The sequence below is a fragment of the Chanos chanos genome, chromosome 5 (assembly GCF_902362185.1).
Source record: "Chanos chanos chromosome 5, fChaCha1.1, whole genome shotgun sequence".
NCBI lineage: Eukaryota > Metazoa > Chordata > Actinopteri > Gonorynchiformes > Chanidae > Chanos > Chanos chanos.
In genome coordinates this window covers 33,361,880-33,650,237 of record NC_044499.1, presented here as the reverse complement: position 1 = coordinate 33,650,237, position 288,358 = coordinate 33,361,880, and the positions used below count along the sequence as shown (strand labels likewise).

The window sequence follows — 288,358 nt, the reverse complement described above, 5'->3', positions numbered from 1 at the left end:
CTCATTCTTCTGCCCCACCCACTTCCACACCTGCACATGCCCTGGCCATGCCCACTCACACAGTCAACCAATGGCAGCGAAGGGCCCAAAGGCTATGCACAGGAACTAGAGTGGCCTCACTTCCCGTCCGCCGACATCACCTCATCCCCTCCAGCACCCAGAGACTGGAGCTGCACTACAGATTCAGTAGGAAGAAGCTTGCTGGTCCCGGCATCCTTCACTTCTTCACGGCTTGGCGGTAGCTGTGTCTCTGCGTGTTGGTGCGTTGGCCGGACAGGCCGGGGCCCTGGCTGCTGCTGCTGGCCTGGCTGCCGTCCTGCAGAGTGGGGCTGGACTGGGCTCTCTGGAGCCCGCCTTCCTCCTGCAGGTGACACTCAAACAGGGAGAGATCCTCCTCTCCATAACGCAGCTTCGCACGCAGCAGCATCACGTAGGTCCCATAGCGTGTTTTCTAACAAGGGAGCCACAGAAGTGAACAAAGAAACAGGCAGGGGTGCGGTTTACTACAAATAATCATCACAATTTTCAGCTATTGAACAAAATCAATAATATGGTCAATGATGATAAAGTCAGCTGGTCTAGATATTTAAATGTTGGCATGTTGATTGTGAGGGGACAATGTGTCTAGATAATTGTAGTGTCACTGGACTACTAATCGGCAGTCTCAACTACAAATAATTCACTCATCAGTCGCACCTGTTTTCTACTCCTCAACCTATCAGCCTTCTGTGTGTGTGTGTGTGTGTGTGTGTATATATGTCTATATATATATATATACACACACACACACACACACACACACACACACACACACACACACACACACACATATATATATATATACACACACACACACACACACACACACACACACACACACACACACACACACATATATATATATATATATATATATATATATATATATATATATATATACATACACACACACACACACACACACACATATATATATATATATATATATATATATATATACACACACACACACACACACACACACACACACACACACACACACACCCCTCATGTTACATTGTTATATGCAAACTCTACTCTTTTTTCTTATTTTGTAGAGAGCCAGAGCCATATCCTTCCTCTCTGTTACCATGTTTAATGTTCGTCACTTTAACAAGAGGACAAAGATTATTTAATAATCCAAAATGAAGACAGTAATTACTCATTGTAAATAAAATCCATTCGGCACATGCATCCAATGTCTTAGGGCTTAACTCACAATTCTTGCTTATGTATGTGAAAAACCATGCTGATTTGTACGAACAATGACAATAAATGTGTCATCCACTGTCAGTGTGAAATGTTGGGGAAGGTTTTATTCATGTTGACATGAGCTGCCATGGCAACATAATGACAAAACCGTGTCTGCTTTTAATGAATCTCTTCCATTTTCTCACTCACCTCAAACTCTAGGTACTCTTCCCGTAGCCGGTACTCCTCAACCTCGCGACCTTTCACCTTTCTGTCCGGTGGGTAGGAGCGCAGCTCAGCCAGTTCGGTGGAGGTGGCATGGAGCCGTGCCTCGTCAGACTGGAGCTGCTCCTCCTACACACACACGCGCGCATGCACACACACACACAGTCAATATAGCACTGTGTTTGAGTCAGAACCAAAAAACATGACCATCAGAGAATACTGCTGATCAACACTGTTCAAACACTAAAATATGTTCTTTACCCAGATTCCAACTCAAATCATTCCACATCATTTCAAGTCAAATAGAAGATTTCCCAAAAGGTATATTGTACAATGTTCAAGATTTGAAACCAAAGTTCTTACAGACAGCCGTATATCTCTGTATATAACTGCATACTTACAAATATATTGGAGACATTAAAGGCATTGTACACATAGCCATATATTCATGCTCAAATTCTAGAACTGTACCTGCGAATAATGCAAATTTTGCTCATAAAAACTTTTGTTCATAAAAAAATAAATAAATAAAAATAATAATAATAACAATAATAATAATAATAATAATAATAATATCTTGAATGTTGATGGTAACCTGTGAAAGTTTGGAGGCAGAGCCTGGCAGGAGGGGCCGGCTAAACTTCTTCTGGGAACCAATGGCTGCAGGGAGGGGTGGTGCTGAGAGCATGGCGGCTACTGTGTTGATGCGAGTGATCCAGGACTGCATTTGCTCTGCATTCCTACACACAAACACACACACACGCACGCACACAAACTTAAAGATTGCACTTAATTTTTCTTAAGACTGGATTTACTTGAACAACACACGCAAATTCAGTGCAGTACAAACTATGTGAGTCATTGCCTCACTTTTCTCACTAATCACCAGTAAACTGATTTAGCAGTTGCTATCTTATTTTTCACCAATTAATATTTTAAACTCAAATGAACGTCCTCCAAGGAGAGCCCAGTTAGGGGCCCATGGGAGTCAGCATAGAGAGTCATCTGGTTCTGATCACACTCCTGGGACACACACCGTCACTGGATGCTCTAAGACTCAAAGTGATAGAGGCATATCTGGGCCAGCTACGGCTGCCTGCAACTGGAGCACAGCACGGCCTCCTGGGAGGCAAAAACATGTGGCTATCTGGCTTCAACATGCTGATTTTACACATACACGGAAGGACGGACGGAAGGACGGATGCACGTACACACACACACACACAGACATACAATCGTAAAAGGCAAACTGCACTGCCAGGTCAGACTGCCTATTAACAATCTATGATCACTGATAAAATTTAACCACATTACAGGAGCTGGACCGAAAAATGGCCTGCTGCTAACCCAGTGGTGTTTGATTTCAGTGTGAATCATTTGTACATTGTGTGTAGACAGTTTGTATCCTGACAGGTTTTCTGTACAGACAAAGAGAACAGTGGGACTCACGGGGCCTGGAAGAGATAGACCCTCCAGTCAGCAGTGCGCAGATAGAAGACGTTAGGCCGCTTGCTGTAGTCTGTGGCCCGCATGGCCAGAGCATGGTGAATGGACACAGCGTTCTTCACATCCTCATCAGACAACTGCTTCTCTGGCCTGTATTCTCCCTGCAGGCACACACACACACACACACACACGTGCACGCACACAGACACAGAAACACACACACACACACACACACACACACACACACAGAAATATGCATGTATGTGTGTACAAATACACATACACACACCGACACCCATGCACAGGCACACAAACACATGTATGAACATGTGTGCACACACAAAGACACACACATTCATACATGTATGAAAGTGCTTCAAATGATTTGATATGCTTATTTGTATTACATACAAGAGTTCTCCCAGCTGAGGATGGGTAGACAGTTATATGTGCCGTAAATACACTGGACTAGTTTGCTTGAAAGATCAGATCCAATATCAGTTGTAATCCTAGCGGTGATCTGCTCTAGATGAGAGCTCTCAGAGGACACTGACATGATCACTGCTGATGACTTGCTTTTAGAATCCAGTTCATTTAAGCCCATCTCACTCTAGACAGCCTTGCTGTTCCTAAACACTGAAATTCACTCAACCATGGTCAGTGTCAATTAAGTCCACTCAGGTCTGTTGAGACACCAGTTTTGCATGAGGAAATCTAATTCTTTATACATTCCGTTATACTGGATCAAATTAAATTCTGACTCTGTAATACACCGGGTGTGGGTCTTTTACTGCATAATAAAAATCCCTCTAGCACACTCTGCTTGGCTAATGTGAAATGTATGCAGTTAGAGGCGTTCATTTGAAGATGACACCAGAAAACTCAGCGGTGGTGCAGTGGGAGGCATTCCTGGACCTGGTCCCTGCTTCCATCTACAGTAACACTGTAAGCAGAACTGCTGACCTGGGTTCTGGCTTGGCCGGCCCAGTCATAGGCCATATGGCCGACAGTGTGTTTCTGTAAAACTGTTCCAGAACCCCAGATTAGAGGCCATACCCCACAGCCTTAGCACAACAGGCTGATATACCAACTTTGTGTGCAAGTTCCCACGGCGAGTCGAAATATTGTTGTTTTAGTGTGCCAACCAATAGGGGAAAAGCTGAGAGGGCGCCTGGTCATAGCAGTCCTGCAGGTTTAGCATCACCTTATGTCTGTAAGAGTCATAGTTGAAAGTAAATGAGAGGCCGGTCTGTGTATGCGAGGGTGTGTACAGACCTTCTGCAGGTAGAGAATAAGGCCCTTCAGTACAGCATAGAAAGTCTTCCATCCCCTCTTCCCGCGAGGAGCTGTAGCCGTGAGACAAAAACAGATGACAAAAACACAATTCATATTCTTTCACACTACAGGCTTCACAAGGTTTGACATTCTTAAACTGATTGTTTCACTGGTTTCTAAAAAGAACCGCGTGGTTCGGGTTCATTACTCACTCCTCTTTCCATCTGGGTCGGCATGGACTTTGCGCACCAGGAAACCGGTTTTGTAGAGGAGAGCGCCAGAGGGCGTGGCTCCCTGAGACTTCCCACAGCTTCCCGCTCTCTTCCCGTCCCGCGTTGCCGAGTCCGGCCGATGCTCCCCCAGTTCCGAAAAAGACTTGCGTAACTCCTCTTCGTCGCTATGAAGACCAAGACAAAAGACAAAGAGGCATGACCTTACAGTCCACAAATATAAATGACCAAAATATGAGACTATTTGTCCACTGTTCTAAACTCATCCTTGCCCATGGTCCCTTCACTACAGATCATTCCAAAGGGGTGGAAAGAGTACAAGCAGAAATACTACTACTTCTGACAAAATGTGCTCTGGACAAAGCAGAAGTACCCCTCTTGTGCTTTAGAAACAGGAGCGCTCATTTTAAAGCACTCAGAGTAGAGGGGTTCTTGTGCCCCCCCCCCATTCTTTCATTTTTTTTTTTTAAACAATTTGTAATTTTCCAATGTAACTCGCATATACTGCTTAAGGTCTCCTTTTATGGTTATTCTGTCAGAATGGAAGAACAAATGGAAAGGAATACGTGAAACGGAGAGGTACTTTTACTTTACGCAGAGTGCATTTTGTCAGAAATAACAGTGTTTTTGCTTCCTCTCTTTCCAGCCCTAATTATTCCATATTCAGCTCTCTTTAAAAAGACCTCCTGGACACACCCCTTCTGGACTATAAAATCTCATTCAGTCTTACTTAAACTTTAAAAAAAAAAAAAAAAAAGGTAAATTAAATGTTTAGGGGGAAACAATTCATTTGTCAATGGGAGTTAGAGCTGAATAAAGGAACAGAAATGGTTTGATCAGTGAATAAGAGAATGGTAATCCTTAATGTGAACAGACAGGCAGCGACTCCGTACACTGAGAGCCAAATCTATTGAGTCTTCCATAAACTAAATGAGTGCTTGTCTTTTCTCTTCACTCTTATCCTCCCTCTGTTCCTGAAAGGAAAGGTCTACTCTATGTGATGAAAAGCCTCACATGATGAGTGTGACAGCAAAATCCTTTCACCCCCAACCTGGCCCTGTCTATTTCTCTCTCTGTCTCTGTAAGAGGTTTAGAGGTTTCTGTGCACTTGCATGGTGAGGGGGGGAAACTCCTTGCGGCCTACGCTCCTCCAAAGCCCAGAGCTACACTTCTAGGAGACTTTTTCTAAGGCTAATCCACAGTTTGTCAGAGTTCAGATATGTTGATGAATTAAAGCACAAACATACATGAACAGCCTCCAGGATCAGGTTTAGTTTATGAAGCAATGAGAAAGTATTCCCCGTTTGTTCTGTTTTGTTTTGAAATGTGTGTGACCCAGAAAAATGCTCAGTATTGTTCTCAGACATCTGGTCCACACCTGACTCTCCCTGACTGTACCTGGCTGTGAAATTACGAGATGCATCAACCATCCAGGACTCAATATCTCTGGTACACCAGATTAATTCTGATTTAACCAATCATGGTTCCCTTTTTTCTAATTCCACATGATCCACATGGTTGCATGTGACACAGAGCATATGAGCCATAATAATTCCGAGAATCATAAACAAAATTATGGTTTCAACAATAAAGAGCAGGAAATGATGCGAGATTCACCATGGACTCAGAATGACTCCCTAAGTGACCAACAGCCAATCACAATGGCTGACTGCACACAGTTAGAGATGTTGCCTAGTAACTGCTAGGCTGCCTGAAACATCCTCCAAGACAGAGAGCGTGAAAGAGAGAGAGAGAGAGAGAGAGAGAGAGAAGGCTTAGCCATATCCAGGACAGAGAGATAAACCATGTAATTATGGCACTGCACAACGATTAGGCCCAGATGATTCCCTCCCACCTGCCCCTCTTCCCCAAACCAGACCCCCCCCCCTTCAACCAACAAATTCATCCCCCGCCCAAAACCAATTCAATACATAAACTTTTCTCTCCTCATCAGACTACGCAAATAAACCTCTCAAACAAAGAAAGGGAAACAAATAAACAGACAGACAATGAGCAAGGCCAAAAGAATGAGTTAAAACAAGTTTAAGATTTAAGTCAAAGAGTACACACTATTTCAGTATGGGCTTATAAGGTATACATTGAAAGATAATTGTGACATGACAAAAGCATGTCTCACATTTGACTTAAGTGTCTCTGAACATCAAAAAAAGCTATGGAGAAAAGTCAAAGTACACGGAAAAAAAGCAAAGCATCACCTAGTTTTTTGCCTTTTTTTCAAGCCCTTGGTTTCAAGCCCTTTACCAAAGAGCACCCTTCACTACATAGCTCTGGTCTCCGGTTTGTATTTTAAAAGCCAAAATACATCTAAATGAAATTTAAATGAAAACATTCCCAAGTCAAAACACTGTACTCAATTTCTCTCTCTCTCTCTCTCTCTCTCTCTCTCTCGCTCTCTGTTCTCCTCTTCCAGCTCAGAGGACTGCAGGAATGAGGAGATAACACAAAAGCCTGGATGAAATGAGAGCATGAGACTAATGAGAGTGATAACAGCCAATCAGGAGGCAGCGATCAGACTAGTTAAATGACTGATAACAAAGCAGTTTCTCTACATGCCTGAACGCAAGATACTGCACGTGCTTCATAGAGGCTTATGTCTCTTGTCTTTATTTCTCTTTCAGTTCCCTCTTCCCTTCTCTTTCATGTTCTCTCTTCCAAGAACAGGAAAACTGACACATAATCTCAGGCTTCATGATTTTCTGTTATCAGTCACCCCAACACACACAGCGCTTGACTGGTGTAGCAGGTCATCCCCTCTCAAACACACACACACAAACACACACACACACACACACAAAAACACACACACGGCTCACTTCCTCTGCTATGAATCAATGACAACAAATAGAATCTCTCCTGTGTCTAACCTGACCGTGTACTGATACCCAAAATACACTTTAGATGTGACTGCTCGCCAGAGTGATCGTGTTAAATTGGCCTGTTTGAGAGCGACTTGGCCAGTCAGTCTCAGTGGCTGTGCTCCTGTGCTCAGCTGCAAGGGGAGTGCTGCTATTTTTGGACAGGTAGTAGGAGGCTGCGGTCACACCTCTGCACAGGACGCATGCAGGACCCTTCACAGAAAGCTCTGATGTGTGCTTGTGTGTGTGAGTGTGAGTGTGCATGTGGGCGCTTTGTTGCATCCGCATACGTGTGTGTGCGCGTGTGTGTGTGTTTTTTGTGCATTAGTGCGAATTCAGAGCGGTAGAAAACTCAGCCGTAACTATGGAGCGGTAGCCATGGAGCTGTAGCCATAGCAACAGCGCTTTGCAAAAAGCAGAGACTTAATTGGTGGCTCTGGAGCTTGGTGAGCTGGGATCCAGAATAGCAACCCCTGACACACTAATGTTTCCATCATACGCCCCAACTACATCAACACAGGGATCATTAATAAATATGCTTGTCATACAAGTCAACACAAAAGCTAAGGATCAAAATGGCACTGCTATCCATCAGCAGAATTCTCCAAAGCTGCTATTGTCTTACATCCTCCATTTCTTAGGTCCTCTCCTCATTCAGTTTTGACAGAAGAGAGAGTCAGACGATTTTGAGGTGAGAGGTGGAGCTTATTGATGTGCTCTTTTCCAGAAACTTCATAGATTATTGATTGGTCATTCGTCTCTGCAAAACCATTTGGTGTGACTGACAGCTGAGGCTTACTACCAAAGCCTGGCTCCATTTTCCTCGAACAAACATCATCAATCCCCGCAAATCTGAGACAGTGAGGACTTGATCCCCATCATGATATCGGCAGGTAACCGCATCATTACAGTAATAACCGTAAATATCAGAAAGTTTACCTTGAGCCTGTCACTGAAAAAGAGCATTTGCATTTCATGTCAAAACAAACCCAAAAATAACATCAAGGCAGCTGTCCATCAGTAAGGATGCTGACTGATAAGATGAAGTATCTTCCTTCGCTGCTAGCTCTTTCTTTTACACACAGACACACAGTTTATGAGACATACACACATACAGGTATCAGACAGAAAACTCACATGGTCCACTGAAGTTTCTCATTCTTGATGGAGTTGTACAGAGCCTGCAGAGAGAGAAAAAGCCACAGTAAGAGCCAAATTAATGTGTCAGCAAGCTATTATGTTCATGTCTGAACACGTTTGTGTGTGTGTGTGTGTGTGTGTGTATGTGTGTGGATAAGTGTGTGCGTTTAACCTGATACCACGACACATTAGAAAGCATCCACTGGTGTTTTATAACACCGCAAACATATCTCTGGTTCATCTGAGGTAACAGAACAGCCGAATCTCATGCTACCAGCCAATGAGGGAGCCGATCATTTTCAATCAATGTTTCAATCAAACACTTTAGACAGCACCAAAACAAAGCTTTTCCAACCTCTAACTTTCATTTTGTGGGCTGAGAGGAAAAGACGTAATCTGGCAACGATCTGATGAGAAAACAGTTATTGGCCGAGTTATCCCATGAGAAACAAGGCAAGCTTTAGCAGTGCTTCAACTCCAGTTTCTGTCTTCCAAAACAGCCATGAAACGAACCCACTGGGGTCTAACCAGACCTTCAGCATTCATGCTAAAGGACACTGGAACATGTCATCCAGTGTGACATCATGTGTATGTATGTGAGAAAGGTGAAGGGGATGCCCCTCATTTAACTCTTCAATATGGTCTGCCGATGGATTTGACTGACAGCTGAGGGGTCAGGCCATGATCTCTGACTGCCATGTATGACCTTGTGTTTACTATAGTGTCTTATGAAGGACACAGCAAAATTTCTGTTTGTGCCCGGTGCGGTGTGTGCGCGTGATGAATGAAATCTCTGTTAGACACACTGCTCTTAAAGAGCAGGATAAATGCAGTTAACCTCATGCTCTTTGTCTCTCTCTCCCTCTCCGTGCGTCAGAGGGAAAGAATGAACAAGTGAGAGGACAAACTCCCTTGGCTTCCATTACATTTATGTCATCTTTCTTGGAAATTCTGTGTAAATGAATGCATCATTAACGTTTCTCCATTAAGAGACAATAATGGTATCATATATTATCTATCTATTGTTTTTTTTTTGTCAGGAGCAACACACATGATTCACTTATCACCAAACCCTTGATTTGTTAAATCAGGTGTGTTATTACAAGGAGAATGTTAATGAGCTGCTAAGCAGGTGCCCATACTTGGAAAAGGCAAATACTAGGGTGTGAAAAGTCAACAAAATCAAGTAGCCTTCCTAAAGCTTTTAAAAGGGCTATGACTATTCTTCAAAGCAACCAGTTTGAACATCACTTGGAATTACTTGAACACAAGTGCACAAATAAAAAAAAAAGAGATATATATACATAAAAACCCCAAACAAGTGTCAGTAGATCAATACCATCACAGTCATCTAACATGTGGCCTATCAGCAAGTGTGATGTATTTAGAAAAGCTTTTTTTTCCCCATGTTTATCATAAATAAGCCCAAAAGAGATGACTGTTTTAGTTGTTTTTTTTGGACCAAAATAACCTAGGCCCCTGTTTGCTCAGCACTGTTTGGGTCTATATGAGATTTATAAAGTTGTTCAGTCCTCTAAAGTTACATTTAGCTCGCAATTCTTGGGTCCACAACGAGTAATTCTTCAGGCTACTGCAATAAACCACACTGTGGAGGTAATTAAAATAGTTCGACCCTCAGAGCCAACTGCATTTCAACACAAGTTATGAGTTTATGATATGATCCGCACAGCTGGTGCAATGTTGTACCTTCTTTCTCTTTCGTGCCTGCGGGTGGTTCTGTCCGTCCTGGGCCTTACCGAGTAGGTCGGGGAACACGAGTGGTTTGAGCGAACGAGAGCGTGGGGTGTGCGGGTAACGGAACGCGTCCATCATATGGAAGTCGCGGCTGTAACGTACGGAGCACAGCGAACGAGAGCGTAGACGCCCAGCCGAGTGTAGACTGTTAACGCCTATCATCATCGAGGAGCACGCAGATGGAGACGACAAAGCCGGTGTTCAGGCTGAGGTGTGCACTGGTTTCACAGCAGGCATACCGTACCGCTGAGCTTCCCTGCTCTCAGTCTCAGTTAGGTCAGTGTCAAAGCAGGAAATGAATGGTTAAAGATGGCACTTAAGATGGGGAAAAAGGTGGAAGTCTTTAAAAAGTGACAGTCTTTAATCCTTTTGTGTCAGTATGGTCTGACTTGAGCGTCAAACGCCAAAAAAATCCAGTTAAATGCACTTCTTTTGATAGAGCACAGAAAAGAGGAGTAGACAAAAAGGTCCTGGTGTATAATGAGAGTGTTTCCTGCAGTCCAGAAAAGACTGGTTTTAAATTAAATTCTGATTAACCATGTCACTTTGTCATCAAATGGTAGATGCAGGAATTCCTGGTAAAGCCATGAAAAAAGGATTGAAAAGCTTTTAAAATTCTCAGTCATTCCTGTTTAAAACCCAATGAAATGAAGAAAACCTAAAATGAGTTGAGCTGGTGAGTTGCTGAGGTAATCTGCCCAGTCAGAGGCTAGAGCAAATTAAAAAAAAAAAAAATTCTTGTCCCATTTGGCTGAGTGTGGTTTCACATAGAGGACCAAAGACACACACACACACATGCACACACACACACTCTTTCTCCTGAACAGAAGCTGTGCAGAGACCTGGTGAAAACAAACACTCTGTGGCCTTTACATTCAATAACCCACTGAGTAGACAGCCAACTTCACTGCCAAAGCAGGTGACTGCTGATACACAAACTACACACACACACACACACACACACACACACACACACAGCAAAGCTCACAGATGGCAAGCCACACACTTACAGAGGCGTGAAAGGACAGCTAGAATCCAACAGATGGATGAAAAGGGCGGAAATAGAAGAGCAAGCGGTTAAAAGTGAACACACACACACACACACAAACTCAGTGAACAGAATGGAGAGTCAGGGTCAGGTATCCACCCAGTGAGACGTGTGAAACCCCCAAAACAGCTCCACAATAGTAATACCTCCTGCAGGATAAATATCGAAACAAGCCAAACATAGGGCACACGCTCCACAGGCAAAGCTCAGTTTCAGATAAAAAGGTGCAAAGAAACGGAAACAAATCCAATTCAGAGAATCAGGTAAGAAGATTAATATCCTGTTGCTCCTGTGCTTACAATAGAAAACCTGCCTCCTTCCACCGGAGTGAATGACGAGTCAGACTGCACTCCTTCGTCTCGGGAGACGTGTATCACTCCTTCTTTCATCCGACCACATCCCCCCACTTTCACACTCAGCTCTGTGCCTTCTTTTCCTCCTTTCACTCTCTCTCTCTCTCTCTCTTTTTTTTTTAAAATCCAGACTTCAACTGGCTTTTGCACCTTTTGCATATGGGTCTACAGATGAGAACTCCGCTGGGTTTGTGTGAGCTGAGGCTCAGGTAGTGATGATTAAACCATCGTTACCACGGCTGTGTTTCTGCTCCGAATTCTGTCTGTCTTTATCGCCTCCACCTCCCTATCCATGTAGATACTGTGCCACTGCCTGAATCACAGAAAGCACAGGACCTGATTGAGACTGCAAGTGCGCTCGCACTCTCTCTCTCGCTCTCTCTCACTCTCACTCCCTCCCTCTCAGGCTCTCAGCAGCCAATCAGAGTCCTTCTGCTCCTCTTCACACACTCACACACACACACACACACACACACACAAAGGCTGTCCTCCTCTACTTTGACTGCTGATTAGCATTCAGCACTTGTCCTTTCCAGGAGGTGGGGGAGAGAGAGAGAGAGAGAGAGAGAGAGAGAGAGAGAGAGAGAGAGAGAGAGAGAGAGAGAGGGAGAGGGAGAGGGAGAGAGAGGGGATGAGGAAAAAGATGGAGGTAAATAGAGAGGTGAGGTGAGTGAGCGAGAGAGAAAGAAAAAGTAGAAAAATTGTATTGCTGTGAAGAGAGCATGCTGAAAACTATAACGCAGTAATGACATCCACTCTGTCCATGCTTAAGCAGAGAAATTCTCTGCCTGCAGTCACAAAGATGTATTTGAGTCATATACATTCAAACTACTTACTATTCAAAACTATCAACCACCAACAACAGAGGCCTTTTAATAATACGAAATCCTAGAGAATAAATACATCAATTCCAAAACAAGACACTTCAAACATCTGGGAGATCTCACCCAAAGAAATAAAATTTAAAAAAATGAGAACTGAATGATTATCATTAGATGACTGCCAAACAATCTTCCATTTTGCAAAGCAATATTCAATTTCATTACAATTTCCTGACAGAAAAACAATGCAAGGGACACACATTACTTTTTGAAGAAATCCTATTTGCTACCCTTAGAAGTGAGAATCATTCTTCGGTTTAACAGCTCAGGTTTATGTGTGAATGATAATAACCGGGGAAATCTCTTGAGTAGGCAGTGAACTTTCTTGCACTGCCTCTCCCTCACCCCCCCCCCCCCCTTGCCCCCCCCCCCCCCCCAGCTCATTGTGAAAAAGTGTATTACAGTACTTACAACTGGAACGGACAAAAATCAAAGCATGACAGAGCGTACATAAATTCTTTCTTATAAGGTTCTATAATACGCTCAGATCAAGTCAGGCAACTTTGTGAATAAACTAAATCAATTAGAGAACCTAGCAATTGTATTGTACTTTTCATAAACTTTTCACAAGGTGCTAGTGCTGTCATTTTAGTGGATGGGCTGTCTGTCAATGACCACATTTATGGAATGCTTGGGTCTCTTTCTTCTTGTAACTACAGCGACAGCTGCTGTCGACGGACGCTAATGAGAGGCACGAATGTTGAAGCAATTAGTGCTCTCTTTCCACTGTGCTGGAACCAATTATATTTGCAGTGCGTTACTTTTACATCCTAAATCAGGTAGAAAATGAGAGTGCTAGTGCACAAACCGCCGTACAGCAGGTCCTGTCCCTGAAGGAAAAGACGGATAAAGACGTTGGAAGCTGCTCAACACAAGAAAGCGGTACGCTATTGAAGCGGTAATGGAAAAAAAACTTATCATGAGATTTCATCTGCAAAAGCTGGAGTAAAGAACGAGAATGAGAGAGAGAGAGAGAGAGAGAGAGGAGGCATGGGAATTAAATGACAAGCAATACCTCCTCTTTTTATTTGTACTTACTTGTGAGGTGAAACTCCTTTTTTTAATCTCTCTCTCTCTCTCTCTCTCTCTCTCATGATTTTGACCCATTTGAACATTGGTTGTTTGAATCCAGTCTTTTATTTTTAATTACTGATTGAATTAAATTAATATAACTGAATTTGATTCAGCAGGCACAACTCATTGGAAAAAGAGAGAGAGAGGATTCTAGAAAAAATATTAAAAGGGTAGGGACAGAATGAGAAGAAAACAAGAACAAGCACAGAGACAGCAAACAGAGCTAACTGCAAAGAAAAGAGAGGGGAAAAAAGATGAAGCAAGAAGGAGGGAGGAAAGGAGGGAGAGTGGGAGGGGAGAATATTAGAAGTTAGGTAGCAAGGAATGAAGAGAAGGAGACCTGAGGGCACACAGGAGGAGAGAGAGAGAGAGAGAGAGAGAGAGAGAGAGAGAGAGAGAGAGAGAGAGAGAGGTAAGGCGTGGGAGGCGAGTGAGATATAAAAGACTCTTTTGGGATCTGCACTCTGCATTAAAACAAGAGTTACCCTCAGGTCAGCCATCTTTATTTCTGATGATTCTCTGCCTTTCTCCAACCAAACATCAACAGAGTCCAACAGGGCTACCGTTATCTGCCACAGACTACTGTAAAATCACAAAGTCTGTCTCTACAGACTGAATCCCTGCCATCTACATCCAAAACAGCCGGGCTTATCATTTTAATAATACAATTATTCGGGTCTTTTCATACACACTACTGTGAAGAAAGTGTAGTATTACAAACCAATCTGACCTTTTCACAGCTGCACAATCCACATAAACATGTCTTTTTACTCATTAACAAACGGTCAGAGACTGTTCATATTGACTTAATGCATGACTGGGTCTGTGGGTACAAATGAATCGGGTGAAATCCTCCTGCCTCTTTAGCACAATCGATAGCACAACCACCAAAATCTAATCATGTAATCTAATCATCTGCACTTCCGTCCAAATGCCCTGTCAAAGCCCCAGAGCCTGCTGGTCTGCACTCAACACAATTAGCCTCCCACTGTCCACAATCCTCTCTCTCTCTCACACACAGACACACACACACACAAACATCTGGGAGGAGTCTCTCAGGGGACATGTGGCTGCCAGCTGTGTGCGTGTGTGTGTGTGTGTGTTTCCCAAGGGAAATGTCACTGCCAGTTAGAAGCGGCTGGCAGCTGGTAGAAGGAAAACATAAAGCGGCAGGTAAAAGACTGACAGACACTAGATCTTCCCCTCAAAAAGTGAGGATCATTTTGGTTTGCTGATAATTACACTGTAGAATATGTACATTTAAAACTAACTTTGCATGTGTGCCCGTGTGTGTGCGTGCATGTGCGTGTGCATGTGCGTGGTCTGTGGCATCCTACCTTTAGGAGGTCTTTGGGGAAATCTTGGCCTTCATTCAGTCCCTCCAGGTTCTGCATGAACTGTGTACACGACATCCGTTTGCCAACATTCTGATGAAGAGTGAGAGAAAGATTCTCCATCATCAATAATGACAATAACAATAATCACTGAATTATTGACTCATGAAACAGCATATATTTTACAGACACAAAAAGAGTTTAAGCAAAGTCCCTTTTGGGTTGCCTCTTCAATGCAGTGTAACAAAGCTCCAAAAAAGGACACATAAAATTGTGAGTGCTTAATATACAGAAATGCCTCTAACCTTACGCCGTAGTTTTCCTGTGTTACAAAGCCAGGGTCAAAAGGCAATGAGAGCACAGGCTTGTCTGAGCTCTAAATGTACTTTTTTTTTTTTTTTTTTTTTTTAACCTACTCCATCACTGCTTACACATCCTCAGCCTCCCTTACTTTTGTCCTGTCCTCTTTCCTCTGGGACATAGATCTTAAAGACCCAGGCGAGTCAAAGATGTACTGAAATAAAGAGTCTTTTCAGCTTTTGCCTTTGAAGCTGTGCAGTCAAGAGAGGAAAGCAGGAAGGACTAGCCGCTTTTAAGAGGATTGGTCCGGAGCCAATCACTCAAACATCTCACACATTCAGCTTAAGCCACATCTGTTATGTTGTTGGAATGTTGTCTCTACTCCCTTATGTCAAAATGACAGGGGTTACGATTTTATAGGCTCAATAGGACCGAATTCAAACGGAAAGTTATCGAAGGCCGCTGAACCTGATCTAAAAGCCGGATTAGATGATAGAAGTAAGTGTAAGATCCACTTCCTTTTTCTCGTCCGTGCAGTGAACAGCCAGCCATTTTAATCAATCGCCTACACTACCATTTTAACCGAGCCTGCAGTATCTGCCCTAGATATGAGAACCGGGAAAGCAAGACAGACTGTTAAAAAGGGAGGCAATAAAACCTGCAAGACTGTAAAAGTGTTTTAAGGGTGTAATGAAATGCTGTAATATCTGCTGTGGGAGGATTTTGTAATGCGGGCCTTGGAACAAAGCAGACTTTTGTACAAAGTTGAGAGTTTAGCGCTCTACTCACGTGGCCATGCAGGTCTGTGTTGAGAAGCATCAGGGCACAGGTTAGGGTATGGACGCTGTCTAATGAAGGGAGAGGAAGACAACCAATTGAAAACAATGGAGGGAAGATAAAAAAAAAAAAAAAGACAGAGACCAACTATGGATTGAACACGCTTCTCTCTCAGTAGAAAGAGCGCAAGTGTTTTGCATCATGAAAACAGCAAGATCTCTTTTCACTCCCTCTCTCAATCACCGTATCACTCTTTCACTTTTACTCTGTCTCTGTCTCTCTGCTCTTGCCCTCAGGAATGCAAAGTCAGGTGTACCTTCAGATGAGATGAGTTTGGGGTTGCAGTGGTGGTAGCGTCTGGAGAAGTGAGCCAGCACACGCTCTCTCTCCTGAGTCTCCCCCATTAGAGCAAACTCCATTAGGAACACCCTGAAATACACAGTAACAGGTGGGCAGTTGAGCAACTGTCAACCTGGGCCTATTCACAAAAGATTTAGAATCAACTAATAAAATAAACTATGCATATACAGTGTGTGACATATATTTTAACTCTCGCAATAATGTGAAAATAGAACAGATTTAAATGGTACGAAATGAAATAAACTGCATTGTGAACGGCCAGCAGGGGGCACTGCTGCCACCCACTTAAGCACAAAACCATTTTCTGAAAACCATTTGTTTCTCAGGAAAGAGTTCACAGTTAAATGTCATCATGCATCGCATTGTTTTACCTAACCTGACTAACCTCAGTGCTTGGTCCAGTGTTAAGCCTGTGAAATTGAAGTAGCGCAAGTATTCCTCTGCAACCATGCGACTGAAGTCGTTACTAGCAAAGAATAAAACAAGAGAGACAGAGAAAGAGAGCATGAGGGAGCGATCACACTGCCAGTTGAACACTGACTTTTTTTTTGCTTTCAGAAGAGTTGAAGACAGGGGGTCAAAAAAAAAGAACCAGATTCCCAGGGTGCATCTGTCACAGAATAAAGATCTCTTTAATCCCACAGTCCCGGAGAACAAACAAACAACCCAACATCCGGACAGCCCAGCAGTGGAGTCAGCAGGAGATCCATTGGGACCAGAACATGACTGTTAAACGGAACAGAAATAGTTGAACAGAGAGGAGGAGCACAGCAGTAGGTTCCCATGAGTGAACAGTAACTGTGTGAGTGCAGTTGGGGGAGTGAAACCAGTCTAATTTGAGCTAAATTGAACAATATACTTGACAACTCCTCCTCTTAAAACAACAGAGTTAAGGGAAGGAGGTTTTCATGGCCAGTGTCAAGGCCCATGAAAATGCAGTATGTGTTATGAACCTCTCATTTGGGATCAGTACAACATCCACAACATCCATCCTTCAATCTATCCGTTCATTCATCCATTAACTTTCTTTCGGAGCTATAGGCACAGAGAAGAGGAGGACAGGTCTGCTTACTTTTTGCTTAAATGTCGGGCTACATCTGATTTCCTGAAGCCGTCGCGGTTAAACAGCCGTTTCGCGAGACGTTTGGCGGCCTCTAGGTCAGCACGGTTTCCATTAGTGATGGTGTCGGTGCTGCCCAAACCTAGGCGCTCAGTCAAGTCCTGATCCAGCTCACAGTCTGCACCCACACGAACGCACTTTTCCCTTAAAACACACACACACACACACACACACACACACACACACACACACAAAACAATAAACACAACATGAGAATATTTTCTGGTAAAAGCTGCATTTGACATTTTGACATCTTATGTTAGGCTTGAATGAATTCGAAAACACCTTCACAAGCCCAGCTCAACATAATCTAGCAATACTGCATCTCTGAACAGTTTTCACATTTTGATATGTTACGTCAACATTTTGCTAATTAACAACCTACCACAAAACAGCTGTGGTGTGGGAAAAATCATGCATTTTTTTGCAATTAATGATTTAAAGAAAAAAAAATCAGTTAATCACACAATAAAATGATTGGCTTGGCTCTCTAAATGTTGAAGGCACTCTCTTACAGCACAGGAATGTTTCATATATTTTAAAGTCATGGTCCACCTGTACCACCATGCCAGCTGCAGGTTCTGGGCAACTTATCTATCCTTGTTCTCGTGAATCACTGTTGGCTGGGAATTACTCTACCACTTGCTGCTCAGGGCCAATCACTGATAGTCGGACGCAGATGTAGTCGTGGGCTGTTGTAGTTGACTTATACCAACAGTGCTATTCTCCAAGCACATTATGTCTCCTGATGATAGAACACAACTGCAGTGTGGTTGCAGCTGTTAGCCTAAAACTGGTATGAGCAATGGACTTTTTTTTTAATGACTGAATGGGTAATTACGTTGTTTTGCCAAATTTGGGGGAGGGGGGGGCGGGGGGGACGGGCGGTGACAAAGCCAATACTGCTCCTGGGGTCCTACCTAAATCTGTATTTTCTGACATTCCACACTCTCCTGCTCTTTTAAGCAGGAAGAGGAAGAAAAATACGCAGAGCCGTAGGACTAAATTAGAATAAGAGAGTGAATCAGATGATTGCTCCGCCTTATTTTGTTATTGCTGTTGTTCTTTATTTTGATGTGGCGCTGAAGCGTTGTTAAATGGGCAGGGTGTCCACAGATGCTGATTAGTCACAATGGTCCGGTGTAATGTATAATGTATAACTAAAGAATGACATTAAAACAACAAGAATAAAAAGATGATTTAACCACTAAGAGATGTGGGCACAGCAGGTCTCAAACAATACCCAGACTTGATTTGACATTCGACATTCTGCTGGTGAGACTGTTGTGGAAGTGTTGTTTTTTGGTTGAAGATGGTTGAATGAGGGAGTTTTTTGGTTCTCCTTCAGCCTTGGCTCCTGTGCATCTGCTCCTATAAAACGTCGCTCTCAGGTTATGGCTAGGTTCTCCCACAGGAGGAAACGGCTCTGGTCTCATAGCTCCTATGATATCTGATTAAGAATAAAATCAGAATTGTCCTATAGCAAGCTCTAGCCAGGCGTGTGATAAAGTGTCTGCAAACAGTCTAAAGTATATTTTTCTTTAACTATGCAAACAGTTGTGGCATTAACCCAGACGGGCCTTCAGAGAACAATAGCAGTCTACACCTTTTCCCCCTCCCTATCCGTGACTGACGCAAAAATCCATACAGTAAACAAACCTGGTCACATAGAAAACATTGTCACACAAAGTCACCACACATTAAGAGAAATCTGGTTAATTCACGATGCAGTTTCGCAAAAAGTCACAGAACATCAAATATCCTGTTAACTTACAACACATGTAAACACGCAGTCTTTACATACTGTACTGCTTAGTTTACCAAGCTCTGAGATAGGTTTGCTTAATCTGAGCATAGTGATGTGTTTACGTCATGTTACATAACTCAAACCGGATCAACCTGTCTGTTATACAGTCATAGACAAAATAATTATTTTATCACAAAAACATATTTTAGTGATTCAGTTTATGTAAGGGAAGATGGGAGTGTGTGGTAGTGCCTGTGCCTGTGTGTGTGTGTGTGTGTGTGTGTGTGTGTGTGTGTGTGTGTGTGTGTGTGTGTGTGTGCGCGCGCGCACGTGTCAACAAGAGAAAGATATTTCTCATATTGTTCATGTCATGTCTCGTTAACAGAGCATTAATGCAATAAACCATTCACAAATAAAGGACCCATTTGCCTGTTCGAGAGATAATTAGTTTGCTATTGTTCCGGTTTGTCTGCCGGCCAGTAAACACAAAATGAATCATCAGCTGTCTTATTCACAGGCACTGGTGATCAGCCACCTTTTTTCACACTAAGCACTGACAACACGACTACTTTCCGACTACTTTTTACTCTTCTTTCTTTTCACTTAGAACAGATGGACACAGAAAAAGAGCGAATAAAGTTCATTCATAGAGACAGTAGGCGTGTTGTGATTCTTACTTGCGCTTAGTGTAGTGGGAAGCAGTGTACCTGTCCTCTCCCCCTGAGCAGTGCCAGCAGAACATCGAGTGAGCTTTCCTGACTCGCACCTGTCTGCCCGATGGATGTGCCGCGCCAGGTCTACCCACCTCCCTACCGCGAAATCCAGCTCCCGACACAGACTGCATCATGCCCTCCTTCAGACCCCACTAACGCTTATATGAAAAGTCTGTCCGCTGAACAGCAGGCAAGGGTGCATCCATTCATGCTGAAACTCCCATGCCTCACCTCAGTGACTCTGACTCTGCGTACACCAGGACAGTTCTTTTCTTTCAAACTTCTCTAATCTCTCTAAACATTTCTCTTCTTCTTAGCCTTCTGTTTCACTCTGTCCTCTGTTCTATCTGACGGGGTGGGGATTAGTATTACATTCTTGTCTCTCCCGCTCCCTCTCTCTCTCTCCTCTAACTCTTTTGCTTTCTTCCCACTTGGCTACTGTTTATTTTCCACTCAGATTTCTCCACCCTCTCACTCCCCTCCCTCTCTCGTGTAAACTTTTCCAACGTTCCCACTGACCTTGAGATCACACTGATCCTAACCTCTCCGTCTCTCTCTCTCTCTCTCTCTCTCTCTCTCTCACCACTGAAATCACCCACCTCGATACCAATTTAATTTCAGTTCATTTGTAGATAAGCAGGATACCTAATGGCTATCCTTTGATTAATTTGCTATTTGAAGGACGAAAGCACTCATCAGAAATAGTTGCAGGTTGGAGTCTGGCTCCGCTGTGGTCTGGGATAGCAAAATGATTTAGTGTAGCCTCATTAATCAGCAGCACAATGTTGCTGAGAGGCCAAGCAGAAGACCCAGCTCCTCTTCTGCTCCAATTGGTCATCTCACTGTAACTGTTCCCCACTATGGATGTTACTGTCAGCTGCACACAATAGGCTACTGTTTGGATGCACAAACCACTTCATAACCAACAGATAGGAGAAACTGCACAGTGACAGAGGAATTCCCAGTTTAATTAGTGTCAAATAATAGAGTGGAATATGTGCGTACTAGAGTTGTGTGCTTCTCGTGCAAAGTTCCCAAAATACAATCCTAGATGGCTAAAGTCTATCAGTGACTGGCTGAAGAATGTCCACATGCATTTCCCTGATAACAAATCAGCCTTTGATTATAAGCTAAGGGAAACAGTAAGACTGGATCTGGAGAGCCTATAGAAAGAGAGTTTTAAGGTTTACCTCAGCAATGCCTGACAGGAGGCACTGTATGCAAAATGGGGCTTTTGTGAGTATAGTGATATTGTAGCATCTACTGCTGGACATATCAACCCACCGGCTGAGTTCTCTGCCAGATGTTGGGCTTTAGAGTTCTTTTCTGTCTCATTGGGCTTTAATGAGAATCACACACACAGTTGAATCCCTGTTCCACACAGGGCAACTAACACACACACACACACGCACGCACACACACACACACGGTCATGCAGTCCCACAAACTCAGTCATACTCACACACCCTGACTTAGATGTACGTATTCATATACACCAAAGTCAACTTACATGGCATGTCTTAATTATAGAACAATTTTATAGAGCTGCGAGTCACATATGCAACAGATTGAGAGATAAGTCTGACTACGATATAGCCTCCATCCCACTTTCACTTGATATATGTGGTCAGGTTGATATGATGTCATAAAGAGGCAATAGTTGAATCCATTTTCCAATGTTAACCAGTAGATGGCAGCTATTTGTTGCCATCTACTGGTTAACATTGGAAACACAGGGCAGATTCTCCAAGTTTCATATTTAAGATGATTTTTTTCCTCAGGGGCAGATCATGGCCTGGCAAAAACCATATTCACTGGTGATTTCTGTGGGGAACAACTATAAAATACTAGGTCTGTATGAAACACTGGAATCAACTAAAACGGTCAACACAAAGATTATGGAAAGCTGATAAATTTGTCACACTAATATAGGCTCCAACAAGCAAAGCTGTAATAAAAAAAAAGGAAACAATTTTCTATTGGATTTACTTCCTGTTGATAAAAAATAATTACTTGTAATAAAATGGATCTATCTTAACACCATTTTCAGTGACCAGCAGAGCTTCTGTGCACTTTAATAAGTTTTATAAATTCTATGAATACTTTTCGGTGCCTGTGTAAAACACGGCATTATTCTGTTTATTATTTATGAAAATGAAATAAATGGATAATTATGGCTAGATTTCCTTCGTGCTCTCATTTTTAATCCCCTGGCATGTGAAAATGAAATCTGTGGCACTAATTTAAGCTCTAGCCCTACACTGCAGATATTATGACTCAACCTGTCGCTCATGACCTTCAGCGAGGAGACGCAGAAATCTCTGCCAGAACTGGCTGCCAGCCAGACTCCTATAAGAGTAGAGGCCCATGTAAAGAACTTGCACCATCAAACAATCAAACCAGAGTTAAAGCTCCTTATGATTCTCTGCGGCTATATGGCAGCATGTGTGCCTCTCTCTTAGGCGTTGATCCTGATGTAGTGCAGATACAAAATATTAAGATAAAAGTAATGCAAATGCAAAAAAAGGTAAAGTGAGCGCGGCATGTTTCTCCCGCTGTGTGCCATAGTCTGACTAACCTGGGTAAAGATGGGGAGGGGTCACTGTGCCAGCTGTGCCCAGGTCTGATCCCTTCTCCTCCAGGGATTTCATCCGAGCCGCTGCTCAGTCTCTCACTGGAGGGTGGGCGTGTGGCATCCGAGTCCCCCGTGATGGTCAACACAGAGCCCGAGAGGCTGGGCAGCTCACAGTGGGCCAGCGGAGCGAAGCTCATCTCCGCTATCTGTCGGGCACTCTGATACATCTGTTCCTTGACCTCAGGCATTAAGGTTGGCAGGTGAAAGGTGAACAAGGTCTGCGTGCTGGAGGTCAGAAGGTCCTCGCTTGCCAAGCTGCTGTAGGATGTGCCTTTGGCTCGATGGGACTCCATGATGCTCTCAAAATGCCGACTGAAGGTGTCCAAACTACCTCCAGATGTCCGCCGAGGAACTAGGAGTGGAGACTTCAAGGCAGGGTTGGTGTCATGGAAAGTGTCCAGGGGCCTAGCAAAACAGAGTAAGGGGGAATATCGGTAGTTGTTAGCGTGTGTGTGTGTGTGTGTGTGTGCGTGTGTGTGTGTGTGTGCGCATGTATTCTCTACCAACCTGTGGAGTAGCATGCTAAGAAGCTCTTCCTCCGCCAACTCCTGATTGGCTCGCTGCCTCCGTCTGTCGCCCTGCATTCTAACGCTAACCCAGCTGGCCACTTCTTCCTCCTCTTCTTCATCCATTTCCTCCTCTTCTCCATCTTCTTCTTCCTGTTCCCCTTCATCTCCCTCTGCTCTATCACACAGTATACCACCTAGCGGACTCCCAGTGCCTGAGGTTCCTAAAACACTCCTGTTACTGCCAAAGGCTGAGTCTGCATCCTCCTGCTCACCCAAAAGCACCTCATCTATGTCTGTCTCTCTGTAGCAGCGTAATGGCACAGCATCAAGATCTGTCTCGGAGTATTTCAGGGTTCGGACGATTATGCCTGCTTTGGGAGAAGTACCTGGAGCAGCCGGGGGAGGAGTCACAAGTTCAACTTCTACATGCTGTACATCATGACTTGCTTTGTGAGAGACACCCTCCAATGGCAAAGAGGTGGGTGGAGTTGGAGTTGGAGATTTACTTGATTGTGCACTAGGAGGCGCTGTGGAGGCTTCTGGGATTTCAATTCCACACAAAGAGAAACCAGTGAGGGTAATTCAGCTGTGATCATTCACTGAAATGATCTGTGTTATGAGTGACGTGGCACTTTTGTTTATTTTCATTGTTTGACACATTGACAAATTTTAAGACAATTTGACTCATCTTTCTCCGAAACTCGTTTAACACATCACAAACCTCCAGCAGCACTTTGCCATGCTATAAAACAAAGATCTTATGTAGGGTTGCTACATCATCTAATGCAAAACAGTCAAATTTTGCCATAATTTAAAAAAAAAAAAAAAGAAAAAAAAGATAAGCAAGAGAATCAACTCAAAGCTGTAATTAGTGTTTCACCAAATGACAACACACCCTGAATAACTCAGGCCATTAAGGCTCACAAACATCTCCACCCACTCACCAATCTGGTTAGTGGTGGCTGTGTCTTCAGCTGAGGTCCCAAACAGGAACTCCCACTTGGCACGAGCAATTTTCTGTGAGTGCAGAGAAGGACCAGGCAGGGCAGAACCACTGTCCGACTACAGTACACACACACACACACACACACACACACACAGAGAGGTCTAAACACAAGTACTTAAACACATCCTATACATGGTATTGTAAAACATCTGACAACTGCATATGCTTATACACACACACATATACACAGACTTGCCAACCTGTATTCCTGAGGTCGTATGTCCAGTGTCACTGCTGTGTTGGCTAGACTGTGGGGAGTCTCTGTCACCCAGACTCCCCGTCACTCCACTGGAGCTTGGTGATGAGCCTCCCAGACCATTCGGGTCCCCGTCTCCAGGCTCCTCTACTCTCACACTGGTGCTACATGGAGCCCCCGACCCATGGTCGCCCTCCTGGAGGTCCAGTGCCACAGGACCCAGCAGTAGGACCTCCCTCCTCTTTAGCTCAGCCTGTTTCTGCTGCTCTGTAAGCTTTTTTCGTTCTTCTTTGTTAGGACTCTGCTCCCATGGGCCTGTCAGTTCACCCCACTGCTGTCGGGATGTCCAACTAATAGGAGCATCCTCCATGCACTCTCCAATAAAAAGTCTCCTAGCAATTTCTACACTGTCAGGGGCATCCTGGTCATGCCAGCCCTCTCTGGTTCTGTCCGGCTCAGGGAACCAGCCCTCTCCCGTGTACTGGGGAGGTCGCCGACGGTGCAGGGTTGGGCTGTTGGCTGCAATGATTTCAGCGCGGTGTTGCCGAGGATCTCTCATGGGTGAGCTGGTCCCCCCATTAGAAATACAAGGGCGGCATAGGCGGGATGGGACAGCTGGGGAATCTGGACAACAAAAGCGCCTCTGCTCAGACCCCTGGTCACCTTCCATCACTATGGACTGACTTGCTGGTGATACTGATTTGTGTGTGTGAGGAGGAGATCTATTGGTGACCTCAGAATCCAAAGTGTGAGGAACATCGAAAGGGATGTTCATCTTCATTGCCTGTTGTTGTGCTGGTGACCATTGAAGAGAAGAGTAATTCTGAGATTCCTGCAATAGATGTCCAGATTTTGAACTGTCCAATTCATGACTTTCTTCAAATGTGTGGGGTGACGAGGTCCTTCTAGCCTCATTGAAAATGACCGACACTTTGGTGGCCTCCTGAGCTAACTTGCGTGCAATGTCAGGGCTGTTGATGGGTGAGGCTGTTGTGCAGCCACTGAGCTGGTTCATGCCCTCCATTTCAGTGAGACTCAGCCTTCTGCTATTATACTTATTAATCTGTCTCTGATTAACAAGGTTCCGTTGGTCCTGACTGGATAGCTGGTGATGATTTTGGCCCCTGCAAGACCTTGGTGTTGAGTTTGGAGACATGGGTAGAGAGGAGTGTCCAGTGTGGGATGAAAGAGAGTCAGATGCTTGGCTCCTGAACCATGGCTGGTCCAGATCAGTTACATAACGTCCACATATGGGTGACCCAGCCCATGACTGGCAACGTGACTGCTGGTGCTGATGAGCCCCTGGGCTGCAGTTGTGTCGGCTAGAAAATCTGCACCTCAACTGTGGGGAGCCGAATTCCTTAAGGGCTTGCTGTGTCGCGGCTCGGGCAATGGATTCCAAGCCGGCATGTTGTAGGCTTGGTGAATTGGTTTGCTGGTGAGACCTTGAGCTGTGACAAGGCAGCTTGGGGCTGTTTATGTAGTCTGGGAGCCCACACCAGACTGGATCACTGAATCTCTTGCTGCTATCAGAGGGAACAGAGCCTGAATCCCACTGCCTACTCTGCTGGTTCTCCACAGTTCTGATGTTTGCCTTTTCAATGTAGCTGAAGGTAACCACAGAACATTGCCCGCTATCTGGAGCAGGAGCTTCACAAAACCTCTTGGTATGGCAGGGAGCTGAAGGACTTGTGGTTCTTCCTGAAGTTACAGGTGAATGGATATTTTTTACCTGTTTACTGGTTTCACAGTTAAGCACTGAGGAAACATGTTGCCCTAGGTCATAAGGTGAGCCCCGTCGCTGGGAGTTTTGTGGGGACAGCTGGTGTTCACTTCCTTGGAACCTCACTGAAGGTTTGCTGGAGGGACTGCAGTTTTCAGCGGTGCTGGATGATATGCTGAGGCTGGCAGCAGCTGCGGTAGCTGTGTGTGCAAATTTGGAAAGAGTCTCCAAAGGCCCTTCTTCTACGGCCGAGCTCTCTCCAGAGTTAACGTTCCCGTCCTGCTGTGAGGCAGACCGTACCTCCACATACAAATGAAGGACATTCCCTGACTGAGACATGACTTCAGTGCATCACAAATTGAAAAAGACAATCAGGTGAGTTAGACTACCCTTTTTCTTTGTTACTGTGAATGTTGTTTGTTTTGTAATGTATTGAGTTAGAAGCGTTCAATCAGGGTCTGCTCCAGGTTAATGTTCCTTTTGTATGACTGGTAAGTACAGACAGAAACCTCCTGAACCTCAGGAGATATCCCAGCCAGCCCATCACTCTTCATTAGAACACCTGAGAGGCAGAGAGAGAGCGAGAGAAAGAGAGAAACAGCTCCAGGTAAATAATAATCTAATCGCTCAAATTAGAACACTGAAGAACATTTTGTTGGTGGTGGTGTAAATGGGTAGAAGACAGCAAAATGAGAACTTAAGAGAAGCTGAGGAGCAGCAGAACACAATAAAATGTTTGTTTGGCATAGATAATCTAAACACACGACTCACTTATTGTACATTCTTAGAAAAACTAAACAACTGGAACAGGTCGTGACACATATGAAGACCCTCTTATTAAATTTTAATTAGCATGGTCTAATGTGATGTGCCCACTTGTCTGAAGCAGTCTCAGACAAAAAGACACAAGGCCTACTGTTGCCATTGGCAACAGTGCTTTCAAGGAAGAAAATCACATGTAGGGTCCTGCATGGCCTTCAGTTTCACAGTTATTCTCATGATGTCCAGCTGTAACACCCAAGGGTGCATCAGATCAGTGCTTTAATCAGACATGTCTCTGATGCTATCTGCATTCACGGAAAACAACCACTATAAAATTAAACATCTACCATAGTTATGAATCATGCTTATTAGTATTCCTATAAACTATACACAAGCCGGGGTAAAAATCACTGAGGTGAAAGCTCAGAGAGAGAAAGATTACCTTTGAATGTAGGGGCGCTAGTTATATATTAAAGATGCAATAATTTTAAGCAACTTGCATGAAGTTTAAGACTTTTAAAATAAGTTCAAACTATTTGGGAGTATGCTATGACAACCAGACTCACTATATCTGAAGGATACTTCCAGGAAAAATTTGTCACTACCCTCAGAATCAGCTTTTATTTATTAGCTACTACCTACTTCTCAAGGCTGATATATGTTTTGAATGCAAATAGGGCTGCAGGACCTGTAGAGGGTAATCCATAAACACTAGTGATTCATGTGTGACAGTAAGTCTCATGTAGGCTCCTGTCTGGTCTAAAGTAATGAGTTATACAGTAAGACTTGGTATGGATTGGCTGTATTGATTTTAGGAAGCTAGCTGCTAGATGAGCCTGTTCTACGTTCGTCCCCACCATGTGTCATGCCATCAACAGACAGAAGGACACAGGTGAGCAATATCAATGAGAGAGAAGTTTTGGGATGGAGAAATACAGAAGCCAACTGATCGATGTATAACAGATGGAAGATGACCTTATGTGCACTGAAAAGATGTCTTCGGAATACTACTACAACATGGAGGATTTCTGTTACTCAGATAAATGTCATTAGCTGCCATCTAGTGGTGTTTCTCCACAGTCTCTCCATATTGTTTAATGTGCTGTTGTTAAAGAGTTTGATTTACTACTATGTTTATTTGATCTCTAACAAGCTGAGTATACTTAAACTTGAGGAATTTTCAGCAATACCACAGACAGGCAAGGACACAAACAGATTTGCTTGAACAAAATCTATGCAATCAACACAGCAATAGGTTGTTGGTCAAAGCAGCTTCACTGTAAAATGGACTGAGGAATCACACAAAGCGGCAAGGTCAACTCACTGTTGATCAGAGAAGTATGCTACCAGGTCTGTGCTCCAAGACATGCAATATGCTGGTAGCTGAGATCAACAGGATTTCAGAAACAACTTCACTTGGAAAGAACTTCATTTTGGGTAAAGTTGTTTGGAGACTTATGAGCCACCATTATTTAGTAACCATTCCTGCCCCCTCAGTGTACAAACTGGGTTTCTGCGGTTGGATAGCTATCAAGGTGAAATATGGGAATGTTTAGAGTGGCCATTACAAGTTTCAGGCACCTACAGTTGGCTGTCAGAAGATGGGGAGGGTGAAAAACAACCTTCCTTCCCACCATCACCCCCCTTAAAGTTTGACAGTGTGAAACATGAAGTTTTCTTAATAAACTCCATAATAAAAGAATTACACAAGGTTTACAGAAAAAAATTGATGGCTTCAATCTTGAATTTATTCATTTGTTTATTTGCATTTTATCCCATTTTCTCAATATTTGATAATGCCCAATTCCTATATTTCTCTAGTCCCCCATCACTTGCACCCTAATAGAAGCCAGGAAGGGCCTAAACCGCCATATGTCTCCTCCATTACATGTGTGGAGGTTTAAGCCGGGCCCCACCTCTTGACCTGTCCACCACTAATCTAGAACCTCAGTCAACCAATGGCATGGGGAGGCCATCTCTTGCTGGTGTCCCACCCATGAGTACTGCCAATTGTACGGATGTGTGGAAGCACTCCTACCAGTATACAAACCTGGGTCTTTGCACTCGTGTGCCACCTCAGTGCCCATCCATCTTAAATTTAGCTTTCAGACAACACCAAATGTGCTGTTCTAACAATGCTTTGAACTTTGAGACCTTCAGTTACTAGGATTTCTGACACTACCGTCTGCACCATTTAAGAATCATTGGTAGTGAAACTAACTGCCCTCTTGAAATAATACTAATGTTTGGTTCAGTTTCAGAAGGAAATGTGCTCGTACTTGTCAAGTGTTTCACTTAATAGGTCAGAGGAAAAAAAAACTGAGCCACATTTCATATGATGAGTTCAAGTCCTCAAGCGTGTTTCTGTTGCTTGCTCACAGCTGATTACAAGTACACCACCACTGACAGTCTTATTATTGGTTTTGGAATGCAAAGTAAAACCTGGCCACTGAACAGCATAATAGCAGTCTGAATATAGGGAGCTCTCTGCAGCAGCTATGATTACAACAGCATGGCAGAGTCACAAAGGCGTGTGGAAGGATTTGTGGATTCATGAGTCACAGGAAAGAGACAAAATTAACCTATGCCAGTATCATCACTGCCTTGCATTTGCTTCTTCTCTCTTTTTTTCCTCTCTCTCCCTCTCTCACTAACACATGCACTACATACACACAACATGAAGACATGAAGCTTGAGGCTAGAATCTCTGCAGAAACAAGTATGACAGCGATGAGTAGCATTTTACTGAGAAAACAATAAACTGTCTGCAAACGTCTGTAAACACGGAAACCTGACATTTTAAGATACCTGTGGAGACTTGAAGAAATACATTGTTAAACAGCTTGTTTATTTAAAAAAAAAAAGATTTAATTCATACAATCCTGACCATAAAAATACTAACACTGTTTTGATATCTTATAGGCTTCAGCATAATAGATATAAAATGCATTTTCCCTGAAACCTGTTCATGCTCTAAAGCTGGATGTAGTTTACAAATATTTAAGATGAAAACTAGACTATTTAATTTGCACAGTATTGACTTTGTTTGTCATCATAAGACATAATTAACTTAGATGAAAAGGAGAATGGGCCATGAGCCAAGCAGACTCTGCATGCTAACGCAAGGTCAAATAATATTCGGGAACTTTTGAGGGGGGGCGGGGGTAGAGAAAGAGTAAAATTAAATGATGAATATGAGGGGGCAGTCAAAACCGATCAGACTATGCTCTAAAAAGGGACAGATAATATGTCTCAACAAACCTTTGACTATAATCAGCTCATCGTTCAGGAACAGAGAAAGTGTCAGAGCTGTTCAGGAAAGGAAAGACAGAGAGGTGACCTGACACATGCAAAGTGAATGAAAGAGAGAGAGAGAGAGAGGGAGAGAGGGAAGAGCAAATGTCTCCATTAGTGTGCACAGTACCTTTCCTCTGAGATGTTTCTAATGAGGCCCTGAGCTCTATGTTGACAGTGACAGAGCCGGTAAAGCAAAACTATTTTTCACAAAATAATCACATGAGACTGATCCATGCAGGCACAGAATCTAGAAACACAGACAGGTGCATAACACCATAAACAAGCTAACACACCCATTTCAGCCCTCAAAATCAGAGCAGCATCGTGCAAGATGTGAGACACGCGTCATGCAGTACGTCCTCTTTGCAGACAACTTTGTCGGTTAGCCACACGGACAGGAACACCTGACACACACACCTGTTCCACTTGGTATGGGTAGTCACTGATCCAGTGAGCTGAAGTGCTGTTTTAGCATGTGAAATCAGTCCATCATGAATGAGTCTTTGTGGGATCAAAACAACAGCTTCAGTTTTGCAAATAAGAGGCAAAACCTTTGATCAATTCCAAGTTCTCGGCCATAAATGTCGGATAAATGAAGCTCTGCACATCGAAACACTTTATTTCAGAGCAGATCATATGAGGAATTGTGCTGTGCAAATGATAAATAAGTACCAACATCGACCCTCAACCAAACCACCCTATATTCATTGGACCTTACACATGCATATCAGAACTACCTAGTACTGAAAAGGACATGAATATGGTGGATGTGCAGCCACTCCACAAAATAAGATCAATATTTAATTGAGTTTCATATACAATACAAGACCCCAATGATGCACTAGACCAGGACCATTCGGTGCCCCATGGGTAAAATCTGGCCATAGTCAATCAAGTGGTCTAGAGACAATCGCAGTCAAATTCAAATTATACAACAGTTAGTTCAAATCGGGCAATCTGACTGGACAAGAGGTACTCTATGAGTGCTGACATACACAGTATAACAGCACTGGAACACTTCACCATGTATCACTCACTTTACAGCACAATAAACATCTTGCTATCCACACAAAGTCGATATGTAAACAGACTGCCAAAAACTTCTGGCCCGTGAACAAGATCCATTTGAATTTGTAATTGAATAGCTGTGTACTAGACAGCTAGGAAGTCTTAATTAGCATGCACTGATAAGCTGTAATGCACCTTCTGCTACAAAAGACACATGCAGTTTCCAGTGTATGAATAGCTAATGTACTTAGAACATAAATATGTAAAGGTATGGCGGAAGATACAAGGACAGGAAGGCGGGCAAGTGACTGAGCAAGAGAGATCCAGAGAGAGCAAGAGATCAAGAGAGAGGAGTGAGTGAGGAAAGTAGGGCTGCTCTCAATATCTCTCCCAATCAGGCGAATATGATTTGCCCTGCCCAAACATAAGTACGCATGTAGCCCATTGACTGTTAGCCAAGGCCTCAGGTACCTCTGTTTGACTATAATAATCTCTCGTTTTTTACTGTGTCTGTGTGCATGTCTCTCTCTCTCACGCACACACATACACACACTCTCTCACCCGCCCTCACACTGACATGTCAATTCTTCTCACATTGACACTGTACTTTCTTCTGTCCCTTCTTTTGGCCCCTGAATGTTAGGAGGTCTTATGCTACCCTCTCAGGACACTGCCCATTCAGGCTCCACCCCCTGCCCATTACACTGACCAATCAACTCTATGGCTCCAACACCTCTCTCCACTGAGAGGCTGTGCATTCCTACCTTCAGAGACCTACTTAAGTGAGCAGACAGAGCAAGACTGGGTGATGAACAAGGAACTTGAGACTGGACTGGGAACCACTTTGAATGCTCAGAAGGCTTCTAAAGATGAGCAAACACACAGCCCATGTAAATGGGCAATATGTCTCTTCAAGGATCTACATTCTGATCAATAAAGTACAGTTCTCAAAAACATTTTAGTGGCATGAAAAAGGGAATCACAGATTCATACAACTGAATCAGGCCTGATAGTGCACATTTATCATAGGGGGCATATTCTTGCTGGGATTTAGTCCTGTTTGCCAGGGATACTAAGCATTATTCCTAATTGGTCAAAAGTATTTCATCCCTTAAATGCACTACATATTCTTATAGCTTGTACAGTCCGTCCAAATCTAAGGGCCCCATTCCCAAACATTTAAAGTATTGGGTTAAATTAACATTTCAGCTTAAGGGCTCCTTACAGGAAAAACAAAGCCAGACATGTGTAGCAGGGCTACTTTTCTGTTTAAAACAAATAACATTAAAGTGATTGAATTAAATGATCATACTGATTGCTTCCAGTGCTCTGGCAATTACTGTACAGCATCCTTTCACTCACAAAGCCACAAGCAGCCTATTTAGATTGATGTCACAATGTGTCATAAGACAATGATGTGAACAAGGACTTTCCACTTAAATTCCACTCAATGTGATATGTGCAACTGCCCATGTGTCAGACTTAACGTCTACAATGCTTTTGATAAATAAACGAGCATTTACACCGAATGGTACAATCAAAATACCTAAACTACTAAAACTTACCCACGGGAGAGATGAGAAGACCAAACAAACAATCTCTTTAAGATTGTATGCAAATGTAATTCTGTGCACTCTCTTTCCTATGGAGGAGGTAGTGCTCTTGAAAATAAAAAAAAAAAAAAAACAGAACCCGCACACCTTTTCAAACATAAATTCTCTTAATCCTGACCTTTGAAAATGAAAAAAGCAGGAATATAACCATAAACATGTCTGCCTGAGACCAGCTGCAAACCTTTAACCATCCTGCTTGGCACTGTAACTTATCCTCTCATCCTGCAGCCAGGGCCAGCCACTGAGATACATTTATATATTACACACATACACATACACACAGAACCCTGAATTCTAGCAGTGCCCCACTCAAGAGTATAAGCCTAAAGTATTTGACAGAGTGTAAGCTACAGGATTTGCTGGTTGGTGATGTTAGAGTACACAAGACACCTGGCTGTATGAGATGAGATGAAACTGCTGTGGATACAAGAGAATATTGCCAGATAACCCCAAGGCTCAGAGACACGGATCATAGACACACTGGGCTGCGGTATCAGCTCTCTTTAACACAGCAACATGACACGAGTGCATCAACTAAATCTCTAATCTAATTGCCAGAGCTGTCTCCAAAGAAATACAAGATTGCCAAGAGTGAAAAAAACAAGCAGCTACAAGACAAATCCAACAGGAGCAGCACTAACAGTGAAAACAAACCACCACATGATAAACGGCTAGACTGCAGTCAAGAGCATTTAGCCAGGCTCTTAAAGACCCATCACAGCAAACCACAGCAATCAGCACTAAATTCATCTCAGCACAGAAAATGCTCTGTCCTTTTTAAACATTTAAACCATGGCAACTACAACTGTACCTGCAATTAACTGATTAGAGAGGACTACATGCACAGAACACTACAAGATAGCAGTCTGCAATGCTGTGCACAGAGTGGTTTTCATACATGCAGAGTTGCTGATACAGCAGGACTGCAGTGATGATGAAGGTGTAGCAGACGGAGTTGTTGGTGGGCATCTCCGGCACCTCCTCTCCCCTTCTCTCAGTGGCAGCTTCAACAACAACCAAGAACACCAAACATATTCATCCGTCTACCTAATGGAGGACAATACAGGGTCCTGCCCTAGTTGGAAGCATTCTGTTAATGGTTAGAAGGGTTTTGAGGTTTTGTGTTCCTGCTGCTCTCTACAGTGAGAGAAAAAAAAATGTAAAAATACGCAACAGATGTTGACACGATTTATCTGTACTTGATCTTTTCTCCTCTCAAAAAGAGGGAGAATGTATTACCACATATACGCATATGCTTTGGTATGAGAAATGAGGATAATACAGGAGGGTTTCTAGTTCAGAGAAAATTTGGATGCAGTGGATTGGAGAGCACTTTTCAGTAAAAAGGGGATAGATCATCCATTTGACTTTTCCATTTGAAGCATCAAGTGAGAGCTTTAGAATTGTGTAGTTATTGAAAAATGACAGACAAGTGAAATTGCTTGTCCTCTTGTCCTGAAATTTAACTGAATTTAGGAAACTATAGTATCACTAGTAGTATCTGACCTGCTGCATTTGAAAGAACCTCCTGCAGTTATACCATTAAGCTGGGTCACATCAATAAATTAAAACCAGTGAATTAAAATAAGTGAACTAAAAAGGTCAATGAGTAAAACAGAAACATGATAACATCCCCATGAATAGATCTAGTTGTCTTTTCTGAAAAGATGTTGCTCAGATAGACAAACAACGTACCAGTCTCTCTGCAGTCTACATGCAGTCTTTCAAAACTGTCTTTTTAACAACATAGTAAATTCCCATTTTGCTTTGATAAACTAAGATGGTGACTGGGGTGCAACCACTCATTATTATCGACAGAAAAATAGATATATATAGATTTGAATGTAAAAAAAAAAAATACATATAATAATGGATAATGAATAAAGACAAACTTAAACCGAGTTATTTTTTAGGAATCATTGGGCATACCATCATTAATTTCGCTGGTTACTCAACTGTTTTAAACGTTGCAGACTATGGCTTCATTACTTATGCGTTACAAACATACTATATCAAGCAGCATTTCGGCCAGTTTTTAAAATCAGCCACAGGCACAGTTATTGTATATTACCGGACGTCCGTCCGCCAGGTCATGGCACTCAACATGTTCATCTGGTTTATTACAGGTGCCAGACAAAAAGTTGACAACGAACCATTCCTAAAATCCGCTGCGCGTGAGATGCTAAGATCACTGAAATGTTACATACATAGGAACTTTACTGCAACAGTCTTACGATTGATGACCTCTGCCTAGGATGCAGACGGACATGCGGACAGAAACTGTCAATAACACCTGACCGACTGACTAATTATTACAACCTAACGGTAAACTACACCTCAAGCCCACATTCATGATTTAATTAGAGCTCACTGTTCGCATGACAAATATGTTTCTGAGCATGTACTATTACGCTAATTGATTATGGATGCGGCAAGTATATGAGCGTGATGTCGAAGATTGCCTACATGCAAAATGAAGGCGAAATGTAAAACTTACGGAGGAAAAGGCTAGCCCGTATTGTGAGAATGTTGCGTCCTTCCTCCGACCGCGTGCGGTGAATGCAGGAGAGCGATGACCGGTGACTGCTGCAGGCAACACGCTGGTACTAATTCCTCTGCAGTCCGCAACAGACGGACACCTCTGATCGACTAGTGGCGGAAGAATGACATGGAAGTCAAAACGTGTCGTGTCGGGACATTGGTGGTTCTGAAACGGAGAGCTCCTTGCCCAGTTTTATTTATTTATTTATTTTTTAAGATCTGAAGGGTGATGAGAGAAGGATGCGTTTTGCACTCATCACAGCTCATACATCGCAGTAAACCGAAGCACTACACCCTCCCTGCCGGTAAGAGCATGCCCAGTGCGGGGCATGTACTCACCGACCTTAAATGCTGATCATTTTCAGGTGCGATAACGTTTTAAGTAACAATGACTCATTAAGGTGACACGTTTTAAGGTTAACTGCAAGCATTTTCACTGCATGTTATCCCAGCAACCAGATTATATCATAATTATGCTAAGGGTGTTTATCATACAAGGACTTTTGAAGTGTTGACAGCATCCCAGAAAAACGATTTCCAGAATACAAAGCAGAATCATTGTCAAAATTGGAAGGGTCAACTGAATAAATTACGCTACCCAGTATGTCTCATTATGCTCAAAAATAGGCAGTCAATGGATCTTGTAAAGTAAAGTTTTTGAGAAGCTTGCGAATGTAGTTGAGGTATAAACTGCTGAATCGTAGGCCTACCTTTACCCGTAAACTGATTTGAATTAGTACTCGCTACACTGTTTTGATCAGATAATGTCTAACTTAATGCGCGTAATATCTTATCGACGTTCACTCCTCGAAGCTTAGCTGTGATGTGTTTATTAGGTGTACGTGTTTAAGAAATGGAAGCTGTCTAGAGTAATAAAATCAGATGAGAATGCTGTATGTCACACAGGGAGAGGGTTTTGCCTCATATTTGTATTATCACGTGGATGCATAACTGAAAGAATGGATGACATCGCACTGTGATAAACTGTAAATGATTCTACCTTTTTAAAAATGTATTTAATATCAACAGAAGTTATTTTTTGACTAAGCTACACCCGGGAATATTCTACCCTTAACTGAAACAATCCCTCCAAATATATTTCAGTGGTTTCGATCAACAGTTTTCTAAAACGCCCGATTAAAATAACCAAATCATTAAAAGAAAAATGGCGCATAAGGATCTGCTAAATGCTCTAAGGCCATACCCAGCAGATATTTTAAAATAAAATAAGTAGTGCAATAAATGCCCTTAATCAATGCTGTTCAAAATGAACTTTCAAGGACTTTCAAGGACCAGGTCAAAGTGTGTTCCATTTCTCATCACAAATTGTAAATTGGTTATCAACTTTCGGCATGTTTTTTTTTGTAATTATCTTGTAAATCTCCACTTAGCCTGGGAGATATTTAATTAACCTTTGTAACAGAATATTGCACAGTTGTGCTATGGAGTTGTGTTCAGTATGGACCTTGACCAAACGTTTTTCCTTCGCCTTCATAGAAAAGTTTGGATATAAAATGTAGCTGACATGCAAACACAGAAAATCAGCAATTCATTACGGTTATTAGTTATGACAATTTCGAAATGCTGTAGATGATATCCATCTATGGATTTTGCGCCTATCTGACACAAGTGGGAGCCAAACTGCAGTATTTACAGTCTGAGCGTAGCCATCGAGACTTGAAGGGATCCTATGAGAAAGTTAACAATGCCATGCGCCATCCCGCAGACTCCTCCCATAGCGTCACCCTCTCCTTGGTACATGTATATGCGATTAGTCCACAAAGTGATTGATCAATTTTGATTCTCCACTTGGCCGGACGTTAGTGTTGAATGAACGCTGCTAGTCTTAATCGCCGACTATCAAGTTGCTCCGCTGTACTAGGCACGAGAGGATACGCTACTTACCCCTGCACAGAAGCGTAAAGTGAAACTGCGAAAAATGAACATGACAGATCATGCTCTTAGTCTGCAGGAATATGATTTTGAACGAAGTTTTGATGACAGGGCTGCATATAAATGGTTCCAGGAACACTGGTAAGTGACGTTAAACAGACAACAGATGCCGGCAACCTTATGAGTTTGTCGCGTAGGTTGAACTGCAACGTAAAACGCCAAAGCATCAGTTAAAATTTTACTTTGTAACATGCTGTAGTTCCGGTTGTAGTTTCACTCTTTAATATGGCACGATTTCCAGTGTTACAGCGAAACGTTATGAAGTTGTAGATAAAGTAGAGGTGTAATTTTAACAGATCTTAAACCAAGTATTTTGCAAATAGCTTCAGTAACATGCACGTATTTAACCAGAACAGTCTTGTAACGATTGTGTGAGGGGGGGGTCTTTAACCGATAAATGTGAGCAAAACGAATTTCTGTAGTAGGTTTATCTGCGTTAGCCAGTTACATAATGCCTTATTTTTGACATTTTTTGCTCGCTGTAATTCATTACCCAGTACTGTACTTTGGATTTAAACTTCACTGATCTGGAACAAATTGTCAGAGGGGCTGCAGGTAGTCCCCTTATCCCCCACCCCTCTTACAGGCGATCAGAATGCACAGTGCAACATCGGGGTTAACTTGGTGTTGTAACTTTCGAATTAAGACACTCCCCTCATTCACACGCCCCCATCTTTTAGGGCCCCAGAAAGCTCAGTGAAAAGCCTGCATGGCGCTGGTCCAACGCAAGTGTCTGAAGCAGTGGGTTAGATTTTTAGTTAAAAAGTTTCATTCACAAAAGTATATCAGGAAATTTAATTCTGGCTCTGCTCTTTGCGTCCGTTGTGTTCTTCACGTGGTACAGATTATTTTAATTTTTCTAGATGATAAAAGATGTCAGTATAATAACTGTTATTATTTAGAACAAATTATATTCTCCACTGAAAGTCACACGTGAGAAGGTTTGAAAGTGACAGGGAAGTCTCTCTTTTTTTTTCCAACTCTTTCCTCTCACGCTTGCAGTGACAGTGACACATTGTGTCTAGGTGGAGTACCTCCCACTTCTCTACACAGTAAGCAGACAAAAGTCCAGGAGTTTTATTATAGTTTACAGATAAGAGGGAGATGACAGCAGGGGCTGTCTCCACATCAACCATTCATCCTGTCAGCCTGGTACCATAGTCTGTAGTCATATAATCTTCAAAGGTCAATAGATGCAAACCAGCTTTCTCTGAGTGCATTGTGGGCTGCTATACATTTGCATTACACTGTCTCATGAGTCAGTCACTGTTATCATTGTCAATATATATCCATCATTATATTGTCCCATTAAAGGAGTCTCCGTTTGCAGCTTAGAGTGCATTAACCTTTGCCATGATTCTTTTGTCTGAGACGGGGTGTGTATGACTGTGTGTGCTGACTTACTGTGTGTTGGTTCACATACTTCTTCGTGTCAGTGTCTTATGCTTTCTCTCTCTTCTGTGTGTGTGTGTGTGTGTGTGTGTGTGTGTGTGTAATTGTGCATAATCCTATGTTCTCTTTTCTTCTCTTCTGTGCAGGAAGACATCCTTTCTCTTCTGCGGCCTGTATGCAGCTTTGGTGTTTGGTGGACGACATTTTATGAGAGAGAGAGAGAAACTGAATTTGAGAAGACCTTTAATTCTCTGGTCTCTGAGTCTGGCCCTTTTCAGGTGTGTATGAGGCAAACTGCCAAAAGGTGACACTTCACTTTCTGAAGTGAGGAAATATTTTAGGTGAAATTTGAGATAAATCCACAGTGTAGCATTTCATCAAAGCTTAGAATTGAACAAAAACAGGGATTATCCTGTGCCTTTGCAGTAGAGAACAGGACGTAGTGATGAACAACACACACACACACATACACACTCTCACACACACACGCACGCACGCACATGCACACAGCTGTAGTTTAGGAACATCCTGAGATGTGTTAGTGTTGATATTGCACGTGTTTGGCAGGAGAGGTGGGAGTCACCCAATACTATTATCTATTCTCACAACAAGTCTTTCCACAATCCTAATCTTGTCAGTGCAGTCTCTATTCTAATACAGACATCACTATCAAGTGATTCTCCACTCCAACCGCCCGTGAAAGTTTAGCAATAACTGATGACCCCCTGGGTCAATGACAAATCACAGTAGCTGATTTAGAATATTCTTGCTACCCAGAGAATACTAAACACTCATGAGCAACTATGATAATCGTTAAAACAAAGAGAAGTTAGCTGGGACCATGTAGACCAACCCAGATATTTTTTTTTAATCTGTGCAATGGAATAACGCACTACCCATGCAGCTTTCTGTGGCTGCCAAACAAAAGATATGTTTACTTAATATTACTCATAATTTAGTCATTTCATGTTTGTGCTTTGAAACATGCCTACCCTGCTTTCAGACAAGCAGAAGTAAAGTATTTTACTATTCTTCTGGATAGAGTTTGGATTTGCCAGATTAAATTGGAGTACTTCACTTGCCTGGTGTCATTTAGATATGGCACATCTCAGCAAAAGCTTGCCATAACTTGTGATCTCTTTCAGTAAATCTGTGCTAGAGTGCCAGTGTTCATTAAAGAAGAGCTCTCCCAGAATCCACAGTATCCTGTTGCAAAACATAGCAGATTTTTTTTTTGTGTATAACTTCTCCTCTTTCATTAGAGTTATGATGATAATGAGTGTTGTGACAGCAGGAGAGCAGGTTGGCATATCGGATTTTAGTAGCGCTTTGTCCAGCCTTCTGAATTTTTTTTTATCTCCCCACAGCTTTCTCTTCCAAAAGTGTCTGTGTGCTTTTTTACCATTCTGTTATCATACACTCCAATATCATGACTCTCTTGCGTGGGTTTTATTTGCTAATGTTCCACTATCTGAGTGCTCTATGGTCATGCCGATGTGGTAAGGTACCAGAGTATCATATAAACAGTCTGGGGAAAAAATGGAGTGATTTGCTTGTACTTTTACCTATGACCAGGAATAGGTTTCAGGGTTTATTGGTTTGATTATTTTACATCATTTTATCAAGTCTTATGCAATGAGAATGATAAAACATGTTTGATTTGATTCTTCCCTAGTATTATTGGGACACTACGTACCGGCGCGTACATGTTACATGTGATCAACTCCGGTGGCCTGAAGCAGTCTGTTTGTGACAGCAACTTCTACAGCGCTCCCATCAGCAAGTTCTGGGCTTTTGCCTTCGTCCTGAGTAAAGCCCCAGAGCTGGGTAAGAGTGACAAAATGACTTAATCACCCCCCCCCCCTCCCCGCCAAGTTGTCTGTCAGTTACACAGTGATAAAGTATATCAACTTGTCTTGTCTCTCTCCATAATATGCTTGCATCATCATAGTAGGACACTTGGTTGGAATGTCTCTTTATGTAACACAGTGATGTCATAAACATGCTCCACTCTGCTAGCTGCTCCCCCAAGTCTGCCTGTTATATATTCATGAGTTTGGGACACTGAGAAAGATACTGAGTCGGCAGAAAAGGGTCCATTAGCACAAGATGAAAAGGGCACAGTGCAATATTGAGAGGCTTTTAGATAAGGTACAGTGAAAGGTTAAAAGAGGCTGATGCAACATGTACGTTCACTCTACCAAACAAAGATCAAGGTTTTTAAGATATTCACTCAAGAACAAAAAGACTACACGCAGCACAGTTCAGATAAAACTATGTGCCACTGTAGAAGGTACTTGATCATTTGCCACCAGCCTTATGTATCATAAAAGATCTAACATTTCTCTTGTGTGAATGAAGCGACACATTGCTTTATCTCATTAATAACTTTGGCATTATGGTATTAACAACTATGCCATATAACGTTCTCTTGTTAGGATATCTGAGTTAGATTTTTTGAGTTGCCTTCTCCTGAGCTGTTTTCTGTCCTGTGTGCAGTTGACACGGCATTCATCGTGCTCCGGAAACAGAAGCTCATCTTCCTGCACTGGTACCACCACATCACAGTGCTGCTGTTTAGCTGGTATTCCTATAAGGACCAGGTGGCTGGAGGTGGCTGGTTCATGACTATGAACTATGCCGTACACTCCCTCATGTACAGCTACTACACCTTACGGGCGGCAGGCATCCGCGTGCCACGCGCTTTCGCCATGTTGATAACCACTATGCAGATCCTACAGATGGCGGTTGGACTGGCTGTTCTTGGTCTTGTTTACATGTGGATGCACCAGGAGCACTGTCCCAGTAACCTTGGCAACATCGGTTGGGGTTCGGTCATGTATTTTAGTTACCTCTGGTTGTTTGCTTCTTTCTTCTACTCGTCTTACCTGAAGAGATCTGTGGAGAAAGGCTCCAAAGCAGATTAAAACACACACACACACACACACACACACACACAGCCCAAGAGAAGAATTCAGACCAGAAGTGTTACAGTTTGTGAGAATGACTTGACAATTCCTTGATTTACACTTTTGTTTTCCGTCCTCCTCCTGCCAGCCAGGTTATGTAACAGGGACCTCCTCTGTTTAATCTTTTTCTTTTTCTTTGTTAAATGGTTTAGGCAATATACACAGGGAAAATGTTTTTGATAACAAATATACTTTGGGAATAAGCCATGGTACATACACTTTACAATGCTAATCTAAAAAATGACAAAACAATTAAGTTTTATGCGTAAAGGGAATGTACATTATGTACGTTGCGTGGCTTTAGCACTTAACATTCTTGATTTTTTGGACTAATTGATCTAATCTGTGGTATACAGCCATGTGAGGGCTCCGTCCTATAAAAGACACATTTGTAAGTGTCAGCCCCATGAACAAGGAACTATTGCAGAAAACAGAAGGAAAATACATTCCCAAGACACACGGATAGTATCTGTCCTACTTTGTAATGAAACATACTCTTCATCTTCTGGAATTTAATCTGCTATACATGTTTACTGCAAAAAGCTGAAGTATGATCACAAGCCAGATTAAGACTTGACCTGTCTCCTCTTTTCATGGATCAGAGATTATCATGTAGATCTGCTCTTTACCTTTCCTTCAGAGTTTCTCTTTGAGACCTGCATTAGGGTCTCTGATCAGTCCAAACAAAGTAAACCAGAGCTGTTACATTATATAGTGTATACAGTATTTATAAAGAAGAAAAAAAATGCATTATTTATCCACTTTTTCCAGTCATCTTAAAGAAATTTGTTCAGAAACTTGAACTGATACTAAGCTGTTTTCATGTTGACTGTTTACTAAAACAAACTTAACATAAAAACAATGCTTGTGTGGAGAAGAGGCTTTTTGATTGTAGGAATCTCTCGGAGATTTAGAGGAACTCATGAAGACTCATTTGCGTTCTGTCTAGATCATTGGCAAGTAGACCAGTGGTTCTCAATCCATTCCTCATGGCCTACATGCCTGCCTGCCTGCCCTGTGTATTTTAGTTTAACCTGTTTTTCCCGTCACCCACATGCCGTGTGATAGGTTGATATATCCAGTCCCTGTGCAGGTGCAGGTTGTCAAGGGTTGGTTCTCTCTCAGATCTGTGTGATCTGTCTGTGTGTCTTTATGCTTCTCCAAGGATTAACTGCTTTAACCAAACTGTCCATCAGCTCTGACCCCTCACCATGAATAAGGGCATTATCTTACCTGCATAAGAGTGTTTTATGAGTCCCAACCATCAAAAGAATTGAAATTATGGAGAACGATTGTCAGGGACTGATTTGTGTTGAACAGCCTGTTCAAACCATGCCCAGACCCTGTATCGCACAAATCTGGTCTTTTCATCATCAACTTTATTTACTACCTTACTTACACTTGCACTTGCAGTTTACTTACATGTACACATTATGTGTCTTTGAGCGTTCATTGTTGTGTTGGTCACAGGGGAGAGTGTCTTGTTGCAAGTGGGAGACAGAGAGAGAGAACAGTCTAGAACATGTCTTACGCCCTTTGCATTCACTGTGTATGATATATCTAAAAAAAAAAAGAAAAAAAAAAAGAAAGTATTTATTTTCTTTTGAAGAAAAGCAAGGAACCATATCATCCCAACAGAGTTTCCAAAGACATTGAGCCAGTCTTAAAACAAGCTAAGCATTTTAAACTTGCATTCTAAACTTGCAACAAGCAATGCACAGTATTCTTTATGATTAAGAATAGTCTAATTATATTTTTGTATGCTTTTAAAATGCTCTTACAACAGTTGATTAACTGTGATTGATCGTGTCTATTAGAGATTTTATTTTTTCCCCTGTAAAACTGTAATAGATTTTTATAAACCTAGTAAAATGTTAGATTTTCATCTAAAAAAATACATAAATGTCAAAAATGTGAATGTCATGGCCCATAAAGTGTACACTTTATATATCCAGGAATATACAGGAGTATTCCAGTCTGGATACACCTCTTTTCACGCAGTGTGTCCTACTTGTTAAGACCCAAACTTCACAAGTTATGCACTTTCAGGTTTTTAAAGCTATCCTGTACACATCATCCCCAGACCTTTACTTTCGTAGAGATCACATAGAAGAGATAAGTCACAGTAAAACTTATATGTATAAATATTACATTCCATATCATATTAACCATTAGAGGGTTTATATGATGGCTTTATAGTCTGAACACACTATAACATAATTATTTTATTAATGTATGAATATTTGTATTTTATTTTTTATCACAATGGATGCATATTCTGCACAAGTCAGTAATATTCCATTTTAATAGTTTTCTCATGCTAATAACAGCCTCTTTTGCATGTGGATATGAAGGATTTTTGTTTCCAACTTGATCTCATGAAAATATAGCAAATATTACATGTTTGAAAAGACATTGATATTCACTGTGTAAGTCATGACACAAACATGTAATACCTGTATGAAATGTGACTAATGAGGAAGAGTGACAACTTGCTATTGCAAACCCTAACCCAATACCTAAGGTTAACCACTTATAACCTTTTCATACAATCTTGTGTAGCATATATGAAGAACAGAACATCTGTGAGAACCAATTGAAAAGAAAATGAGAACTGAGAAAGGAAAAACAGCATCCTCCAACTGACAGAGTGTGGTACTGCAGCCATGTGAAATTATGAGATTTGTCTATATCATTATTTGATGTATGTTCATGAGACCAGGTAGTTCCTCTTGTCTTCAGTAATGCAGTTTACAATATTTGGCATTATGCACTGTTCTAATATTGGAAATTGACTGCACTCTTGGTATAAATAGTACAGTTACTAGAAAAGGTGGCAACAGGAGATGTTGCTTTGGGGCTAGCTTAACCATTGGATTTTCAGTTCATTCAACACAAAGTTTAAAAAGCGCTGTCATCCTGCTCTTCTGTGTGAAAATCAGGGAAAAGAGCGAAGTCCAGTGACAAGGGCAGGATCACTTTGTTTATGCTTTTTGTTTGTTAACAGAAATAAATTCCTATCTCCAAACTTAAATACTGATCCATGGATCTTCTTTTTGATAACAAACAGATACATAACACAGAAGCATTGTACATTAGTCACAATTACATATCCATCACTTAGAGGCTATAACATAGGTTTCCCTACCAAGCATGTTACCTTTGAAGTGGAAGTTGTCATGAGTCCCAATTATGTTGCTTCATTGTTCCTGACCTGTTATAAACTATAGTGCATGAAGATCCCAACGATCAGGTGTGAGCAAACATCTTGTTACAACGTATTTTGCTCTTTTATAAAAAGACTATGTATGTTGACAATAAAAAGTAAGAAACAGGTCATTATTTACAGTCAGCTGCTCATTCAATCCTAATACTTTCAAGATATTGTTATAAACTTGGGGTGTGGCTTACTGGCAAAAAAACATGTTTTTTAAATCTATCTATCTATCTATCTATCTATCTATCTATCTATCTATCTATCTATCTATCTATCTATCTATCTGCCTGTCTGTTGATTTGCAGGGAGAGGGAAGCAGAGCATTACACTGTGCGTTGTTTTTTTTGTTGTTGCTGTTGTTGTTGTTGTTTTTAAGTGGTTTTAAATAAGACCTATAAGTAGGAGGAAGCCGTCAGATTTTGTGAGCATAAAACTGAACAGAATTTCCTTTTCAATCCACCACCCAAAAGCCCTGCCTTACCATACCATACATAACTGCATGCGAGAAGAAGAGAGAGAGAAATAATTCATGAGAAAATAAATAAGAAAATGGAAAGAAGGACAAAAGAAACTTAGATGAATCAGTAAAAGGTCCTGAGTTGATCCTTTAGGTCGTATTGGGCAAATTGGTAGAAGACACGTGGAAATATGTATGTTTGTGGAGAACCAGATGAAATTTATGTGTGAAAAGAGAAGGGTATAAAAATGTGCAATTTTTTTTGTGTGTGTGTGTATGGGTAATTTGAAGAACTGTACCTCAAATCCATAAGCAGGAGTCACAAGGCTGTCTAGGAAAACAGCAATGACCATTTTCCTTCAAAGAAACTTACAAGCCTCTAAACAGCACCACCTGCTGTTTTGGCCTTTAATTTTCCTGGTACATTAGCAAACTACCTCAGTGTGTGAGAAAATTTGGCAATGAACCTTAGACACAACCCCAAAAGTCACATGATTCAGAGATGGTATTCAAAAATGTATTTGCAACACTCATCATATTTGTTAGGAAATCACGTTTTGGATTTTAGTGAATTTGTCTTTGAAATATTCTCTGGCTTTGTAGGGTATACAGAATTTATGAGGTGGTGTTTCTCCACATTTCCCTGTTTTAACCATACAGTCTTGTGCCATTCTCATAGTCCACATTCTTACACAAGCACACCTGTTTTCTCAAGCTGTCAGTCATTTGAATCAAGTGTGCACTCATGTCTCAGATTGAGCCCTTCTGCTGTGAGGTAAATTCAAATTCAGGTGCAATCACAGATTTAATTCAATAAGCTGAGGCAAAGCTGAAACCAGTAAGCATGATAGTAGAAGTGACACAAGTGACACAATTTGATAATTTGTGTTTGTGTTGCAAGCAATTGTGGAATGGCCAAAAGAGTGCAATTGAAATGCAATGCATTGAAAAATGTACATATGTTCAAATTAAATATGTTCTTATATCTATATAGCTACATTTATATATATTACATATTCTTGTAGTTATATTTGCCCCTCAAGAATTTCACCAAAATCCCAAATGACTGTACACCAGTAATAAAATGAAACTGCACACTAACATTTCTAGACACGGTGCAATTACCCTGAGTCCAGCAAAAAATTAATCACAGTCCTTCAGTCAATTCCAGTGGGATTCACTGAAATTTAGAGTTATTTGTTTTCTTATGGCTTTCTGTCATTATTTGAGTTAGATATTTCTTACGTTTGAAGACTTGCTCTGACCCTGTTCTTCTCTCAGTTGGTTGGTTATGTTTGCTTGCCCTGCTTTTACCCAGATCTATATGGAGAATTGTGTCAGCAGTGATGGTCAAATCTGAATCAATGAGCTGTTTCACAGAGTCCCTCCCAAATCAAACTGGAGCAAACTGGGTCTGTGGGGAGGGGGTCAGGTCACATCAGTTTCTTTGAGGACATTCTCTAACAGCGTGATAAAGACACACAGACCATACTAAACCTTATCTGCTTCCCAAAAACTCAGTCAGATCCTGGAACACACACACACATGCACACACACAAATTAAAAAAAGAAATGGTTTGAGTAGTTCCAATGACATTTAGAAGGATATGGCAACATTTGGAATAATTTGTTCCTTTCAGTTTTGGGTTCACTAGTTTTAAGGTAAAAGAGGACCTTTTAAGATTTGAACTGATAATTTTGTCTCTTTCCATGTTAAAGACACGCTAAAAATCTTTTTTTAAAAAAAGCACAAATATTGTGTATTTGAGTATTGTGTGCTGAAAGCAGACCGTGACTCAGTAACTCATAACAGAGGTGATAATGTATCAATGTACTGAATTTACATTTATTCACTGTGCCTGACACTCTTAACCACGATTCTCTTAGCCCAATTTTTTTTAGGCCAGAGTTCTTGCACATGCACACACACACACACACATACACACACATACACACACGCACCTCTGGAGCAACCTTTGGGTTCTGTAGTTATTTCTGTGGTTCAAGGTAAAACCTGTCACACTTAGTGTGTAGACCCACTGTGCAGTTTCTGTTATGCACACGCATTTACCCCAGTGCTTATAGAGAACCTGCACTGGAACACTGGAACAGCATAACTGTGTAGTATTTTGCTCATCTGTCATTTTTCTGTCTGTCAGAAAACTATTATTTTCCGTCTAGAGAGAGAGAGAGAGAGAGAGACAGAGAGACAGAGAGAGAGAGAGGACTAAGTGCCAGAGAGATAGTGAGGGAAGAGCAAACAATAGAGAGCAGTATGTCATGACTGGCTGATTAGGTCCTAATTTCACTTCACTATAACTCCATAGGCTACATCAACTGTGGTACATGTGACTTTAGAAGACACTTTTAATCACACCAGTCCTATTCAAAATTCATTCACAATGGTTTCAACTGTAAATAACTTCAGCGACACATCTTTCTGGCCTTTGTTATCAGAATACATAGACATACATTACAACCTCTGCCTCTTATCTTCACAGGAGACCTGTGCTCTAATTATATGATCAAGCTGTACATGTTATAATTAGTATGTCTGGCTTTCAGCCAGCTGTGCTATGATGCACCAATGGTTAGCCAGTATAAAAGCATAGCAATAGGGAAGTGGAATAATTACACAGGGAGGACCATTGATGTTATCTTAATGGAATTAACAGGTACGTCTAAACCCTCTGTCATGACTGTGATGAAAACATCTGAAACTATATTATGATATTTGCTCTTAATCTGTGTAAATTAATGTGGGGGCCAGAATAAAGAGAGGAATTGAAAATTAATGACAGTATGCTCTTTCTGCTGGTCTGTTGTCACTGAAACCTTGCTAAAGACAGAAATGTTACTAAATTTTTGTTACACCAGTGAAAAGCACATTTTACAGACGACATTGGATTCCATTTCCCAGAATATTTCATTAATTTATTTATTTATTCATTTAATTATAAAGTAGGTTTGTTCATTTGTTCACTCATTGACTTTAGTATACATGTAATATAGAGGTATAAAGAGAAATAGTGTATAAAAAATATATAGGGGAGAGCAAAAAATCCACAGGGGTTTGTAAGAAAATGTTCCTCTTTCATAAAAACAAAATTAGGATGTATTTAGAACACAGGAGATGTCAACAAATCAATTCAGTCAGGAGGGAAAAGGCAAAGCAGCAACAACAACATCTTAACAGCAAAAGAATACATTTTAAAGAAAAGAAAACGGATGCATCTGACGGGCTTATTCATGAAGATCAACATTACATAACAAACAGGCATTATGGTTTTTGCACATCTTTAACAATGTACAACCAGTGTCAGTTTTTAAAAGGATTTGGTGAACAATTCTACTATGATGGGTATTTGTAATGGATTAACAAATGACACTATTTCCTGTCGTTTCAGGAATGAAAGGCATTGGTGAATCTAATTGAATAATAGTGTATCTGAGTATTCAGTGAACTCCTGGCCTTGTGAAGATTTACACTTCTGCAGGATTTCATTTTTCTTCTACTCCAGCACTCCAGAATCTAATCATTTGATGTTCTTTGGGGTCTTGACAAGCCAAATAAATTATATCTGTGTAGTTGCTGGAGGTGAAGACATCATTCAGTGCTCTCCCCAAGTAATGAATTATAGCAACTGTACCATGGAGACGTATGTCTGACCAGGTTTCCTTGTCCAAACACTTACGCACGTGAGGTGCCCCGTGAGCGCATGGTCAAATTACTCATGGGAGAAAACACATATTTGCCTCGACCCCACATATTCGGAGAGCTGGATGGGAACAAACAACGAAATATATTCTAAAAAATTAGTTTTCATAGCAGTCAGCTAGATCCATCTAGCATACCTATTTTTATTTGGTTAACATTGCCAGATGTTGCAGGGAGCGTTTACGCAACTTTTGTGGTGTGATGGTGATGACCTATTCGAATAGTGCGCTCAACTATTTCAGTCTCAGTCGTGAAAGGAAAAGAAACTAACATAATGTCATGGAGGCCGATCTCGAGAAAGTTGTAGGATAAAAAGTGCACGCTATTCAAACAGTTAGTAAATCATTTCTTGGGGATCTTGATACGATCGAAGTAACTTCACAGAAGGGGAGGAGTTTACGGTTGATCTGTTTTCAGCGAAATCAAGAAATCTACCAGTGAGAACCCGCGGACTCAACTTCTGTTGATTACACTTAAGCTCAACTTCTGCAACAGACTCTAACGAACCTATGTGAGGAATAGAGCAGTTCATCATAAATCCACAGTGTGCACATCAGAGGCTTGAGATTCAGAATGAAAAAGATAACATGAATCGTGCATTTTAAGGTATGGAGACCGTTTCAAGTGATTTTGATAATAATGCTTTTTTTTTTTTTGCAGAATCATATCGTTAAAGAAATATGTTCTTCAGCACCATCCATATGTGGCTTCTTCAAATTCTTAGAAACGAGGTGTCAAAATGCTAAGAAATTACTAGTAACTTTTTCCCACTTGATGTCAGTTTAGTAAGTAAACGATATAAACTTAATCATTGAAAATTGCTGCTGATGAAGAAAAACTATTTGTTATTCGTGGAAACCATTCTGGAAGCTGCTGATAAACACCGGTTTCATCCTCACCACCCTTACTCTGTGTTTGTGTTTGTTTCAGGGGTTACATTCACTCTGGAATCTAATTTTTAAGAGATTAATAGCATGCATTAACCGTCGGAAGTTCTGTCCTCACTCTGGTCCTTCTTGCGGCTGGTTTATGTGACTTTGTTGGCCAAAGGTCCTCCGTCATTACCTGTGAGTTACATCTGAAAGTCAGGGTGATGGACATGTCTGTGTGGATGATCTTACCCGTCAGTCTCCCAGTCATCATCATATCTGGAATTTGGATTGTGTAAGTAACGAAAACATCGCATCTCGGACAACATATTACACTGTCTCGCTGTGTTGTCTGAATTCTGCATGGTTTGTGAATATGATGATAGCAGGTCGCTAACTCAATGATATTAAAAGAATGATCCAGTGAAGGTCTTTTTTAACAGGTGAGAACAATGTCAGATTAACTGTGCTTAATTACCCATTTCTCTGTGGTTCAGTTCATACAGCACATGATTATCAAATATTGAGATGGATTTGACTGAGAAGTCTCTGGTTTCAGACCACTGGTTTATGGGAATTAAATTTCAGGTTTAATAAAAAAAATTGAAACCTAAAACTCAGAAATATGAAATATTTGTTCAAAGATTAGGTTAAAATGCACCAAATCAACTTTGTGTTAGCATCCTGTTTGCATGCAGAGGGCCACCTCACATGTACATGAGAACTGGAGTTTATAAATCTCTGAATTCACACTGTATTCTACAGTTATGTAGTTGTGTGGTTTTGACATGTCCAGAACATTAAACTATACTAAAAATAATTACATTGTGTTTAAAATGATCACTATGAAAACGCTTGCTGTACACTCAATGCAGAAATCACAGCTCCATTGTTATCTATCCTCCTCCAAACCGGGAGTTCACTTAGAGATAGAGAGTTTACAGTCATTATCTCTGAAATATGTACTGAATGTACATACTACATAATAAATCAAAAGAAAAGTAAATTAAACTGGGAGACGTTTTAGAAGTGAATGAAATACAATTTGTCACATAGACTAACTCTGGAGATGCTGTCATGGATACAGTTCTATCTTATAGTTACTAACAGTAAAACCTTGGTAATCAGATTAACGGATAAGGTGGTGGAGCACTGGGGTTTGACAGATATTAGAATTAACCCTGCCCTTATCTGCTTAAATACACACTTGCGGTGATCTGCGCTAAAAGCTGATGTAGCTGGAGAGAGATCCTAGGACCAATGTAAACACGTGAACAAACAGACGCATACGCTGATCTTCTCACCTTGTCTGTACTTGTCTTACGCTTAATCAACTCATACTCCCTGGAACTACACACACACAAACATGTTAAATCATAGTAATCTGAAGAAAACCTAGGCCTGGTATCCTCTAAACCTGCTGTGTTCATAGTAAATAGCACTATACAATTAAAACTGAATTGAAGTGAAGTGAGCTGAAGTGAATTAAAGGATGTGGTCCTCTAGAGAATGAGAAATGAGCACGTACTCCGAACAGGCTGTTTGTGCTACTATAAAGATTATGAAGTTTGGATGTTTTTGATATCACTGAGGGAGGTGTAAATACTCTGTAAAAGAAAGGTTGCAAAAAAAGAAAAGAAAATTAAAAAGAAAGAATTTCACACTGTAGAAGTTGTATAAGGCTCTTTCAGGGATCCTGATGAGGAGAAATTCTTAAATTCTCAGGGATTTAGCTGCAAATCAATGGTATGAAGAGGTTAAACTGTTATGAGCAAGCGTTCTGTGTCATTCTTCGTCATATGGGCTCTGTTGCTATGGAAATATTGTTGTCACCGTGATGCAGGTATGACTCATTTAATGTTGATTTTCAACCATGCTGTCATCCATTATCTGTTACGTTGGGTCATAAAAGCTATCCTCAACGCACCTAAGTATGCCACTAACTTAAGCAAGCTTTTGGCAAGACTGCCACTGTCACAGACAACTAGAGGAAAACTTAAATCATTTACTGAGAGTGAGGCATTTAAATGTCAAAGAAAACTCACTGAATTCTTCATCTTTGAAGATGTGTCAATGAAACTACGCTATTGCATTTATTTCTATCTTTTCTGTCAATGTTTTGCCTATTCAGTTCAAATGGACTTTTCTCTGTTCAATGTGTTCTTTTTAAAACAAAAGCAGATCAAAGGTCTTGACAGTCTTGACAGGTCTTAAGTCAATTTTCATATTTTCATCATTGTTCTCTCTCTTTCTCTCTCTCTCTCTCTCTCTCTCTCTCTCTCTCTCTCTTTCTCTCTCTCTCTCTCTCTCTCTCTCTCTCTCTCCCCCTCTCTCTCCCCGTCTCTCTCTCTGTTACAGATATGCTATGGCTCTGTACAATCAGCATGTGTGTCCAGTGGGTAACTGGTACGGTGGTTGATACTTAAATAACCTTTCACTTTTAATTGTTTTTACACTCAGTAAACACTATCAGTTCCAGAGGGAATTTTACTCTATTGCTGGGAAGAGCTGTGATGATAGGAACATGACCTAGCTTCTGCAGTTCATATTGATTCTTTACTAAAGAGGTACAACCCAGAGAATTTCACGTGCAGAGGGCCTGTGTTATCTCAGTGATAGGCCTCTCCTGAGTTGGAATATTTGCAGTGATAGATATGCCCGGAAACCATGTATCATACAACCATACCATATGAAAAGTAGAGGCAAAGGAGTGTTAGCTAGAGTACTGAAGAGCTTGGGTAAAAATCAGCACATTGAAGTGAAAAACTGGTTCCTCTTCTAAAATATAGCAGATCACTGAATATATGAAATACATTGAATGAAGTATAATTGTTTATTATTTATAAAATCTTTAAATGGAAGCCAAGCACACATACTACATTCGTGCATCACTGCACAAGTGCTTCATTGCTCTGCTGAAGAAAGCAGCTTTGGTATTTACATATACACAATCAGCAGTGAGAGTGTCTCTGTGTTGATTAACTGTGTGTATTTCTGCAGGGTGTATAATCAGTCCTGTGAGGAACCACTGTCCATGCAGAGGGGTCCTGAGCTGTGCTGTACCCTGGACAACATTCCTCTTATCAGGTCAGCACTCCATACCTCACTCTGCCACACCATTAATACCTCACTTATCAACATCGTAATATAGCTGTCATCAGGATACAATGTTTATGTATCTCAGCTTATTACAGAGCAAACTTAATGTCACGCTCTAGTCATACGTGACTCGAGAGTTAGGATTAGAATGAGATATAGACCTCTTGCGAGTCCACTCTGTTACTTATCAATCACATAGGCAAAGAGAGCGTGCAAACATGCAAACAGTGCTGAACCCTGAACTGCTTTGGCACACGTTCAGTAAAAACCGTTGTTGTTTATTGTTGTGCTATCATCCCTAGGTCAAGTTCATGAAACTGACCACCTCTTTATCTGCTATCATATAGTTGTTGATTATAGGTGTATTAATTACAGCTCTTTGCTTCAAACATCCATCGTTTCATGTAATTTTTGTTTTCTGCTTAGAGGACATTGGCTTTGACATTGAAACTCTTTTCTTCAAACATCTATCTTTTCGTCACTTGTTCTCTTCTTCACAGAAAAGATTGGCCTTAACATTGATTTTATAGAAAGGATTTGTTGTGTGGAAAAGTTCAGTTGTCTCTCTATCTTTCGCATTCTCACTAATGTGACTGAAAGACGACTTGCCTAGTGAAAGAGGATGAAGCCTCTTGACCTGGGAAGTAAAACAGGGAGTGTGTTCTTTTTATTTGACCAAAGCCTGTAAATTGTGACAGGGCAGAAACATATACATGGAAGATATATTTTTCCATTAAAACATGCTTCTTAAATTCGATGCTCTTTAAGGATTATTTTTTGTTCTTGCACCACCTCCACTTTAACCTCTGTTCCTCAAATAGCAAAGAGTGAGATTTTGAAGACAAGACACCTACAGGCAGGAATATTGTAGGGCATGAGTTCAATTTATGGCATTTCAGTATGTTATATTAGTTTGGAGGTAACAGTTTGTTTGATTGTTGTAAGTGCTAGACAAGATATGATGTGAAATCAGATTTAAATACATAGCTCTATAGTTAACCTATTGCTGTGTGTGCAGCCGTGTCTTGTAAGGATTCGGGGTGCTGATATCAAGCATAAACATGAAAGACGTTGGAGAATCATTATCATTGTAACCCATTCTCTCTCTCTCTCTCTCTCTCTCTCTCTCTCTCTCTCTCTCCCTCTCTCTCTCTCCAGTAAGTGTGGCACTTTCCCCCCAGAGAGCTGCTGTTTCAGTCTTATCTGCAGCGCTGGCTCCTTCATGGGTGAGCACAGAGCATATTAATCACAGCGTTTTCACATATGACTCTTTTATACGCCACAACTCTTCAGTACGCATCAGTCATATCTGATCAGTCCTGTTCATAAGTTCTGAAGTTGTTGTGTGGTATGTGTAGGATCTTTGGTCTGTTATAACCTTGTTTAGCTGCTGGATTGAAACCAGTTTTGTTGTTTTTTACCACTTCAAAATGAGACTGTCAAACCCTTGAGGTTCAGGCATAACTTGGTAGGATAACATGGCTTGTTTTGAAAGGAAATGTTTTCACCGTTGTCCTCTGAGAGTTTGTGGTCTCTGCTGTGGCTCCAGTGATGTGTTTCCCCCAGTGAAGTTTTTTTGCACAGACAGGCACACAGTCAGACTCTCAAGTCCCATCACTGATGGAAAACTCCAGAAACCTCAGGTTTTGGAAGCACGCAGTGTTCAGCTCATTCCTTGGAATTCTCGTGGTACTAGAGTGTTGAAAAACAGTGGCACACAAAGAGTAATGTTCTTGTGCAATAGTCTAGCTCTTTCAGTGTGGCACACACAGCATGAGGTTGTCCTTCGTTTGACCTTGAAAATGACCCAGAGTACAGCTTAGCTTCTGCTATTTTTTGGTCAGTTTGATTTTTTTTCCTTTTGATCATTTTTGTTATAAAGTGCTCCTTTATCCATCCTAACCAACAGAGTAAATTTGTTCTGAAAGCTAGACATCAGGGTCTCAGACTTAAAACAATCTCAGCAAAATATTTACTAAAATCTCTGCTGTAGAGAAGGTTATGTAATCCTATCAGACAATCTGTTGCATACCTCCCCATAGTCAGATTTCCTTGGGCAGTACTGTGTGGTTTTATTTTGGTTGGTAATGAAAGGGATTGTGTTCTGCACAAAGTGCCTCTGATTACATCCCATACTACATTTGCTCACTCAACTTGCACCATATACAGTCAAATATAGGATGTTGAGAAATCTCAGAAGCACTGCAACTGAGCAGCAGAAGTTCCTGTGAGTGTAAAACACATTTTTTTGATCAAGAAAAAAGGTGGGAATTCCCTGCTCCTGAAAACCTGCAACACCTGTATTCTTCCATAATATCAGACCAATACCGCTCACCCATCTCATCAGTGTTCTGAAGAGTTCATGACTAGTAACTTTCTCTCTCTCTCTCTCCTCTCTCTCTCTCTCTCTCTCTCTCTCTCTCTCTCGGTGTCCCTGGGAGCAGTGATAGTGATTGGTTTGCTGCGCTATGCTCAAGTCATCCACAAACACTATCAGAGTTTGCTCAATACAGCTGCACTCTCTGCTGGTTGGCTGTGTGCCACTGGGCTTCTCCTGGTGGGAAACTTCCAGGTAAAAGCACTGACCTTTACCTTCACACCTGAATAACCAGTAAGTTTAAGTTAAGTTTAAGTTTAAGTTAAGTAAAGCACACTGCTGAGTTCAGCCAATGTATAATGATGATATCTCTATTAAACAAATTTATATTATCTCCAGAAATCCTCTCAAATTTTTTTATAAACCAGTTGCATTGGTTGTCAAGTGTTTGCCTTAGCTTTTCACTGATGAATAATTCCATTTATTCATAAGAGCTCGATAGCTTATCAGAGGTACCTTGTGTGCTTGTACCTACGCTGGCCAGAATTACTGTAGGGTTAATATATCAGTCTGGTATTTGATGACACACCACAGTAAAAATGTACATGAGTCTGAATGTAATTGGTGATATGCTTGAGCATGTGATGGGATTAGAGAGAAACAGCTGTGCAGATTCCTCAGCAGAGTTCATTCAGGAGTTCATAGCATTCCAACCCAACTGATAAGAGCTGAAGAGATGGAAATGCTCTTTGAGTTAAAGATGCTACCTATCACAGGCACGCTTTTGTGTTAAACCCCCACCCCCCACCCCAAATTCTGCACTGTCTCTTTTCCATCATACCTGCTGCTTCAGCTGATGAGCTTTATTAAACCCATGTGTCTTTTGCTGTGGGATTTAGTTCTCTACTGTGCAGTTGCATAATGATTTTACTTTGATCTTATTGAAAAGCAAATGTACACAAAACCACTCGATAACTATCTTGTTCTGTACCCTTCTCGTCACTTCCACCCATTGTGTATTGTTGCATAAGAATAAAATCAAAGCCACATTGCTTTTTGATCTCTGCAGTCATCGTGCTTCGTTAGAAGCTCTTCGGGAGTGGTCCAATAACATTTTATTGTATCCTTGTTGTGTGTTTTGTTTTTTTAATCTCACATTATCACATTTGGCTTTAAAGTGGATTGTTTCAGCTGATCAGCACCACCGTCCACCTCTTAAAACAGAGCCTCTAGAGAAGCCTCTAGAATTTTCCCGGCATTATACGCACTATCTGATGTTCCAGTCCCTGCATTGTTTGATTAGATGCCAATAAAACATAAAACACTCTGCTTTTATTCGGGACGTAAACACAATAACCTGAGGTTTGAGGTGCGGCTTTGTTTACGTAAACAGTACCGCTGTCTTGGTTATGCTTCAAGAATCACCAGTGAGTCCTCCATGCTCCCTGGACGTCCGCTTGCACTTTTTTGGTTGTGGTTCTGAGTGGTGGAAAGCAGAGATGTGTGGAACCCAGGCAGACCACCGCTGTTGTGATTTAGAGACACGGCGCTACAGGAATGTGCGGGAGGGAGTCCAGGGTTCCCTTCATCTCACCCAACGCTGACTCCTCACCATCAGGGTCCAGTCAAATGAACGGCGCTGACCGGCTTCAGATTGTCTGTAGATCATCCAAACACACCCAAACAGATCCAACTTTACTTTTCTCAGTGTCAGTGAGACCGCTGGGATGGAATGTTCTTTGTAAACTTTTAGTGTTGGAGCATCGTACAGATGTTTTCCTCATTCAAACAGCTCAGGAACTCTATGATAAGTCTGGGATGCAGCCAAGCGGCATGACATTTCCCAGAATGCTCTGCAACCACATGTGTGTGAAACATTGGGCTGAGAAGTGTATGGAGAAGTGAAACGCTGACTTGCTGTCTGTCCCATGCCAAAACAGTTGGTTTAAACAGAAGCAGACTCAGCACACGCACAATGTTTTTTTTTCCCCCAAGTTTTAAGTTCAGTTTGTGGCGCTAAGCATAAAAGAGAAAACATTTTTTTCTTTCGCTATGACTTTTATTTGGGTCTTAGATGTGATCCTTATTTGGACACTGGAATTTTCCACACTGCATTAGACATATCCGTCTTCATTCATGCTGTAAACCAAATGCCAAAACAAAAACCGCCCTGTCTTTTAGATTGTTTCCCGCATTACTGACTGTTTTATTTCAGAGATGGATCATGTAACTGGTGATGTGTGATGTTGTGTGTAATGTCATTTGTGTTGCGTCTGTGTTACAGGTGGATTTTGCTAAAGTCCTGCATTATGTGGGTGCTGCACTGGCCTTCCCCACCAGCATGCTGTTTGTGTGTCTGCAGACAGCTCTGACGCTGCGTTTGGCAAAAACACATGCTGACCGCAGCATCTTTCTCCTGCGCTTGGGCATGACTCTCCTCGCATTCACTACACTTGTGCTCAGTATCCTTCATCCTTCGTGTGTGTGTGAGTGTGTGTGTGTTTGTGGGAGAGATCTACCGTAGGAGAGATGCTTCCATGTTTTTCCAGACTCTGTACTTACACCCTCATGCGTTTCAGAGTGTGAATGTGTACATTCATTAATGCATTCCTTTATGTGTAGACCGTATTTGTCAGGTTCAGGTTCGTTCCTTAACGCTCTGCTCCCTAGGTGGCGTGTTCTTCATGCAGGAGAGCTTTGTGTTGCAGCATACTTCTGCCATCTTTGAATGGATCTTCACCATCATCATCCTTCTTTACTACGGCACGTTTGCCTACGAGTTCAGCGACATGTCCAGGACCACACTCCTGGTTCTGCTCACTGGAGGAACTCCACTGTCTTCAACCACGCTGACAGAATACAGTTTAACTCTAGCTCATGATGCCAAAATGCCTTCAGCCAATTAAATCTCATTTGACTGTTTCTAAGTGACACAAATGAACCAATCACATGGATAACTGTCAGTCAACCATCATTCTTCACCATGGGTGAGGTGGGACCACAGACATAATGACTCATCGAGGTTGGTGAAATGTGTAATTGGTGACACCTGATGTTTTGCAGGTCTACAGCACCAAAAAGGGATTTTACCTCTTAGTGATTTCATGTATTTTTAGTGTGTAGCTAAACTACCTGTTTCCAATATCAAATGGCCTTTTTCAAAGGGAAGTCTAAAATGTTTTTAGCACTATCTTTGGATACATATGTATGTGTTTTCTATTTTGTAATTTGTTGCACTAATGGAAGACCTATTTGCCTTACTGAATATTTTGACCAAAGACCAGAATATGGGCATGAGCAGTCTTCACGTTCTTAACAACGACAATGTTTTTAACAGTGGCAGATTTTATCAGACTGATATAATTGAACTGTCCTGTAAACCATCCACAAAATATGAAGAATGGCAAGTAATCAAGACAAAAAAAAAAGAACAGCAGGTAACTGCCTTTGATAAAATACAATTGAACAATAGACAATTGAACAATTGAGGAAAACAACAGAAGTTCTCTATGATGATTGTTTTTAAAAACATTTTTTTCATTCTTCAAGACACACCCACAGCAAAAAAAACTATTTACAGCATGCAGAAATGGTGTTCATTCCCCATCCAGTAGGGGCAGTGTAGAGCAGGTCAGTAAAGATGCTTGGGAGAGAACAGACAAAGATTTGGAAATAATGTTCAGCACAAGATGTTTTGTACACATACTCAGATCTACTTCAGTCAAAACCATATTCAACGCATCAGGCCTTAATGCAGACGCTTTACATAACCCTAACCCTCAGCAGACATTCTGCACAGTAAACTATATGTTTATCTTCAGGCACTGTCGTGTGAAAGTGTCATTCCAAATAAAATGGCCCATGGCTCAGATAAATAAACTCTCAATCAACAGATCTTGTTCCAAAATAAGTACCATATTTGGTTTGGAATGTGATTCCTTACCCTACAGAAGAATTTTAAAGCATAACCGTGTGTGTTTTCATATCAACGTGTGTCTCTCCAGAGGCCTGATCTGCTGTATTTGGATGAGGTGTAGAGCGTTGTCTAAGCAATAATTTATTACCACAACCCTATACACTCCCACCTTGAGATGTTTAGGGGTTTATTTTTCACAGAGAGGGGGGGCTATCCCCCACACCCACTGCCCTAACACACACACACACACGCACACACACACACACACACACACACAGCTGTCCTCTTTCCTTTGGGTCACAGCAGCTCAAAGACAGCTGTTTGTGTCTCTACTTGTGTCATGCTAGTAGTTGAGGTTCTTGGGCACCTCCCACGGAAACTCTCTCCTGCCAAAGTGACCGTAGCAAGCTGTCTTCTGATAGATGGGCCTCTTCAGGTCCAAATCTCTGCAAAAAAACAAAAAACATTGTATCTTCTCAGTGAAACACAGTGAAGGTTCTGTGTAATGTTTTGTAAGGTTTCTATTTGATGCCTTTCTTTGAAGAACGTCATAACGTGCTACAACTTCTTAAAGCTTTAACATCTTTCAAAGGTTTAAAAAGAAATAACAATTACAAATGATGGACAAATTCAGGACTTGCTGAGAAATAAAGAAAGACTGAGAGTATTCACTATTTAAAAAAAATGGGAAGAATGCATGTGTGGCTCATTTCCTGTGAGAATGATTTGTTATCTATGTAATGATTTACTGACATTTTTTTGTTGTTAACTCTCACTCACTTCCTAAAAGACAACAAACAACCAGCATTGTGTATGAGTGTCTTCACTTGGACGGAGTGTTAAGCACAGGAGACACTAATTGCAAGGAGTTTGTTTTATGCTTACCTGACAATGACCCCTGGTCGGAGGTCAAAGTTCTTCTTGACAATCTGCAGCAGTTCTTTCTCATTTCTTTCTGAGGAGCCGTAGGTGAAGAGAGAGATGGAGAGAGGGTGGGCCACTCCAATGGCGTAGGACACCTGCGTCAAAAACACAGAGCTTTAAACAGTATCAGGAATGCGGGTCTTCCCCTCATTATAAACATGGCCTGAACTCTACTGGCCTGAATTCTAATTCCTTTTCACTGAAAATATGAAAATGGTATAGTTCATCCATAAAGCGTGTGATATTAGACTGTCGAATGATATCGGAATGGCACAAACAAATCTTCTGACTATTTTCATCTTTGTGTTTACTCACATAAGAAAAATGACCAACAGAAAGGTTTATCAAACAGTTAATATAATGCTAGATGTTGAACTAAAGGATTTATTGGATTGATACAAAGCCTAGTTAGTGGCTACTTAATAATTGTAATTGTGGATCTGCTCACCTGGACCAGAACTCGTCTACAGAGTTTGGCTTTGACTAGAGACTTGGCCACCCATCGGGCTGCATATGCAGCTGAGCGGTCCACCTTGGTGTAGTCTTTGCCAGAGAAAGCTCCGCCCCCATGGGCACCCCATCCTCCATAAGTGTCCACAATAATCTTCCTGCCTGTCACTCCAGCATCACCCTATCACAGAGCCAACAGAGGAAGAGGAGGTGTAGAAAACTAGTGTGATGTAAGGATCTCATGTGAGGATTGTGAGACCTAATTGGACTCATGGAAGTGGTGCGTAAGAGACTGAAAAAGTGCGTAAGAGAACAAAATAGTGTTTTTGTGTGTGTGTGTGTGTGTGTGTGTGTGTGTGCGTGTGTGTGTGAGGCATCGAGCTGACCTGAGGTCCTCCAATAACAAAGCGTCCACTGGGCTGCAGGTGATAGACGGTGTTTTCATCTAGGTACTTGGCTGGTACAACAGCTTTAATGACCTTCTCCTTTAGAACAGCTCTCTGCTCCTCCAGAGACACATGGTCATCGTGCTGTGCGGAGATTACAATCGTATGTACCCTGCGCGGAATCACTGCTCCATTCTCTTGAGAGTAGTGCACAGTCACCTGGCCAAATGGAGAGAGAGAGAGAGAGAGAGAGAGAGAAGCAGAGAAATAACTGATGTCCTCAAAGCCTTACACATAATAGCTGCATAGAATCACTCCATGCTCTCTTTATAGTGATATTTATGCAACTGGTGTTGATTATGGACACTGACAGTATAATACCTGGGTCTTTGAGTCTGGACGGAGCCACGGGACAGTGCCATTGCGTCTCAGTTCTGACATCTTGGCATTGAGTTTGTGTGCCAGAACGATGGTGAGTGGCATGCACTCCTCCGTCTCATCTGTGGCGTAGCCAAACATCAGACCCTGCATGCCAACACAGCAACATGTGCTTCCTCAGACAGAAATCTTTCCAATGTAGCAATGGAAGGACATTCAGGGAGGATTATGTAAGAGTCCTTTGCTCACTTGATCTCCAGCCCCAATGTCTGGCTCTTGGCGGTCGACGTGAACGCCTTGGGCGATGTCGGGAGACTGTTCCTCCAATGCCACTAACACATTACAGGTCTTAAAATCAAACCCTGAGACAGAAAAAGAATAAAATTTTAAGGACTAGATGATGTTAAGGATAGCACAATTTACTCTCTTTCTCTCTTTTACACAAACAAACACAGACCTTTCTTGGAGTCATCGTAGCCAATGTTTCGGATAGTTTCCCTCACCACCTTCTGGTAATCTACATTAGCACGTGATGTGATCTCTCCACACAGTAGAACCATACCAGTCTTACACACTGTCTCTGAGTGCAAACACACACACATACACACATAAACACACACACACACACACACACACACACACACACACACACACACAAATATGAGTAAATATACAACTCAAAGAGACACATTACTTTAATTACTAATGACTTAATTATCACTTAAACCTATGTCTAATTTAAATTGCAGGGATATTGTCTCTTTAAAATAGAATAGAATAAACTATGTATATGCTATTTATATGCTATATGGATGACATTCTGACTAACTGGATTTCTGAGATACAGATGAAGAGATGGAGTGTTTGTTTTTCATAGTGCTGCAGTAGTGTTGTGTGTGTGTTAAAATGAAAAGCTGAATGTTGATAGGCATCCAGGACTCACCACAGGCCACTTTAGCATCAGGATCCTGCCTCAGATGAGCATCCAGAACCGCATCACTGATCTGATCACAGATCTTATCTGGAAATGGACACATACACACACAGCATCCTGTGACATTTCCTTCACCATATCAGTATACACACAAGGCTTTTATACCTTAATAAATACCGACCTCATCTAGAAATGGGCACATACACACATAACATCCTGTGACATTTCCTTCACCATTTCAGAATAAAAAAGGGTTTTATGTTCTAATAAATGCAAAGCAGTAAGTGCCCTGCAGATAATATAGGGTGGGACAGGTTGTGGCTAATCAAAAAAGATTTTGTACAACAGATATAGGAGCCTGATGAAAAGAATCCAAAACACTGTAAAATAATCAAATGCTCACTGTTTTCTTTTAAATGATGATCTAATGTAAATGTTCCTAAATGAAATTAAGAGCACAGGAATTGTAATAAAACCAAATCATTGAATGAGCAGTTACTGCCATGACAAAATGACCACAGGTACACAAACTGAAAATAACATTCATAAGGTATTGATTTTAGGCCGTTTTTTACGTTCCATGTTAAGCATTTTTGTGTCATGTTACTGAAAAATTTATATTAGCTTCGCGTCACGCACCATTAAGATGCTATTGACTTGGACTCCACAACAGAAGAGCCAAATCATCCTTACTGTACGTTCACACTGAGAGCGGCGAGAGCGTCAAGAGTCGCCCAAACCTCCCTGCCAACGACGCTATTGAACACTGTGGACGCTCTGCCGTTGATGAAATAGGCGGGTACAAGTTCCTTCGGAAAGCTTGGTTATGCAAATGTTTTTAAAGGGGCTATAAAGCAAACAAACAGGTCGAGCGGTATCTTTGTGCTGACTGACCACCAGTAGGCTATGAGTTAACCTTATGAGACATTTTAAATGTGAAGGTGCGAAATCGACCGATGACAGAAATAAATAAACAATGCTAATTACATATTTCGTAACAAAATTAACTAATGAAAAACACTACTTAAAAGCTTTTTGTTGTTGTGTGTCTTTTGTGTTAATGATAGGCTAGGTCAAATTCCAGCATGGAGTTTATAGGATACGTTTACTAGCCTTGGCCTTTAATTAACACTAACGTTTGTGCATAACCTACATTACAGTACAACATGGGGAAACCCACCACCGATATAATCAGTTTCTCCTCCATTTTGCTTAGGACCAAAAGTTTTGTGGGAACAATAGTTTATACTGTCGTGTTCTCTACAATTCTCTAGAGCGGAGCACTTCCAAGTTTCTATTGGTTGCCGCCCAACCGCGTCATATCTCATTACCATAAAGTTAACCGAACTTCAACTGTATTTTGACGCCCAAACCACCCTCGCCGCGACGCCCTTTGCCGCGACGCTCTTCGCCGCTTAAAGACGCTGGCTCTCATTGAAAATGAATGACTTCCGGTCACTTTGACGCTCTCGCCGCGCTCAGTGTGAACGTACAGTTAGTATCCATGCTAACCAGCTTACACACACAGTTACTATAAGACTATTCGCTACATAAGGCTTAATGTAAATGTCAGTAGGGATTCTAATTGACCTGATTGGTGTTTGGCAACACAGAGCAGGAATGGAGTTCCCTGTGGTGACCTTTGGCAGGGAAATGTAGCTGTGAACTCGACCTCATATTGAGTTTCACTCCCACCGTCACAGTACTACTCTGGGAATAACCCTGAACAGGGGCACATTCCTGTGTAGCGTGCCCTACTCACAGAGACTATCCATCAAACACACATCATACCCTGCCTTATATGAAGACATCCTGTTGGACTAATCATGAGAAGTGTTACAGTAAAACGAGTACATGAAAACCAGTTTATGTAAGAAATGAATCTGAAATGAAATATGTTTTGTTCATAACAGCCTGCACAAGCAACAGTGAAGATAGGCTTTTTTGTTTGTTTGTTTGTGCATTTTTTAATCATTATTATTTTTGGCAGTTGGGGTTGTGTAAAATCATTTATGTGTGCTGTTCTTTAATTTACTGACCTGAAGGATTAGTGATTGATGGTTTTTCCCCACCCTTTTCTAGTATAACTTGTTTGAGTCTACATGAGTGATTAGTTGAGTGTTTACAGAATAACTTCATTGAATTCTTCATTCAGTAATAATGTCACTGTTATAGGGGTGTCGGAGATATGGACACACTATTTATTGAACAAATCACTGAATGAACAAGCATGTGTAGCTGCACACACACACATACACACACACGCGCGTGCGCACACAAGAACACAAACACACACGCATGCACACGCACACACGCACGCACACACTCACACACAAATACAAACACACACACGCATACACACACCTCAGGTGCACACATAATCAAATACATAATCCATTGTCTAGGGAAATACTGCCAAGCAAATCTTTTTAGGAGTTCTGATATGACAACACAGAGAAGTGACTTGGTCTAGCACACTACTGTGTTTTAGGTATCTTACACGCAATAACTATCGCTTTATTTTTCTGCGTTTCATATCCATCAGAAAAGTCGTAAAGAAAATAATGAAGAAAATGAATGAAAGAACACATCTTACACTCGTCTAATAAAAAACAGACCGTATCATTAGCTCACCAGGGTGACCCTCTCCCACTGACTCTGAGGTGAACATAAAATCTTCATCTCCATTCATTCTCTAGGTAAAAAGCTCGAAGCTCCTCAAAAGACACGAGGCAAAGCTGCTGGTGCTAAGCACTACTCTGTCTGCTATCCAACAGACTGGGGAAGAGAGCAAATGAGGAGCCTGCTGGGTAAATAAGAGAAGTTGAATGAGTGAGTGAGTGGACGAGAGAGAGAGAGAGAGAGAGAGAGGGAGAGAGAGAGAGAGAAAGTATCACGCTGTAGTCTTAAAATGCAGAAATGCTATTAGTCCATGTACAGCGGCATTATATATATAATTATATATGTACATATATATGATGTACATATAAGGTGATTAGAAGTCACTCACACACACACGGTGCATTGTTCACTCTTTTTATACACTAATCTACATTATATCAGATAAGTTAAACACAGAGCAGAATTTCCCCGTGATAATCAATAAAACGTGACCTACACACATACATAATTTTGCTGAACTATATTCTGATGCCTCTCGGTAAGAACTCTTATATTCTATGCCGTCCATACAGAGTGGCCTCTTTCTACCCTGCCTCATTCTTTTCTTTTCTTCCCCCCTCTCTCTCTCTCTCTCTCTCTCTCTCTCTCCCTCCCTTTCTGGGGGCCCCTCTGTCTTTGGTGCAATTGCTTATGTGAAATGTACTTCTGTGTAAATGAACATAGCCTTGTGTAATGTTGCAACACTATCGTTTATTTAGCGTGATTGCATTACGTCAATATAAAATCAGATTACATTATCTTCACTGAATCGGAAAACAGTCACACACACTCAAACTGACACCCGGAAACTGACCCAGTAAACTACTCACACATCACCACCAGCTCATGATAAAGATCAAAGTCAAGCATCTTTTAGAGATTCATGATCATTTTAACTGGACAGATCACACTTGTGTTTGGGAAACATTTGGGTGTGAAATAGGAGTGTGCTTGTGTTTCAGGCTTCTGTGTGCCTGTAAGATCTGGTTTCCCCTTCAGTAGTCCGGGGGAATGTGGTGGCTTCAGGGTGTGGTGAGGCTCTCTCTCTCTCTCTCTCTCTCTCTCTTTCTTTCTCTGTCTCAGCACACATTCCAACTCTGGCCAGCCTGAGGCGGTTTCCTCCCAGCCTCTCCAGTTTCATTACTTGGAAAGCACCACTAAGAATATCTCATAATTACAAAAAAACAGCCAACATGTTTATTAATGATGCCCTCTGCATACCACCACAAATTGCCTAGTTTGTATAAGCGTGCTCATATGTCATTCCCTTTTTTGCACAGTGCATCGCATGGAGAGAGATCACACTGAGTCCTATCAGTTTAGGCATGGTTAACCATGGAACTGGTCATCTAGAAGTGCCGCAAGAATGTACCCCTTCTCTCCCTTCTCTCTGTCACTTTCTGTTTGAATGTGTGTTTTTTGGACGAAGCTAATGACCTCCATTCATCACCGAACACTTTGCAATATGAAGAGTAATCAGACCATATGCACATTTTACCCAAAAGAAATTCTCGGGTTGGGCATCATTTTAGGAATCTGATTTATTAACCAGTGTTCCACAGCTCTTCATCAGGAAAGTTCAGAATACTCATTAAAAAAAAAGATAAAAATAAAAATAAAAAAATAATGATGAAAACATTCCAGTTGACTAGATCGGCAAAACTAAGGATGAAAGATCTGTACCACACAAAGGAATACAATTTTTAAAAAGAGAAAGAAAGAAAGAAAGAAAGAAAGAAAGAAAGAAAGAAAGAAAGAAAGAAAAAGAAAACTGGTATGTACTGGAAAATACAGTACATTTGTGTTTTTTCAAGAGCATTGCCTAACACAAAGACATTCATTTTCATTTCAGTTTTTCAGTGACAACTACATTTTTTATAGACGTCTTTTCAACTACCTGAAAAAGACGGCTTTTCACCTTTCACTTTTCAACCACTTATTGTAAGTCGCTTTGGTTAAAAGCGTCTGCTAAATGCCAAATTGTAAATTTTAAATTGTAACCACATCTCAACGTTGTTGAGACGTCAGGCAAAGTTGTCTTTTCAACGTATTTTTTTCGAATTTTTGCTGGGTCGGTTGCTCTCGTTGGTGTATTTTAAGCACAGTAAATGTAAATCATAATAGAAATAAATACACTATTGTAATCAGAATTTAATTTCATCCCCTAATTTACCGAACTGTACTTCAGGGTCGCATCGATCTTGTCCATGAACAACACCCCAGTTATACGTGAGTTTTGGACCATTCCTTCGAAGCTGAAGACAGGCAAATACTTCTCCGAACTGACTTTTTAAAATATGTCTAAATTATACGATATGCAAAGCATGCATTGTTACTGCACATAACCCCTAAATGTAATTTGTTAATATGTATCTTTCAGGCGAAACCAGGAACCATGTTTCTGTGTTTTGTGGATGGAGTATTAATGCAGTTGCACGGTTACTATGGAAATGAAACTCCTTTCCGGACGCTCAAACACAAGCGAGAGGTCAGTCGAAATTTGAGACAAACGTTGCTACTGAATTATTTGTAACTTTATGCGAATAGTTTAATCTTAGCAGCTACATTTGTTCATTCGTAGGGTAATCATAGCCAAACGAGCAATCCACAAAAGAAGTATTTTCAAGTGGACTTGATCTAGCCAATAAAACCCTCTGAATAATATCGACTAAATGAACGAACTCTTCTGGTTTTGTTTATTTGTTTGCGTTGTTTTCTTTGTTTGTTTCTTTGTTTTTAGTTTTCTTCTGTTTTTGAGAGAGAAGGGGGGGGGTCTATTTAAAGTACCTTGTCTGCACATGTTTACAAGCAAAAAGTTACTGTTGTTTTGCTTAATGCTTTTAGTAAAATGGAGTCCGAATACTTGAAAAAGCAGCTAGGAAAATGCCTTGTGGAGGGCATGGCAGAAGTGGCCGAGCAAAGACCAATGGATCCGATCGAGTTCCTTGCCCAGTGGATCTACAAATATAAAGAAAACCTGGACTATGCGAATGAGGTAAGTTGGTTGCAAGGCTGTCATTTCGTGCATCCTCCGCTTGCATGTCGTTACCCAGCATCACCAGGAGGTGGCAATAATCTGTTGTTTTCGGTAGCTGCATAGTCATTCAGTAGAAAACATGTCACAAAAGACAAGTTTGGGTAATTTCCTAATCGTTCACAAGTCAAAAAATCATGTCCTTCTTAAACAGCTGACAGATTAAACTTAAATTAAATAAAAACTAATTGAATGGATCACTACTAAAGATAAATAAATGGATATATTTTAAAATGCTAATAACTCATCCTCAGAGAAATAGGTATCAGAAGCAACTGGAGCTGGAGATGAAGAGCGCTCGCGATGAGGCCTTGCACCAGCAACAACTGAAGGATGAGCAAGAGAGGATCAGAGAGTCACAGGTAATGGGGGAGACAGACAGATAGACAGAGAGAGAGAGAGAGAGAGAGAGAGAGAGAGATTGTTCATTGATCTTTTTTTTTCTTCAGCAGACCGATGAGCCTGTTCAAGAGCCTGTGGCAACACCTCCACCCACTCCAATGACTGAACGACCAAAGAAATTCAACCCTCCAATGCTGCCATCATTGTTGGAGGGAGAGGATGGGGTATTTCATTAACTCATTTGTTCTTCTTTGCCAGGGAAAAACTTTCACTGAAAAGCCTTGTACTGAAAGTAATCATGTCATTTGAAAATTGACACACTGGGTTTATATTTTATTAGCTAATCTTATACTCTAAATATATGAAATACTGGTTAAGATTTGATTGTGTTGTTCCCATTCTATGATGATGTGACAAACAAAAACACCTTTAAGTAAAACCTTTCCAGAGAATACTGTTCAGGTAAGTCCTGTGCATTGATGGTTCAGTGGTAGAATTCTCGCCTGCCACGTGGGAGTGATTCCCGGCCAATGCAACATAGCGTTCTTCTCTCTTTGGGGCCTGAAGAGGCCTAATGGTTAGAGAAGTGAGCTTGTGATGAAAGGCAGTTTACAATGCCGGTTTGATTCCCAGGACCGGCAGGAAAAACATCAATGGCTGAAGTGCCCTTGGCACTTAACCCTCATCTGCCCCCTGGCCGCAGGTGCACTGCCCACTGCTTCTGTACCTAGTGGCTGTGTGTGCTCACTACTGGTGTGTAAGGATGGGTTAAACGGAGAGGTCAAATTCACCGCTCACAGTGTGTGTGTATGATCACAGAGATTTAATCTTAATCTTAATCTAAAAAAATGTCTCACTGTTTCACTATCAACACCCAACCCAAAGATAACAACATTAAGTGCAACCTCTGCATTTCAGATCTGTTTGAGACAAAACTCCAAATTCCTTACTCTGGCTGTTGGTAGAAATGTGTTTATCTAACAGTCTTTTTGTTGTGCTGATGGGATTTTTAATTTTTGCAGTGATGTCACAGAGCATTTGTTCCATTTTCCCTCTGTGTGTAGTTTGATAAAAAAAAAAACTCTAAGGAAATGTTATTTCTCTCTGTATGTCCACTAAGGCAACATAGTCTGAGAGCAGAGAATCCTCTCCAAAGAAAACTTGGTGAAAGGGCAGTTACACCCTGAAGCATCCAGAATTTTGCAAGCATGTGTCTGTGAAATCAAGCATTTGCCAACAGAAAGGCAGATGTGGTACTGTTCATCAAATGACTAAGTTTTTCTCTGAAAATTGTTAAGATCACCAACAGACAAGACAAAAGGAGCCCACACAGAGTGTGGTTATACTGACAGAGATAAGACACAAACTGGAGAAAGTTCCCAAGAATTCGGAGGGTCTTCCTCCTGATGAGCTCAGCTGAGTTTTAACACAACTAATAATAATAAAAAAGGTCAGGGCTGAAGATAATGTTAATAGCAAGAGGAAAGGGAATAACAAGACAAAGGAAAAGAGGAAGAGAAGCCTTAAAAGAATGTCACAGAAATGAAAGCAAGCCTCTCAGTCTCCTGAACAACAGGTGGAAGAAAGATGATTGTCCATCACAGGTTTCTTTACTGGCAAGCCAAAAATAAAAGCATCATCATGTTCCTTCAGCAAAACTCTTTTTCTTTTTATCTGTCAAATTCACAGACAATGTCTTAGCACATTGCATCCATTTTGATTTCACATTTTTTCTTTCTGTGGTAATTTCAAGAATAAAGGTGAACCAGGCACCAGTGATGCAACATCAATCTCTAACCCGCAAGAACATAGGGAGGGGGATGACTCTGAGCAAGCACAGAGCAAACCCTCAGAGAACAGCAGTGAACATCAGCTACAGACACTGGAACAGGTGACTATTCAAGTGTTGAGGAGAAAACATACCAGTGGACAGATGGAAAGGGTGATTGGACTGATGAGATGTTGGACAGACGGAATGATAGAAGGGACGATAGAATAAGAGACAGACTAAACTAGAGAAAGGGAATCCATCTTCTGCAGAAGAATCCTTCAGCCAGACTCAGGAGTGTCTCTAATCAGACGTGATGTAGAGTTTCACTGAGACCTCTTCCCGTCCAGTTAGAAAGTGATAAAGAGAGTTTAAGTATCATTGCTACCATGAGAGTTGATGATGTTTGATAAAAATGAACTAATTCTTAATCAAGGCTGTAAGCTTCTCAGACAGTGGAGAATCAGGAGTCTGAATACGGAGCTGAATAGACAGAGAGGCCATTTTCTCCTAATCCAGGCCTAGAAAGCTCTTGTGATGTTCTCAGGAAGGACGAGTGAGAGTGATTGAGATTGTAGATTTCAACGGTTAAGAGAAAGACAATTTGTTTGACTCATTACCTCACTCTACTTTTCCATTTAAACTCAACAAAAGGACACAAGCAGACCTGAGGGTAATGAACCAGATGATCCAGACTCAGGGAAGTCTACTCTTAAACCAGATGATCCAGACTCAGGGAAGTCTACTCTTAAACCAGATGAGACTCGGTCTGAGCCAGTTCCACCACAGGAAACACAGTCTTCTGCACCGCAGATGATGGAAGAGGTGAGAATTTACTTTACCCTGAGATGGTGAAGCCTTTTTTTTTTTTACAATCTCAGTATTTTCATTTCATGTCTCAGAGACAGGATAGAAATGCCAGAATTAAGGACAGAGGAGGGAGAGGAGAGAAAGAGACAGATGGGAAGGGGAAGAGGATGGAGAAAGAGAAAGAGATGTATGGAATTTGAGATGAGAGCAAGAAGGAATATGAGAAACTTCATTAGATTAGCTGGACAGGATTAAAACAACTTGTCAAAGTCAAGATGCTACCCTTTTTGTGCCATTACTGGACAACTACACCTTGTCTTTGAGAAGGGAACATACTGTAAAGATGAGGTAAAACATAATCATTAAAGAAAAAGATATAACCATCTTATAAACAACCATAGTTAAACTGCTGAGTAATCTATTGCACATGATCTTTTCCTCCCAAAAGCAGGAAGCTTTAAATGTAAAGCTGAGTCTCTCACAGGAAGAGCAGGAAAAAGATGTAGCCCAAGAATCTCCAGAACATGTAGATCAAACCCCAGAGTCTCCAGCACCTGAAATACAGAAATCTGCATCACCTACTCCTCAAACCCAAGGATCTCCAACTCCAGCGCCTGAAACAAAGGAGGCTCCATCACCTATACCTAAATCACAGGAGCCTCCAACACCTACACCTCAAACTCAGAAATCTCCATCACCTACACCTCAGACACAGGAGCATGCAACTGAAACCCATCAGTCCTTGCCTGCTGAACGTGAAACCAACCGGTCTTCAACACCTACACCTGAAACCCACCCACTATCCAAAACACCCAGACCTGAAATGGAGCAGTCTCCAACACCCAGACCTGAAACACAGCAGTCTCCAACACCCGGACCTGAGACACGGCAGTCTCCAACACCTGGACCTGAAACACAGCAGTCTCCAACACCTGGACCTGAAACACAGCAGTCTCCAACACCTGGACCTGAAACACAGCAGTCTCCAACACCTGGACCTGAAACACAGCAGTCTCCAACACCTGGACCTGAAACACAGCAGTCTCCAACACCTGGACCTGAAACACAGCAGTCTCCAACACCTGCTCCGGATGAACAGGTGATTCTTTCATCAGACACATGATTCTAAACTAAATGCAAGTTACTTTGTGGGCAAGGTACTGAAATAATTTGAGTAAGACAGAGCAGCGTTCATGAGAACATGCCTGTAAGTTCTGAAGGTTAAGCATGTGGGTTCATCTCCACAGCCTTCGCTACTCTCACTCTAAGGACCAAGATCTTGGATCTTATAGAGGTTTGGATCTGAGAAGACAGAGCGACAGTGCAAAATTTTGTCACAGTTTGGGTCTGTTTAACTTTGTAAACTCAACAGGGTACAGATGACCCTGAATGTGTGGAGCCTGAAAATGAGGGAGAGGAACCCATCACTGTATCAGAAAGTGACATAGAGCACACACAATCCAAACAAGAAACAGAAGAAAAGAGGGTGATGTTTTATGTCAAACGTATTTGCCTGCCAGTCTTGTTTGGTTTTCAAATCTCTTGAAGTGCTTTTCAGTGCTTTTCAAGTGTTCATTTACAATCTCTGAGCTTTTCCTACGATGGATTTGTTTGTTTTCCCCTATAGTGGAACTGATTTTCACACTTCACACAAACCACTGGTATTGTTACTTAGCTAAACAACAGGTCCTTTGCTAGGTACTTAGCTAAGCAACCAATACATGCTCATCACATACACTGCTTTGTTAAACTTAATTATTTCAGTTTGTTTAAGCGTAATCACTTCTTACGTAAAGTGGTTGTTAACTGATGCTTTGGGATGTTGAGTAATGTCTCTGACTGTAGGGTGATAGAATGAGAAGCTTTAGTTTGTAATGAACGCACATCAAGATTTTTCTATTTTGCTATTTTAATGTGTCGCTTGAGGGTGCTTTTTATTTGAATTAAAATTTGCTAATTTTTCTTCATTCTGTATATAGGAGGAAGAGGAGCATGCCTGAGACTGGAGAAACAGACTGAATTAAACATGTGACATCAAAGAGCATTTTTAACGCACAGCCCACAGATGGGCTCAGGCATCTTAACTGTCCCATATGTTTAATTCACATAAATGAAATGTTCTAAAAATCTCACTGTTAATGGATTAAATATACTTAAACAATGCAATAAGGATATGTTTTTATTTATGTTTGTTATGTTTTTGCATGCACTGTGAGAGAGAATGCAAATCTAAAACAAGACTGGCATCTCATATTTGCATTCATAGAAGGTAGAGGTGATGACAAGGGATGAAGGTGTGTTTGATGTTGAGTCAGTGAAGTAATGGTCTTCTCTGTAATTTAACATTTAAAGAGAATTAGTGAATGGAAATAACATTTTATTCCATTTCAACATATGATATGATCCAATGTAGTTCAAGATTGAAGGCCATTTGTGGGCCCATTTGTTTTCAAGAGTTCCTTTCCTGCTAGAAGTTGTTAGACACTTTAGCAATGCATTATCACATTTTGAAAAAAAAAAAAAAGATTATTATGACATCTCTCTTAACTCCACATACCGTCTCCAGACCATTCGTTGGCAGAAATTTACTTTGCATTTATGTTGCGGGCTTTTGGCTACTTGTGAACATAGATCACAACCACAATCGAATAAAAGACTTCCAAAGCGGGTATACCTGTTGGTCAGCAGTTTGTTCAGACACCACCCCTCTTTAAGAGCTATTTTCCCATTCTATTATATTTTCCCATAGAACTTTTGAATTATATGGCCTCATCTTAGTTAAATTAGTACTGTAAGTGTTGTATGGTCCAAGATGTGGTGTTACACTTGGCCACTACATATAGAATTTGGCAAAGTTAACTTTGGGGTTTTTTATAGTTAGAACTGCAGGGCTTTTGTTATTGCCACCCTTACACACACACACACACACGAAATTAGATCGTTGACCATGATCCTCAGGTTATGAATGGTTTTCAGACATTCATTCAAGACATTTCAAGACTTTTCACCCTGTTTCTGCTTTTCCCCCTGTGGAAACCGTCAGCTTACTGTAATACTGTACTGAGAAATGTGTCTTGTGTAAGAGCCAGACAATGTCTGGATTTTTGACAAGTTATATAAGCCTTAACCGTGGAGAATATCCAGACCTCGTGATCAGTCATTGGGCTTAAGGCATACAACCCATTGTGGGCTGAGTTTTAAAAGAAATCAGCTCAAGTCACAAGGACCAGTTTGAAGGATCAACTCCACTATTTTTCTCCTATCTGAAGGACAGTGCTGGATCTCTTTGTCAGATAATGGACAAAGCCTTACTCTAAACTTAAGCTGATGTAATTGTGTATGTGTGTGTGTGGTCAGAACGTGGGATGATTTAATGATGGAAATCATCAGCCGAACTCTGGTTTCCGTGGGCTCGTTTATAGCCGACGCGTTGCGCTCATTTACTGAGTTATTCCTAACTCAACCGGTCACTCCTACCCTTTCTCACCTAGAGGACACAGACCTGAAGACACTGACTGGAGGTAAGAGACAAAACGGTCATGCATGACAACTATGCAACAGCGATCAAAGCTTTCTGTCTGACATTGAAGGTTAGGGCTAACCTTCTTGACGGTCTTCTTGAGAAGTTTTAGAGGAAGTAAGTAACTGTCATCATTTCCATGGGCTGCAGATCAGAGTACATTTAAAGCCCGGACACTCTGGGAAAAATCAGGGGCAGTCATCATGGCCGTACGGAGACCTGGATGATTTATGTGCAGAGAGGTAATGTAAATGTCACTATTACTCCATAAAGTTCTCAAATGTCCACGTGTGGTATGTGTTACTGAGAGCCTTTGAGTTGTTCCTCTAAATCTCCCTTTTCCTATTATGACTCTGTGTGTGTGTGTGTGTGTGTGTGCGTTTATGTGCATTGTTATGTGCATGCATGCGTGTGTGTGTGTGTGCACGTGCATGTGTGCGTGTTTGTGTGCTTGTCTGTGTGTGTGTGGTACAGGAGGCCTCTGAGCTGTCCTCTCTCAGGCCCCAGTTGGATGAACTTGGGGTCCCGCTCTATGCTGTAGTGAAGGAGAACATTGGCACAGAGATCCAAGACTTCAGACCTTACTTCAGAGGGGAGATATTCTTGGATGAGAAGGTAACATAAAAATCAAGGACATCAGTCCTTAGTGACTTAAAACAGGGTTAAAGAATAAGAGCTAGCTCATCAGCAGACTGTTACATGGCTGATTTAGGGCATTTCTTACCCAAGAGTCTGGATTTCTTCATTCTTTAGGAGGCTGGACTACAGCATTAAGTTTAGTCATCTCAATCAAGTATGCAAGAGTGCAAACTTCCTCCTTTCATAATTAATTGGATGGCAGAGTGTGAACTTTATGTAGATGTGATTTACAGAGTAGATTTCTGTCATTCACTTCTTACATTGTCTAGTCTGTATATAGTTACTGTTACTGAGTTTCTGTTTTATGCTCTGATTGAGTGTTTACATGATGAATGAGTAGTGTAATATACTGAATGTATGTCCTTGTGCTGAGTAAGCATTATTATTGTAACTGAGTAATGCATGAAATGAATATTCAAGTATCAAATGTGTACTGGTGTACTAGATATGTGTTTGTGTACTAAATGCAATAAGCTGTACTGAGTGTAGTGAGGGTATAAAAAAGACTTTGTATGTGCTTGGTGAACACTGCAGGGTGTACATGCTGAGTGAGTGTTGTTTTTCCCTGTAGAGACGTTTCTATGGTCCACGGGAGCGTAGCATGGGCCTGACAGGGATTCTGCGTGTGGGAGTAAGGAAAAGTGGCCTGAGAGCGCTGATGGGTGGCTTTTGGGGGAACATCTACGGGGAGGGATTTGTACTGGGAGGGGTGTTTGTCATTGGAGCGGGACAGCAGGTGAAGCATTTTATCGTTAAATTGACATTTTGAGCCATCAGTAATGTGTTGCAATAAATGGAAAAAATTCAGTTAAAATGTCAAATGTTTATTCAAATTGAACAGAGACGTATTTGAGACCAGTGAATGTTCTTTTCCCTCTGCAGGGGATACTACTTGAACACAGAGAGATGGAGTTTGGTGATAAAGTCAACATCGCAGATGTTATTCAAGCTGCCAGACAAATCCAAACTAAACCTGTGGCACTAAAGCAAAAATAGCTTTCATTTGGTACAGTGGAACATGCCATGTCTTTGAGCCCAAAGGATTATGCAGTATTTGTAATTCAGTGTAATTGATTAGGGTTATATCTGTGCATTATTCATGCTTCAGCATGTTGGAGTGTTTCTGTGTGTGTGTGTGTGTGTGTGTGTGTGTGTGTGTGTGTGTGTGCGTGTGTGTGTGTGAATAAGTTGCTTGCTTGTGGTAAGAGTGTATTAATGATAGCCTGACTCTAAACTCTGTTGAGTGAGCAGTCTTGATGCTATACACTCTAACCTCATTTGATAGTTCACAGCACGCACACACACACACATACACACACACACACACAACTGAAAAACATACTGCTAACATTGATAATAGAGCCTTAACGCACAATAAAATATAATATAAAAATGATATTTTTTAAAAAACACTTTGTCATTTTGTTTTGATTACACAACATAAGACATAATTTACCATGTCACTGGGGCTAATGGCCTGACTCATGGTTTATGCTCCACCAGTTTATCAAAATCAGCTTTGGTTATGTGCAGTGTCAGACTTCTCTGATTGGCTGATACTGCCTTCATGCAAACAAACGCGAAGCCCTGCCTGTATTTTAGTTAGGGAGTGGTGTTAATATCATGGGAGTCATACTGTGCTAAAGAGGAAATAGCAACCAAAGAGCTGTCCTTCAAAGGGAAATTCCTGCAAGAACAAGTTTGTATTCTTTTTCACTATTTTCTTTTCAGTGTTATATCTAACAGCTAGTGAAGGCATAGAGTAAGAAAGAAAGAAAGAAAGAAAGAAAGAAAGAAAGAAAGAAAGTTGCATCATAAAAATATTAATGTCTTAATGTATTTTTGAATCACAGCTCGAATATTTAGAGATTCGGGCACATTGTTTACCTCATTACATTGGAGTGGTATGCTGAGTCCTTTTAAAAATGTGTAGTTAACGTGACCTCTAATGTATTCTAAATACTCCATTAACTCTTCCAGAGACTCTGTAATTACTTCAGTCAGCAGTACATGAAAGCTGTTGTTTAGGCAATAAGGCATGAATATGTAAAGGGGTCTGTGGCGTGATAGATAGGAAAACAGAAAAAAAAATGTAGTCTTCTCAGTCAAGAGAGACCTGTCATTTAAACATTGCTGAAGTAAGAATCAAAGTTTTTTTTGTTTTTGTTTTTTTTAAAGATAATTAACTGTTTTTTTAAAGATAATTAACTGTGAAATTAAAATGAAATGCATATATTTTGAGTAGCAGGTTAAGAGATTAAAGGGGTAAATAGAGTGCACTTAACATGCAAGAATGGGTGGTTCCTAACTTTGGTATGTAGTGTTGTGGGTCATTCTGCTCATAATTCACAGGAATGGAAATATGAGAGATTGGCACAATACATGAAAGTGCAGTAGCAAATATATTAAGGCAGAAAAGTCAAGGTGTTCTGTTCTCCTCTTCATAAAGAAGTCATATCTCACAAGATTAATATAATACACTATGAATAATGAAAGCACACTCAGTTCTACCAAATTTGTCTATAAACAGAGATTTAGTAATCATTCATATAATCCTTCTCTCTGAAGACTCAGTCCAGAAGTAAGTCTCTAAAGTGCATTATCACAGGCAGAAGTGACACAATGTAAGATAAGAGAGCTGGACTAGTAACTGGAAGACTGTGGGTCCGAACCCCAAACATAACAGCTCATTGTTGATGTGTTCTTGAGCAAGTTACCTAACCCCAAAGTTGCTTCAGAGGTGTGTGATCTCTCATGCAGATATTAATGACGGTGAGTTCTTCTGAATAAGAGTGTTACATGAACAAAATTGTAATCATGTTCTGAACCATTAGTATTTCTTTAGTTACTAAAGTAACATTCACTCCATCACCATCTTGGTTCATACAGACTGAATTAAAGATATGCCTTATTACACTCCCTGATGAAGATGAGTCTGTTTTGCTGTTTGGCAGTGGTTATCACAGAGGGAGATATCTGGGTGTATGGGGTGTGCTCTGTGGCTGTGGCTGGAATCACATTTCTTTTCCTCTTGGCCAACACTGACCTCTTCCTGATCACATCAGCTCAGGCCTCACTGGACTTCCTGTCTGATGCAGACCTCAGAACTACCACCCAAGGTAAGGAGGCTGAGAAACTGGAGCATTTAACACTTAACACCTCACAAACAGAGGAAGACCCAAGGTTAGTGTACCTCTCTGACATGTTGGTCAGTTCCTCTCCCTCTTGTTTATGTGAAAGTCTAGGAGTGTTGTTCTTATTAATGCAGAGTGATTTAGAATTGGGAAAGGAATTTATCTGAGGATTGTTGATCTCTGTCCAAACTGGTCGTTAAAATGTTTCCTTCATAATGTGTAATGTCGAGCTTTTGCTGCTCTGCTGTGTAAGTTCAAGCAGGACAAACTGACGGTTTTCCTGATTACTACTATAACTGTTCTGAGGAGCTATGTGGTTTTATTGGTCTTTCTGGTTTGTATTAAAACTGGGTATATCTGGAATGATGGGGATAAGACTTGCTGATCTGATAGGGAGGAATTATCTTTGGAAATTTGGCATAAAATACAGATAATTCCTCATAAAAGCTAGAAAGGGTCATTCCTACTTTGTGGTTTTGTGTTTTTTCCCACCTCTCCAGTGTTAATCGAGGTTAGTTACCATTTCCTGAAATACATATTTTCCCTCGTTAAACAATAATGTTTCACCCCTCCCAAATAAATCAGCTTGTCACTCAAGTCATTCAAACAAAACCTCCAAACAGTGAAAGTGATTAGTCAAGCATCAGTTCAACATTCAAAACTGATGAGAAGTGCCGCAATGCCACATAACACTGCATAAGCAACCAGTCTAGGAAAAGGTGTAGTTCTCACTCATACCACGTGTTTGACAAGAACTTTTAACCCTTTAGTTTACGCTGAGGATGCATGGCAACCTGGTATAAATCCCTTTCTCTTCTTAAAGTAATTGTCAGTGATGGTGCTGAATTCGGCAAACAGTCAAATGAGAAGAAAGACGATGTTTGTGGGACTGAGCGCTCCTGCGATGTGCAGGTAAGTTCCTCCTCCTGTTTATCCCTCTCATTAATGGGGTATGGGTTCAAATTTAGCTACAGTAGCTACAGCCATAAAATGTGCATAAAATGATCATAGGTTCCCTTTTTTCAGACCGGCGAGACGTGTGATGAGGGTAAGTACAATTCTCATACATTATTCATTAACACATTTTTCATAGCATTTATTATTGACAATCTTTAGAGTAAATAGACATGTCCTGCATGTGACACCAGAAGTGAAAAAAAAAGGAAAAACGGGAACCCTAAAACTTTGTGATTCTCCAGTACCAAATCCCCAGATTGCTCAACATTTCCTTTTTTCCCTAGTTTGAGGATAGCAGTCCAGCTTTTTGGCACTGTCTGGCTGCGGGTTTGTTATTTCCTGTTTTTGCTGTACTGTATGGTTCTCTTTGATGTGATGTGACCCAGCTTGTGACCCAGCAGTGGAGAGAAGCCTTAAAGCAGTCAGCCTGTGGGAGAGCACTGGGGCAGTTATCATGGCAGTGAGACGCCCTGGATGCTCACTGTGCAGAGAGGTATGTGTGTGTGTGTATGTGTGTGTGTGCATGCGTAGGTGTGTGCGTGTGTGTGCGTGTGTGTTTTATAGATGGTCAGCATATATTGTTAGGGATGAGGCCATTTATGAAGCTATATTGCATGTGTGTTTGTGTGTGTGTTTGTGTGTGTGTGTGTGTGCGTGTGTTGGTTAAACAGGAGGCCTCTGCTCTGTGCTCTCTGAAGTCTGAACTAGATGAGCTTGGAGTTCCACTTTATGCTGTAGTGAAGGAGAACATCGGCACAGAGATACGAGACTTCAAACCTTATTTCTGTGGCGAGATCTTTGTAGATGAGAAGGTCAGAAACTGTATTCAAGTTTTTGCATCCACATACTTGTTTTAAATTTATTTTACCACTAGCACAGAGGGCCTGATAATTAACGATTCTTTTCTAAACCAATAATTTGAGGATTCCTTGGTGACTTTTAAGAGCATGTATTCATACATGTGTTCTTTTTTTTGTTTGTTTTTTTATTTGATGCAGCAACGCTTCTATGGTTCAGAGCCACGGAGAATGAAGGCACTGGGTATTGTCCGTTTGGGGGTTTGGCGGAACCTCCTCTTGACCTGGAAGAAGGGTTACCGTGGCAACATGAAGGGGGAGGGTTTTGTTCTGGGTGGCCTTTTTGTGATTGGGCCAGGAAAGCAGGTAAAGATTTTGCTAGAGGGTTCACAGACTAAAATAGTTTGACTGATAGTCATCTATATAATGATAGTATAAATTTGGATATTCTGACAAGAGATATAATTTTTGTAGTCATTTCAAAAATATATCTCCTTCATCTGAAGCTCAAATTGGCCTGTATATTTTGAAACTTTGTATTTCTGGTCATATGAATTCATTGAGTTCTGCTGAAAACTCTGTCAGGTACCATAGATCTACTCATTTAACAACTAAACACTAATAATTATGCCTATGCGTTTATGACCTCATAATAGATGCTGATATTTTGGCCTGTGAGGTCATTACTTTATACTAGATCCAGGATGTTCTGACTATGAAGTCATCACTTCCCAACTGAATTAGAATTATTCCAAAAATTTGTGAGATCATCACATATACAAATTAATGACAGCCCTCCCTATGAGGTCATCACATTAACTAGGTAATGACAGCTGTGTTTATGATGTCATCACTTCATAGTAGAGCATGGTAGTTCCATTTATTAGATAATAACACCCTAAAGGCAGCAAACAATGTTTGACCTTTGGTTTCCTGGTACTCTTATCCCTTTATATATATACACACACTACCTCAGAATATAAATCTCCTAGAAACAGTGTTGTTAGTATTATTTTACCCTTAATCAAATGATTCCTAATGCAGGGCACTGCAAACATTTGTCTATTCTTACTGTACAGGGCATCCTCCTGGAGCACAAAGAGAAGGAATTTGGAGATAAAGCGGACCTTTCATCTGTCCTTGAGGCTGCAAAGAAAATTCAGAAAGAAAAATAAAGGATCTCTCTCTCTCTCTCTCTATATATATATATATATATATATAGATGGAGAGGGAGAGATAGAGAGAAATCACACGACATTTATATGTATCACACACACCAGAGCTTACACACATGCACAGACACAGCCAAAGTTGTGTCATTGATACTACACATCTTAATATATTTTATATGCTTACTACACTTTGTACAATTCTGATAAATTTTCAAGGGATTTTGATCAGCTGTTTTGCGTTTCTCATATTTGGTAATATTCCATGTATCAAGCAAGGAGGTAGAGTTAATATTGGTTACAGTAAATTGACTGCCACCAGTCAATTTTAATATTCTCTGTTTGTTTGCAGGTATTATCCCTCTATTTACGTGTAAAGTGCAAATCCATTAATTGTATGGGGAGAGTATGACTAGTGAATACATTTAGAGAACCACAGTTCCAGTCTAGCCCAGTAGGGGGCCCTAATTACCCTTACAAAAGAAATGGTTCAACCACACCATTTGCACATGCTGTTAGTCTGGCAATGTTCCAAAACTTTCCTACAACCACCTCCCTTACTACGAAGATAGAAGGATTTGTAGCCAAAAACTAAAATGATGTTGGTTTGTTTGTTTGTTTACATTTAAAGTGATTGGCAATCAATAGTGAGCTTGAGTAGACGTGTGCTGTGACAGATCTTTGGGTGGTACATTTTGATAATCAAGGGACCAATAGAAAATAACCAGACTTCTACTGCCATTGAAGTATCAATATTAACAGCCTTATATCTACTGACCTGATGCCTGTGACATTACTTGATGTCTGTGACTATTGCTTGCCGAGTTAAAACTGACTGGAGTATAGATTCAAGTGCTGAATAACCTGAATTTTTGGCTTCTGCCAGTTCTGAACTACCATTTGAAACATAGTCTTTGGATTCTACTAGATAATACTGTTTTATTCAAAAATAATAAATCATGGAATCAACAAATATTTTCCCCACAGTTTTATTTAAAAACAGTCAGTTGGTACAAGAAATATACAGCATGAAAAATATACAATTTAATGAGCTCATACAAATACTGTTAATAAAAAAATTACAATTATATAGTGCCACAAGGAGGTTTCATTATACATGTACTTACAAGTTTAATAGGCAAACAACCAAAGACATTGAATGAGAGACAATGCTTTGGTCTATTCACAGTGGCTACTCTATGTAATATGGGACAACTTAATTAGAGCTCTATTTCATCCCTGTAAAGTAGACATTTAAATATTGGAAACATTTTACAATGATTGTGTTATTAGCAATGATACATTTGCTTAATTTGGTACAAGAATAACAGTCATTACCTTTGAAAAGGGGGAAAGTATTCAGCCAGAACACATTGGCTCTAGAATGGAACCAGGGTGTCATTCAACTATTTGTGCAGTTAACATAACAGAGCAGACGCAATAAAGCAGGATTCACACTTATGTATAGGAGTGTGTAATGTTACAAGGAGAACGGGTACAACTAGCTAGTCTATTATGTCAGCTTTTTGGGAAAACTCTAACAGTGAGTCTTGATCAATTGAGGCAGACTCAAATCACTGATGTACATATACATGAAATGCCAGATAAAACAAAAGTTATACAGATGGAAATAGGTCCAATTCATTTGAAAACATATCCCTTGATGATTAGATGACCTGAAAGCCTCACAGCAACAAAGAGAACAGAGAAGTTATTTTAGGCATCTTTGCAGGTGCTGTTTACACTTTTCTTTAATGAAATATCAGTGCGAAACCAAGCTCTTTATTATTTACCTTCATGGTTTAATTTCAGTTTAGCCTTTTTTAAGTCTTCATTTTATATTCCTGTTTAAAAAAAAACCATGTAAAATAGTACTTCACTGTGTGCCTCTTTTACCTTGCACATGGCCTCAAATTTCACTCCACCACTGCTGTCAAACACAGTCACATCATATTTGTATGCTTGTGTGAATCAGGGCCAGGCTTCCACAGATGAAACTAACTGATGTGCAAACTAAGCTAACATAACAGAATCACTTTCACAGAATAGACTTCTAACCCAGAGACAGAAAGCCCTGCAGGATCCTGACTAGCTATATTCACATGGGCAGAAAGCAAAAGGATTTAAGCTTTATTCACACTGTCTGTCCCAAAAAGATATTTTTGTAATTCAAGGAAGATTCACTAATGCCACACTGTGCAAAGAGTGTAGTTCAGTGAATACATTGTGACACATTCATTAATAAGACATGAAAATGTTTTCAATAATTTTGATGTATTACATGTCTTTAAATTTGGTATTGTGTTAGCATTTGTGTTCCACCTTACCTAAAGAAGTACAATGGCTTTATATATAGATGTGTATAATCACACTGGATATGAAGGTAAAATACTTAACAAAAGTTATTTATAAGTCACATGTAAACTGTATAACAGCTGTGTGAAGCATTAATAAAGCATTGTGCATAATGGACAGAGGTTTATGAGGCTCTCATAACCAAAACCATCATTCTCAGCTTCACATATATGCTCTATATAGTGCACTCATCACATAACAGAGTTGGTGTAAGAAGTGACTTTATATGTTGCATAACATGTTGTAGTGATGTGTTATAGACACTATGTTATACTGTATACCATGAACTAATGAATTACTGGCAAATTCAGACACTCAATTTTTATGAAAGCACACAACACGATGGCTCCCTTCCATGTTGTTCTGGGAGTAAATTGGCTCTAGATCTCTGTGGCGGTAACCTCGTCAAAAGTGATCTCATTTCCGCTGCTCTCGTCGTCAAGCTCTCTTGTCTCCAGTTCCAGGCTGAGTTCCCGTAATTCTCTTTCAAGCTCACGGTTCCTACGGTACATCTGTACGTAATTCTGCTGGAGCTGTTTCTGGTAGCGTATCACTTTGTCTTTCTCCTCTTCCCAGCTGCGCCGTTCATCTTCAAATCTTGCAGCCTGTTCTGCCGCATGTTGTCTTTCTGCAGAAAGCTCTGCCCTCAAATGCTCGACCTGTTGCCTTGGGTCCCCGCCCTGCCTCTGTCCTGTCACCTCATCGCTCTCTTTTACCACTCGCAGATCCTCTCCACCACAGTATGATGGGCTTAATCCCGATTCATGCTTGTGAGAATGTGGAACCTCGTCGTAGCTACTCAACGCTTCACGGAGACGATTCGACTCCTCCTCCACACGGCTGAGTTTCTCGCGAAGCAGCTCGTTCTCGCTCTTGCGGCGCTGCAGCTCGTTCTCACAGACCTCCAGCTCCAGAGTCCGAGTGCGTGAAGCAGTGTGGGCTTCCTGGAGCTGGCTTTGGCAGTTCTGCAGCTCGTTGCGGGCTTCCCGTAACTGTCCTCTCAGAGCAACCACTTCACCCACACGTTGGGCCAGGTCTGCCTGCAGATCCTTCAGCTGCTGTTTCAGCAATGATATCTCCCCTGATTTCTGACACACCTTCAGGAGAGGAGAAAAAGAAGGAACAACCATACTATAATTTGTGATAGATATTTGCAACCAGTTTTTCTGCTTTGCATTCTTCAAGATTCTTTAATTTCTGGAATCCAGCTCTATACATACAACACAATGAGGCATTCCCATAACTGACAGATTCTAATCTATCAACATGGGGAATCCTTCAGTATGATACCTGATGTATGCTAACCATGATGTTAATGAAAAAGACCTAACTTATGAGAAAGGCCTAGCTTGTATTAAATAAAAGGGGAAATATCAACCCCTCTTTGTATTTGATCATAACTCTTGCTTCGTCACTATTGCCTCTCTGTTTGTGCTCACCTCCCATTTGGTCTCCTCAAGCCGCGGGCCCAGCTGGGTGTGCTCCCGCTCATACGAAGCACATCGTTCCTCCAGACGTTCCCGTTCTTGGAGCAGCTGCCCAAAGTCTTCCTGTAGCTTTTTCTTTTCCTGCTGCAGCTGGAACACCTGCAGCTGCAACACCTGCTGAGCGCGTTGGGCTTTCTGTGAGGCCAACTGCATTTTAGAGGCACAGCTTTGCCTCAACTCTTCCATTTCTAGTTCACTGCGCTTCTGCTTCTCCTCATACACCTGTTGATCATCACAGGACCAGCATGGAAAGTGAGATAGTCAGTGCTACTTTACACAGACATACCCTCCCTTGTTTACATTCTTTGGATTTGTTGATCTAAGGATACTCCTGCTAATTTACTGTGGTAATTGTTCAAGGATCTGTGCTTGTTTCTATCTGTTGGTCTCTCAGTATATATGATCACTTCATCTTTTTTATGACCTTTACCAGTTCCTGTTCACACAATAGTCATGCAGAAGTAAAACTTCCCACAATCTGTTACTTCTGAATAGAGAGCAGAAAGGTTCGGGGTCTTTCATGTCTTCCGCCAAATGATACAGGACATTTCCCTCAAATGTTCATAACTGATTAACAAACAAAACAGTTCCCCAAACATTTTAGACGTGAGGCGAATATGTACATACTCACCTGACAAATGGCAGCTTCATTCTCATCCAAGTTTTCCCTGAGTTGCTGCAGCTCCAGATCTCTCTCCCTCAGTTTTTCCTCCAGATCTCTCACAATGATCTCATAGGCCTCTATAGGTGGGGGGGAACGACCAGCTGAGCCAGTTTCAGAGAGCTGCTGTCCACGTCCACTGAGGGAACCTGTGCTCTTGCTAGAGGAAGAGCGTCCACTGTCAGAGTTTGAGTGTCCATGACTTAGAGAGGGTTTAGTGGGCTCAAGATGGCCCCCTGGCCCTTCACTTTGGCCCAAGTTATAGACAGTGCCATTATAAGTTGGGAGATTTGTCAAAGAGTTCCGACCAGAGTCTGACATGGAGAAGGACTGGCTCACCAAACCAGCGCGTGCTCCACTATAGGAGCTACGTCTCTCTGAGCTCTGAGGAGTAATGTCCCCTTGCCCTGGAGATAACAAGGTGAGGTTGCCTTGGCTTCCCGATAATCCTCCCCCAAGACGAGGCGACAGGTACTGCATGGAGGTTCGGTTCTTGGGTACCACAGGTTTGAAGGCTGTTGGACGGATAACAGCTTTCTCCATGTTCTGGACAACAAAAAAGAGAGAAATCAGAGTTTCATTCTCATTCCCTTAATTACACGCATGTGCAATAACATATTACTTGTTCAGACGACTGAACGACGCTATACATCAACTGCCAATAGCCAATAACAGAACACAGGTAAGTGTTTTACACATATCATAAACCAAGTAAATATGAGTGGAATCAGGAAGAAGGGCAAAAAAAAGAGCCACTGTGCTTACCCTTTCTAGCTTCCCAGACACAGGGACAAGTTTAGGAGGACCATCCATATTCCCATTCAGTGACTCTCCCACCCTCATCTCCAAGTTGTCTGGGGGAAGGCCATGGTCTTCCCAATCCCTGATTAAGTCTTCATGTGAAAATGAGCGGCTACCAATCCCTTTGGCTTTGCCAACAATGGCCTGTCTCTTCCGGTTTGGAGTGTGACTGCTAAGCAGGGGTTGCTGGGACGTTTCGGGATTGAAGCGTCCCGCGCCTGATGACGCCTGGTGCAGTTTGGTGCTGACCTCCAGGTTGGGCCGGGCATGATAGGCTGCACCTCCATGGCCAGATATCAGGCTGCTGACAGAGCCCATAGCCCCTGGAGAGGAAGGAAAGGCAGGGGCAGGCGGATGGAGCTGGGTGCCCGGGCCTGCTGTGTGTTGGTCAGGCAAAGATTGGGCCAAAGCCATGTCTACAGCTCAGCATAAACTCTGAATGGAGAGGAAAACAACAGGAGTTTTAGGTCAAGCTCACTAGAGTATTTTACAACATCACAAAATCAGAGCACTATTCAATGTGTCCTATAGCATCCCTTCTACTAATGTTTTTGTGTCATCTTTAGCGCAAAACTTTAGCGCACAGTTTTGAACATACAGAGAATAACCTGGACAAGGGCATGACAAAGACAATGTCGACAAACATTAACAAACAGTTACTTCATTCCTTTGGAGAAAGAAACTGTTAAGCATAAGAGGTCTGTGTAGCCTCTCACCAGCAAAAAAGCTTTCCAAATAAACAAAAGAAAACACACTACAGTTTCAGCATGCCAACCATTCTGACCAATGATCTCACACTCAACAGACTAACCATATTAAGTACCCACTGACAGACAATGATGTCATTAGTGTACCCAGACGACACCTTGGCTGTGATAATTATGTCATTGAATAATTTTACTGGCGCACACGTTTACACTGATGGTGTCATGAAGGTGAATCATTAAATCAGTGTTAACAAAAGGAGATGTGGATATAGTTTCTATTCCCCTAAATAGAAAAGACAAGCAGAGGAAAAAGAGAGAGACAGAGAGAGAGAGAGAGAGAGAGAGAGAGAGAGAGAGAGTGGAAAATTATGAAGGCAAGGCATCTCCATTAGTCCTATCATTACCAGCACAGCCAGACTGGCACCAGTTGAATACTGACTCCTTCAACACACACACATGCACACACACACACACACACACAGTCTCAGTCCATGTCAAGGATCAGTCTACCAAAAGACCAGCGATTGAGTAATTCTGATGGTTACGTTCTACAGAATTACACAAAATTTAGCTGAATGCTATCCCTTACCATGGCAAAATTACACGCTGTTCCGTTTGGAACTTGACTAAAGCTCCAGTGAAAAAAAGCAAGCATGCACAGGACACTTACAGATGGACAAGTGCTGCACAAATGATCAAGCAGGCTAGGGTGTTTAGTCACTTAATCAATTAATGATGATGTGCTTTCATGGCCAAAAAATGTCAAATAAACTGAAAAGTCATTAGATTTATGCCCAAAGACAATAGCTGACAGTAGTTTTCACTAAAGAAGAAGTTCAATGGCAGGTGCAACAAAATACACAGATTTCAACTGACAACTGCAGCTGGCCCAATAAATCCAGTCTGAGAGGATGAATGCTAATGTATAGTGTATCACTTTCAGCAGAATACAAACTGCTTATCAGGATTTATGGGCCTAATTTAGAGGAATTATAAATGTCTTTGTAGCCCTTAGCATTTGAGATAATTCAATAGGGACTCATCCCATTCAGCCTGAGGACTTAATCCTCACACACTTAAAACAATAAAGGCTAATTAAGCATGTCTGTCATAATCTTTGTTTTAAATCCCTACTTATTGTCAGGTTTGTTATCTAACATAGGTGTATGTAAGGATGAATGTGTGTAGTGAGGATTAGATAATCCAGTTGCTATTTGTGTGGCTGAAGTGTTTACATCTTGGTTTTTGGTCTGGGGTCATGTGAGTTGGTGTGTTATTAGTTACCTGGCTGTGATTCGGTAACTGACATGTCAGTCAAGCTGTGTTTGTGGTTCTTACATACATCATGCAATTCTTACATTAGCTGAGTCAAACATCGTCCTTTTGTCCTAATTCTCATACGTTCCCACGGAAACATCAACTTTTACCATCATAAAATATTCAGAACTTGTCTTGGGTGGATAGACGAGACAAAGAGGACGATTGTTGTCTCTCAGGGAATGTTCTAGTAGATATTAAGCTCAGCGGCACCACAGACACTCCCACAGAGGCAGGAATGTGCAGCCATGGCCACTAATGCCTGTTTTCTCTCCTGTGGCCAGAGGCTGGTCAGGACAGTATGGTTAGAGGAGTTGTTCAGTAATGTAGGCGGTGGGAACACGGCTCCACCACCACCCCTCATTTTTTGCCGTTCCTGTCCCTCTCTGGGCTAATAAACGCTGACTGGAGATCAGTGGCTTCTCCCAAAGACTCCTCTTTCCCAAGAGCCACAATGAACCCAGAACAGTCATGAAGTCCATTAGATAGCAGCTTATCTGTCGTAGTTGTGATGTTATGCTGTACTTAAGGCCACAGGTACCATCAGGAGTTGTGAACAGTCCTAGTAATTTGCACGCAATACCACAAATTCATATTCAACACATGTAAATATCATGATTTTAGGTAGCAAACCAGACCAAAACAGTGATTATAATGAAATCACTTGCCTGTAATTATTGCTTTATACGAGGTAAGTGGAAAATCAGTGTAATTATCTGAGCCAAAAAAAAAAATAAGGGACTGTCATAAGCAGGCAGTCCACAGTCAATTAAAACTGCAATTTGCCCTCCCCAGTGAGCTATATTAGACATGTTAGCAACATTCCAGGAAGTATACAGTTTAACGGTCTTGCTGAGTCACTATACTAACTCTTTTCAATGACAGAAGTTTCTGTTAAAGAAAGAGCACCAAAGTTAAGGCTAAACACTTTTATCGACTCTCCACCACTGTGAGGTAAACTTGTATAGTTCTGGAGCAGGGTGAGCACTAAGTGGGAGGACTTAAAATCAATAGAGTCCACATCATAAAGTATTAGACTCTGTGTTTGGCAGTTTGGATAAAATGGTCTTTTAATATTGGTCTAACCAGATTTATAGAAAACTAGACAAACAGGAAAATATCAATACTCAAGCTTTCTGTGGAAAAGGGAATAACAGGAATCATTTTCCAGTCACAAGCATAACCACAGTTTGAATGTACGCATGAACACATACACGCACCTACCCACCCAACCACACATACACGCACACACACACACATACATACACGCACACACACACACACACATACACAAACAGAATTCATTGTGGATTAATTGGTAGTCACAGATGAGGGTGACTGTATGGTGCAATGCAACAGACCCAAGGTCTGAGATACTGAAAAGTTTGATTAAATCCCTCTTTGTTGACATGAAGTAAAGTGGTCAGTGGGGCTCCAGTTAAAAATACACAGGCAGTGCCTCCAGACAAGTAGCAGGAGCAGTATAGGAGGTCTGTGTTTCACACAGAGCTTCAGTGAACTACAGACAGTCACCACTGCAACCCCTATACTCACGCCAGCCAACGCAGACAGCCAGCACTACAGCCCCTAAACTCATACCAGCCAGCACAGGAGCAGAGCAATTCAGCAGAGAATGGAAATTCCCCGTTTTTCTCTCTCTCTTATTCTCTCTCTAGGGTGAATGCACATGCATGCGCACACACACACACACACATACACACGTACACACACTCATGCATTCCTGAAGTATTTTCCCTGTGCCTGTCTGTGTCTGTGTTATGGTGTCTTACAGTGCTGAGTTAACTTTTCCACATCTTTGCCAGACCTCAGTCTAAATACACTTTACAGAAATTTAAGACAATATGACGGATAGGTACCACTACTAAAGATTCAGAACACATCTGTATACTCTTATTCAGAAAATGCAGACACACACACACACACACACACACAAACTTCTCCACAGGTCACATACCCCGTGCTGAATGCATAGCTGCCTCCTCTGGTGTGGGAAGATTCTATTTAATTCCAGTCTTACAGCACCAGTTCTTCCACTGTTTCCACATTTCTTCTCTCTCTTCCTCTCTCTCTCTCTCACACACACACACACACACTCACACACAAACACACTCTCTCTCTATCTCTCTGAGAAGGGCAGTTATTCCTGTGTTGCATGTGAAAATTTAGTTCACTCTGAAGCCCACAGCCAATCATGAATGGATCCCCATCCATAACTCTCCCCTCCCATCCCCTTCTTTCTTTTTTTTCCCTCCCCCTCTTTTTCCCGTCCTCCTTTCACTGTCAGCTGACCCGCACTCTCTCACAGTCATGTGCTCTCCCTCTCTGGTGCCTTCTCTTTTCCTTTTCTCTGCCCTTTTCTTATCTACTCTATGTGACATATTTATAGATAGTGTTTACAGAGATACTGACTGTCTCTTTAAAGCTGACCCCAGGCTTTGCATCTTTCCTTCACTCTCTGGTTCAAAACAAACTAAAACACATCAGAGTAGATGCACATAATATTCTGTATGCAGGGATGCTCTCTACCTACCTACTTACCTACCTATCTAATTCTGTCACTCTCATTCTCTCTCTCTCTCTCTCTCTCAACATAGATAGATAGATAGATAGATAGATAGATAGATAGATAGATAGATAGATAGATAGATAGATAGATAGATAGATAGATAGATAGATAGATAGATAGATAGACACAACTGACACAAACACAAATGCAAAAGTCTGAATGACTGCATGGAAGCAACTAATCCAGTTTAAAGTAAGTAGGGTGAAGTAAGTAGGCTATAGCCCTCTCTCTCTCTCTCTCTCTCTCTCTCTCTCACTCTCGTTCTCTCTTTCTCTCTCTCTCTCTCTATCTCTCTCTCTCTCTCTCTCTCTCTCTCTTTTCCTCTCATGTAAATGGGTCACAGTGCCTACAGTGCCTCGTGTTAATTTAGTCTTGAGGCAGAGCAGTTCTGAAGGTCCATCTCTGCAGGACGACAGCAGCAGCACAGTGGAGGCACAAGGTCATACATACCAGAAAAAAAAAGAGAAAAGCTGTGTACCATGTGACATGCATACACACGCATGCATCTTCTTTTAAAACGTAAGTGCACTGTACTCCATGCATGATGTTAAAACTTCTATGTTCTTCTAAAACGTCTTCTAATTTTTTATGTGCTAACTTTCACGCTGCCTCAGAGACTCCTTAGTGTTTTTCTGCTCATCCAGGCACATCTATATTTCCCTGGTTCTCAGTGCAGAACATAGAGAGAGAGAGACAGAGAGAGAGAGGGAGAGAGACAGAGAGAGAGAGGGAGAGAAAGAGAGAGAGAGAGAGAGAGAGAGAGACAGAGAAAGAGAGGGGGAGAGAGAGAGAGAGAGAGAGAGAGCTGCCAGCTCACTGTGCCAGTTTGGCTAATGAGTTGTTATACTTCCATAAGCAGGACATCTGTGTCCAGTGTACCAGGATATCACTCCCACTGGACACTGTGTCTAAACTAAAAACTAAAACACACACTCCCACCAGACACTCCGGCTAAACAAACCTCAGACCATAGACTCATCTAGAACATTCTCAGCATTGATTACTCATCCCCCACGCTCGGCCATTAAAACTTTCCACACAAATAAACAACTTGTTTTAACTGTGTGTAACATTACAGTTGGAAGTCCAAATCCATGACTATTTAGACTCAAGGCAGCTTAAAAAGAAGTGCATAGAACAAGTTTCATATCCTTTGGTACCACTGGTATCTGCACATTTTTGTCAGCACTGAAAATTAACACCACAAAAACTACTCATACATAATTTGTAATATTTTCCAGATAAGCTCTTTCCTGGAAATTGGCAGAAAGTCTTTAGAGTGCCCAGACAAAATGATGACAACTCATTTTTCTGCTGAATACTGAGGAGTGCAAAGCAGCTGTAGATGCGTCAGCAGCATGTAATCTCAGGACTCCAACAGTAATATACGTACATTCACACTCTTTGAAACTGAATAAGGTTGGGCTTGGTCCAAAACAGACAAAAACTCATAAACACTCCACAGGCAGGTGAAAGAGCCTGGACAATACTTTAATCATATTCACATTAAAAAGAAAGAAAGAAAGAAAGAAAGACAATGGTAGAGTAGAAGATGACAAAGCAGAAAATGAAAGAAAATAAGCTTAACATATTATGGCTGGCTCTGCTTTTAATGATAATGACACTAACACACGTCAACCAAGCATTATAGACATGCCAAATGACCAGTTAGCACAGAACCTGTTGAGACAAACCACAGGCATTTTCCTACAGCCTTACTGCACTGGCCCTGTATCACGCAGCCAGGACACAGACCTGAGAAATACTGCCATCTGTGGCCGATGTACTGCTATCTTCAGCATACAGCTAATGCAGAACCACTATTAGACAGTTTTTAGTAAAGCTGTTATGTTACAGTAAAGCTCTTATGACAGTATGTTACAATATTATAATGTAACCCATATAGATTAGAAGCTTTGTCCCACTACAACACAACTTATCTGTAACTTACTACACAAAGTCACAACACAAACACACTGTCAGATGATTGCTGTTACGTCTCTGCTATAAACAAAGTATGGGAAGATAAGAGCAAAGGGAGGAGATAATAAAACCTTCTCTCCTGTCCTGAGTACAGAGTAAGGCATCGTCCAGAATGAAAAGGGGCTGTAGTCTTTATTCTTCGTCTCAGTCACAAGGGCTCTGTAAGGGGCAGTAGTCTCAGTCATCAGAGCTCTGTAAGGGGCAGTAGTCTCAGTCATTAGAGCTCTGTAAGAGGCAGTAGTCTCAGTCATTAGAGCTCTGTAAGGGGCAGTAGTCTCAGTCATTAGAGCTCTGTAAGGGGCAGTAGTCTCAGTCATTAGAGCTCTGTAAGGGGCAGTAGTCTCAGTCATTAGAGCTCTGTAAGGGGCAGTAGTCTCAGTCATTAGAGCTCTGTAAGAGGAAGTAATCTCAGTCATCAGAGCTCTGTGGGAGGCAGTAATCTCTGTCATTAGAGCTCTGTAAGGGGCAGTAGTCTCTGTCTCTGTCATCAGAGCTCTGTAAGGGGCAGTAGTCTCTGTCACAGTCACAAGGGCTCTGTGAGGGGCAGTAATCTCTGTCATCAGAGCTCTGTAAGGGGCAGTAGTCTCTGTCACAGTCACAAGGGCTCTGTGAGGGGCAGTAATCTCTGTCATTAGAGCTCTGTAAGGGGCAGTAGTCTCTGTCTCTGTCATTAGTTCTCTGTAAGGGGCAGTAGTCTCTGTCTCAGTCATTAGAGCTCTGTAAGGGGCAGTAGTCTCAGTCACAGTCATAAAGGCCCTGTAAGGGCCAGTAGTCCCTGTCATTAGAGCTCTGTAAGGGGCAGTAGTCCCTGTCATTAGAGCTCTGTAAGGGGCAGTAGTCTCTGTCATTAGAGCTCTGTGAGGGACAGTAGTCTCTGTCTCTGTCATTAGTTCTCTGTAAGGGGCAGTAGTCTCTGTCTTAGTCATTAGAGCTCTGTAAGGGGCAGTAGCCTCGGTCATAAGAGCTCTGTGAGGGGCAATAGTTTCTGTGTCAGTCTTTAGTGTTCTGTAAGGGGCGGTAGTCTCTGTCATAAGAGCTCTGTAAGGGGCAGTAGCCTCGGTCATAAGAGCTCTGTGAGGGGCAATAGTTTCTGTGTCAGTCTTTAGTGTTCTGTAAGGGGCAGTAGTCTCTGTCATAAGAGCTCTGTAAGGGGCAGTAGTCTCCGTCCTTGGGGCTCTGTAGGGTACGGTGACTCGGATACATGGCTCAGTGAGGATCTGCTGCTTCCTGCTGCTGGTGCACTGAGCATGGCTGTGACCGCCTGAGATCAAGCAGGAGGACACAGAGGGGGGCGGGACCAAAACACTATACACACAGTGAGACTCCAGAAAACCGCTGCGATCAAAGCCCACCCCCCAAAAAACTCTGGGATTTGACTGACAGCCCAGTAATCTAAATATTCATGAATATTAATGAGGAGAGGGCAAGGACAGGACACACGGACATCTAATTATTGCATTCTAGGTCAAGGACTCATCTGATTTATGAGGGTTGGCCAGCAAACTATTATCAAACTTAATTACTGATGACGCTCCAATTACAATCACTGATTACAAAGGTTTTTCTGTATCTGGTGTCTGTATACATGGGAAATGTAAACTGAATTGGGCTGTTGATGGTTAGATGTAAGTCTGTAGTCTAAATTTAACTGACTTTTGACTTTTTTAACTTTTCCAAGCTTTCTGTGTAAATAAGCCATTTCTTTATTTACAACAACATGTAAATAGGAAATAACCTTCGTTCCACGACTTCAGTAAAACGGTACCATTATGAATTGTACTGGCATGTTAGCTTAACGGACTGCCTAAACCATGTGTCTGGCACACAGTCTCATGACTATAAACTCCACTAAGGGCCTTAGAGTGAGACACACCCCTCTGAACAAAAACAATCTTCAAGGCCCTCGAGAGGAAATTATGTAATCATGCATCAATCATAGTACGATGATACACACAAACATATACACACACACACACACACACACACACACACAAACACAAACACACACACGCTTACTCAGATGCACACAGACACGCCAGTTTCGGCCAAGCCTGGGTATTAAAGAGAGTAATTGTTTATGGAACGGCTGGTGGAGAACAGGAAGTGTACAGTGGATGGCACTGGGCTGAAGCAGCTGCAATAGTGCTGGCCTTCAAACACAGAGGGGGATCAGGGGGCTTCAGGTTTCCACAGACGGTATCCAAAACCTTGTTTTCCTGTCTGCTTTCCAAGCTTTAAGCTTACTCAGGCCAAACCTCATTCATTTCCTCTTTGTCTTTACTAAAAACTCAAAACTCCACCGTACCAGGAGAGAAATGAGAAATTTGTGGGAGCAATGAACAGAAGGAGCGATTTATAGTACTATATACACACTCACACATATGTATATATATACCTTTATATAGCCTTCATCCTCTACAAGATGAACTAGAGAGAGAGAGATACAGAGAGAGAGAGAGAGAGAGAGAGGGAGAGAGAAAGAGAGAATAGACAGACAGACATACATTCAGATATACAGACAGACAGACAGAGTGACAGATAGGAATACAGTATATGAGAACAAAGCTGTAATGGTGCTTACATCAGAAATATTGGGAAGTGCTTCCCTCTAAACCAATACATATATTTGGCAGATTTAGGGCCATTTCATCAAGGCAGAATGCTTGGTGTGTGCCACATCTTAACATTACCATATTCTGATCCATTAGTCACCAGTAAAACGTTCTCTGAACATACAACACGGAGGAGGACCTGACTCAGTAGTGTCACCTCTGACAAAGTGAGGGAAATGAAGAACACATGACAGATGTGGCTGGAACTGAGCAAACCAGTCTTTCTCTGCTGAGAACACATGGCACTGTATCATTCTGAGAACGCCTTCACGCTAAATGAACATGAGGCACTACGGTTACCAGTCACCCTCGTCCTGGGGAAAGGGACCATGGGAGAAAAGAGAAAAACAGGGAGATTAAAGAGAGATTAGACTGGGTGGCATGAAACACGCCACAGTAGGAAGCCCACCCATCTACACCACATTACAGTATATCCACCCAAGACTGCAACACCAGTAGAAACACTTTCCAGACTAATTACCACACAGTTATCCTCCTCCAGAGCTGCTTATCGGCCAATAATACACAGACACAGACTGGCCACAATCCGCCCACAACGTGGCAAAAAACTCTCGACCCACATTCACCACAATCCAACCACGACGTGCCAAAAAAAACTCTGCACCAACACAGACACACACACACACACACACACACACACACACAGACACACACACACACACACACACACACAGACACAGACACACACACAGACACACACACACACACACAGACACACACACACACACACACACACAGACACACACACACACACAGACACAGACACACACACACACACAGACACACACACACACACACACACACACACACAAAGATTAACACACGAGACTTCATATGACTGGATGATTATGTAATGATTACATGCATGAACTCATGTTTTGTGTATTATAAAACGTGGTTAATTAAATAAATGCAAGATAAGTCCTGGGATAAAGGTCTGTAAAGCACATTAAGAGTTCTTATTATTTGTGTCTTCTCATTACTATTAATGAAAGAAGTCAGCATGAGTGAGAACAGTTGAGCTTCTGATAGGGCAGTTGGCAATGCAAAGAGTTTGCAATGTATGCTGTACATTAGAGCCATAGATGCTGATGGTTTTGCTGTTATACTCAAGGTAAAATACTCAAGGTAGAAAAATCCTGTGACAAGTTAGGGACATCATTTGAGTATTTTACACCGGTTAACTAGATAATATAACAGAGAAACATTTCAAACACAGACCCAAAAGTGTGCTCTGGCTAACTATGATGAGGTCATAGCAATCAGTCCATCACGAAAAGCTTACATCCTCTACAAGATTAGTCACAGTCATCATTTACAGCTACTGTTTTCTGCTTGTACTGTGGCAACGTCTTTTGAAGTTTTTAATTAACAGCATTGCACCCTCAACTGTGAAAATATCCTTGTTTCTGTCATACGGGCACAGGTACAGAAGGAATCTCGATCTGCTGAACGACCTATTATTGTCTCTCACATGTTCCACAGAGTGGCTAGGGGCAAGAGGGAGGCCATCAGACCCCAGAGAGACGCCGACTGGGACTGAAATTAAAATACCTCGGCCGTCAGTCACAGCGCACGCCACCGTTATTACACAACGTTTAGTCAGATGCAATCATGAGAGTAGTCCCTGGAGAGACCAGCTATTTTGAAAAAGAACAGAGTGATTTAACATCATGTTCCTGTCCTGTTTCTCACACTCGGGTACCATATCTCACCTGAGTGAGAGAGAGAAAGAGAGAGAATGAGAAACAGTAGATGAAGAGACTTCCATCCGACTCTTATTTTTACCCAACTATTCTATCTATTCTATGTCTTGGGCCTATTCAGCACTTGACTCTCAATTCACTCTCATATTATTTTAATACAATTTCTTATCAAATATCCATGTCATTTTCTTACCATTTAACATCAGTTTAATTGCTGTTTCATTTGACTGACTCCAGTGACAGCAGTGCAGTCATTGAGGTGGTTGAATACTGATCCACAGACAGTTTTCAATTTCTCACAGGGGATATCAGGTACCAGTTGTTTCGGCAGAAAAAAGAAAAATTGCACAAGGAGGCAGCATGTTCTAAAATTGGAGGGATGACAAAAATGTAATCTATCTTCCCTTAGATAGGAAACTTGATGTCTCTAACCGCTCGGACGTTGTGACTGTACTTTGTTCTATTAAATGCAGTTGTGTCTGGTTCTGAAGTTTGCCGAAGGCAAGGCGCACTAAAGAAAGACCAGTTATGAAAACCTCTACTTCAATCGACTTGCAAAGAATGGGAAAGAATCATAATGTACTCAAAGACGCAAATATGTGCATGTGGACACATGTAGACACACACAAACATATACACACTGTGAGGTGGGGTAGTGTAGACTAAGCCTAGAACTTTGAAACATGCATTTATATCTTCCCTATCCACTAGAAAAACTCTTTCAACAGTAGACAAAGAGAAAGCATGAAGGTCAAAGTCTTCTATAAGGCTCCTGATATCAGAGCAAAGCTAAACTCATTTTATTATGCACAGAAAATGAGAGAGAGTGTTCTATGGCCTACTTCCTCTAAACCCAAACACAGTCAGTTTAGCTGTGGATTTTCAGTTGCAGGTGGATTTAGAAAACCGTGTCCTCTAAGAAACCTGCGTCCTATATGAAAATTAGGACACACTGTTGATGGCTTTTGAAGTTTCAAATACTCCATTTATTCAAACATTTCCACAATCATCCCCCCTGCTTTACAATATCATAATATCCTGATGAATATCCTGTAACTATGTAAATCAGCTTTATGACAGGTGGCTGTCAAGCTTGTGAACTCACAGAAAGTTCAAATTATACGTCTCTTCAAAACACCGCTAGAAGTCATACATTTCTCATCTGAACCACAGCATCAGTCTCTTATTCTTGATGCTGAAATATCTGCCCTCACATTTGCTACACAATAAGATGCATAACAGAGAAAAAAAATCTGTCAAAAGGAAACTGACAGAATCATGGCACTATGTATAAAATAAATGAGTAAATACATTCCTTATCACTCTTTTTTTCCCCTGGATTCTATTTAATTTTCCCTGTCCTTCTCCAGCACATTTTTCGCAAGTAAAATAGTCCAATAGAGCAGCACTGGTCATTTTTCATTACTTGTATCTATCTGTGTTGCGTCTGTACCAGTCTGTGAATACTGAAAATTCAGCCAATGGCACAGGGCCAGCGTTTGTCTCAACGGATTCTATATTTACTTACTGTATTTTGAAATGTAATGCTACAACATATTCAGCGTCAACTATAGAGGACGAAGATAAGTAAGCACGCAACAGTTACCAAACAAGGAAACGTTCACTGCTCTTTAGATAAATAGATGAGTAGAGAAAGCAGTTATGATCATCGGCGGGTCATTACAAACTTTTTGTGTACTCTAACTAATAACAAACACTAGCGTCGTTAAACAAACTTAAAGTTATGTTGCAACAATGCTGCTGGGTCACATAGTTATTGTTTGACTCGGAGCTGTCACTTCTCTAATGGTAATTTCAGGATCCTGGATGACAGAGTTGAACCAGCTAGACCACATTGTATCAGCCTGCACCACAAATTCATTTCCTCCTCTGTCCAAAAGACCCTCAAGCCACATGACAGACTGCATTCATCCTAGAACCCGTCTAGAGGCCATCCTTCTCAATGAAACTTGGTTCGCAAAATATCTCGATTGTTTAAAAATAGTTGAATCACAGCCAGATGGTTAATAAAACTTGGGACAAAATATCTCCTCCATTATGCAAAGTTTTACGATGTAATTACTTCGCTGTATCGTCGAAGGTAAACTGCCAGGCTGGGATCAGGAATTATAGAACATTCCTCCTCAAGATTTTAGAATGAGGAAGCATGTTCATCGTTACTGGAGTAGTTCACATTTCAAGTCAATCAATCCCATTCTTTCTACTCACAAAATGGTGAGTGTTTCGCCTGAAAAGTCTGACCTTTTTAACGGAGTTATATGGAGAACTGTATCTGTGTTCCAGTACAGTATTTTTCAAACTATTCAGTTTGACGCAAACTGATCGACTGAAACGTATATTGGTGAACATATCAGTGAGGCATGCGTAAGTAGGTCCCTGAACAGCATTTTAAAATGTAAACAATATATCGATTTTACTACGTAAAAAGTTACAAACGCAAAAACAAGAAATACAAATGCAAGAAACGCAAAAGTCAACTCATACCTCTCACAAATTAAAGTCGCTGAACAGTTTACTTTATTCTATTTAAAAACATCCTTGCCCGTCCAACAGCTTCCTAAACAGGCTACAGAGACCACATACAATACCATACAGGAACTTACCATACTGTAAAAGAAACCGCTCTCTCCGGACATACGATGGGTAAAATTTATACAGCGCTATTTCCCTGCATTTCGTCACTCACTGTGTTTCACCGTAAAATGTGGCTTTGGTCCAAAATACTATCCAAGACTACGCTTAGATTACAGAGTCTGCCGTATTAGCACTGCAGTAATACTTCCCGTTGTACATCTACAAGGAGGTTGTACTTGTCCTCGTTGCTCATGGGCTCACATGACCTAGTCCTAGAGACCCAACCCTGTCCCTGCGTTGGGAGACCTAACCAGTTCCTGCTGTTCCACCACATACGTTACCCCACTAGAGCGGTCGCGTAGCATGCAGCCCAAGCTATTAAGTTACTGTGTCCACTGTAGTCTATTGTTCTTCACATCTAATTGCTTAAGGGATGTTGTCCGAATAAAAGAGTGCCTTCATGTTATTAGCTGTGTCATTGTCAAAGACATACATGTTTACACTCTCAGTAAAATTTAAAAACCAAAAAAAAAAAAAGGTTTTTTTCTTGCAATGATTTTGCAGTAGCCTATCTGTCATTTACCTGTTGAGTCTACCTAACTTTAATTTTTAACTTTACGTAACTTTAATTTTTAACTTTAACTTTTTTTTTTTTTACTTTAAGATGGTGTTGTTCTGCGAGAGGACTTTTGGAAAGCTAAGGATAATTACAGATATTGTGAATTACTACAGTTTTTCATATAATTTAATTTCATTCTTTTTTTGCCTCACTCTGTAGCGACTACAAATGCAAAAGACAGGATCTTGTCGAAGCATTGTGGAAGAAAGCCTAAACGAAAACTTTTAACTAATCTGTCAGTGCTGGTTTCTGCTCAAGATGTAAGTCAGATATAAGACTAACCAATGAAACATCGCACATATGGCCATACAGGTGACACCGCGGCCTGTGTTTTAACGGTTTTGAATATGCTGTGCGAGCCATTTTTCTAACGTGAACATTAGCTTAGCCAGCCAATCACCGTACAGAGAAGGACCCACGGCTAAGAGTGCTATCTCTTCAAAAATCAAAAACTAAAACACCCCCCCCCCCCCCCCCAACTCAAGATGTTTAAGGATATTTAAATACAATTATATGTGTAACTGTATTTAGCTGCAAAAATGTGAAGGAGTGGACTTACCAGCTATGCTGCACTCCTGAAGCAGTGGCAGACAAACCAATGACAAAATATCAGCTGTGCATTGGGTGGGTGAGAATCTTGGTGCTATTACCTCAGCTTCCTAAAAACTTTAATCAGAAGCACAGTAAAGGTGGATAGATCCAGAGGAATGCAGCTTCCAAGAGCCTGGTTGCAGTGCTGAAAGTGATCCCAGACAGGAATCAGATCAGTGAGACAAAAGCAAGTGGAATGTCATGATGTGGGTACTAAGCACTTTTGTCCTTTGTTTCTAATGGAACAATCCCTTCTTTTAGTCCAGTCCTCATTTATTCAATTTATTTTACTGCATATGGAAATGTTATGCCCCTTATTATAAAGAAGTGGTAAAGTCCAATGAGATATTACATCATTTTATTTTGTTGATACATAATAACATTCAGTTATTCCTGTATAACATTTCTGTTTGAAAGTTGTACATACAGCTTATCCACACACAAACCACGGATCTTTTTTCCAGGTTTGCTGCAAATAGTGAATGTTACAAAACTATGGACCTTGTTTTAGACAGTTTTAATCACTACAGTAATTACACTGTTTAGAGTAATATTTGTATCTATCAGAATTTCAGGAAAGACTGCCTATCACGTGTTGAGAATCTCATATTTTGGTTCATCGTTCCCTGCAGTTTCTGTAAATAGTCTGTAAACCTTTTATAGCGTGCTGCTTTCTGGGGATGCCATGATAGGTTGGTAATCATCCCCTTTAGATCCTAAACCACCCTCCTCGACCAGCCATGTGAAAACAAATTCCCGAGCGTTCACAAAACACTGTCAGTATTCTAGTTCTGATGAAGGCTTGATGGCCTCCAACACGATGAGATGTGTCCATTGTTACAAAAAAAGTACCACTATAGAAATGATTTTGTTCTATGGCCTGCTAGTTTACGGTGCGGCACTAGATTAAACACTCTCAGAGTTTATCTAGCATGGACAGATTTGCCATGTTATATCACAACCAGCAGAACATCAGGGGGATGACCATGCTATAGTCAACTGGTTATTGGTAACCATAGAGCACATTATGGTAAAATCTGAAATGCCAAAAACATACAGGGACTATTCTATTGATCTACAATCATTAAGGTTTTTATGATATAAAATATGACAGCCTGTATTTTTCGAACAATATTTATGTGCACCGCATCAATGTTGACTGTTTTTTCCTGTTTTAGCACACTGTCCATTTACATATGTGCTGGGAGAGGAAGGAACTGCACAGTGTTGGAACAATAGCTCTTCAGAAAACAGATTCAGTAATCACTCTAGCAGGGCTGCTGGGTAGAGAGCCGAAGGATTCAGTTTTCCCTCTGTCCCAGATTTTCAGGTTGCCTTTGTGTTAAGCATGTGATGTAAATGTACATTTCTTCTTCCCACAAGCAACTTTAACTTAGGAATGCTGAAGTGCAATGTGGACTACACTGCTAAATGCTATACATTAAAGGTCTAAATGGAGTGGAGCATCTCTCTCTCTCTCTCTCTCTGGATTCCTGCTGCCTATTTTACTAAGGCTTCTTTAAAGATATCAATCTCACTGGCTGATTATTTTAAACCCACAAAATCACCTCCAGATTTGCGCTTAAATTCCTTAAAACTAAAAAGAACTGCCTTAAAGGGGTTCAGAGCCCATGAAAATTGGCAATTACGTCATGCTTAGTATGTCTACATGTTGGGTTGCCCTCCAGCTTAATGAAAGGAATGGTTTTATCTTAGCAACCTGAGCAATATGAACATAGAATTAAGCCTGTACCGATAATTAACTGCCTAAGATTGGACTTCACAGGTCTCGACCTTGGATGCCTTGAATTCCTCATGTATTCAGTTCCCTCTCCCTTCTGATGTGGGATGTGGGTGAATGTTTAACATGTGACAGGGAGGGTTTATGTTTAATTACAAGAATTCCACTAATCAAAAAGAAAGAAAAAAAAAAGAAAGAAAGAAAGATGTGTTGTTTCAGATTAGTCACTTATACATTGCCCTCTGCTGGTCCTCTCCCTAACCATCATTCACTAAATAAATATTCCAATAATGTCACAGTCATAGTCTATAACATATCAGAAAGTACAATTGATCAATATGTCCTCACAGAGATGGTTCAACTGCAGTGTGAACTTGGATACAAGCATATGGGACATGGAATCTTCATCCCCTCCACCCCTACACCACCACCCCTCACCCTTGGGTCGGAGATTAGTCGTCTGCTTTCACTGTACTCACACAGTGCACTAGTAGCACACTTTTTGGATATGTTATGTTTTTGTTTGTTGGTTGGTTGTGTGTGTGTGTGTGTGTGTGTGTGTGTGCGTTTGTGTTTGTCTGTCTGTCTGTGAGACCTCTTTGAGTATAAATACCAAAACATTGATTGTAATTTAGCACAATATTTATGACATCTTGATTGGATTAACCCTCTACTAAATACAAACGATAAATACTGAAATTCGGTCAGTTCCCCGTCAGTGGGTAAAATCTACAGGGTAAATTTTAATAGACGTTAAGGATTATTACCCATAAAGCAACGTTACGTCTAATGGTAAATATGTAGTAGTTGTAATAGACATTTCTTGGAGCCAAAAGAAACATGAGAGGAAGGAAGATTAACGCAAGCTTTTATGAAATATCCCAACATGTCATTGTCTTTATAGTTACATTGCCTATGTAGACACATTGTTAACAGCTTTCCGAACCTCCCATCTCTCAGCTGGACAAAGTCGTCACACGAACAGAATATAAACAATAATAAAAATGTCTGTGACTTGCAAAACCGTATATTCATGGGGTTTTAACGTAGGTCTGACGTTTCCAGTCGTCATATCGCTTCATGGTACAATTGTACGTCGTAACTGCACTGGGCGAATGGAGAGAAGCATCACACCGCCCCTGTAAGTGAGCGCTTATGATTAGCGGCAATGGAAGCAACGGACACAGAAAACGTTCAGGCAGATGCTGCGTCCACTGTCTTTTACGATGAAGAATTACTCCACAAGGTAATTATGAATTTATACACGGTGTCATTACAAATTGTTGTAATATCACACCGAGATTAGCTCTGGGAGATATAAATGTTTGATGTAATGTTTCAAGATGTGCAAAAGCGTGAAGAGATCTCATAAGGGCATGGACACAAGGTTTACGTCAGTAATACTAACGACCGTACTGATGAGTCTTCCTCTTGAGCCACAAGTGTGTGGTATGTATTGCAGGTAGAGACGTAGCTTAAGGTAAAGGAGCGGTTGCACTTCCGTAAGTAATTAAAGTGACGTCCGACTTTTACGGTATTAGATCAATACAGGCAAGTTAGCTTGCATTCTACGAACATGTAGGCTTCTCATCGGGCAATTTTAATTTTATTGTATTTCGTCACTGGTCCGTAATGCCCTATTTCCTTTAAGATCCTTGAGAAGAAGGACATCTGATCTCATTTGTCATTGTGCACCGTGTGGAATAAGGAACAGAACCTCAACACCAACTGACAAAAACATATGTCTGTGATCAGCATCCAATAACAGGCCTGCAATGATCTGAGGATGAATACTGAATTGATTTGACGTCATAATCGTTACTGTATTCTATATGTTGGAAGAATGAGTGTAATTACAGTTATACTTAAACATGTCAGAACCTGATATTCACATGCAAAACATTGTCTGTCATACATAGGGTGTTACACACATAAAAATAATATTTTATTTCAGCACAGCAGACTTTGTGAAGTGTGAAAGTTTGCCATCAATCTTAGCGTGAACTAATAGGCAAAGGCATTTGGATTTAAAAATCTATGTAATCTAAGTCTACTGAATGTCTTGTGTTCAAACGTGTTTGATTTTTTGCTCTAAGTCAAGCTTGCAAACTTGTATGTCTGAAAACTGTTAACAAGCTTTGACTGTGAAGTAGGAAGCGTGGGTGTGTTAATTGGAATTGAACATTCTGTCAGAGGAACAGTGAAGTCAACACACACACATACACACACACACACGTGCATAAGCACTCACCAGGACATGTGTGGTATGAGATCATAATAGTTTCTATGTGATTTTTATTTAGAGTTGACTCCTTGTTGAGGAAAACACTTAGACCAACGATCTGTATTTTTGTCTTATCTGTGATTTAAAAAATACACAGACATTCCCGTCCACTCATCTTCACCAGAGGTTACAACATCCTGGCTTCAATGCAATGAATTTAAAAGATCCACAAGGTAATTCCATGTCAGTGAAAAGATGAGAAAAGGACTTTTTTCAACTGTGTACAAAATGGCTTCATTAGCACTCTGAAAATCATTGCAGATTACTATTCCTGATAATGAGATTATCAGGGTAATTTCATCAGTGGTGACACCGGATACATTTGTCTTACTCTTATTCTCAAACAATATGCATGAGTACAATTACAATAAACACTACATACAGCATCAATTACTGAAACCATACTAATAACTGACAATGACTAAGGTATTTTCGTTTGCACTCAAGAAACATTTTGTCCCTCAGGTTTTTGTACTTTATATCATTTCACGTGTATGCAAAATAACATGAAAACGTGTATGTAGAGAACTGAAGATATTGCGTACAGATGAGAACTTTGGCCTTTTTCTCTCAGGCTGGTTGCTGGCTAATGTAAGTGTCTGTGTGGCTGTGTTTGAGTGTGTTTGAGTGTTAGTCCATCCGCCTGAGGTCTTGGCAGGGAGGAGGGGCTGCACTCAGTCCTCCGTGTCCAGAGATGTTTGTTTATAGCAAAAGTCGTTACATAACTGGACACGACAGTGGTAAAAATGCTACTTACTCTGCGTGAATATAAGAATTTTGACCTAAAATGTTAATTACTTTTGTTTAACCTTCAGCATTTGTACAATTGGCCCTGGGGAAACTAAACCATGCTCCAATAGATAATTAGTAACAGATTATTTCATTAAATCAATACATGAATGCTCCACTCTGGCTTCAGAGCTTTTCCTTTAGGTTTACCAGTACACATCTTATTCTCTTATGGTTGAGGACCTTGCTAAAATTTTACTATTGTTCTATAAGAGAATCCCATTTTCCCATATGTGTAGAAGAATGCAAAACTACTCTAATTCTCTGGCTGGTTTGAATAGATGTATGTTTATTAATAGCATATCCTGTCTCCTCTCTTCCATAACTTAACTCCAGAGCATCTGTGCTGATTCCACTTAATTACATCTTGTCACGTGTGGGATGTGCCACGTTTGCCTGAGGATTCGCTGTTGTCAAGGAAACCACATCAACACCCCCCCAGCTGTTTTATCTTCATTGACCAAACAGTACCGTACTTTTAAGTTTATGCCTCAGTCATGGAGTCATCTTATCATGCAGGCAAATTATGTGTATTTTGCAAAGTGAGTTAGGGGGAAATCTGAAAAGTAAAACAGCTGTCTAAGTGAGATTTGAACAAATAAACTCATGTCTGGCTGAAAGACCGCATTCCAGGTGTGAGAAACTTGAGTGTTAGCAGTCCTAATGAGTCCTGGCAGCAGAAACTGCTCTTCCCAACAAATGTTCTTCTCTTCCTGTTTAAACCCACTGAGGAATTGTTCTTCCTCTTGTTTCTCTAAAACCATTTTTAGAAAACATGCCTGGTACAAAGATCTAACTCTGCACACAAAAGATTTTCCCAAAAAGCTCCACTGGCCCACACACACACACAAACACACACACACAAACACGCGCACACACACACACACACACACACACACACACACACACACACACACACACATGCTTGTATACACACTTTGAGCATTAGGTCCATGACTCTCTGTTCCCTCTCTCTGTAGACTATCCTTGTGGGGGACAGTGGTGTGGGAAAGACATCTCTGCTGGTACAGTTTGATCAGGGCAAATTCATCCCTGGTTCCTTCTCTGCCACTGTGGGCATCGGCTTCACTGTGAGTCACCTTTCAGTCACTACCTTCACTATTTTCACCCCTCTGGGAAAGTTACCCTGACTACTGTGGTCGCAGAGTCTAGTTAGTAGTACATGTGGGAATGTAGGACATTTTTATCAATCTTTCAAATGGGCCTTGTGAAAATCTAGGTTTAAGCCTGTAAATGTTGTCCAAAAGAAGAAATAAGATTAACATTTTGAGCAAAATCTATATGAATATCAGTGGACTCCTCTGTTTACACAAATGATTGGTGAAGTGAGTTTTCAGTCACTGTCCATGACCTTACAGCTGGCTGGATACAGGTAAATCTTCCAACCAGGAATCTTTCTGTCATAATAAACTGTGATATGGATGGATAGGCTGAGATTCAGCTACGTGAAATGGATACCCTCTTGCAAAATTAAACTGCTGCTTGTACATTAATAGTCACTGACTGACCACTTAGTTTTCAGTTGGAGTGTAATGTATGTGAAGTGGATGTTTCGCATCAGATACCAAACTCAGGCAGAAATGCTTAAGTTGTTGCTTTGGAAACCGATTAGGAGATTCCAAGGACATTGGATGTGGTTCTGAAAAGGCATTGACATAAATGTTAGAGCTGAGCTGTGCTCAGGGCTCAGTGTAAACTAGAGTTTTCTTATATAAGAATCGACATCAAAGGAAACTGAGAGAGGAGGTGAAGCACAGTGTACGACCATCAAAAACCCAGAATACTTTTAGGTTAAATGAACTCCTATTTTGATTATTTTGGTGTTGGATATGTGAGTGAGAAACAAAATAAAGGACAAGCAGCTGTAAACAAAACTCTGAGTGGTATTTATTTGAATAAATCGGTATTTGAGTGAGGAAAGTTGGAGGAGCTGAAAAAAAGATCCCTTACATGCTGGGTCACACCATCTAGGTCTGCCTTTCCTTTGTAGGAACTGTAAACTCATTGTACCTTTTAATCTTTTCTTCTATTCTATGTCAATACTGGCAGAATAAAACAGTGATGGTGGATAATGTGAAGGTCAAATTACAGGTGAGCAGTGAAGCCTAAATCCAACAAATAAACAAATATAGTGCTCTCTCTCTCTCTCTCTCTCTCTCTCTCTCTCTCTCTCTTGCTCTGACTCTCTCTGTCCTTCTCTAATCATACAGTTGTTTTGTAAGTATTTTAAGAACGCTGACCATGACATTGTAGTATGAGTAAAACATGATAATGGTGAGTAATGGGCTGTCATGTCTCTGTTAACCACATTATAGGAGAAAGGAAAGGGGGAAGAGAGTAGTGAGACAGTTTGCTGTTGTAGGTTGTAGTGACTGAAGGAACTGGTGTGTGTTTCTCTCATACTCTCTCAGATCTGGGACACTGCAGGACAAGAGCGCTTTCGTAGTGTCACTCATGCTTATTACAGAGACGCTCAGGGTGAGAATCTCCCTTCTCTGCTCAGTCACCTTTTACCACACAACAGCTGATTGGAACAGATCCCAATGAGATCCTATCTGGATTTATATGAGATATATACCAGTCTGTAGGACACATGTTATAGTAGAAATGTTGGTGTGAATTACAGCTCTCACAGGACCCTTCTCTTTTTACAGCTTTGCTCCTCTTGTATGACATCACCAGTAGATCATCCTTCGACAACATACGGGTAACCAGACAAATAGTTCTGTGTGTGTTTGTGTGTGTGTGTGCGGTGTCCGTGAGAGAGTGGTATCTCAATATTAACAGACCTCACTGTGAAGTATTATGTTACATTGAATGCCCACTTGTTGGCCTTTGATTGGCCTGTTCTCTTGTGTAGGCGTGGCTGACTGAGATCCATGAATATGCACAGAATGATGTGGTCATCCTGTTGCTTGGCAACAAGGTTGGACAACCATCAGTCGAGAGTCTCTTGTTACATCAGTGAAGACAAGATACAGATGTTTACCATCACTCTACACACACACACACACACTCATTATGTTCTGAGTAGAATTATTCAACAAAGCTGTTTAATGCCTCACTGACTGTGGTTTTGTTTTGTTGTTTTTGTTTTGTTGACTGGTTATTTCCTGTGTTGTGTGTTTTCTTTTTTACATTCATGGCCGTAGGCTGATATGTGCAGCAGGAGGGCTGTTAAACAGGACGAGGGAGAAAAACTAGCCAGGGTGAGTAAGGCTTACAGCCATACATGACTCTCTCCAAACCCTACATGTTTCCATGGAAACACACCTCTTATACCATTCATAATGAGGTTTTTTTAAACCTTCACTAAGGAATATGGAGTTACCTTCATGGAGACCAGTGCCAAGACTGGAGTCAACGTTGATGTGGCGTTTCTAACAGTCTCAAGGTGAGTGCACTATTAGGATAGACTATCACATCAACACATCTGTTCATATAATGTGTAAAATCATGACTTTGATTGTCAGTGTTACTGAGGAAGAGAGCTTTTGCTGTGTCTATAGGCTCTTCTGAATTCTCTCTTCCCTCACAGGGAGCTGAAGAACCGAGCAATGCAACAGCACTCAGAACCCAGACTCCTTATTGAACACCCTTCCCACACGCAGACACAGCAGTCCAGCTGCTGTGGTTTCACATAGGACACAAACCACAAGTTGGAAAGAAGGATGGATGGGTGGTTGAATGAATGGACGGATGGACAGATAGGTGGAACTGTAGAAGGGAAGGCTGAAGGAGAGGATGACACAGAAGAGTGACACAGACGGACAGAGAGCTGTTGCAGATTGCATCTGAGCAGGGGAAAAGGCCAGAGCACTCTCTCAAGTTGAAAGACAACTGAAACAGCAGACCACAGGGAAGAAGCGTGTGAAGCATGTTGCACTCTGTGCCTTACATCTTGTGCCTCAGTATGACATATTATTCTCACTTCACACACACTTTGTGTGAGTGTGTGATAAAACTCCTTGTGAATAGTACAGGAACACAGCTTTCATTTGGAATATAGAAGTAGAGGGGGAAATCTGCATACAGAGACTATAGCTCAGGAAAAAGCTGAGGTGTGTGTGTGTGTGTGTGTGTGTGTGTGTGTGCACGTGCGCCTATGTGTGTCTGTATGCTTGTGTGCGTTTGTGTTCACATGTCGGAGTGCAAAATTTGTACTCTCCATTGTCTGAGCACAAGTGCTTTCACTATGTGCTTTCAGTGTCGTCCAGTGTCTGGCCACTAGGTGGCAGACTTAATTCTCTATCACATACACCACAAGGTGTCTTATCTCAAGTTTCTAATACAAATATATAAAAGCTTATGCAGATTATCCCTGTTTTATGTCAACACAGCACACAAGCCCAGCTTTAATCAGAATATGTTGTGTGCAGTGTTTGGTGTGCTGCCCTCTCAGATTAGTAATTTTTAGTAATTCTTATATTTATACGTATTCTATTTAGATTTATTGGTTTATGTACATTCTCCAAAGTGAAAAGATCAAAAGATGTGTCATGTTGCAGGAAGGAAATATATTGCATGGGGAGCATGTGTTCATATGTTGTGTTCATATATGTGTCTCAGGGCCATTATGGTTGCATGCTGCTTGTGCTTTGTGATCAGGATATATATGTACTAGGGCTGCAATAATTAATCGAATTAAAAATCGAAATCGTGATATGTCCGCGTGCGATTGCTAAACTGCAAAAGGCTGCGACTGAATAAAATATATTTATAATATAATCAGTGAACCTGCACTCGGCGTAGGCCACCTTGCTTTGCGTGAGGTTTTTTCCTCGTTCAGTAGTTTTCTGGACACCCCGACGGGCATTACTTCATGACAACTTAGAGCCTTATGGTTAATTTAAGAATGGAATAAAAAGAGACAGACGAAAGCCGACCTGAACTAAAACAAACAATTGGTGACTTTACATGCGTGACGTTTTGTGAGAAATCCTTTTCTGACAGATTATAAACAATTTGTACCGTTTTATCGTTGAGTAATTGAGTTATTTTAACGTTTTTTCTGAGCTGACATAATTATTTCAAAACATCCTTTAACAGTGTGGTTCTATGCCTTTATCTGATTTTAGTCTTGACAACTAAGCAAAAAATATGAGATGCTAACTTAGATGTTTATCATATCGCAATTCAAATCGCAATCGCAAAATGTTTCCATCTAACCGCGATATGTGATTTTTGACAAATCGTGCAGCCCTGATTTTGTACCTTTCTTTATAATATATTCATTATATTCATAATTGTAATATATCCATTTGAGATTAAAGTATTACAGTTCTCTTGGCAGGTTGGACAAGTATCAGAACAAATAGAACTGATACTGATTACATGTTATAAAGTGTGAGAGTGTGTGTGTGTGTGTGAATGAGAGGGTGGAGACAGAGTAGAGAGGCAGAGAGAGAGTTTGCTCATTACTGAATGTGTGAGAAAATAAGTATGTTTCAAAAATGTTGGGTTTTTGGGTGAGGTTTCTAGTTTTGTTTTGTTTTGTTGTACATGCTGTTGTTACAGTCAAGCCAAGTCGCCCAAATGCACTGTTTACCAGGTTAACCATTCTTATGGACTGCTCCATTCATAGGCTGTTGTTGTTTATGCAGATTTGAGAAGATTCAAAGGTTGTAAAGTTATAAAGGTACATTCTTGGAAATTCGTTGTAGTGTGTTTCGTGTCTGTCATGACAGAAATGTTGCTTCATTCATTAATATTAACTACTCATCTGTCCTTGAACATCAGTAAATCAGGAAATCGTTTTCTCTTCCTCAGGCATCAACTAACCTCTGAACTACTCAGAAAAAAAAAATCGTATTTAAATCTGAAATTGGGCGGCACGGTGGCCCATGGGTAGCGCTGTTCCCCGGCCTGGTTCGATTCCCAACCGGGTGGCCAGGGTCCTTTCTGTGTGGGGTTTGCATGAACTCCCCATGTCTGCATGGGTTTCCTCCTGGAACTCCAGTTTCCTCCCACCGTTCAAAGATATGTAAGTCAGGCAAATAGGAGATACTAAATTGCACCTAGGTGTGAATGTGTGCATGAAAATGTTTGTCTGTGTGTCTGCCCTGCGATGGACTGGCAACCTGTCCAGGGTGTTTCCCCGCGTTTCGCCCAGTGAGATAGGCGTTGGGATAGGTTCCAGCACCCCCCATGACCCTAATTAGGATAAGCAGCTTAGAAAATGAATGAATGAATCTGAAATTCTATTTGACTTTACAAATGTTGACTTTGATAAACTAATGACAAAATAAAACCTAATTGATTCATGTGTTATCTCAAAGCTGTCATTTAGTCATTTGTTTTTGTCTGAATGGGTCCAACTGTTGGCAAAGTGAAACTCCTACAGCTGAAAACAGTTGGAATGAAAATTGTTTAGAGATGTCTCGTAAACTCTGAGAATTTGGGAAGCAAAATTACAAGTATATACTCTACGACCACAAGGTGGTGCCATTGTCATACTTGGTGTTCAGTCAAAAAAAAAAAAAAAGAGAGAGAGAGTGAGAAGGAGAATGAAAATGAATTAGAAAGAGATAAAACCACAGAGGAGGGATTGTGGGATTGGTGCATCAATGGAATTTCACATGGCTAAAGGGAAGTGATTTTTGGGGTGTTTTATTTGCTCGGTTATTGGAGGTTTAAAGAGTAAAGGTCTACTTAACCAACATAATTTGCACAGGTTTACATTACCTGCCGGTTTCCATAAGTCAAAACTGCAATGATCCCAAACCCATGAATATCATCTGCATCTGCAGCCTTTGTTTTCTCTTTCCCTCACTTATCCAGCTGTTAGTGACTGAATGATCCAGACCTTTGCAATGGTGCAAGTTTCTTTAACATCTGTCCTGCATTACACATGTAAATTTACTTTACTTTCATCAAGACTTCATATTAATCTTAAATTTTGGACTATGGTATTCATAAATCCATATTAACATGAGGCCTAACTGTAATTTATATCCATATTCCTTCATTTTCCGCACATTAAGTCAAGTATCACGGTAAGTGTGAGTATTCTGAGGTATGGGGCTGAATGTAGAGTAAACTATTTGATCATTATAGACTGCTATTTTTTCATTTATGTATGTGAATATGCTATCGGGTATTCTAAACATTTGATCTAATCTCTGGAGACGTGGAAAAAACGTATACTCCTCAAAAACAATAGGCAGGCTATATATTATTTCAGTGGGTCCAATTATTAGATTTCACAGGTGTCATCTGGCAGCGACCGCATTGTAATCTAGGTCAAAAATTTCCCCAGCCCCTTAATTTCTTTTCTTGTAATGCTGGTGAGTCGCTTGATCTGCTTGCTACAGAAGCGCCAACAGATCTTCATTCGGCTCTCTGGCCAAAGTTTTAACAATGGGCTTCCTCATTGCTATGACAAAAACAAGAAGCGGGTCATGATTGCTCACATCTGTAACGGATATGAGTCTGAAGTACAGGAACAGCAGGCGGGTGGATGGCATTGTAAACCCGAGCTATTCTGCTGACTTTTCCCTCAGAGGTAATTTATCAGGCGGATACAGTGTCTGCGGTGATGTTGCATCGGAGCAAAAAATACCTAGATAATGAAGCACTGCTGGAACCGTGTCCAGTCCATCAGGGACCGTCGCTGTGTACTTGAACCGGTCAACGTGTGCCATTCTCTACTCAATGTGCGCTTCCTGCCTGTCTTTAACTGTTTCCTGTGTCTTTGGGCACCGCCACCTTCAACTTCATCACCGTCCGTCGCCGCACGGCAATGTGTCACTGAACATTAAGAAAGCCCCATTGTGTCCTCGTGACACGGCACCCTCTCCGGTCCTCCTTTTTTGAACGATAGCGCGTTATAGAATGTTCTGCTCTCCAAGGTCGTGTGTCAACTTCAAAAGGCAGACAAATAACTGTTTGTCAAATTAGGCTTGTCTCTGTCTCTCCTTTGTCACTATTGACAAGTGAATAACGTGGATGTCACTGTCGACTGACGGCACATCAACGAGAGATTCAAAGAATGAAGAGACGGACTGTTTGGTCGCGAGCACGAGTCGGAGCCGGTCAGAGACATGAGACCGAATTGTGCGGTTGCAATGTGTTTATTCTGGATTTTATTGTGTTCTTTGTAAATCCCAAGATTAGATTAGTAAATTGTAGCAAGGTTTGCTTTGACCTTCCAAGAAGTTCTGAGTTTACTTACCCAGATCAAGAGTTTACCTTTGAAGCTATGTTGACTTCAAGAAAAAAAAAATCTAATCAGTTTGGAAAAGTGGCCTCATTTGTTTGCTCAGTGCGCCGATCTTTGTCTGTCTGTAGGGATCCCGACATTGCCTACAGAGGGTGCTGTAACCATCCAAGTGGACTTGCAGTCATAAGCATGCTTAACGATGATTGCCTACTTGAAACTAGACTCCTATATTTTGATCAGCGAGTGAAATAAGGAAACTACTGGGGCTTCTCAAATGAATCTCTCTCACTGTGTGTGTGTGTGTGTGTGTGTGTGTGTGTGTGTGTGTGTGTGGTGGGGGGGGGGGGGGGGGTTGTTGCATAGATCCGTTTTTCAGCAGCTTTATTAAGACAGACTTGGTGGTGTTTTAGAGTTGAGCATTCATCTCTGCAGTCATCTATGTCTAATGGGCAGATTGTAGAGAGGCCACTTAAGAGACCTTGGCATTCCTTTAACCTCCTCTTCAGTGCACCCCACACACACATGCACACACACACACAACAAGAAGAATCTCAAAATCTTAATGTGACCCCTTTCAGAGCACAAACAGCATGATGGAGTGCACTTTTAAAGAGAGGTTGCTTTCTCATTGATGTGTGACATTACTGTGTTAATCTGATAAGGAATTTAATTCGAACAGGGGACCATGAGACATGCTCAAGTGATCACAACTGCAGCTCCTCCAGCCAACACTGCAGTGTTTATCAAAGAGATTGACTTACACTGTTAAAAATATTGGCAGTACTCCTATAAACACATAATTAACAATGCAGATATGTTTGCTTGTTAGGCAGCGCTGAATCTTGTTGTCAGTCATTATGCGTCTAGATATTCAATCCAGTTTAGTTCAGCTTAGTTCATATTCAACTCAGTTCAGTTCAGTTCTTTTCAAGTCGAGTCAAGTCCTTCCAATTCGTTTGTTATGGAGATTTTCCCTGCAGATGAGATGCCAGCAGATGAGAGTTTTCTGTGAGGTAAGTTGTGTGAGATGGCCTCTGTGGGCTGTCACTGCTGTGAAAAGACCATGCCGTGTTCATTTAGAAAGCAGAAGTGAAACCCCCCCCCTCTCTCTCTCTGTCTCTGTCTCTCTCTCTCTCTCTCTCTTTTTTTTTCTTATTAAAGCAGTGCTCTCAATGAGCCCAACAGACAAATCTGTCTGCTCTGATAGAGCTTGTTTTCAGACAGTCAAACATATGCAAGAGCTGATAGAGCATCCTGAGGGGCTCAGAGAACCAAATTCCCCCTCCTCAACCCCCCAGTACCCCCTCCCCTCCTCTCTCCGCCTCTCTCTTTTTCTCTCCTTCGCTAATGCAATCTGATCATGTGATGAAGGCCTAAACAAACTCCGACTGAAAGGAAGTGATAAACAGCGTTTCCTGCAGCGCTGCCTAAGATAACACTTTCCATGGAGTGCAGGGTGACTCAAGCTTCTTCAAATGAAACAGGGCTTTTGGCCACAACAATAGCGTCTGCTGAACTCTCCCCGCTCGGACAAAAGGCCAGTGGAGTAAAAAAAAAAAAAAAAAAAAATTACTGCTGAGGTGAAATCCAGGTTCCTGAGTGTTTATAAAAACAGAGTGGAATGTTCTAGCTTGGCCCTGCTCTTCACTGACCATGTTCAACAGTACTTGCATAATATCATTAACGGTATGAGTTGCATATATTTTTTTTTTTTACAATGCCACTTCCCTATCTCTCTGAATAAGAGAAGTCTTGCAAAATATTGGGTTTTGGGGTTTGCTATTGCTTGTTATTGACGTAGTATTGCCCATTATTATGAGTGCGTGCCATGTACTCTCTGCTGACCCAGGCTCAGTTTTATCATCCCCAGACCTGAGCGCATACATCTGAAGTTATGTCCCTCCAGTGATCCCAGATCAGCTCCTCATGTTTCTCAAAATCTTCGCCATTGTGTTTCTCACTTACTGTCTGCTCATTACATCCACAGAGAGCGATCTCTCCTATATGAAAGGGATTTATGGCGCAATTTAAAAACAACAAAGTATATCAGAAAAGAAAATGAAGAAACCTCAATTTTCGTAAGACACAACACATTTGATGTCACTTTCGCACCCTAAGCGCACACATCTAACGCGGTCTACTGGTGTGGTCTGTAGGTGGGGAAGAGTGTGTTCCCACACAAGTCCACACACGTTGAAAGGGCCAATGTGTCACCTTAGATATTTTGGGGCCTCTGATGACATCGGCCCTTATATAAACTGTGTATTTAGGGTGACCTGTAACTGGTGTGGAGTAGCTGTAGTAGGGTAGTGTTTAGGGGACATTTGCTTGTTACATTACCTCTGTTGGACAGGTTGTGTTTTGTCTGAAGTAGAGGGTAGAGGGAGCAGAATAACGGGCATTTAGCAGACAGTGGCGAAGCGGCGGTGCGTTCACCATTCAGTGTGAAGTGTCAAGTGCTTTTGATGGTGGATCTGAAACGAGAAATTGTTTATTTGTTGTCCAAACAGAAACAGGGGCTCAATCAAACCAAACTCTCTCTAAGGTTTGTCCTCAATGAAAAGCCAAGGACTGGTACTGAGGAAACCAGAACTCTCCCTTCATGGTAAAGCACATGTGCTGGAATTAGCTTTTGAAAAGATTAACGGGATATTTTCCATTGTTCTTCTCATGCATGCCTTTGTATATTCTACACCACAACTAAATACACGGGAAGAAAATAGGCTATATGCAAGATGCTCACTTCTCATATTCTTGTTAAAATTGCATAATAGGATGCTTCTACAGCTTGTTTGCCACTAGTTTTGAGGATTTTACAGACATTGTTGTGACAGCTAGCAAAAGTAACATCCAGAACAGTCTTTTTTTTTTTTTTAAGGAATGTCCCTAAAATATGAATTGACACTGCACCTATTCTTGTTATCCTGTTTTACGTCGGACTCCCACAGATGCTGTCTACTGTAGTCCTGAGTTTTTGACCTTTCCAACGCCTTAGTGTAGACTTTACTGCCATGCGTAAGTAGGGAAAATACATTTCATCAGACATGCCTCATCTTTATCAACTGCACATCTCAACACAGAGTGAGCAAGTGTGAATCATCCCCTTGTCTTTTCAGTGGGCAGAAATAAGATCCTGCACTTTTGAAACCTGAAATTACACTAATTAATAAGGACTTGGTTTACACCATGCTGGGAGCAATGGTAATTTTCATTGGACGTGAAGACAAGTGGAAATGGATTCCCTGTCTTGACTGAGGGAAATGGTTGTTGGTCAATAGATGAGACTGCTGATTGGACCTGAGTTCTCACACTGCAGAAGCAGAACCCTCTGAAGCAGAGTGAGGAAGCTAAGGCAGACACTATTGTGCAATGGGAGTGAGTCTGAAGCACAGTGTGAGCTGCTACTGCTGCAGAGAAAGGATGATAGCTTTGATAACACCTCCTACTCACACTGGCCTCTTCTTACATGTTTTATTGCAACTCTGTTAGATTTTAAGATTTGACACCCTTACAAGTGTATTTCAAATGGACACATGCATAAATTTCACACACACACTTGTGCACACACATATTCACATCCGCACGCGCGCGCACACAGACACACACACTCACACACACACACTCACACACTCACACACACACACACACACACACTGACATTTTCTCTCTCACACATTTATAACATATAAAACTTGAGATCAGAATCAGTGCTAGTTAGCTAATGAGCTGTCCTGCTTAATTCTCACACTCAGGTTCCTGTCTCTTCTTGTTCTCTCTCTTACTCAAAACGTGAAGGCAGACAGACCTCTCCACCATAACACAGGCCTCTATAGAGCCTGTCCACACTGAACATCTTTATAACCCCACGGTGCATGCGGACACTGTACCCCACGTGTAAAAGAGCGGCAAAAAGAGAGGGAAGTGTTTAAAACGTCTGTCCTCCGCCGCTCTGATTCCATTGAGACAAATCTTACAGCGCGGCGACTGCCCGCATTCCTTAGCCTTCAATTAAGGGAGTTTCCTCACATTTTCATCTTTGTTTTCACAGCCTGCAGTGGGCCAAAGGGGAAGCAAAACAAATTAGACACCATTGTTCAGGACCCCAAGCTCTCTCAATAACATTATTTGTGGAAACATACATGTAAGAATAACTTCCTGAGTGGCGCAGATTAATTGTGCGAGGCAGAGGAAACCAAGCGCCCGCTCACAGTGCTTAAAGGGCCTTGAAGTCCTGCTCTCGCTTTCTCTCTCTCTCTCTCTCTCCTTTTTTTCTCTCTCTCTCTTTTCTTTAACTCCCCCCTTCCTCTCTCTCTCTCTCTCTTTCCTAAGAGCGCTCTTCCCTTTCTCTTCCTCTCATCTGCTCATCATTGCGATGCTGGCATGTCCTGGCCGTGCTGAGAGAAGCAGGAAAAGTGATGGTGGCTGAGGAGCCTGGAGCCTCCTATGCTCTGACAGTGCAGAAAGGCGTAAAAAAAACAGGATGTGAGCTCTTCTCCAGACTGTCACACCGACACTTTTTTTTTTCATGGCACGACTTCAGGCCAAATAAATAAATAAATAAATAAATAAATAAATAACTTCAGTCTAATTCTGAGAAAAATCACTGTAAGGAGGAAATTGGCTTTTTTTTTTAAGTCTCCTTGACCTGTTCAGGTGACTAAACAAACGTGGTCTCCTCTCAGTCTGGTCAACTAGACCTGCAGATTATTCTACACTCACCTACAGTGAGAAAAGAAACCAGACAAGCAGCGACACAACTTCCCTCTTGATTACGATTAACATTCATGAAATAGGCACAAATTTTTGAAGGTGGACAACAAGCAGTGAGCAGTTTGGCATATGAAGTGAAACTCTGTCTCAACTCATTAGGGAAATGTGCATGTATTCTTAGCTATCTTGAGTTGTCAGCTATCTCTTGATATTATGTCATTTCACATATGCCATGTTAGTTTAATAACTTTTAATCTCTCTCCATCAACCATACACCAAAAAAAAGAGCCTTAAGATATCTAACAGAGGAAAAGAGAAATATGTCTGTGGGGTGCTGGCCATCGCATTGTATATAAGTTCACTTCTCATCAGTTTTGAGGATTTAAAAACAAATTCTTGTCACAGTTTACAATGTAACATCCAACGCAGTCATTTTTAAAACACTGACCCTGAAATATGAATTGAAACTGAGCCCAAGTGAGATATCTGACTTTGAGTCTGACACTTTCGGGCACTGTCTGTTATAGTCTTGAGTTTTCTGGACTTCTGAGCACCATAACGTGGGCTGTGGGATGGACATCAGCTATTTCTAGACATTGTTTCATTTCACACATGCCTTTCTCATTCAGTAGCTTTTGATCTCCCTCTGTTAACCATTGATTGCACCAATAAGAGTCTTAGCACATCTGATAGGGGAATAGAAAACACTGTGTAGTGTTTCAGTTGTTCTGCTGTTGTACAGGGTTCTTTTTTATACACCAAAATAGACACTTTTTTAGTTTTAGAATACTGAAGCCTACATTTGCCCAAGTGTGTGTGTGTGTGTGTGTGTGAAATTGCATTTGTATTGAAGCACGCTAGTGTGTATGTGTGCATGTGTGTGTGTGTATGTGTGTGTGTGTGTGTGTGTGTGTGTGTGTGTGTGTGTGTGTGCATGTGTGCGTGTGTGTGCATGTGCGTGTGTGTGTGTATATGAGCAGTGGCTCCATCCTCAGCCCCTCTCCTGACAAGTGCTGTCTTATTTGTTTAACCTGCAGGTCAGTGCTTTAGTTTTCAGGTAAATGGGCCACCACTTCAACTCCACTTCACTCTTTCTTTCTCTCTCTATCGTACTGTCTGTCTCTCTCTCTCTCTCTCCCTTTCTGTCTAACATCCATTTTCCTGTTTCTTTTCACCATATCACCCTCCAAAAAAACAAACAAAAAAAACCCTCAGTTGCCAGTGTGTAGTCCTGTTGGCTGGAGTTTTCAGCACATCATAAACAGAGTGGAGCCCTGCAGGAGCCTGGTCTGATATTGATTCCTCCATCTATGCACAGGGTGAAAAGCAAACACACTCTCTGCTTCAATAGCCACACAAAGACCTGGTTTTAAAGCTTTTTTTTTGCGGACAAGTTAGTTTTACAATCGCTTTGTTGACATAAGCAGTTCAAATCAGTAGCTTTGCCATAACAACAGTGCGATCCATCATAAAACTCCTACCAGTCGATACTCTTTCAAATGCCACACTGGAGCTGCTGTCCCCGGTGTGCAGATAAGACAAGTCTATTACTATTACTATGATTATATGTATCACCATTTCTGGCTAATGTCTGTCTTCTGTATACACACTGGCCTTAAGAGATAAGATTTCAATCAGCGAGGTTTTGATCCAGCTTGTTAAATTCCATTGCTGTGTACGGTATGGTTTCCAGTGCTTTACAATGCAGTCTTTGTCTAAAGGAAGACAAATGATGGGAATTTGAAGGGAGATTAATGGTTTCCACTGGACTTCAGGTCTGGGTTGGGTTCTGGCCACCAAGTTTTTGAAAGTATGACAGATTTAGCTTTGTCTGACTTCCTGTTCCCATTTGGTTTGTAACAACTGCTCTGCTTATCGTGCATTAGAAAGCCAAAGTCTCCCTGTTTCTCTTCTTTCTTTCTTTTTTTCTCCCCCCTTTTCTTTTTTACAGGACCTGATGAGTTCTGTGAGATCCTGCATCACTTCCTGTGTTTTGTTCAAGTTCTCTCTTGGGAATCAGGGTTGATGTGCAATGCCCTGTGCAGCTGATGTGAGATCAGTAGTATGCTGTTACTAGAGATGGTGCAGATTGGATCAAGCACAGAAACAGCTGACCTCAGATCCGCTCTTTTAAAACACAAAACAATACGTTAAGTCACGACCATAACTGTTTGATGAAACCATCTCTTATTAAAGTACCTACATAAATAAACCTGACACTGAAAAAAAAAACACTCCACTTCATAACACATGTCTCTGTCCGATAATAACTTTGTACATGCAATATACTCTTGTAATACATGAATGTCAACACATTTCTCATTTCACTCATTTCACAATCACTCGTTTTATGTGTGCACTCTTATCTTACACTTAGGTATAAAAGATAATGGGCTATTTACGTTTCAAAAAAGTATTAGTGCAACGTGTCGCAGAGCAGTAGTCACAAAGTATTATTACAGTTATTTTAACTAAACATGAATAAGAGACAGCTAAATATTAAACAGACTAAATTATACTTTTTCTACTGCTCATTGCTATTCGTCATGTTCACTATCTCAGTTCAGAAGGTAGAATTACAGCAAGCCATTAATAAAAAAAATCTGATTCGTCCCTCCTCAATAAGGTTTTTTTTTTTTTTTAGGGTAGTCATTAGTAAAAAAGAAAAGAAAAGAATCTGTCTGTGTGTTTATGGTGGTGAACCACAGCAGGGTACCAATGGGCCACACATTAAGTTCTGCTATATTAGTACAATTCAGCAGTGATTAATCAGGAAATGGCCACAGTGACTTGAGTTAATGTGTGGATATAATTGAGCGACTGTGGAATGCAGTTGTCAGGGCTGTTGACCTTGGATAAACGGACGCCATTATCTATCTTGCCGGTGGGGGGCGAGGGGGGGGGGTTAATTTAATGTGAGCAGTGTTTGCGTTGATACTGTATCTCTGCACTGTTCTCTGAATGTCCTGTCATGGAGAAGAGGAACACTGATGAGCCAACCATAGGGTTGAATTATTCTGTGTGTGTGTGTGTGTGTGTGTGTGTGTGTGTGTGTGTGTGTGTGTATGTGTGTGTGTGTGTGTACTGCCTCCATTACCTGTACTAGAGGGCAGCTATAAATCTGCTGTGGGTACTCACACAGTGTCCACACAGTCTCTTTCCCCCTCTCACAAAACAGCACACTGTTAAATTAGCCATGAAATCCTATGTTTGAACAAACAGTCAACTAGACCTCATCTGCCTGGTGGTCCCACACACAACACTTTCAAAAGAGCTTTTAAAAATGTGGATTACGCCAATATCCACCTTTTTACTGCCTGAGGGTTTGGTGCATGGCATTGGTCTGGGCATGGATTTTTCTCGCAACGATTATCATTATTTTTAATAAAATCTGTTGTTTTGGAGATTAATCAATGATTTTTTTTTTATTTCCATTCACAGAAACCATTAGAGCAAGTTTACATAGTTCCCCAATTATTTCTCACAGAAATTTAAATAAGGTTTCGGTACTAAAGAGAGTGACCTCTGTTTGATCCAGGATGTTTTGGTTTCAACCATCCACTTCTTAGTTGCCTGTACAGAGATTGTTAATTGATTTTTGAGGGGGGCAAGTGGTTCTATACCTAACTCTCTATCTCCTAACAGAGGTGTTTCAGTCGTAACCCAAACGGAATCTGTAATGGGTTTCAAATGGAACTTTACATCCAGCTTTATCAAACGTGCATTATTTTAATGGAAGTGCTGATATCTTCTATCACTTACACCTCTGGGTTACGAGATATAACAATCATGGCCTATCTCTTCTCCCTTGAGAGAACAGACAGAATCGGCTGAGGCATTATCAGACTCCAATCACAGGGACTGAATTTAATGTTTGAGCAGCTTTATACCAGAGCTTTAATCACTGCCAACCCCAAAAAAAGGAACAAACAACCCATTAAGATCACAGGCCTTTTGTCATCAGGGAGACAAGACTGATTGGGAATTCAGAAGTTGAAAGCAGAGCACACAGAGTCTCTCTGACAGGACAAGGGACCCTTTAATGACGCCTAATAGTTCTGAAAGAGCCCCGCTAATTGATCCGATGGAGCAAGACATGTTTTCAATTAAACAATTAAAAGCCGTCGACTCACGGTTGTTTGGACCCACAACCCCCCACCCCCCCATTCCCTCTCTTATCGAGTCAATATTTGGCCAGATGTTATCACAGAAAGCACTCAACTGCCGCACCAGAACAGTGAATGGACTTTAATATCTACAACATTAATTCATTAAAACCTGTGTCACCTAAAGCCGGGGCAATGCCACTGAAGCCCAGATTCCTGCGGCAGCCTAGGAAATATCACTCTGCAATTTATTGTGCACTCAACTGTACTATTTGCTTTACAATTAGGCCTAATTCAAATGGAGATAGAGCTTTCTAAAAGTCTTCACTGGGCACTTTAAACAAGTTCAGGATTTTCTGCCTGACTATCCAATTTAGACCTAGCCATAAAAAGATTACCTGTCCAAACACACTGGATAAAAAACAAAACAGTCTGAGATCATAAATAGCTTTGTCCAAATGTCACAGACTGTTGCCTTCCTGTTGCAACACTGATAAGAATTTTGAACACAATGGACATCGAAGATAATTTGAAATTTACACAGTTTTCGCCAAAAGGAAGGCGAAAATCTTTGCAACAGAAACATGTCAACACATAAAATGGTTCCTTAGAAACAATGATGACATGTTCTCTGAAATACTGATATGTAATAAACATGTGCTAATCAGCTTTAAAAGGCCAGAAAATTCAGTGTTGCACATTAAGTCTGAAAATTAATCCGACCTCTTCCCGCCTTGCTGTCGGATGAGGTAAGGGAGGTGAGAGCACACAAACACACACACACTTGCACACATATCCACATGTATAGCAAGCTAAGGTGATCAGTGAGTAAGGCCTCGCACTTTGGAACCCAAAGCTATTCAAACAAAATCTCACCATTTTTTCCCCCCACAATTTCCCCAATTGCACTCTGTGTTTTCATTGTTAGTTGTCCGCTGGCATGATTCATGAACCATTACACAATTCATCCAATCGATGTGCATTCTATTGGTTTTGGAACACTTTTACCCCTCCGTGAGGCCGCTGAAGTTCGGAGAGTGACCGAGGAGGTGCACAGAATCCAGAGATTAATCACACCGGCAAAATCCCATCCTCACCGCTCTCACAATCATTAACTTCTTGCTGACCGAAAACTCATTCATGTTTGTCTTTCCTCTAAATGATAACCTATTTGAAGTTGAATCTGCAGATATAACAGTCAAAGACAAGAGCAAACCTGTGTTGTAAAGACACTGTATATGCTGATTCAACAGGAAATAGCTTACAGGCAAACAATCCCTATGTGGAGTCTATGTGAAAGTACAGCTAATATGGATTCATTCAATGACCATCCTTGAACAACAGATTAGTATACAGGGGGGAATTTTTATAGAGGAAGTGATCCATCATTTTGATTAAACAGAATCTTTAGGATGCTATCAGAGAGTTTTGTTCATTAAAACAAATTACTTTAAGAAATAATTAAAACATTAAACAAACAAATATTCGAATGTTACCACAGATATTTACAACTTAGTGCACTACGACAAAGCAAAGGGCAGCACACCTTGTACACAATATTGGCCGAGTTTTAGAATTCAGACGTGGTTTTACCTGTACCTGCTTGTGTACTTTTCATGTTTTCTATATTTATAAATTGTCATGTTATAAATATATGGGTTATATATACTGTGTATACAAATATATACATGTATATATGTGTGTGTGTGTGTATATATATATGTGTGTGTGTATATATATGTGTGTGCGTGTGTGTGTGTGTGTTTTCACGTTTTTAACTTAAAATTAACAAGCCACGTCTGGTGGCTTGTGCGTCTCCATGGTGATATGTTATCATTTCAATACGTTCGTTGCGATATCACTACGAAACTCCTTTAAATTGAATTTTCAGGACCCCACATTGTACGTGGAAATATTGTTTATTGATTTGATTAAAATATCTACATTCATTAATTAAAACAATAACATGAACTAAGCAGGAATTTGTATTTCACTTAGAAGACAGTGCATTCCACAGCACATTAAAATAATTCTAACCCCCCCCCCACCCCCCCCCACCCCACCCCGAAAAAAAACCTCTTCAAGTTTCCATGATCAGCCGTTTGAAACAATTGATTATACTGTATAACTGACGGACTAGAATCAGATGTATTTTCATTAATTTATGTTTAAAGACAATAAGTGAATTCTCATATGTATGTACACGTATACAGTATTTACAAAAGCGATGCGAATGACCTCATATCTGCGGATTTATAGAGAACTCGATGTCGTCTTCCTCAATGTCCAATTCTTGATCCGAATCATCAGAAATGTCCGAATCCATTTCTCCATGAGACTGCGGCGAGGGCTGCGCATGTTTATGTGTAACATCTGTGCGCCTATGATTAGGGCTGGATTCCAAATCTTGCCGCTGGTCACAAATTCTCTCCGAGCTGTCATCCTCCATTTCCCGCTTGCTGCCTTGAGGGTTTTCCTGTTGAAATAAAGCGAAATTTTCCATTTAGAACGAATAAGATATTTTATATATTCCCTCATCATGCCATTACTTAAAATAGACGTATAATGTGTACTATGATATATCGAAGTAAATAAGCTTTGAGCTACAAGTCTCTTGAAAAAAAAAACAGTTTATGAATTTTAATTCTTTCTCTAAATATCTTTTCCGTATATTGTAACTTTAATCTTTACTCCCTATATCCTTATATTTGATAAATAATATTAATTATATCCAGTATTTTACCGCTCAACGTGTTGAACTACATAACAGAAGCTGTATGATTTGATTTATGATTTAGGGCATTTCTTTACATTTCGTTGATACATTTTAAAAGGAAATGTATGATGTGTGTTTTAAAGGTAATTTTACTAATCACTAGTGAGAGACCATTTGATGACAGTTTCCTTTTCCAGTTGCATAAATTCGAGGACTTGTGTACATAGTAATAGTATTTGAATTTACACATAAGTGTAATAAGTGAAAAGTTGTAATTCATAATTGTGCAATTTTACACGCAATAACTCGATTTTCATATGAGAAATTTGCACGTCACAAGTGTTTCCATGATATCAGGCTTCACGTGTGAATTTTAAAAACGAGCTCTGTAAGCCGAGGTATGTGGTCTGAGGCAAACCCTCTATGATGTGTGTTTTAAAGGTAATTTTACAAGTCACTAATAAGAGACCATTTGATGACATAGTTTCCTTTTCCAGTTGCATAAATTCGAGGACTTGTGTACATAGTAACAATATTTGAACTGACGAATAAGTTCGGACATTAGCCTCTTTACACAAAAATTAGTTTTGTTATTGTGACTAATATGATGTTCTTTAAATTTACACATGTAATAAGAGAAAAGTCGTAGTTCATAATCGCGCAATTTTACACGCAATAACTCGATTTTCACATAAATTTGCATGTCTCAAGTGTTTCCGTGACATCAGGCTTCACGTGTGAATTCTTAAGACGAGCTCTGTAAGCCGGAGTATGTGGTCTGAGGCAAACCCTCTAATGTGAAACCCACATAATGTTGCAGGTGTTTGGAATGTAAAAGTGATTAGACATCTTTAAGCTTTTGCTACCTGTTTGAGTCGCCTCCACTTCGCTCTGCGGTTCTGAAACCAAGTTTTCACCTGTGAAACACATGACCTTATATGAGCATACAATAGTAAAGAGTGGTTCTTTATCGTCAAAGCAATATCAGTGTCATAAAAAGACCCTATTATTGCACACACACACAATCGCTCGTATAGGGTATATACATATACATACACACACATATATATACATATACATATACATATACATACATACATACATACATACATATATATACACACACACACACACACACACACACACACATACATATACATATATATGTGTGTGTGTGTGTGTGTGTGTGTAATAATTCAAACAAATTATAAATATATTATAAATAAATATAATAAATATATGTTATTATTTCTCTCTCTCTCGCTCTCGCTCTCTCTCTATATATACACACGCACACACACACACACACACACATATATATGGGGGGGGGGGGGGGTTACAACGTCTATCGCTGAGTTCTGAACAATGTTTTACCTGTCTCTCGCTCAGCTGCAGCATCTTCGCCAGTCGCTTTCTCTCCGGTGGTGACAGATATTTTTGTGTCTCGAATTTCTTTTCCAGTTCGATTGTCTGGTCATTTGAGAATCGAACTTGGCCACCTTTTCGTTTGTGCAATGGACGTTGTATAAATGGTGTCCATAAAAGAGGTTTACCTGTTAAAAAAAAAAAACTGCTGAGTTAGATTAATGAACATTATTATTTTGTAGATCAGGTGTGCGGAATTTACCATTCATTTGCACTACAGAAAACTGCTTATGTGACTCATTCAGTTTATGTAAACAATTCGTTTAAACTATAATTTTTCCAGTAAAGTGACGAATTGAACTATTGGAGCCTATTTGTCAGTGTTGACATCCGTTTAAACCTTTGGTCATGAAGGCCGACTACTATGGCAAAATTTCCGTCAATGTGTTTCCTGTTGGTTTATCTCATGAATAGCTTCAACGTCCGTCCTTCCAAGTCACAAAACGTTTAAGAAACTGCGATTTATGTATGTTCAACAATTCAATTAATTGACTACAATTCAATCAATCTAACATTATTTCATAAACATTAAGGTGCGTAACAGCTCTGCTCGACGTATTCCCCCAAGTTTACCGTGGCTAAGTCAAATAGCCAATAAATTTCAGAGAATCAAGCCAATTTTATTTAAACGTTATATTTGTCATATTAAATCTATAGTTTAAAATAATTTAAAGTGTACTGAAGATGTGTGTTTTGTGTTTCATTTACATCTAATGTAGAGAAGCATAGTGAATTATTTTAAATTCATTTTGCCAGCTATGACAATTCAAAATTACCCGACGGAAACCATGCAAAAAAAAATGTTTGCGCAAAGTCAATATAAATGTGAATATTAATCTGTGTTCTGTGATGTTAGGTGAGTTGTTGGGTTATTTTAGCTGTTATAAAGTCATGTTCTTCTCAGAGGAAATGGACAATATCAGAAAAACGGATCCCGGCTATCAGAAGTCGAGTGTTTCCTGAATATGTCTGTATTGAGGATGTCGATAAAATAATCAGCATCGTGCACGACTCCCGGGGAAGTGCCTGCTCGAGGCTGCCAGGAAAACATTTAACAGCTTCTGAAACCAGATTTACTCCTATCGAGAGCTCAAGATTTCCTGTATGAACGGAAAGGGTCAGGCTTGCTGAACACAGGCAGTTAACCTCAAACCATCACGTTGTTGTTAACATAACAACTAACAGGGTGTCTTTTAAACCTGCTCAGACCGTCTCATACGCAAAATGTTTTTCAAAACGACTCCTTCCCTTAAAAATAAGAAGATTTAGATTGGTTGTAAGGCGTTGATACATTAAAATACAACATTAAGAACTCGGGTTTTTTCACAATTAAGACGTGTTTTTTTTTCAAGTGCAGTTTCGAAATAAAGAATGGCTTCCGCTTTGGTTAATTTGGTCGATATTACTAACCACATAAACAGCTGGTAAACATATTCTGAAGCGTACTTCATTTTCCCTTACAAGCCTTATCTATTACACACTAAATGAAGGAATCAACCAACATTAAATGCTCCCATATCTAAGTGAGAAAATATTCTCATGAAAACATTCTTTAAGACATTACATTTGTGTTAAGACTGGCAATCTACTTCAAGAAAATGCAATGGGTGTTAAAACTCTGATAACCTTTCTGATTTACTCTTCATGAAACACTGAGACAACTTGTAGGATGATACCGCATAAACTACATATTACTGAACTTACCAAGGGGGTCGTGTCTAATCAAAGCGTGGGTATAGTCTCCAACCGAGCGGTGAAACGGATAAATGGAACTGGTGAATGCGCCTGAGGCATATGTGGCTGTTAACGCAGCATGGTGTGAAAGAGCCGGGTGGATCGGAGTTGGCTCGTAGATAGGGGTTCGGTAAGGTGGCACCAAACTCGTAAACGAAGAATTGGGAGATGGCAATGTAGGCGTCGGTACGACCGTGCTAGTCGACGGAGTGCTGTTTCTGCCAAGAATGTCTTCAATATAAAACGGAGTCGGGTGTACCGGCTGGACAGGGGTCGGTGCGTAAAGAGGAGCATTCATTGTTGATTGCGCCGGGTGCTGATATTGCATGACTATGTTCCGCGGTTGACGAAGGGGCTATTTGTCTATGGAAATTTGTTTACTGTGATAGATTTTTATAAACCACGAGACGCTTCGAAAACTGATCCTCTCTCCATCGGATAGCGCAAGTTAGTTGTTGAGTCTGGCAGCACTTTATTCGATATCTAAGCATTGCGAGGGAGGAGATAACGGGGTAAATCAACTTCCTGCAGGTACAGGACGACTCTGATTGGCTCTCTGTGAATAATGCTCACGAGGTGGACCAATGTTACCTTGAGGCACTATAAGCGTAAAATCAGGATGCACCTGTATTTGTCGCAGTTATTATGTATCAGTCATCAGTATTATGAGAGGTCAGTTGGCAATGTAGTATACGTTTGTTTACGTTTTTAAACTTTCAAAAAGCATGGCTGCCCATAAATAGAGGAGGCTATTGATGGTTCGAAAAAAGCTTTGGAAAGTGTCAGGCTCAAAATCAGCTAACTATTTATAATTAACTATGATGAAATACTGATTGTATGGTGAAATGTGAAGTGGGCAAAGCTTAAAATAATCGTGCAAGTTATTCTGCGGAAAGCTGTGAGTCTGCGTTTTTAAGTTTAATTTACATACAAATGCTACATATAGGATTTTAGTAGAAGTCTTAAATTCTGAAGATTTTTCTCCTTGTCTCTCTCTTAAATTTAATCGATCGATAAATAATGAAATTAGGCTTTGAAAAAAAAATAGCAAGTGATGAGGTCAGTTTGGAATCAGTTAAACTAACACAGGACGCAAATCGTTAGCTAGTAGGCTATACAAGTGATTTATCTGGTAATACAACTTTCTTTTAGTCCATTGAGAGACATTTTCGTTAGTGCCATGGACACTATATAAATGGTGTCCATCAAAGTGGTTTACCTGTAAAAAAGAAAAGAAAAGAAAAGAAAGAAATGATAACCTGATAACCTCTCTGATTTACTCTTCATGAAACACTGAGACAACTTTCAGGATGATAACGCATAAACTACATATTACTGAACTTACCAAGGGGGTCATGTCTAATCAAAGCGTGGTTGTAGTCTCCAACCGAGCGGTGAAACGAAAATATGTGAACTGGTGAATGCGCCTGAGGCATATGTGGCTGGTTAGTTGTTAGTTGTTAGCGTATGATATTAACATAAAATACTATTAATCCATTAAAATACAATGAATATTTATTTTATTTGTATACAGTGCATGTTTTGATTAAAAATATAATTCATATTTATTAAAATGATAATCACATGAATGATTAGGCCTCTGAGATTTCAAACAAGAACAAAGGTAGCTTATTGAGATTGCAACAGTATTAATCGCAAGAAATCGTAATTCTCAAATGAAATCTATTTTCCTGGCCAGTATTAAAATATCAGGACATTCATATGCGTCTCCCATGCAGCTCATAACGCAGCCCAATGAAATGTGCATTTGTCTATTTTGACATCATTGATACCGACAGATCATGTGTATTAGCCTACATGAAAGACAAACCAGAGAACGGTCAGTGTTTGAGTTTTGACAATGATTGGTGTTAATTGATCTGACTGCACCGAACCGGCGTCGAAAATGCTTGATAATCGTGTGAGGCAAACCGGTTATCGCATGTCGAGTTTCCACATGTCACTCTTGGCGCCATAGTTCAGATTTCATGGTCATTTTGGATACTCTTCGACGGGGGGAGACCTCTCACAGACAAGAGAGTGGTATTGCACACTGAAAAGTCATCTTATCGCTTATCATAACCTGTGTTACGCACGGTTAGGCTACATGTTTCAAGATGTGTTTTCCTTTAGCGGCGTCTAACTGAGACCAATTCCATGGGCTATTATCATTGCCTTTGTCGGATCATTAAAACAGAGACATCTGATGAGCTAGTCGGATCAGTCATTCATGGTAACCAATAGCCTAAAAGTGCAGCAGTCTACTTAACAGGCCCTATTCTCTGTTAATCAAGACCATGTAAATTCACTGTTCTCAGTTATCATACCATTGTCAACAGGGGCCTTGTAGATTAGGTCTGAAAGTATTGGCAAATGCTTCTTTGTTATAAACACCAGCATTAACCGACAGGAGAAAAAAACTAGAATGGCTTTCAAGTAGGCCTAATAACAACGTCATTACGTAGAAGGCCTGCATAGTTATAGATCTGGGTTATTTATCACCTTTTAAATAGTAGGCTACACGGTTGAAGTTACCACAATAACTCACCAGTTCAAGGGCAGTTAAAAAATGGTAAATGTTCGCCACCTCGCGGTCATTTGTCACTTGAAGTAACTTTGTTTTGGCCCAGATTTAGATGCTGGGAGGTAACCTGTCGCCGCCCTGTGTTTATTGCATTGTAATACACTACAAAAATAATTAAATAAATAGGCTAAATAAATGACTGAGAGAGAGAGAGAGTTTGCGGAACTAATTAATCCGAACCAGTGCATGACTAATATGTATAGATGATTTAGTACTTCAGTCTGTCGCGTCTTCTTTTTTTTGGTTTCTAGAATAAACGTCATACGCCTATTTATTGACATGACATATTTGATTATATGGAGACAACCAGGTTTTGATAACATTTTGATTGAAATGAGATCATCACAAATATTTGCTAAGCTAATAAATGGTGCACTGTTTTGAGAACTGTTTTTTTTTTACTTGAAAACATTCGGATTCCTCCAATCTGGTGTTTGGTGTTACTTCTAATTGTCTCCCCTGGAAAACTAGTGTGTCGGCAAGGTATCTTTCCGCCCACTAACAAAGGCTTTCAGTTGGTTTACTATGGTTCCGCCCCCTCACCATCAGTGGCACTGACAGTCAAGCACAGCCATGTATCGCTCGCTGCGAAACCTCCGGCGCTTAAACAGCAACCTCTTGGCGCTGCAGAGCAGTATTACCATTAAAAGCCACGGAGCACCAAGTGTGGCACATTGCACTGTCAGAATGGTAAGTCCTTGCATTTTTTCAAAGCATGATAGAATCTTAAACCGAAATGAAGGCCCATGTATGACCTTTTCTATACCTAGCTAGCTAGCATTGATAGCTAATGTCATTTGGCTGACAGGGCTAGCTAGCATATAACGAACAAAGCATTTGAAACTGTTGAACAATCGTTCAGCTGGTACCCTCTTTCGCCATGGACATTTTTGCTTTTTTGGCAGATGGAAATTTTCGTACATGTGTGTTAGACACTCACTTACAAAACTTATCTCAATGCACATAGCATTGCTTGCTTTGCCGTAAAATAGATACAAGGTCAAAGTTAACTTAACCATGATACCAACTGTTTGACACAGCCTATCTGCAAACCGCTGTACAGATTGCAGCTTGCTTGTTATACAAGACATGTCGCTCACAGAGCTACTAAATGTCTGCTATCTAGTGTGCTAGCTTACAGCCTCCTGCATTGTCAACCATTAGCTCAGTGTTGTCGCCAATAGTATTGTCTGGAGGTTGTATCCTGGAAATATTTAGATATATTTGAGCAGATATCCTTACATGTGTAGCCAGTCTCACTGATAATCTGAAAGGCAAGACTGGCATTAAGTTAGGAGAGTCACATGAATGAATTTGTTCGACTGACTGCATGCTCGTTTTTCAGGCAAGCTCCGAGTCTTACCGAATCGAGCGAGACACTTTCGGAGAGCTCAAAGTGCCAAGTGACAAGTACTATGGCGCCCAGACTGTCAGATCCACTATGAATTTCAAAATCGGCGGTGTAACGGAAAGAATGCCGGTAAGTGCTTAGTCATGCGGTGCACCCCTTCACTGGCAACTGTGTCGTGATTTCATCTACTCGCTGTTCTGTACAATAGTGCTGTAGACGTTGTTGCATTGCAATGAAATGCAGGAAACTTAAGCATCTCCAGACATCGTAGTGACTCTTTTATCTCATCTTTGTCATGAAGATTCAAGTCATCAAAGCCTTTGGCATTCTGAAGAGAGCTGCCGCGGAGGTGAATAAGGACTATGGACTGGACCCAAAGCTTGCCGATGCCATTGTCCAGGCTGCTGATGAGGTGATGTAGTCTGTATCAAGGAGAGAACTGTTTTTTGTTGTTTTGAATTGTTACCAGAGGAGCTCATGAAGTTATGATAATGAAGGAGCTATGTGGAATAGATCTGTTGCTCTTACATGGTTTGCAATGTTTTTAACAATTTCTGTTTTGTGTTTTCTGTTCTGTGTCTCTCTTAAATGGTGTCTTACAAGTACAGGTGACTGCTGGGAAACTCGATGACCATTTCCCTCTGGTCGTATGGCAGACAGGATCTGGAACTCAGACCAACATGAACGTGAATGAAGTCATCAGTAACAGAGCCATAGAGATCCTTGGGGGGAAACTGGGGAGCAAAGACCCCGTCCACCCCAACGACCACGTCAACAAAAGCCAGGCAAGTCTGTCTGCAGTACAGACCTAGCCTTGGTGTGTGGATATGACAGAAAAACAATTTGTCATGGTACTAAATGTGCATTTTACTCTAAATGTCTGTAGGAATTGTGTGTGTGTGTGTTTCTGTGTGTGCTATGCGAATATATTTGTTGCAATACATGTCCCTTTTTATGGTTTATAGAGCTCAAATGATACGTTCCCAACTGCCATGCACATTGCTGCTGCCAAAGAGGTGCATGAGGTTCTGCTACCAGGCCTCCAGACACTGCACGATGCTCTGGCAGCAAAAGCAGCGGAATTTAAAGACATCATCAAGATCGGCCGCACGCACACCCAGGACGCCGTACCCCTATCCCTCGGACAGGTATACACACATTCAAACACACCAGCACTCTGAGCGTACGCGCTGTTGGATAGTTAATGGTAGCTGAGAAGTTTGGGTGAGGAGTTGAACAGTTAAACTAATTCAGACATTTGGACAGGGTATTTGATCATAGCGGTTAACTCAGCAAAGCTTGCTCCCTTTGTGCCTTTAAGTGAGACCTAATTCTGAAGGGGACGCTACTAATTGAATACATTAAACATGTGGTGCGCTGAAGTCTATGGATGTCATGTGAAATTTGAGTTTTAGACAAGCGTGCTTGAAACGCATTCTGATCAGTGAAGTTGAGACAGGAGAATATTCCAGTATTTGTGGTTGTTTTATTTGTACCTTAACTGAAATTCGATCTGTCCCTCCTTCTCTGTAATGGATATTCCCACGTTTCGTTTCACGTGCACTTCAACTTTTTGGCTAGAGAATGTGAAGAGCATTGTTGCGTAACTTGTCCAGGTTAAACTGAAACAGATGTTCAGTGAGTTCAGACTGTACATTTGAGCATAGCACTGCAGTAACATTCTCTGAATAGCAACTTAAACCACTTGAACAGCTTAACGTACGAGCTCATAGACTGTATCTCTTTCACTGCCTGATCCCGTAATCATATGTGTAAAATGAACATATACATAATGCTCAATAATCCCAGATGTGAAATGACACAATGAAGAGAAAATCCAATTATGCTTAAGCTATAACCGTAAAGGGTGAGATGCTGTGATGTTTGTCAAGGCATTGTAAGAACCATTATCTTTATCCTGGTGTCATACCTGATTAGAGACGATTATGGCTTTTCTCTGACATTGTGTGTGTGTGTGTGTGTGTGTGTTGCAGGAGTTCGGTGGCTATGTTCAGCAGGTGAAATACAGTATTGAGAGGGTGAAATCTGCCATGCCCAGAGTATATGAGCTGGCAGCGGGCGGCACTGCTGTGGGCACTGGACTAAACACTCGCATTGGATTTGCTGAGAAAGTAGCAGCAAAAGTGTCTGCACTCACAGGTATAAGATATAAGAGAAACTGAATGTCTGACTGTGTACATTTCTGTCAGGCAGCTTTGGTCCAGTCTGAATAGTGAGAGGATGTCAGTGTTTCGGTATGGACTCTTGACAGGTCCATTCATGACCATTCTTGCCCTCGTCTCCACAGTTATGTTGACGACAGTCTCTCCTGTTTGACTACAGGTTTGCCCTTCGTGACGGCACCCAATAAGTTTGAGGCTCTGGCGGCCCACGATGCTCTGGTGGAGCTGAGTGGAGCTCTGAACACAGTGGCCTGCAGCATGATGAAAATCGCCAATGACATTCGCTTCCTGGGTTCAGGCCCGCGCTCCGGGCTCGGAGAACTCATCTTGCCGGAAAATGAACCTGGGAGTAGCATCATGCCTGGTTAGCGTCCGTTTCCTTCTGTCTCTCTCTGCTCTCACTCTGTTTCTCTGATTTGTCTTTCTCAAGTTCTTGAGCAAATGAGCTGGTATTGCATGAAGTGGCAATACCAGCACTCACTCAGCACAGTTTGTTCCCTTTTTTCACTTCAGCTGGTTTGTTGATACTTTTAAGAAGCCAGCTGAAAGTGAACTCTAAGCTGTTTCTTTGTGGATGTACCCTGAGGGTTCTTATTTCTCTGAGTAATTCAAACAGACCCTCATAGACTCACACAGACTACCCCCCCCAAACATACACACACACACACACACACACACACACACGTGTTTCTGAAGTGCTCTTATTGTCTGCCTCCTCTGCCTGTCTGTTGGAGAGTGAGTGGTGTGTGTGTGTGTGTGTGTGTGTGTGTGTGTGTGTGTGTGCGCGCACTGAGGTCAGGCTAAGCCCTCTGCTGCACGGCTTCAGGTTTCAGGGCTTTTTTTGCTTCGGCACTTCCCTCCTTGACCTCTGCGAAATGCAACAAGATTTTAAACACACTGCTTCCAGTTAGAGACGGCCCAAGTTCTCTAAAAGCATTTTCACTTGTGTAAATTTGGGCCTGAATTAAAAAAGCAGATCTTTGTTTTCTGCCTTTTTTTTCTTTTCCCGATTGATTAGAGTTATTTGCTATTTGTGTGGGATTAATTTGTTGTTTAGATAAGTGAAAACATTCTGGAAATGCCAGTATTTTTCTGCCGTATGTGTGTAGCCTAATGGTCCTATGTATGTGTGTGTATGTGTGTGTGTGTGTGTGTGTGATGCCCTGCAGGAAAGGTGAATCCCACACAGTGTGAGGCCATGACCATGGTAGCAGCCCAGGTTATGGGTAATCATGTGGCAGTCACCGTTGGAGGCAGTAACGGACACTTTGAACTCAACGTTTTCAAACCTATGATGGCAAGTACTGTAATATGGGAATGGATACCCAATATTCAAACTTTGTCCTTATTAACGAGACAGTGATGGAGACAGTGATGAGTGTATGCTGTGTATATGCACTGTCTTCAGGATTATAATGTGACTGTTTCTCTCTCTCTCTGTCTCTTGCAGATTAAGAATGTGCTGAACTCTGCAAGATTGTTGGGTGATGCGTCTGTATCCTTCACTGACAACTGTGTTGTAGGCATCCAGGCCAACACTGAGCGAATCAACAAACTCATGCATGAATCCCTCATGTTGGTGACTGCTCTCAACCCTCACATCGGTTAGTCACTGTCATTCACTATCTGACCAACAGAGGGTGCACTCTCACAGTCAGTAACTTTACCAACCTCTGCTGTACAACACAGCCCAAACTGGGATCCCCACTGCAGCTTATAGCTTTAAAACTGTTGACATGTTTCTAATTACGGGCTGCTTTAACTGTGTACTGAAAAGTGTGTGTCAGTACTTCTGTGGATTTTAAAAAGTGCCATAGAATAGTCTGAGTTTTATCCCACGCATAACAGTAAGAATGTGGTGCCAGTTTTCTCCCTGAATGGCAGTCACGGGTCTGAAAACCTGTCCACTGTGAATACTTTGGTCAGAGCGAGAAGCTGGATCGATTATGCTGGCGGGTATATACCTTATGTTGAGCTGGAGTCTGAATCGCTGTTGTGACAATCTCAAAGACAAGTCTGATGTATGAAATGTCTCCAGACATCTCTGTGTATAATAGATGACTCTACACACCCCAGCAGTGTGGCAAGGGTTTAGCTACACGCTGTACCAGAGAGAGAGTTAAGTGTTTGGCTTGAGTGAGAAGAGCATTTTTCTCATGTCTGTCTGAAGTTAATGCACTCAGATTCTTGTCTAAAAACAGTCCGTACCGCGGAGTGTTCTTTTTAGTTAGAATGAACGACCGGTGCAGAGGGTAAAGTTTGCAGTGATTCATTTCCAGAGTAAAAAGTCTTTGTGGGGTAGATCACTGCTGGCTCTTACTACCTTGTAACAGGATAGCCAGGTGTCACAGTCTTGGTGTGCTGTACCTCTGAGGCTGTATCAACCAGACAGTTCACTCCCATGATGCCATTTAGTTTTCAGAGTGTAAGGATTGGAAAAGACTGCCTCTTCCTTTACTGACGTGTAAACTTGGCTGCATCAATTAAGCGGAAATTTGAATCGCAGCAGCAATTTAAAATAAGTGTGCTTTGTTTCTGGCCAAAATGCTGTGCGCCCCCCCCCCCCCCCCCAAGTTTTATGATTCCTAAGCGCTAGACTCTTATCCAGTTAAACGACTAGATTAGCAGGTCTATGGAACAAGATCACGCATCAGTGTTTTAGAAAGCTTCTCTTGTGAAACAAATTGGACATGAGTTTAACTATGTGAAGTATACTACAGTTGGTTTTAGAACAATGTAATATGTCTGCAGTTTTCAGAGCACTTATTTTATACACTGACAATCTAGAGCAAAGGACCTTATCATGGCAAACGTGAGACAAGCACAACCATAAACAAACTCTTAGTTAATGGTTTTGCTCAGTCAGATTGGGTTCATGGCAATGTCATGTGTTACATCAGGTAAAATTTAGAATAAGCTTAAATGTAAATTGTGTGATTTCCTGTTTGTCATATTTATAAATGTACACATCAAAAACAAGCTTCACTTTCCATTTCACTGAGAATGCAGCAGACTTTTTGCACCTTTAGATTAGTGTCATAATGTTTAAAGATAGAATTATCACTTTGAGTCTGACTGACTGTAAACTGTTCAAAGGCTTTCCTCCTTTGACTGTATTCAGAATCTGAGAATATTGCGGAGTTTGGACGCCTTTTACTAGTTCTGCCTTTGAATCTCCACAGATGTAACCTTCAGCACCTTTTGTTTATTTCTCTGGCAGGTTATGACAAAGCTGCTACAATTGCCAAGACCGCTCACAAAGAAGGCTCCACCCTGAAGGAGATGGCTATAAAGCTGGGATATCTCACAGAAGAACAGTTTAACCAGTGGGTCAGACCAGAGGACATGTTGGGGCCCAAGTAGAGTGGTTCAGTTCAAAAAAGCAAGAAAAGGATTAAAAAAACTTTGTAAAATAAAATACATTTTTTTGTTCAAACACATTGTTTTTTTTCCTCCTCCCCTGCAGTTTCACTGTTGTATGAAACAGAGTGTTTCCATTTGTATGTCCTGGACTCTGTCAGGAGCTGTGTAATCTAGCAGCATGACATAAGCCAGTGTACCACAAGACAAAAGTTTAATAACCCATATTCATGTAATATCCATGGAATAATATCCAAGGCCTTAACCAGCGGTATTGTCTTTAGAGGAGGCCATAGGGATCGCCCACAAAGACCCAGGCTAACGCAGGATTGTTCTTAAAAAACAGTTCTCGATACAAAAAAACTTATTGAGCGATTATAATTCTTGAATGCAAATGCATTCAAATTAAGCATATTGTTCAAATCTCTATTTATTTTTCAATTTAATTCTTTGGAGCAGTTGGTAAAGGCTTGAAAAACCTTGCAGAGTTTTGTGAGGACCCTGCTGGATTGTCTTCAGTCCTTCATTTATTAGGCCCTAAATGCAGTATTCAGAGGCTCATCAGGGTCTTACTAAAAAGTTGACTCCCCGCTCAGAGTTGGTCCTTGTATATCCAACATGGGTCTCACATTGCAAGCCTAATTTTGACTCTTAAACAGCCACAGTGTGCAAGACAACTACAAACCTGTACATATGGCCATGCAGAGTTGGAATCTGCCCCTTGTATTATAATGAATATTCAAAGTTGGAGGGTTGGGGGCTAAAAACATTATACTTAGATTGACGTAGCTCATCCCCCAGAGCGATTCTGAATCAAAATGCAGATAGGTCTCTCCGATGGAGCTCTCAGTCACTGACATTTGGTTCTCCGTCTTAATCAGATTTGGTGAAAACTACTTTGGTAAAGGATTTGAACTGCACTAAGTCCAGACCTGACTAAATAGGCCTGGACCAGCAGAGAAACAGGAGATTTTCCATTAGGCTAAATTTTAATGTACCATGAGCCCTATCTGTGTCTCCCAGGCCTTGAAGTCTGGGCACATCACTCTCTTAATCCCAAGGTCCTTGTGGACAAGGTGCCACAGATTTTTCCCATTTGTCAAATCCATTATTGATTTGAAGTAATACGTGGCAAAGTCTGTCACCATGGACACCAGCTGTCCATTAGGGTCAGCTCAGAGTCCAGCTATCACACCGATAAGTCACATCTGAACACCAACACAAGTGTTGTTGGCATAAGATTCATGTCAGTTCTACAAGTGTAAGATGTTATGCTTTGATTATAATGAGGAGGAGTGTTTTGGTTCTGTGTGCCAACTCAATGAAACCAAATGACTGAAAAAAATATTTGAGAGATGTGTAGCAGTTCTCGTCAGTGAATGGCATATGGGCTATAGCTTGTTATATGGTTCACATTGAAGAACCAGTGGAGTGGTTTTTAATTGATATAAATAAATGATGCTGATATAAGACTACCTGGTTGTTGTTCATTTCACTAGAGTTTATCTTACCCTCCCGGGACATACAAGCTTATAAATCGGTTCTATTAAATAGAGAGAAGTTCTTTATTTCAGGTTATGTGAGGAGAACACCTCATTTGATTCCACACATGGGAGCTGGGTTTGAATAGAATGAATTTGCTTATCAGTATGAACTCACATAGCATAGTTTTTTGATGTATTATAACATTTGCCAAAAAAGACATATCAAATGATAATTGTATGGCATCCAAACTGAGACATTCTCGTGTGATGTGTAAAAATAAGTGAATTTTATTCTAAAGGATGGTTTCTATGTCTCAGCTGTTCTGTACTCCAAGTGTTTTGCTGTCTCTTGGCAGAGAGTGTGTGTGTGTGTGTGTGTGTGTGTGTTCAGGAGTGGCAGTGCCGTTCCCTAGAGAAAGCGAGCAGGTTGATGTGGTAATATGAGGCTTTGGCATTTGCAGCCCTTTACCCCTCTTGCCCTGCTCTGTCACTGATTACACAGTCCAAGGTCCTCTTTCATTGATCGTTACTGCAACAGGGGACCACCAGGGACCTCCAGGGGCCACTCCGCCATATGGCCCAGCAAGAGCTTCTTCCTCACAAAATGGCGCAGGCAAAATTTTAGATGGATCTTTTGCTAACTGCAGGCAGAGGTGGGGAGAAGGGTAAAAAGAGAGAAATAAATAAAAAGAAAGGAGGAGAGGAGAGGTTTGAAGAGGAGCGAAAGATAGGTTGACATGTGTGCACTCAGCAGGGTCAAGCTGCCTTTAGAGTCGCAGTGGCCACTTACTGCTGCTTGTTTACTGAGCCCTGCTGTGTGAGAAATTGAACCCTACACAGTTGATTAAAAGCAACACTTCACCCTTATAACTCATAAGAAAAATCAAACAGATTGACCCCTGACTGATTTTTCACTCACCACCTTTTGTCCAGGTGTGAGGTTGTCAAGGTTACATTATTACGCAGATTATTAAGTGGAAAGTTCATGATAAAGAAAGAATCTGAACTATCAACATACAAAAAAGAAGATAGAGGATACAAAATGACCTCCATCTGGTTGTTCCACAACCTGATTATTATCAGCAAAAGTTGGGCAATGTCACAAAGTTACCATTCAGTTAAATCAACCACTCATGTCTGCTTGATATTTCTGTGTTTCAAAAAAAAGGTTGACACGCTTTGGCTCTCTTGTAATTACAATTCACGCACACAAAAAAAGATAATAAATTTGATTTTTTTTTTTTTTTGTCACATCAAAGTCCCGGTCATTGCCTCTGTAGCATTTAGCACTGTTGTTAGAAGTCTGAGCGGCCAGACTGCCAAAGCTTTGTGGCTGCATCTACATGACCTGCATTATAATATGGTAGTGTCATTGACAGGTCACAACACACACAGGAGTCAGGATCAGCCCAGTGCTGATAAGAATCCATGATGCAGACTAATAACACAGAGGACAACAGAGATATTTTAGGCTTTGGGCTACAAGGATGAGGATTCATTCACCTCAATTCATGAATGAAACTTCAAAATGCAATTTAAGTTCCATGTCGAGATGAAGACTCTGACTTCTTGAATTTGAAGCTGAATTTGAACTACCCTTAATTCAGATTGTTTAAACAGATAATAGATGTATCAAATAAGTGAATTGTTTACCCCCCCCCTCCCCCTTTCTGTTGTATACCACAGTAAAGCAGCAGCTGGCAGCTCTTGAGAGCTGGACAGGCTCCACATTGTTTTTCAGAAGTGTTGTGCCAAAAAGCTCTATAACCACAGTCACATCTGAAAGATGAATCATGCCATTTTTATGACAGAAATACCTATCCCAGTTCCATTTGTTTTTCAAGTATTCGGGTCGGTTAGGCTTAGTTCTGTACATAAAATAAAACAGAATATTAACATTCTGACCTTTAATCTAACAAGATATGGCCTAAGAGTCCATATTTATCACTAAGTATGGATAATGCAATTATGCTTTAACTGTGACATATGGCTCAAATTGAAGTGGCCAACATCTGAGGAAAAAACACGACTTTGAACTGAAAATCCACATGCTTTGGCTTCTGGTTGGTGATTTAGAGATGGCTTATGTAAAACTTGAATGGATCAAAACAGGAAATGTAAACACGCAAGCTGTTGTGGCTGCTGGCACAAACAGAATCCCCATTAAACATGCGATATGCAATTAGCACCTCTCTGATTGCTGTGGGGCTGCACCAGCCTCCTAGAAATCTCATGGGTGTTAATTATCAGTAGGCTAACTTCACTTTCATGAAGGAGCTTATCTTTTTCATTAATTGTTTATTTGTTATTGTTTATTTGTTTATTATAGTTGACAAAAACAGACTACTATTGTGGACATCTGAATGAGAGCAGATCAGACACGTCATGAACAACTTTATAACAAGAGGCTTGAAAAGGTACTTCTCAGTTAGGAGTCTTATTTCCAGTCATTTTGCCCCGTTTTTTTTTTTTTTGTCCCCCAACAGCGTACTTGGAGGAGGGTAGCGATGCTATAGATAGGTTGAGTGTACTCTTTGGCTGATTGCCTAAAGGTGAGAACCTTTTGTTTACTCTGTATTGTTTGGCGTGGCTACCTTGTATATTCTTCTGCATGGAGATGCCTTGACAGCGGTATCACGCGTGTGATTGGCCGCAGGTCGAAGCGCGTGCACACGCTAGTTGTGAGATTTGCGCGCTGCTGTATCTCAGCGTCGCGGAGGAGAGAGAGAGAAGAGCAGTAGTTGGTCCAAATCGGTTGCCAAATACTCATTCTTTCCAATGAATTATCACCACGCTACTTCGATTGCCAGTTGACAAACTGCACAGTGTATCCGGCATAGAAAAGGAACTGTATACGGCGTGATTGTCTCAGGTATTTATTTCCTTCGGTCGACATTTATTTACACCTCGATCGCGAGATGTGTGATGTTTTGGGTGCCGTGTACTTACGGCAGCGTTTGCAGTCTCAGGACCTGAATCTGTTTACGGATTTTATCCTGCTCTGCTAATACAACAGCATTTGAAAAGGGGTAGAAATCAGCGATCGGTCTGAATACGTGGTTGTGGGTGGTGTGCATAACAACACTGTTTAGGGTGAAATGGTGTATGTTTTCTTAAGCTATGCATGCATCGTTAATGTCTCTCGACCATCTGTATAGTCTATCGGAAATTTATATCGTTCTGTCGTATCTCTCGGCAAAGGCGAAGTAAAATAATTGCATTTGTTCAGTGTAGTAACGCTTATTTAATTAAGGATAGCACATAATTAGGTTTCGTTAACATCTAACTGAATTTGCACACATATTCCATTAACATGACAGTCTGTGTCTCACGGTCAAAGTCAAACATCGTTACATTGGTGGGAAGCCAACAATTCATCATCATCATCATCATTATTATTATTATTATTATTATTATTATTATTATTATTATTATTATTATATACCGCAACCCCTTGCGTCTGTTAGGTCGTTAAACTCTCCGTTTGTGATGGTTAAGAACACTGAACATGCAGTAGTTGAGAATGTAGTGTGTGAACTGGTTTCCTCTCTCTCTCTCTCTCTCTCTCTCTCTCCATCCTCTCTCTTTCTCTTTTTCTCTTTCTTTCTTGAGAAGTATCACACTGGCTGTTGATCACATTGAACCATGGCGCAGACAAACAATTATGGGCAAAGCAGCAATGGAGTAGCAGATGAATCCCCAAACATGCTAGTCTACAGGAAAGTAAGTACTGTGGTTTTGACTTGCCTCTCTAACATTGGCATGGTTGAGTGCGGATTGGTCTCATTCAAATGCTTAGAAACACAGGTTTGTCAAATTAAAATTCAGTTTTCAATAGGGTGCTTTCAAATGGTTGTTGGGCCAAATTTTGACCCGTGATTTTTTTTATTTCTAACCGTAGCACTTCTGTTTGTAAACAGTTGAATCTCCAGGTGGTGCAACTTCAAATGTAGTACAGCATTAAGTATGCTTCATTCAGTCTCATGTTATTGTTTTGGTTTCAGTTGATGGATGGCTCTAATTTTCATGCTTTCCATATTTCTGCTCTTGGAAGTAGACATTAATTTGTAATTAGTGGATAAGAAACTAAAAGCAGAGGTGCACTAATACTCCATACCAAGTTGGTCTCTAATACCTGATGTTTTTTGTTTGTGTAGAGTAAGGTCAATGGAGGTGCTCCTGTTGTCTCAGACTGTAGCTCTGTGCCTCATCTGGTCAATCAGTGGTCATACTGACCTAAAACCTGCTAAAGTAGGTTGTACTTTCTGACTGAGTCAAATACCAGACTGCATGATTAATTAGACTGACTATTGTCCATACATTTCATTAAAATGAAAACTGTAGACAGTGCTTTGTTGACATAATTACTTTGGCCTATGGTCAGTTTGTTCAGAAATGTAGTCTGAATTGGAAATACAGATGGTGTATATTTTTCTCAGGAATTGTCTGTTTGAGTCCTAGACCACATTCCCTATTGATACTAGACATGACTGTTTTGCGTAAAACAAAGTTCACTATTTACGAGAGAGGAAGTTGTGTACTAAACAGAATCTGCTGGCTCAGTAACCATGGGGAGGAGAGAATAGGGTGTTTTTGGCAGCTTCAGTAGTCCCTTTTGGTCCTTTTGTCCCTATGAGTGTCAGTGTTGTGTTGTGTCTGTGAGTCACGGTACTGTTTATTAGCCTCAACGCTGTGTTGTTGACTGCAGTTGGCCAAGAGACACTCGCATTGCTCCGGGATGTAGGCCTAGTTTTCTGGGCTGGGGAGGTGTTGGTTCTCTTTTTGGTTTTTATCATCTCTGGGCTGGCCTTGAACTTCCTCCAGGGTGTCTGTGCTGTCACCTCGGTCTGTGTGATGAAGGTGATGCTCTGCCCGCCGGGGACACATTGCATTCTATTCCATCACATGTCTGGTCTGGAGCCTCTGAGCTCCGGTTTACCATGACAGACAGACAAGAGACAGACATGCCTTGACTGTATGAGCAATCTATAGCATTCCTTTGAGCGTCAAAGCACAATCCATTCATGTGCTCCCTGGATTATATTGAGGAATAAGAAAGAAGCAAATTAGATTAACAGATTACTTAGTGATCACAGTTAAAATCACACTGCTTTTTACTAACTGTACGTATCAGAACTTGGAGGTTTTGAAGGTAAATTACAAAAGTATGGATTGTCAAATTAAGGTCAGAGGATGTCTCCTTGCAAAATGCTGTTTGCACAGTGTTTCACTTCATTTAAAATCTGGATTCCGTCCATGTTAGTATCTAAAGAAGCCCCTTTGATCAGATGATGTGGGGATGTGAAAAAAGGGAAAATAAACTGGCACGCAAGTACTATACCTCATCTTTCCAGATAAGCTGACGGCTTGCCTGCATAAACCGTGGTACATGCCAGTGGGAAAAATTGTAGCATGCTATAAATTATAAACCATATCACTTTACACTGTAGAAAAATGCCCTGAGATACAATATGTTCACGTATTTCAACAGAATGGAAATGGAATTTGTTTTTCAGATAAGGCATTACAGTATGATTTGTGGTATAGCATGTGCTTAATGGAGACTACGTCTTTCTCTTTTCTTGCACTGATTTGCTTGTAAGCCCATGTTCACATGTGCGTCATGTACAGCCTACATAAGGACAGGTATGTAAGTTGTGTTTCCTATTCAAACACGATTTAGTGCCTAGGCCCACCTACTCAATAACTGATTCAGTTAATCTACTGTCTGGGTATTTAATGTTTTCCAGGAAAATATCTTACATTATCTAGACCTTTCCACATACACATTAAGAGTTGTTCAGTATGATGTCTTTCTGCTCATTCATGTTTTTCTCAGGATTGTTAAGTACTACTGTGGAATGGTCTCATCTTTGTCCTTGGTAGACTCTGTTTTATACAGGGGGACTGCCTGCCCTAGCAACATGCTGCTTGGCATATAAAAACAGCACAACTGGATATGCGTTCTGTTCACTTATCACCACACAGCCTCCTCTTCCATGTGATGCAGGCTTGTAGTTAATTTAGATCATTCAGTGCCTGAGGTTGCTTTTCCCTTTGCTTAGTCAATGTGCACTTTCTAAGCTGCATGTGCATACCACTGTTCTCCTGTGGGAGCTAAACTGGCCACTGTAAGTACTGCCTGGATTTCATTTATTACATTTTTACAGCCTCTTCATGTATGTAATCTTAATTTGGTATCTGTTCTGTCGGTTTTATACAAAGACAGGTCTGAGAGCACCAAGCAGACTTAGGCCATTGTTGGCAATGACTCTAAATTGTATCCCAATTATTCAGTATTTTGCATTGCGTTCTGTGAATGCTTGAAGAGATTTTAAGAGCGGGTGTTTGTCCTTGTATTATGAATATTTCAGGGCCTTGTGTGGGAGTCACATCCGTTTCTGCAGCTCTAATTCAAGCTGTGGAAAAAAAATGATCACAAAGAAATGACCAGGCGTGACTGACAGCATCAAACATCACAGTGGAATCATTGTCGGTACCTTCAAGCCAAAGACACTGAGGGATTGTCATGGAAATGTACATCATTCAGTAGATTAAAAAAAAAAAAAAAGATTCTTTCTGAGCTCTCTGTATAGAAACATGTTCAATAGCTTTAGGTGAAGCATTCTGCTAATATATTCACTGCAAAGTTATTGTCCTCTCAGAGCCTTGTCATAAGCCCGTGAATAATGCACTGTGGGCCAGCTGATGCATTTTTCATGTCAGCCAAACCTGGCTCTGCAAGTGCAGAATGCTGGAGAATCCTTCCCCTGCTGTGGAGGACCATAGCTCAGCCACCATCAGGTTAGCCCTGTGGAGGGCCAATTCGTACAACACGTTCCACAAGATTAGCTATCTGTTAAAGCAAGTTAACCAGTGAAACACTGATGTGTATAGCAGTGTAGCTTTTGGGGGGCTAACTTGTATAGCTGGCCTATGAAGGGCAAACGCATCCTGCCAGGGATAGCTAGGTCTCACGCGGATTAGAGCGCTGGCTATAGCTTGCTACGGAATTAGCTTGTGAACGGCTCATGCATATGCATTTGGCTGTAGAGGGTAAGCCCATTTGCTATCCCTCTTCTTCTAAAACACTCTAGATCAGGGCTATTTCAATTACAAATTCAAATGGGTCAGATTTCAACACCACGCCTTGCTCATGAGCCAGTAATTTTTGGTTTTCGTCTGCAATTTTTGCTTTTTGCTGTTGACAAAGACATATTTTCTTATCTTAACTACGACTCGTAGCTTGCTGACAAGCAAGTATCGACTTTTTGAGGCTAGCTGTATGGTCATAATGCTATAAAGCTGAGTGATATATGTGGTAATACACTCTGGTACTGTAATATTGTATATATCAGCATTCACGGAGTGACTCTTGTCCAAACAGGTTACACGAACAGAACTAACTGTACCATTTGAATTTGACTGCAATCACCTCTGGGCCACCGTAGATCGCTCTTGGGCTGGATTTAGTCTGCGGGCCGCCAGTTGAACAAGGCTGCTTTAGATGCTCTTGCTTGGACTAAATATGACATTGGTGATGCGTCCCAGCCACACAGGTGTTATTTATTGCTTAGGAGACGTTCTATCTGATGTGGACACCAGCATATTTAGGGCCGCTGGTCATCATCTTAGAGTCTCAGTAATTATACCACAGCAGACTGATGTACCAAGATATCCTAATTGAGTGAACTGAATGACCTTGGCACACACAGAATTTCAACTGTAGCATAAATGCTTTGATCTGAAGGAGTAGTTCTCATTGAAAGAAGAATGATTTGATATGGGCTTAATTACTGTAATCTTAGGGTTTTTTTTTTTTTTATTCTAGTACAGTGTCATTAGCAATGATTATAGCAAAAATTAATATCATTCACAAATATCAAAAGCTGATTCAGGTTACATGGATGCTTATCAAGTTCATTATGTTTCTAAATGTATTCATTCAAATATATTCTTTGCTTCACCTTTTGAGAATATTTTACTTATTTTGTCCATCTGTAGCTAACTCAGCTTTCAGGTTTTAGAGCACATACAGTAGGTTACAGTTTTCTCCCTAACTCCTTATAGTCATGACGGCTTAACTGCTGTATTGTGTGAAACATACACGGTAGGAAAAGTGCATGAAACAAATAACAGAAGTCACACTAACCTCTAGGGACAGTTGAAAAGTTAGCCATCACCATAGAGTGTGTTCTCCTAGACAGGAATATGTTTAGGTTAATGGGTCCCTCAGGAGGTAGTTTCCAGTTGAGCTGAAAGATGAGCTGTCCTTATAGTTGACATCAGGCTAATTAAAAGACTGTGTGCTGGTGCCTATGTTTCCTGTGCTACACTTGGCACTAACCCCACTGTTATGCAGTTACCACTGGCTACTGTTTGCTGATCCGTGGCCTTCAGAGCCACTGGAGCCTAGTGTGCCTCAGATAAGGTTGACAGGAATCTATTCCACACACATCCTGCTGGATCTAAACCTTATATCAGGCTGCCTGAGCAGGTGCTCATTTAATGAGAGTTTGGGTAAAGTGTTCTTACATTACTCAAGATAAAAATTGAATGAGATGTGTAGATGTGTTTTTTTATTTCTAATTTTCTTTTTTTTTTTTTTTGAGGGGGGGGGGGGGTGGTCAATTTGATATTTGTTTGGGGGGGGGGGGGGGGATTTTGCTGAGCGCAGCACTACCTGGTAGCAGTTTGAGTTTTCAGGGCACTTTTGTATTCTTAGTGGTAGTAAGAAGTCGTGCTGTTTCAGTGTGAAGAAGCTGTGGGGGTTTGACTACAAGAGCTAAAATACAGACCTCTACCAGCAGTTCTCACAGGCTCAGCAACCCTGCAATTCCACTCAAATGTTCAAGTCAGTCAAAGTGCTGTGTATGAGTGTGTGTGTGTGTGTGTGTGTGTATGCACATGCGCGTGTGTGTGTACGTGCGTGTGCGTGCTTGTGTGAGTTACTGAATTGTATTTAATTGTAGAGATGGAATACTGGATTTGTGGTTTTAACATGCTCAGAAACTCTCTGTGCTAACTCCACCATTTGTCAATCATTCACACATAGCGTTCCTGACTGCTTTCCTGCTAGCAGCTCTCCACTCTTAATCCACTCTTTGAAGATTTCTCCCAGCTATAATACTTCAGTCACGCCTGTCTGTCTCTAACAGTGTTAGATGTGTTTTGGCGCAGAGAGGGCTGAAGGAGCAAGGGCTTGTGTAAACAGTTAAAGCCAGTGTGCAGAGGTGATTGCTGAAAACTTAAAGCCATTTTCTGTCGATTGGAGAGAGGTGTACTTTTGGCTTCTGAGGATATATCCTATATTCTCCTATTGTCCTACATTTCATAATCTTATAAGCATGGCATTTGTCATGGTTTAATGTTTCGTGTGTGTCTCTGTGTGTGCTACAATCATCATCAAAGAATATGTGTGTGTGTGAGAGAGAAAAGAGTGAAACAGAGACAAAGAGAAAGGAAGAGAGAGAGAGAGAGAGAGAGAGAGAGAGAGAGATTGCACTTGCTGTGACATTGATGCTGTAGCTGAGGTGGAGTGTGTGTGAGGTGGAGGGAGAGTGTGTTCTTGGCTGTTGGCTGGAGGCAGAACTTTAGTACAGTTCAATGGTGATTTGTTCACTGAGTCAGTTTCAAGACACCTGCAGCTCTGCTCACAGCTGTACAACATCATCACACCAATACAGTATCACACACACACACACACACACACACACACATACACACAGCCAAGACTTACCTTAGACCAGCCCATCTCTGCCTTACATACCTGCACACCTGGTAAGAGAAGGCTTGCTCAGACTGCTTCCTATCTGTGGAGGACTGATTTTGATTTGATTAACAACTGATTAATAGTAAAGTGAATCCAATGATAAGCAGTCAGTGCAAACAGTGCTTATATTGCAAGATGACATTATCTGCTCTGAGTTGTAATGTCTCTTAAACTAATTTATAAAGGCTAGATTGTGTAAGGTGCTATGTTACATTGCTACGGTAGGCATTATTATGCTGTAATTATAGAAACACTCAAGTGGGGTTAACTGGTATCAGAATAAAGCAAGTAAACTTTTGTCTGCACAAGTTAGCATCAAGGACAGCAGGTAAAAAAATGCAAGAAGTTATTTCTCACTGCAAGTAGCCATGTAGCAGCTAAAGCTTCATGTTTATGGAGGGCATCAATACAGTCATGTGTGTTGGATTGAAGTCATTCTAATTAATCTGTGAATCGTCTCTTTTATTGCACAGATCTAGAAGGTTCTATTCAAAACTGCATTGAATGATAGTGTCAGTTCACCTGCCTGGACCACAGCGTCGCTGAATGCACAGTTTCCCATTGTCCTGTGCTTCTGTAAAAAAAAATACACGGTGTTGTTATTGTGGGCTCGGTGGTATTCTGGTGGTGCTCTGATGCACGTGTAGCGCATAGGCTGGGGGCCAGTCCTTTCCCACTGTACCTCTGATCCCTGTGCCCTACTTTTACACATTTTAAACATTCATCTTTCTCTCCCTCTCTCTCTCACTCTCTACCTCTCTCTCTCTCTCTCTCTCTCTCCCTCCCTCTCTCTCTCTCTCTCTCTCTCTCTCTCTCCCTCCCTCTCTCTCTTTCTAAATGACGAGCTAAGAAAGAGAGAGTTCATTTAAAATGCTCCGTCTTTCATTGGCTTATAGCAGTAAGTGGGTGTTCGCTCCAGGAGTTTCATTTAGAACGACTGTGACTGGAAAGCTCAGCAGGTCTGAAAATCCCTATCGATTGGAGGGGTAACATTTCTCCCCGTCTCTTTGAAAAAACAGTTAGTCAATATAAGCTGCTGGAATAATACATCAAGCGATGTAGCATTTTCCACGGCATCTTTTAAACAAAGATCATACATATTCAAACGGATGAGCGCAGGAGCCAATTACAGGATGAATTGCAGGACTAATTTTCTTTGAGCTAGCAGGTACAATAATTCAGACGGTGCTTGTGTCTGTATTCATGAATGCGCTGTTCTAGTCTTGCCATTAACATTTGGAAGGGGCTGAGTGTACAAAAGCAACCTTTGGGTTTTTTGGGTTTTTTTTGGCATGGTTTGACCACAGACTCTGAATAGAGAGAAGCCACATGAAAACAGGCTGCAGTAAGAGCCAATGGAGTGATGTGGAGTAGCCTGAGCAGACACAAGCACCTGGCCCTGCGATTCATCAGAGCCATGGGGTAGTTCCTGAGACCGACTCCTCTGCCAAGCAGTCACTTCTTCCCTTGGTGCAGGCCGGTCTGGACACGCGGTGCAGGCTGAGTCATGCAGCACAGTGGGAGTTATAGCACAGAGCTAGAGAGATTAAACCGAGTCCTAAACACAGACCCGACCTATTGCAATTTACTAGTCATTTAGATCAGCGGATTCAAATCCTTTTCCTGGAGAGCCCCCAGATGTGCACAGTTTAGGTCTCTTCCTGCTCTAGTGAAAGTGCTGTAGCTAATCAAGGGCTTGACAGTTATCTGATGAGGCGAATCAGGTGTTGTAGAGTGAGTAGAGATGGAAAATGTGCAGAAGCAGGTTACAGAAACACTGATTTGGATACTGAGTTTCTGGCCCCACGACTGCTACTACTACTACTACTACTACACGCACACACAAACACACACACACACACACACACACAAATTATCCGGCATCTGAAGAATTATTGTCCTTGATTTCCCACTGACCATTGGGGTCAGTCCTTGCAGCTTTATTGATTCTCTGATAAACGTCTGGACTCCAGAGAACCAGGCTCTTGTGCAGACATTTGCATTGTCAATATTTCCCTCTGTTTTCTTTGTGCTTTTTTGTCGGGGAGATGAAATCTAATGTATTACCCTGCATGCATGGCTGCTTGCTTTTTCTGTGAGGTAAGGGTTGAGAAAACAGGACAAAGAGAGGATCAAAACCCCCCACTCTCTCCACCCTAATGGCAGATGAAAGTGCTGAGTCACATCGATTTGATAACTTCATTCTCCTTGCATTAGAAAAATGCCTCATTTTTGATGAGTGCAAAATTTCTAGGAGCATGCTTGAGCCTTTTTTCTTTTCTTTTTTTTTATTGCTGGTATAGTCAAATTTCCTGTGCAGTAATGTTGTTCATTGATTCTGCGTGGGTTTTTTTGTTGTGTTGGCGCTTTGAAGTCCTGTTCCAGCCTTTTGGATTGAAGGCTGCACTGAAAAGAAAAGAAAAAAAAAAACAACAACAAAAAACTGTTCAAATTAATCTTCAAAAGTAACAAACTATAGCAATATTAATCTCTGTTTGATATGAAATGAAGTTTAGTTTGCTGTTTCTCTCAAAATAACGCATTTCTGATAACCAAGCTAATAATTCAGGCTGATAACGTTGTCTCTCAAAAGGTTCATATCTTAAAATGGAGAACCTCTCAGTTGTACAGTTGGTTGAACTAAAGGTGATTTTTTATCATGTTTACACAGACTGAACCTGGCTCTGATTTGAAGTTCAGATTGGCGTCACACTCTTTGTGATATTAGAGAGAAGGCAAGTTTAATACTATATTCAGAGTCAAAGCAGTGCTCTCCACCGTGGATACTTTCCCAGCAATCGATTTGCTTGTCAAGCTGTAGCTTAGATCATTAGCTTGAGCGGCTAATCAAACTCCAGCGCTTATACGGGACGTGACATGAGCAGCGGGAGGACCTTAGCGAGAGAGCACGGCTCTGTTAACACAGGAAGATTTTTCAAAATGGCATAATCCTTCGTTCCCGTCTATGGTCAAACATTAGGAAGAGCAGTTTAAGTGTGTGTGTGTGAGAGAATGTTAGTAGAGAGCTCTGTCACACACTGGTGTGTCTCATTGGCATTCTGTCAGAGTCCCGTGGCCAGGCGCAGTGTGGGGCACCTTTTAGCTCTGCCACACGTGGGCTGGCTCGCCCTCACGGGATTTAAAAATAGACTGGCATCCTCTGAGCCCCCACAAAACCATTCCCTCGCCCCAACCCCCCTGCCTCCCCCGCCTCCCCCTTCCTCTGTCCTATCCCAGTCTGACGCCGTGATCACAGTTCGCTGCCCACTTCTGAAGATACAGCTTTTCATCTGTCTCTTCTACTATTACTGAACCTGTCACCGCTCTCACGCTGAACTAAAAATCTGCTCGACGTTTAAACTCTCCCGTCCACCGTTTTCCATCGAAAAACCAGCCTGAGAAATATGTCAATATTAGCCTGCTGCAGCCCCCAGACAGGGGATACTGTGTCATTTCTATCTCTCGGTGTAGGATCAGCTGCTTGGACAGATATGCAGACAGAGCTTTAGAGCCTCACGTTCATTACGTTAAGTCAATTGCATAATTACTCTGGGGAAAATCCACTGGGAGCTGCCAGCAGAGGCACTGATGAATTGCCAGATGTAGTCTCCTGAAAGCCAAAATGTGTCTGGAGATATTTGAAGAGCACAGATAGGCCACAGCTTGTGCAGAGCTTATGGAGAGATTGGAAAAGTACACGCTGCTGTGGTCGTTATTGAATCGCTTTCGATGTTACTAATGGCTAACGGTTACAGGCTTGATGATATTCTTTTGTTCAGAAATGGATTAGAATATGTGCATTTAGCAATTTGTGTAATTACTTTTCTCTAGTTAAAATAAAGTTGTCCCCATATGACCATATGATTCATTTGCATGAACAAATTTGCGCAAAAATGCATTTTCGTTGCTAAGATTGGATATTAAAAATGGATTGGGGGAGGGGGGGTAGTTAAAGACAACACATTGGAAGAAGAAGAAGAAGCAGATTGTCCCAGCTGTTTCCCTGGCCCCTCCATCAGTTCTCTGAGGCTTTTGTCAAGATGCATGAGTTTGTGTCCCATCTCAGATTTGAAATGTAGAGCTGATCATTGATATTCAGGCTTTGTCACTTTGTTACATAAGACATGACCTTCACAGTGGGTGTGTAAACGACACACTTATTTTACACAAAGTGAATCTTCCAGAAGATTCCTTTCAAGTGACCAAACTTACTTGTTTGTGTAATAGGATTTAATGAAATTTCAGTGTAGTGATTAAAAACACTTGTCTGCAGAGACACTTAATCTCTGTTTGTAACAGACATCCATTAGGGGCTGTGACTAATCAGCCAAACTGAATTACCAAATAAGGGCTAACAATACCCCTTCCAGTATCTGTATCAAACAGGATGATTGTGACTAATGTACTTTCTTACAGCGTTGTCCTGTATGATAGTTATTGGCAATTACACACAGATGTTTATCCGTAAAATCAGATTTTCACATTTGACATACACTTTTGTTTTTGAGAGTTTGTGACTAGTGCAGCTTACACTGTCCTAAAAAGAACAGGTAATGGTTCACTGCAGGTAAGTATGGTTGATTGGGGCGGAGAGAGAAATAGTTGGATGAGTTTCAAAAAGAGGAGGCTTTTGATGTGGAAGAGCAATGCTTTTAGAAGAAAAAATAAACAAAAATGGAGGGAGTTTTCATGTTTGAGGATGAAATGGTGAAAACTGCTTACTTAATTTCAGACACTCTTTATCAAATTTGTTTTTTTAGAGGAACTGAAGGAAATTTTGGAGTGTTCTTTTTCTCTTTGTAATTCTGTTACTTTGTAATAAATAGTGATTCCTCCCATCTGAGGACTTAAGTAGAAATACACTTCACTTGAAACATACTTTGGGTTAGATTTAAGACAATAGTTCACAGAGTTTCAGTGAAGCTAAAGTAAGACAAGGTTAGTTTGTAATAATTGCTCATTACCGCACGGTAGTCATTATGATATATTATGTTGTAATCACACAGATTTGGCCTTAATATCATTGTTTAAGAGTCCCAGTAGAAGTTATCAATTGAGTTCTTATGTACATCATGTCCCTTTTTCTCCATTTCTCACTGTGCTGTGTGTGTGTGTGTGTGTGTGTGTGTGTGTGTGTGTGTGTGTATATGTGTGTGTGTGTGTTTGTGTGTGTCAAAGATTTTTCGAAATGGCATTATCTTTTATTCCCGTCCATGGTCAAACAGGGCAGTTTGAGCGTGAGCGTGAGTGAGTGTGTGTGTGTGTGTGTGTGTGCAAGGCTACAGTGATTTTAAAATCTCAAGGGAGGCCAAGATTCTGAAGTTTGGGATGACTGAGAAACTCATGTTCCTAAGCAGCCTGAGGTTAGCTCCAGCCATCTCATTGAGAAATCCCTCTGGGGACTAGTCCAGAATTTTACTTTGTTGCTAGCTAATTTAATTTCATTTATTTAATGCATTTGAAACATGACTATATCTTTGCCCTCATTAAATAAAAATGAAGTGGATCAATATTTGCATGTGAATAGTGGGTAGTGGTGAATCTATGCTCTGCCTGGCCTAACGAGTGGCTGTACTGTCATGCCAAACTGAGAATGACATAGAGTCCATGGACAATCACATTTCTCAGCCCTAGTGCCAGAACATTACAGCAGCACATGTTATAGTGTCAAATGCTACAGGCTGTTAATCTGTTGAACGAGCCTGGTAGTCCTCCAAAGCTTTCAGACAGATAATGATGTTAATTCGTTTGCTGAAATTTCACACTTCATCTCACAAAGAAACCAAGAACTCAAAGGATATTAAAAAAAAAAAAAAAATCGCCTCCACAGTTATTCTGGCCTGTTTCTCTGTTTGAATAACCTGAGCTGTTTCCCTTAAAATGTTTGCTGTGCAAAACAATGGACCATTAATGATATTGAAGTAGTCGTGGCCTCTAATATTAATAACTCTAGCACCATAATAGCCTGTGTGGTCACATAATCGCTACATAAGTGAAAAGACGTCTGTGCAGGTACATTTCCTCTGGTGTGCGTGTACACACATTGTGTACACTGTATTCCACATGTTTGTACATGTGATGGAGGTTCTGCTCTGTTTACCTGTTCAGGTGTTAAAATAGACACACAGCTGCTATTAGGAACACATTGTTTTCTCTTCATTTTCTCATCATTGGCAACAGACTGTAAATTTGATTGAAATGGAAAAAGCATATGAATTTAGGTTTCCTCAAGCGTAAAGCACTACAGAATAACATGTGCTCGTACATCTTTGTGTGTGTGAATGTGCATGTATGTACTGAATTAAAGGTTGAAGGTTCTCATTAAATAGATATTGCTATATACATTGATCAGTAATACGCACTGACAAAGGATTGTACCATACGTCCTTTGGTGGCCTTCACATCAAGCAATTTGCATTTGTATTACAAATACAACCAAGCCAGTAAGCTTTTCTGTGTGGCTGAATGAGAGACTGTTCCGTTAGGCAGAGTGTTTGTGACTCATTGGCTTTTGTATGAGGGTGATTGTGTGTGCATTTGTCTGTGTGTGTGTGTGTGTGTGTTTGTGCATGTGTGTAAAGATTGGGGTCAGTTATTTTAGGTCTTTGATTCAAATTGGAATTGAAAATTCTATGATACCCACTTGGTGCTGTGTAAATGGAAATGCTTCTCCCAGCCTTGCTCGTACGCGGTGTCTCTCAGGGCTGAGGTAAGGTACAGGACAGCCGCTGTGGAGTGACTGTACACTGCCAAGCGTGCGAATAAGAGCGCCAGCCCTTAAATGTGATCAGACCTGCCGCGCGAGCTTTTGGACCTGTCATTTGAGGGACGACAGTGAAACTGGCAGGAGTCTGCATGGGAGTTCTGTTCTGTTGTGGTCTCCAGAGCACAGAACCAATCTCAGCAGTCTTGATTTCAATCTGCGAGTGTCATATGCTAGCCGTCAGCCCCCGAGCCGCTCCTGATTGTGTGATGAGGATGAGGAGTGACAAGGCAGCTCATATTTCACAACCTACTGTCACATCTCTCCCCACAGCCCATAAGAAATCAGAACATGTTAGAGAACTCACACGTTCAACCAGAGGGTTTGTTCAGATGTCTTTTATGAAGAAGGAATACAAAAATGGTGGGACTTTTTTTGAATTAGGCTGTTTGTTATTTTTATTGATGCTGTTGTGGTTGTTGTAGCTCTAATGATGCCATTGCACGAAACCAAACTTGGTAGCATTCAGCAGGTTGTGGTTGTGTATTCACAGTGAGACTGATGGAGTGAAAACCGTGAAGTCGGAGTAGATATAGGCTAAAGGCCAGACTTCTTGCAGTTTTCCCTCACATAGCTCACAACTCTGCTTCGAGTCTGCCTAAGTCTGGTTGACAAGTTCTTGCCGAAAATCTTGCAGCATTGATGAAAAGCTCTCCGGCTTGATGGGTTGCCTTCGCCTGGCCCCAGAGTTGATGTTTTAGAGGAGACATGGGAAATGACATCCTCATGACATGCCTTGGAAAGGTCCTGTAGAGCAGTGGGAAGCTCCTCTAAGATGACAGAGCTTTTCACATTACCTGCCGCAGACAGAGTTTAGCACAGTGCTCCGGCTGACAGTTACGATACTATGTGAAAGACAGTGTTTCTGAAGGCAGTGCAGATAGCATGAACAAAAAAATTGCTCCTCTCTCTGGCTCTGACCTTCACGTTGAATTATGGTCTGTCTGTGCGTGATAGCGGGGGTAAAGAAGACACCCCTACAGCTGTGGCCTCAGTTTTATTACAGCTTCATATCACAACATCTGGCAAAAGATCTCCACCAATAAACATCACATCGAGGTCTGTTTATAAAACTCTACTTATTATTTTTTTGAACTATAATAACCAAAAGTATAAAATTGTCATTTATTACCACAGTTACAGTAAAGCCTTACTGTGTTACACAACTGGAACCTCATACTGTGAAAGTGACAGGTGATGTTGTATGAATAATTAATTCACATATGGTGCTGTATGACTATATGAATAAATAAAATCCTCTCCCACTCCATTTTCAGCTGGGCAGAGAAGAGGAACGGGTTTTGGTTTAGCTTGAGTGAAGGTGTTGTGACTTTGCACTGTTGAGTTCCCAGACTGTCCCGAGGTGACTCTAAGTTGAATTTAATCTGTTTGACTGCGAATCAGAAAGGGCAACACACTTGCTTTGAGACAATGTGATTATCCAGAGGCGAAGCCCTCACCCTTTTCTCTCTGAGGTCTCAGACTGTCTGTGCTCTTTTTCTGCAGACTGGATGTGTTTTATTGCCTAAATACTCTCTGTACAAATATATTACAACACAGACTACACGAAACATACTGACAGCTCTATTCAGACAGGAACAGTGTACATATATGTAGCTGTAAGAGTCCTTGTAAATATGCAGGTCAAACCTTATTCTGATGCTGTGTCTGACAATCTATTATGTACCTGTCAAAAGATCTGGTAGAAAACCTTGGAGCCTGAAGCACATTCTCAGCTGTTACATTATTATATCATCTGAAGAGAAAACATTAAAACAATCATGTAATGATTCACACGCCATGATGGTGGGCTCTATTGGCTCTCAAGGAAGGGGGTCTGGGTTTTAGTCCCAGCGTGAGTCCTTCTGTGGGATGTACATGTTCCCTCTGTGTTTGTGTGGGTTTCCTCCCTCAGTCAAAGATATGCATGTTAGGTATCAGAAGCTCCTGACATTGCTCCTGACCAAGGCGCTGACCCAGGGATTGGAGCCGGTATCCAGACACTGTACTATGGCTGCCTGCTGCTGCTGAGTAGTTAGAAATGTTGAAATTCAGAGGATCAGTTTCCCTATGGGGACTGAAAAAGTATAAGTCCATTTCACATCTAGAGATTGGTCTGTGTGTTTGTTTTGCCTCAGTCTCATTGCACTGTAAATTAAAAAAATTCACAGAGTTTTAACCGACTTCTTTAGTTATTAAAAACCATGTTTTGTTTTGTTAAAGCAAGCAAAATGAGTGATGTTTTTTCAGTCACCCCAGGTAAATATTTAATTTGTGAATAGAAAAGTATCTACAAATATATTTCACATGATGTGAGGGTTTTTGTGTTTTTTTTACTAGGTTTTCGTAGCCAACATGACTAGGTATATGCCCTTTGGTTATGGTTGAATGTGTTTCTGTCTCTCTTTTGAGAATCCGGAGATGCTCCATCGTGGCAGAAGAGTCATTTAGTATGCAGGTGTGGGCGGCTGCTCTTTGATCTAATGGATGAATAGCTGGAGAGGCCTTTCCCGCCATGCCTTTCTCTGGCCTGTTGACTGTGTGACTGATAACAGTCCTCTGGGGGAGATGGTTCATCGGATGGCCCGCTCGTCCTGTCAGAATCTCTGACATCTGAATTCTGCAGTGCGTGTTTCTCTGAAGAGCAGAGAACATCTTCGAGCCGCGTGGCGTTTATTACGTATACAGTCACCTCACCGTTCGCGCTGAATGAGCCTGTAAACTACGTATTAGAATGAAAGCAAAATGCCGTTGCCATGGCAGTGAGTCTCTGCCCCCTTTTAAGTGGACAGGTTAGATGATGGGGGTGACTGGTTCAGAACGGTATGGATCCTACAGATCTATATTAGATCCCACTGGATTTTTGATTAGCAGTTTTTTAATTGCTTCAGTTGCTGAAGCACAAGAATGCCCTCAGAATGTTTCTTTGTGTCCTTACCAGCATGAAAGACATCTCTTATACTTTGGCATATTGGCACAGGTTGAACATTTAAATTTTATACAGGAATAACCTATTTCATTCATTAATGAAAAAAAAGTGAGACAGAATGTCATAGACAATGGTAAACATGGTTTAATCACATAACAGAATTACTTCTAAACAATTGTCTGGACTAAACCCCTGACAGAGGAAGGTCATCTGTTTGTTTTTGCCTGTTCTGGTTCATTAGTCATTTTGGAAAGGAAGGAAACGACCTTTGTTGATCTGAAGGTCGACCTGTGATTGCTGTCATATCGTTATTTTGTATCATCTTGCTCATATGTGCAGCCTCGTGAATAAATTTGTCAAATTAAAACCTTCAGCTTCAATGAATGTTCTTTTTTAGCCCACTGGATTGTCCCTCTGTGTCAGGCATTGACATCCTTTATCCGTTTTCTTCACTCTGTTTTCAACTAATACACACACACAATGCCACCCAGCCTCTGATAGTAGTATGTTTTAAGCCTGTTGCTAGGTTTTTTGAGTGGTCATTGACATCATAGATTATGGATTATGGTTTTACCATCCAAACAAGGGATTTCAGATGCTATATATATGTGTGTGTGTGTGTGCATGTGTGTGTGTGTGTGTATACAGCTAGCTGGCTCGATAGATAGATAGATAGATAGATAGATAGATAGATAGATAGATAGATAGATAGATAGATAGATAGGTATAGAGATAGATATATTTGTATAACATACTACAGATATAATAACAGTTGTCCTACTGGGGAACTGTTGGGAGCTCTGGTGAATTTTGTTTGGAATGAGTCTCCTTACCATGTAGATGGTAGGACATCCAAAGTGACACCAGCATTGTAACCTTTTCTAGCACTTAGCACTGTGAGTGAATGATCTAGAAAACAGCGAAAAGCTTTTTATATCTCTCAGTTGTGCTCAAAAATGTTAAAACACCTTTGAAACTTTACTTTTATTCAGCTCTCCTATGTAATAATGACAAAAATTCAGTGCTGGGTATTTCTACAGATAGGGGTGATTTCAGTCTTATACCCCATATACAATAGGACTTTCATCTGAGTGGATGAAAAACTGTCATCCGTCCTTTTAAAGTGTATTTATCCTCACGGTGAGTAACCCTTGCATCAGTAGTTAGTAGTTATATTTAGTATAAAGGATACACACAGATAAGAACAGCTACATCCATCACTGTATCTTCCGTCTAAAACGTCAGAACAGTGACATGGGTGGAGGACTGTATTTCGATATTAACAGACGTAACTTTTTTGTCAGCTCTGGACTGAACTCCAGGATCATTGTATCACTGTATTTGGTATGTCTTGTATCCATATGGTCTACGCCATTTACTGAAACCGTAGCTCTCATACTGAGACATAGCAAAACCAGTTGTCCACATGCTTGGCAACCAGTACAACATATCCAGTAAGAAGTAAAGGCAGGAGACAGAGATTTTTCTTCTGACCTTGATTCCTTCTTCAATGTCCTTTCCTATCTTCAGTCTTAGGCCTGCTTGTGTTGGGTGTCGATGGAAGTGCATCAACTTAAAATGGCGAGTAATTGCATTTGTTAGTGTGATGCTGTTTAATGTAGTCTAGTGCAGTTTCACTGTAATTTCAGTTCTATTATTTCTTGTTAGGGATTACGGTATTCAAAAGTCATAATTAATCTAACTTTTCTCCTTGTTTTATTTTGGAATGATTTTTTTTATTGTGCTAAGCTTGATAGAAAAAGTGACCTACTTCAAAAGGAAAGTGTTGTTTTCAATCCCTCCTTATCCTGACTTAAAACATTTTTTTTTGCTGTTATGGTTATAATTTCTCATTTGTTCTATAAATCCTTTTTGTACTGACGGAAAGCAGAGCTGATTCAGATGTGTCAGAGGAAACGTATTTGCTGTGTGTGTTTGTCCTCTTGGATGTGTTGTTGACAGAGAGGGAGGGAGGGAGACACACCTTCCTGCCTGGCAGGCTGGTGAATATTAATATTCATCTTCTCTACTTTAATGCATATCATTACAGTCCCACACTCTCTATTCCATAGACCTTAAGATGGCCCAGGAGGCGGGGTGCTTTTCAAAACATGCCTTTTCGATTTTCTCGTCTCAGTGAAAACTGGAACATATTTTCCTGTGCCACTCTAGCCTTTCCAGAGGGCTTTTTTTGTACAGATTCTGATGCAACTCCCTGTAATAGAGCGGTTAGTGTAAAAAAAATGTTCACACTTAGAATGGACAGTTGAGTTTATCATCATTTTATGGAAGGTGTCAGTGTAGAGGTGAATTCAGTTTTATTGTAATGTCTGAACAAGTGAACTGGGATAGAATAGATTACATCAGTTCAGAGGTCTATTCAGGTCATATTTTGATATCTGGGTGAGTTTAGTGGCATAGGTTATAACAGTATGGACTTGTGCTCATGGAGTGTATGAGTGGGGATGTGTGACTTATAATGGACTAATGAATTTGTCACAGGGACACTATTCTTGTTGTAACAGCTGGAGGCAGACTGTGCTGGACTCGATTGGCTCTTCAATCCCCTTTTCTCTCCTTCCGCTGGCAAGAGTGCAGCTTGGCATTCTGGGAACCGCTGTCCCTATGCGTGTGACCTGAGGGTGAAGTGTTACAGGAAGGGCATCTGAGACGGACACACGGCCGCTGTCCCGTCTGATCAACCTCTGCCACCCCTCCACTTTTACACTCATCCAACCAACCACAAAGAAAACGTAACTTCCTAATTATAAAATACTCCCTGCACTCGTACAACACCCCCTCCCCCCTCGGCAATTCTCTCAGCCTACAGCCCTGAGGCCCATCTCCTCCGCACTTCATTATCCTGCTCAGATGAGAGCGAATTAGCACAAGTTGGCCCATGGGATGGGAAATGATAGGCCAACAAGGATAAGAGGCAATTGGAAGTTTTTGAACTTTAATAAAGAGTACCTCTGTTTACGGAGAGAAAATGCTTTGAAGGTCACCTAGGTAATCGGAGGGTACATCCTAAAATTTCTAATTTCCTGGAGGTCGTGCACCAAGATGCTGTTGTCTGTCTGAATCCGGGAGTTTGTACAGCTGTTTTGTGCACTCTGAGGTGAAGCAGGTAACTGAAACAGACACTTCACCGTGCGTAACGTTAATGGCCACCAGTGACTTCAAAGTTGACAAAACAGCACCTCCTAATTCTTGACTTTGTGCATGAAGACATCTCTAAGGCTCTCTAGAGTTCTACTGAACAAATGTTGAGTAAATGAGCAAAGAATTTAAGGTTAGTTTATGTGGTGTGTGTGTGTGTGTATATGTACATACACACACACACATATATATATATACTCATACACCAGCACATTTGCATCTGTTCCTTTGTAATGTGTGTTGTGCCGTCTGGCCACTAGAGTTTTGTTATGAGTCTCGCAGGACAGGGAGGGAAAACTGCTGTCTGTGTTTCTATATTTAGAGTGGTGTTTGTGTTTGAGGTTAAAACGCCAGTGTTGGTGTATCTCTAGGTGTCGTAATGGTACAGAATCTAGGTGCTACTGTGTGTTGACGTTGTTGCCATAGATGAGAGCGTGCGTCACGGCAACCTGAGTCGCAGATGTCCTCTGTGTTTGGAGCTGGAGGAGGAATTAAACGAGACATTCAAGACACTGGACCTGTATTTATCTACAGGATGTTTGAATATTCCATTGGGTGACTTTGCCGTCCCTTCCACCGACTGGACTCTTTAGGGAATGGTAATTTTCTGCATTCAAGAGAGGGAGAGAGATTCACAGATCTTTTCAGAGAGAGAGACTAAAAGCCACATTGACATTTACAGGGAAGTAAAATGCCCATTATGAGCCATGGCAAGTTATTCATGTGGAAAAAAAAAATAGCTAACCAGGAGGAGAAATTTTAATCTTAAAATATCATCTTTTCAATTTGACATACTTTACATGTTAAATGTCCTAAGCGTTTAGTTAAGCTGCGATTCTGTTCACTACAAAATGTTCTGTCAAGAAGATTCTTTTTAAATGAGAGTTTAAAGCCAGCAGCCAGATTTTGCTTTAGTGTTAGTGTATCCTTCCAAGCCAAGCAAACTCATCTGAGAATACACCCCCACTCCACCCAACCACTGACACCCACTTGATAGTGTGGAGCAATTTGAATAGACCAGGGCCCAAAAATTCCATTTAGATACATGAAATTTCTAGAATCTGACAAAGGAGCTTCAGACTCTTTGTTATAGAGTTCTTTTAATGGGGCATTGTGTTCTGTCTCAGGATTCTGTGGTCAAGATCAAAGACACTGAGCTATTGTTCCTTTGTTGGAATGGTATTCGAACTCTGAAGTATACCAGTTTTGTTATGTCAAAGCACGGAGGAGGAGAAAAAGCCTTCCACCTCCTGAGGCGGTTTGTTTTCTACAAAAACGTAATGGCTACTTATTAAAATGACAACACAGTGTCTTTCTCACTGAACCCAGAAATGACGTAGCATGCAGCATTGGCAAACCCATTAGAAGGAAATGCTGATCCGTTTTTACTTGAACTCTGGTTCATTAGTAATCCCTTTCAAAAAGGGCTCTCTGCTCTAATCCTTATGAACACAAGCCTGTCTCACTCTCTGTATGATGAGTATGTTCTGATGATGCTGTTTCCTTAGCAATGAATTAACTCCGTGTTCAATATTACACGGTCACGTCAGCTTCAAGGGAAAACTTTTTATTTTCTCGTTTCTATTTATAGCATTCTTTGAAAAAAAAAATCATTCTTGCTGGCTGGGAATATACCGGAACTGTCTTTTAATTTTTTTTGTTTGTTTGTTGTTTTAAATATTTCTGAACACCTATCTGTATCTTCTCAAGGTGTGGAGAAAACAATATTAGGTCAGACCAATGCTTCCAGAAGTTTTTCTGACGCTCAGCCTCATAAGCAGATGGTGGCTCCTCTGATGTGCATTCTGTTTTTAGTCTGTGAGATTGTAGTGCCCAGTAACTGTGTTAAATGTTTAATTTAATTAACTATGACAGTTTATATAGTCCCATTTTTACCAAAGCAAGACCCCACAGACTCTCACACACACTTGATTTAACTGTCTCTTAGAAAACCGAACACTGGCAAATTTTCCTGTGGGTTATTGTTGTAGATTTTCTATGAGGTCTGGCCCTGTGGTAAGTTCATGAAAGGATAGTAGAGGAATCAGAGAGTGGGGAAAGCAGCTTACCCTCGCCATGCATGAGTGACAGGTCAGCCGACCCAGTCAAATTCAGCCAAACTGCAGGAGGCAAGGCTATCGAAGCTTCACACCTGCTCAGTTTGGAATCCGGCCCCCCGCAGCAGAACACTGGGGATTCTCACCAGCCAAATGTCATTTGTTTTTGGAGATTAAGGCAGATTTTCAGCTTCTGCCAGTGCTATGTGTCATACTTGGGAATTGCATACTGAAAATACCCTCCCGGAAGCTGTGCCGTGTCGTGTCGTGAAAATGTTAAAGAAGAAACTTTTATGCGAATGTTAACTCATTATATCCTCAGGTTAGAATGACCTTAAAGCAGGTCGTGGTTGAACAGTTGGAAGTTTGAAGTTTTCGCTGCTTTCTCGATCTTTCCCCAGGAAATGATAAACAATGAGAGCTGGATCATTAAAATGAGTCTGGAGCTAGGTTGTATTCAGGGCAGTATTTCTGCAGTGGAGCTTGTGTGAGGATGTGTGTGTGTGTGTGTGTGTGTGTGTGTGTGTGTGTGTGTGTGTGTGTGTGCGCGCGCGCGCGTGAACTGATGAGTTTGTCTCTGCGGAATGGAGGTCAAGAGGACAGATCCCTGTAAAGTGCGCACTCCTCTTAAGGGCAGATGATAAAGTGCGGTAGTCACGGATACTGACAGTCTACCCTGAATTCCACATACAGTGTATGTTTTAGGAGAATAGAAATCTCAGAGACCTCACCACCTACATTTGTGTGTTATTCCAAAGCACTAGATCACACCTTTACTCACACAAACGAACATGCTGCAGAATGTGAAAGATGTCTATTTCACAACATAAGAATTTGTGTTTTTTTGCTTTCAGTTGCTAAATATATAAGTGTTGATGATATTGATATTAAAGGTGTAAGCATGATGATCAGTTCACATTTGTGTGAGTAGACACCCTTAATGCGGAGGACACTTGTCTGTACTATAACGCTATGGTATGCAGTGTGTCATATGTAATGGCATCACCTTAACATTGTAATTAAGGTGTGTGTAATGAATATCCCAAAAATGCAAAAAAAAAAAAAGTTTATTAGAGACTTTGTTCATGGAATTGTTAAGCACTGTTATTAAAATGTACCTTGTCTTCTGTCCCTGTTTGTTTTTCAGATGGAAGATATCATTGCACGGATGCAAGATGAAAAAAATGGAATTCCCATCCGAACAGTGAAAAGTTTTTTATCCAAAATCCCAAGTGTATTTTCAGGTAAGTCAAATATTTCAGTGTATATGTGATATCTTTTTTGACAGCCGGTCAATTCTCGTCCCAAACACTTGAGATGGTTTCTGGATGGTTTCTTTATTGGGAGACACTCTTGACATTTAGCTATTTTGTGTTAAAAATGTTTACTGTCAATAATTGTAAAAAATGCTTTAAAAAATATTAATAATACACATTTGTGGTATTTTGGACATAGTAAGTGAGGCCTGAAAACTAGGTGATCAACCAGCCATACAGTATTTATATGTATGTGGCCATATGGCTTAGCACAACTATATGTGTGTTAATACAACAGACGCATATAGATGTATATGTATCCCCAGATTACCGCTGTTAACCATGGCTTAACCTAAAATTAAGCGTCCCATTTCCACACCAGTATATTGCACAACAATCCCCAGTAAATATTACCCTTCTCATTAATATGCAGCCCTTTTCAAACGACATCAACATGACAAAAGCACCTATACAGGAAAAAGCCCATCTAATCATCGAGGAATGAACAGAACAGCCTTTCTGCTGGTTTTTCCTGGCTGCTAATAAAATCAGATTTGCTGCTGCAGTGTGGGCAGAGCTGTGAGGAGAGAATGGAAAATACCAGAACAGGAGAGACACCCAAAGACATTCAGGATAAAACAGACACTTTAAAAACTCACATACAAGTTCCACCGAGGACACTGATGTTTTTTTTTTTTTTTATTCTATTTATTTCTTTTTTAAGAACTAAAACTAGTCAGGCTGTGAAGCTGTGTGTGAAATTAACCAAGACTGCACAGGCAGTGTAATGTTGTCCCTGCATGATTGAATCAATTGAGTCTTGAAGAAAGAGTAGCTGTAGAGAGACATGAGATGCTGTAATCCACTGAGCCCTACCTGTGAAACATAAACCCAATTTAGCTGTCAGATACACAAAGGCTACGTCGGCTCCACAGACGGCTAGTGCGGGGGGAGATAGTTTAATGAAGAGATCATTGACTCGTCAAAACACAGAGCCTGACGCTTTGGATACAGCCAACGGAACATTAAACTTATCCTGTAATGATGTTAATGGAGGTTCAGATTGACTGTGTGTGCACGTTAGTCAGGCATATAGAGCTGGAAGACAGAGTGGCAGACCAACCCCTAGTTCATATGCCATCTGTGAGGTAGAAAGCATATAGAATAAGAGCCTTCTACCTCCAGCTTATGTAATTGAGTGTGTTACGTAACCTTGTTCAATATGACATTTGAAAGGTGTGCGTTTCTGCCTTGACAATCTTTGATAGCACTTGAAAAGCCGTGGATATGTGTGTGTGTGTGTGTGTGTGTGTGTGTGTGTGTGTGTGTGTAAAGTTAGCTCTGAGAGATGTGTCAGAGAAAGCTACTGGATAGTTCTGTGAGGATACAGTCAACGCTATGCCAGCAAAAGAGGGCACATTGTACAGAGTGTGAGTTGGCTGTGGTGAAGCATTACTGGAGCTTTCTGGCTTCGTTTAGAAGCTCTGTGAGTCACACACACACACACACACACACACACACACACACACACACACACTCAGAGCCATGTGTGTGTAGAGCTAGGGAAGAGTTTGGGACATTCCGTTGGGGAGCTCTCATGGACTTCAGTAGCATCGCAAATAGAGATACATACAAGTTGTAATGGAGACTAGATTGCCAGGCTCTTCATTCTCCCTGAATTCCTTCTAATCCAAAAACCTTCATCGTTGTTACCTATTTGGAAAGAGCTGTCCTTGGTGCTGAACATAACTGTACAGTTGTAGAGGTGGTTCCAGGTTAATGTGTTAACTTGCTTGAACTTTCCAAAGCTTGGAGTTTTCTAAGTTCCAATGCTTTGTCTGCTGAGACAGCTGCTTTTCCAATCTCGCACCCCCACCTTGGCCCTGGGGAGCCACTAGACAAGCCCAGTCAAAGATCTATTTGGCTGCTAGCCTCTCTAGGCCGCTGTGAAGATAAAATAGGTGAGCCCTGGGGATGAGACGTGGCTTCCGGAGATCCTGAGGGTAACAGGCTTCAGATCAGAGCAGCTTATCACGCTCTTCATCCCTCTCCTCTTCCTCCCGGATAATTCTTTACCCTTCTTTGCAATTTCCTCGAGGTTGTAATTTGAGACTCCAAAGCATGGGTGGTAATGATCTAGCCTGGTCACATTATGTCCCTGTCTACTTTTCCATCTGGAAGGGTGGATACCCTTTGATACACCTCCAAGGTCAATGTGCTTAGTTACCGGTATGAACAATACATGTCTGTGTTTTATGCTGCAAAAACCTGTATCATCGCTGCAAAAAAAGCCGTAAGACTCAAAACCGTTCGCTGGTGCAATACTTTGATTTATGAGTTTATCACAAATGAAAAGGACAAACCTTTCACCACTGAATCTCCTCTAAGGGCTGACTCAGTCTTAGGTATGCCCACCTGTGAGTTTTTTTTTTTGATAGAGATTTAATGCAGAATAAATGATTTGGTAGTTAAGGGAAGAGCTTAAAGGTTAGCTCAGCAGTAAGGCTTCAAGGAAGCTACAGGAAGCTAATGTAGGAGGCTAAGCTACCCAGCAGCAGGAAAACGGTAAAGGCCAGAAACTGCAGGCATGGGATTCCATTCTGGCTCACGTGCATCATGATACCATTTCTCAGTTACATCGATGCACAGTCAGATGGCTTCTCAGTCAAACGATGGCAGGGCAGAGGTCTGCATGACTCCTCTGTCATATACCACATGAACTCTGCACGAAAGCAGTAAGATCTGCTTACTGAATGATGTAGACTCTGGCCGTTTTACCTTCACTAAAACAGCCAAAAGGTACTGAGAGCCTTTTCCCGGGCCTTTCCCAGTCCCAGCCTTTGCCTCGAACATTCAAATTGATTTCCATCAGATTAACTTCAGCCCTGGATCGTTTTCGTGTCTTTGAGAGCTGTCTTTTTGTTTTTAACGGTCGCTTTTCCTGGCTCCGTACAAGTTCTGCACACAGGGTCTCAGCTTATTGGCTGTCTCATTTTGAAGACAACAATTGTCTATAAAAAAGTGGGTCAGAGACAGGCAGCTTTAGTAAATGCACTGGGTGTTTTGTCTCAGTGCATTAAAGAGATTAAAATACAGTTTTACACGGCTTATAAATTGCGATGACCATTGTCAATAGATCCAGAGAGTTATGCTGTCTGTCATCTCTGTTATTGAGTTTGACTGACTAAATATGTGGCCTTCATGAATATTTCTGGAGGACATCATTTGTCAAAAAGTCTGTGGTGAATGTCCTTAAAGCAACCCCAAATTGAAGTCATCAGTGTTTGCCTTTAGCAGTTTAATGTTACTTAAAAGTCAGTCCAAATACATTTTCTGTGAGTTCTCCCTTTAATTATTGTGGGCCTCTGGTGCAGCACGACATACACCATGTTGGTAAAGGCCCATGGAAGCTGCTTCTCTAATCTCTTTATTTGGCAGCAGGCTCCAGAAAGTCCTCCAATAAGATGGCAAATCCTCAGAAGAAGAAGAGGGGCTGTCAGAGAGAGAGAGAGAGAGAGAGAAAGAGAGAGAGATAGAGGGAGGAAGGCGGGGGAAGAGTAGGAGAGAATGAGAACGATGGGAAGAGAGAGAACAAGAGGAAAGGAGGGGCAAAAAGAAGGAGAGAGAGAGAGCTCCATATGGGCCTGTAGCTCCCTCTCTTCCAAGCCACTCTGCTCTGTCAACTGTGTCCTCGGAGTTGGGAGAAGAGAGAAAGTGATAATTAAAAGAGTACAGATTTAGCTGGTGGAAACAGCTGGTGTTGACTGGCTGTGTGAAGATGGCAGGGTGGCAGGTAGTGCTGTAACCCCATCCTCTCCCATGCTTACACACCTACAGCTTCAACTGCGCGCGCGCGCGCGTGTGTGTGTGTGTGTATTACTTTGTCTGTTTGTGTGAAATTAGGCCACTGTAAAAGTATCAGTCTTGTTATACCCAACACAGTTTCATATTTCTTCTGGATATTCTTATACAGCATCATTACTTGTGTGTGTGTGTGTGTGTGTGTGTGTGTGTGTGCGGGTGATATGTAAAAAACAGTATTGTGACTGATTTCTTTGAATATGGGCTCTCTTGGGTTGTAATTTTGATAGCACCTACTCCATGTTTGCCATGGTAGCATGGTAACATCACCCGTGGATGTTGAAACCTCACTGCCAATGCAAATGATAGAATTTAAAAACTATAACTAACAGATTTAAACGAAGGCTTATAAATATTGTAACATTTTTAAAGCTTTACCCCAATACAGTGCTGTGATGGTATCATACAAGTACAGCACTATAACAATAGAATAATAACAATAGTCTTAAACTGTCATTTTCATTTTTTAAGAAAAGTACATATATAATAAATATTTGTTTTTTAACCTCAACATTCCAACAACATGGTGGACTATGATATTTATATGGTATTTATGTATCAAGTTTTTCACATTTTTGCTCCTTAAGATGAGAACAATAAAATGTCAACAGTGAATATCACACTTTACCATGAGATATAGTCACATGTACTGTTTGTGCTATGTCCCTCTGTGTGATTAGATTAATACATCAAACCATTAAAGTGCGTGTTTCCTTACCTGGACACTCAGAGTGTGTTGAAGGACGGAAGAGTCATTTGTTGAAAACTAATATGGAATTCTCTTTCTTTTTCTCTTTTCACATCAGGTTCTGATATTGTACAGTGGATGATCAAAAACCTGAACATTGAAGATCAAGGTAAATAAGCTCTTCTTCTGCCAAGCATGCTCTTCTTTTGAAATGACTTCATACATAACCTTCTTTGAATATAGATGAGTAATTTCAGTGTGGGCAATCTCGGCAGGGTCAGTGAGGTAAAATCACAGCTCCTGCAAAACGTCATGCTCATTTTAATAGAATGCTGTCTCCACATTGTTTGACTGTCATTTTCACCCGTGAAGTAAAAAAAAAAAGGCTCTCGCTCTCTTGTTCAGGTCTTTTAACTGGTGTTTAGTTTTGCGTGCTCATTAAACAATATTATTGTAAATAAGGACAGGTCTCCCATAGCACGTCCTTTTCATTTCGTTACAGCATCAGCCGTTTGAGCGAAATATTCACGCTTGGAGCTTGTCTGCATCCAAATGAATAGGAAAGGATCCAAACCTATTATTCATTTCACAATCTAATAAACCCTCTTTTTTTTTCTCAGGTCCATAAATTTTCATGAATGTGGAAACGTAGGCCCAAAATAGTCCTATAATGAGATGTTTTGGGAACGGTCAAATGACTTCTGTCACGCATGGACCAGTTTCACTGCTGTCGGCCGTTTTTGAATGCCGAATTTTTTGGGGGGGTTTCCTGTGAAAGTTCTGTTGTGAGCTGGGGATATTTGGATATTTTCATCTCTCCTAAACATGCTATTTCAGTGTTAGTATCCTCATATGACTGTTCTAAATGTAGACCCTTACCATTTACCCAGAGGCCAGTACTCTAATAAAACGTGGTCTCCTGAGGCTGGCAGCTCATGTTCCCCTGAGAGAGCCGCCTGTCCCCTGGCTACCTTTACCTCAGAAAGCTGTTGGTGCTTTTTTTTCCCTCTGCCTCTCATACCATAGCACATGCTGAGTGCTGTGGAAGTAGAGGTCAGGAAACAACGTCGCTCTGGAGGAGGAAGTCTGGAGGAGTTGTAGCCTGAAAATAAATCAGATTTGGACATGTGATACTTTCTCTCTCCCTCCCTCTCTCTTTCTCTTTCTCTCTCTCTCTCTCAATTTTTAAAGATGGTTCTGGTCACCCTGAATTTCTCATGGGAAATCAGCAGTGAGAGTTATAGGGACAGAGAAGTGGAGGGTGAGAGAGAGAGAGAGAGAGAGACTGAGAGAATGGGGAAATAGACACTCTATGTTCTTTGAAGTAATACATGAGAAGTTGTTTGCTTCTCTCTCTAAAGCTCTTTGGGCATTAAATTGAACTGCTGAATGGTGTTGTAGTGTAGCGCGTTGAGTACAACAAGGCTCAGATGACTGGTCAATGTTCAGGAGCTAATTGGCTCACTGAGAACGATGTTGCGAATGGACTATTGGCTTGTGTCACCTCTGACAAAGCTGTTTACAGCGTTAAACTCATTAAGCAGCTGAAAGCTGGGTGCGTCGGCAGGTGAGCAAATCACTGGTCCCGCCATTATTCAATTAGAGAATGATCGGCCTGCGGTGACGCTGGCGGCGGCGTAAATGAATGGCTGAGATAGCTGAGAGAGGAAATCAAACGATGACATTTAAAGCTTTAGTCAGGTGATGGCTGCCTTCTATTCTTAATTGATTGGCGCTTTTTTATTTGGCTATAAATTACTGCAACATGACCTTTTGTGAGTTGCTGATTGGATGACAACACGTCAAATGAACACCCCGTTAGTTCCTGTTAGTGTGAGCTGAGCCATTGTTGATAAAGAGGCTTTTGCCAACATTACAGTCACACATGAAACATTTAGAGCAGCTAGCAGCGTCATAAGCGTAAGGAAAGCCTTTTGTATCTTAGTCCGAGGTGATTCTTCCTTCTTGAGGGAGTCATTTCACATGTCAGTTAATATGCCACGGTGCCCTAGTCATCCTTATGCCTCATTGGTCAATATGAGATAATATATTCTCGTTTCAGATCTTTGTTTTTTTCTTTTTTTAATCAGACGTTCACATTAGCATCTGTCATAGTAAAGGCATCCAGACTAATAGCACATCAGGAGTCACATGGCATGGCCATGGCTTTATCAATCTCCAGTTGAGCACTGAATCTGTGTACAGAGCAGTGGAGTGTGGGGTGATGTTAGAGGAACAGCGTATGCAGCAGGAGGAAATGTGGAGAAGGAAGCAGTGCTCAGGATTCCATTAGCATGTTCCTGAATCATCAGGGCACCTTTTGCGATGTGAGATAAATTGAAGGCGTTTGCCCAAAGGTTTAATGGGCATTAACGCGGCAGGTTAAGGACCTCATCAATCTTGGATATGTCGTTCCTTGTGGTGGCCCTGCCCGCCTGCCCAAGTGCCCAGCTGTGTCGTGCTGTCACCCGTACGAAACACAGGCTTGGTTCTGACCTTGGGAAAGAGTGCATTTAGACAGAACCCTGCTTTCCTCTAGGACAGATGCTAGAGTAAGTCCATCCAAAATAGGAGACTGCTGAGAGACAGAGATTAGCAGCACTATTGATCTGTCTGTTCCACTGTATTAGCTGGTGTTTTCATGAAGATAAATGCCAACTTATATTTTAGAAAACTGAGCAGAATAACTCACTCTGTCCAGTGTTTGTTCTGGTGCTTTGTTAACCATGTGTTTTGTGCCACCTGGACCAGTTTAGCTGTGTAATAAGTAACAGTAACGGTAATAGTAACAGTATAATAACAGTCTAATAACAGGGCAATAAACATATGATGACAGTCCAAGCTTAATAACAATCTAGTAATAGGAGAACAACACTCCAGTCCAATAGCAATCAAGTAAAAGTCTCCTAAACATCTACTAACAGTCCAGTAACAATCAAATAACGAGTAATAACAGTCCAATAATAGTTTAATAATGATCTAGTTCCAGTCTAGTAACAATCTAATAGCAGTTTAGGCATAATAATAATAATGACAATTTAACAGCCTAATTAAAAAGTCTATTTACAGGACAGTAATCGCATAATTACAGTCTAACAACAATGACGGAACAGTCTATTAACAGTCTAGTAACAGTCTAATGACAGTCTCAGAGTGTGGTAATAATCTGTTTGCCTATGCAGGGTCTTTTCATCAGCAGTCTTAGTGCTACAAACTGTAAAGCTCTGCCCTGGGGTATTCATGACAGCCCTGATGCAGACTTGATTAAATCTGTTTTTAAAAGGGTTCATCCCCCCTCAGACATTCAAAGACATTTTTTTTCATCCACTAATATTCATCTTTGATTTGTATTTGTGTTAAGGGCTTGTGCTGTGTGAATGAGATGTAGCTGGAAATTGTTTTGTGTGGGGGTTTTTTTGTTGTTGTATCTGCGAGTGCAGAATTTCTGGAAAGTTCTTTGTTGTTGCTGTGTTTGTGTTGGGTCTGAGAACAAAGTGATGCTGGGATATTGATGCTCATTATATGCCCCCTGTTGCCGTGGTGATAATGAGGAAGGGCACCGTGGTGTCGATGTCACTTCCTGCCTTCACAAAGAAGCTGCTGAGGCACAAGGCAAATAAAGCGTTGTCCTCTCCTCAGGTCTTTCATACTCTCTAGAGTGCTCTGCTTCCTTCCTCTGTTTTACAAACCTCTATCTCACTGCTTCACTTTTCTTCAGCTGTGTCGAAAAAACTGTCTTAGTGCTGCATTTCTTCATCTATAACACAAAATGATCTCACTGCTATACTTTTCTTCATCTGTAACACAGACCCATCTGACTGCTTCACACTTCTTCATCTGTGACACAAACCTGTCGTACTGCTTCACCGTTCTCCATCTGTTATAGAAAGCTGCTTCTGTAATACAAATACTCTGTCTTACTGCCACTCTTCATTTTTAACCAAACCTGTCTTATTGCACTTGTGTGCAGATATCAGCCTCTGTGCTTATATGAGCAGAGCACGCTTGCTCACTGTCATCAGTCACATGTCTGCTCCTCGCTGAAAAGGAGTCGATTGCATTGTTAGCACCGGGCTTGATTATAATTCAGATTTGCATGATTGCCTCATTGGTTCTCTGTTTGCATATGAGAGAATGAATGAATTTCACTGCCGTTTGCCGTCGTACTGCATTCAGCGCGAGAGCAGAAAGACAGAGAGAAGAGATGAGAGAGAGAGAGAGAGAGAGAGAGAGAGAGAGAGAGTCGTGCTTGTGCGTAGTTCAGAAGCTGTGCCTAAACAGTGAAGAATGGAATTTAAATCTATTATACATGAACACTGAGTGTCTCTCCAGTAACTAGAACAGAACAGCAGCATCTCCTCCTCTCTTTAAAATCAGCCGATTCTTTATGCATAAATGCCACCTTCCCGTGACTCCTTCTTAAAGCATAAATACATACATTCATTTAGGTCGAAATAATTAATGGAATGGATGAATCATCTGTCAGAATAAATATTAGCATCACTAAAATGAATCATGTGTAACAGAGGCATGACTGAGTGAGTCAGTGGGGATAGTGAAAATAAAAGTAGTAAAGGTAACGGTGATCACAAGTGAACTCAAGCAATCAAATACGGGCACTGTGACTGTGCCCTCTGCTCCTCTCTCTCTCTCTCTCTCTCTCTCTCTCTTTCATTCTCTCCCTCTCTCTTTCTCTCTCTCTCTATCCCTTTCTCCCTCTCTCCCTCTCTCTCTTGTCTGTCTGATTGGACTACCCGTCTCCTCTGCCTGGGTTTATTATGTAAGGGGATCACTACCCCCCAACCAGCTTCTTTCATCTCAGGAAGAGCAGGATCAAAGTCAGTAGCTGTTAAATATAGTGAGTTTGTGTGAGTGTGTGTGTGTGTGTGTGTGTGTATGTGTGTATGTGTGTGTACATGGGCTTGAGTGTATACGAGTTGCACATAATTGTATGTGTGTGAGAGAGAAAGTGTGTGTGTGTGTGTGTGTGTGTGTGTGTGTGTGTGTGTGTGTGTGTGTGTGTGTGCGCATTTGTTTCTATCTGTGGGCTGTCACCGCAGACACAATGTGTATATATTCAAATCCACACATTTAAACACACACGCACACATACGCATGCATGAACACACATGCACACTCACACACACACATACACACACACACACACGCACAAACACACAGGGGCCTTAATCAGTTTAGCTTGAGTGTCCTTGCTGTGCAGTCCTCTGAAGCATTTATAGAATGTTTACATGGTCTTTCAAGCAACCCATTCTGTGTGTGTGTGTGTGTGTGTGTGTGTGTAGTAGGTCCTTCTTTCTTTGGTCTTCTCCCTCGTTTGCCAGCGAGTCTCAGCGTCCTGTTTCAGATGTAGCGTCGCTCCAGTGTACAGTGTTTATTGAATTGGCAAAGCAGCCTGGGTCTGACTTATCTGTGTTACATCGTCAAGACTACCATTCGTCACCGCTGACTAACTGATAGAAACCTATTAATACACCTTGTTTTGTGTACACTGATTGATGAAAAAACCCTGTGCCAAAGCCATCAAGGATGCTTTAACGTCTGCTCTTCCTTGTCTGTCCCTTCTCTTTGAGATCTATGCACATCTCTCTCTCTCTCTCTCTCTCTCTCTCTCTCTCTCTCTCTCTCTCTCTCCCCTCTCTCTCTCTTGCCTGTGTCTCGGTGCCCTCGGCAGTTTGATGTGTTATTTGCTGTTTAATGAGTGTGGTACACAGGTGGCGGGGGTATTCGTCACGCCGTTGAAGACACCACTTCAAAGGGCCGTGGCAGCACTGAGGACTAAATGTGCTGCAATATTGATGGCTGCTCATGCTCCTTCTGCATAAAGCTTCAGCTAATGAGGAAACATCATGTGTGCCCTGTCTGTATGCATGTGTGTGTATGTGTGTGTGTGTGTGTGTGTGTGTGTGTTTTGTTTTTGCAGTGGAAGCTCTCCACCTGGGTACGCTGATGGCCGCGCATGGTTATTTCTTCCCCATTTCGGACCATGTGCTCACGCTGAAGGACGACGGAACCTTCTACAGGTTTCAGGCAAGCGTGTTAAAAGCTAATAAGACCAAAAAAAAAAAAAAAACCAAAAGGAAAAAAAAAGGGATAAATGTAGTCTGTGTGTCTTTTTTTTTTGTCTCTGGCCTAATTTGGAGATGAAATGCTCTGTACTGACCTGCAGCATTCCAGCTAGCTGTGAGTTGGTGGATATTTTGGGATTTTGGGGCAGACAGACTGTTTAACGGGTCATTAGATCAGTCTGTCTGTTAATGATGAGGACTGGAGCATTTAGATCATTACTGAACAAAATCAGGTCTGTTACTGTCCAAAGGATGCCTTTGTAATAAAACAAAAAAAAAAAGGTTGCTGGAAACCATTCAGTGATTATAATATTATGAATATTTATGAGGACAATTATTTGTCCTTTTTATCCATATATATATTTGATGTTTGATGATGGATGTACTGTTGTGTATACTGATGTGTGTGTGTGTGTGTGTGTGTGTGTGTGTTTTAAATACGGTTAGCCTGCTCATGTTAAATGTGGTGCATTATCACTGATCTTGATTGCTTGCTTATGGTTCTCACCATTTCATTGGTTGATTCTTCAAATTGACAGATGAGGAATGTGTTTATATGGTTTGTGGTCCAAGGAAAAGAAAAGGGCTTTTTTTTGCACTCTGACTCTTGTCTTGTTGAGCCTCTACGACTGTTTGTCTGATGTAGTCATATAAAAAAAGCCCTACACACACCCACACACACCCACACACACACACACACACACACACTGTAACAGGGGAACATTTCTGCTGCTACTTTCAGTGATATGTCTCTTACAAAGCTCTTTCTTGCTGTATTATGAAGAAGTTGTCTAAAACTGTTTACTGCTTCCTGCAGACTCCGTACTTTTGGCCATCCAACTGTTGGGAACCAGAGAACACAGACTATGGTGAGTATTTCCCAGGTGGTGCTTTGAGAAAATAGGTACAACTTATTGAAAGCTTATGTCTATTTGAATGTATTTTAGCATATGGATATCTGATTTTCATTTCAATTCCTTTAATATGTTAAGGTTACCTAATTAAAGAAGTAACAGTTACACTTCAAATTATTTATTTAATTACTCTCAAAAGAAATGAAATTTTCTGAGGAGGGAAAAGTTAATGCATCTTTGGCTTTATCTTCTGCTAAAATGATTACAGTTAGCGTAATGTGCATTAAAACAGAGGCAAAATATTAATAATTCATGAGAAAGTGGCTTGGAGGACTGGGCGTTACGTAAAGATTACAAACTGACTGTTTGATAACACAACACATCGCAACCAATTGAGTTCCCTCAGACCCACAGAAAATAAGATTGCTGATGGCAGGTATACAGGAGGGTTTACAAAGTAATTTCAGAGCAAATTCAAGTCAATCATTTCACTGTAGGGGTTAACGTCTGAGGATTTGCAGCCATCAGTGTCAAGATGCAAGAGCGAACTGTCAAATAGAGATTATTCATTTTAAAAACTCGATCTACACTGAAGGTCAAGGAGAGGCAACGATGTGCTGTTGAAAAAGAGCATACATAAGTGACTGAGGTTTGCTAGAGATAATCTCAGCGTGGAGTGAAATATTCTGGAATAATATGCTTTAGACAGATGAGTCAAGGGTGAGGTTACTTGACTGCAATGCCAGATTTGATGGTCAACAGCAACAAGAAACTGCCTTTGAACAGCATACTCTCTTTCCGCGAGGGGGCTGTGGCTTTGAGGCTGTTTTGTTGCTCCAGGTTTTTGGCAGGTTGCTGTTATTGAGTTGAATCGAGAATTCTTGAGCAAAATGGGAAAGATGCTGAACCCCCCAAAAAAAGAGCTTGCGGCCGGACAGTTATCCTTAACACTCAAGTGACCCCACAAACAGAGTGGCTAAAGAATAAGAGATGGAGTTTTGGAAAGGCAAAAAAAGTAAAAAAAATGATTTGAAAAGTCCAATCCGAGACCTAACTGTAGCTGAAATTCTGTGGAGGAACTTGAGGCTGGTTGTATGTGTGCAAGTTACAAGAAATGCTTACATAAAAAAAAAAAAAAAAGTAATTCCCGCAACACCAGGGAGGCATTGAACTGAAGATCAAATATCCATGTGTCCAGATATGTTAAGACAGACCGTCTAACTGAGACAAGGAAAAGAGTCTTAACCAGTCAGTTCCTACTAGCCTTTAAATGATCGTGATTTTTGATGATGCGGTTACAAGAGCACTACACACTGTCACACAGAGGCAGTTATTAGCCCTGTAGGATGGGGAAAAGTCAGGCATGCTTGACATGTGAAAGGCTAAATGTAGTGTGCACATTGTAATCAGTGTAATGTGTTGAAACATCCTCCCAGTGGAAGCACTGTAACACACACAAACACAGGTGGACACGCCAAGCTCCGCTGCTTGGCTTTTCTGGCTGTAGATAATGGGCTGTTATGTGTGTGAGGTTGTGTTTGAAAGAGATATGGGTGTGGGTAATTATACTCTGGGCTCAGTAAGCCTCTATTGGAAGCTCACACCGAGATACGGCTTAAATGAACAAACATTTTAACACAAGACAACCAGTTTTAAACCCGTAAGGATACATTATAATCATAGCTCTCTCTCTGTAACAAACACAAGCATAAATAAAACCATGCCATTTTATTGGGTGGATTATAACCGGCAACGGTGGGTATTATAGGTTTGTGTCAATGTTGACTGAATTCTGTGTCAGACTTTTCCAGACAGAATTTTATACACAGAAGTTTGAGCAAACAGGTAACATTTAGAACTATTTGGAATGATCTGTTTACTTTCACATTCGCAATGAATCTGAGTGTATGCACGTAACACAAAATGTGGATTATCGTTCAGCTGGTCCTGTTCTCCAATGTGTGACCAATGGGTGGCAGCCCAACTCGTTTGTGCTTCATGTTCACCCACAGAGGAAATGTCACAAGATACTGTTCAGTCAAAACACACCGTGTACTGAGCAGTGTTCAGTAGTCCTTGGATTCCCACTCCTCCCCTCTGTAGAGAGAGAGGGAGAGAGAGAGAGAGAGAGAGAGAGAGAGAAAGGATGAGTGAGTGTACATGATTGTGAATTAGAGCGTTCATCAAAGTTGCTCCCTGGTGTCTCCTGTCTGTTGTGGTGTTTATCTGTTTTTCTGTAGATTCTCTGTACTATGCTCTGAAGGAATGTCTTTAGCATGTTACAAATAATTTACCAGATAAGCAGCATTCCTTAAGTGGGAGGAGGGCTTAACAAAAGAAAAAAAAAATCAAATGTTCGCTGGCAATCTCTCATAAGGAAAAAAAAAACAAAACAAAAAAAAACCTTGCGGAGATGAGCAAAAGGCACAGAGTGGATTCTTGGTCATTGTTTTGAGAACAAACTACAGTCTGTTTGAGATAAAATGCCCTCTGGGTTCTCTCGGAGCGTTGATTTTGTTGATCTGTTGATGTCTCCGACTGGAACACAAGTGTGTTCGTTTCCCCAGCGTTTAGGGTAGAGTAGAAGTCTCGTTGTTTGGAGCGCGTTGGGCGGTTGTCCCGGCATTTGATTGCAGCTCCTGCTTGATTGTGATGTATTCTGAAACCAGTGAGACTTGTCAGACACCTTGGACAAAGACATCAGACAAATCAATGAGCACGGTGTACATGCTCTCTCAGCTGCAGCTGATAACGGCAAAAGAACTCCCATGGCAGTTCATTTGATTCCACCACCTCATTCAACCTAAACTGTATATTTAATCAATATTACTACTAGAATTGATGTCATTCTTTTATATCAGCATTTTTATCTGCAAGTTATCAAATTTTTAGAATGTTGTGTCTGTTTTTTATTATGACTACATTTCTAGCTGATTTCTTATTCCTTTGACCTGATTGAATAGCATTAGGATCTTAAGGAAAGTGCTGTAGCTACAGTGGAGGATATGTTTAGGTAAGTAGATAGAGAGGGGTAGACTGCTCTCTCTCTCTCTCTCTCTCTCTCTCTCTCTCTCTCTCTCTCTCTCTCTCTCTCTCTCTCTCTCTCTCTTCTCTCTCTCTCTCTCTCTCTCTCTCTCTCTCTCTCTGTTTACAGCTGAAATCTCGGTCATTGAAGCACTGCAGCGTTGGACGAGCACAAGAGACAAGCAAATCTCACTGTCAGATCTTCTCTAATGTTTATCTTTCTCTCTCCCTCTCCTTCTCTCTCTCTTTCTACCTCTCTTCACCCTCTCGCCCTCTCTCTCCTCTTGTTCTCAGCTGTTTATCTCTGTAAAAGAACAATGCAAAACAAAGCTAGGCTGGAGCTCGCTGATTATGAAGCTGTGAGTCCCGTCTGCTCTTCAGCTATTGTCTTTTTCATACTAATTTTATCATCACTCATTATTGAGTAACATGTCAGCTAACAAATCCAGTCTGAGGGACTTGTTTGACTTAGTAGTTAACAGTGAAGACAGTGTTTCAGCACTGCAGTTGGAGTCCAGATACAAATACTGCAAATGTCTCAGATATGTGAGTAAATATTTCATTGCCCTGAATGTGTGTGTGTGTGTGTGTGTGTGTGCGTGCGTGTGTGCACGCATGTGCCTGTGCATGCATATGTGCGTGTGTATGTGTGTGTTTCAGGAGAGCCTAGCGAGGCTACAGAGGGCCTTTGCTCGGAAATGGGAGTTCATATTTATGCAAGCAGAAGCACAAGCAAAGTAAGACTTAAATTCTTCTGTGGTGTTCTGCTTGATACCAAAGAAAAGTACAGATTTTTTTCTCTGTTGTCCTGCTCAATACTGAAGCAAAATAAGACTGAATTCTTTGTTCTGTGATGTTAGGCTCAATATTAAAGATGTAGCAGTCTTACAGAACTCCACACCAGGTTTTAAATTTGACCGTAATGTGACTTCAACAATAACAGCATTAATATGTTCCGTAATGATAAAGCCAGTTCATTTCTCACTAATAACAGTAAAAAGCCATTCACTGTGTTACAGTGTCGGTTGTTTTCCTTTCTTTAGAGTGGATAAGAAAAGAGACAAAATTGAGAGGAAAATTCTGGACAGTCAGGAGAGAGCGTTTTGGGATGTGCACAGGCCGGTGGTAAGTCAACTTAGCTCAGCTCAGCTTCTGCTCTGTGACTTGCAGAGAAATTTGTGTATTCAAGTCCTGAGTCTTGTCACAGTCTCTTGTCAGTGCTTCATGCACTGAACACGTTCACTGGCCTGAGAGCCTGTCTAAAGCTACCTACTTAACAGTCAAACTATAGTGTTGTGTTGCCTAGCAAAACCTGTCAGTGCACCACTCTCTCTCTCTCTCTCTCTCTCTCTCTCTCTCTCTCTCTCTGTCGGCCTTACTGCCTTGTTGTTTGCTCATTATCACGCAGCAGGAATAAGCGGTCGATGGGGTCTTTGAGGACAGGTCTGTTTGCTCTAGCTGTCACTGCTTACTAAATTACACGCGACACATTCAATTTCAGCACCGAAACACACACAAAGCCACTCACATACACACTCTAAGGAAACCCACGTTATTTACCAAATTATAAGCCAATTTGGAACCCTCCGTGATTTGTGAAATGGAGATGTTCCCCCTGTAACCTGTGCTTATGCCTAACAGATCATTTATGTTGTTGGTAAATCACTCAGCATAGATGGATGAATGAACAGATATTTGGTAAAGACAATAATTCTGGGGATCAGTGTAAAGATGATGGTATTAGTGGTTTTTCCACAGTTTCTAAACACTTAATATTGTAAGAAGGTGACACATGAAAAGTAGAGCAGGTGAGTGTCTCATTATTGGAGTAACAGCGTGTGATACCACTACACAGATTACAGTGGATTTAGTGCATATATGCAAAACAGAGATAGCAAGCACATAATGTAAAGCGACTCTGTATAGGGAATATCAGCATTCAGAAGTGTATGTTTTTTCTTTAGCTGGGTCAGTTTTGACCTGTGGTTGTCTGGCTGTGGTTTACACCTGTAGTAGCCAGCCTGCGGTCTATACCTGAGTTTTCTGGTTCAGGTCTATACATGTCGGGGCCTGGATGTGGTCTATGCCTGAGTAGTCTGGTAGGGGTCTATATGTGTAGGGGCCCTGATGTGGTCTATACCTGAGTAGTCTAGTAGGGGTCTTTACGTGTAGGGGCCCTGATGTGGTCTATACCTGAGTAGTCTGGTAGGGGTCTATACGTGTAGGGGCCTGGATGTGGTCTATACCTGAGTAATCTGGTAGGGGTCTATACCTGACCTATATGTGTAGGTTAGAGTTATGGTAAATGAACTCTTAGAGTTATGGTATTAACAGTCACAGAGAAGTTCTTTTATACCTGAATATGTTCTGCAGTGTTTCTCTGTCTCAGTAATGTGATTTGAGGAAATTGGAAGGGTGTGGCGTTAGTGTGGTGAGGAGGAAATTTTGGAATGGAAACTTTATGGTTAACCATAATGTTTCTACCCCGACTGACATTTCTCTCAGGAGAGGAATGAAAGAGAGGGGTAGGCAAGCACACTTGCGTAATAACAGGCCACAGTTCCTCAAAGTTCAGTCCTTATGCTACATCTGTGTCAGTGGTGGTACATTTAGATGGTTGTACATTTGTTGTTTATCATTTAGCATTACTTTTTTAATACTGCAACCTCTGCCATTATGTTCTCTCTCTCTCTCTCTCTCGCTCTCTCTCTCTCTCTCTGTCTCTCTCTCTCTTTCAAAAACAAGATGCATTTTCAGCTTGTAAATTCTGATGCCATGCCTGTGCAATTAAACCTGGGTAATGATATGAAAATTATTTGCAAACTAGAATTGAAAATGCACATAAAAATAAACTGAGTTTGATGCTTTAATGGAACCCTAATCAAGACATTGTAAATTGCTCATCCATTCATCTATCTGTATGTCTGTCTGGGGGTGGACTTGAAGGATTTTTTTCTGAACATTAGCTGGTTAGTTGTCAGCTCAGCTCACGTCTGTAGAACATTAGAGCTGGTTGCTGGCGGTAGAGGTGGATCCGGGGGCAAACTGGCTGTTTTTTTGTGGTCCCAGGCTGGGGAGAGTGGAGTGTGAGACACAGGCCTTGGGAGTCCTCCACCACTTTAGCACCCAAAGGCTCAATCAACCACCCCACACATCAGTGTCAGTTACACGTCTCGGAGATGAGTCTGTGGTGTCAATTGGAGGAAATGATTACCAGAATATCTTAGGCTTTCGCAATCTCAGAGCTGAAAAAAACCTCCTAACATGCTCATGTCTCATTCTGTGCATTCTGAATTTTATAATATACTTCTGACTATGTATATATATCACTCAGCAGTAAGCAGTAGCCACGGATTCCTAGATGTAATCAAATGTGATCAAATGTATTGACTACAGCACTGTTTGATTTTTACCCGGGTGACTCTGGACTAATTGACTACAACACTGTTTGATTTTGACCTAGGTGACTCTGGACTGATTGACTACAGTACTGTTTGATTTTGACCTGGGTGACTCTGGACTGACTGACTACAACACTGTTTGATTTTGACCTGGGTGACTCTGGACTGACTGACTACAACACTGTTTGATTTTGACCTGGGTGACTCTGGACTGACTGGCTACAACACTGTTTGATTTTGACCTGGGTGACTCTGGACTGACTGACTACAACACTGTTTGATTTTGACCTGGGTGACTCTGGACTGATTGACTACAACACTGTTTGATTTTGACCTGGGTGACTCTGGACTGAGTGCCAGACAGTCCTGTGCTTTCTGAATGGAGGCTAAACATGCAGACTGAGCAGAATAGACTGTCCGTTTCACTCTGCTGTCTGTCTCTGTTTGTGTGACTGTGACGTCTGTCTCTGTGCTGTCCGTCTCTGTGCTGTAGCCTGGCTGTGTTAATACAACAGAAGCAGACATTAAGAAGTCCTCCAGGATGAAGCAGCCTCACAAAACAAGAAAGGTAATCATCGGAAATATGATTCTGAATTAATCTTGATACATTCGCTAATTGATTCAAAGGCGCTTGTTTATCATTTAAGTATTTTTTAGTTATGTCGTTAAGGTGTTTATAGCATCTGGTGATTTCACTCATGATAATATGGTAAAACTGATAACTAAATGATAAAGGTAAGAAAAAAAGCGTGTGTGTGTGTGTAGATTGGTGAAAACATGACACACTTTGGGAGTGTATGATGATTTGTGATGTCCCTCCTCCTGCAGTCAGTGTATGGCTTACAAAACGACATCCGCAGTCACAGCCCCACCCACACCACCGCCCCAGAGGTCAAAGAGCCCACAGAAGAGGAACTACGAGAACAGGTACACACCCAGAACACACACACACACACACACACACACACACACATACAAAACCCACTCATTTCACAACCCCCAAAGTCAAAGAACTCAGAGATGAAGGACTAGAGAAACAGGTACACACTCAAAGACGCATGCACACATACACACACACACACACACACACACACACACACACACACACACACACACAAATGCAGTACATATTGGAAATGTAGAGCTTTTCTTAGTAGAGGAGCAGGTACACACTCAATCACACACACACACAAATTCTGTACTTATTGGAACATAGAGCATTTCTGAGTAAGATCTTTCACCCCACTTGATGTTTTGAATGCCCAGTATCTGTTTCTGTTTTCTGTTCGACGGCAATAATAATAAACATTTGTCTTTGCTAACAATGAGATTTAACTGTTCATAATGTGAATCTAGCTCAGCATGACATGCCTCTGTTATCCTTTATTTAATTCTTATGTAAAAACAGGGACATTAATGTAGAGTGGGACTACACCAATCATACTGGAACTGCTAGTCGCCTGTTTCTATTTCAAGCTGTGAACACAGGGCCATAAAAGCTGTTTATTTATTAATGTTCACACATTTTATTACTATTTATCAGTTCTATTTATATAGATAAAATGAGTTTCTCCTTTATTAAATTCTTAGAGGATTTTAATGCACCTTTGAAAAGTATTGGACTTCAGATATGTAACCAAGCAACCATATGTGAGCATTCTTAGTTTTATCTGTGTTTATTTTACTCAAATGAAATATTTAAACCTTCTGGAAATGTTTTCCCTGACTGAATATCTCAGTTATTAGCACTCTTGCAGTCTGACTGTGTTTTAAAGTTAAATTTTTAACATTTTTTTTTAATTCTTTTTCAGATACAATATTGGCAGACCCAGTTAGACAGACATCGGTTAAAAATGTCAAAAGTTGCTGAAAGGTAAATCCTGGTTTCCTAGTAACTGCTAATTCTCATGATTTTTGTAGTATTGTTCTTTTGTGTGTGTGTGTGCATGTGCACTTTTGTCATGCAATAACTGCATATGTTGTGTTGTGCTGTTGTGTGTCTGTAGTCTCCTGGGCTACACTGAGCAGTACATGGAGTATGACCCATCCCTGACGTCTCCAGAGCCCTCCAACCCCTGGATCTCAGACGACACCACACTCTGGGAGCTGGAGGCCAGGTGAGCCACCATCTGCCACCACCTGCCGTAGGGAGTCCCTCACCGATCCAACTGTGTTAAACTGTGTTTGCTCAGACCAGAGCAGAAACAACTTAATGCCCCTCTCTCTCTCCCTCTCTTTCTCTCCCCCTCTCTCTCTCTCTGCTGTGTGACCAGGGTCGTAAGTTTAAACAGCTCCGTGTTGACAGCTGCCTCTTGAGCAGCATTTGTCTGTTCATGCTGATGTCCTCTCTGGCTCCTGCCCAGAGTTCAGAGTTACACACACACACACACACACACACACACGCAGAGGCCAAAGTCCAGCGCTGTACTAGATGAATAAATATTGTGAGACGAGTATAGGCCTTAAGTAAACGTGGACTCTTAGAGAACAGAGAAAGAGAGAGAGAGAGAGAGAGAGAGAGAGAGACCAGAGGGGACAAAGGATGCTTTGAATTTGTCCTGAATGAGGGTTAAGAATGGAAGCACTAACTTATAGTGAAGTCTTCCACAGACAGTACTGAAAAGGCCTACGTTATGTATTTGGGACATGTGAACTTTGAAATAGTTTGAAGAGAGTTGTTTTTGAATGGACTGTTTTTGAGAACCTGTTGTGTGATGTTGGTACAGTAAGGAGCCGGGACAGCAGAGGGTGAAACGATGGGGCTTCGGTATTGACGAAGTGTTGAAAGACCCCGTGGGCAGAGAGCAGTTCCTGAAGTTTCTGGAATCGGAGTTCAGCTCGGAAAACCTCAGGTAACCTCACACTGACTCGCAAATCATTTTACAGTTGCTCTGGTCTTAATGAAATGAGCTGACGCAGTTTGAATTTATTCAGTTTTAATGACACTCATTAGAGTCAGTGAAGATTACATGAGCTGATTTTTCTCTAATCGAAAAACTTAATGAAAAACAAAACAAACCAAAAAAAAGAGCAAGTGTTTTGATTTTATTATTTTTTCACCAGAACATTATGAAATTCATCATCCGAGTCAATAGATGCAAAGGTTAAGCACTGAGATTAAATCAGCCAAAGCCCCAGTACACCAGTATGTGTCTGTGTGTGGTTAAATCAATATGTATAATTTATTGTAGCTATTTAGCTCCCTCTCCTGGTTAAGAGAAGTACTGTTATTTACATCAAACAGTGGTGAACTCAGAAAGTCATGGTCCTAGAGGAATGACTGGACTAAAACCACTCATAACCCTACCATGGCAAATAGAGCAAAGCTTCTCTAAGCCGCATCTCTGAAATCCCTTGAATTGTAAATGCAGTTATCCCGGTGGGGGCAGGTCGGTGGAATCAATCAATTAAGATTGATGAGAGTTTTAGTAGCTGAGAGTGTCAACTGTTGAGTGTTTCTGTACAGGTTCTGATGTGTGCTGGGTTTCAGTCTAAACATAGTCCTTGCATGTCTATTAACTGTATATCTGTGCAGGTTTTGGCTGGCAGTCCAGGAGCTGAAAAAGAGGCCGATCCGTGAGGTGCCCACTCGTGTACAGGAGATTTGGCAGGAGTTTCTTGCCCCCGGAGCACCCAGCGCCATCAACGTGGACTCCAAGAGCTACGACAAGACCACGCAGAACGTGAAAGACCCTGGGCGTTATGCTTTTGAAGATGCTCAGGTATAAACACGCAGTTTATTTTCATTAGTTCACTGCAGTGTCTCTAAGCGGATAGCCAAAAATCAGGTCTGGTATCAATGTAAAATATTTGAACTGTAGTATGTAACAGAGATGTGACATCAGGATAGTACTGTTGCCAGGTTATAGATGTAGCATCAGGTTGTTAGCATCAGGCTAGAGGACATGAACATCACTGAAAATCGACTCTTCCATTATGACGTTGTGTGGGATACTGAGCTATACCCACACTGTCTTTGTGCTCACAGTCAGTGTATTCATTCTCTTTTAATCCCTCTCTCTCCCTCCCCCTCTCTCTCTCCATCTCTCTCCCTCTAAAGGAGCACATTTATAAATTAATGAAGAGTGATTCCTACAGTCGCTTCATTCGATCCAGTGCCTACCAGGAGCTGTTGCAGGCTAAGAAAAAGGTAAAGCCACTACGCCGATTGGAGACTGCTATCTGATTCTGTGCTTTACACGCTGACCTACAGAAATCTCATATCACATTGCCATACAGAAGTTCTTATGTCACCATGAGGATTGGCTTTTCCACCTTTCAGACTGGCATTTGGCACAAACAATCAGAACAGTGTATCTGTGATGTTACAACCAATCAGAATTTAGTTTGTGTGACTTCACAACCAATGAGAACAGCCCTGAATGACTGGCTTTTCATACTATTAAACTTTAATGCATCACTGCTACATCACAGTCAGGGAGTTCCTCTATTTATTTGTTCATTAATTATCATTGTTTGTTTACACTTTATTTGGTAATTATTTTATTTGATCATGATTTTATTTTGACTGGCCCATTTTTACGTTCCCATCTGTCTTCATTAAGTTACTGCTCTGTCGTTGGCGTTGGCTTTTGTCCTCCTTTCTGCTTGCTTTGTTTGTGTTTTTTTTTTCTTTTCTTTTTCTGTCATTATGTTTGTTAAAGTTTGGAAACACTCTGGATGGCTGGAGTTCTTGTGAGATTTTCATTGGTTGTGGTAAGTGGTGAAGGCAGTGTGTGTGTGTGTGTGTGTGTGTGTGTGTGTGTGTGTGTGTGTTAACAGTGTGCAGGTAAACTGACTCTGTTGCACACAGGAACTGTAACTTACATCAGTTCTTCATTCATCTGTCAAACCCAGGCTGTGGTGAGACGTTCTCCCGTCCCCACGGTGATGTGATTCAGTTCACCCTGAACTTCCCTTGTCATTGTAACACATACACATTACATTTTTCAGACATGTTTGTAAGAAATTTGAGGTATGAAAATCATAAACTTAACTCTGAAATAAAATGATTTCAGTATAGTCATAATTCATGTAACTCCATTAAATATGCCCATCTAAATACACGTCCCTTTGTTTGGGTGTATGTTTCTCTTATGTGAAAAATATCATACTTCCATTCAGGCTAATAAAAAATAAAAAATAATTAGTGCGGATTTGCTACTATGGACTACCCTTATGGTTTTCTTGTGACCCTGTGATCTTATGATCATTTTGCTTCAAATGTGGCTAATGTGTTGATTATGCCCAGTATTCAGGAAGTGTACCCACTGCCCAGTGTTTAGTGTTCAGGAAATGTACCCCAGAACTGACATCTGCCACTTCCTCCTCCATGAGAGACTTGTTTCCTGTTGCCTAATAATAAATGAGTGTCAGAGGAGGTGTAAAATGCTCAAAGAAGTGACCACTGCTTTCAAAACCAAAGTTTGGGAAAGTTCAACAAAGTTGAACTTTCCTGGGGCTTCCTTATTTGGTTTCTGTAACTTACCCATCACTGTCCCATCCTTACTCATATTCTCCTATCTGTGATCCTCTGTAAGCTCAAGCCATTTTTGTTTGAATTTGACAAATGACAACCAGGTCAAACAAAATACTATGATATTTTAGTTGGTGTTTCAGCATCACATCACTCACCTGCTTTAACAAAACAAAGTCTGAGATGGCGTATGCTTACAGAAGATGAGACACATCAAACTGAACGAAGCCTGAAAATGATCCTTTTATTTTCTTTCTCCACAGAAAAGCAAGAACTTATTCTGAAGGGGTGGTGTCCAGGTAAATTTAAATTTATCCTCTCATGTCAGTACATGTATACTACACTGCGGTGTATGTTTTTGTAAATATACATAAACAGGAATTCCTTATTGATATGTTTGCCTCTTTCCTTAATCATTTAATCAAAGATATTTGTGCGCAAATTAATATTTCTTCAGTTTTTTTGTGCTGATGTTATAAATAAGATGTATATTTTTAAGATTTTTGTATCTTGATTCTATCATCTATATTTAAGCTCAGTTTTATGACCTTATTTATATAAAACTTTTATTTTTTGTAACATTTTTTTATTTATTATTAAATTTCTTATAAGTTCTTATAAGTAAAACAGTTTATTTTTAAGGTGTACATTTGCTGACTGCACTGACTCTACCTCACTGTGTCTGTCTTAATTGTGTAGGGGGAAACCACATTTCCATCAATAAGGCGAGGCAGTTATGTTCAGTCATGCTGAGGTCCGGTCACACTTCACACTGGAGGAGGGCCATGTCATGTGTACATTATTGTAATCTACTGTTCACCCCATGGAAGCACGGGGCCGTAGAGCTGATGTTGCATGTCCAAGGAGCTGAGCTATTTCTCTCTCTCTCTCTCTCTCTCTCTCTCTCTCTCTCCCTCCCTCTCTCTTTTTATCATTCTGTTAATTTTTTTTCTGTCACCCTCATCGAGTGGTGAGGCACTTTAGACTTTTGTCACGGACTTGAATTTGTAAATTGCCTCTCAACGTAAACCACTCTCATCTGAATCACTTCCTTAGTTACATATCAGCTATATCTGTCCATCATGAGCAAAAAAATGAATAAATAAGAATAAATAAATCAAATCAAATGTTGGAAAAAAAAAGTTATCCCAAATATAGAATCAATAATAATCTTTATAGGAAAATGTCCTCTCTGTTTGTTTGCGGTAACTGCCATTATAGAAGCACTGTAGTGTGTGTATGTTGTCACATTTGAGTTGCCTTTTTTTGCACTACAAAGTTTAGCACAGATGTCATTGCAGCTGTAAAACCTCATTCTAAAGATGAGAACTTATATCTCAACTTGTGTCTTATGGATTTTGTCAGAAATGCTTTGTTCCTTTCACTTGCATTTATTTTTATACTATGGGTGTGTTCATTTGTTATATGTATCAATTATACATATTTTTGTCGCTTTCTTTTGTAACACAAATGTTTCTGTAAAAAAAGAAAATCCTATAGAAAAATCCTTTATGTTGCAGTGAAAATCCAAAACTTTTTAAAAAAAAGATGATGTTTCAGTTTATCAGGTTCTCAGTTTACCAGGTATTAATTTACCCAACCAGCCAATCAATCGATTTGTCAGCCAAATTAATTAAACAGAAGCCGTGAGACCTGTGTCAAAAATTTATACTAATTCCGTACACACGCGTGTGCACAGACAGACAGACACACACACACACACACACACACACACTAAAACAAAAGCAAAAAACAAACAAATAAAAAAAAAGACATGGAAGTAGGAGTTTATGACCTAACCTTGCATGTACACTAGATGTAAAGGGAGGAATTTTTGAGACCTGTATCTGTGAGCGGGAAGCCGAATGTGTGTTTACAGTATGCTGTAATAAAGAATACCCATGCTAATCTACTGCAGCCATGCCACTGGGGGAAAGCTATAGAAATTTATCTTTGTGAAATAAAGGGGCCAAAACCTCTAATAAGAGAATTGTTCTTGCTGGGGCAAGGAATCTTCATGCCTGCATTACTACTTAATGCTCATTTAATGCAGTATTGGAAGGCTTGAGTTGGGTTTAAGTTTTGTTTTTGTTTTCCGTTTGCCTTTTTGGAAATCTGTTGGAGACCCAAAGAATGGCGTCATGTCCATTTAGATGCAGGTGGTTGTCTGACCCACTCGCTCAGTCTTGGTTGTTGCATTTACAATATAACTCTGTTACTCTGTAAATACATTCCAAATCCAATAAAGAAATGAACACAAGACCTGCACTCTATGTTCTCTACATTAAAAGATAGTAAAATGAAGTCAGAAGAGGCTTGTGAGTGCCTGCCAACAGTTCAGTAACGATATAAAAGTTCGTAAAATGTTTTCAGGTTTAAGTACGCCGTGACCCTAGAACATGGAACAAAATGATGATTACAAATCGATTAGATGAGGAAATAAAAATGATGTTATTCTGACTCCTGCCACCAGGTGGCATACTATAGACTCTATCTGGAGTTATGTGATAGGACCTCAGTGCGTGGTAAGTCTATCAACAATATTAAGAGAAACATACGTGTTTACAAGCGCTCCTGTTATTTAAATGGCATGTGTATCACAAACATAAATATGGGAGGATCTAATAGTTTAGTCATGGTATGGTTTTCGCCTAAGCGATAGGAATTTGGGACTAATTCACGAATTTAGAGCTACATATGAGGTGTACCTACCTAAAGGGTACATTGTATAGGTGTACAGTCAAAGCCATCTGCTACCCCGTCCGCCCAGTGGTCAGTTTTTGACCACAGGATCGCAAAATGCTGACAGCAAGGTATTTTGGTAGCAGACGACTGTAACACAGCAGTGGCACGTGGTGGCATGATAGTGGGGTCTACCAGTGTGTACAGCAGCGTTTCTAGAGTTTTTACAAGCGTCAGTCATTTTTGGTTTGTGAATGGTCCACCACCCAAAAACGTCCAGCCAACAGCGGTTCTGTGGTCAGGAACTGACCATTGACGCGGGTCTACAGGATGGCTAACCAAAGTCTCTTACGGTACACCTTCAAGGCGTATCTATTACGAATTTCTAATACAGTTGCGGGTGAGTGAATATTATTGATATATTTTTTTCTTGGTTTAACAGAAAATAAACGGTAAAGAGGCACCGCGCTCCAGGAGATGGCGCTAAAGAGCAAGCAGCGAAAGCAGAGAGGCGAGGAACGTAAAGTGGGAAGGGGCCCATTTAAGAGCCACACGGTGGTATAGATAGTACCGCACGAAACTGGACATCTTTCACTTCTTTCCATTTACTTTAGTTGGTGATCTGGACCTTAATGAGCAAGTACTTCTACCATGCATATTGATATGTTTACGCAGAGACATAAACTTTATTAATTAGAATACTTTAAAATACATTTGCAACGAAGTACAACACTTTTGAAAGTATGGAATTCTTGCTCTGACGTGGGCATTAAAATGAAAGATGACCAGCCGAATATAAAACTGTGTATGCTTATGCAAGTATAGCGTTAATTAAACTGTAAATATTCTAAAGTAGGTGTCAAAAAGTCAATATACTTAAAATTTGCCTGAAAAAAAAAGCCAGGAACTAAATCATAGTTTAAAAAGCACTGTCCATTACACTGAACTATTCTTGTATGCACTCTCACTGTTTTCCGTTCGTATCACAAGAGTTTCTCTCAGTTGAGATGATGAAGAGATCTTGAATTTAGCCATTTAAGTGGCTGCTTGGCAACAGGTTTTTGTGGGAATGAGTTTTTTCATTCCCTGAGCTCTTGTAATCAGCTGTTAAAATCTCATTGATGATTGATGGACCTTGTGTAAGTTTCTCATTTTCTCATATTTTCCTGTGGTCATTTGAAAGATTTCTAAAATCTTTTGTAAACTTGGCTTTCCTTAGCAATTCAACTGTTCTTTTAAGGACACAGGAGCCTCTTAATGTCTTTATCATCAGAAACTATTTGGCATTCTACCTTAAACTGAGATCATAGCAGTGGATTAGGACACAAACACATTTGTCTTCTCCTCTTCTCTGGACGACATAGACTTGCACTCTGCTGTGTGCTAGGGTCCCAACTGCGTGAGGAAGGGCTAGGTAAGTGTGTGTGTGTGAGTGTGTGTGTGAGTGAGTGAGTGTAGTCCTGTAACAATGTAAGAGGGGGAATGAAGGGCGAGGGAGGGAGAGGGGGAGTGTACAGAGAGAGAGAGAGAGAGGGAGAGAGTTAGTTGGTGTGATTTGTTTGGTGATCAGAACCAATAGAAATCCTTCTCAGTGATAACATCCACATGCGGGCGCCACAAAGAGGCAGAAACGTAGACGGCAAGCAGACACAGAGTTCAAACAGAGCCGAGCCGGACAGACGCACAGACGCACACGCTGCTCCGAGACAGATAGAGAGAGAGAGGGAGGGAGAGAGACGCGCAGAGGACACATAGAGAGACGCAGAGTCTGAGAAGGTCATCTTCCATGGGCAGCCTTAACACCACAACTGCTCCATCTCCAGGATCCCTCACATTGCTCCGCTCACCCTGACCTGGGCTGGAATACAAACACCACCTACACACACGCACACACACACGGGAAGACTGGACACTGCACGAGAGAGGTAACCAACAACCGGGCATTACACCTGAACACATTTTCCTCTACATCACGTCATTTATTCCATAATATATTACCATCAGCAATAACACATTCTGGTCTGTGACTTTTGACATTTTTACATCCTCATTAACAGTAACTTTATTAGAATCATGTTCATGATTCACTCCATCAGCTGTAGGTTTTTCTAATTCATATCCTCAGTTCTATATGAAACATGTTTCTTCTATCAGGCAGTGATGTATCAGTAGCTTAACACGAATGATATAGCATTCAATTACAGTTATGGTCCTTTTTTTTCATTTGAGGGGATCTGGTCATTTAGTCACTCGTGTTTCTTTTTCTCACTAATGAAACTCAGAATCTTGGTCTGATGAATCCAACTGGTCTTGTTAGTTTTACTGGTGGCTGACTGTGTACTCTTCACTGATCACTCCAATGCGTTTCATATCTGAAAATGTGAAGTTAATTCAATCCAGGTGGGAAAGTTATTGAAAAAGATGAAACAATTCGATTAGCAATACTGTAAAGAACCAAATTTGGTGTTTCAACCACATCTGTTTACCTTCATTTATATATTGTCCATCCTTTTTTCTCTATCATATTAGGACATTTAGTACACATTGGCTGAGTAGAACAGAATTGTTTTGGAGAGTTGATTTGTATAGTTTTCCTGTCCTGAGATGTCGTTTGGTTTGTTGTTGGTGTGTGTGTGTATGTGTGTAGGGGTGTGTGTTCAGAGGGCGAAAGGGGTTAATGATCTGATTAATGATTTTTTGTCGGGTTGGAGACTGCGGCACCTTGCACTGTTAGCTTGCTGGGTAAAGAGGATTTGGAGGCAAATCTGCGCTTTTGATTCTGTTTTCATCAAGTGTCACCCGCCCCTCTGCCGCTCACAAAAGCATTTGGTTTTCTCATCGGCAGAATGAGAGAGTAACGCATGAGGATATCGAATGTTACTGCGTGTTATATAAATTGTCCAAACCTGTCCAAATATCATGATTTATTAGATTTATAAAAGACACAGTGACTCTAAAAATTCCACTTCTGTTTTTCTCTGAACATAAAATAAACTTACAAACTTACATAAAATCAGCTGTAAATAAAATATGTAAAACAAACAAAAGACAAAAAATCGAAAGGGAGGGTGATTCATCAGAGGACAAAATGTTATTTCAAACATGGAAAAAAAAGTAGTCAGGCTTTTTTTTTTTTTCCCTTTATGAGCGTTCTGTTCTACTTTTCTATGAGTGTCAGAGTGGGGAAGTGTGTGGCTTGGTTTATCAGACATTACCCTAAGTCTGATAAGACTAATCTCTAGAACAAATTCACCACGAAAACCACATCAAATTCCCTGGCCATAACACATCTGGTTTAAAGTTGGGTGAGAGAAGGGGGCAGCCGCGGTGGAGCGCAGGCACACTGCGTTCAGCATGTGCGGACAGAGGAGGTGGGATTTGGGCAGCTAATGCTGGGGTCTTAGAGCCGTGATTAGAGCTGTGTTGCTGGTGTTACAGTTAATGAAAAGTCTTAAAGTGCTGTCAGGGTGCCAACTCCAGAAGCTTTCACAGGTCTTTACGTCTTTCTAAAACACGCTGGACCAAGGCCTTTCTGTCAATTTCACTATATTGAATTTGGAGAATGGAGCCTTTTTTTCCCCCTGGTACTATTAAAAACACACAGACACACACACACCCACACCCACACACACACACACTTACACACACATATATACATACGGAAACGAAAATAAGAACAGAAAAGGGGATCACACAATCAGTGATACATAGACAAAATAGACACGCTTTCCATTTGCTGTTCCTAATACAGTGTGTTTGTGTAACAACTACATATGGAAGTATGGCATGAATTTTGCTGTAGATATCTTTGTTACAGAATCCCAGTGTTACACGCAGTAAGCCGGTCGTTAAAGAGGTAGTAAGTATTCAATTCTGTGCGCCAGTCACCTTACATACACGTATCTTACAGGATACACTAATTGGGTTAATGTGTGAGTATTAACCATTATAAGGGACGTAAAATGGAGGCAAAGAAAAACATCAACGAATAAACCAATAACATTGACTGGATGTGATCTTTCCAGTGAGAGCACTACTTAGGCTCATATTTACATGCACTGTAAGAGGATATGACTTGTGCTGTCTGTCTCCATACTCCACTCAGAGTGAAGAACATGGTGATTTTTGTAATAGCTCTCACTCTGTCTGCCAACATGTGTTAATAATATGAGGAAAGACATGGTGTTCAGTGGAAGTGTGAACATCAACGTGTGAAAGATCTGGCATTCAGAGAAGACAGTGTACAACAGTAACACCTCACAGATGGAGACAACGTCACGTAAAACAGTAACATTCCCACGCAAAAAAAAAAAAAAAAAAAATACATCCAAGCTTTTAATTTGACAAGACCCAGTTGTTCACTCGTTGACATGATAACTCTTTCATATAACAGCATACAACAGTATCTTTAAGGAATGTGTCTAATGCTATAAGTAACACGTACGGGAGGGAAGCGGAGAACGGGTTTAATTCTGTCAGTAACATGTAAGAGTGAGTGTATCCTTTTGAAGTAGCTGTATGTATTGTATATAGTATATTGTGTGAGGTGTATGGTGTGGTGGAGGAAAGCTGTTTAGCTCAGTGAAGTCTCAGGGTTTTGTGAGGCTTTGGGATGTTATTTCTCATTGTTGATGTTTAATTGTATGAGTTGGACAGGCTGGATGGAGTGTCTACACTAGGGCTTTGATGGCAGACAGTAGGCTCGCTCTCTCTAACTCTTCCTGATGTACACTCATCCTTTCTGGCCACGAGCCCAGAGAGAGAGAGAGGGAAAGAGAGAGAGAGAGAGAGAGAGAGAGACAGTGTGTGAGTGAGCGAGTGAGCGCAAGAGATGGAAGAGAGAGAGAGCAACAGATAGATGTACTGTCATAACTTACTCACCTCATACACATGGCAAATGCCATTAAGAAACTGACAAGACAGGTTGTGCTCGAAAACTAGATTTTAACTTTAAATTAAAAACAGCGCCCACTTTTGTGTTTCCTTTTGAACAAAGAGCCATTGAGTAACTGATGATAACCCGTGCTAGAAAATGTATTTCAGAATTCAAAAACTTTCAAGTATTTAAATAACTCACATATGGTTTTTGACAGCATATAACATTGATTGTTTCTGATAAATTCCCACAATGTGGAATGAATAAGGGCAATGGGAAGACTTCTGTGTATTCAGCTAGCGCTGTTTTATGAATAACTTACATACTATTTTTACAATATATATATATCAAATATGTCACATATGGATTAAGGTTAGGTATGTGCAGGAATTTTGGATGACTGACAATGTCTCCAGTGTAAGATGAACTGGCTAAGCCAGTAAGTTATAGTAGTCCTGTCAACAGAAGTAGGTGGAAAGAGCTGCTCAAGGTCTCTCTCTGCCCACGCTTGTCCTTCAGGTAGCTCTCAGAGCTTTTAGAGTTTTTTCCTTTGTTGTATTTGACTTTCCCTTGGCAGGTTTACCCAGGCAGATAAACAGAGGGGCACCTTGGAGTAGAACAGTCTGCAGCTATAAACCCTGCTTTGGCCCAAGGAAGACCCCCTGGGTTGATTTACCTACATTTAAAAACACACACACCCACACAGAGAACCTTAGACAGTAATGTACAGATAGCCAACGCAAATTACTACCCCCCCCCCCCCCCCCCCCCCCCCCCCCCCCCAACCCCCCAGCAAACACACGACACAACCAAAGCTATGCCTGAGGGCTGGGAGGTTGTTGGGGTGTATGGGAGGTGGGGTTGGGGGGGGGGGTTGACCTTGGGTGCCTGTGTCTTACCACATGTGGGAGCTGAGGAGCTGAGAACACAAACTGGATGGGTTGAATCATGTTGGTCTGTCTCTCAGCTGGTGGCAATTATAAGACCGGAGAGAGACAGAGAGAAAGAGAGTGTATTGTGTGTGTGCGTGCGTGTGTATGTGTGTGTGTCTGGTTATGACAAGGGTTTACTGTGGCTACATTGCTCTTATTGTAGTTACATTTTGGGTTGTAATTTTAAACACTTCAAATGATTGTTTTTATAGCAAATGAACTAGAAGGCATTCCAAAGTGGTGAGATGCCAAACAGTGATTGAAAGTCTGCTAATATAGTAATAGTCTTGGGGCTCTTTAAAGTGCAGTCAGAAAGTGTGTTGTTTACAGAAATAATTATTTGAACATGTTTTTGTTATAATACGGGCATTATTGCCAACTAAATTATTATTTTTATGAGCAGATGATAGAAATATGTATTCCACTGTGTTCGCATTTGGAGTGATTTCAGTGTAAAATAGTCAAACAGTGGTATCTGCCTTTCTGCTGATCTGGCTGAGGGAGAGAGAGAAAGAAAGGGAGAAAGAGAGAGAGAGTGTGTGTTAGTTCTTTGACTCTTTGATGACAGAGGCTGAAGGGTGTTTGTATATTGTTTACCTCTCTGATAGATAGACCTGTCCCGCTCTGATGGTCTAGATTTCAGGAGCCAGACGTGAAAGCTTGTTTAGGAAGAGGTGTAGGCGTGAGTGGAGGATGGAGGATGGGCTGTCATACACGTTTTACTGTGTGCTGTAGTCAGCATATAGAGCTACAGCTGGGACTTAACACTCTTCTTTATATGTAGCTACACATCTTTTTCTTAAATAACACTCCAGTTCAGATTGAGCATTTAGTTTGGCACACACAGCTCTAGACGGCGAGAGTTGTGGTGAAAAGGTTACTCTTAATGCGTGTCCAGGACCTGTTCTGTCTTCCTGACAAGATCTCTATCATTAAAGGCAATAAACACAAATTCTTTCACTCAGCAGCTCTGCAATAGTGAGACCATGAGGTACTGTAACATATGTGTAGGGAGACTGTCTGTGGGAGGAAGACACCTTTAATATGTGGCAGTGAGACAGCTTTCCTGTGTGGCATCAAGCCACATATATTGAGAGTGATGTGCAGGATTTACACATATGAGAAGGGTGAGGAGTCTGTGAGACACATATGGGACAGTGAGACAAGCAAGAAACAATAAGCAGATATGGGACAGCGAGACAGGTAAGAGACAATAAGCAGATATGGGACAGCGAGACAGGTAAGAGACAACAAGCAGATATGGGACAGCGAGACAGGTAAGAGACAACAAGCAGATATGGGACAGCGAGACAGGTAAGAGACAATAAGCAGATATGGGACAGCGAGACAGGTAAGAGACAACAAGCAGATATGGGACAGCGAGACAGGTAAGAGACAACAAGCAGATATGGGACAGCGAGACAGGTGAGGGGACAGCGAGACAGGTGACAATAAGCAGGTCTGAGGCAATGATATGGGTAAGAGAAGGTATGGGGCAATAAGACAGGTATGGGGCAGTAAGAGAACACAAGCAAAAACAGGTATACATCATGTCTTCATCAGTTTGACAGTGTTGGGGGTGGGAGGCTCAGTTAAAGACAAAGTGACAGCAGAAGAAGATGGAGGGTAGATTTGTCCCAGTTTTCTGCTGAGAGAGCTACACACCATCAATAGAGCAAACCACAGTTTGTTTCTAAGGGAGATTTATGAGGTGTGCTGACCGAGACCACAATATCATACTTAGCAAAATGCTGGCAGCCTTGACAGATTGAGGCAACAACTGAAACACACATTCATCATCTTTTGTGTAAACAGGCGAAGTCTGTCTGACCACATGGGGCCAGTTCCTCGTGGGTACTGGAGTAAACTGTTCTCCTGGAATCATTCAACAACAGTTTCTCTGAGATGGAGAGATAGCCTGGGGAACAAGACAGGGAAAAGATGGTTGCACTTAGTGTAAGTGAGATTCCCTGACGAAGTGAGGCTAACAGAAAGAGTATCACCCACACTTTTGAATATGTTCCTACCAAAGAGTGGACAAATATCAGAAAAGACTTGAAAATCATTATTGTTTGAGTTAAAAGAGAAATATAACCAAATTAAAGTGGAGAGAAGTTTAGAGGTGGTTGCTTTAGGACCGTTTATCATGAAGAATAAAACTTTTATAGCTTTGGTAAGGGAAAAAATGAGAGAATAATCTCCACTTTCGTCTCTGCATAACACATCTGCTGCAAAGATGTCCATTTGATTGACAGACAGCTTTCTCTCCCATCCTGCTCCTATAATCACTCCAGACCCCGCCTCTTTGAACACAGTGACAAATGAAGCTTAATCTGTCTCTTCCTGTCCTCACAGGAAACCATGTCAAACTAGTGGAAAGCTCAGAGGGCTTTTTGACCCCTGAGGAGAAGGCCTTAGTCCTGCAATCACGTCCAAAAAGACGGCAGAGAGGGGAGAGAGCGGGGAGGGGGGGGGGGGGGGGGGGGGCGGTTTGGTGATGGAGCCGAGGGGGAGGGGAGCACTGTCAGACATCAGAGAGACAAATTTTTCCAAACTTCATGTTCAAACACTCTTTGGTAATGTATTAGAGTGTGATGAGACAGTTCAGCATTCCTGGGCATACACACACACATTGCACCAGTACTGACCACTCCACACACACACACACGAGACAGTGACGTTCATATGGTTCTGCTAAGACTGTTTACGTATCTATAGCATTTCTCATACGTAGACTAAATAAAAGGGATAATTATTTTTCTGGAGGAGTCGGACCCAATGAAATCCATTTCCTTTCCTCTTTAGAGATTTTTAAATATCCTCCCATCATTAATGGTGCTGTTTATTTTAGGACGTTTTTAAGATGACAAAATAGCAAATAATTGTAATGGCTCAATTAAGTTAATTTCATCCTCAAATGACAAATTAATTTCCCGTTTTTCCTTAAAAGAAAGCAAACTGTTCATATCCACTCTAAAGAAGGAGAATGTGTCTTTTATTTGCCACCCCTGCCCCTATGTATGGTGTAGTGAGTCCATAAAAGTATGACTGTCTCATTTAATTCTCTGTGACTAACCAAACAACCAAAACTAACCAATATCTGGAAGATACAATAATATACCGTAGGAGACTTATCAAACATCTGATGTTTTTTCAAAAATATTAGTCAGGACAGAACACTTTAAATAAGACTGTAAAAACAGTGATTGTGGACATGGACGTTTTTGATATCCCAGTCAGACAGCTACAGTATCAAACATTTTCAGAGACCTGCTTCTGTAAGAGCTCATATCAAGACAGTTCTACTATTGAATTTTTCATTAAAACCTCGGGGAAACTGACTCAAGATCAGTGCTTAGTGGAAGCTTTCACATTGCTTATTTTACTCAAATCATGGAGTGTAGGGAGCAGGACTTCAGACAATTTATGTTCTCTTAAAATATATTCTCTTGGATTTTCTCTACATTCTCTTTATAATCCCTGAACTGCTCTGTCAGTTAGATTAGACTATTAAACTGTCAGACTGGGGGAAGGGAGTGCTGTTGGGTTTTTTTTTTTAAGGGTTGAGGTCCTATATATTCCAAATAGAGTAAAATAGTGTCTAACATAAATGAGCACAAAGTTACAGCTGTGTACAGACTGATACTATGCTGTACAGGTTTAAGTGTGGACCACACTAAATGCCAGGTTTTGCTAAAATCAGCAAGAGAATAAAAAGAAGAGCACCCCAGGCAATTTATCCAACAGAAATTACCCAATTAAATGCAATTAGATGAGTTAATTAAAATACTCGGAGCTACTTTGGGATACTTTGTGGTGATTAGTAGGGCCCTTTGGAGAGACAAAGTAAATAAAGCAATCAGAGCTGCAGACGAGGAAACTCGGTGCTGGATTTAAACACTGACCTAAAGATCTTAATTCACAGAAAACAAAGGCACTGTAGCTTTCTCTCCTCTTGCTCCCTTCATCCTTCAGCGTTTATTGGAGGCGAAGTCAAGCAGTTCTGAGTTTTTTTAACGGAGTTTCTTTTTGGAAGCGGTCACAGTGCGGAATGTACCAGAACTCTGGTGTTGTCCTAATAACATACTTTTTTTTTCCTCTCGCTTACTCTCCCTGGTAGGATGTACTGGAAGTTGGCGCTGTGGGTGTTGCTGGCAGGCGTTCTGTGCGGCGTGTGCGAGAGCAGGAAGAACCGGCCTCAGGGTTCCATCCCCTCCCCATACAAAGCCAATGGCAACACGTCGGATCGCCGCAGCCGCAAGCAAGAGGTCCTAGCGTCCAGTCAGGAGGCGCTGGTGGTGACGGAGAGAAAATACCTCAAGAGCGACTGGTGCAAGACGCAGTCTCTCCGTCAGACGGTCAGCGAGGAGGGCTGCCTAAGCCGCACCGTCATCAACCGCTTCTGCTACGGACAGTGCAACTCCTTCTATATCCCCCGTCACGTCAAAAAAGAACAGGAGTCCTTCCAGTCGTGCGCTTTCTGCAGGCCGCAGAAATTCACCACGCTGACCGTAGAGCTGGACTGCCCCGACCTGCAGCCGCCTTTTCGACATCGCAAGATCCAACGTGTCAAACAGTGCCGCTGTATATCGGTCAGCGTGTCCGAGTCTGGGAAGCAGTGAGCCTCCATCCACCTCCATCCCAGCATGCTAAAGTAATACAGACTTTCTCCTGTTGGAGAATCTGGTGAAGTTAAGACTTTGAACCCCAGAAAGAGTGGACTTACGCCAAGTCAAGTTCACATTAAGACTCCCAAAGCCCACTTGACTTTTGAAACCCTGTCACAGTAAAAACTGAACCCCCCCCCCCCCCAAAACAAAAACAACAAAAAAACCCTGAATTTGTCAGCTTTGTTAGACAAGTGGGAAAAGGAGAAGAGGCAGCTTTTTTCTTTTTTTTTTGAAAGATTCACATCATTAAGAATTATCGCGTATTAAGCCATATCCGTGCCGGCGACGAGAGCTGCCAAGGTGAACTCTTATCGGAGTCAGGACTGTGTAATGCGTCTCTGTGGGTGGCAGAATAACACTGGCACCCCCGAGGACGTACTGACTGGTGAATATTATGTGTGACTCAGTACCATCTCCATAACTTTGCAGAGGGAGTCAAGCCCAGTACATAAACAGCCAAAACAGCTGTTTTTCCCTCCTAATTGTGTGGGAGAGGAGAGGAGAGGACAATGTTCACTGCTGTTCTTGGCCAGCCACAGAGTGGACTACAATGGAGGGACTTGCACTTAGTCATTCGGGCTACTTGCAGTGAATCCAAATAATACGTTATTGGATTAAAAAAAAAAAAAAAAAACCCACACATTATTAGACTGAGCATTAGAGATTATATTATAAAGTATGGTACAGGACAATATAATGTATATATCTAGAGAAAGAAATTAATTATATATTATAAATTTATTTCAAGTAGATTTCATGTTTCCTTCTTTTTTCCCCTACTTGTTCTGTTTTTTTTTTCAGATCTGATGACGTTTACTGAGAGTATTAAAGTTACGTTTTTCTCAAAGTGAGGCGCAATCACATGAAACAAAATAAAATGCTGAATTTATTTATCCTTTTATTTTACATAAATTACACTGTTCCCAGAACAAAAACAAACAAACAAACAAACAAATATTAATACAAACAAGTTATTGCACATGAGGGAAAACCTTGAGCCTCAGAATCAGTGATGGACATTTTTGAACACAGAACTGACATGCCCAGGACAAGAAATAAAAAATAAACCCGAATATATTTAATAAAGATGTTAATACCCTTTACATTAGATAAAATAATGGAATCTTTAAATACATTTTAAGCAATCAAGTCAAATATTGTATGCTGATGCAATTTAAAAAAAAAAAAAAAAAAAAAAAAAAAAAAAAAAGTCTTGAATACCTCTCTTGTAAGATCATGTCACTATAAAAAAAAATGTTTTTTTTTTTAAGTGACTCCACTCAAGCCCTGTCTTTACTTCAGTCAAACTTTACACTCCCTTATGTTTCGCAGCTCCAGTCTGCTGGAGAAAGGCTCTCTAAACAAGATTACAATTCATGTATGCCCATCCCATTCTCTCCCAGTGAGACAGTCACTAAGTTAATTCCTTCTACAAATGGATATAAGACAAGCTTTCATCATATTAACAACAGACATTCTCAGAGTCTGACACCAGTTCTTCTGTCTGCTCTGCTAAATGCCCAACTTCTCTGGCAAAACTAACTCACTAACTCTCTCTCTTTCTCCCTCACTCTCAATCTCTCTCTCTCTCTCTCTCCGAGTGAGGAGCTCTGAGGAGTGAGGAGCTTTAAGAGAAGTGCTTCAGATTCACTTGAACGGAAATGAAAAGCTGTGCTCCTTCTCTAATCAAATTCAGATCTAAATGGGATGTCTGTACTCGGGGGAGATGTTGATTTAAGAAAATCCTGTGAAGAACGTATATTACTTACACTGGACCGAGCAGAGGACTTTGTGGCTTATTCTTCATTTAAAACGCTGGGGGAGTAGGCCACGGTCGGGGGGGCGTTATAGTAGAGTGCTTAGGGGGACCTGTGTTTAAAACCTCGGCCTTAGACTTTAGCATGGGTGGGGTATCTGCCACGTCGTTTATTATAGCTATATTATTCACCGGTTAAAAGAAAGAAAAAAAAAGGGGGCAGAAAACAAAACCCACTTCATCTCATTACACAGCTGCCAACCTAATCATTACAGTCAGGAAATACCATGACTCTGTGTGTGTGTGTGTGAGCACTAGTGTACCTACACATATTCTCCAAATTGTTCTCGTGCTTCTTTCGCTCCCTACTTCTCCTGTCTCTGGAGCAGAAGGATGATGGTCTGTCTTCTCACACCGGCACACACAGACCTTCTGTCATTCAGCACACGTCGAGTGTATGACATACTGATGTCAAAATGACATAATTAGAAGAGGCCTGATTGAGATAAGGTTGATGTGTCAGTGGCAATGGGTCAGCGCCTGCTTCCCCCGTGCCGTTTTTTTTTTTTTGTTTGTTTGTTTTTTTTTCAAACACATTCGTGAATTTGGCTTCTCTCTGTTCTTGATGAAACAGAAAGCCCTGTGTCTTGTCCCGACGTTCCAGAGAGGCCGACATTCTGCTCCTGTGCGGCAAAGGGTGTGTGAGCGTGTGTTGTTACCGTAGCGATGTAGCGCTGAGGTTTGTGCTGGCCGTTCACAGGCAGGACATTGTGAGATAGCCAGTCCAAGAGGGTAGTAATAACATACATTTAAAACTCTAGTCATGGCACCACTGTACCAAGTCTGCAAACCAACGCAGTTCACATCTTTTTTTTTTTTTTTCGCCCTTTTCTTTTTTCCTCACTGTGTGAATGAGTGCCCACATGATGCCCACCAGTCTGTAGTCTCTTATATTTTCATCCCCAGCTTGGCTTTCTGTGAGAGACAAAAGTGACATTCATTGGTGTGTATATTGTGTTTGGTTTCATCACTCACTAAACAGAATATCACAAGGATGGTTTCTCAATTAATCAAGACCACAGAAAAAGACTAGGACCAGACGGGAAAAAAAAAGCAAAAAAAAAAAAAAAAAGCTTACGATTCCAGTCGCGTGTTTGGGTTTGACGCTGTAGGAAGCTTTTTCCTTGGCCTGTCTGAAGCACTCCTCTGCCGCCTTCAACCTGAGCAGATTACGACACAAAAAAACAAACAAAACAAAGCAAAACAAAACAAAATTAAAAAAACACCAGAACTGGGCATTAACAACATTTATCAGCTACTGACTAATGAACAGCTGTGTCTTCAGTTTTAATTGAATTCAGTTTTAATTGATTATTACTGCACTGCGTGACATTCTCTAAACGTATTATATAAGTGACTCTGATTAGGCTGTGAGAACTGTTTGGGTGTGTCATGGACATTTGGAGCACACTTCAAAACGTGTCCATTTGCTGAAAATGCTTAAATGAACTGATCCAGCATATAAATTAGTGCAGACTTAATGTATTAATGGCAAACCACAAAGACTGGTCAGAGATTGTCTCAGTAATGGACTGCTGAGTGCTGGGGGGGTCAGAGGGTGCTGTGTATGGTAAACTCTGGCATTTGTTGGTGTGTGAGATCAGAACGGGCTGTGACTGTGTTTGCCACGAGGGGAGGGATCAGTAGCCTGGTACCAAAGGAGATGCCACGCTCTGTAACAAATAAAGCTTCTAATCCTAATTACAGAGCCCACTCGTACCAGTGCCACCGGAGAACCTGTGCTCCAGTTACAATATCTTCCCCCAACACACAAAAACACAAAAACTATAATCACGCACGCAGCAACTAATATGTCCCGATGGTAGGATCACAGAGATTGCAGAGGGCTGAAATTAGGATGGAGAGAGCAAGAGCGAGAGAGAGAGAGATCTTTTCCTTTTCCTCTTTTAACAAGACCTGACAGATTTCTTCATTGCACCTTTGCTTAATCTGTGTGGTTGGAGGTTATTATTAAGTCTGAAGCTCGTTTCTGAGGCGATGAATCTTCAGGAGGAAAAAAAAACAAAAAAAAACCCTGCGGATTGGCAGCTCACGGTAGCGGATGACTGACCACGAAAGTAGATTTATTTACTGCAACTCAGCCTATGACACCCTGTTACGCTAAGAGGTCTAAAAACGCACAAGGCTTGCGGTGCATTTCAGCTGTAATTCCTCTCCTACTGCAAAAGCCTGTGAACAGCACCATAATTGGAGATGTGTTGGGCCGTGCGCTCCTGTAATTGGAGCGAGTAGCTGACACATTGCCTGTTTTATGTGAAGTAGGCTTTGACGCCAGAAGAGAGAAAGTGCTGTCTACACGTACAACACCCTGATAAGGGCTGTGTGTGGGTCTGTGTGGTTGTGTATATTTGTGTATGAGACAAATAGAGTTGCATTTTCTGGTCTTTTTAAAGAGTGAGGATTTAACAGACAATATGTTATCTGAATGTAGTCTGTGGGGAAAAAAAAATTTGTTCAAGACATTAAAGCCACATTCTTTTACATAAACTAAATATAATCCCCTTCTTTTCCTTGTCATTCATAATTAGGGAAAAATGGCAGATATGTTCATATAATGTCACATTTTTCAGCTTCGTTTGACTTGTGGCCGCCACACTTCAGAGATACAAGTCACCGAGCAGCAAATCAAAAGAGAAATATTTAGCAGTGACCTTGGAGAGCTGAACCTCATAAAAACAAGATGTATTTAGTCAGTAGAGACAAGGCCCTGTAACCCAATCATGGCTAAAACTCACCTCCGTGCATTAGGCCACTCTGAGGTTTGGGGAGAGAACTGAAAAGCAAACACGTCATTTAGTGAAGATGAATTTGGCTGTTAAGTGTGTGTGTGCTCTCTCAACAGAATGTGTGCGAGTCCTGGAGTGTTTACTCCACAGAGAGAGTTATGGGCCTTCCATAAAAGCCAGCCAAGCCGGAGACAACGCCGCGGCTCAGCCAGGCTGCACATCAGTAGCGGGCTTCTTTAAACAGCATGCAGCAGTAAAAATATATTCACTCTCGCTTTGGACAAGAGGGAGAAGGAAAAAAAAACAAAAAAACTACTGGCCCGCACAGGTTATGCTCGCTTCTTCAAAACTGAGCCGCCTGCTCCTGAGTGAGTGTGCGTGTGTGTGTGTGTTTAGGGAGCTTAAGCCCGATGAGGTCGAGGGGGCCTGGCGCCGTGGCCCCTGGGGCCTGTAGGTCCAAATATGGCGTGCTGCTCTTCAGGGTCACGTTCTGTTCCAGAACATTCCCTCGCTAATGATTAAGGAAGCAGCGGTTCGGCGTTGTGACAGTTAGCAGAGAGTGTCTGAGCAGTAAAAAAATCAGCCCGTGAGCAGACACAGACGGGGCCGCACAAAAGCAGGGACAGCAAAACACACTGGTCTGACACACACAGCTACTGCTCTTCCAGTCACTCACAACACCCTTCACACCCTCTCTGAGAGCTATTCCCACACAAACTATCAGATGAGATGGAAAGGTTTATAACTCAGTATCTTTTAAAACAAAGCCAATTACACTGCAGTGTATAACAGTTTACAAGGTATGTCAAATTGAAACGCATTAAAAGAACACAGGGCTGCAAGCGTTTTAGCCAAATTAAGATTACATTACACAGTTTCTGAGATCAGTAGTTTAGATTTTAAGATTAGTTGGTAGCCAAATAAAATGTGTTCCCCTTGTCGGAAATCTCTGTTAACTTTACGATTAAATGCTTTTTAATCATCGTTATAACGGTATCTCAACTGTTGTTCAACATGTTAACTTTATATTCAGAAGACATTTAAAACGGGATCATATACATGGCTGTGTGTCATAGAAGTACACTGCCTGAAGCTTTAATGACTATATGGAGTGGAAATCACTTAGACTTGAGACCATTCTTAGGGGAAAGCTGAGTATCACTTGTGGTTGTGTGGAGCTGAGTCAAGTCTTGAGGATGACAGAGGGGTCAAAGAAACAAACTAATGTTAGTTCTCCCTTCTCTCAGCCATTACTCAGAGTGGTGAGGGTTTGAAGAGCGTCTTGTTCACTTTGTGTGAGTGTGTATATATGTCAGACAGATTAGGTTCTGCTGGCTCCGGACAGACTCCGTCGACACACACCTTTACGCTCTCTCTCCCTCTCCCTCCCCTCCCCAAGAAAAAGAAAAAAAATACAAATGCTCCAAACCGCCAGCGTTCTATGACAAATGAAGAGAGAGCGACAGAGAGGAGAAATTCTCTGGGCTTTTAGGTGCCATTGGAGAAGCAAGGCAAACACTTCGGTGGCAGCTGCGCTGATGAAGGGGATGGGGGTGTGTGTGGAGGGTGGTGGTGTGGGGGGGGGGGGGGGGGTCTGTCCGATGCCTAGGGCCTTTAGACCAATCATACTTTAGAAACAAAAGCTGTTGTTTTTGCTCTTTAAATGAATGTCACCCTGAGGAGAAAGTGTCTTCTGATCAGCGGGGAGGGGGGAAAAAAAAACGGGAAAAAAAGGAGAGGGTGGCTGAAACGTTGTTAAAGAGAAGCAACAGTCTTGTTCTCTTTCGTTTTCAACTCCTCTCAATGTCATTCACTTAATCATACTCAAAATCATAAAAGGAGCCAAAGTTAAGTTTGAAAAAGAGCAAACGTTTGTTTGCCTCTAGCCTTGTCAATCACTATTGTTTTATTCAACGCACGCCAGAGGTTACGAGAACAACGCCAATCTGATTAGAATTGCCAAACAAATTACCAGAAACTTGAAATCCTCTTGTATAGCAGCTTTATTGGTAGCGCTGGCAAGGAAAGAGGAGAAGAGACATGAGCACGCCTGCGCATATAGCTGTTTTCTTTAGGAGCCCCTTCCATATTCTGCAGGTTAACGTTGTCCAAACCAACTTCATAATCTACATCTCCTTACCCAGAGGAGCAGAACATAGGGCTTGTGAGAGAAGGGAGGTATAGAGTATATGAAACATGATATGAATAGTGTGTAAGAGGACAAGATGGAGACAGATACCCTCAGTGCCTGGTAGAGGCCCTGAATGTATAATGCAAGAGAACAAGTCTGATCAGCATTCGCCATGACAGACCAATTTGTATTTGTTGATTCTTTCTCTTTATCGGAAAACCTCATCGAACCACTGGAAGCTAACGGCACCAATCACGTATTCTTCTCATTACAGGGGTTAAACAAATAGTCACGGATCATTTCACCAGCTCTCCCCTTTTTCAATGAATTTTAATGAGGCAGATATAATCTAATATTAAACATATGCCATGTTATGGGAAACTCGTGTTTCAAGTGGAGGCTGCCCACAAAAAGAGGCCACTGCTGCTAACTCAACGTAGCATCTTCATTCACACAGCAACAGTATTGGAATACACAGTGCACATTAATAGAAGTTGTACACAAATAGCAAAGTGAGATAGTTGAATGAAACATAGACTGTTTGTGTTTCCGGTTGTGTTGGCATATTACCTAAATGCTGTCTTACTCTCATAAGGCTGTCTCACCCTCATACTTTTGCCTGTCTCACCCTCAGACTAGGCTGTCTTCCACTGTCTTACCCTCAAAGGCCCGTCTACCCACCAGACAGCCTTTAACATACGGCCCTACCTCGCTCCAATGGTACTCTCACACAGTTGCTGCAGAGTCTAATTCTAACAGGGCTGTCATGGGGTTGTCCTACACTCTCCCCACTGCCTGCAGCTCCACAAAGTGCAAACAGGGCAAGGTTCTTCTCAAAAGAAGAGGAACTAATTGAGGAATGCTGCTGCTTCCACCTTCTGCTGTCACAACAAAGCCATTCTCAATCACTCGGCCCAGACGCCGAGCGAGGTGTAACAAATTTGACCTCAGTCAAAGTGCTGTATTTTCCAGCTCGGCTGACAGATAGCTTGCCAGCCGGGAGAATGTATTTTAGGCAGAAAAGACGTGGAGCGGGGCCTGTCATTCTCTCCTAACTGCAGGCTTTTATTGCAAACAAATGTTGAAGAGCACTGAGGATGGCAGACGCAGGTATTTGAGGTAATGCCACATTAAATCAAAGTCCTGCCAGGACTTTGCACGGACTGAGGATGCTCCCAAAAACAGACACCCTCCCCTCCCTCAGCCCACCCCCATCCACTCCATCACACAAAAACATTAAAGAACTGTTTTCACAACATCTAAAGAGCATCGCTGAGGAGCCAGGGACCATTGTGCTGAGTTGTTGCTGAATAAATAAATCAGGTCCTATGGGCTGAAACAGCAAACCCCCACATGGGATGTATTCAAACGTAACATGTTCGGTTTTCTTAGATTCAGACAATGTAAACAGTTGAAGCTTTTCTGTCACAAATGCCACTTACATGTTGCAATGGCATCTGTAATATGTCTGAGAGAGCAATTGTCTGTATTTTATGAAACATCTCCTCTACAAATAGGCAGATTTATCTCAGCGTCCTACAGGACAAAAGACTATGATAACCACCCAAACACAACTAATCACTGTTTCAATGTGCTTCGGTTTAGATAAGGTTAGAGAGAGGTCGTGGGTTAAGATAGGGATGTAGGTTAAGGTTGAGGTTAAAGTGAAGATGAAATGCTTGAAGGTAAATTTGAATAAGTTGATGCAATAACAGAATTCCGACTAATGACTGCTCGTTGTAACCCAAAAATGGCTGAATGTAGAAATATAGAAAAATGTTCAAACAGGCACACAGATGTAAAGTGATACTGCTGACAGGGAAACGAGGGAAAGAAACGGGATTGATGGAGGGACTGGTACCTCTCCTGAAGAATGACTTTGTTCTCTTTCTTCCACAAGTCTTTGAAATCAGAGGAGAACTCATGCCACACTGTGAAGAACGTGTTTGGAGATACTTCCTTCTCTCCCATCTTGGCTTTCACCGAGAAGAACACTGTCAACTCTAAGAACCTGTTGGACAAAAAACAACATGAGCACAAATCTGTTATGGTGCTTGAGATGGGCCAAAATAAGGAGACTGCAAACATGCAAAATCTTTTTTGGCATAGAGTTTCTGTTTTATATGGAATACATTGAAACATTCCCAAAATTGCTGTGTTGAGCGAAACGGGAATATCTGTCAAACATTTAAGCATTAATCATAATGTAATATACGCTAGGCTATTCCAATTTGTTTAAATTCAAAATAAAAATGTAACAAGAAATCAGAGCCATAATTCTTGGTAGTGGACATGGCGTTGTTTGCGTTTATTAAATCCTCTCAGGCATTTTGTCTACATGTCAGATTCCACATCTGTAATGGGGTGTGTGATGTGGAGATGCGTGTGTCTGTATTTGTCTGATATTACACAAACCAAGAAGATGAAGGAACTATTATCTGCAGTGAGAATGAGAATTGTGGACACTGGAACACATGCTCCATTGCAGACTGGGTTGATAACGTAAGGATTGAGAGTGGCTTTGTTATACATGTATGTCAGTCCTATTTGGAGCAGAGATTACTCAGTTTAAACAGAAAAATCACTCAAACATTAACCTGATATTGGGTGGAACAAAAATAACATGAAAGGCTGGTTTGCTCATTATATGAAGAAGTCCAGAGAGAGGACAAATTTCTCAGGTTTTCAATGTTGTTCCACCAGACTGAAGGTTTAGTTTTATGTTGAATGTCTTCTGCAAGGTTTAGTGAAGTGTAGAATGTTCCATACTGTAAGCCTGACTTTTTTTTTGCTCTCCCTCTCTCTCTCTGTTGCCATGAAGGGGCTACATAAACACGATGACACAATGATGGGGCGCCAGTCAGACCTACCTGAACCTAGACTCAAGCAGATTCCTGTACCCACAGACATACACTGTTTCTTCTGTGCATTTACAATAACTCAACTCAGTATATTTACACTCATTCACCTGAGTCTGCTTTGTCTACACGTCTCTAATACAAACCATTCACGGAGTAATTTCAACCATGAAAATTTTACCCACTCAGTTAATTCTCATCTCAGAAATATGTTGCATCCACACTAAGTAATGTGTCGCAAAACAACTTTTTTTTTTTCCCCTCAGAACACAAATTGAGCACAGGACACTGCCCATACAATGAGATCATCAATTTACTGCTGAGGAGAATGAATGGAAGACATTAAGAAGGAGGCTACAGTCCAGACACAATGAAAACAAGGCTACAAACCACAGTCTTGTGACTCAAACACGAGCATAAATAAAATCAATGAAACATTACATACAAATAACTCTGTAAGTCACTTAAAATAACTTGGTGTAAATGAGTGGTGAAATGATTGAAATGAGTGAAAAAATCATTTTCTTTAATGTTAAGTAAAGTCAAGGAAACAAAGCCAAAGAGTGACTTTGTAAAAAAGAGGGTACCAAGCTGATCCTAAGATATGAGCATAAAAACAAATTTAGGATCGTAGGATGGAGTTAATGACTAATGTCACTTTATAATGGGCTAAAATAGTCACTACAGCAGACGGAAAGAACTGGGGCAAAATGAATGCAGCTGAGTGTGCTTGGTAGGTCTCCTTACGTTTTATGGGTTTCGCTAAGCTGCTTCTCCTGGGTCTCCAGCTCAGTTTTTGCTGTAAAAAAACCACAAAACAAACACAGTGACTAACCACAGAAATACAATTTCACAAAGAAGACCCCCCCCCCCCAAACAAATTCACAAAATTATAACTTTTTTTTTTTTCTATTCGTGTGGCTCCGTGACATCTAGCCATTTGTTAATGTTTCATAAGAAAGGGGACAGACTCTTTTGGCTTTAAGAGCTTCCATCTCCTCAGACTGACAGTGTGTCAGGGTTAAACTCTTCTGAAGGACTCTTTTTGAGTGGTGGTGGAAAGGTCTGCAGGAGTGACTGTGGAAGCTTTCTTCTCCAGATAAACAGTTTATATGACTGCATGCGCCATTGCAGGAGCGTCTGATTCAGGTAGACATGATGGTGTATTATAAAGTTGTGTCTGTGTTTCCAGACACAAACACAGATCAGAGCATCAGACTCCTCTCCTCTGGCCCCTTCATCAGGCAGCATTTAATTAACAGTTAACGACCCTCTTTCACAAAAAAACAAATAATAATAAAAAAACAAAACCCCTCATTCATGGTCACCTTCCAATATCAGAGAACCCTGAATGTGTCTTTTCTTCAAGTTGATGGCTCTCTGCTACGTCAAACGCCTAATTCCCAGCCATAACAACCCAACATAGTCCAATTCCACCACCCTCCAGGAGAAAGAAAGAGAGAGTGAGAAAGAGAGAGGGAGAGAGAGGGGGGAGAGAGGGGTAAGGCAGGAGATCCCCTGCTCCCCCTTTCCAGGGAATATCAAATCAGCCCACATAACTGAAGCCAGAGGCACATCTAAGCACTCCTGACATGTCAAATATGAAGATCTACTGTTCCTAACACTAAATCTTTCCCTTGATCTTTCTACATGTGGTATGTATTGTTTGGAGATAATTAGAGGTGAGTAAAACCATCATGTATAGCACTGATTATTCAACAAATTATTCATTACTGGGATGATGCTGAACACACAATGTTGTAATATTAATATCAAAGAAAGAAGCCTTTGATTACTGAACATACAGAAAGTTGAGAAACTGGCAAGGTAGAAGATTGGTCTGTTGCATGTAGAGTTCTAGTGACGTCTACTCTATAGAAATTTTACTTGACAATGTGAAATTTGACATTCCTCCAAACCTCTCAGACAATGAATAAAAAACATGGATGGGGAGAGAAAAAAGAAGCCTACTGGAAGTATTACATTACTGTCTAGTATCAATGGAAAACAGACTGTCAGACGGTAAATGCAAAATGCTCTTTTTGAAGTCAGCGAGAATTCCTTTATGCACAAAAAGAGAGAGAGAGAGAGGGAGAGAGAGAGTGTAAGAGGGGGCAAAAGAGAAAAAGAAGGGGTTGGCTGACCTAGACACAACAGAGCTGCAATTCGGAGTCTGCTTTCACTTTTGCTCTGTGGCCAGTTTCATGGTCAACTAATAACAACTGTTGACACTGTGGAAGCCAGACTCTGCATTTTTTTACTCTGAGATTACAAATAACAACAACGCCTGAAATTCAAAATCATCTGTCAAACAAAAACTGGCCGGCTCTTTTGGCTGGAGCTTGTGGAGCTGGCGGGCACATCCTAGCTTGGACGCTTCACTCAAGAAAATACCAAAACGATTGTGACTGGGGCCCCATTCTGAACAAAAAAAAAAAAGGATTTTGGTTGACATGTCCTTGTAACTCCACTAACAGTGAATGTAGAATAGCTGTGCACTTTACCAACAAGTTCTTCCACTGATGAAAAACCCAAAACTAAAAAGCTACTATTTCAAATACAAGACCAAAATGGTGACAACCATGAGGTTTGATTATGTACAAAAGTTCTATCATTATGCCAAAATAAATGAGTGAATCAGACTTGTTTAAAAGTGCAGTGGAATAAGTTTCATCCCCCTCTTCAGCCTCAGCCTCTCTGTATGTGTGAGAGAGAAGAGCCCGTAACACCTGAGGGCGGGGGTGTTGGGGTTAAGGGGTGGGGGTGGAGGGGTGAGAGGCTTCCTAAGAAGCGTTTGGGGGCAGCGGGGGTCAGTGCCCTGGTTGAACTTTGACAAATTGAGCCCGGTAGTGGTTAAGAGCTCCAACCATGAAGCCCACCCCATTGACGAGTGTCTGGAGAGGGAGGGTGTGTGTGTGTGTGTGTGTGCGTGTGAGAGAAGAGGTGGCAGGTCAGACAGCTCTCAGACCTAAGGCTCTTTTTTTTGAGGGGGAGTCAGGAGTAGAGATGAATGTGGACACAGGGTTAGTTAAATCTCATGGTTAGTAGAGCTGCAGAGGTCGTGACGCATTAGCCAAGAGCGTTAAGTGGACCTGCATCATCAGCAGGATAATCGCAGCCAGGCAAAGCCACAGAGCAGGATACCACTGTCAATTTGATTTATACGCAAATACCTTCCAATAGGTGAAATTGCCTTAAATGGCTTCTTAAAAGAGAGGGAAACTCAGTTCTTCCCAACAATGGAGTGAAGAATTCCAAGAATGTCTCAATCTATCAGCAATTACTGGGAATACCATTTATTTAAAGGTAATGGTGATTAAAGAATGTATAATTGCAGATTATTATAATCAGAACAAATTGAGAAAATCAGAACAGATTTGAAAAAAAACCCCCATAATATAATATGTATAACACCACAGAGATGTACATAGCCTACAGTACAATGTGATTATGTTATCGATATCGCTACAAGCTTCCAACATTAAAGAGGAAGTTCAAAAAATAATTTCAGCTTATCTGACAAACTGAATCAACAAAAAGCATGATGACTGGACTGGTATGAAGTCTGGTTCATGTCTCAGAGCAGTAGACTAGGTTGACAGAGTGTGTGTCACCACACTTACCTTGTCTCAGGAATTCCTCCATTTTGTCTTTGAAGGGCTGAAGATGCTCCTCGTCAGACACTTGACAAACCTTCTCCACTTCTGTGGTGCATACTGGGACAGATGGAGAAATGGTTTGGGGTTACATTTAGCCAGATGCTATCTGAGACTTCACATGCCTTGTTGTCATGGCTTATAACTATAACTTATTGGAAAAATCCATACTGAACCGAGCTGAACAAATTTCTAACCACTGAAATTACACCAGAGATATTTAAATTGAACCTACAGGTGTGTACACACTCTCAAAGCCTCTTTTTAAAGCATAAACCAAAATAAAACTGTAAATCATGCATCTAATAGGACGGAATATGCAGCTTTCATTATTAATATGTTACAAGCTGATCAATGAACTGAGCTTCATGCCTTGTGAGAATGCAATCCACTGATTTGTCTAAAAGGGAAGGGAGATTCTTTGTGGGAGTGATCCAGCCATTAGAGTAACCAATACTCCACAGCTGTAAACTACTGACCACTGGCAACAGTTTCTGATCCAACAGAAAATGCTGGTTCAACTTAGACACCACTCAAGTTTTCCTTTGCTTATGAATATGGTGAAAACTATAGACGACGAGCTGAGAGCCTTGATGTTGAGCTGAGAGCCAGTTGAAAGACGTTGAGTTGAAAAGAGGTGATGAAAAATAAAAAGTTTCGAACATCCACAAAGACAAAGAGAGTTGAGCGACTGAAGGAAGCGTTGATTTCCTCCTGTGTCATTATGGCTGAGCACCGAAATCAGTGCCGCATTTGATCAGGAACTGCATCATTATGTCAAATTATGGTCAAAAGGAGGAAAATCCTCACGCTTTTAGTCCCATACTCCACTCTCACTGCATTCTTCACCAACACCACGTCCTAGCCCTCTGCTCGTCTCACAAGAACAAAACCAAACTGTTCCAATTCATAAAGAACTACTCAAACATCAACTCTTGACACAGACAGGAGCGTAAGTATATTTGACTATGAGAGGTTGTGAATTTTTTTTTTCTTCCCCCATTCGTCTTGATTCCATAGCATATGAGATCTAATCAGTTTTGGATTACTGGCAAATAAGGGACAAATTTCATATTTGCTCAATTTGGACAATAAACCAAAGTCAATATTTTCCAAGGCGATTTTTCCATTCCTTTGACCCGTGTGTTTGAACTTGACTCAGCCACACTGGTGACTCCACACAGGCAGGTTCAGGGGCCGCCTCTGTGGGCCAGCAGTGTAATAAAGTGGGCTGTATGTCGGGGCATGTTTATTTTGACAATCTAATTGCTGAATATCCTTCTATGTATTGTGTAGCCATTGCATTTAACCCTCCAGCCCTACGTCTAATCTGAGCTGTGTTAGCAGAGCCAGGGTTCTGAAGATGTGTGAGTGTCTGACTTCACTGCCTGCTTAGACCAGCCCCTCTGTTTCTCTGTGTACATATGTGTGTGTGTTCCACTTTCCCTCTCTCTCTCTCTCTTTCCCTCTCTCTCTCTCTCTCTTTCTCAGTCAGACGATAAAGAGACAGAGGAGGAGAGAGGGTGGGGGGGGGTGTGGGGGAGAGATGGAGAGGTGTTCTTTGAGACAGGGCCTTGTCTGGGTCTGAGGAGGACAGTAAAACATGGCTATGGGATGAAACGGGTTGGAAGGATGGCGCCCATCTGGATTCCATTCAAGAGGAGGCATGGAGAACAGATGCTAGTTGTTAGGAGTCTACGCTACCTCGCTGCTCCACACTCATCACACACTGGCTGCCAATGGATGAGCCATTTGCCATTGCTACCCGAAAAACGTGCGGCGTGAATCAAGTGTGAAAAATGACCAGCCTCACACAGCTCCAGGGACAGAGAGAATATTCAGTCAGAGAACTGGGTCAGATAGATTCATTAGTGTTAAAGGCTACCTGCAGGTTAGGGCCATGATTGGGCCAATGTGTGTGGCAGTGCCTAATGGCGCAGAAGTGTGTCCTGCATCTGGAATTTACCGTTCAAATCCAAGCCGAGCCACACTTATTAGCTGCGGCATGGAGTCGGCAGGAACGTGACTAGCAGGTGACTTGGCCGTGGGCCCTTTCCCACTCTCACTTGCTCTCTGAGGGGCGGTCACTGAACAGGGCGTAGGTCTAAGCAGTCAGGCAAATAGGACCCCTCTGTTACATTGCTTTACGATACTATATAATATATAGTGTGAGAAAATAAGTCACTGCTATTAGATGAGACAGAACATGCCTGTGCTAATCTCTCAGCTCAAATGAGGTGACGACCACGTAAGGGAGAGACTCAGGAGATTGTGGTAACCCGGGCAATTGAAATTGTGGACTATACAGCCACAGATAAGGATGCGTTTGAATGGCTGTCATATTCACATTGTAAAGTTTTTATTAAGCAGATAACTTATATAAAACATGTACAACACAATGAAGCCACTGAACACTACTTCTTATCACGCAAAACATGACAACATATATAAATATACGCTTTTTTCTGTTTTTTCCCCCGAAATATTAATAAGCAGCTTGATATCAACTAATAGGTGATGAGAGTGCCTTCACTCAGACCAATAAGAGTGATGGTGTGGTTGTGTATCATTGTAGGAAAAATTTTTTAGCTTCATTTGACAGCCCATGGAAATACCCACGCAGCTAGCAATTTTGTTAATTCTTCAGTTTAAAGGAATTTATATAATGTATTGCGATTTTATTTATACTGTTTGGGATTTGACTACATATACTGCATGAAAATGTAAGTTATTTCCCATTTGACATTTTGTCCTTTGTTCCCTCCATTTTCTGTATAACAATCAGTCCATCGGTCTGAATGAGGTGCCTTGAGTTAGGCTTCCGTCCTGCGGCCAGCGCAGGACAGGGTGGGAAATGTTTGCTCTGTTCTCGCCCGTTTCCTCCTTCTGGAACCTTCTGCCTGGCGCGGGCCTCCTCCAACAACAAAAGCAAATCAGGGCCAAATTGGCATCACCAATTACTCAGATGGGCTCTCCTGAAATAGTCTGGCTTCTGATTGGACGGCTCTATGAGCCTTTGACCAAGGTGACCTTGCCGCTTAGTAGACGGTCAGACGCTTGTTCCCTTGATTGATAGAGGAAGCTGTGAGGATAGTCCACACAAGAGGTATTTCCAAAAAAAAAACCAAAGAAGGAGGCAAAGGAGGGCTGTGAGTTGAAGAAAAAAAAAATACAAAAGGGAAGGGGAAAAAAAATGAATCTTGGCCTAGGCCTGCTAGCCATTTCAAATGTGTTAACAACTTCCAGGCCCATAAATGGCCTGACCTTCGGAAATCACCCGGTGCTTAAAGGCCCTGTTCAAAGTTCTGCTTTCCACTGCGGTCCTGGACTTTGCATTTATATCAATATTTACATATGGAAGTGGATGCAGCTCAATTTTGCTAGAGCTGCTTGGCTAAAGCAAGGGCTAATTTGAGCAATAATTCATACTTTCCCTACGGTTTCACAAATAAAGAAAACACATGGATCCTTTCCACACTTACTGCTCCGTTAAACAACAGAGCGACCCGCCATGTGTCTGTTCTCTCACGTTCAGACTGATCTAAGCTTGTCTCTGATTATGATACATAGACGAAAAACTCTGTGACGACCATGACATTTACTGGTCATTACTTCAACTTTTTCATGACTACTCTTTTTGTGAATTTGTTACAGTTCAACACTAATTAAGAGTCACAAAACAGACAGAGAGATGTCCTGAAAATATTTGGAGAAAATGATTCAGAACACTATTTAACAATGCTGATGATAAACATAGGGTGCCCTTGTGTGAGTACAGTAAACACACAGACGGCCCTCAGTTTGGGGGTTAACTCCTCTCTATCGCTCTGTGCTCCTGGTGTCGGGATGAGGTCACATTGGAGGCATGTGAGACATCTGCCGAGCCCAAACCGAACAGAGCAATGAGATCAAACAGGATCTAGACTCCTCTCTGTCTAACACACACACACACACAGTCCTCCTGGGTAGGATGCGATTCTTCAGGAGCTATAAAACAAGTGGAAGCAAAACAGCAAAAACCTGACAGCGCGGGAATAAGAGACCGCAGAAGAGCTACTGTGTGAGTGAATGAGGTACCATTTATCATACACACACACGCACACACACACAGTCCAACAGTGCCACACCCCGCATAAACATTCAGTCACTTGGAACAACATCTTTGAGGACAGTAACAGCTAACTCCATTCAGACAGGCATGTTAACACAAAAGTCCATATAAAGATACGGAGCCTCTTTGGTGATTGGACGCATGCTGTCGTGAGAGTGTGTGTGCGCTCCCCGCACGGTACTGTAGAGCGGAGCACCGAAACCCTCTTCCTTTGAAAAGATTAAGAGGCAGCTGTTTTGGATCAGTCTATACGGAGAACTTAAATGCAACCAGGAGAAGGCTTTGTTGTGCAGGCAACATACAAAGACGTTAAGACGCTACAGAGCGACATGTCCTTACATTTGTCTGGGCAATGAATCAGCTGACAGAGGTGACCTCTTTATTCAGCCCCTGCCACCCCCCCCACAAAAAAAAACCCACTCCAGACTCCTGCCAACAGGAGCACAGAGAGTCAGGGACAAACCATTTGCTTCAACAAACGCTTTGATCCCAAGAAACAACAACAAACGCTTTGATCCCAAGAAACACCAGAGTCCTTTTGTCATCAGCTATGTTTTACCTACAGAGTGCAGAATTTTGCGTTAACGATGGATTTGAAATCACTTTGGTCGTAAGGCGGCTTCTCTGAGGTTTTATGACCCATGTGATTCCAAACTGAGCGCCGACAGAGCATTATTCATCTTCCGCACTGAAGTGTCGTATCTCTTGGGATTTGTGTGTAGTAAAATGACGTCACATCCAAAACATCCAAAATCCTATTGGGAAACATCTCAAAACTAATGTAGCACCCTAAGAATAGCTGTTCTGATTTCCTGAGGCTACGGCGAGCAAAGCCAAAAAACAAAGTTCCAAGAGTTTCACTTTGATTGAATTCCAATCAACAAGCGTGATGTTGTGTTGATTTCAAAGTGGTGTAACTACTGTAGCTTTTTACACAGTGCTCATTTTAATAACTTTTTAATACACAAAAGCAGAGCATTGTTGAACAGTTTTATATGGCTCTACATTCATGAGGTGCATTGTGTGACATGCCTGATGGAAGAATTCACTGTCTGATTTGTTGGTACAATGCTGTTATTCACTGTTGTTACATAATTACATACATACATACATACAGACACACACACACACACACACACACACGTATATATATATATATATATATATACACACACACACACACACACACACACACACATCACAATTCTTATAAATGAGAAATTTCTTGAAAGTCAGTTTTTAATTGTGATGTATCTGATTTTCAAGTGAGTATTCCACAACCATCCCTAAGATCCATTGCAAAGAGAGAGAGAGAGAGAGGGGGAAAAGGGGGGGGGGGGGGGGGGCGAAGAGAGAGAAAGACATAGGCGTTATCACTCATAAACCTGTAGCCTTGCACATCAAGGTCAGTGAGGCAGTGGGGTCGTCCGACGCCGCTCTGGCCAAAAGGCAGACAGCCAAACCCTCTCACTGATGTTTATCAGGGTAGAAAAAAAAAGCCCTCAAAAAACCCCCACAGAGCCCTGACTGAAAGCCCCTGACTGAAAGTTCCCAGAGAGGGTATGGTTACAGTACCTCTCAGGTCTTTCCTGAGCCGGCTCAGGTCCTTCTGAAAGTCCTCAAACTTCATCTGCGAGGCCTGGAACAGGTCCTGGGGCTCAGGGAGAGGGTACACACAGGTCTCCCGCCCCGCGTCCTGACAAGCAAACACATACAAGCTTAAGGTAGAAGGTGCAAGCGAGCGTGTGCTTCCACACATATGTATACAGAAACTCGAGGCTGAGGTACAGTCTCACAGATGGGAAAGACCTATTACAACCTATTACGACTCACACGTTAACTTTAAAAGTCATTAAACTCATTTAATAAGATAAAATGAAACACACAAACAGTATTAACAATGTGTAGATTAAAAATGACATCAGGTCGTTACCTGTCACATAATGTTCCTGTAATATTAATGATTATATGTAAATTCTTATATCAGTGCAAATTCATAAATGTATAGGTTTGAGACAAATTATCATAAAACATGAATGATGAGTTGTATGGAGTACATCAGTCCTCATGAGAAACAAGAATCTGAATAAATTTGATGTGATTTATTATCATGTCTGTGTTCTTCTCAACAAACTGAATCTTCTTAAGACTTTTTCCTGTTGTAATATCTTACATATTCTTCTGTCATGTTTATGCATGATATCAACACTATGGTGTAGGAACACTTATTCCTGGGGAGTGTGTGTGCGTGAGTGGAGATGTGCAGTGGTGTGGTGAGGATGAAAGGGAAGAAAAAAAAAAAGATGTCTTTGATAGGACTGGCTTTGTGGGGGTTTAGTCAATGTTGCGTAGTTGGGAACAAGACCACAAGTGACCCTCAACTCAAAACAACCTCAAGAAAGTCATTTTTCAAGGAAACCGCATACCAATTCAAATGGAAAAGGGAAAATGGCTAACAGCAACGCACGAAATCCTCTGCTTTTATTTCAGAGATGACCCACCTAATGTAAATGAACATGAAACGTCCGCCCCCCCCCCCCCCCCCCCCCCCCGAAACGGCATTCCTCTGGAGGATACGCACAGAGAAAATCCAAGCCTGTTCACACATAAATATGCATCACGGGTAGACGGTTTTATGGTGGCCCAGTGGAGCCAAGCTTGTGTGGTTATCTGAGAACATAGTGAACTCTGATTGGCCTTATCAGACCCGAAGTTCCCGATCTGAAAACGTTATGCATATAAAAACCCTTATTCAATAACATTATTCATTATCGCCACCAGCATCAATTACATAGTGAAGAGAGGCACAAACAATTAGGCTTGAATAAAAGAGGACGAAAGATGATGAGTTGAAAGTAATGATCAAGCCAGAAAAAAAAAGGGAAAGACATAGAAGGGAAGTGAATGTGTCACTTGCTATGGGTCCTGCCCACAGAGGTGATGTTGGGGATTTTTGAAACCTTCATCATCATCACTGTCACCATCACTGGTGACCACAGATGACTGTTTCAGAGGAGGACAAAAAAACACACAAAAAAGAAAGAACCGGAACAAAAGAAGTAATGCAAAAGATCTGAGAGCTGGATTTACCTCATCAAAGTGCCGGAGATAGTACGCAACAATGAAGGACAAGAGACTTCGTGTGTTGTCCTGAACAAAGTAGAGAAACACCAGAATTTAACCATCAAAAAGCAACACATAAACACAGAAATGAGCTTTGGCTTGACCTGAGGAGACATGTGTCTAAACTTAGTTTTCATTTTTACCTTGTTTTTTATATTGATTTGATCCCAATTACTCATAGCCATCCCTGACCTTTTGAGAACTAATGCCCTTACATAAATGGTGCAAAACGATTGCATAAATACAGCATTACACCTTTAGTGCAAGTATTACCACAGTAAAAATACTGTCATTAAAAGTGATGTTAATGCAGTACTCTTATTTCTAGTTCTAGTCACTCACACTGCTCTTGACATCTTTCAGTTTGGGGAGGATATCCAGAGCAAAGCCGTCTGCCTGTCCTCTGGTCCGGTTCCCTCCATTCATGAAGTTCCCAAAGGCTAGAATCAGACCCAGAATCCGCATCACTCCTGAATCAGTTTTTAGAGTCTACAGAGAGAGAGAGAGAAAGAGAGAGAGAGAGAGAGAGAGTGAGAGAGAGTGAGAGAGAGAGAGAGAGAGAGAGAGAGAGAGATGAGACTTGCACGTTAGACATCTACTCTCACTAAAGAGTCAGTAAATTGAGGTAAAGAACTTACATTACAGACTCTCTGGAGCAGGTCCAGTTTGCGGAGAACGGAGGAGATACATTCAGAGAAAGTCGACTGGAAGAGGATGCAGAACACCCTTCCTGAGAAATTAGGGATTTGTGACAACTGATAGAGGAACCTAAACGAAGAACAAAACATATCAATGTCAACCCATTACCTAAACTTAAAGTTAAAAATCCTTACTTTACCATACAGAGCCCACATAACCATTACGTGTGAAGCAAATATATTTCATTCAGTAAAATTAAGAATAAGCTTCCGAAATGTCAGACTGAACACAGAGACTTGACACATGGTGTCTTCTCGTGGGTTTCATGGGTCTGTGTGTATGCGTGTAATTGTGTGTTTGTCTGTCTGTGCAGACATGTGTGTTCTCTGAATGAAATAAACGTTGGTCTGTACTGTTCAGGTTTGTCCAGAGGCTTGGTGCTCTCCTTCTCCTTAGAGGAACTAATGTGCTTTTCAATCTTCTCCAGCTCATCCTGCTGTGCTCTCTGAAAAACCAAACAAACATGAACATGAGAACAGCCGCCACCTAAAACTAATCACTGCATTTTTAATGTAGTTACAATAATGAGAAACTAACTGAGAAAACCAACCCTGCTCACATAGCCAACATAATTACATACACGTACACATACACACACACACACACACATACATACATACATACATATATATATATATATATATATATATATATATATATATATATATATATATATATATATATATATATGTGTGTGTGTGTGTGTGTGTGTGTGTGTGTGTGTGTGTGTGTGTGTGCGCGCATGTATATATGTATATATATAGCATTCACCTCTTTACCCAACAGTACTGTTTTGTTTTTGCTTTGTTTACTCTGGAATTGGGTGCAAAAAACAGTCTCCTAAGCTCTGTCTACAGAGAAACCAAATCCCAATAAAAGAGTCAAAAAGCCACACTGTCTAAGACATTTCCTCCACTCTGTGTGCTATAGCATAATAGAAACTGTGGTTGGGGCCCTGAATTCTGGAGACTACAGGGCTGGGAAACAATGTCCTAAGCCGTACTTCTGTCCCCAGTGTACAAGACAGAGACGAATACCCAGACTTATCACTCAACAGTGAAAAAACAAAGTAACCAATACAGAAAAAAATAATAATAATAAAAAAAAAATTGAACCATTTCAAAATGCCAGCAACATCTGCCTTTTCTTCTGAAAGAGTCTGGAAATAACTTTTTCATTAACAATGCATTTCTCCAGTGAGGGGTGAGGTGGATCACTGACAGGTCTTATTTACTTATTTACTGAGCAGAGAACATCCTTGACTACCCAATAAATTAAGGTCTGAGTGGCAGAGGAGAACAAGGGATGAATCTAAGAGTTTCCCATAGACTCGCTATCGTTTAAAGTGGTTGAGACAAAGAATTCTGAACACCCCCCTCCCCAACTCCGAAATCCCGCGCGCACACGGCTACTCTAAACTTGCCGCACAAAAGTAAACACCTCAGTAAACAATTCGCTCCAACATCAAACGTGTTCCGAGCACATGCTATTCACAGTTCTCCAGGCTCCACAGTTCTCCAGGCTGAGAATACGCCGGTGATCAAAGAGGTGGGGTGGGGGGAGGAGAAAGAGACATGGTTCCTCTTAAGCCGGAGCCGGAGACGCAAACGCGCTCGTTTACAATTCCGCCGCGCGCTCCGAGTGACAAGGCTGGCAGCGTACGGTCGAGCGCGAATGTAAACTCTGGAAAAACTCTCAGCTCCATTAAGCGCCATCACAAAATCAATCAAAAGCAACCTTCAAGGCCTGCCGAGCACATACTTCTCCAACACTTCAAACAGGGAGCATCAAACGGAGTGATTAGCATTCTACTCACCCTACCATCTGTCTACAAGGGCAGCCTCTGCTTCTCATTTACAGCGTTTTAAAGTGTAAATACTTTTAATATAAAGCAGGTTTTTCTCCGCTGCTAGAATTGCCAATGAGAAGCATAAATGGGAACTCTGAGGCAGATATCAAAAGACAATATACAGACACTGACATGTACGGTTGAGTGTTAGTAGAGCAGTAGCGTGATATATTCACTGTGTACATGTAAGCGGAGCAGACTTTGCACATATGCTCATAAAACGTTCAAAAAAGCATTACTAAGATCAGTAGGTGCATTAAAGCAATTGCCGTTTCCACTGTCTTGTGTTTTGTATGTTTTTCTTTTTTTCCCCCAAAAGGCTAACACTCTCATTTGAGCAGGTCTGGTTTCCATAATTAGCGAACAAGCTGGCCAGACACAAACATCTTAATGCTTCCCCTGTATCGCCACATTCTCTCAGAGAATCCAGAGAGAGAGAGAGGGAGAGAGAGAGACTGCTGACTCTACTTTCTCCACTGGACCAGTGGTGCCCCCCTCCCTCTCTGACTGAGACAAACTGTTGATGGTGCCATGTTAAGGGCCCAGCAGTGCCTGAGGCTTTTCACTCTGAATCAGACGCGCCTCACTCAGAAAGGCCTCATGGGAAAACGACGGCCAGCACGCTGCAGTGGTGAATTAAGCCAGGGCGACAGGATGGAGTCTCGAACGACGACGAGCCAAAATACCATATAGAAAAACAAACTTCATCTCTAAATATCGCCACAGGCAACAAAAAGCCAAAACTAGCCCCTGACCTACTGTCACAAAAGAGTCAGAAATGATTTCTACACAGAGAGAAACTTAAGGTAAAGACACAGAACTTTGAGCTGATGATGCCGGACTTTATGCAGCTACATCTGACCACATGGAACGTTTAAATACGTTTTCGTAAAGGACTCAGAGAAACATTAGCCTGATCAGAGAGAGGGAGAGTATGTTTAAGTGTGCACTCTGAAATAATTTTGTGTCCTGAAAAAAGCTGCAGTAAAAATATACTGAAAGGTTCCTCCTCTGTCTCGACATGAAACAACATTCAAATGGGCGCAATTTACTCTCTGCTGGCTTTTACAAGGCAAACTCCCAATGCAGCATACATTCCTCTAGGTCTGTGGTTTCCACATTTGTTTTGATATTAATACATTTCGGAATCTGTGTTTGAAGTTTGCCAGATTTCATTTTAAGTCCAGATACACTAGTGTGTTCCAAAACATCCTGTTTTTCTTTGAAAACATCCTTCTTTACATTCATGCTCTGTATAATACTCAAAGAACTTGGCATTGTTTCCAAGTGAGGGAGTCTTCTTTTTTAAACTCTTTTAACTTATATAGTTAACATACATAAAAGCTAAACATGTTACGTTATATAACGTGTTATATAAAACATATAACATGCATATGTATAACAGCTAAACAGTAATGCGCACAACACAGGTAACTGCCAAAATAAAGACCAACACACTGTGCTCTGTGGGTGCCTGAAACTCTACTAGAGGTGTTCCAACACCAATCTTTCTCCAGAAATGCCATCATTTCGTGCTTGCCGGTGGTTTTGTTGGATGGTTTGGTTTCATGCTCAACAAACCATTCAGTGACTACACATATCCTGTGGATGGGACACTGCAATCCTTAGAGAAACCACTCCAATCAAGACACAAATGATTCACCATATGATGAACATGATGCCTCTAAATGGGAATCCAAAACCGTAAGAAAACCATCAGAAACCCGCATGACAAGAAACAAGCATGGCCTGAAGCTTTCTTTCACCATGCACCATCTATGTGCTTTTCTGCTTATTGAGAATTGGGTGAGGGATGACTTATGACTATTACCATAGTGCTTTTTTCCCCCTCACTGCTGAGGATACCTATGTCTGTCATCTTTACACCCCTTTAGTTGGAAATGAACACTGTTAGGTACATTAAGGGGTTTTAGTACTGCTGATGGACTGTTCTTAATAAAACTACTTGTTCACAACACAGATTGAGAACTGCTTGTTTGTGTTGCCCTGCATGTTAAATCAATGCACAGACATCACATTTGACAAGTACGCGTCTTTGACTACACTGACGAAGTCTTTCTCTTAGAGTTTCAATCCAACATCATCTTAAGTCATTTTCTTTGTGAAACATCAGTTAAGTTGTGCAGTCTCTGTCACTAAAGCTCCTGCCAAATGTGCTCCATCAATTAGCTCTCCTTCAAAGTCAGTGCGCTCTATTGCTAGCAATAGTAGCCAAAATAATGGGTGACAAGTCCAACATTTTAATGGTTCTAAATACAAATAGGTGTGAACATAACTCATTACCTCAGGTATCAAACCTATATGGAAACATCTGCTTTCTGCATATTTTGCATCCCTCATTTATTCAAGCCTTTTTCACCTTATTTGGGCAGTCAGTGGTACTATAGTAAAGTATAGGTATTGATTTATGACTGTGCTGTCCCATGTTTCTAAGAGAAAAAATAAATGAAAACCTCCTGGGTGAGTGCTTCCTTACCAATTTGTTCATTATCTGAGCCTGCTGTGAGAACCTAGAGGTTAATGTCAAATCATTTTAAGAGCGTGAAACAAATTAGGAGGTGTAAGTGTTTCTTACATTCTCATAAAGGGCTTGTAGAGTCTCCAGGTCAACCACAGTGTTGTCCAGATTTAGAATAGCTGTGGAGGGAAAAAAAGGAAGAGAAAATGTAAAGTTAGGAAAGAGTGTGAGAAAGAACCATAATTGATCTAGGCATCAGGAGTCTCACTTGTCTTCTTCTTCATGTATCCATTAAACCTCTACATAAGCCATCATAACACATGATGAGAATTCATATGGTTCACATTACAGAAAAGCCTATCACATCAAACGAGGCACAGCTCAGGCTAATTCCCATGCGTTGACAATTTGACAAATTACGTGTGAAATTATGAATGGTTTCGTGCGACCACCTAGAGACGAGTGTTAAGCGACTGACATTATTGATGTGTGTCAGGCCAATAAGATGTGGAAAGCTCAGGGTTTAGAGCAGCTCTCTCTCTCTCTCTCTCTCTCTCTGCAAGGGTCTGCAATCTACTGGAGGATTAAACACTCCAGAAAGACCCAGAAAGAGCGAGACGACCAGACGCCAACACACAGATCAGGTGCAGGCAGGCGCAACCCTGGGAGCTTTTCAGACGCCAGTGAGAAATGAGAAAGAGAGAGAGAGAGAGACAGAAAGAGAAAGAGAGAGGGAGAGTCGGTACCAACACCAAATAAGCTCATTCCTGATTCCCGGCCGGACACGGAGGGGCACGGTCTGGTTAAACCTGCGGGTCAGTTAATCTTGGTCACAGACCCCCTGCTCTGGGTCACCTCGTCCCAGTCCAAAATACACAGCTTATGGGCTGATTTGGCCAGATTTCTTTCCTATTCCCACAGCTCTGAGTGCCCACCCACAAGGGCAGACTTTCCAACTACTCCCTCTGCTCGCTCACCCCCCCGCAAAACCCCCAAGCCCTTGACAACACTAAGCAGCTTAATGGAGCTCTGATGAGTTTGAGGCAATTAACTAAATTTGGCTGGCAAATTGACTATGCGCATAGTGACTGTCAAGGCTGCCTGCTTCTCACACCTCTGAGAGAATAATTTCACAGAGTTCAGCAGACAGACCAAACTGACACCAAACTCAATAAGGCATCTCAGGCTCACATTGTATCAATCCAAATTACAGAAATTACATCAAAAGACGTATCTCTAAAACTTGAAAACAATCAGAACATAGACCAATTATATATCATATCTAATGTATACACACAAAGAAAAAAAGTTTGATAAATAAACCCCTCATTTCAGCAGGTTTGCTGAAATGAGCATTAGCAAATATCAGCTTTGTTAGCAACATCTTTCTATTGTTTTAACTAAACTTGTTAAAACATCCACATAGCAAAACTTAAACCAGACACAAAGCAGACCCCAGGCTAGCTTTGTCGTTGTTCTGCACGAAGTGGAAATATTTGCCTACCAGCATATAATCAGCATGCAGCGGTATGCTAACCCTTCGAGCTAGAGAAACTCTACCTCAAATCTGTCAAAGAACAAAGGGCTGGGAGTCTAAATGACCGCTGTCGCCTTTGTGTCTCTGCACTAGGATCTGGCGCCCAAAACTGTAATCCTTTAAAAGTAAATGTTTGAACACAAACAGAACTCGAGTTGTCGATTGTTTAATCTCAGATATAGTGTTACACTGAAGAAGTTAACGTGCTGTGGGCTGACTTGAAACTTTCTTGCTGCAGACATTGCTCAACATTTTTTTGCATCTTTCTGCAAGTTTTGTATGACACTATAAAACAAACTACACGATGAGTTTATAGGGAGAAAAGGAAACCAGCAAAGCAGACATGCTATTTAATCAACACTTAATTGATGGAAAGTTTTTCTCTTTTCTGAACACACACACACACACAAAAATCTCCAAGAGGAAAATTCAAATTAAATCAAACTATTAACATTCCATTCTTAATTGTATCTAATCAGAGTATAAAGTCTATAACTTAAGTGTGGGGTAGACAAAAACCAGACCTCCTCAGAAAGCTACTTTGAGTTTAATTACAATAAATCCAACATATTTGGCAAATCTTGTTCACACTGAGTTTGAAAGATTTCCACGCTGTGAATGACAGAGTGAGCTATCAGTTAGGAGTTTCAGAATTATACATTTAACACAGTTAAGATGAGGGGGGGAAAAATGACACTCTTCAAACAAATCTTTGAAAAATGATTTAAACATTTCTTTTTTTGGCTCACATTCCTGCTCAAACAAGGGAAGTGTGTAGAAGCCCCTTTCTGGGCAGAACCCATTAAACATGTGCGGCCTGACTAAACCAGGGATAACTCACACAGAGTCTAATTATTCACTCACTCAGTTTCAAATATCTATTTTAACGAGTATCTTAAAACTACCCATTCTTTCAGTTGTGACAATCTTCAATAAATGATGTAGAACAAAACAGCTGAAATGAGCTTCAGGTTAAAAGGTCTGAGGGAAGAACAACTTAAGAAGACCATACAAAAGGGAAAAAAAGGATTAAAAACTGAAGAATTTCAAAGAAAAGATTCAATCACTGTAGCATGATATCAAGTCTTTCTCTGAAGTTTGAAAAAGGCAAATGTAATTGATTGAACAGTAAATTACATATAGAATAAAAGACAAAAGTAATATTTCACTACTGCTTCACTCTAAAAGCAATTGCAAAATTCAGTACATTTGAAAATAAAGCCAAGGTCATAAACAGTGCATGAGATCTTTAAGCTCCACATACGCTTCTCCTCCAGCTAAACCACATCACAAATTACCATAATACATACCATTAAGGCCCTATCCACACACACAGGTGATGTTCCCTCTTTCAAGTACGGTTTATGGTTAGGATTCACCTTTACTATACATGGTTAAAAAAAAAATAAAAAAGCTAAGTGACGTGTTTTTTCAAAAGGCTGTCAAAGAGATCAACTCAGCTGTGTTTTCGGATTAAAAAACTAAAGAGGTACAGACACACACAGAGAAATAGAAAGAGAGAGAGAGAAATAGAAAGAGAGGGAGAGAAATAGAAAGTGAGAGAGAGGGGGACTGAAACCTGACTTGATCTTCAATAAAAATCACCATAATCTTCATGACCAAAGCACATGTTTAGTGCCCACAGCATGTGTGTGAGAGTTAACATATGTATAAACACATTGATTAGATGAAAATCAAGTGAAAATCTACTTGGCACCGGTAACCTAAAACACACACACCAACATTCCATTCAGTCAGTCTTGATTGTTATATAAAAGAAAAAAAGTTCAAATAAACGTAGTTTAAATAAACACCAACATTGATTTCTTCATGTCCTTATGAAGTCTGTTGTAAATCAGGTCATCCTTTGTAATTATTGTAACACATTTCAGCTCATCTTCTAACAAGTCTATAATTGCATATCCTGAACATCTTAAAGGGATATTATATCTTCAAATTAAAAAAGGAAAAAAGAAAAAAAAAAACCCTAAATAAGTAAAATAAACACTGAAAACCTTTTTTTTTTAGGAAAAAAAAAAGTTTGCTTTATTTATTTGTCTAGACTTCCTTTTGATCAGCTGTTTATCTGACGCTCCCCCTCCTCTCTTTCTCTCCCTCTCGCTGACTCTGGGAAGCGTGTGACCGTTTACGCTAAAGGGTGTAAATTTTTCACCACGTGCCTCTCTGTGGGCTTTAACGGTTCTTTGATACAGTAGGGCTATGCACTGAGGTTTCCACTGCTCATTTGGTTCTCATTATTAACTCAAGCAAAGCTGACTATGTGACAGAGGGTGGGGGGAAAAGGAGCGAGTCATTGTTTTCAGATTCTGTGTTGCTGCCTTGACTGGAGTCCATCTGCTGGCTTACAGAATACCGCACGGGTCCTGGCGCCAGAGCCGCCGGCCCACCATCCCACTACTGCAGAGACATGCTAAAGGAAGTCCCGCTTGCAGTCACGCGCTCACCAAACATACGTGTAGACACCGTGGGACACACACGCACACACACACACAAAAAGAGATTTTTTGAAGATGTATACTACACGGACTTTGTATTTGAGAAAGGTGTCTCTCGTGTGCAGTGCTTGAATTACATTAAAAAAAAAAAAAAAAAAAGATAGAGTGGACTGCCAATGAGACATCCATTACCGGTGAACTTAAATTCCTAGGAAAATACTCAACCAGTTTCATTCTTCACCTCAAACTCTCACACAAAAGGCAATGAATGAGTGAGTACATTTGTGGAAAATGGCAATTATTGGCTCTGCCACTGGCAGATTATTGCCCCCCCGCTCCCCGCACCACTGTCTTTGCAGAGTAATGACACACATGCAGACATGTTCCAATCTCTCTTTCAGATTAAGGTTTAAGACTATGTTTACATACGTAATATTGCGACTGTATGCAGTTATCGTACTGGGAGCAGATGCTAAGATAACAATACAGCTAGTCAGCTATTATTGCTACAGATCAGCCAGAGTTTTAACTGGACAGTCATTCATAAGAGCTTTCACAAAACCAGAGCAAAACAGAGTAGAAATAACCGGCATAGCTCTGTATAAGGCTGAAGTAAAAGCTGACTAAAGAAGCAACTTGTTAAAACATCCATCAGTAACTTTCATTTTCTCGGTGTTCACTCTCAGTCTGAGTGAGCTGTGAGCTATCTGAACATCAGTGATAAGGGAGGGAAACTCTCTCACTGCCACCCAATCCTGACCGCTCGCACGTCAATGACCGGACAAACACGATTCAAATGGAAAATGAGCCGCCGCAGACACTGTAAACAAACAACAGGAAACGGGCAGGAAAACAGTACGCTTCATTTTCAGTGCTCCCACACTATCAGCATCCTGGGCAACTTATCAAATGCATGTTTGAGGTAAAATTAACCATGCTGGGGTTTTTTTTTTTTTTGCCCTTTTTTTTTTTTTTTTAAAAGGAACACAATCTGTTACGGACAGAAAAATGAGCAATCATTTTGGGGCAAATCACCTAGGTTAGGTGCGCAGAGAGATTAAATTTGGTGAGGTAAGAAAGGATCCTTTCAGTGGTCTGTGCTAACGCGGTTTTATGGGAAACGGGTGTGAGGGGAGATGGGGGGGGGGGGTAATGGGTGGAAAAGAGGGGTCTGATTCCATGAAACAAGAAGAGGAGCCAAAAGCAAAAAAAAAAAAAAAAAAAAATCATTTTCAGGAAGACTTCATGCGATACTTATGAAGCCTTCAAAACTGCAGTGAAAAGAGAGCCTTGCAAATCTTTCAGAAATAATCACACACTTTGGTTAAGAAGTGACTGCATGAGTAGGATCATCTAGATAAATGTGGTTCTTCAAATTAAACCTGTTAAAATGTGTCTGGCTTAAAATGGCTGACATTGTCTCACTCACTGTATGAAAGAGCCAAGGGCACAGACCTGCATACTAACAGTCTGTCAGTCTCTCATATTAAAAATCCCTCATAGCAAACTCATCTGTGCAGATGAAATTCAGCGCTGATTATGAAGCAATAGAGCTTCACCGTTATATAAATTTTGATAATGTGTTCATTAGAATTCATTGTTTGGTAGTTTTTGGATTTAGTTGGTTTAAGAATGAGTATGTGTCAATAAGTCACTCACCGTGTTGGATGTCCTTCATGTCCAAGTGTAAGCTCGACATTAGAATGCCCACAGCCTGGGAACGCTTGTTATTCAAAAGCTTCACCACCTGGAAGACAAGACATCTGTGAACGATCACATTCATCCACAATCTTAATGAGCATCATCATTCTGATGTTTAAAAAAAAAAAAAAAAAAAAAACAATAATCAAGAAACAAAAAAAACCATCAGTCTCCAAAGCAACCCCCACAGCCCTGGGATGAATTCTGCACAACAGCGCAAAGTAAATGCCTCATGGCTTATTTTTCAACTGAAAAAACTGTGTCTCTGCGTCCATGTCGCTGACAAAAATGATGCTTTGACTCAGATGCTGGGTGTGACAGTTGTGTTTTGAGCTCCTCTGAGCCCTGAGTCAAATAAGAAGCACTTGCCTCTCTGGAGAATGTGAGAAGCACATCTTTGAGATGGATCTTGTTGGTACGACTTCAAATCTTTGCAGCAGTGATGGCAAATCGATTTTAAAGGGCTGACATCCCATTTAAGATCTTACTTGCCAGTTTGACGTTTATCATCTTTTTTTTTTCCCTGCCTAATCGAAAGCAGATGTGCTCACATGATACCTGCCCCTTAATCACACACTGAATCAAACACTGACCAGCCAGAGAACGTCACACCTTGGCTTTCAAACACTCATGATAAAACAGGCTGTCAGAAAAGGTTAGCTATCAGGTTAATCACACCGTTAACCTTCAACAGTCTCTGCATTTCAGGCCAGAAGCAGAATCAAACCCGCCAGGAACCTTGGAACCTCATTTACATACTTCCAGTCACGTTTCTCAAATGTCCCAAACAGAGTGCTCTGACCGTGAAAGAATGTTGATTATCCTCACAGATTTCATTAAAAAAAAAAAAGCCACCTATTTGATCAGCTTTCTTTTCCAGGTACTATTTGTACCATCAATGGTGATTTCGAGCTACATAATTTGGATCTATTATATATCTCTGATTGAGGGCACTTCTTGGTCCTCCTATTTAGGTATAATTTTGCTTACAAATGCATGAATGCAGTTGGTATGTATTCAGTCTGTAATGGCTTCTTATTCTTCTATCTCCACTTTACTGAAAGTGGATTTTAGTCAGTTACTGGAATGGAAGTTAATGGCTTCCTGACATAAAGCTTAGAAAATAAAACTGCATGATTAGGGATTAATAGCATCTATTTAACCTGTACATGATTACAAATTAATAGCGTCTATTTAGCCGCACGCATTTAGGAGGGGGCCCTCGCAGGTCCGGTTCTCTGATTAAATAATGATCCCACTGCTCCTGGTCATCCCAGGGCTGCCTCAGTGTGTGTCTGCTCTGTGAGGCGGCGGTGGGGGGGGGGGGCCAAGTCACATCACCAGCATGTTTCTCCAGACTGCAGAACAAAACCCAATTCTTTTCTTCTCAGTCTCCAGATCGTTATCGTGACTTCGGACAATGGTCAGCATTTCCACCATGAGCCTTTGGGCTGGTACTTTGAGTCCGCTAACATTTCGTGATCGAAATGAAACGTGAACCAGGTCTGCTGAAACTTTCCCCTGGAGTGTAAACACTGAACTGAAGCATTCATCTCCTCCCTAGCCATCGGTTGTTGTCAAAGAGTTTTGCTGGAACAAATAGATATTCAATTAACACTGTCAACATGCTGTTCTACCAGAGGGGAAGAAGAAAGTACAAAATTCTATCAATATGGCAATATTTCACATAAAAGCAGACATATTGTATCTCTGACGACGATTGCCCTGACCAACTGATGCTAAGGTTTCCTTTAGAAAATTAGGGAGACGTTGAATGTCACTGCAATGACGTAAAGTTTGAGCTCACAGACAATAGAGAAAAGCCCCACCAGATCAAGTCTGATCTCAGAATCACTGTATCGGATCAGGACCACATTCTTACTACTATGCGTGGCATAAAACTCAGACACAAAAACCAAACCCATCTGACCACAACTGATGTAAAGAATCAGTTTTAAACCACTGACTTTAATGCAAAGCAGTGACAGAGTGTTATGTTCTGTTTAAGCCAAAGAAAAGTTCCCTAAAAAGAGAGGGTGTGTGTTTGTGTTTTGTGTCTGAAAAATGCCCTTGTCCAGCCATGACTAAAGATACTCTAATATGCTAATAATTTATTAGAGAGATATACTGGCTTTGATCCTTTGCAGTAAAGAAATGCCTTCAGATGAACAGTACTTTTCTAAAAAAAAAAACATTCCAATTAACAGACTGCTCTGCTCTGTTCTCTACTGCCAAAACAGAGCCACAGAACACCAGAATCATGCAATATTCCCCAATTTTTCTTTTACTGCTTTTAATCAAAAACTTCAATGTTTTATTGGGCAAAAAATGTAAACCATGAACGACCTATGAATAAACAAAAATTAAATTCACGAGTGTATGTTATTGTAAGGGAGAAATTGAGCAGTTTGCGTGTACAGCAAACAAAAAAAAAAAGTAAAAAAATCATCTTTAACTAAAACAATTTCCAATTGCTGGCATGTTTTCTGTAATTAAACAAAAGAAAACATGTTACTTTATCAAAAGAAAATGTTTCCGGACAACTTCAGAGAGAGAGAGGGAGAGAGAGAGAAAAAAAAACGATTCCAATTATTTCAATCAGTTTGTTTCTGAGGTCATGTTTTAAACATGGACCACGAACTGCCTTTTCGATGGAACCGTTGAACTTCAAAGGTGAGATGCCTTTCCTTAGCATTTCCGAGGTCAGTCAGCGCAATAAGCAGAATTCCTAAACACTTCATTTGGTAACACAAATTACATCCAGATTTCCCACAAAATAACAGCCTTAGCCAAAGTGATGAGGTAAAATTAATCAGAAATATGCATTTTTCCACCAAAAGAGATCCTTCAGAAGTCTTTCCACTATATAACATTTGCTCCGATAACAAATGAGGAAAATAAGGTGTGAAAAAAGGCAATTCGTTGTTAATTGACGTGACAAAATCATTTAGGGGAAGCTGAGGAATGCGGCTGTGGTGAAGCAGAGTGAAAAGTTAGGGAAATTGCTTGTGCGGACAGGCTAATAAAATAAATGAGATCTAGTGCAGAGAGACGGAGCCGGCCGCCGCCTTATAAAAGTGTTTTTCTCTCCTCATCAGCCTGAGCAGAGACTTTACATTAGCGTCTACAGCCTGTGCAGACCAGAACAAAGAACCCACAGACGCCAAAACACCTCAAAACACGGCGCTGCTGAGCCACAGCTCGCTCTCTCTCTCACACACACACACACACACACACACACACACACACACACAGCCCCTGTCCCCCAGACTCATAGATACCAATACGCACACACACACACACACGCACACACACACGCATACGCACACACACACATCTGTTTGGCTACTGAAAACTGACAGTAAGAACATATGGAGGAACAAAGGGATCTTTTCACAGTAACTCACAATACCTAGACAAAAACCAGCCATGGCACCAACAACCAGATATAACATGATAAAAAGGTAGGTGCACAGAGAGCATCCCGATATGCTGATCATATGCAGGCATACATCACTATATGAGAATAATGTACATAAGTTATTCATTAAGTAGGGGGTTAATCTCTGCTGTGCACACAGTGATGGAAGAAAAGAGGCTGCAGTCAAGACAGCATGCCTCGTGAATTACTGCCATATTTCTAAGCACGCATTTAGAACTTGTCCTACACCGGTCTCGATGCCTGTACCAAAGGACCTTGTATACCCTGTGAAGTGACATCTTCTTAAATTTACAAGCACTGCACAAACATTCATGTGTTCTTCCTTCTGCTAATAAAAATGGCAAACTTTGCTCCATATGTTACATATATTAAATTCTTTCCTATGCAATGTTTTTGGGTTGTTTACTTACGTTCTTACGAAAATTTGGGCGGGAATCGCATAGCTACAGTAATTCATATCTCATATCTGCAAGTCAGGTTATGGGTCAGTACAATCTAAGGAGCATGACATAGAAAACAAGCCCTCGGCAGCTAATGGCGCGGATCTAAATCCATCTGCCGTTTGTGCTTTCATTGTCTGATAGACAACAAAAGGATTTTTCTCTTTTTTTTTTAACCACAGGACAGTAATGCGGTACAAATGTTAGGGCGAGATGCCTGCAGCGACACAGCCCAAACACCGTCTTTGATCACATCCATCCACAGTTGAACTGCAGCGTATGGGGCGGCTGGAAACAGGGATGAAAAAGGGAGTCATAAATAAACAGGAGGAAGTGAAGCGAAGCAGGGGCCGTTCACATTGGAATAATCGAGATAAGAGTGACTCCTGATTAATAGGCCCAAACAGATGAACATCAGAAGAGTTCTATTAGTGGCAGGACAGCGAGGTTCTGGGTACAAAGAAATACTGGAAAAGTGAAAGGGCCAATGCACCGGGACTGGTGTAAACCAGACAAAAAAAATTCCCAAGTCTGACTGCATGAAGGCTTTGAGGAAACTAATTAAATGATGCAGAGGGAAACGTAGGAACAACACACACAGTAAATATGGCACCTGGCCTATATCCCAGAGACTACACAAATTTAAAGTATCTGAAAACACTATCTAAGCAAATGGAGAACTGACTCAAGTAAATATGAGATAACTGAACCACAGGGTATCTGCAGGGAGTGGAATGTAGGAACAAAATTCTGCCAGGATTTGACTGACAAACTAGACATTGTTCTGAATATAAGAAAATAGCTGAATTACTCCCGGGTTTATAAAATTCTTTGGCTTCTTATTAATGTTAGATTCTTAAATAATTATTTTGCTCTCAAATAAAAGAAACACCACATTATAGGTTCTCTTTCTTAACAGTTTAAATTGAACTGTCAGCCTCAATACGCTGCGGGACATCATTCAAAATCCTCTGTGACAGTAAAACTGACAGCACTTTATTCAACAACATCAAAAACACCAAAAAGTTTTTCAAAATTCCAGGCTCTGAAACTGAGATACATGCGCCGTCTTCAGATTCACGATGCCAAGCATGTCAGTTTAATGTTCTCAAACAGTGGAGATCAGTACAATTCTTAGAGTGAAGACATGGAAAAACTTTTACCCATGCCAGACAACGCTTCTCAGATGGTGGGGTGAGGTAGGTTCAGGACAGATAGGTCTAACTGCAGTGCCAAGCCAGTGTGTTCTTTTCACCTGGGGAAACCAAGCAGATCTCACACCTCAAGAATCCAATACACCCGCCTCTTCCTCAACCTAAAGGTCTAGAAATTGGCAACTGGCAGAAATTTTGGACCAGAGCCTCAATAGTTTTTATCAACTCTGCAGAGACTTCTGGTTCAAGTTGAGATGACGAGTTTTGGATTTTATCCATCTCTTTAAATCACGGTCACTGCACATATGTCCCAAAGCAAAACGCATTAGTCATTGTACAGCTTTTTCTGACTTGATCCATATGGGTCATACTGAGTTTAAAGTCACTAAATAAACTGTGTTTCGCTTGTTTTGTTTGCTTTGAGCTTATAGTTAAGGACTCTTTAAGGATATTCCACACAACACTGGCTCTAAATCATTAGTACATGACAAGGCTCCGGAGAGTAATTAAATACAGGTGTGAAATTTCAAAATTATAACAATCATGGTAGAACAAAACTACACAGCTACTTTGCTTGAAGTTTCCTTAAGTGCTGGTCTAATATCAGTTACCAAGACTTTAGCCATGATCAAGGACATGGAAAAACTGACCTGAAACCAGTGGAGGGATAATAAACACTGTTTTTAAAGAGGGATGGTCAGCTGAGGGCTGTCAAAATTCCATTCACTCTTGAAAGAGCATGTTGTGCCCTCTGGCAGCTAGCAGCCACAGGTCATCCATCTCAAAATGGTTAAAACTCTCCCCCCCCCCCTCTAAGCCTAGATCCAGTTAAGAAAGCAAAAGTTGATAACTGTAAAATATTGTCAGTGTCAGGATTGGCTTCATATCATTTGGATTCGCTTTGACAGACACAGACCCTCCTAGACTATAACACTCCTAACGTTAGCCAAAAACTTCATGAAACCACCGGTCATCTCATCACTTTATCTCCAAACATGGAGTGCACATTGATAAGCTAGTTTTTCCCCTAAGAGAGTTCTAACAAGCCAGATAATGTTTAAAAAAAGCCTCAAAAATATTAGTGAAAGCCCCAGAAACATTATATGTTGTCTCATTACTTGAAGCTAAAGCATAGACACCATTTAGCAATGCTAAAAAGATACTACTGCCTGCAGCTGTTAAACTAGCTGAGACCACACTCAATATACACATGAAAGATGGTGTCTGTGTGATACAAAACAGTAAGAAGAGCAGATGACACGACCTCTGACATTGTTGATCAAGTTGAACGCTTTAAACTTTCATTGTTGTTTACCAAAGCCTAAAGCCACAAAATCATTTCCTCTTCAACTTGACAAATCAAAGGATATCAGTGGTCAAGCACATCTGGTTGCTTTGTTCATGGCTGACACAAGAACATTATGTGAACATATACTGTTGTGCAAAAGTATAATGAGAAAAACGACTTAAAATGAAATATCTAATGTTGATGATCACTTTTTCTTTGAGCTGAACTGGAGATTATGAATGCACATCTACACTGACGCTGGTTCAGTGGTATTGAGTAAATGACTGATGGCTCACATCAACAAAGAGAATCCTGACACACAGTAGACAGACTGCATCACACACAAGGATGTGCTCCCTCTTAAAGGAATAAGCTTAGGGTATGTAAAGAAGTGTACGATTCTCAAAAAAAAATAAAACACACAAATTTGAACGCTTTAGTTTATACGACGACACAAAATGTTTCCTTGTCTTCCATCTACTAAGATGATGTCATCAACAAAGACTGAGAAGATGAAGAGTGAGAATATGTGGCTTAATTATTTTGGTCAAAACGTACCATTAGTTACAATTCAAATCAATGGAGACAGGGGATGGTGTTCAGACTGACCTGCTTGGCCTTGGATTTGGTGATGGTATCTGACAGAGGTTTCTTCTTTTCCTTCACTGCTGTTTTAGAGAAAAGTTCCACAAACTCTTCAAAGTCAACTGATGGCTCCTCGATCATCTCCCACACCAGAGACGAGGTTGCATCCCTGAGGAGAGAGACACAGAACCTGAACAGCTGGGTATTGATTTGAGAAACAAGCAGTCCAACAGAGGACTAGACTAAGATTCAATTATAGCTAGTTTTCAGCCTGTTAGTATTGATCTCACAGCACAAAGGGTTATGGGTTCACAGGCTGGCTCATTCAATTCCTGTCTTTGCATATAGCAGTGAACTGAAAGGTGCTGGTCTATCACAAACACAGTGATTCCTGTTTGTGTTAGAGAACACTAACAAATCAAGGCTACAGAGTTGTGATTAATGTCACTGACAAATTTATGTAAACTTATAACATACACCTATTCCTAATGTTTTGTAGCATTACTTTTATCAGTCTATGTTTAAAACAACAATTTATATGAGAATGAGAATGAAAATGTCAGAAAAACAGTTGAACGGCATGAGGCATTTAGTGGCTTTGTTACTTTTTCGCATGAAGCTGTATTCTGGTCCAGTAGAGGGGCTTCATGGGCCGTGGAGGCTCCACCACTGCCTTACGTGGTGCTTTCTCCTGGGCCATGCCCAGAGCATACAGCCCCAGGGGCAGGGGGGGTGGCAGAGAGCCCAGTCCAGAGGGAGGAGGTAGGCCACAGGCACCTGCAGGGAATATGGGTAGTGGAGGTCCTGCACTGCCTGGAGGTGGTGGGGGTGGGGGTGGGGGAGGTGGAGGTGCCGCCATCCCAGGTAAGGGTGGAGGTGGCGGTGGTGCTCCAAAACCTGGGAGAGGTGGGGGTGGAGGGGGGCATGGCACTTGTCCTGGTAAGGGTGGAGGAGGTGGAGGCGGGCAACCTGGTAGGGGTGGTGGAGGGGGCGGAGGTGGTGGTGCCCCTGTACCAGGTAAGGGTGGAGGTGGTGGGGGCAGTATTCCTGGTAGAGGGGGTGGAGGAGGGGGTACTGCTCCACATGGTAAGGGTGGTGGTGGAGGTCCTGCAAAGCCTGGTAATGGGGGAGGTGGTGGAGGTGGAGGGACAGGTAACCCAGACGGTACTGGTGGGGGTGGAGGCTGAATCCCGCTCTGCTGCTGCTGGCATTTACACACAAAGCCCTGGCCCACTTTAGGAGAGGCAGGGACTGTCTGTTGGGGGGTGACCTCAGAGGCACCCGTGGAAGGTGGCAGCTGGTCAGCTGAAGGCACTTTAAAGCTAAAGCTCTCCTCCGTTGGAGATGTTTGTACAGATTTGACTTCCAGGCTCTGCAGCAGGGTTTGCTCTGTCTGCAGGTGCACATGACAGACGTCCGGCAGCAAGCTGTCGTCCCCGCCACACTCCTGGTCCTGTGTGAGAACGTCCCTCTCCACAGAGGGGTATTGCTTCTCCAGCTCAGCAATCTTACTGCGCAAATCTTCTATGGTCTGTTCCAACTGCTGAATCACACTCACATGCTCCTCCTTTAACTTCACAGTCATCAATACAGACTCCTCCTGCCCAGGGAGTGAGAGACAGAGAGAGAGAGAGAGAGTCAGTCATTCTGCTTTCTCAAGACTACTTCTACCCCTTGAGCAAAAATAACTTCAGCCCAACTGAGGGACAATCACCCTAAGTGAGGGCCAGTTACTGCCCAGTGTGAGCGTGTTTTGTGGGTATTCTGGCAAAACACTGGAGTGGTCTGATGAAGTGCAGCTGGGCAGACTCACAGAGGACAGGAAGAAAAACAAGGACAGATGCCCAAAGTGTCCCAAAAGTGCAAAAAAAAAAAAAAAAAAGCAAACAAAATTTGTCCCTCCCCAAGGCCAGTACCATGCTTTTCCCAACACGCAAAATCATCAGATCTGACAAATGTGATACACCCACATCTCAGGCTTAAGAACAACAGGCCCTAGGGCTTTTTGGTAACAGAGCACCATGGGAGTCCAAGGGAGGCTACAAAGGGGGAGTCTAGACAACTGCTGCTGCTTGTGGTGGGTGCCTGAGGAGACTGGGGTCAAACAGACTGAGCTCAGCTACAGCATACACTAACACACTACACTAACACCTAACAGCAGTTTAACATGTTCCCCCCTCACCAATGGTAAGAGGATACCATGCACCTCTGTGTTTTTAGAGAAGCAAAAGATATGGAACAGTATACAATGGCTTTTTGGGGTTAAAACAAGCAGAGCTCACGGAAGTCTCAAGTGGAAAAAGTTAAGAAGCATAATTCAGGATTCTTAAGTCCAAATTGTTCTGCCAGACAACCTGTTCTCTACCTGGGCAATCTTCGGTTAATCAGAAACACACAGTTGTTTGTGGATGCAAAAACAAAAAGCAGCTGGCTGCTCACCCTCGAGTAGCAAATTTGAGAACAAGAAGACGGCGCGTTTCGCAAGATTTTTTTTTTTTTTAACATTCCCAAAAGGACTGCCCACATTACACTATTAAACCTCACATATTACATAACATGTGGTGTAGGTGCAACTATACACCAAGAACAACAATTCATATGACACCTCTCACATGATCGTTTTAGAATATTGTTTTGTTTTTTTTTTTTCATTTCTGGGGCAGCTGTAGGTGATTACTCGCGAACCATCATGAGGGCATACTTTATTTAAGACACAAATCAATCAGTAGAAACATTAGGATGACAAGTCGGTATGGGGAAAGCTCACAACAGCCAGTCCTGCGTGTCTTCAGCTCGGCCCGACAACACCAACTTTATGCAGGCATTGCCCTCTACAGTCATAAAGCACACAGTGTGCTGCAACAGAGTCAGATTCCAAACAGTGCTCGGCACTTCAGCTCTTAAATATGGGTGTCATCAGCTTTTATTTTACCACAAGAGGGCAGCATTTTCCACAGTTAGTCTTGTAGCCTTCTGAAGGAACATGGAGTAACACCATGCCATGTCTGCTGTGTTAAATGGATCCAGTCTCTCAGAGAGTAAGGTCACTAAATTTTGTCTGGGTTGAGTTGCCACTGGATCATGTACCTGAAGCTCCTGGACCTCTTCCTGCTGCTGCTTCTTCAGTGCCTGAATCGCTGTCTGATGCTCTGAAACACACACACACACACACACACACACCATCATCAGAATCCAGACTATTTCCACCACTCATGTGGTTGATTAGGCTCTCTTTGAGTTACTTAACAAAAAAGGATGGTATCATTTTAGTACATGAAGGATTAATATTTTCATCCAAGTTATTTTAATTCTTATTATTCTTATTTAATTTAATTTAATGGTATGAGGAAGTGACATGGCTACTGAAAAGGTCATGATGAATAACGAATATTTGCATAATCAATAATCATAACCTCCACATGATGGTATCACTGACCATAGAGCCAGCACGGTCATGTGATCAAGACCATTAGTGCCCGATATATGATTACAAGTTCCACAATGAGTGAACATGAAGTTGTATGGACAACAGTCTTTCTGAATAAAATGAATTAATCAGAAGTGATGTTCCTGTATCATGAAATCATGACGAATGACGGTAGAAATATGAAATATAAAAAACATCCAACCAGCTATTCAAAAAAAAAAAAAAAAAAAAAATCAAACTCCTTGCCAAAACACTGAGCCTTAAACACATTCAGTCTAAAGGATAAAATCAACTTTTCTTGGTATATGTTCCTTTGAAACACTGCCATTAGGGCAAACCCAATCTTAAGCAATAACGTTACAAATTCATTATTTTGAACCATGTTTGTGCCCAAAAATATGCATCTTCCTCATCATATCTCTTTAGTTTGATGTGAATAGTACATCTAACATCCGTAGACACTGAGGACACAAACAGATCATAAATAATTATGAAAGTGTCTTGTTGCTTTGTTTATTAGCATGTAGTTAACCCCCCCCCCCCCCCTCGCATGTCTGTATTGTGCAAGCTGATCATTACACGTTTCGTACTTCTCCTGGTTCTGAACACTCTGTGCAGCATAGCTTCAAACATGTAAATTAGTGACACCAAGAGAGGGGAGAGGAGGGGCGCAGAAATGTGGAGAACCTCTATTCAACCCCATCCGGATGGGCTGTGACTCATTCCCTGTTGCTATGCAACCACACATCTTATGGTCCACATAAACACACACACAAAAAGAAAGAAGGAAATCATACAGGAAACGGAAATGAAACGGGAAATAGGTTTTTTTAAATGTGCATCACATCAACACATGACTCTGAACAAGAGTCCGAAGGTGACGGCCATGAGATGACAGAAATGAAAAAAAAAAAATTTAGACAACATTAACTTACTCACCATCATCATCCTCTACTGGTAAACATGCATGCAGTAAGGAAGAAATATCCAGTTTAGACATACGTCCTACAAACAGAACTAAGTCTGTGACCAAACAAACCCAGAAAACAAATGAAGAGAGTTGCCTTGGGGATGCAAACCCAGGTAATATTTTTTTTTCCTCAAGACAGTCAGTAGGAGTAGGCTGGCATGCCCTTAAAAAGCTCTTTGTTTTTGGAAAGGTGAAGAGAGACTCTGCATATTTTAACTGAGCTGTTTACACGCTTTCTTCAGCCGTGCATAAATCTACCAACAAACAAAAGCCAGAGCTGTGGGTCTTTAGCAGAGACTACAGAGAAAGGGGCTATCAGACGAAAGCACACTAATGACTGGGGCAACTGCATGAGAGGGAGAAAGACGGGGAGAGGGAGGCAAGAGAGAGAAAGAGATAGTGAGAGAGCAAGTGACAGAATGACCGAGAGTGAGTGGGAGAGAGCGACAGAATTTCCCATATGTCTGAGAAGCCTTGAGAATAAGCACATACCCTCCTCCGTGTATTTTAGCTCTGGTCTGTCATTCGCTCCTGGTTTGGGAGGCCATAAAGCCTTGAGGTGGCCCGGAAGACGACCTTCAAAGTGCTCCAGTGAGTGTGGGGGCTGACTGACAGCTGCCCATGTATACAACTGGTCTTGCTGGGGGTACAGAGAGAAAACATCAAAATTAAGCAGAGTCAGATGTGGCGGACTTCAAACTGAGAAGAACTGTGATGGGTGGAGCACAGATTACAGTGAAAGTGTGGAATATGTAAAGGCAGCATGGTAGACTCTCATAAAAAGTCAAATAAAGCAAAAAAAAAAAAATAAAAAAATAAAGAAGAGAAAAACATCAGGAATAAAGTAGAGCAATCTGAAGACTGTTTACATAAGGAATATGACTCACAAGCAAAAACATAAATTCACACAACATTACAGGAAGTGAAGCCAACACATGGTCTCGATCTGCTGAAATAGCTGCTTGAAAATAGCTTTGAAATAGTTCTGAGCTGCATCCGATAAAACAATCATCACATATTAATCAAACAAAAAGGAAAATATCTTGTGAACTGGTCAAATTCCTGGACAGAAAGGCAGAATGGGAGCTGAATGCCTGCAAGCAATGATGGTACTGGCAATTTATATGAATCTACTTTTTTGTTCTAAAGTAAAAATGTCTAAATGGTTTGATTTAGTACAAATTTGCTATGCATTAACACAGAATCTTGAGAACATGCATATGCATGCACACATGCACGCACACTATGTCTTGATTATTTTTATTGGCATATGTTTCAAAGACTGTATATAGTTTAATTATGTCATCTAAATTCAGATAGGTGCAGTAATGCTCTGCTTTTCTAGAGGTAAACACCCATAAGGGGAACGCAGTGCGATTTTCAAAGAATATTTACATAAAGATGGACATCATTTAATTACCCAAGACCGTAACAAATGACCTGTTTATCTTCACAGAGATCAGATCATGATGGTTAGCAAGATTTAATCAGAGCTCTCCGTGAGAGGGACGGGTATAAAATTACCAATAAACTTTCAATAAGACCATGAAACAATCTCTATGAAATCATCACTTGGTACAGCTTCAGAGAGAACAGTCACATAAACAATTCACAGGAAATCATTCTGATGATTTGTGCTGCATATGAGACAGGCCTAGCTGAGTAGCATGGGGTTAATGGAAATGCCACAGGCTAATCTGTAGCCTGCTGAAGCTGTATAGTTGCTAGCTTTTGTTAGCAGTTTCTATAGGCTAACCTACATGAATCTGCTCTGCTTGTGTTGTGTGGAGTAACTGCAAAGTGGTGTTGTGTTGTGCGAGTGGTACGGCTTTAAGCTAACGTTCATATACAGTTGTGCCAAGACCAAACCTACATGATTTTTGTTGCGTGGAGAAAACGGCATATTGTATGATGTGAAGTAAACAATTTACACCATAGGCTGACCAACATGAAATAGTTATTGGTCAGTAGCGTTGTTAGTACACAGCAGTTACGTCATTGGCTAACCTACATGAATCAGCTCTGTGTTGGTCAATTGTGTGCTCTGTGCGTAAGTGATTAGGCCAACATGATCTGGCTCTATGTAGTGTGGACTTATTGGTTAATTGTGTCACACTGAGAATGTGTTTATGCTGTGGGCTAACCTACGTGAATCAGCACTGGTTTGTATTGTGTGGAGTAATTGGTTAGCTGTGCAGTGTAGAATCAGTCTTTATGCCATAGGCTAACCATCAAGAAACAGCTCTGGGTTTTGTGGAGTAATTTGTTAGCTGTGTAGTGCTGTGTAAGTGTTTGTGCTATAGGCTAACCCGGGTGAATTGGCAGTGTTGTGTTTATTTCTTCAGTAGCTGTGCAGTGTGGTGTTGTGCTATAGGCTAACCTGTAAGTGTTCAAACAGGCTAGAGTTTGTACGGACGGTTTGTTTGAGCTTGAGCCAGGCCATGTCCAGTCTTTTAAGTCTCTCTTGGTCCTGGCGAGGCCCTCGGACCGACAGCAGCTCCTGTAAAAACTCAGGGACCTGAGATGGTCCTGTCCAGTCGGGCATCTCCTTCAGCATCTTGGACCAACTGCTTGTCGAACCCCCCAATTGACTGCTCATCCCCTCAACCTTCACCGTTCATTCTTACAGAAACTTATATACAGACTTTGATGTAAAGATATTTCTTTGACAAACACACCCTGCTAAAAAAAATTCTGCATGCAAACCCTCTCATTCGTTCTCTCACGCACACTGTAAGCTACACCTCTGCACTGTTAGAGGCTCTAGAGTCCTGCAGCATCCCAATGACCAGACGAAAGCAGGGACAATTTTCCTCTGCAAAACGACCTTCTTAAATCCGACATTTATCCTCTCGAGCTTGTTCTACTTCTCTCAAGTTTTGACTCCTTCTGCTCTCCATCTGTGTACGTACGGCATACAGAGTCGCAGCTGCCTCCTGTCCTTGGGCTTTAATGCTGAAATCTCCAAGGCAGCACATCTTCTGCTATAACTAAGAATCATATAGCCTCCAGTTTCACTGAGGCAGCCTCCATTTTGGCTCAGTGTGGCACTATTCCAGCCTGGTGTTGCAGTGCCAGAGATCCACATGCTCAGAGCCAGAATGGCTTCTATGCTGTCCCTGCAGCGCTCTGGCATGCAGAGGGATCAGATTCCTTAATGACACTACTCTCTCTGTGCAGGGTGGGTTGGGGAACAGGAGTGAGGGGTAAGGGCGGGGTGCAATGATGTGGCAGAGGACGTAGTTGGCACAGTCACCCCCCCACCCCTTTTTTTTCCCTCTGCAGGTTTCTGGTTGTCCTATCAGACACTTTGTGCTTTTCTGAGTGGCCAATTTCACATCAGGGATCATAAATAAGTAAGAGAGGAAAAAGTGCTGAGTACTCACTTTGGACAGATAACATACAGCTCAGACATGTGTCTGTGTGTCAGAGTGAGGCACTGCAATGGTGACTCTGCTGCCCAAACACAGACGCATGCACACAGACAAACACACACAGATATATACCCCATGAGACAGCCAGCGTACCTCACGTGCAATTTTCTGTACATAGCAAAAAAGCCAGCTCTGATTGCTCACAGTCAAACTCAACCTTAAAAGCCGACACAGTCAACATGCCTTGAACAAGCCTTGAAATGTACAGCCAAGTAATAACTAACACTAATAAAGAGTGATACATCATTTTATATCACCTTATTCTCCAGACTGATAAGGAGCCATGAAAACAAAATGAATAGGTCATAATTCTCACCATATTTTTACTCTCCCAGTCCCTCCCCTTTCCCATGTCTCCTCAGTGACATTCATGTATGACAGAGTAGTGGAAATACAGAGTAGCAGAAACAGTCTCCCATGCTGCCGTGTTTTCTGTGTATCTCTACAGCTCTGAGGCATACTGCTGCAGAGACACTTATGCAAATCTCGCTCTGTTTCGTCAGCAGATGGCACTCTCAGTGCACGCGTATGTATGTGTGTGTGTGTGTGTGTGTGTGTGTGTGTTGACTATTCTGGATGCTCTGGGAATAACACTGAGCTATTTTCAGTCAAATTATTTCACAAATGCCCAGTAAACAGGTAAGTTAAGACAGAGTATCGACATGTGTCTGTGACTTATCTATGAGAGGGAGATTTAAGGTCTGAACTGACATAGGAACAGTTTATGTGAAAAGACAAAAACTAGTTAAGAGCAGCAGCCTCTGAATAAAACAACTGCATCAGTGCAGATATTAGGAACTGTTTACGCAACGCTATGCGTTTCAGGGACTTAAAGGGGAATTTCACTTACACTGACACATAGAGCCATTTTGACAACTGCACCAAGGTAATTAAACATTTCAGATCAGTATTTAAATATAAATATTTTGACCAGAATTTACCAGGGTTTTTTAACTGTTTATATTTTGAAAAACACTTCATATATAGCTATAGACAATGTCTTAAGATTAATAATAAAACATAATACTTGTGGGGGGGGGGGGTTTGGTGTAAAATACATAAATAATATATCTACATATATATAAAGATATACGTATTTGATCTAAAACTGAGGTCCTGATGAATCCCAAAGTGTGACAATGATCCCACATGTCAGTTAGGGTGAGCGGCCCCTTTAAGAACATTAAGCCTCAGAACACTAACACACATCAATGGTTATTGATATTTTTTCTATATTTAGAGGGCAAAACACATTTGACAAACATCAATACACCTAATTTTCCAGACAATCAGACCACCAGATGAAACATAAAGAAATTCTCTACTACATACTAGCATTGAAGTTCTCTGCTCACCCTTCTTTCTTAATCACCACCTCAAATGTGAGAGAGAGGCTGTGAGTCTTCATGAAGGACAACATATAGAGCAGCAAGAGACACTGGTCCATTAACACAAGTTTGCTCTGAAATGAGCTGTGATTGGATCCTTTTTCTTTTTTTTTAATGAGTTCTTTTACTCACATCAAACTTTGGTGGAATCTGTGTGGTGCTGTCACTGTACTGTTCTCTGAAACAGTCACTGAAAGGCAGAAGCAGACCCATGGCCAGGATTCGGGAACACAACCGCTCAGCTTCTTCTACCTCTGTCTCTTCCTGCTGCCTGAAAAACTTCTCCAACAAAGTACGACCTGATAGAGAGAGGAAGGGGAGACACAGATGACATATCCATGTTAAGACATAAACTCATTTGTGTGCAAACAAGAAATCAGCTTCTGTTATGCCTTTTATTGGCATGGATGTAAATCTTTTTACATGAACAACATTTTATTGAACCGAGAGAGGGGGAAAACTTAAATTAGAAGGATCAGAGAGGGAGAGAGAGACGGAAAGTTCTATTACTGGGAGAAGAAGTCCCTTTATGACAATGAAAAATTTCGTAGCACCTGAATAAATAGTGCCTTACGAAAACACATGCGCTCTGTGCGGTACTCTAGACATTCACTCTGTATACGAAAGCAGAGTGAATTTCCATTCAGCTCTGTCAGACTGTACTATGACTCATAGGTTGTGCTGCAGTGCTCTGCTCCCTTCACAGCCACACAGTGAGACCAAATGAAGAGAATGAGTTATGTTTCCCTGAAAAACAAGCCCCAGTGTTCTGTAACAATCGAGACATTTCTGCATCGACCCTCCTGTCCTCTCCAGAGAAAAAGTGTATTGTCACAACAACTCCGTGTAGCCTAACAGCTGTTTTTAGGCTTCATATTTGAGACAAAAACTGTCAGCAACCCCAATAACTCATGCAACTCAAATTCGACACACAAATACAGAACGCTGTCCCTCTCTAACTAGCCTTGCTGCTGAATAAACAGGGCTAATTCTATTAGTGTCGGACCATTGGCTGCATTAGTCAATATTTGGATAAGAGGACTTAGTAATGCATGATTGTCCACATCAGGATAAACCAATTCTCTAGCCACTGTCCTCACACACCTTGCTGCGGAGACAGGGCATGTATCATGTACATTATTTTTTCTGAAATAAAAACATGAAGTGAATAATACCCATATTTGAAACACAATTTTGCACAAGGGGATAAACTGATGAGTGACATTTTGTTAATATTGAATTTTTTTTCTGGAATGGCATCTCTTTTGTTCAAGACATTAGAGCATAATGCAATTATCCCATACTTAATAATGCATGATACTTCAATTATTTCTGTACACCATCCATTGTATTATGTCCTGCATTAGGAATATTATACATTGCATGATTATTATAGAAGCTAGCAATACTCATTACTCTATATACTTGCAACTGATTGCAACTATCTTGAAAAGCCATTGAAAAGTTAACTAAAAAAAGCATTCATGTATTAAATTTTTTGTTTTCTCAAAAGGAGGGTTCTCAAAGGGTGAAAACTACATCAACAAGCAGTGAAAAAGCCTTTCAGGAGCTCAAAAAACAAAACAAAAATAAAAAACACGCTGATAAGACAACTGGGAATGATGCTGATGAAGGAGATGCATGATGAAGGAGATGCATGATGGGACATGCAGTTCAGCTCTGCAGACCCTGAACACTGGGCTTGAGAAGAACTAAACATATTTTGTTTTTCCTTGTTTTCTAAATATAGTTTAAGCCATACATCACTAAACTGACACATTCAACTTGTAAAATGCATACTTTGAAAGCAGGAGACGACAGATTTATTTAGTAGGTCCTCTACCAGGCAGGGATTTCATAGAATGGCAGACCAAGTAACTGCTTGGGAAGACAGTTTCTGCTCCTAATCTTTCCCTTTTATTAAGCCCTGTTAGCTCTCTCTCTGGTGCACCATCAGTCTGTTTCTCTGCGTTTTCTCTCGCTCTCTCTCTCCTCATTGTGTCTGTAAGTCTTGTCTCTGCTGCTGTCACAGAGCTAAGCCATGTGCTTGCTGCCCCTCCCCCAATCCCGGCCCGTTACCATGGTGTTTGTGCTGAGGGGAGAGAGAGTAAAAGAGAAAGACAGGAGGGGTGGAAGGCAGTGAGAGAAAAAGCAAGAGGAAGACCGAGGATGTTATGGCTTGAATGCATTTCATGACAGTTTGTGACAACAAAAGCCACATCTAAGTTCCCAAAGCATCTTACCAAAAGTGCATCAGTCCCTAATTCACAATGGACAAGTGTTAACTACAGCATATTCCTCTGTCTATCTGACTGTCTCGGTTTCTCCTTAGTGTCTGTCTTTGAACATTGCATGATGACGTGTTAGAGCTTTTTTTAAATCAACATTATAATGAAAAAGGCCGGTGCTTAATATGCTAAGCATCTCTGTCTAAGGCAGTTATGCCATGAAGGGAGAGAGTGATGTCATGATGTCACTAATCAATACAGGGAGGAGGAGGTCCTCAGGGCATGCTTAGCTACAAGCCATCTGTGTGTGTATGTGTGTGTGAGAGAGAGAGAGAGAGAGAGAGGACTGTAAACCATGCTTCATTAAAGCCAAGCACTAGGTCTATTATGACTTAGAGAATGCAGCTCATGCTTACTGTACACGCTAAACTCCCAGAAATGACTTGCCTTTCCCTCTAGACACCATTGACACCCCTCCCCCACCCAACCCCACTTACTGTATACAGTAATGTGTCTGTAAATATAACAGCAAAATGCCAAAAGCCTGATACATTCATAAACTGAAATATTGTAAACATTTTCAACAAACAGTCTTTTAGAGAGAAATGGAAAAAGGAAGGAGTCTGTTTATAATATGGATGAGAAACACACCAGATCCTGGTTTGCTGAGTTAATTCCAGTATACTGCAGCTCTCACAGTTCTGCTGTCTCTTGTCTGCGAGGGCAAAAACAAACACCAGTGCCAACAAAGCACGCACTCAACCTGCAGCACCACAAGGACACCATAAACTTCCCTCTGGAACAAACATGAATAGGACAAAGCAAAAGGAGCTTTTCTATTTTTGTTCCCTCCCCTCCTTGTCTCTCTCTCTCTCTCTCTCTCTCTCTCTCTCTCCCTTTCTCTCCCGAGTTCAGCCTCGGTGTGTAACAGGGCATGACATGCCACACCACAGTCTAAGAAAGAGCCCCAAAACAAAACACGACACTGTCCAATTAAATTTCGATTACTGAAGCAAATGCCTACTCCGTACCCAATCACTGAGGAAACTGCATAATGTCCAGCCAATCATTGCATATACTGTCTAATTACTGTCCAATCATGGAGAACAAAGTGTAATTACTGACTACCCACTGAGGACACGCTCTCGCTACTGTCAAACCCCTAAATATGAGCCTGTCTCTGCCTATTAATGATGTCTCAGTCACCACTGGGCTGGCTATACATGCTTAAAGAACTGCCCTAAATATGGCACATAAATGGCTTTGGGCTAAAAAAAAAAAAAGTGCCAGTATTAGAACGTTGAAGTCTCATGGCCTAATAACAGGATGTCAGATGTGGCAAGCTGGACCTACAGGCACAGCTGCTGTTCTGTCTCTTTGGGCAAACAGGACTGCTCTTTACTGTGAGAGGAGATAAGCATGGATGCAGGTAACTCACTTATACTACTAAGTTTTGAAAACACATTTTTTAAAATTAATTTCAAATGATCTACTTTGAAATTTGTACGTATGAAACAGATTTAGATGACTTGTTGAAAGTAAAATGACACTTAAGTGCAGAGTAATTGTAGCAGGTTATAGAAACTAACCTGTGAAAACATCCTGAAAACTGCACGTGGAGACATGTCCGCAGGAGGACCGACGTGTCGGACACAGGGGCTGGCTACCCCCTCTGATTCGCTCTTGCGAGCCACCGTACTCCAGCCAATCAGCAGAGCCTGCTTTAGGGGGAAAGGACGCGAGCTCTTCGGTCCAATCCGCAGAGCGACTGATTGGTCCTGTGATGCTATAGGAGCGCTGGCGTTTGACCCGCCTGCGCTCCGCCCGCTGCTCGGCCTCCTGGGGCCGTCGTGATAACAGTGGGCTGTGGGACGGGGACGGGGCGGGCGAACAGGTGGGGGAGCTGAGTTGACGGGTTGTCGTTTTGATGTAGGAGGGGTGGATAGGGGGATAGGGTTTGACGGATGGGCTAGCGTTGGTCGTCAGCGTTGATTTAAGCAGGCGGGTAGCCAGTGGGCTCTCCTGGGGCCACGGATAGAATGTTACACTGCTCTTTCTCCTCTGGATGACTGGTTCCTCCTCCATACTTTCCTCCCCAAGTTCCACAATACTGGGGCATCCATTCTCAGTAAAGCCCCCCTCAGTGTCACTGTCCGTACCTGGTTTGTCCTGCTCGTCCAGGGGGGAGGGAGGAAGCAGACTTAAACCCTCCTGCTGCACTTCCTTGTCAGCCTCTTCCGCTACCTCCTCTTCCTCCACTGCCTCTACAGCACTCTCAAAAGAGGCTGTGAGGTCAGGGAAGCTGGTGGTGCTGGTTGTCTTGGTAACAGGCGTCTCCTCTATTCCCTCCTTGTGCTCAGCTGTGGTGGGGGCCAAAACAACACTCTCACGCTCAGTCTCTGGTTCTTTTGTCCCGGTTGCCACAACCTCAGCAGCATTAAATGCACAAAGATCTGTCTCCAAGTTACTTAACTCACTGTTTACAGCAGCTACGACCGAGGGACACTCCTTTTCCCTTTCTCGCTCTCTCTCCCTCTCTTTCCTCTCCTCCTCCTCCTCTTCTTTCTTACCCTCATCCTTCTCCGGTTTGGCTGCCTCGAAAGAGAAGTCAAGCTGAGTTATAAAGCCATTCTCTCTTTCTGGCAGTATTTCGAGCACGCTGAAGGGTTCCGAATCGGGGGTTGGGGTGCTTTTAGCCTCAGAAATTAGTCTGCTCTCCCTCCCCCAGCCCATTTCATCCACGACAGAGATACTTCCACCCTGCTGCAGCCTAATGGCCTGCTGGATATCAGCGAGCAGATCCTCCTGTTCTGCCGCCGAATGGAAACTATAGATATCCGTGTCGGATCCAGAGCTGGCTCTGGGCCCTTCTGGAGCATCCACGGTGCTCTGCCGGCTGTCGGCGTTGATACGAGGCCTCTCGGTCTCAGCGTCGGACTGCCCCAATTCATCGGCGCTGATGTCCGGAGTTTTGTTTCCCACCGACTGAGCACTATCCAGCTCCCCCTGCGAGTCCAAAACATCTTCCTTAGAACCTCCGATCAGGCCTTTCACCTTGGACAGGTTCTTACGCTTCCTTATGTTGGAGAACACAGACGATTTCGACTCCGACTTGCCTTTCTTCTTCCCTCCGTCACCTCCTTTGCTCTGTTTACCCTGCGCCTTCTTGCCGTGAAATCCTTTCTTTGTGCCGTCAGGCTCCCGGAGGCCCGCGCCATCGTCGGCAGACTCTCCTCCCTCCCCCGCTGGGGCTCTCTTTAGCTTTCCGTCCTGGTTGCCCATGATACGCAGGCTGCTCAGTCTCTGATTCACATTCAGGCCATGTCTCCTGGCGGAGCTGTGAAGCGCTGGTCTGCGCGAGGATCCTTCTGGTGATTGGGGCTCGTTTTCCGGAGAAGAGATCAGGGGAGAGGACGATGCTGATGCAAATGACTCGTAAGGCTCCTGGTACTCTCTCCCTCCCTCCTCTGTTGCCTCTTCCACTCTGCACAGCGAGGCGCGGAGCGAGCATCCTTCAGGAGCATGCTCACTGTAGTCTGTGCACAGCCCCTCCCCCTCCTGATGTAGCTGCTGAGGTGGCTGCTGATGGAGCTGGTAGCAGTAGTGGTGCTGGTAACGTCCCAAACTAAGCACGCTCACGAGTCTCTGACAGAAAGGTGTGTGGACCTTCCTCTCAGGCAGGGCAGGGAGCAGAGATTCCATTGTCTGGATGGGCTGCATGGTGGATCTGACACAGCACTCAGTAATACTGACTAAACAAACATAAACAAAGCAGCCATGTGGGCACAGTTTCATTATACAATCACATGATATCAGCAATTTAACAATGTCAACTGTGTACCTCACATTTATAGGCAAAATATTTAATACAGATATGGGTTGTGATTAAAATACTAATCATTGCATTTCAAATGATATTACATTAAAACAATAATTGGCATCCAACAAAAATATATAAACCACTATGTACTGCTTTGATGACGCAAGACATAGTGAGCAGAAAAAAATCTCTACTGTTCAGTTGGTAACGTTAATTATAGTAATAGTATTTGTAGCCGTCCATGTCATGAGCGAGATGATAATCTGTCAGGTCTATGGACTGTTAGCGGGTTTAACGGCGTTTCAAGGGATTTATACACATGGACATGTTGTAACCATGTGGCTTAGGACCAGGAATCGGTACGCTCCATTTAAAGACATTCAAATTACATATTCTCGGTATTTAATTTGATTATTTTCACTATTAACATCACTGTGACCATACTTTTTTAAACGATTATTTTACGTAATCAAACAACCCTATTGGGAAAATACGGAGCTGGATATTTTGCAACAGGAGTAAACCAAAGCAGTAGGCGACTGCGGTATCAGTTGAATTGATTTCATTTGGACTATTGTTTGTCTTCGTTCAGATGATTGGCCCTGAAAAGTCACAATATCATTAAATCCTGGAAAGAGGAAAAAACTGTTGCGACACCTTCTCTAAGGGTAGAAACTACAGCTGTGGCGATTCTATTAAACACTTGAGCATTTATCGCGTGACCTGGGGGTTATTATTCCCTTAACACAGCCTTCACCTACGTACGCAATAATGTTGTGTTGAGCTTTGCTATTACTTGGTGGTTGTATAATTTATTAAAAGATTAAAGGTTTGTCGAAATAATTTCAGAATGTAAAGCAGGTTAAAGTAGGATCAGTCCACGGAGTACACGAGAACGCTGTAATTATCATGACCCTTGTGGCATTCTCCAGTTACTTATAAGGCTTGTTGGTTAGTCTGGGGTCAAAATTACCACAAAAATGTCCAGAGGATAAAGCTACACTGTTAATAAACGGCCAGTATAGCGCAATCCTTTCCGTAGACAGTGAATAATAGAAAGCAGTGGTAGCTTGGTGTTGAAATTGTTAACACACTTGCCTCATGTTCGCCTCCTCTTGCACGCATGCCAGTCCACGCTGAATCAGAATGAGGTTTTGAACGAGCTGCGTACCTTCACCATTGTGAGGTAGTAAGTCAATAAACAACCTTAAAATGCACTCTTAAAATTCATCCCACTGGAGGGTTATGTCGCCACTTTTGCGCAAACCACTATCTTAACATCTTGTTAGAATCTCACTATGCAATAAAGTGAGCTACTTCTTCGTTTACGACAGAGCAATTGGACTTTGTAGAATATGCTGAAACTTTTCACAAAAGTGATTCATCACAGACCTGCTCACATGTCAGCCACCTGTGGGTGATAGGCGATGAGCAACTCCAGTTTCCCGCGATGAGACGCCAGTCAACCGTCAACCGCTATCCCCGCCCCTCTTCATAAGAAAATGGAACTCACAAAACAGATCTGTACGGTTATCAGAGGTATATTATATTGTTTTATTTTGTCGTGTTTTGGTTTGGTTTGGGTTGCTTTGTTTGCTTATGCAGTCACAGGTATGGGAGAGGAAACTTCAGGGTTTAATTTCGAGGAATTAAAGGCCTTCTTAAAAGTCTTACGCTGTGGCTGATTTAAGGTCAGCTACCTGTACACAATCCTAACGTTAACCGTTGCAGGAGAAATGTAAAAAAAAAAAAAAAAGTAAAAGATGTCACATTAGCGCATAAGGGTAACATCTATAAAGTAAGATAACAAATGGAGTGCCTTCCTTTAGTTTGATCCCATTGTTTAGGGGGGTCTGGACTCGTTTAGATAAGAACCAAATGCATTACGACTGCACATTGTTTTCTGAAATGCTGATTAAATTTTAATGTAGCATAAATATGCTTGTAACAATGGAAACCACTGCACACAAAATAAAAAACAATGAACAATGAATACTATATAATGAAGAGTATTCTCTCTTTCTGGCACAGTAAATGCGCATCGTTAAGAAAATAACTTCAACTAAATTCAAATTTCCTCTGATTAGAGTGCATTGCCTCTCTCTCTCTGTCTGTCTCTTTCCCTGCGCGTGTTGTGTATATGTATTGACTTTATTTTAAGCAAAACAAAGGTGTAATGTCCAACAGAATGTAGAGACGCCAGTTAGCTTGTGTCATACCCCGCGCCCTCTACCCCCTCCCCTTGTCCATACTCTCCCGTATGTATTATAGATGGCTGGTGTCCAGAACTGCCTACCCAAAATTAAATGCAATAAAAGTCACTGGACAGAGAATTTACCTGTTTTGATATATCGCCATCTAGTGGTATTTTAAGGAAAAGCATTTCAAATTTGATTTTGCATCAACAGGTGGTACTTCAGTGGAAAACATTATCAAATTCACATACAAGTAATCACATAATCGAATTCAGAGTTCTGTATATTTAGACAAAATCATATCTCTCTGAGTAAAATGGATTAATTGAAGAGATTAGTTATAAACCAGAAAAACAACAACCCTAAATATGGTATGGCTTTTAACATGTTCTGACAACTCCTGGAACACTGGAATCTAAGCAACGCAAGAGTACATAGTTTCTAGCATCCAGTGCAAAGGGATAGCACTAAGAAAACATGAGAAAATGTGAGATATGGAAACCAGTTTGACTTAATGGTGATGGATTTCTTCTTGTGACTGAATCATATATTCTCCCTAAGAGATCAAAATATTAAATCAATTACTCATCGCATTTTGAGCAGTATATTCATGGCCTGGTGTCCCACACTATTGAGTTCTCATTTTAATCAGTCTGAATTTGATCAGTTCAAGATCCTCTGCTCTTAAATAAAAATGCTGACTGTCTGCACACTATCTGTGGTATTCTGAAGATGTGGAGAGTTTAAAGAGATCAGTGAAGGACATACTCGTTAAGCTTCCATTTAAAAAGGGATTTGAGAAATATGAGTATCATCACAATTAAAACCATGACTCCTCAACCCACTTTACATTCATTCATTTTTAAGCCGCTTATCCTAATCAGGGTTGCAGGGGTTGCTGGAGCCTCATTTGGCAATGGGCGGGGAAACACCTTGGACAGGTTGCAGGGCAGACACACAGGCAAACACATTCACGCACACATTCCATTTAGGCAATTTAGTATCTCCAATTCGCCTGACTCACATGTCTTTGGACTGTGGGAGGACACAAACCCACGCATACACGGGGAGAACATACAAACTCCGCACAGAAAGGACCCTGTCCGCAGGGGACATTTTCCTGGAAAAACAAAGCCATAGGTCTCTCCTGTCAGGAGATTTACTACTTTCTCTGAGTTAACTAACTCTGAGTGTTTGCTAAACCCGCTTTCTGAAATACCCCCCTGGCCGGCAGTCAAACCCAGGACTTTCTTGCTGTCAGGTGGCAGCGCTACCCACTGTGCCACCGTGCAGAACTGACATCTCCACCCACTCTGATGGATGTTCACCTACAGCTGTGCCAGGGATATTGTCATAATAACAGTGAGGTGTTCATCTTTTTCCCCCAAACAGACAGTTACACCATTAATTCTGTCTGTAGAGGCAGCAGAGAGGTTGGATCTGCCCCTGATCTATGACAGAACTCAAACAATCCAGATGGACAGCCAGGAACAAAAAACAACAATAGCAACAACGCAGCATGGCAACACAACTCAGTCCCTGAATTGTGACAGAACACAGAAAAGACAATTGGACAGCAATGAAAAAAGGTCAGAACTTCTGATACAAAAACACCAATTGAGATAAGTTACTTTCAGCATATACTTTGAAGGATTAGACAAATACAAGATTTGGATTGAATATGTACACCAATGTGAGAAACCATAGCATATTAAAAAGTGGAGTGAAAATAGAAATGGTTGCTGATAAATTGGTGGCATCATACAGTGCCTAAAAACTGCAGGGTAGTTGTAATTAAACTTTTTCACCACAGGTAATCACAGGCTCCATATCACATGTTCTAGCTCTGAATTAAAACGCAACTTTGAAGTGATCAGTATTTTGCGCTAAGAGTGTTTGTCAGTTGAAGCAATCACATCCAAAAGCAGTTTCTTCATTACAAGCTGAATTGTTCAGACAACACTGACAAAATGTTGTCAATCATTTATACAGTTCAACAGTGTATTCCCTCCATAAAGAGCTGAAAGGAGAGATGTGAATGGCATAGGAGAGGATGTAGCCTATATTCATACCATACTGGGTTTAATCAGACACTTTGTGCTCAGAGTGTGGAGGACTTAGTCTAGTCCCTGCAGGCTGAACAGGGTTGTAACCCAACCACCCAGGTGTAAATACATCAGTGGTCAACAGACCACAGTCTGCTCTAGGTTAATATCAGGGTTAGTGGTCGGTCAAACTGATCAATGGCATTTGTGGGTACAGGAATACCAACTAATATGTTTGGGCCGAACTCTTGCTCCAGTCTCCAGACACAGACACAGACACACACACACACACACACACACACACACACACACAAAGACACATACACAAACACACACACACACACACACACACACACACACACACACACACACACACACACACACATAACACTCCAGAGTTAAACCTTGTACTGTGAAATGTGTATTGGTTGCTCTGCTGGCACCGGTTCTCCATTGTGTATTTTGTGAAGGTTCAGTGATTAATGGACGTCTCACTTTTCTCCCACCTCCCCCCATTTTCTGCTCCAGTCACACATCTAGTGGCATGCTCTCATGTTTCCTTTTTCATGACGCTCAACATTAGTGTCGCTATTGCACTGTACTGACATCTAGTGGTTAAATTGTGATGTTCATTTTATGAGAGAAAATCCACAAAATGTGAGGGAATCAATCGTAAAGATTTAATGAGAAAAATGAACTGCAACAACAATCCATCGAGAGGTAACACTTCATATTGAGTGTGGACTAGCTAACATGAACTAATACCTTTGTATATATGAACAAGTCATGAACTCCTGTTTTCATAGTCAATGAACAGTTGATTTCCACAGCAATAAAATGAAAGCAATGTAAAATAATAATCAAGATTCTTTTTGGTGAATTGTACACTTCCTTGTATATTACATCTTATGTTACACTTGCTGGTAAAAAAAAGAAATATATAACAACTCAAGAATGGTAAATTCACCAAAATGAAAATAACTGCATTGCTTAAATGCAGTTTTTAATTGTTCATTGAATGTGATCAAAGATTTACAAATACAGTAGTTCATATCTTGTTCAAAGTTTAATATTATTTTAAAAAATATTAATTAACATTAGATAATCAGCAGTTAATGTAAAGATTGACCCAACAAGAAATAGAAATTCTTACAAAGCAATTGCAATGTGAGTCTGTTACTATGTACAAAGACACACAAAGTTTGTGATACAACATTGAATTACATACTTCACAGTTCGAGACTTTATTTTTTTGTGAAGCAGAAACATCATCTCTTTCCACCTGCAAACTAATCATCCATTAATAAGGCAAGTACAGCCGGGAGAAAAATCATATTATAAAATCAACATGCAAAAGATTAAGCAACCCCCTCACTCCCTAAAGTTTAACATTAACCAAAATTTAGTCATCTATATATTTAGCAAAATACCCCCTCCCCTCTTCAAACCCCCTGATACAAAATGGGATTAAAATCTTACAAACATTTCAATCACTATTTTTGATTCTGCTGAGATAAAGATCTCACTCTTTTTAATTGATCTTCTCAGGAGCAAGCAAATGTTTCCCATGTATAAGGAGACTGGGGCTATTGTAACAAGGGACAACTGTAACACACATAGTTCGTCAAATCAGTCAGAAACTAGAGTGATGACATTTACTCTGCACATGCTCTGTGGGGTTATCTGGCTTCTGGAGAAAAAGAAGCAGAGTCATTTCTCCTCAGAAGACATTTTCAAAAGATTTTGAAGAATGAACTTCACTTTTTGGATGTACAGTATTTTTCTTCTGCTGTGTTAAGTTTTGATGCCTGTGAATGTAAAAACATATCAATTTTATCTCTAGGTTGCTGGTGAAAAATAAACATGAATGACCCTTGGTAATATTTTAGCTGCTCGCTAGCATACAGCATTTCGTCATGGCTTAGAGACAATTGTAAACCTGTTACAATTGCCGCCAAGCCACATGCCCAAATATAAACACCATTTTTCTCTGTGTTTACATGCTTTCCTGTTTCCAGAACATACTTACTTAAATTTAAATTGGAATTTTTAAAAGACTGTGTTAAATCAAAAGCACTATAAACATAATTCATTTACACACGCTTTCTAATCTAGCAGTTCATCAATGAACAGACAATTTTTGCAATCGATAACTCATGTTGATACGTGTTCAGAGAATATTTGATATGTGTGAATATACTTCTGCAAAAGTTCTTTTCATTGCCAGTTTGTCTTTACAGTGGATTCAAATTGGTTAGATGTTATAAGATCTGGCAAAAGCAAAGAGGACATTGTGACTAGTTTGCTCGCTGGAAACCCTCATTTCATGAAGTTAGAACAGAGAACTTAGAGGAGGTTGTTTCGTTACAGTATGCCTAGGTTCAAGCTCATTAAGATGGATAGATGGCTCCAGTCAATGTCATTGTTTGCTTTGAATGCATACAATGTCTGACATCTAAAAGAATGAGGACCATATAAGGAAAAGTAATGTTAATTAACATTACTAAATACTATAGCAGTAATGTGATAACTTTGGGGAGAGCTTTTACATACAGTCACTTATTTTTCAAATGTCTGTTACAATTGCCTCCATCTTGGGGGTTACTGTAACACTCTTGACTTCTTGCACTAAATTCAATATTATGGTCATGTCTTTCTCAGTAAAAATATATTAATTATATTAATTCATTTGTGCACATACACGTGTTTCATATATCAAAAGATAACTGGTGTATTTGAAGTAATCCATGAGTTATAAGGGAAAATGTAAAAAACGTTACAATTGTCCCCAGTCTCCCCTAATCAAATGCCATCAACCTCACTTAGAGAACATTACTTATGAACATTACTTTTTTTGTCAATGTAATATCTTTAAGATGGAGAAAAAGCATTCTTTTGGTTTTAAGAGCTGTTTAAAATCCAAAAGCCACCAGTCAAATCTGTCAGCTAAACGTTTTAAAGCATTTTTAATTAATTCAACATTCCAGAACAAATTACTTTCTAGTGGACTGGACCGTCATCTATAGACCTAATAAAGTTATGTAGGGTGGAGGTGGATTGTGTCAAAAGGCAACATTAAGATAGATAAGCAGGTTTTCTGTATGTATATGGCAATGTTAGAAATTCTTCAATATTCATCAAAACATCATTTCACACAGTGAAGAAGACTATACACTCAGACATAAAAAATACTTTGATCTGTCCCTGTGGAAAAAATTGTCCCCATCATACTACAGTACGTAAAATTAAAATTCACTGAGTGACATTGTTTACATCAGAGCAAAACAGATTTGAAAATGTAACCAAACACTGCATTTTTCTTAAAAATACATCAAAATATCTATTATATGCAACTCATTTAAAGCAAATTTTGTAAGCACCTCTCTGTGAGTACAATCATTGGAAACTGTGAAAAGAAAATAGTCACAGCTCAGTTCCATGAACAGGTCCATGGATCTGGTTCTCTGTGAGTCAGTGGTGAGTGTTTGATTGGATAAGATGGTAAAAGAGACAAAAAAAGAGGCTGGACAGTGACGTGCAATAATTTTCACAAAAATGTTTTTAACTAAGCCATACACAATAACCATTAAGGCGAACATGCTTAACCAACAATCATTTGGTGAATCTGTCATTTTTAGCTACATTTTTTGTATTTTTGCAAAGAGGTCATCTTTAATGGCTGAAAAGTGAGGCTGAGACAATTTAGCATGAAAATGCTTGTTTTTTACACCACCACACACAATTAGGTGCTGAACAAGCAAATATTCTTACTGGAAAATGAAGTAAACTAGTTGAATATGTAATAATATCTAGTCACTCAATATATTTGTCTAGTGTCTGCTTGCTGAGGGTTGCTACCGATAATTTGTTGCTAGTTTGTGAATAAGTTCCTACACTCCTGTTTTTTTGGTGTGACATAGCCTCTAGACTGTTAACTTTGGTGTTCAATTTTACTATAATTTTGAGATAACAGAGGTTTATTTTAATGATTTAGTATTAAACCTTATTTTATGAAGTTTTAAATTGTACATAACAGACAGAGTATAGGTATCAAAAACTTTTGAATATAATCAAACTAATTTTACTGAGTTACGAGGTTTTTGATGCCCTTAGCATGCGTCATACAGATATTGTGCGTCTTTGGAAGTTGTATAATTTTGAGTCACTAGAGGGCAGTATTCATCTATAAACAAGCTGATAAGCGGCGGGTGTTAGATGGATCATGTCCTACTGAAAGTAAACTACTGAAAGTAAACTACGTAAGAAACACATTCTTTTCATATCAGTGCTAACATATTTCTTTCTTTTTTATCTTTTTTGCTGTATTGCAAATTTATTTCTTGCTATTTCTCAAATTTGTGAATATACATCACTTGAAAAATATAACAATCATTTACACAATATAAATGGAATATTGCATAACATAGACATTAACAAAAGTACTTACTGATCTTAAATCAGGTAAATGCCACTTCACACTGTTGATACATAAGCAGCTTTGTAAAACAGCCCTGTGCTGACAACACCGTCTCTTCAAAAAGTCACAAAAGAGACCAACACACCGGCCACCACACGTGTAAATCGATCACCATAAACAACTGCACAAGGGAAAATAAAAACAAAAAAAACAAGTCCTCTGGCTCAAGTCAAAACAAATGTCCATTTTCTTAAACTCCATTCTTTGAAGAAAGAGTATTTCACACTGAAAACGTACAATATCTATTAATATTGATTCAGCTCAGTCTGTTGAAGTCAGAGGAACAGTGTTTCTGTTTGAAGAGTAAGCTGTATCTTTTGGGCTATATTTGTTCTTTGTACAGGGAGAGTGAGGCTTATGTTTGAGCCAGTGAGTGGCAAGGTTGTCTTTGCCCTTTTGAAAGTTCTCAGCCCTTTTATCTTATACCATTGTCTTTGTTGTCCCTTATCGTTACATGGAGACACAAATACTGCCATCTTCCACACATACGTTTTCGAGAGAAACAGCGCCGGCAATACATGTTTACCCTTACATATCTGAGAAAAAGCAAAGAGCTGATATATTCCTTTCCGTACACACTTTCCTATTACCTGGTGGCCTTTTGTTGTTCTACAAGGGTTCTTTTTTACGGTAGGCAACTACTGGTGGCCTTGGCTGTGGTTTGAACTGCACCTTGTTCTGTTTGTTCTGGTCCCACTGGCAGAGCAGGATCATTCTGAAAGTGTCTCGAAATGTCTTGTTACAGAGTGCATAGCACATGGGATTGACTGTGCTGTTGACGTAGCACAGCCAGTAGCCCAGAGCCCAGATTCCCTGGGGTATACAGTCTTTACAGAAGGTGCTCACCAGGACCATGATGTTGTACGGCGTCCATGTGATGATGAAGGCGAAGAGGATGGCGCTCAGAGTCTGAGCTGCCTTCTTTTCCTTCACCAGAGAGATCTTCTTCCGTTTGCTGATCTGTGTCTTGGCCTTGGCTGTGAACCGTTTGGCTAAGGCGGCGTCTTTCAGGGAAATTGGTACGGATGGAGACTTGCAGACGGAGGAGAGTGCAGCATTGGAGTTAGAGCTCTCCTGAGTGGGCGTAGGCATGGAGGGGGTCCTGCCGAAGCCTTTTTTGGATGGTCTTTCTGTGCTACGACCCTCAGGTTTCAGGGGTACCTGCTCGGACATGCTCGTTTCATCCATCGTGTTAGCACCTGCATTCATCCCCGAAAGGTTCACCACAATGGAGTAGATAGCCCTACTTTCACCCGCCTCTTCCTCTTCCTCCTCGTCTGATTGGTCCATGGAGATGCCGGCGTCGTTGTTGTTCCAGCTGTCGCTGCTGCTGTGCTCCGTGTCTCCTGTGCTGGTGTGACTCCGGCCTCGACCAAATGGCCAGAAATGGAACTGACTTGTTTTCTTCCCTGAGCCCTTCTGGCCTGTGCTTTGGTTCAACTGATAGCTGCTGCAACTGCGGGAGCTTCCTGTCTGGGGGACCATGACGCTGGTCTCTTCAAGGCTGTCTTGCTTGCCCTGGTTCCCCGAGCCCCTCAAACCAGCCAAGTCTTTGGAGCGATTCTCTGTTTCCTTGTAGATCCTCCAGTAGAGCACAGTCATGATGGTTACAGGAAGATAGAAGGCCGCAATCGCCGTGCAAAAGGTGATGATGGGCTCGGAAAGGAACTGGATGAAACACTCGCCCTCTGGCACCGTACGTTTCCCAACAAAAAACTGCCAGAACAGGATCGCTGGAGCCCACAGCACGAAGGAGATGGACCAGGCCAAACCGATCATGGTCATGGCTCTCTTTGTGGTCCGTTTTGCCCGGTAAGTGAGGGGTCGAGTCACAGAGAAATACCGGTCGAAGCTGATGACCAGTAGGTTCATTACAGAGGCATTACTGGCTACATAGTCTATTGCCAGCCACAGGTCACATGCCCAGTTGCCCAAAGCCCATTTGCCCATGATGATGTAAGTGGTATAAAGGTTCATCGATAGGACGCCTATAATGAGATCAGCATAAGCCAGGCTGAGCAGGTAATAGTTATTCACTGTCTTCAGCTGCTTGTTCACCTTAAATGACACCAGTACCAAAATATTGCCAATGATGGTGACCAGGGACAGGAGGCCAGTGAGGAACACAATGAGAACAACCTGCCAGATTTTGTGGCCACCCAACGGGTCGTAAACATTGTGGGAGCCACTCATGTTGGCGCTCTGGCCAAAGAGGGAATCGTTGTCCGGTCGGCCGGTCATCTCAGGCCAGAGGTTTGGGGTGAGGATGGCGGTCTCTGGACTGGCCCTCATGCCAGGGGAAATGTTGGTCAGGAACATTCCGGGATCTGCGCTGGACGTCAGGTTCATGGTGACTGGCTGGCATAGTCTGAGGAGAGAGCTGACAGAGAACAGCAGTTAGCACTTAGCCACATTAATGTTAATGAAGCAGTCATGGAGTTTGTTTGAGGACATTCTGCAAACGGGGCATGCTCCATTCATCTTAAAAATACAAGTCTTGCGAACATACATATTAGGCTCTGTTTTATGAATGAATATATGAGGATGTCCAAAATACCTGGAAAAAAATGCACATTTAAAAATACCATACCTCAGCTTATAAAAGTGTTTTGCATTTCAAAAGAAGGGCTGTTAGACAATGTTCCACTTAAAAGTTCATATAAAGGTCATGACACAGGGGGCATGACTAGACCCTGCCTATTGGGGCCCCAGATCTTTTTACCACAACCCTGGATATTTTGGGTGAGCAAACATTTAGCCCTTTGTTCAGAATACAGAAATATGCAGATACACAGGTTTTGTACATGTCTTTTCCACCACCAGATTTCACTACTCATGACATTCTCAACTATGAGTACATAGTTATGAATTAGCGTAAGAGTCACAATCTAAAATATAGTCAGAATATAGTTTTATTAGTGTTAAAATAGATTATGAACTGTGTAAAAAGTGTTCAACAAAAAACAGAGAAATCTTGAGGTTTGTTTTGGCTTTCCTATGCTTTGTAGATCACAAAGATTACAGTTCTTCCCTTCTGTGTGAGCACTCAGCATAGCTGACACAGAGGTCAAATTTCAGTAGCAGAGCAGGGGAGCTACTAAGAACTTTTAGCACACCTTTTGTTTTTTGCTTTGTTTTGTTTTGGTTTGGGTATTTTTGGTGATAATTATGAAAAAGAAGCATCAGTGTCTCTACCACTAAGGGGCTTGAGTAATGTGACAACAGTATGACAGGATACAAACTGGATATGAAGTTCATGCTGCTGACTCTGAGGATGACATTATTTCTGTGTTAAGGTTGCTCTGGTGTGTTCTAGCTCCTCGCCTGCATTGCTTGTCAAACCTAGTAAGTGATTGACAGTAACATGCTCATTATCTCAATGGAAACTCCTATGGTCCACTCTGTCAAGGTCCTTCAGGCATAACTGGAAGGGCTGTCATTATTTTTCTTTTTTCTTCACGGTAAGTCGTTTAAGTTTGATAGATCAATCATTTCTCAAATATTTTTGACTGGTTGCACAGGTGGTGAGAGACTCTAAACTGCACCATTACACGGTAATGTTTACTTTACTCTGTGAAGTTCAGTTAGCATCATTTTGAAGCTAACTTTGATATGATGACAAATAATAAAGCTTGATTAAAACTACTAAAATCCAGCTGGACCAGTTGGAGATAACTGAACTCATTATCAGACATGTCCATTATTCTCTTGTGTTGTCTGTTGTCCTGACAAAACTGAAAGCTACCTACAGTGTGGATCACACAGCCTTGAATAAGACAAATGAAGAAGAAAATTAATAGAATCATACTAATTATATTTGCAAATATATAATTTTCACCCAATGGCAAATCTCTTGTGATTGGGTGAAAATGTTAAAGGTAACCTTAAATATTTGCCATTGCTCCAAACAATCATAATTGTGCTGAAAAGAGGAACTGTAGTTTTGATTTTTTGACAATAATGTTGTTATTTTACATTTACATTTACCTTTAGTCATTTGGCAGACACTTTTGTCCAAAACCGCTTACAATCAAGCAAGGGAAACAGGCTCCAGTCAGGACATCTTAGTACACAACTCATTACATTCCCATGTGTCACAGATAGGTAGGTCCTCCTGTGAATTTTTGTTTGAGTACAAATCTCTCCTTGTTGGTGAGAAGAACTACTGTGTTTTAAAAAGTTCAATTTTAAGACGAAACTATAAAGCGGTCTTACATTTTGTACCATTTGTCTGAGAGGATGAGAAAGCATTAAACATATCAAATAAACCATTAAGCTTTTCACTTGAAGGAGATTTCAACTAATTTAAAAGAAGGAATCTGAAGTCCATTCTTAGTTATTATTATGCCCATAGAGATGGCTTTGGCCGATATAAAGGTGTTGTTCATTTTCAGCATATGTTTGTTTCTCAGTTTCTATCCCGAATGAATCTAAGTTAATGATTACCATGACGATGTGGTTGTGGGCTCAGTCCCTGATGTTTGCTGTGCTTAATCCTAGGCCTGTCTTGACATATTGAAGAGGAAGTTCACCTTAGCTGACATATGAACCTTCTGACAGCTGCCTCCTTCTAATTAAATTGTTGGCTCAGTTTTCCAGAAAGATTATTTCAGTAGACCATTTTTCCATTGTTTATAATTTGAAATCCAGAGAGTATATCAATATTTGATTTTCACTGTCTAACTGGAGCGACAAGACCCTTACATTCTGTCTCAAAGACCAGTTGCACAATTTGCTGCTTTGTCTTGTGCTCTGTGACAATGAATGAGAGCAGTATTGACAGAATTATATACCACACGGGAGATGCTGTGCTGACAGAGCTTTGTTCTTTCAGTCAGTTGTGATCTAAACAAATAGTTCATTTAGAAATGTATGATCATTAACCACCAACATTAATGGAATAGCAAATTGATGTGGTAGAAGAAAAACACAAAAAAACATAAAATTCTGCATGATTCAAGAGATATAAACAAACAAATAAGATAAGGTTTACAATGGGTCCCTATGCCAGAAACAGACCGAGGTTCAACTGAATGGTCACAAATTGATCAAACGTATATGATCTTATACACATCCCCTGCAGATCTGAAAGTACAGAGATTGCTTTGTTATGTTTAACTCTATTTGAATTTCACAATTAAAAAAAAGAGTCAATGCCAATGTACTAATCACTTTAATTTGAAAAGGATTTACTCAAGCCTTAATATTTCTTCACAATAATTCACTGTAGCTGAACAAAACCCTCTTCTTTTTGCTATCTCATTTATAAATTGACAATGTGCAGATAGTTGGCTAAAATTCAGACTTTACTTTATTTCAACATTCGTTTTCAGTTAATTTAGTGTAAATACTGTGTTAGTGACTCAATAACATCTCTTAAGGGTAAACTGCAGCATGTAAACCTTTCTCTGGGAATGTATTGGGTAATGATGTACAGTATTGCTGACTCTCATAACCAAGGTAGCATACTAATCTCCTGAATGAAAGTTTGTTGATCTTTGCGGACTGCAGAAAAATCTGCTAGCGCAGTTTGAGCACTGCATGCCACAGATAAAGGCTGTAAATAAGCTCTGGCTGTGAATGGTAGCTGCGGTTCGCTTCACCGGAGAGGTTGAGTGTGTGAGTGGGTCAAAACCTCACTGTCCACATCACGCCCGTGCCATACACGGAATGTTAATTCTCACACTGCAGTGCTAAAGATGCCCTGCTAACCATGTTTATGCGTAAAATGAAAAAAAAAAAAAAAAGCAAATACTGAGAAAGAGAGAGTGAGAGGGAGAAAGAGAAGGAGGGGAAAGGTATTAAAATTTACCGGTGAGAGGCACAGTGCAGGGAACTGACCTCGCAAATGAAATCCCAGCCACATCAGTGGGGGGAAAAAATATTCCACTGATATTTGTGTCTGAGTTTGTGATTTTTCTTATTTTTTTATTCCCATCTGCAAAGCACAAATATTGTAAGCACAGAACATTTTTGACCCCTAGAGTGTAGAGACATTCAAATTGCTGGGCACCATCTTTCTGCCACCTGCCTGGCATGCTTGCTACCCTTAGCTTCCACAGAATCTGTCAGTACTCTGTTCTTCCCTCAGTAGGGGATTGGTTGTGCTGGCTCAGAAAAGAAGGCAGCCAACCAGAGACCCACTGGGAACCATTACCTTATGTGCTCTGGGTGATAATGTAACTCCACCTCACATTAGTTAAGCTGTAGTCAGTTCAGACCAGTAGAAGATTGAAATAGACAGACTCGTCCAGAGTCCCGGGTCTCACAGATTGAGTGTCACAGCAGTTCAAGGACTTTTTTTTTTTCAGATTATTGAATTTCAACACTTTGGAGAATGTAATGTGTACACAGCGCACTTTAGGCAAAGTAGAGATGGGGGTTTTTTAAAGTTTGCTTTAATAAAACCACCCCACTCTCTCTTTCTATGATATGGTAAAATATGCACTCAATGGTTTGATGGGACTTGGGCATTTGGGCATACTTTCTATATTCCCTGTTGCACACATATACACAAGCACATGCACATACACATACACATATACAATAAACACACAAATTCTCTCACACACACACACCTCAAATGCTCGTGTCTCTCTTTCTCTTTATCTCTCTTACCTCTCTCTCTTTCTTTCTGTGTCTTTCTGTCCATATTGTAATGTCACATCTAGAGGGTTAATTTCAGTTATCCTGTGTGCAGGCTGTTTTTCTAGTGTCTGTATGACTTGCATTAACGTACCAAACAATAACAGTAAAAGCAAAAGGCAAAGCGAAATGCTGTGCATATTAGTGCAGTACCTGCCTTCAAGTAATTTGATTATTTTCCACTCTTTACCCCAAGATGAATAAAAGTTCTTGTTCAATTTCAACAGACAATTTTTTTTTCAATGTTCTGAGAGTCTAATCTTGGTCTCCATGGATTAAAAAAAAAAAAAATCTGCCACACTGAATGTCCATTCACAGCGAGGTGAAACAGGCAGAGGTTTCTGTTTTTGGTTCCTAGGAGAAAACAGTAAATTTTAAAAATGAAGCCAGATAAATGCAGCTTGGAGAATGTCTCCTGAAGTAGAAATGATCATGATACAGTACAGGAGAAGCTGTGACTGGTCTTAATGCAGACATGTTCAGAATAATCTCATGTCCCTGATATCTGCCCAGAATAAAAGGTCCAGTATGGTTCCTTATGCAGTAAATGGACCAAATGTGCCTGTCATAGAACATGATGCATCGTGTAGTGGACCTCAGAGACACTACGTCAGTCTCGATCGATTGAAGCCTTAGTCCTGTCTGCATTTCCCTGCACAGCTCAAACAATTTTCACCCACCCTTTCAGTTTGGACAGATACTTTGAAATGACACAAATCATCTGTCTGTCAGTCTGTGGTGTCAACAGGGGAAGACAGTAACGAAGTGCATTCACTTGAGTACTGTACTTAAGTACATTCTTTGAGTATCTGTACTTTACTTGAGTATCATTTTTTCTGGAAACTTATGACTTTTACTCCACTGAATTTGAAAGACAAATATTGTACATTTGACTCCACTACATTTCTATGAAGGTTCTTGTTACTCATTACGTTGAAGCATAGCTTTGAAGTCAGTGGACGAATTTTCCTTTCTAAAATGCGATAGGCCATATTGTGTTCATCACAGAAGAAAAACCAATAACAGTAAACTACTCCTATGCGGTCAGTCATGTTCAACTGGTTTTCAAACTGACTGGTTCTTGTACGCGTTCACGTGTTGTGTTCGCCTAACTTTTTTCGTAGGTGGCTGTGATGTAGTGCTCACTGCTCACTTATACAATCATGTTCGCCACAGTAGATATGAGATGTGACTTGAAAATCGCGAGTAATATGTTTGTGAATGTGTGACGAATCTGGGGACAGAGGCAGACCACAACTGCTATTGTTAACCCAGTGTGTGAATACGTACAGGAACCGTACAGGAATACGTACAGGAACGTACAGGAACCGAACTTGGAAACCAGTTGAGACGGAACACCGGCTCCTGTATGAATCCACTGCTGACGCATTCTAATAGCTAGCGAAAATGCCGAGTTAACATAACTGACTGAAGTCCTTTAAGAAATATATTTAAAAAATCACTAAATATTCCATGGTCAGTTTCTCATTTCTGCTTTTCTACACACTGAACTTGTATAGTTGCTTAATCATGACTATGATGATGATGACGATGATGATAATAATGAAAAAGATTATAATAAGAAACTATAATTGTTTCTGATTTACAGAACACACACAAACACACCACACACACACACACACTGCCAGGGCTGTGTCAGAGCACTGCCATGCTGTTTTGTGGGGGTGGTGTGGGGTGGGGTTGGGGTAGGGGTGTTAAAATAAAAAAAATGAAAATGACGATGGCTGTCCTTTTGTCGTTTCAATTGTATTTCAATAGGTTTTGTAGCATATTCCACAAGTTTTTTAGCCTGCAGGTTCCACAAGCAAGTCAGTGCATTCAGCAGGTTGTTTCAGAGTCATTAGGTTCTGTAGATGCATTGTGGCAACAATACAACAATGCGTTGACATTAAAAAGAAAATGTACTTTTGAATACTGAAGTATTTTTAAGAGCAAGTACTCCAGTACTTAAACTCAAGTAAAAAATTGATTGAACAACTGTCACTTGTATTGGAGTAATATTTGACCGGGAGTATCTATACTTTGACTCAAGTAATGGAGTTATGTACTTTGTCCACCTCCGGCTGTCAAAACAGTTTAGTTCTGATTCTGGGCTGTTTGGACCGGACATTTGGGCCCATGGCTGTCCCTGTTTGGGACTACAGGTACACCAGCACTGAAAACACAGCCAGCGTGCTGTGAACACCAGGTGGTAGAATTGTCACCTGTCCACTGATGAATCCCCCAGATTGTCTCAGAGTTCAGCCAGCACATCGTTAAAAAGGACTGCTGTGTCCTTCTATGTCTGCATCACTCTGACCACTCCCTGATCCCTACCATGTCCTGCCATCTGCTGATTCACACAGCAAAACACGCGCCTCATACTCCAAACCCTCACTGTCTCTGTATTATGCACCATCTATGTCTCTGTACTAAAATTTGTCTCTCTATAAACTCTCTCTGTGTTTTTGCATTAATCCATCTGCCTGGCAGGGCTTTTGATAAAAGCAAAGTGATGCCATCTGGGCTGTAGGGTTCACATGCAGGAGAAGGACTCAAAATGATATTCAATCTGCACTCGCAAATGTATGATGGCAGTGCATTGCAACTATTGCAGTATCTATCTTGACAAATATGTACATATAGAATATAATACAAATGCTGAAATACGTAAATAAGATTTAGTTTGGACTTTAGGGAAAAACACTTATTCTGGTAACTCTGAGAGAATCCCAAGGATCTCCTGCTGTTGCAGTACCAAATGAGACCTTTTCAAACACAATGAAGTGGCCTTAGCAATCAAATGAACAAATATTAGACTGACATCAAAGAGATCTGATGTTTCCAGAGCCAGCAGGAGGACGGTGATACACCAGCAATTTAAACGCAGTGAGAGAACTTGCAAAAAAACAAGGGAAAAAGGTTTTACTTTACAACGGTCTCCGGTTAACTTCTCTCAGAGAAAATGAATGTAAAATGGTCCCTTGAGAGCTTTTATGGAGCTAGCCTGGGCGTCTGAGATTATAATTGACATCAGTCAGATGTTAGTGTGAGCAGAGAGGGCTCAGTGATTAGGACCCAGTAGGGGATGTCTTTGAGGTGCCTGTGTAGAGGCTGTACCGTCTGTGTCCGTCGCGGTCTCGGTGCTCTCTGACAACAAACCGATTAATAATGTAACAGAACAATTAAAAAAAAGGGATCTCATTCTGAAAGGAATAACCGCCATCTGCCATCCTCAGATTTCCTCAGGTTCCTCACTCAAACTGGTAAAGTGACTTTAGCGTTTTTTTGGCACATTGTACCTACAAAGGGAAAATGGCCAAAAGAGCAATAACACTGATGCAAACTGGGCTCATTCCAGTTCAGAAAAATGCTTCCCCACCTCATATCATCACTTAAGAAACTCCACATTTTCACGACTTTATCATTTTAATATTCAAGAGGCCCTGTAAATCAATTAATAGTTGTCCACCTGTCCATAAAGGGACAGTTTTGTTCTGGACACAATACACAAATTTTTGTACACAATACCTTAAATACCTCAAGGCTGTTTGACTGTGCGGTTACAGAATGAAGGCACAGAAACCCAGTATAGCTTCCTGTTCTGTCAATCATGTTAGAACAGCTGTGGAAGATTGACACCTGTCATTCTGACCCATCACAATAAGCGCCCCTTCAGATGCTGTCCTATCAGCCTGCGCCATGCAGCTCTGTCTCCACCACTGCATCTGTGCTTTGTCACTCCCAGCGGAGCCATGATGTCTCTGCGTGAGACGCTAATGCTAAAACTAACGGCTTATTGTTGAACGAATGAAACTGGAATATTTCCATAAATGCACTCAGGCTTTGGCTTTAAACAGAATGTGCTTAATTGAGAACGCCCATATGATTTCCTTTGCTACTGTAGAAGAGTGGGCTTTCAGAACATTGTCAGAGGGACAGAGACCACTTTATATTTGAGAACTGCCAACAGAACAGACTTTTTACAAGAGCCGGTTCTTACTAGATCTTGCGGTTCTTTCTGAATTTAGCCAACTGAAAATCAGTTAGTTTCAGGTTTGTTATGCATCTGTGCCACTTTCATTCTACACATTTATGATAACTGCATGGTGTAATAAGCAAAGTTAAAGTTCTTATATGTATTCTTCAATGTCATACGCTGTGGATCTTGATTGACTTTTTTTGTACTTTTGTGGTACGAGAAAACAGAAACACAGAAACATATAAATACATAAACACACACAGACACACACACACACACACAGACACACACACACACACACACAAACAAAACCACCGAGAAGAGCAAAAGCAAAATAGATAAATCCTCTCTAGCCTGAGGAAGTACAGCACTGCTTGTGCTCGTACATCGACTCAAGAGCCACAGAGCAATTCAATTTTTCCAACAAGGCCAATTCAAGTGAAAGACTTTTGATTGGGTCTGTCTGTGTTATATGGTAAAAGTGTGCAGGGCAGTACAGCGCTGCAACTTTTTCATTACAACTCAGTGCCGTGTCCGAGACTGTTCTCCAGTCCTGTGGAGCTTTCACCAGCAGAAGGCTAATAACCGTTACAGGACTATTCAAACTTTCAATATTTATTGTATCCATACCCACTGCAAAAAAGTAATTTAATAAATTCAAACTTGAACAGAACGTACACTGAGGGGTATAAAATGCAGATTCTGTCTGAATGCAAGAATGTTTATTTATTTATTTTAACATTGTGTGACTGTGTGTGATGTTCCGATCAGCACTTAGTATCTGCGTTAAACTTCTGACGTCTTTGATACTTTATTCATTCGTAACATATCCTTCATTTGCAACATTTTCCCTCAACGCTGTTGTGCAGGTTTGCATTATCAAATAAAATGCCACATATTGAAAATGTCCCCTTCCCCCAGCTGATTCACACAGACTGCTTATTATTCAGCCCTAATCCTTTGTCGGTTTCATTTACTCTATTCAGCTTATTGTTGAAATCAGACCCCCCCCCCCCCCCCCCCCCCCAAAAAAAAAACTAATACACCTGTAGACACTGGGAACAATGAGAAGAGGGTTATTACCTGGAAAATCATTCAGTCTGAGGGCAACATGACTTTAAATATCAAGACACAAGTGGATTCACAACCTTCATAAAGTCATTTTTCAGAGCTAACACAAGAACCAATAGAGCTACATTATGTCTGCTCACCAGGAACAATGCAATATCATTTTAGCATCATTTTGATTTCATAACTACTATTACATTGGGACTACCATCATGTTGGTAGCGTGAGAACCTTGATAAGCATAATAATATATTATCCTGAGTTCTCCTTTTCAGTTCGCAGTACCAGGAAAATAATCAGAGGGAAGAGGAAGTTTTGATGGAGCAGTTAGAAAGAGGATATTCAGAGACAAGCTGACATGCCAAGCGTTTCCCTTGGCCTTGTTTGAACCCATCCAATAATGAGCGGCTAATTTTGCTTATTTTGGACATAGGGTTGATTTAGGAATCTTTGTAATCTTTGAGCCAGGATCATGTTTTATCCCTGCTCCTTCTCTCTGGATGAATTTCCGCTTATGTTTAGTACTGTGAAACAAAGTTCTGGCTGCATGTCATAAATCATAAATAATGATTTTTTTCTCTTTTTGTCTGAAGTGATATATAGCAGATATTGTATATTTCGAGAGATGTTTGGCTTGAATTGAGAATGTGTTTGAAGCATGCCCTACACTCACAGTCAAATATCCAAGGAAGCAAACTTTTCAAGGAAAACTAAATTTGTACTGGATTTTTTTCAGTAGTTCCTCACTGCTGAGTAATGCTTAAGACATTAAGCAAGAGATTCAAACTTTAGTTAACCTTTATTGTTAGATTTTTAGCATCCCATTCTTAATGAAACACCTTATTAGAGTGTAACTTTCTTCAAGAAAATGCGAGAGCACATTTTTGGCCTTCTCTCTCCCCCCTGCCATACTCAGCCCTCCCTTGTGTCAACCAGACAACAAACACCAGACAACAAACAGTATAAGCATGAAAGCCTATCTAAGATTCCCACACATGGGGTCAACACTATTAAAAAACAGGTTTTTTAAGTGCTAGGATTCGGATGTATATTCCGAACAAATCCCCAGGTTGTCGTTATAATAAGTTCAATAATATAATAATGATAATGATCATAATAACATTATAATTTTCTTGCAGATGTGGTTATTCCTAGACCTAAGATGGTCATATATGCAATATGAAAACTGGTCATCTCAAACTACTGTTATATGCACTGGTGAAATATAGACTGATTATCACAATGGATAATAATTCTTTTGAATACATCCCTTTAATGTAGTAGTGCTGTCCCAGTCACAACCTCTAGATTTCACATAATGGAAGTCTCCACTCCAACTAAAAGTTAATATGACTGTAAAGAGGACTTTTGATAAATAAGCAGTGGTCTAGTGGAGGCATGGCTCACTGTACACTTATACACCATAGTCATATCTCCCTCTTAATGATCAGAGGGTAATGGCCCTTAAACACTAATGTGGACATATGGTGACAGTGGAGAGGGAGAGATAGAGTGATAAATACGTAGAGAGGGAGAGAGAAAGAGAGAGAGAGAGAGAGAGAGAGAGAGAGAGAGAGAGAGAGTCAGTCTCCACAGAGAGAGAAATCCAGGCCTGCTAATGTCGCTCTTTCCATTTCAAGCATCACCAGAAATACCCTCTGAAATGAGTTATTTGGTGAATGAGCGTCACCCCAAAATGTCTGTACTCATGTGTCTTTCATAATGATCTCTGCATCTGCTAAGTGGTGTGAATTATGGTGCCGCATCACGAATATAGTCATGCTGGAACATTTGCATTTTGCATGAGGATGACATTACAAACCGTGGATGCTTAGCATAAACCATACAAATTACATGGAATTTCTTTTTATTCCACGTAGGCACAACATAATAAAGTAGCATTCATAGATACTGTCACTGACTGGCAAAGACAGGAAAGTGCAGATTTCTGCTGGTATAGACACATATGTCTCACTATGGTACAAGTGCTCTCCATCATAAAATAAAACCAATCAACATCGTTAACAATCAGTGGTTTAGAGTGGACCACGAGTCAAACACAGATGGCAGACGAGACATACTAATCTGGAGTTTGACCCAGACAGGATGGTTGTTGTAAGCAAACCAAACCCCTTGCCGATAGAAGTAGGCAGTGTGCCTCCAAGTTTGAGCACAGCCCGTTCACTTAAGCGCCAGATGGACTTTGGACACTTTAGTGGTCATGTTTGTTGGAATTTTTAATGAAATTTCAGAAGAAGAGTTTTCAGACATCACCTCACACTTTCCATTTCCTAGAACGGACATAAGCACTGATTACCTTTTCCTTCACATCAGTCATTTTAGCAATCTACCTCCTCCCCTAGCACTCGGCCTTTCACCCACAGGTCCCCCACCCTGCATATAGCGCTGTATACAACTTCTTCGACCTCTGTGTGATGCGCAGTGTGTGTGTCTGTGTGTGTTTGTGTGTGTGTGTGGGCAGGCAAAAAAAAAACCAAACAAAACACTCATTTTCATTCTGTTACCACTACATCTCACAGACTATGGCTCAAGGTACACCAAGTCTGAAAATTTGGGCCACTTAAGTCCTGTCTGGAAGCAAGAAAAAAACAAAGACTCCAAATATCAAAATTAGAATATTTCCTATTCACTGCCAGGTCAGTTTGACTTGAGCTATGAAACAAAACTCAGACTAAGACAGCAGGCTGACAGAAAGTCAACAGCAGGTGTCTCTTGCTTTGTGTGCTTTGGGTGAAAATGGAACGTCTGTATTTTTGCAAGGTCTGGGCTAAATAAGTGAGCAATGACATTTTCTGACTAGGTTTCCCTCTTTACACTGCAGTTGCTTTATTATCACATTAACAAAAAGAGCGAAAGGGAAAATGCTACACCAATTTGGAGCTGGTTTCTGTTCATGTTTTTTCCTTCACCTTACCAATTAAGACAAGGACACCCCAGTTGGAAGGTCCAAGAGTCGGAGGAGCCAGAGAATAGAGGCTAGGCTGATTAATTAACACAATCTTTCTGAGTACCCATAGAACATGAGAATGGGCTGGTGAAACTCTTGTAATGTAATGACTTTTTTTTTTTTTTTTTTTCCAGATTTATGATATGATGTGAAGAATATGCTCTTCTCACACTCTCAGCAGTCCATCTAACATTAGCTGTGTTCTGCTATCAGATCATGACATTGAAGGTTGATGTCCTGTGGTTTATAAATGAGGTAAAGTAGCAGAGTGCGACAGGTTACACGGCTTCCACATTCATTACATTATACATCTGTTAACAGTAAAGTCATTTGGCCCATCCTTTAACAAACAAAGCAAAAAAAAAAGAAAAAAGGAAAAAAAAAAAAAAAAAAAAAAAACACCAACCGAACACCACTATTTAGTTACCATGGACATATGAATCTTCCTGGAGCACCATGCATAGTTTGCACAATTCCAAACACCCACACCCTGAAAAGTCCCACCTCTCTAGTATCAGTGCACGTACACCGTTGTATCTTGTGTACTTAACAATGGATGGGAACGTTGTAGAGCGTAAGCACAGTGTATACAAGTATACAAACACAAATGTATCATGTATAGTTATGGAGTTAGTTACTGTCCTTACTAAAAGAGTGAACACCCAAATTTTAGTTCATTTGTCACACAAGGAACCATAGTTACTTAGGCTGCGTGGGGCGAAAAGGCCCTGCTTATATTTCCTGTTAGCACGCTAAGTGTTAGCACTGGGCACAGCAAATGAAAGGTTAAACGAGAATCAAAAAGGATAACATTAAAGGATAACATTAAAGTCGTAAAACAAGAGAGAAAGAGTAGACACCTCTCTTTCCCTCTCTTTCCTTCTTGTTATCTGAGGAAAACCAATTCTCAGTGCTCTTCCGTTCCAAAACAACAACGGTCTAACTAGCACATTGTACTGAGAGGAGTCTGTCAGCCCTCTCCTGAAAACTGTCATTATGCATTAGGCTATCATGGGTCTCTATGGAATGAGGCATGCAAAATCAAAATGAGTCTCTTAATGAAAGCTTTTGTTGTTCATTTATTCCTAATGCATTGGCATGGCTTTCTCTCACGACATGGCCCATCCCACTCGTTTTCCACCATCCAGATTCTATTAATTCTAAAACAATTGTACAAAATTTGATTTTTTTTTTTTTTTTTTGCTTTGTTACAGACTCTGTAATTATAATCAACATTTTGTCAAATTATGCATGCACATCTCCAGTGGCTCTGAGTCAGAGTGGGGGTGTCGCTCATCAGGGCGTGATGAGGTTGTGATGTGTATTTTCATATTAATTGAAGTGTAACGTACTCTACTCTCAAAAGGAACTCTGAGAGACAATTCTGCAGGTAAGAAGGTTTAACCCAGTTTATGTGGTTGAAAAACTAGTCAAAGACATAAGTAACACATATTCTAAAACTGAAACAAGTAAATAAATTTGAAATGAAATGAAATTAGAATAATAATGCTACCTGTCATTTTTTAAAAGAGATAAAACTGAACTACGGGATCACAGGCACTCTATGTTTACTTCTAAAATTGCGCTGAACCATGCGGGTGTGCAGGTGATACAGGTGTGGGTGTGTGCAGTGTGCAGGCTGTTGAGAGTCAGTTTCAGTCTACTGTAAATAATATAACACAGACAGATAAGATAGAGAGATGAAGGGGGGGTCAAAGGGAGAGGGTCAGGAAAGAGATAGAAAGAGTCAGAGAGGCATAGAGGACAAAGAGGGATAGGGAGAGAAAGAAAAAGACAGAGATTCCTTCAGCTTAGATAAATTATTAAGAGGTAAATGGGTCACACCTAACTCTTTCTCCGAAGTTCAGCACAGTTCCAGTTGATTCAGAACAGATCAATTATCAATCCACCCGTGTCGACACAGGCTGCCGCACCAATCTTTTTCAAATCGATTTGATCAGTCAGATAGTCCAACACAAGCCCCATTTTAACAGAGCGCTCTTCAGTTTGTGTGTGTGTGTGTGTGTGTGTGTGTGTGTGTGTGCGCGCGTGTGTGCGTGTGCATGCACGTGCTATGTGTGTGTCTGTTCTCCCTATGTTTGTGGGCACCATTTGTGCCATCGCAGGCTTTGATATTTTCCCAGCAGCCCTCAGGATGTCACCTTTGATTAAACCATGTACACACAAACACCAATAAAAAAAAAACTAGTACTGGTTAATTTCATGCTTGGTTAATTTTTTTTTTTTTTTACACAGCTGTTCTGCACTGTGTCTCATATATAACAAAGTCAAATTCACACACACACAAAAAAACCAGATTCTTCAGCATCTGTTCCACATGCAGGCAGCACACATTCTGAGTTTTTAAATTTTTTTTTTCATTCACTCTAATATCATCTGAGGGAGCATTAAGATTATGATTGATAGATGGCATCTTGTGATATCTATCTCAGAGCCCTTGCAGACAGGTTTAGTATATTAAGTAAAAACTCCTCTGTGTCCTTTCTTATCAGCACTGAAAATCTGCTCATGCCTCAGGGAATGTTGCAGAAAAGATACTCTTTTGAACTCCAGAACAATTTGAACCTTCAGCTAGAAACTGTTTTTGATACTACACTTATTAAGTGGATTAAATAGCAAAATAAAGCATTTGTTTGATTTTTGAATATATATGAAAACATTAAAAAATCACAATGTTTGTGATAGGCATTGGTAAGTATCTGAAAAAAAAAGTCCTTTGTTTGTACTGACACAAGCCATTGCAGGAATTCAAAAACACATTTGATGACAACTGGATATGACAAATGGTTCATCAAAGACAACAAAGGTTTATCAAAGCAACGTTGCCCTAACAACACCAAAAAAAGAGGGAAAAGTATTGACATGGAAAGATACAGACTTTCCCTGAGGGGGTTATGAAAAACAAAACACACAAATAGACAGCATACCACAAATCTTCCTGTCTGCCCAGGTATGATTCATTCCCTTCCTTGAAGAGTACAAGTGAAAAATACACAAGTCATATTACAAGCCTAATGTAGCAGTGTAGGAGAGGCGTGTACTTACAACACAAGGTTCAGAGCATCAGACATATAGAAAAGAACCAGTCTAATCTGGTGCATTTTAAACACAAAATGGCACAGCTTTGTTAAATGTAGACAAAAATTTTTATAACAGTATAGAAACAAGTCCTGAATCAACACAGTCCATATATTATTCCAAAACGTTTTGTAACTTCCCTGTTTTGGTATGACGAATGCTGGCATCCATTTGGTATGTCAGCATGCATATAGTGAAGTGATATCACACACTGGTGCAGCTTACAAAGGCTTTTCCTGCGTAGTAATATAATGCAAATAGCATTCTCAGCATTAAACACATAGAAATGTGCTGGAAAAACTAATATCCAATGTAGATTCTAAACGCAAGTCACACTTTTAAATTACAGCATCCAAATCATGGGGAAGTTTTTTTTAATAATTTGAAAACATTGTCAGAGCGTTAATATGAGGTTTAATCATGGACCGGGAGGTTCCCGAAGCCCTAAAAATGAACTGTTCCTACAGAGGCTGTGAATACATTTCAATACATTTCACAAGGCTAAACTCTCTCACTAACACATTACACTAATGTTTGTCTAATAAGAAATGTAATTCCAACGCAATATGTGTTTGAATTATTCATTGTGCAGTTGATAATGAGTAGACTTGCTTGGTTACATGCCTGAATTAAGTTTTACTTCAGAAACCTACAATATCAGGAAGATTGCTAAGATGATATGTATGTTGATAAGTATGACTTCATCTTCAGAAGCACAAACATGAGCAGGTCAAACTCACAGCGTGAGCCATTTCAGTGATATACACAACTTTCTACATAAACAATTACGCAATTGAATCACAGAACATTTCGATCCAGTCCACACCATCCTGAACACAGGTCATGATTCTTGTTCCTGCGCTAGTCGCATGGCTAAATTTACGCTCTGTTCTGACTCCAGACACAAAAATCTATTCCAGTCATGCCCAGGTTATGAGGCAAGTAATCTGAGAGGTGGAAAATATGCAATACACCACAGAACCCGGACACAGTAGAACATTTTGTCATCTGAACATTTCTCCGCAACACTGAACACTTTACCCTGTTAAAGATGAATTTTCACTAGGCACAGGAGAAGACTGAATTTCTGCTGTGAGATAACATTCTTGCTTGTTAATTAATACCACAAAAGAAGCTCATATACTAGGTATTAAAGCCTGCAAATAAATATTAATGTGCTTTAAGCAGAAAGCTATGATAATAAGAGGAATTACATATGGTTTAATGGTTAAGCTCTGATGGTTTCTCCCCATTTAATCAGTGTATTTTCGCTGAGTGGACACAGAAATAATTCTGCACTTTATCCTTGGAATTCATGGCCAGAAGAACACATAGAGTTCTGATGAGTCTGTTGTTAAGGGCAGCAAAATTAAACAACACACACACACTCTTACACTCACACACATGTGCACACACACACACACACACACACACACACACACACACACATAGGCTATCCACTCTATGATGAACCAGTGTCATCATTTCAACATGAGTATGGCACAATCACACAAGACAACAACAGAAAATCTGCTACCCTGGGGATCTTAATGGCACTCATATTTTCACTGGACATTTTGTTTATTCATATGACAGTCAGAAAAACATTTCTTCATAAACTTCAGTGCTATGACCTAAAAATAGACCCACCAGCCAAGGGATATTTAAAGTACCTGTAGAAAACAATTGTAAATTCAAATGCAAGGTTAATGAGGTAGTACATACCCAAACTGTGGCATATGATCACCAGCAAGGCTCACTACAGACTACTGCATGAGGCACTGTTAATTTCGTCGATGAAAATCGTGTCAAAAAATCCTTGTCGACAAACTTTTTTCCACAGCAAAAACAAGACGATAACTAAATAAAAATGCCCCTTTGAGAATACAAACTGTGATGAAATCTATAACCATTTTCGTTGCCTAATAATAACGAGACATAATGTCAGAGACAGATGAATTTTGCTACCATAGGCCAATATGTTTTCAATTGATTACGTGCATGCACTCAGTTTGCTAGATATGTACAGCCATGTATTGCATGCTTATTATTGGTTGATACAAACTGGTACTGCTGCCCAGCCAGAATTGGCAACTCATTGCTACTCTCAGAAGAAAGTGAAAACATTTTAGCTATAAAACAACTAAAAATAAAATGCACTGCAAACAACGTGGGTGCAAAATCTTTTATAGTTTTTGTTGACTAAATTCTAATAATGATCAAATGAGTAAAATATGACCAAAACAAATATGCATTTTAGTCAAAAGTGGAACACTGGAATGAGGCCCTCGGTGTGACAAGGAAGACACATAACTTCACACTAACACACTTTTTATTTTTTTAATACTTTAGAAATACCTTACTACTTTTACCTATGTTTAGTGGAAGACACTGAAATGAATGCACGCTACAATAAATACATACAAAATAAGGCTTTCTGTTATTTAGCATTTTGTGTATGTTATTACTATTGTAGTATTCTTGACACAAATAAGCAAGCAAACAAACAAACAAACAATGCATTCTTGAAACAAACCAGCAAGCAAACAAACAAGAAATTTCCATCGACATGCTACAATCTTAGTCACACATCTCTATTAAGACTTAAGTATGTGGCCCTCTATATTCAGGACATGCGACTGGAGTAACTTGGCAATTGACATGACAGTCTTTTCCTTTATTTCTGTGAGTTCAAAACTGAAGACTTGAGACTGATTTCTGACTTACAAAACTATGACTTGGAACTTTGTCTGGTGTGAGGTTTCACAGATGAAACCCAGACGTCGACATAGCGACATTGCGTGTAGTGCAGATAGAAATCTTTACCAGAAACCTTACGCATGAGTCGATATTAACCTCAAAATGCCTACTGGTAAATGCAGAGCGTTTGCTTTTCTGTTTTCTGTAGCTGCTAATTGAATTTTAATGGGCAACCGATGTTTGGCAGTGCAAAACTAATGAACTCAGACATGAATTTTTCCCTTGTTGTTTGCACTTCAAAGGTAACTATTCAATATTGCAGACTTTATAGACAAATATGTACTGAATACATACACGTCTCCTTCAGTGTTTTAGATAAGAACTTTGTTTTTGGTCCAGAGTCTGTGTGTGTGAGTTGGAAGGATCGTGGATTTATTAATAAGCTATTTAGAGAAATGAGACAGCTGGCCCGTGCCCCTAACATTTGAGTAGGCTCAAGATAAATGTCCTCTTAAGAAAAATAACAAAAGAAAATTGTGAAACGAGGTTTTAAAAAAATTATTAATGAACTCAAAACCACAGTGGACCTTTCTCACCTCTTGTTCCTGTGCGGCTTATTAGGTAGAAAATCCATTATGGGCTAACACATGTTCAATAACATTCAACCAACCATACCAAACTAAGTCAGACTGAATAAACACCAAGCATTGCAAAAGCAGCTCAAAATAACTTGAAATTTGTGTAAACCATAGAGTAGGCTGGTCTTTCGATCTTATGGAAACAGACTGTGCTTAGCTAATGAGCCATAGGAAAGGGGAAAAAAAGGTGGCGGATTGGATTATGATGCTGTAGTTGAGGTGCTGTTTGTGTTTGGCTGTTTTGTGAGCATTAACCATCTGCAGCATCTGGGATGTGTAGGGAAGATGATGATGTAAACAGCATTAGGCCCAGTCACACTGACCGGTTTCATAGTGATGTCTAATACTGCACGCATCTGTCTGCTAACAATCATCTGTTTGCTCCAATCACAAGAGAGAGGGTGAGAGAGAGAGAGAGAGAGAGAGAGAGGGAGGGAGAGTTTGTTCAATGAGGGTGCTGAATGAACAAAGGAGAGAAGAGAAGAAGAGGAGAGAAATTGAGAAGAAGAGAAGAAGGGAATTGAGTTAAGGTGTGTGAAAAAGGCTCAGGGGGCTGAGAGAAGTTCTGAGAGATTGGTTTAAATGAATTCGAAAATCTCTCTCTCTCTCCCTCCCCCTCTCTCTCTCTCCTTGTGTGTGTGTGTGTGTTTGTGTATTTTATATTATACTTTCTCACAAAACTTTGAGATGTTAACACTTGAGCACAGCTCCAACAACTAACTGTATAGCTTTCTACAGTTCATTCGTGAGTCTCACGCAATGTTACTCAACCATTCAAACCCTCTTCGTCGGAGTCACATTGCGGATATTTCCGTTTTCACAACACAAACACAACAGAGAATTCCTTGAAATGACTCGTGTCAAGCCGAGGGAGTGTTTTTTTCCATAAAATGAGAACTGACAAAGAAAGAAGCCAAGCCAATCTCCTGTTTATACCCAGATCGTCAAAGCCTCCAGTGAAGTTCTTCAAAGGCATTTCTTAAATAGAAATGTGGTATAACCCAACAGGGTGAGTGACATTTGTCTTTCTGGTCCTGAGGAGTCTGACTGACAGACATTATCTCTCCAGCTCCAGGCGACATGTTTGGCAGTGTAACACTGGGAAACAATTACAGATGCCACTGAGATAGAGCCTGAACACACACAGACACACACACACACAGGCGTGCGCATGCAAACACACCACACACACAGACACCCGCAGACACACACACACACACACACACACACACACACACGAAAACAATTTGACAGTCAACGCATCTGCTTTTTTGACAACAGATGTTATATCGTAAAAGAGAGACCTCCCTAACAGCACAAAATCCCTAAGTTTGCTGTATAAAAAAAAACAACGATATTTTGCTGAAAGGCTATAGCTTAAGGCTACATGAGGTTCCAGCGCAGCAGCAAATCTAAAGGACAGAGAAAGCCTGGGACTCTGCTTAAACAGCATAAACAGGGTAAACCATAAAGATCATTTATCATGTAGGAGTGAATTACCACTCTGCCTGTGGGAGGTAAGTAAGCATTTTACACCACTCTCTCCCTCGCCATCTCTCTCTCTCTCTCTCTCTCTCTCTCTCTCTCTTTCACACACTCACACACACAGACACATACACACACGTGAGAGAGAGCACAGTGAGTCTACTGCATGATACACATCTGGGGTTAGAGGAAGACATTATGGTCATTTGGAATAACATACACACACACACACACACATTTGTCTTTATAACCAAGGGGGCTTCCCACTGGCTTCTATTTTACTGTGTCTAAGGATTCATATGATGAATATACTGACCATAACTATAACCATAATTACATGTTTTGACACCTTTTGTTTTAGCAGAGATGTCAGTATCAGCAATAAAAAACAGTTTTCCTAAGTAAGAACCAGTAAATATTCCTTTGAGTTCCTCTTTTGTCAGACATGTACATCCTTGTGGGGACATTTGATCCATACGAGGTCACAGTGTAAAGTACACATTTCTCTTGAGACAAATAAAAAAAAAATCCACTGCTCTAAACTCTTTAAAAGCCATAAACACTCACGCTTTTCCATTTTAGATCAGATGACAACTTTTATTAAGCTGATGAGAGAGAGAGAGAGAGAGAGAGAGAGAGAGAGAGAGAGAAAGTCCCATCTGTGGTGTGCAGATCTCTAACCTTGTTGAAGGGTTGCTTCTGAGCTTAATTTCATCATCACTCCTGTTTTTTCCCTCTCTGAGCTCTCTCTCTAAAAAAAAAACACCTGTGTCCCTCAACCTGTAGCATCACAGCTTCCACTCCAGCTGATCAAAACCCCTATTATCCCCCCGCTGCTGGCCCCGCGGTCCCCTCTGAGACGGGGACAGCTTTGACCGACTGTGGCTGACAGCACAGAGCTGTGGGAGATGAAATCTCTCTTTGTACCATAAAGGCCATTTCATCACCAGCGCCAGGAGAGCAGCGGGGAGAACCCACAGTGGTCTGAACTTCTGGATCAGGATCAGTGCACCTTAAACGACACAAACGTGAAAGAACACTACTGAAGGTTTCGGAAGACTGGAGAGAAACACATGAAAAGACATCTTGGATTAGGGAGGTATTTCAACAACAGTAAAACACGTCAGCCGTACTGAAACCTGAACTTAAGGGTAATGGGTACATTAGGAGGGACTGGATGATAAAAACTGACAGGTTAAAGAATATTAGTATTACATGTGTGTACCGCAAATGCAAGTCTGGGAGATTTTGTTGCCACTGTTCATCTAGGCAATTAGTTATGCGCTAGCTCTTTGATATTCTGTGCAGTAGATCTGCAGTGAAGGATGTTTAGCTCTGGGCCCTGTGTCGAGAAGTCTTGGCGATTTTTACCCCTGCCTTCAAATCAAACACTGACTTGTACTTGGCAAACGCATGTGAGCAATCTTTGGCCAATCCATGACACATAATAGCATCTAGAAGCAAAAACAATCTGACTCATCTGGATTTTAAGACCAGATTAAGACAGCATGGGAATATGGGCCTCATTCATCACAAACGGAAACCATCATGTACTG

The 288,358-nt window shown here is 41.1% G+C and overlaps 14 protein-coding genes across 14 annotated transcripts; 9 read left to right on the top strand and 5 right to left on the bottom strand.

Annotated features, from left to right (window-relative positions):
• The first annotated feature begins 36,978 nt into the window (after window positions 1-36,978).
• On the top strand, window positions 36,979-44,522 carry LOC115811158 (elongation of very long chain fatty acids protein 6). The gene is made up of 4 exons (XM_030773247.1): window positions 36,979-37,208; window positions 38,666-38,797; window positions 40,195-40,346; window positions 41,019-44,522. The coding sequence occupies exons 1-4, from the start codon at window positions 37,114-37,116 to the stop codon at window positions 41,444-41,446; spliced, it is 807 nt and encodes a 268-aa protein (XP_030629107.1). The 5' UTR covers window positions 36,979-37,113; the 3' UTR covers window positions 41,447-44,522.
• A 4,638-nt stretch (window positions 44,523-49,160) lies between these two features.
• On the top strand, window positions 49,161-59,538 carry LOC115811153 (transmembrane protein 150A). Its single transcript, XM_030773240.1, has 8 exons — window positions 49,161-49,486; window positions 49,811-50,044; window positions 52,108-52,155; window positions 52,750-52,836; window positions 54,007-54,074; window positions 55,293-55,420; window positions 57,450-57,627; window positions 57,836-59,538. Exons 2-8 carry the CDS (start codon window positions 49,974-49,976, stop codon window positions 58,069-58,071), a joined length of 816 nt encoding a protein of 271 aa, XP_030629100.1. The 5' UTR covers window positions 49,161-49,486; window positions 49,811-49,973; the 3' UTR covers window positions 58,072-59,538.
• Window positions 59,425-64,845, bottom strand: LOC115812416 (S-adenosylmethionine synthase-like). The gene is made up of 9 exons (XM_030774895.1): window positions 64,788-64,845; window positions 62,163-62,240; window positions 61,677-61,799; window positions 61,469-61,581; window positions 61,223-61,366; window positions 60,842-61,060; window positions 60,454-60,636; window positions 59,967-60,100; window positions 59,425-59,527 (listed from the first exon to the last, which is right to left on the bottom strand). Exons 1-9 carry the CDS (start codon window positions 64,843-64,845, stop codon window positions 59,425-59,427), a joined length of 1,155 nt encoding a protein of 384 aa, XP_030630755.1.
• A 2,817-nt stretch (window positions 64,846-67,662) lies between these two features.
• dydc2 (DPY30 domain containing 2) lies at window positions 67,663-69,610 on the top strand. Its single transcript, XM_030774894.1, has 3 exons — window positions 67,663-67,809; window positions 68,103-68,210; window positions 69,500-69,610. Exons 1-3 carry the CDS (start codon window positions 67,663-67,665, stop codon window positions 69,608-69,610), a joined length of 366 nt encoding a protein of 121 aa, XP_030630754.1.
• Window positions 69,611-74,144: 4,534 nt separating this feature from the next.
• On the top strand, window positions 74,145-75,923 carry selenou1b (selenoprotein U1b). The gene is made up of 5 exons (XM_030775545.1): window positions 74,145-74,289; window positions 74,439-74,530; window positions 74,763-74,903; window positions 75,499-75,663; window positions 75,810-75,923. The coding sequence occupies exons 1-5, from the start codon at window positions 74,145-74,147 to the stop codon at window positions 75,921-75,923; spliced, it is 657 nt and encodes a 218-aa protein (XP_030631405.1).
• A 1,933-nt stretch (window positions 75,924-77,856) lies between these two features.
• LOC115812414 (peroxiredoxin-like 2A) lies at window positions 77,857-80,990 on the top strand. Its single transcript, XM_030774893.1, has 5 exons — window positions 77,857-78,046; window positions 79,420-79,511; window positions 79,690-79,830; window positions 80,017-80,181; window positions 80,895-80,990. The coding sequence occupies exons 1-5, from the start codon at window positions 77,857-77,859 to the stop codon at window positions 80,988-80,990; spliced, it is 684 nt and encodes a 227-aa protein (XP_030630753.1).
• A 2,610-nt stretch (window positions 80,991-83,600) lies between these two features.
• Window positions 83,601-86,702, bottom strand: lzts2b (leucine zipper, putative tumor suppressor 2b). The gene is made up of 4 exons (XM_030774892.1): window positions 86,253-86,702; window positions 85,458-86,033; window positions 84,779-85,048; window positions 83,601-84,436 (listed from the first exon to the last, which is right to left on the bottom strand). The coding sequence occupies exons 1-4, from the start codon at window positions 86,700-86,702 to the stop codon at window positions 83,720-83,722; spliced, it is 2,013 nt and encodes a 670-aa protein (XP_030630752.1). The 3' UTR covers window positions 83,601-83,719.
• Window positions 86,703-103,935: 17,233 nt separating this feature from the next.
• On the top strand, window positions 103,936-109,505 carry LOC115812412 (ras-related protein Rab-37). Its single transcript, XM_030774890.1, has 9 exons — window positions 103,936-104,013; window positions 106,821-106,931; window positions 107,911-107,952; window positions 108,273-108,339; window positions 108,516-108,568; window positions 108,722-108,787; window positions 109,014-109,070; window positions 109,179-109,255; window positions 109,400-109,505. The coding sequence occupies exons 1-9, from the start codon at window positions 103,936-103,938 to the stop codon at window positions 109,503-109,505; spliced, it is 657 nt and encodes a 218-aa protein (XP_030630750.1).
• A 15,396-nt stretch (window positions 109,506-124,901) lies between these two features.
• Window positions 124,902-129,172, bottom strand: hhex (hematopoietically expressed homeobox). The gene is made up of 4 exons (XM_030774400.1): window positions 128,684-129,172; window positions 126,929-127,107; window positions 126,421-126,471; window positions 124,902-125,314 (listed from the first exon to the last, which is right to left on the bottom strand). The coding sequence occupies exons 1-4, from the start codon at window positions 129,039-129,041 to the stop codon at window positions 125,078-125,080; spliced, it is 825 nt and encodes a 274-aa protein (XP_030630260.1). The 5' UTR covers window positions 129,042-129,172; the 3' UTR covers window positions 124,902-125,077.
• Window positions 129,173-131,855: 2,683 nt separating this feature from the next.
• On the top strand, window positions 131,856-139,661 carry fh (fumarate hydratase). The gene is made up of 10 exons (XM_030773601.1): window positions 131,856-131,987; window positions 132,643-132,777; window positions 132,950-133,060; window positions 133,257-133,433; window positions 133,614-133,796; window positions 134,643-134,808; window positions 134,992-135,195; window positions 136,001-136,128; window positions 136,282-136,435; window positions 138,052-139,661. Exons 1-10 carry the CDS (start codon window positions 131,871-131,873, stop codon window positions 138,192-138,194), a joined length of 1,518 nt encoding a protein of 505 aa, XP_030629461.1. The 5' UTR covers window positions 131,856-131,870; the 3' UTR covers window positions 138,195-139,661.
• Window positions 139,662-142,513: 2,852 nt separating this feature from the next.
• On the top strand, window positions 142,514-191,225 carry rgs7b (regulator of G protein signaling 7b). Its single transcript, XM_030773233.1, has 18 exons — window positions 142,514-142,547; window positions 143,291-143,398; window positions 165,503-165,599; window positions 170,279-170,329; window positions 176,102-176,208; window positions 177,064-177,115; window positions 180,419-180,483; window positions 180,785-180,861; window positions 181,168-181,249; window positions 184,019-184,093; window positions 184,354-184,452; window positions 185,337-185,398; window positions 185,532-185,642; window positions 186,252-186,377; window positions 187,061-187,247; window positions 187,586-187,675; window positions 189,265-189,300; window positions 189,701-191,225. The coding sequence occupies exons 2-17, from the start codon at window positions 143,321-143,323 to the stop codon at window positions 189,283-189,285; spliced, it is 1,380 nt and encodes a 459-aa protein (XP_030629093.1). The 5' UTR covers window positions 142,514-142,547; window positions 143,291-143,320; the 3' UTR covers window positions 189,286-189,300; window positions 189,701-191,225.
• A 10,387-nt stretch (window positions 191,226-201,612) lies between these two features.
• grem2b (gremlin 2, DAN family BMP antagonist b) lies at window positions 201,613-202,113 on the top strand. The gene has a single exon (XM_030775783.1). It carries the CDS (start codon window positions 201,613-201,615, stop codon window positions 202,111-202,113), a length of 501 nt encoding a protein of 166 aa, XP_030631643.1.
• A 2,752-nt stretch (window positions 202,114-204,865) lies between these two features.
• Window positions 204,866-254,962, bottom strand: fmn2b (formin 2b). The gene is made up of 20 exons (XM_030774889.1): window positions 254,251-254,962; window positions 253,270-254,040; window positions 249,585-249,751; window positions 245,123-245,270; window positions 244,600-244,611; window positions 243,321-243,382; window positions 240,839-241,833; window positions 240,258-240,402; window positions 233,283-233,370; window positions 227,748-227,809; window positions 223,656-223,747; window positions 223,242-223,371; window positions 222,946-223,092; window positions 222,571-222,630; window positions 221,056-221,176; window positions 215,337-215,429; window positions 212,461-212,512; window positions 210,717-210,866; window positions 205,056-205,137; window positions 204,866-204,892 (listed from the first exon to the last, which is right to left on the bottom strand). Exons 1-20 carry the CDS (start codon window positions 254,960-254,962, stop codon window positions 204,866-204,868), a joined length of 4,116 nt encoding a protein of 1,371 aa, XP_030630749.1.
• Window positions 254,963-264,826: 9,864 nt separating this feature from the next.
• On the bottom strand, window positions 264,827-266,566 carry chrm3b (cholinergic receptor, muscarinic 3b). Its single transcript, XM_030774464.1, has one exon. It carries the CDS (start codon window positions 266,564-266,566, stop codon window positions 264,827-264,829), a length of 1,740 nt encoding a protein of 579 aa, XP_030630324.1.
• Between the last annotated feature and the right edge of the window lie 21,792 nt (window positions 266,567-288,358).

Coding starts and splice junctions, on each gene's coding strand:
- LOC115811158 (XM_030773247.1), top strand. CDS start 37,114: ATGAACATGACAGATCATGCTCTTAGTCTGCAGGAATATGATTTTGAA. Junction 38,798..40,194: donor CTGAGTCTGGCCCTTTTCAG/GTGTGTATGAGG, acceptor ATTCTTCCCTAG/TATTATTGGGACACTACGTA. Junction 40,347..41,018: donor GAGTAAAGCCCCAGAGCTGG/GTAAGAGTGACA, acceptor TCCTGTGTGCAG/TTGACACGGCATTCATCGTG.
- LOC115811153 (XM_030773240.1), top strand. CDS start 49,974: ATGGACATGTCTGTGTGGATGATCTTACCCGTCAGTCTCCCAGTCATC. Junction 52,837..54,006: donor GACAACATTCCTCTTATCAG/GTCAGCACTCCA, acceptor CTCTCTCTCCAG/TAAGTGTGGCACTTTCCCCC. Junction 57,628..57,835: donor ATTCACTACACTTGTGCTCA/GTATCCTTCATC, acceptor TCTGCTCCCTAG/GTGGCGTGTTCTTCATGCAG.
- LOC115812416 (XM_030774895.1), bottom strand. CDS start 64,845: ATGAATGGAGATGAAGATTTTATGTTCACCTCAGAGTCAGTGGGAGAG. Junction 61,367..61,468: donor ACATTGGGGCTGGAGATCAA/GTGAGCAAAGGA, acceptor GTTGGCATGCAG/GGTCTGATGTTTGGCTACGC. Junction 61,061..61,222: donor GTCCAGACTCAAAGACCCAG/GTATTATACTGT, acceptor CCATTTGGCCAG/GTGACTGTGCACTACTCTCA.
- dydc2 (XM_030774894.1), top strand. CDS start 67,663: ATGGAGTCCGAATACTTGAAAAAGCAGCTAGGAAAATGCCTTGTGGAG. Junction 67,810..68,102: donor ACCTGGACTATGCGAATGAG/GTAAGTTGGTTG, acceptor ACTCATCCTCAG/AGAAATAGGTATCAGAAGCA. Junction 68,211..69,499: donor AGAGGATCAGAGAGTCACAG/GTAATGGGGGAG, acceptor GATCACCAACAG/ACAAGACAAAAGGAGCCCAC.
- LOC115812414 (XM_030774893.1), top strand. CDS start 77,857: ATGAGTCTGTTTTGCTGTTTGGCAGTGGTTATCACAGAGGGAGATATC. Junction 78,047..79,419: donor CCTCAGAACTACCACCCAAG/GTAAGGAGGCTG, acceptor GTGACCCAGCAG/TGGAGAGAAGCCTTAAAGCA. Junction 79,831..80,016: donor AGATCTTTGTAGATGAGAAG/GTCAGAAACTGT, acceptor TATTTGATGCAG/CAACGCTTCTATGGTTCAGA.
- lzts2b (XM_030774892.1), bottom strand. CDS start 86,702: ATGGCTTTGGCCCAATCTTTGCCTGACCAACACACAGCAGGCCCGGGC. Junction 86,034..86,252: donor TGTCTGGGAAGCTAGAAAGG/GTAAGCACAGTG, acceptor TTTGTTGTCCAG/AACATGGAGAAAGCTGTTAT. Junction 85,049..85,457: donor ATGAAGCTGCCATTTGTCAG/GTGAGTATGTAC, acceptor GATGATCAACAG/GTGTATGAGGAGAAGCAGAA.
- LOC115812412 (XM_030774890.1), top strand. CDS start 103,936: ATGGAAGCAACGGACACAGAAAACGTTCAGGCAGATGCTGCGTCCACT. Junction 108,569..108,721: donor CATCCTTCGACAACATACGG/GTAACCAGACAA, acceptor TCTCTTGTGTAG/GCGTGGCTGACTGAGATCCA. Junction 109,256..109,399: donor GCGTTTCTAACAGTCTCAAG/GTGAGTGCACTA, acceptor CTTCCCTCACAG/GGAGCTGAAGAACCGAGCAA.
- hhex (XM_030774400.1), bottom strand. CDS start 129,041: ATGCAATATCAGCACCCGGCGCAATCAACAATGAATGCTCCTCTTTAC. Junction 127,108..128,683: donor GATTAGACACGACCCCCTTG/GTAAGTTCAGTA, acceptor TTTTTTTAACAG/GTAAACCTCTTTTATGGACA. Junction 125,315..126,420: donor AGTGGAGGCGACTCAAACAG/GTAGCAAAAGCT, acceptor TTATTTCAACAG/GAAAACCCTCAAGGCAGCAA.
- fh (XM_030773601.1), top strand. CDS start 131,871: ATGTATCGCTCGCTGCGAAACCTCCGGCGCTTAAACAGCAACCTCTTG. Junction 133,434..133,613: donor ACCACGTCAACAAAAGCCAG/GCAAGTCTGTCT, acceptor TATGGTTTATAG/AGCTCAAATGATACGTTCCC. Junction 134,809..134,991: donor AAAAGTGTCTGCACTCACAG/GTATAAGATATA, acceptor GTTTGACTACAG/GTTTGCCCTTCGTGACGGCA.
- rgs7b (XM_030773233.1), top strand. CDS start 143,321: ATGGCGCAGACAAACAATTATGGGCAAAGCAGCAATGGAGTAGCAGAT. Junction 165,600..170,278: donor AATCCCAAGTGTATTTTCAG/GTAAGTCAAATA, acceptor TTTTCACATCAG/GTTCTGATATTGTACAGTGG. Junction 180,862..181,167: donor CAAGCAGAAGCACAAGCAAA/GTAAGACTTAAA, acceptor TCCTTTCTTTAG/AGTGGATAAGAAAAGAGACA.
- grem2b (XM_030775783.1), top strand. CDS start 201,613: ATGTACTGGAAGTTGGCGCTGTGGGTGTTGCTGGCAGGCGTTCTGTGC.
- fmn2b (XM_030774889.1), bottom strand. CDS start 254,962: ATGGGCAACCAGGACGGAAAGCTAAAGAGAGCCCCAGCGGGGGAGGGA. Junction 245,271..249,584: donor AGATTCCACCAAAGTTTGAT/GTGAGTAAAAGA, acceptor CTGTACCCCCAG/CAAGACCAGTTGTATACATG. Junction 210,867..212,460: donor CTTAGCGAAACCCATAAAAC/GTAAGGAGACCT, acceptor TTTGTCCAACAG/GTTCTTAGAGTTGACAGTGT.
- chrm3b (XM_030774464.1), bottom strand. CDS start 266,566: ATGAACCTGACGTCCAGCGCAGATCCCGGAATGTTCCTGACCAACATT.